Genomic DNA, 288358 nt, shown 5'->3' with positions numbered 1-288358 from the left:
ATGATAGGTATCTAGCCTAATAGCAAGTTCATACGAGCTTGAGATATATTTATTTAAAAAACTGTAAAGAAAACTTTTTTATAAAGTTCATTTGATGTAGCTTTCATTAACTGGTAAAAACTGTTAAGATGGACATGGATAACAACTGGTATAGTCCATTGATACCTGTAAAACACATCCAAGGCTAATTGAATTGTTGTCTTGTTTGAAATGGATGTAGGTAATGACTCTATCCTATCTTGGAAAAGTTATTTTTGGCTTTAGCAAGTTGTCACAGATTACACAATACACTTGCTGCAAGGGAAGTTCTTCTTTTATTTATGTACTGGAATGAGGCTTCATTCTTACAAACATTGTACAAAGATAATTCTAAGGCTGAGAACTTATCAATTCCTCTTTTCTAAAGCCATCTATCTTTTGAATGTAAAAAGTTATGATAGAACAACTACACACACATCCTAAACATAAGTTTTTTTCACTGTATGAAGAAACCGGGATGCTGGCTTTGGAAACTAATTCTAAAACAATGTCTATCTTACACATGTTGTCATTTAATGATTGGGTCAAAGTTTTGGCTACCTTAGACAAAGACTCCAAGAAAGGGGTAAATTTGATTTCTCAGTACATAGCCCAACTTCCCATACTCTCTATACAATACCAACAGGAGCTTGCTCTATTCTCTTCTTATGGGGCAGATCTATCTAATTTTTTGAAGAAATTATGTGGCCTCAATCCTTCTTTTATTAGTACCCCAGCCACCCCTGTTATCCCACAAACTGGTGGTATCTTTTGTAGGGATAGTGGTACGCTTGAAGCCGTCAAAGAATTTCAGAGTATTCTTTGTTCCCTCAATGACTCCAACCTTTTGAAAATGGTGCCAAAATTCTCTAAAGTTTTTCCTTTCTTACCAGTTAGACAGATTGAAATTGAGTCTTTTGGGGTGGACCATCAGCTTTGGGTCCTACCCAACAAAGCTTTCTTAGCACCTATTTTAACTGAAACCTAGGTTTACTTTGCCAACCTCCCAGACTCCACTGTCGAGGATTGCAGACTGAAAATCTTAAAAGGTGGACAATTCCTTGACAAAGGAGAATGCATCAAAGCCCCCTTTAACCTCAATCTCATTGACCATTCTAAATGCCCTTCCAATACTGGCCTCTACATTCGTACAAAAGGGAACATGGATTTTTCTAAAAGCAACCCAGACTTCTACACTAAATCCATTTGGAATGTTTTTTGACCTTATATTAAATGTGCCTGTAGATTTCTTGACCCTAAACCTTCTTGTGAATCCAGCAACATGTGGTTCCATCATGCCATTTGGTTTATTCTCAACCATCTTGACTTAATCTTCCTTGAAAAGCCCGCGGATTTCCACCTCTCTCTTATTTGCTCCTGGTTGGGCGGCCAGGCTAAACAAATTGTAATTGCTCAGATTGCCTTTAACATCTTTCGTGGGCTAATGTTGGATATTTTAAAGGAAATGATATCTGATGAACCTGGAATCTACCTAACTACTTATGCCAACTACAAAGGTGTAAAGATCATCACTAGCTTACTCAAGCCTTGTATTGATAAAGACGATTCCACTGCTCTTAAGAGACCCAATTTTCTTACTACTCCCAACTCTTTCACTTCTTTCTTAAATCCTAACTCGTCCTCTAACCAGGGTAAATCTCGTAGCTACACTATGGGAAGAGGCAAAAACTCCCCTATCATGAATTTTCTTGAAATGTAATCCTTGGTTAAATTTGCAGGTTGTTGCAAGCCCCTGCGGGCGAAGGGTCCTCCACAAAGTAGCTCCAAACCAAGGCTTTAATTACGTACACTGTCTTTTCCACAATGAACTTCTCGATTGGATACAACCTAAAGCTCTTTTTTGTGAGTGCTTTGACCTACTTTTTGGCAATCACAAGTTGCTCTATAATGTACTCATTGGTTGGGTATACCAACAACCCATAAAAAACCTGGTCTACATTAATGATTTTCTTCGGCAGGAGTCGGTTCCCAAATGTACATGTAGGCAGTTTTCTATATTTTGCAAAAACTTTGATACATATGGTATGCATGTTTGTACATGTGATCTTAGCGTCACTGGTAATGTTACAATACGAAGAATCTTGGCCAAAGGGCTCAATCACATACCTAACTTTCCCAAAAACCCTTATCTTGCTCTATCAGCTTTACTTAGCTGTTTAACTGACCTTGTCAGTTCTCTCCGACTGGAGAAGACAATCCTACTGGACTTAACAAAATTTGTGAAGGAATGTTTTTTTCAAAAAATCCTACAAATTCCTAGAAAGTGGTTATCCTCACTGAAAACTCCTGGTTAACACCACCAGTTGCTCTTGAGTTTCATAAAATAGCTAGTAATTGGTTCATCGTTGGGTTGGATAAAAGCTCTAATTTTCCCACTATCATATGCAAAAACCTAGCTTGGAGAACTGCTCAATTTCGAGTTTTTGGTAAGGAATTCGGACAAATCAACACCTCCTTACAAACAGTCACCAATAATATCTCAAGACATTTAGAAAATTTAGGCTATACTCTTCAAGACACTAAACTACCAGTACTTTTTCCCACCTATAAGATACATAAACACAAATTCAGATGGATATCTGATGCTTCGAATGGCATCTTTACTAATATCACCAAAGATATCACTCTATGCCTTAACCTAATATATTAGCTGAGTTTGAGCTAATTTGTGCCTCTAAGTAAAAAGTATGCCACAACGTTTTACAAATACAATACCACCCCTTCTAGATAGCAAAAAACTCTACGGAGGTCTCTCTTAATCTCCCTAAACTAATCTTCCATATGTTTTCAACATATATCACTCAGTGTTATGAAAACATTCCTCTTGAAGGTGATCTTGGCCTTAAGAATGTTCTAACAAGGGTTATTAAAATGGCTTTTTCTAATGCAAGAAAAAAGAGTCTTTTCTACATATCGCTTTCCAATAAACCTAGATGGATTAAAAAACCCCACTCCGTACATCTTTTACACTTTAACGAAGAGAATCTTGGTCTCTACATTTCATGGGTACTTGATATTTGCACTATCCCCTCTGGAGGACATTGTTTTAAACAATGCCTAGGCATCCCTATGGGTTTCTCCTGCTCTCCACTAATGTGTAATATTTACTTATCTTTGAGTAAAAATGGTTTCTCAATACCATGAAAAGTGGGGGTATAAATCTTTCACTATTTGGACACACTTACAGATATATGGATGACGTGCCGGAGCATCAATAATAGGGCCTTCCATGAGGAAATCCGCCACATATATCCTGATTGCCTAAAAATTGAACCAACTTCTCTACACGAGTTCCCAACACCATATTGGGCTTTCTGTACTTCGGTACAATTCCTTAACTTTTCTATCTCCCTTCATTATCCCTCTCTAGGAGGATATGACAAGAAATTTGTTTGGAAAAGAGATCTTTTAAAATGACCACCTTTGGAGTTCATTTAGAGGAATAACAATAGACCTCACAAAGTTGCATTGAACACCTGTATCAGCCTGATTCATTTAATCATCTACTCTTCTCTAGCTTCTTCCTTGCCTGGGAAGAGATAAACATACTCATAAAAAAGTACTGCCTTAATGGATTTTGGAATTGGAGCTGATCTCTTGAGATAGCTAATTCCAGTGTATTAGTTCAGACAGTAGACTGAACAAAGGAACAGAAATTGAACTAGAATACACCTACTAGAATAAGAACCAGACTATGTACTGAGAATGATATTCAGAATCAGATTCAGATTCAGATTACTGAGTCCAGAGTAAGTATAACTGGAATATACTGATGTAATTGGAATTACAGATGAAGGATTACAATGAGTATGGTGTGGTTTATGAACAAAAAGATAGACAATGTACAACCGACAATAACTGTCAATGATTGACAACTCGAGTACAATTGCCAACAAATGCCACCAAAACGCTAACCCGAATATGCTAACCCGATTACAATGTAATGGGCCCTATTTATATGCCTTGGGTTTACCATGGTAATTACAGTAGTAATTACTGACTGGTTCACTGCCCGTCTCACAAGAGAGCATTCCCACCTAGTGAAACTATCTCAGCTGTCTACAGCTTTAGTCGAAAAGAAATAGTTTATCAAATTCTACAATCTTTTACCCAACACGATTGGCCTGGGTACACTTTGACCATAAAAAACTCATTTCTCTTCTAAGGTAGTAGGCTCATTCACAATGGGCCTACTATCGACCCATTGTGTTTGGTGCCTGGGACAGGGCGGGTACACACACACACACACACACACACACTATTACTTAAAGAGCCCCTACTTATTATGACATTTAAAAAGCTTCACTTTATTAAGGTCCACACCATGGGACTCGGCCCATCTGTAACACTGGAAATACGTGTTTGTCTTTTGAGTGGTTTACTACCCTATGGAAAAATTGGTCGTGAAGGCGCTAGGGTTACCTCCCCTACAACATAGGCGGCCTCACTGTCTTCGAAGAAGAGTCGCTCCACTCATGCCAATTCTGCTCATTACAAAGGATTGGCGGCCCACCTCCCTCAGGTTGGCTACTCTGCCCATACATATTTCATTGCAGGTTTTTTTAAAAGAGAACAGGGGGCATTTTTTTAATGATGCTAGTTTTTGGTATTGTGGGTCTGCATATAGTTTTTGCTCTGAACGTGGTTATGGTCCCTGTTGGACTGTGAGTATATATGGTATTGCAGCACGACTTTTTCCCTTTCACTGGGTTTTTGGGTTACTGTTAAAATAAGGGGGTATGTAATACCGAAAGTTTCCATTCATAATCTCTGATTTTTTGATAGCTACTCTACGTTTACATTGGCTTTTGAAAACGATTCTACTGCCGCTATACTGAACCTGGCATTACTCAGTTGGCTGTATGCTGAACCTACCTTGGTGGCTTAGAAAGCATCATAATGCTACTCGATTTACTTGTTACTGTCACTTTTTTTTAGAAGCTTGACTATTGGATAGCTATGGATACTTACATGTTTTGGAGGTGTTTACTGCGCATTGATTGAGATTGGGTGGATGATGATGTTTTTTGTGTCCTACTGCACTTTGATTTTTTCTTTAAAAAAACACACACATCATTACGGTATGGTACCCAGGTGCACACTATGGGAATTCTTGGCCTGTACTTTGGTATGGTTAGGATGAACAATATTGTTTTTTCATTCACTCGGCCAGATGTTGCTCTAGTTATAGCTTTGGTTATTTGTTATGATGCTAGTACTTTAAACATATTGTGTCCTTTTCTCGTAGAAAACTTCATGGATTCAGAAGAAGGCCTGGTTTTAAGCAACGCCCCTTGATACTTGGATGGCTTAAGTGAAGTATATGGTAAATGATGTACAAATTGAGGGATGATTTGGGGACCATTCACTATGATAGGTATCTAGCGTAATAGCAAGTTCAAACGAGCTTGAGATATTGTAAAAAGAAAATTGTAAATAAATTTTTTTTATAAACTTCATTTGATGTAGCTTTCATAAACTGGTAAAAACTGTTGAAAAGAAAAAAAGGGGGGATTCTGACACTTAGATGAGAAGGAGTGATGACCTTCTAATCAAAATGATACTCTTTTACTAAGAAACTTTGGGATTCTTTTAAGTAATTGAGAGAAAATATTTGTTAAAAAATAATACTTTGGACTAAAGCTTGTAAAGTTTTTTTAAAAAGTTTGTAAGATGGACATGGATAACAACTGGTATAGTCCATTGATACCTGTAAAACACATCCAAGGCTAGCTAAATTGTTGTCTTGTTTGGATGGATGCAAGTAAGGACTCTATCCTATCTTGGAAAAGGTTTTTTTTCGCTTTAGCAAGTTGTCTGTCTCACAGATTACACATACACTTACTGCAAGGGAAGTTCTTCTGCTATTTATGTACTGAAATGAGGCTTCATTCTTACAAACATCGTACAAAGATAATTCTAAGGCTGAGTTGTTTTTGTACTTATTAGTTCCTCTTTTCTAAAGTCAGCTGTTTTTTGAATGTAAAAAGTTCAATTAGGTCTTATTACTTATGATAGAATAGCTACACACACATATCACTATGAGTGGATTATTTCAAGCATAAACATCATAATCACACCCTTGCTCTCACCTTATACATTATCTTTGGATAGTTATGGGACTTTGGAACCCTCTACCTAATCTGAGCCATGCCTACTGATAGCCCAATAATGAAGAGTGCCTCTCAACACAACTGATTATTTTTCTCTCCCAGATATTGGAGAGAATTTCTCTTACTAAGTTGGGGAGCTACCTGGTTGGTATTTAGTTGGAACACCACACTCTCCACCCTTTCTTGCTCTTAAAACCTCGTGGGAACTTAGCCCATATAGCTCTCTCTAGATATGATAGGTCTTGAAATAATGGATTACACCACACTTATTACAAACGGGTTGGGTAATTTTACCTTCTACTGGGAGAGAGAGAGAGAGAGAGAGAGAGAGAGAGAGAGAGAGAGAGAGAGAATGAGGTTAATATTCTGGCTAAAAGAGGTAATGTTTATGCGTTATCTCTCTCTCCATATTTAGCTTGGTGCTAGCGCCCACTTTGTGAGAGAGAGTTAATAAAAGAGATGATATTCACCTCTTTCTTGCAACTCTTGGCGTTTTGCGACAACTTTTTTTGCATCATCTCTCTCCCCGCCATCCTGTTCCCAGGCTGAACCATGTGCATTGTGCTCCTTGATCACAAAAATGATGTGCGTTACTGCTTTTCTACAAGTTCATAACCAAAACCACGGGGAGAGATAGGTGCCATTGACCTGCCCACATGGTGCAAAAAGATGATTGTCTCATTTCCTGCTGATCATATCTGATGTAAAGCGAGACTCTTGGCAAGCCAAAAATCTCAATCCTCAAGGATTAGTCTTGGTCACCTACCTAAGGTTTTCATCTTCGGAAGCGGTGCCAATGTTGGACGGATACGCTGCGACGGACGTCAGCACAGCGAGAACTCACCTTACATGTAATGTCAGCTAAGGATGAGGCTCGGCCCGCAGGCGCGTGGAAGCAAGTATAAGGTGTCAACCTACACTCGACCGACTCCTAACTAATTCCTACAGAGGTCTCTACCAATTTTCTAAGTCACAGCCCTAAAGAGTGCATACGAGGAAACTTCCTACAACGCTTTCTAGAGCCGAACACCCATCAAACAATCTCGAAACACCATAGAACTTGAAGGAGACCCTCCTAATACCAATAGGTCGCTCTCCCTACGGTCTATGAACCAAAATCCAGACCCAAAACACCCGGTGCAAAAACACGTAGGATGTCTAGCCGAAATCTGCAGGACTTCGTTTCCAAAATATAAAGTGCCTAATGTGTAGTTCTACTCAATGTGAATGCGTGGATATGCTGCAATGCAAAATCGGACAACGTATACTCACCCAAACACCCGATGAAGCTCGTAGAAGGAGCTCGCAAGACCGGACCGTACGCGCGCAATGTAGGTATCGGCGCGTAGCTCTCGTCGGGGGCAACACGCTACACATCTTCGCACTCAATTCCGACCACCGGAGCACACGTAGCGTCAAGATGAAGCTCACACTCTCTCTCTCGTACACAGTACGCTCACTCACAGACTTCAAACTTGTTTTTAAAATGACAAAAGGTTTTTCCATTCCGTTGTTTCCCATTCTTCAAGTTCTACCTGAGGCTACTTAGAAGTTCCAGCAGATTTGGCTTACGGCTCTTTCGACGGTGCAGTGGATTCTGCACATGGCCTTGTAGTTGGTTCAATTGATTCTTCTTGAGGCTTTTAACTGGTTCAGCTGATTCTACTTGTGTTTTAGAAGGTCCAACTTTATCTTTTTCTGTTTCCTTAGGCTGTTCAAAAATGGCCTCCTCCTGTTGTTTCTCTTTTCCCTTTGCTTCCTCGCCTTCATTGGATTTGGTAGTTTGTGAAGGGATTCGACTTGGCATGGCATAGTCTTATTGTTCTGCACTGGGTGAAGTGGGTCTTGGAGACATCTCTCCTTCTTCATGATGTGGCTCAGTTTGTTGTTCAACTTCTGCTTGCCTTTGTTGCACAACAGACTCTTCTCTTGCTTTTCTTTGCGCTTCTAGAGATTCTTGTATCTTCAAGGCTTCGGCTTCTGCATACATTCACTCAAGCAGATCCTTTGGATCTTCTTGAATCTTCTTCGTGGGGTTCTTCGTCCTAGGACCCTCGATTTCCCTGGGGCTCCATGACTCTAGGTTTTCTCGTGCAGCTTGGTGACTTCTTTCAAATGTTTCTTTCTTTCTTTCAAACCTTGCTTTTTTTTGCTCCGGTTCTTCTTTATGTGTTGCCATTGTCTTCTTCTTCATTTCTTCTCTCCTTGCCCTCATTTCTTCATTGTTAGAGATTTTACTGATGTGGACTTCATGCGAGCTTTCTGTTGATTCTTGATCTGATTTATATACCCTTTTCTTCTTTGATCTAGTGCTTCGTGGAGAAGGTTGAGCTGATACTATCCATGTTTTTTGATATGAGGCTGGCTGCAAGTTGTTAGCCATTGCAATAGCATGGTATGCAATTCATGTTAGAAATTTTGGAGCGCCCAGATATGTTATCTTTCCTTCCTTCTTTTTGCTCTTGAGTGTTGTAAGTACGTACTGCATGTGATCTATTGTTTGCCTTGTTGTTGACTTCAACACTTGCATGACAGTAGTTGCAACCACATGATTCGGAGTTGTGTATCCCCGGGGGATTCACTCTATATACAAAATGGTACAACTTTGATAAAACCCCTATATACGACTCTTATTAGGGAATATGACCCCCTTTTCTACGCTTATACGATAATCAATGCAAAAAACTATCATACACCTATCTTACATAATAAATTTAGGTCTGACATGATCTAACCAAGTAAAAGTAGTCAAAGAGTGTGTAGCATAGAGATTGGCAATGTTCAAAGGAACCACTTCTCGTGATAACTAGATGTACCATCAATGTGTCTTAGTTTGACTTTCAAACTATGTGCCCATTCAGCCTGCACTCTAGCTACTCATCCAATTTGGACCCATCGAAATTACTCAAAGAACATGGTTATAAAGTTGTGTTAGGTTCTCCGTGTAAATTTCCATCTATACATACTCTTTATAGCTTTCATCCCTCAACAAATAAACTATAATCACAAAACAAGAAATTGATACGAAGCAGTGTTAGTTCTTGCATGTATCTTTGTATCTATTGACTCACAAGTTTGAGGGAAGACTCTTTTGGGAAGCCATGATTTGGAAACACAAAAACTTCCTTTCATCCCCTCCCCCCCCAAAATAAAAATAAAAATGATACCCCCTTCCTTATTTTTAAGCTTGATAGATAAATTATTGGGGGCCTACCCCTAACTTATACGCTTATATAACTTGTATAAAAAACCCCCTCCCCTGCACTTACGTGGTGCGATAAATTTTCCATGGTGAATCCTCGAGTGTGTATCTTGGCGGTCTTGTTGAGAGGAAATGGAAGTGTTGGTGATAAAGATGGGCCTGGATCCTCCACTTGCTTTAGAATTAGGTCAGAAAAGGTGGTAGCAGTTTGTATCCTTGGTGAATGTACCAGCTATTTTCCTATCTTTGGCCCTCATTGTCATTCCTTCAGTTGACAGCTTTAATTCCTCGGCCACTATGTCCTTGTTAATGACCACTTCCACTTTTTGCCCTTGCTGATCCATGATCCATCCTCTTTGATTGTGGACAACAGTTCATAAGCTTGCTGGAAATCTACTCCAATGGCTCTTAATCATAGAATTCTTATAAAATCCCTAACCTTCTATTTGCTTCTTTAGTGTCTGGCTTTGCGGCTACATCATAAACTTCCTTAGGTAGCATTTGTAACTCTACCTGGTTTCCATCTTCACTCTTGAACCTACCGGTGAAGACTGTAGTGTTGTTTTCTTCAAGCTGTTCTTCAAAAAGCTTGGCTCCAACTAGTATGGTGGCAGTTCTTGTAGCTTCTCTTTTTGAGTCATCCTATTCTTTGCTTTTCCAGTCGCTTGCATTACACCTAATCAGAGAATACATTATCAAAGTTAGAAAATTCCATGGATTCTGCTCTAAAATGCCCTGAGTCTGAATTGCTGGAAAATGATGTCCATTTTGCTTCAAATCAATTTTGGAGCATGCATAGATGCATAAAAACCTGTAAGGATCAAAACCAGTAGTCCAGGAAAAATTTACAACCAAAGTAAATAATCCTGATTATTTACAACTGGGAATTTTTTTGGACTTTTTGCATTTTTGACATCACAGGCTTGAAATATATCCGAGTGAAGTGTGGGCTCATTTGAGCGCATTGGATGAAAATGGTGCCATAGATTTAGGCTTCAGACTCTAAAATAGTAGATATGAAGGGGTTTTGGGTTTCTGTGATCCAAATGTGATCAAATTTGATTGGTGGGCTTGTCACAACATGTACTTTGGTCCCATAAGATCAAAGTTAAAATTTGAGCTTATTCTGGTGAAAACGTAAATAATCACGATTATTAACTTTTTCAACAAATTAGACATTTTTTGCTGCAAGTTGGTTCTAGACATGATATAGAGCCTTTGTGTGAGATATGGGATTATTTGGATCAAAAAATGTGACAATTAACTCAATATTTGGACAGAAGAGGCTTTAGTGCGTTTTTTGACAAAATTTGAGATTTTCTTGATCTTTTGGGCTCAAAGTTGACATGTGGCATGAGATAGATGTATAAAAGTGATAGATGAAGATTTTCAAACCAAAAGTGCACAAAAGTAAATGATCACGATTATTAATTACAGCTGTATGTTTTGCTTGAAAAGATAATTTTATGACCTACACATCTTCAATACATCTAAAACAAGTCCTAAAATGAATTTGGTAAGATTTGGTCGTGTTGGCTGATATCACTTTGTGCTCTTGTCGACTCTGAAATCACCGGTTTTTGTTACTACTTGGTGTGTAGAGTTTTTTGGCCACTTTTGAAGCCATGGACTTGTCCGCTACATAGTCTTGATGTTGCTCATCCAGTTTGGGCTTTCGGAGTTAGTTTGATTTCATATGTCAAATTTGACACTTTGTAGTCTTCGATCTATTTCCTGCTGTTTGAGAGCTTGCCTTGAGTGTTTTCTTGAAACCATCTAGGTACATTGTGTATAGACCTTGTCTATAAGCTGCCCGTGGAGTCAGAATCCAATTTTGGCATGTTGCCAAAACCTAGATTGTTTACTTGGGACTCCCTCAACGCTGCCAAATGGTCATCTAATGATATGGAAGTGTTCTACTATCTAGGGGCATGCTACAGTTCAAGTCTCATCCAATTCGGTTGAGTTGACAGGCCGCTATGGTCATTTTTGTGTCGTAGGCATTCGTACACAACTAAGATTCTAGGGTTTTTTCACAGGCCCTAGACTTGCTACTGACTATATAGAAACATTCTTTGATGAGTTTAGAACTTACCCCTCATGTCTCGTGTGAGAATGTATTGAAAATGTATGACTGTGGACTCCGAAAATCGCACGTGAGGAAGGTAGAGAACTCTCTTCTCCAATAGTGACTAGTGGAAATGAAGTGATTTTGGGCTACCTTGGATATCCATACTCCAACTTCCGAAACTTTTTTTCTCGCGATTCCCATGTTAGTCCTATTAGGCCATGAAATCTACGTTAGACTCAAAAATTTCCTCAATTGGACTTCTTTAGCTCATTCTGCAAGAATTTGCAAAAGCAAGCCTTGGCGGCTTAATTTAGGCTTCCCGCTTCCATTTGTCATTTTGATTGAAAATTTTTGTGCATGTGCGTCTTGTTTTTTTGATCATCACCGTATCTTCAGTTTCTCTATCTGAGCTCATTTGCTATTTATTATTAATTTTTGACATGTTTATTAAAAAATAAAAGAAAATAATAAAATGCACTAAAAAAGCAAATCAACAATTAAGAAAATCCATTGAGGAACACTATTTTATTGCTTTTTGGTGGATTTATCTATTTTTAAGCTCCAATGAAGAAAGTTTCACATCTAGCAACTCAGAGAAAAACATATTTCAGAAGAGACACTAGCACTTTATAGGTTTGGAAACAAAAGGAACATTTATCTTCTCCACCAACTGTAAAGCCAATGAATCAGTGGAAGGTTAAATCTCAAAAAACTCAACCGCAACAGTTCACCAACAATTTTAGGCACCTCAATTTGAGACGGATTGTCCTTGATTTGTGCTTTTGGTACCCAAATATGCCTAACTCCTTCCATGATATTTGAAGGATTTGCTTGTCTAGAGGAGGAAGTAGATTGATTACGCCATGGTTTCTTTTGTGGGCGACCTATTTTCCATTCCTCTTTGCTCAATGCAATTGGAACTAAGAGTTGTCCTCCTTTAAGTGATATCTTGAGTTGATTGGTGTCCCAATCTGGTACTGCCTTGTATGTCCGCATACATGAAATTCCAAGAATCATTGTTTCATTCATATGTTCATCTGGTATGCATAAAATATAATGAGGGCATGAACATCCATGTACTATCACATTCAAGTTGACTACTCCAATGCCGGTGTTGGGTTTTTGTTGCATCCTTTGATAGCAGATATTCTCGATGCTAATTATTGATTCGTAGCTTACTTGTAAGTGGAATAACCGACCGCATTCATTCGAGCTTCGGTATCTACCAGTGCATTTGTGCTATGATTTTTTAGTTGTACTTTGATGCGAAGGTCCATTCCATCCAACCATTCATCATCTGTTGTATCATTCTATGTTTCCCATAGTCTTTCATCTAGTTCCAAAGTGTTGATGGGAATAGGTGTTTTTTGATTTTTGAAAGCAGCTTTCCTCTTGAGTACTCAAAGTTGAGCTTCCTCTTGGGATTCATGAATAACCTGCTATCGTTTAATCTTTCTCTACTTTGTTGCATCCATCTTCTCTAACAAATCATTGGTTAGTGGCAAATGGTACTTCTTTAATCGGTATCCACTAATCCAGTTAGCCATTGGTTCACCATCTAGAGTGGACAACTTAACTGCTCCACTTGGAGATATATCTTCAATGATAAACGGTCTATTTTCAATTTTTTTAAAACTTGGGAATGTGTTGCTTAAGGGAATAGACTAAAACTAGGTCCCCTTTTTTGAAGATTTTTGTGACTAGATCTAAATCAAAAAATTGTTTTTGTTTCTGGTTTTGTGCATAGATGTGAGCTACAGCTGTTAGCCTTTGCTCATCAAGATTTTCTAAATCTTCAAGACTCTCTAACAATTCATGTCCGATCCACTCAAGATCTTTAGCTACCCTTAGTGTTGGCAATAGAAATTCTATCGGTAGTATGGTATCAAGACCGTAAACAAGATTAAAGGGTGTAGCATTCAAAGTTGTCTTGAATGAGACTCTATAAACCCATAGAGCGACATGTAGATTCATTTCCCAATCAGTTCGTCTTAAACTAACCACTCTAGTCAATACCGAGCTAAGAATTTTATTCATGTTCTCAGCTTGTCCATTTGCTTGTGGATGATATGGAGCAGATTTGTTATGGATGACCATAAATTCATTCAGTAGATACTCAATTACCTCACTGAGGAAATGAGTTCCCCTATCAATGACAATTTCTATTGGAATTCCATATCTTGTGAATATATCCTCATACAAGAATGTGGCTGTGATTCTAGCATCATTCTTCATGATTGCATTAGTCTCTGTCCACTTGGTCAAATAGTTCATAGCTACAATGATATATTGAGCTTGAGTTCTATAAGCAAGTGGTTGTATTGGTCCAAGAAATCCTATATCCCATTTTGCAAAATCTCTAGCCCCCATCATTGGTTTTAAAGGCATACTATATACCTTGGTTGGCATTTTTTCTCGTTGATATACATCACACCTTCGAACATATTCTTTGGCATCTGCAAAAAGTGTTGGCCACCATATGTCTGCCATTAAAATTGCTCTAGCGGTGGTTTCACTAGAAAAGTGTCCTCCAACTAATCCAACATGTGCTTGTTCTAGAGTGGGGATATATTCTTCTTCATTTGCACAGAGATGCAAATGTTGATCCTTTTCTCTATGATACAATTGGTTTCCAATAAGAGCATAGTCTCTTGCTTCAATTTCAATAGCTCTTTGGTGGCATTTACTCATATCCTTCAGAAATGTTCTACTTATAAGTAAATAACTAGATAGTTATTCCACTTAGGAACAAGTGAAATCTGAAATAATGTCACATGAGGTATGAGTGCTTGTTTCTAACATTGAAGATAGTTTTTCACAAATGAGTGAACATCGCTTCTCATGGTTGGCCAAAATACTCCAAGTCTCAAGATCCATTGTATATTTTGGTCTTTTGCAAAGTGAAGTCTTACTATGGTAATGTGTGCTTGACTTAGGTATTGGGTTTTCTCCTCAAGATTAATACACAAAGGCAATATTCCATCTTGATTTCTTTTGTATAGCCTTCCAGCTAGTGACTAATACATAGCCGTTTGTCCAATTAATCATGGTATAATAGGAAGTGGTACTTAAGAATCCACTTGAGCTATGGTCATCAATGAAACCATATCTTCTAACCACAGGGGTATCAGTTCTATGGAGAATAGATGTGCATCTGGTAGATCATTGTCTATCCCTTTTGGTGGTTCTCCTGCAATAATCCTTAACAAATGATCTGCTCTTCGGTGTGTGGTGCCGTTTCTGACAACAACAATGGAATCAAATTCCAAAAGAATGATGAACCATCTCACTATTCTTCCTGTGTTGCATGGCTTGTTGACCAAGTACAATAAAGCTTGGTGGGCCACAAAGAACACAAATTTGTTGGCTAATAGGTAATGTCTATACTTTTTTACGGCATAGATTATCCCTAACCCTTCTCTTTCGGTGGTTGTATAGTTTTTCTCTGCCACATTCAATTGTCTACTAGAGAAATAAGAAAATCAATTTTTTTGTCTCCTAGTTGAGCTAGTATACATCCAAATTGAATGGTAAAATTGGAAGCATCAACATGTATATGGAATATCTTGTTCCAATCTAATGCTTTCAAAATTGGGGCTTAAGTGAGAGTTTGTTTAAGCTTCATGAAGGATTCTTCACACTCATCAGTCCATACAAAGAGTGTAATCAGGCCATACATGGGTTTTGCGATTATTGCATACATGTGATGAATCATCCGTAATACCCACAATATTCCATGAAAGCTTGAACCCGTTTGATTGTTGTCGGTCTAGGCAATTGAGCAATAATATGAATTTTATCCATATTGATCGCTATGCCATTTTTAGGCAGTATATATCCAAGAATTTTTCCTTGTCTGCCCATAAATGTGCACTTTTCAGGATAGATCATCAATACTTCCAAGAAACTCCTAAGATATTCTTTGAAAGCATGGCTCATCATGGCAGGAGCATTAGTTAACCCAAAAGGCATAACCCTATAGGCAAAAATACCCCATTCAGTTGCAAAGGCAATTTTATGCTGATCTTTGGGATCAACCAAAAGTGCACCTTTTTTTAAGACATTAAAAAAAAAGGCACTTTCACCAAAAAATGATTTCTCATCCCAATGCAAAAAATTATATTCAAAGGCATGATTTGCCGAAGCAAATCATGTTGATTACAGCGGGGATCAGTTTGAAAATTGCAAGAGTTACAAAGTTATAAGATCGATAGCATAGTTCCATCCATCCCCCAGTCCTCCTCGACCTTTAGTTTGTCTTCCATTCTCTTCCCAATCTGCGGACATTCATTACAATAAGCATCCAATGATCGACAAACCATGATGTATTGAAAATGTGGTGGAAGGATTCTCACCTTGTGACCTTGTAAAAGAAATTGTGCTTGTTGAAGGGCCTCAAAACCCATAATAACCAAATGTTCTCGAACATTAATGAGAGTCAAATGCTTGTTCACTTGGACTGCCTCCAAAGCATCGTTGGGCATCTTCATTGCAATGTCAAAGCTTGCAATAGCGCCGTCTACACTCTATAAGGGAGTCCACACTCCAAGCTTGCACATCCAACAATCATAGTGAAATCGTATGTACAAGATGGTGCGGGATTTCAAATAGCGCATTCCAATACGTGAAGCTCCAACCTTACAATGGTACAGGTCCCCGTTGTGCATGCCCTCCACAAAACCCCAGTCCTCTTCTAAAAGCCTTCCTAATTCCTCGTAATGCGCATCTTTACATACAAGCATTGTGGTAGTCTCCACAAATCCATACTCTTTAAAAATGTGCACAAAACAATGAATAGGCAAACACCAACTGAAGCCCACAGACCTAGAAGCTTTAGAGTATGTCAAAGAGTTTTGGACATCCATTATGATCTTTTGCTTGAAAGATGCTACCCACCACAAATCTGGCACCGGCCACTCCATACTTAATAAGGAAATTACTTTGATGGGTTCAAGCGTTCCAAACGCTTGTGTAGAAGTAGGGACAATATAGGAGTGAGAATAGAAGAAAATCCTTCTTTGAACCAGTTTGGTTGGGCAAAGATGTGGGAACATTATTGCTCCAATATCCGCATGTATAGCATTGAATGTGCCGGAGAGACTATGTAGTGGCTGCTCCTCCACCAACGTGGATGGAAATATGACTATAAATGCATGACAAATCTTAAGTATGAATCCATAATAACATTACAGTGTGATTTCACACCTAGATTTGTATTCTCAAAACATGTACTTACAATGTGTTGGAAATCGAGGTGGTTGTTGCAAATGCATGGTTGACATTGAGAAAACATGTTGCACAAAGTCTTTGCGGTTCTTGAAGCCAAGGAGAGTTCCTTTCCAATGAAGATCCAAGTTTGCACGATTCCGCACACGATGAGGGCCAATAGCAGATGGTTGCATATATACCCAAGCACCTTTGGTGAACTCTTGTGGCACCCACTCATCATCTACACCTCTAGTGTTGTGGCATGTAAGTGTTGTGACCTCATCCTTTGGCCGCCTTTGCGAAGTAGAGTTGGCCATGGTTGAGCAAAGAAAACTAGGAGGAGGAGAAGGACCTTGCTTGTTGCTACAATGTACAAAGGAATGAGCAGGTGGATAACCCTTGTGGCAATGGGAGGAGAAGGTGGATAACCCTTGCTTGGTGTGGCAATGGGAGGAGAAGGTGGATAACCTTTGCTTGGTGTGGCAATGGAAGGTGGTAGGGGAGGAGGGAGGAGCTTCCTTGCTGCAGTAATGGAGATGGTGTAGAGAGAGAGAGTGTTGGAGTAGAGGATGAGTGTGATGGTTGCAACCAAGGAGGGGTTGGAAAAGGGGGATTCTAGAGAGAGAAAATCACTTTTTGCCTAAGAACTACCTTTGGGAGAGCTCTGGATAGCAAAAAAAAAAAATCAAAAGTTTTTTTAAAAAATTGAATTTTAGGGTTTTTGGGTGCACATTTTGACTTTTTGAGGTCAAAAAATTCTTTTTTGACCATAAAATAGTTTTAGGGGGGTTTTAAGAAGATGAAATTTGAATTTTGAAAAATTTCAAATTTTTGAGATTTTTACAAAATCGGATAAAAAAGGAGGGAAGTTGGAGGTTCCATATGGCCCACCCACCCCCCCTCCCAACCCCACCTTCTCACTAGGTAAGAGCCCATTTAAGAAGTGTAAGACTACTTTGTCCCCCTACATTTTTGAGGGCATAGAGTGTGTCCACCACTCTCTCCTCATTGGCTGGCCTCTAATTAACCTTAATCCCAAAAGGCCCCTAGAGGGTTCATATTTTTCCTAATGTTTCGTTGCAGGTTTTTTAAAAAGAGGAAAGGCGGCATTTTTTTAATGATGCTAGTTTTTGGTATTGTGGGTCTGCATATAGTTTTCGCTCTGAACCTGGTTATGGTTCCTATTGGACTGTGAGTATATATGGTATTGCAGCACGACTTTTTTCCCTTCCACTGGGTTTTTGGGTTACTGTTTTACTTTGTGGTTACTGTTAAAATAAGGAGGTATGTAATACCGAAAGTTGCCATTTATAATCTCTGATTTTTTGATAGCTACTCTACGTTTACATTGGCTTTTGAAAATGATTCTACTGCCGTTGTACTGAACCTGGCATTACTCTATTGGATGTATGCTGAACCTACCTTGGTGGCTTAGAAAGCATAAGAATGCTGCTCGATTTACTTGTTACTGTCGCTTTTTTTGAGAAGCTTGACTATTGGATACCTATGGAGACTTACATGGTTTGGAGGTGTTTATTGCACACTAATTGAGATTGGGCAGATGATGATGTTTTTTGTGTCCTACTGCACTCTGATTTTTTCTTTAAAAAACACACACATCATTAGGGTATGGTACCCGAGTGCACACTATGGCAATTTTTGGCCTGTACTTTGGTATGGTTAGGATGAATAGTATTGTTTTTTCATTCACTCGGCTAGATGTTGCTCCAATTATAGCTTTGGTTATTGTTATGATGCTAGTACTTTAAACATAATATGTCCTTTTTCCATAGAAAACTTCATGGGCTCGGAATAAGACCTGGTTTTTAGCAGCGCCCCTTGATACTTGGATGGCTTAAGTAAAGTATATGGTAAATGATGTACAAATTGAGGGATGATTTGAGGACCATTCACTATGATAGGTATCTAGCCTAATAGCAAGTTCATACGAGCTTGAGATATATTTATTTAAAAAACTGTAAAGAAAACTTTTTTATAAAGTTCATTTGATGTAGCTTTCATTAACTGGTAAAAACTGTTAAGATGGACATGGATAACAACTGGTATAGTCCATTGATACCTGTAAAACACATCCAAGGCTAATTGAATTGTTGTCTTGTTTGAAATGGATGTAGGTAATGACTCTATCCTATCTTGGAAAAGTTATTTTTGGCTTTAGCAAGTTGTCACAGATTACACAATACACTTGCTGCAAGGGAAGTTCTTCTTTTATTTATGTACTGGAATGAGGCTTCATTCTTACAAACATTGTACAAAGATAATTCTAAGGCTGAGAACTTATCAATTCCTCTTTTCTAAAGCCATCTATCTTTTGAATGTAAAAAGTTCAATTATGTCTTATTACTTATGATAGAACAACTACACACACATCCTAAACATAAGTTTTTTTCACTGTATGAAGAAACCGGGATGCTGGCTTTGGAAACTAATTCTAAAACAATGTCTATCTTACACATGTTGTCATTTAATGATTGGGTCAAAGTTTTGGCTACCTTAGACAAAGACTCCAAGGAAGGGGTAAATTTGATTTCTCAGTACATAGCCCAACTTCCCATACTCTCTATACAATACCAACAGGAGCTTGCTCTATTCTCTTCTTATGGGGCAGATCTATCTAATTTTTTGAAGAAATTATGTGGCCTCAATCCTTCTTTTATTAGTACCCCAGCCACCCCTGTTATCCCACAAACTGGTGGTATCTTTTGTAGGGATAGTGGTACGCTTGAAGCCGTCAAAGAATTTCAGAGTATTCTTTGTTCCCTCAATGACTCCAACCTTTTGAAAATGGTGCCAAAATTCTCTAAAGTTTTTCCTTTCTTACCAGTTAGACAGATTGAAATTGAGTCTTTTGGGGTGGACCATCAGCTTTGGGTCCTACCCAACAAAGCTTTCTTAGCACCTATTTTAACTGAAACCTAGGTTTACTTTGCCAACCTCCCAGACTCCACTGTCGAGGATTGCAGACTGAAAATCTTAAAAGGTGGACAATTCCTTGACAAAGGAGAATGCATCAAAGCCCCCTTTAACCTCAATCTCATTGACCATTCTAAATGCCCTTCCAATACTGGCCTCTACATTCGTACAAAAGGGAACATGGATTTTTCTAAAAGCAACCCAGACTTCTACACTAAATCCATTTGGAATGTTTTTTGACCTTATATTAAATGTGCCTGTAGATTTCTTGACCCTAAAGCTTCTTGTGAATCCAGCAACATGTGGTTCCATCATGCCATTTGGTTTATTCTCAACCATCTTGACTTAATCTTCCCTGAAAAGCCCGCGGATTTCCACCTCTCTCTTATTTGCTCCTGGTTGGGCGGCCAGGCTAAACAAATTGTAATTGCTCAGATTGCCTTTAACATCTTTCGTGGGCTAATGTTGGATATTTTAAAGGAAATGATATCTGATGAACCTGGAATCTACCTAACTACTTATGCCAACTACAAAGGTGTAAAGATCATCACTAGCTTACTCAAGCCTTGTATTGATAAAGACGATTCCACTGCTCTTAAGAGACCCAATTTTCTTACTACTCCCAACTCTTTCACTTCTTTCTTAAATCCTAACTCGTCCTCTAACCAGGGTAAATCTCGTAGCTACACTATGGGAAGAGGCAAAAACTCCCCTATCATGAATTTTCTTGAAATGTAATCCTTGGTTAAATTTGCAGGTTGTTGCAAGCCCCTACGGGCGAAGGGTCCTCCACAAAGTAGCTCCAAACCAAGGCTTTAATTACGTACACTGTCTTTTCCACAATGAACTTCTCGATTGGATACAACCTAAAGCTCTTTTTTGTGAGTGCTTTGACCTACTTTTTGGCAATCACAAGTTGCTCTATAATGTACTCATTGGTTGGGTATACCAACAACCCATTAAAAACCTGGTCTACATTAATGATTTTCTTCAGCAGGAGTCGGTTCCCAAATGTACATGTAGGCAGTTTTCTATATTTTGCAAAAACTTTGATACATATGGTATGCATGTTTGTACATGTGATCTTAGCGTCACTGGTAATGTTACAATACGAAGAATCTTGGCCAAAGGGCTCAATCACATACCTAACTTTCCCAAAAACCCTTATCTTGCTCTATCAGCTTTACTTAGCTGTTTAACTGACCTTGTCAGTTCTCTCCGACTGGAGAAGACAATCCTACCGGACTTAACAAAATTTGTAAAGGAATGTTTTTTTCAAAAAATCCTACAAATTCCTAGAAAGTGGTTATCCTCACTAAAAGCTCCTGGTTAATACCACCAATTGCTCTTGAGTTTCATAAAATAGCTAGTAATTGGTTCATCGTTGGGTTGGATAAAAGCTCTAATTGTCCCACTATCATATGCAAAAACCTAGCTTGGAGAGCTGCTCAATTTCGAGTTTTTGGTAAGGAATTTGGACAAATCAACACCTCCTTACAAACAGTCACCAATAATATCTCAAGACATTTAGAAAATTTAGGCTATACTCTTCAAGACACTAAACTACCAGTACTTTTTCCCACCTATAAGATACATAAACACAAATTCATATGGATATTTGATGCTTCGAATGGCATCTTTACTAATATCACCAAAGATATCACTCTATACCTTAACCTAATATATTAGCTGAGTTTGAGCTAATTTGTGCCTCTAAGCAAAAAGTATGCCACAACTTTTTACAAATACAATACCACCCCTTCTAGATAGAAAAAAACGGTATGGTACCCAGGTGCACACTATGGGAATTCTTGGCCTAAAATTTGGTATGGTTAGGATGAACAATATTGTTTTTTCATTCACTCGGCCAGATGTTGCTCTAGTTATAGCTTTGGTTATTTGTTATGATGCTAGTACTTTAAACATATTGTGTCCTTTTCTCGTAGAAAACTTCATGGATTCGGAAGAAGGCCTGGTTTTAAGCAGCGCCCCTTGATACTTGGATAGCTTAAGTGAAGTATATGGTAAATGATGTACAAATTGAGGGATGATTTGGGGACCATTCACTATGATAGGTATCTAGCGTAATAGCAAGTTCAAACGAGCTTGAGATATTTTAAAAAGAAAATTGTAAATAAAACTTTTTTATAAACTTCATTTGATGTAGCTTTCATAAACTGGTAAAAACTGTTGAAAAGAAAAAAAGGGGGGATTCTGACACTTAGATGAGAAGGAGTGATGACCTTCTAATCAAAATGATACTCTTTTACTAAGAAACTTTGGGATTCTTTTAAGTAATTGAGAGAAAATATTTGTTAAAAAATAATACTTTGGACTAAAGCTTGTAAAGTTTTTTTAAAAAGTTTGTAAGATGGACATGGATAACAACTGGTATAGTCCATTGATACCTGTAAAACACATCCAAGGATAGCTAAATTGTTGTCTTGTTTGGATGGATGCAGGTAAGGACTCTATCCTATCTTGGAAAAGGTTTTTTTTCGCTTTAGCAAGTTGTCTGTCTCACAAATTACACATACACTTACTGCAAGGGAAGTTCTTCTGCTATTTATGTACTGAAATGAGGCTTCATTCTTACAAACATCGTACAAAGATAATTCTAAGGCTGAGTTGTTTTTGTACTTATCAGTTCCTCTTTTCTAAAGTCAGCTGTTTTTTGAATGTAAAAAGTTCAATTAGGTCTTATTACTTATGATAGAATAGCTACACACACATATCACTATGAGTGGATTATTTCAAGCATAAACATCATAATCACACCCTTGCTCTCACCTTATACATTATCTTTGGATAGTTATGGGACTTTGGAACCCTCTACCTAATCTGAGCCATGCCTACTGATAGCCCAATAATGAAGACTGCCTCTCAACACAACTGATTATTTTTCTCTCCCAGATAATGGAGAGAATTTCTCTTACTAAGTTGGGGAGCTACCTGGTTGGTATTTAGTTGGAACATCACACTCTCCACCCTTTCTTGCTCTTAAAACCTCGTGGGAACTTAGCCCATATAGCTCTCTCTAGATATGATAGGTCTTGAAAGAATGGATTACACCACACTTATTACAAACGGGTTGGGTAATTTTACCTTCTACTGGGTTTGTTTTCCTAATTTTTCTCTCTTCCCCTTGCATCTCATACCCTCTACATATTGGGTAGGAGACGCTTAAACTCTGAGATGCTACCAATGATGGGTCTCCCTATCCACACCTCTCTCGGCCTCTACCTGCTAATCCTTACATCTAATCTAGGTAAACCAACTGCCTCTTGCCATGGGGCTTTACCTTATGGTCCAACTTTAACACATGGCTACTGCGGGTTAGCTTTCTTGCTTACATATTATTAGGGATTAGGTCTAATACTCATATATAGTCTCAAGGATTCTCTAGCTAAAGCAGTGTTGATTTTTTGGTTGGACTCCTCCTTAGCACTCCTATTTTGTAAACCCATTGGGTATTTCCCTTTTTCTTCTGGCAGTGATCGTGGCCATTGAGTGCACAATAAATTAAACCTCTTCTCCCGAGGCATCTACATTAAAGCTACACGCCTACTGCTTCATACACTCTTGATCCCCTTTATCTCTCTTCATTTCTCTCTTTCCCTCATCCCCCTTTGTCTTCTTGTCACTACACTGTGAAAGCAAATCCATAGGTGATGCCGCGCACTAGCTCTCACAAAAACTGAGATTCCGAGGGGATTCTGTAGACTTAAATGGGGATTGCATCTCGACATATACTGATGCTAGGTGAATCTAGCTCCACTCAACAAGCTTACCTACTTAAACAAGGTGAGGCTTTGTTTTACTCCCTCACTTAGCCTTGTGTATGTTATTGTTACAGAGAGAGTGAGTGCTCATGTGGGTGGCTCTGGTTTTACTCCGTGCGCCATGTAGAGTATTGTTCAACCAGGTGTTACACAGGGAAAAAACTCACATTTTTTTCACCATAGTATACTGCATAAAGTTGAAAAGGATTGGTTTTTAAGGAAATCTACCTCTACTACAATTGGTAGTTCTTGAGTAGGGGAATGGAGGGAGCTTTTTTTTATGGAAAATGTATCGGTCAGCAAATTCATTGAAAACGCTCTCTCTATTAACTTTGTGTTGGACTCCCTAATCTTATGCAAAAAGCTCCCTTTGCCAAATGTTGGTTAATGTCACAACCCATCACTCGAAATTGAGCCGTCACATCAACAGACACCGTTGTAGAGTGACGGATGGGTGGTTGGAGGTCTTAAGTGCACTTCTAACAATGTGCTTGCACACAAGCTATATGACATATGAAGACAAGTGTATAAGTTTCACACGCAAGAGCATTATATGGCTCCTGATTCCACAAAATAAGCAATAGATTCTCCACTTGGAATACAACAAAATTAAAATACAAGCATCAAAGTAAATGGTGCTAGATAGAACTTCTCTGGTACAACATTTGATCCATTCTAGAGGTTAGCCAAAGAAAACGCATGTGTGCATGTTTCAATTATTAAAGGATGCAATGCACGCAGGGTGGGGGGGAGATGTATTTAACAATTTAAGAGAGAAGAACACACCTCAATTGGCATGTTGCAGTAGGTGTGAGTGTCAGTAAGACCCTTCATGCTCCATGTGCAATTTTAGTAATTTCTCTAATATCAATTCTCCACAATGACTTAGGGCTAGGTCATGTAACCCTCCTTTACTGAGAGAGAGAGAGAGAGAGAGAGGGAGAGAGGGAGCGCCAGGTGTAGCATGTGCCAACGATTGTGAAAAAATCATGTTAAAGGAGAATCACAATTGATTCTTTCTTATGTTGAAGGGAAATCGATTTTAAAAGGTGACAATGATCATAGTTGCCAACGAAGGAGGGGACGATGTTGTCATGGAGCAAGAGAGCCTTCGAGTACTGGGCAAGATGAGGTGAAGAAGTATGGAGAGCATGGCGCTCCTCAGGGCTTAGGCAAGGGGATTATGAAGTATTTCTACACAATTTCTTGGTAGTGCAAAGAAGCTATTTAAAGAGGCAGCCCTATCAAAGATGCGACAATATTGTGTGTGTTTGCAACCCCTGTTTGCATGATTACATGAATGATTGTGAGCGCTAGCGCTCTCCTTTGGCTTGCAGGGGAGAGGGGGGTAGAGAGAGAGAGAGAGAGAGAGAGAGAGAGAGAGAGAGAATGAGGTTAATATTCTGGCCTAAAAGAGGTAATGTTTATGCGTTATCTCTCTCTCCATATTTAGCTTGGTGCTAGCGCCCACTTTGTGAGAGAGAGTTAATAAAAGAGATGATATTCACCTCTTTCTTGCAACTCTTGGCGTTTTGCGACAACTTTTTTTGCATCATCTCTCTCCCCGCCATCCTGTTCCCAGGCTGAACCACGTGCATTGTGCTCCTTGATCACAAAAATGATGTGCGTTACTGCTTTTCTACAAGTTCATAACCAAAACCACGGGGAGAGATAGGTGCCATTGACTTGCCCAGTACATGGTGCAAAAAGATGATTGTCTCGTTTCCTGCTGAGTATATCCATCCCATGCTCTGAATTGTTGCTTTCAGCTCCTTATCATCATGTTGTGCAATACATAGGCCATCACGCCATGCATATGCAACTCTTGCCTTCCTCAATATGTGGCACATCTGAAGGATGTCCTTTACCACTTTGTCACATTGGTCTTTGCATTTTCCAGCAACATTGTGTGGACAAGGCTGATGCCTACAATGAGGAGGCATGCTTGCATTACTGCTTGAGGAATCGCAAGTGCATTAGCAATCAAAAATGTTGTAGATGCTTGCCGAAAGTGTGGGAAATGGCACTATATCGATGAGGAGGGTCTTGCACAGTTTGATAATCCAGCAGCATCACATGCCCTCTATTGCAAGTAGACTCGATGTCAATGATGCGGAGGACTTGCGGGGGAATGCAAATGTGCAGTGGCTAAAAACTGGCTTATCCCCCTCCCTTCTGTGCTCTTCGATATTCTCTTTCATCCAAGCAATCCTGCTTGTTGTGTCAAGATCCTTGAGATCTTCCTCTTCCTCGGTGTCAGACTCTTCCTGTTCACCATCTGGGCATGCAGGAGCAGCTTCATCAATTCGTACTTGGCTCTTATTGACATGTAGGTTTGGTAACAGTAACTAGTTAAAGGAAAGGATCTTGCATCTAGCATGAGCTTGGCATAAGCTCAGAAAAAGATCATGTGAGCTTCTAGAAATTGGTGAAATGTATTGTTGGCGTGACACACTTTGAACTTAATGGCCCAACTCTTTGTGCGCTCCCATATCCCATTGTTGTCAGGATCTCTTATCGACCTCCACAAGAGGGGCACCGTCCTAAGCATGTCATCTGCTGCTTTTGGACAGCCAACATTTATAGAGAACAGAGCCCATGCGAGGCCTCCCTGTTTGATAATCCAGCCGCATCACATGCTCTCTGCTGCAAACAAGCACTCCGCTTTCCCTCTCTCCCTCTCTCTCAAGCGCAAGCCAAAGGCGAGCGCTAGCGCTCACAACGACGCTAAGAGAGAGAGAGAGTATAGACACTAGGACGGGCGCCCATGGGAATTTTGCAGGGATGGACAGCTTGTTTATGTCACATTGGCCTAAGAGCAAATGTTGGCCTTACTATGCAACAAACAGGAGCAGGCCAAGTGGTGGTGCCTGCTCACTTCATCCTGACGGACAATGCTCAATACCATTAGTGCGCACATCCGCCTTCACTTTTTCAGTTGGCCATCGTTTTGAGAAGATAGCCGGGCAAGTGAGGCCGCCTCTCTGACTCTTCCTTGCGGCCAACTTTTCTTTTTCCCCCCAACGAATAGCGGCATGCCATCTCAGCTTGGACTGCTTTTGCTTGTCCCACTGTGACAGGGGCCTCACCATTAGCGAGAGAGAAGGAGATAGACTCCTAGAGAGAATTACCAAAATACCCCTTTAATTTGTGGAAATTTCCAAAATACTCCTCAATTTTCACAAATTCTCAAATTATCCTCAATATTTAGCCATAAATTCCCAAAATGCCCTCCAAATTTTATAAAATTCCCAAAATACCCCTCAAATTTCAAAAATTCTCAAATTACCCCCAATATTTTGCCATAAATTCCCAAAATGCCCTTCAAATTTTCCAAAATTCCCAAAATACCCCTGTTTGTCAGAGTACATTTTTCCAAAACTAATTTCTTTTGTAGCTTTTCATAAGAAGACTGATTGTCTATCATACAAGATGCTAAAACTAGAATTTGAGTTGGTTAAGTAGGCTTTGGAGATGAATCGCTTCATTATTTCTACACATAATTGCCTTTTTTGTGAGGTAATTTGTGACAAATTACATGCTAAGCACTCAAAAAATGGATCTTAATTGTCAAAAAAGAATGAAGATTAGAAAATCTTAAACAATCCAATCAAAATAGATACAAGGGTATCTTGGGAATTTCACAACTTAGAGGGGTATTTTGGTAATTTTCCCTAACTCCTATATATAGACTCTAAACTCGTAACCCAATTCGTGGAGTTGGTTTTGTGTAGAATCTAAAGTAATGCTTAGTCAGAAGTGCCCTTTCAATTTGCAAAATTGAAACAAGAAACACTTTCTGTTTTGAACAAAATAGAAAGGCAAATTTTTTACCGCCCCGCAAAAGAAAATCCTCTCTCTCTCTCTCTCTCTCTTTCTCTCTCTCTCATGGCGGCTAACGCAATGAGGGCTGCGACATAACAACACCCTGGAGGAGGTCTCTCTAGAATTGGAGGTAGAGAAGAGGGGAAAAGAATCTCTCATACGCAAGCCAAAGGCGAGCGCTAGCGAAATAGAATTGGAGGTAGAGAAGAAGGGAAAAGAGGGGTAGAGAAGAGGGGAAAAGAGGGAGAGAGAGAGAGAGAGAGAGAGAGAGAGAGAGAGAGAGAGAGATGGAGGGAGAGGGAGAGATTAGGTAAAAAGAGAGAGATAGAAAACAAAGATAAATAGAGAGATAGATAGAGGGTGTGGAGAGAGAGGTAGAGAGAAAGAGAAGAAAACAGGGAGAGAGAGAGAGAGAGAGAGAGAGAGAGAGAGAGAGATGTTGAGTGATATAGAGAGGGGAGAGAGACAGTTCGACAAATAGAGATTGTCTATAATTATACGCGTGGGTGTTAATTGAAATATATCTAGATAGCCTATAAGCTCTAAAAGATTCTCCCAGCGATAGCCTCAGTCTCGTCATGCAAGGTGATTTTGTTCTTGAATACTACTAATAGTGAACCTTTGTTACTTAATTGGCATGTAAGATTTTCCATGGTCAATCCTAAAGATTATGGGGGTGGTAGTAACAATGAGATGTTTGCCATCATTTCTGCTCCGGATGATGACATTGAGACTCAGATGATAGATGGTGTGACCTTAGGTGATCAATTTCAATCTTTATTAGATTCAACTTTGTCCACAAAGTTTATGTTGGTCACAAAAATGGGTGTGAGTATGCCCTCAAGATCAAATGTGTCAATAGTGGAGTTATTTGACAGCTCCTTTGATGAAAAAGAACGTTTTTTGGTTGGAAACTCACCCAAGAAACATTTTTTGTTTGCCAGGAATCAACTCAAGATGTTTGTCTAGAATTTTGTGGGTGGCGTGTATCTTCTTGTCCTACCCCTATGTTCAAAGCATTTTTTTTTAATGTACATGTTAGAATGAAAGTTCTATTGGATTGGGAAATAGCAAAGAAAGCTCCCTCCAAAAAGCTTTCTCCAACAAGGGGGTGGAAAGCTTTTTCCTTGCAAACACTACTCCAATGAAAAGATTAGAAAAGCTCTGTAATGGAAATGGCCTATGAACTTTGAGAGTAGCGGAATTCGGAAATTAGGTGAAGCACTTTTGAGAGATTACTTTGTGAGCATAGCGGGTGAACTTAATCGATGGTAGCAACATAAACATGGTACTTAGTTAACTTGGCATGAACAATACTTTTGCAACGGAGAGAGAGAGAGAGTCTAGAGAACAGGACAATAGTTGAGGACCGGATTCATATGGAGCCGGTCCCCCCTCCAATAGGCATTTGTATTATAGTTTCTCCCATAAAGAGAGACTTGGTACAATACAATCTTTGTGTTCCTTGTAACCTAAGTGATGCAATGAAGATGGAAAGCTTCACGCATCACAATCATAACATAAACTTGAAGAAATCATTAACTATCCCAAGCCTCAGTCCCAAGGCCTCAAACACCTTCAAAGGTGGAGAGAGCTAGCGAGGAATGAGGAGGAAGAAGAAACATTCAATAGGAGAAAGAAATAGTTCCTCACTTATCATTATTCTTCTTGCTAGCATACATAATAACATAGTAATGAAGATGGAGAAGATGGCAAGCTTAAGCATTGAAGCATGACTCTTGGTTGGATTTGCATTCCATAGCCAAGAGTATTGGTGTAAGCTTTCACTCTCACAAGCTTGGAGAAGGAGGTGGTGTTCCTCCACTTTCACCAAGTGAGAATGGCCTTGCAAATAAGTGTGTGTGTGTGGAATATATCCCCCTAGATGAAGGCCAATACTTTGTCGGTAGCACCACAGGTGCCATCATAGGTGAGAAAAGAGATACTCTTTCCTCCCTTTTTGAACTTCTTTAGCTTTTGTGACCTTCGCCATGCAGGGTAAGATTTGCGATGTCCTCCCCTCTTGTATTCTCTAGGAGAATAGCCATAGCTTTCAGCGGTAGAGGAGGAAGGTGAAGAAGAAGGAGAAGAGGGTGAACTCTTTCTTGCCCTTTTCTTCCTTTGTTTCCTCTCTTCCCTTTTGGAGTGACGAGGAGAAGGACTATGAGTTAACCGTTTCCTCTTGGGAGGAGTTGACGATTGTCTAGACCACCATCTTCATGGAGCCACATCTTTTGAGGAACTTAGGGAGTCATTACTTTCTCATTCTTTGGATTCCTCCTCTCGTATGGGAGAAAGTATTCTTTTGGGGGTCTCACCAAGAGGCCTCCTAAGCTCTCTCTCCTCTTTGAGAGGAAAGGAAATCCCATAAGCACGAAATTGTTGAGTAACTTCGGCTTGCAAAGAGGGGTTGCCCATAGCTTGTTGCAACCTAGTAACAAGATAACTAACAAACATGGGGGCATCATCATTAACACCTTCATGTACAAAATCAAAGTTATCAATGTTCATTCTACTCTCTTGGTTATTGTCAGCCATGTTAATTAAACTTAGGTGTTTACTTAGTGTATGCTTTGGCAATTCAAAACCTTAGTTGTTACTCCTCTTAGCCTTTGAAAATAGGCACTTAACCCACGGCTCGAATTGGTTAATTATAAAGAGTAGTGGAGTGAGTCTAACATAGCGAAGTTGTCGAGGGATAGCTCCTTTCGGACTTCTTATGGCTTAATAATGGTAAAGCCGTAGGCAAGTCTAAAAAAACTCCATTATTAAGACCAAAGCTCTCGAGGTGTGCACCATATCCCACATAGTGGGCTCAACAAAACCGATAAAAGATCTCAGTACCACTTACCCTAATATAATTAACAAAATCAACCATTAATAGGCTACTTAAGGACCTCTCTTCTTAAGCAAGAAAAGAGAAACCAAATTCTCTGATACCAATGTAATGGAAATGGCCTATGAACTTTGAGAGTAGCGGAATTAGGAAATTAAGTGAAGCACTTTTGAGAGATTACTTTGTGAGCATAGTGGGTAAACTTAATCGATGGTAGCAACATAAACATGGTACTTAGTTAACTTGGCATGAACAATACTTTGCAACAGAGAGAGAGAGAGAGTCTAGAGAACAGGACAATAGTTGAGGACCGGATTCATATGGAGCCGGTCCCCCCTCCAATAGGCATTTGTATTATAGTTTCTCCCATCAAGAGAGACTTGGTACAATACAATCTTTGTGTTCCTTGTAACCTAGGTGATGCAATAAAGATGGAAAGCTTCATGCATCACAAGCATAACATAAACTTGAAGAAAGCATTAAATATCCCAAGCCTCAGTCCCAAGGCCTCAAACACCTTCGAAGGTGGAGAGAGCTAGCGGGGAATGAGGAGGAAGAAGAAACATTCAATAGGAGAAAGAAATATTTCCTCACTTATCATTACTCTTCTTGCTAGCATACATAATAGCATAGTAATGAAGATGGAGAAGATGGCAAGCTTAAGCATTGAAGAATGAATCTTGGTTGGATTTGCATTCCATAGCCAAGAGTATTGGTGTAGGCTTTCACTCTCACAAGCTTGGAGAAGGAGGTGGTGTTCCTCCACTTTCACCATGTGAGAATGGCCTTGCAAATGAGTGTGTGTGTGGAGTATATCCCCCTAGCACCCCCCTTCCTTGCTTTGGACAAAATTTATACATGCTACAAGCTCATTGGACCCCTCTCCCCCTAGCCAATCACATGCAGCTTGCAGTCAAGCACATGGGTAGTCTTTTGACAAGTGTCCTCCTTACCCCTTAGAGAGAGAGAGCTTGAAAATATCTATATATTTGTTAGATGGAAGTAGAATCTTATTGGACCCCTATTTAGCCCAACCAATAGCATTCAAGCACACCATGTGGTTAAGCTTAGTGAGAGTCTGACATGTGTTCCATGTGTTCTTTTAAAATTTCCCTAACTTTGAGACTTTTATGCATAGGAAGTTTCTCAAGCAACTTCCTCACTAAGTGTGTAGGTTCTCTTTTTAAATCAAGCATCTTACCCTCCATGCATAGGAAGCTTCTCAAGCAACTTCCTCATTAAATGTGACAAGTACCTCAGGGACCTTAGTCATCAAGCATGACAAGCACCTTAGGTGGAGTTCCCACCTCAAGCATAGTCCTAGCTTGCTTAAGTTTAGGTTGGGTTCCCACCTCAAGCACAACCCTAGCTTGCTTGAGGTTCCCACCTCAAGCACAACCCTATCTTGCTTAAGTTCAGGTCGGGTTCCCACCTCAAGCTCAACCCTAGCTTGCTTAAGGTTCCCACCTCAAGCACAACCCTAGCTTGCTTAAGTTTAGGTCGGGTTCCCACCTCAAGCTCAACCCTAGCTTGCTTAAGGTCAAAGGACTTTTAGCACTAACCATTGGAGGTCTTTAATGAAGCTATCCCTAAGGTCTTTTAAGCTTCATTCGTTAACCTTGCTCTTTGACAGACCATCTCTCATTTTGGCCCCTTTACCATTGGCCCCGTGTTGATATAGATCCGTAAGCACATGTCTATATTATAACCCTTGTTCCCGTTTATTATCCCATATTAAATGATCAGTTTAATATTAGAAAATCATTTGGGTTGGTTAGATATTATATATTTAATGACAAGCTCCCTCCAAAATCTCTCTCCATTCCCATCCCCGTAGTTCTTGACCTTGTCTTTGACTTAGTTTCGTCTCACTTAAACCTTCAATATAATGTATTATTGGTTCTTCTGATACAGTGTCCCTTTCTGGCTAAGGCCGAAAAGATTAAATCCACATTAAATCCTTTTTGCATATGAAATATGGTGGCCTCTCTATATGTTTACACTTTTGCTATATAAGTGGTTGATGATGGTGAACTCTCATTTTGTTTAAAAATGCTGCAACTTGAGGGATTTAGGAACTATTGAATGAGGATGGTCTCTACTGCTCGATTGGTCGAGGCCGGATTCTATTAATGATTGATCATCGTGTAACTCTGGTTGCAATGGTTTGATTGTTTACATTAAGATATGTTTAAAATCACCCCCAATAGTCTAGCATTTGATATTAGTCCAGGTGCACTTCTGGATGAAGCCAATAGGCTGTAGCCAACAAACTGTTAGGTCTTCTGGTCTTAAAAATAAAAAATCCTGCCTAGTTTTGCATATGGGAATTAACCTCTAGTGTGGTGCATATCAAGACTCTGAAAATTTTCCCCAATAGTGATTGAAAAGTTGGGAATGGGAATCTCTGCTACCTGGACTAGTTTATGCAAAATTCCTTTGATAATGTACATGCTGGTTATTGATGAGTTAAAAGAATTTAGTCTAATCGTGTTTTGCCTTGACTGGTTATTGGTAGCCTAATGCTAAATCTACTTTTCTCTTTTTGGATGTTGAAAGATAATTCCTTTCCATAAGAAATCTCTGCTAAAGGAATTTTTTGAGCTAGATGTTTGTTCCTACCTCCTCCATGGGATTGATTGAGCATTATGTTAGCTCCTTCTCATTGATTCTAGGTTGTGGTTGTTATATTGATTGATTGGCTTGATTTTTATGCTCTATCTGATCAAATACGTGCATCATCTGGCTTACCGATTGATTGGTTGTACTCCGGTGTAGATCTACTGGCTAGATGTATTTTCCCCCACTTTGTCATGAATCAAGATATTACTTTTTATGGGATAGGGTCACTGGTTTTTCTTGCTGACCTTCAATAGGATCTGGGTGAGAATCTGATGGTTTCACATCATTTGAAAATATTAATGCTGATGTAGTATTCACTATGGTCGACTGCATAAAGTTGAAAATACTGTATTGTTGGGTAGCATTTATTAAATAGATTGGCAAGTTCACCTGCTAGTCCACACTATGTTGTTGGTCAATATGTTGCAGGTCAATGATGTAACACTACTACGGGTTTTTTTAACATATAGATGACTAAATCTGCATATTGGTGGGGATATTTTTCATTTTGGAGTTGGATGAGATAGACGGAGGCTTTGCAAGGATCAGCCGGATGGTGTTAAAACTTGCTCTAAAGTACATAATGACTGTTAAAAAATATATATTGCTTCTTGGTATGGTATACTATATGGCCTCAATACATCATATAGATTTTTTTGGATTAGGTTTAACTACAGTTCATAATTTTATGGGGAAGCTTTCTCTACTACCTCCCTATACCTCTGGATGTAGTCTACCATGAACAAGATTTTATTAGTACTCTCTACTTGTCTGTTAGCTTGAGGATGATTGTTGGGGGCCAATTTACGATGAACCACCATGAATTCATCTAGCAAAATTTTGATGACAATGTTCACAAAGTGGGTTCCTCGATCACTCACAATCTCAATTGGTAGGCCATATCTACTAAAAATGTTCTCAAATAAGAACTGTGCTATCGTCGGTGCATCATTTTTCCGTGTTGCTTTGGATTCTACCCATTTGGTCAAGTAATGTGTTACTACTATAATGTATTGAGCATGTGTACGGTATGCAAGAGGTGTTATGGGGCCTACAAAATCTATGGCCCACTTGGCAAAAGCTCTAGCTCCCATTATCGATTGCAGTGGCATCTCATCCCTTCACATAGGTGCCTTATTACATCTCCGCATTTGTGAACAAGGTTGGCCACCATATTCTTGCAAGAAGTATCAACTTTTTTATCTTGTTAGCCAAAAAATCTCCACCTGGCTGGCCTGCGTGTGGTTGTTCTAGGATGGAGAAATATTTTTCCTCAGTAGCACACAATCTCAATTGGTCGTATTTTCCCCTCCGGTACAGTTGATCCAAGATTAGCACATAGTGTGTCACTTCTGCCTCGATGGTTCTCATCCGTGCCTTACTCAATCCCTTTGGAAAGGTCTTGGTTTTTAAGTACTTGATAATGTAAGTACTCCATTTGGGTGCTCCAATGACTCAAAAGAGTGTGGCGTGTTCTACTGGGGTTCGTCTCAAACATTCATCACATGATTTTATGTAATCATGGACACTTTCTCCCATATTTAGCTAGTAGACACCAAGTCTCATTAGTCTTTGGAATGTTTGCACTTTCTTGTATGAACCCCCGTGTTTTGTGCAAGGGCTTGTCTCAGGTATTGCTCGTGCTCAATCGGCTCTACACATAATCTCAAGATATCGTCATTACCCTTCTTGTATAGCCGCCCAACTAAACGCTAGAGAGTTCTGGTCTGATTAATGATTGATGATTGTCTTTATACTTGTAATGATCTATAGTGATTAGAGGAATAACTTCTTCACTCCACCTTGGAACCATTTCAATGTTGAGCATATAAGAATCTGGGAGGTCATCATCACCTATGGGTGATTTTCCATGGAGCAATCTCGATAGATGATCCGCTCTTTAGTGCGTTGTACCTTTCTTGACCACCACAGTGAAATCAAACTCAAGTAATATGATAAACCATCAAACAATCCTTCTCGCATTGCAAGGTTTGTTTACCAGGTACAACAGTGCTTTGTGATCAACGAAGAAAACAAACTTGTTTGAGAGAAGGTAATATCTAGACTTATTGAGGGAATAGATCATTTCCACGCCTTCTCTTTCTGCAATGGTATAGTTTTTCTCTGCAGCACTGTTTAGTTGCCTATTGGAGTAGCAAATGGGAAATTCCATATTTTTCTCTCCAAGTTGAGCTAATATGCATCCTATGGCCTAGGCTGAGGCATCCACATGGACATGGAAGATCTTATTCCAATCAGGGGCTTGCAAAATTGGAGCAGAGATTAATCCTTCCTTAAATTTTTGAAAAGCCTTCTTGCATTCTTACGTCCACTCAAACTTAGTGATAAGTGCATAAAGAGGCTTAGCTATAACAACATACATGTATATGAAACGCCTATAATATCCACAATGACCCATAAAGGCTTGTACCTCCTTTACTTTGGTCGGTCTTGGGAGTGAAAAAATCACTTGTATTTTATCTAGATCAATGGAAATCCCATTTTTGGACACAATGTGTCCCAAGATTTTACCTTGCCTTACCATGGAGACACATTTCTCAGGATTTAAGCAAACGCGGTAAGATCTACACTTCTCAAAGATTTTTGTCAAAGTGTTTTATGTGCTCTATTCTCAATTGAATATGCACGCACAGATTATCCATGTATATTCCCAAAAACTGTCTGAGATACTCTTTGAATGCATGACTCATTAGTCTCTGAAAGGTGGTAGGTGCATTGGTCAAAAAAAAGGGCATCACCCTATATGCAAATATGCCTCGTTCCATTGCAAAGTCCACCATCTGATACTGATCTTCTAATTTCATGGTTAGCTGGTTGTATCCTGAGAATCCATCCAAAAAACTATAAGATTCTTTCCCTGCAACTCTCTCAATCACATGATCTGTTATTGATAGGGGATAGTTGTCTATGATGGTAGCAACATTTACCTCTTTGAGATTCACACACACCCGTAATTTTCCATTTTTCTTGGGCACTGCCACAATTGGAGACACCTAATTGGTGTCTTCAATATCATAGATAAACTCCACAACCTTGAGTTTTTCTATCTCTTTTTTAATCTTTTTGGCAAATGTCTCATTGTATGTATAGGGATGTTATCTACAAGGTTTGACATCACTCTTAAAGAGTATCATGTGTTGATAAATTTCTAGATCTATTCCCTTAAGATCCATGTACAACCATGCAAAGAAATATCTATATTGTCGGAGTGTTGCTATCAATAGTTGCTCTTCTTCTTCTGAAAGGTCAGTGGCAATGTATGCCCCGGCTTGAGTTCCTCTCCTGGTTTCTCTAGTCTATATACTCTGATTTTATCGGCCCATCGTATGAGGTTTCAAGTTTTTTGAGGTCTCGTATTGGCTTTTGAACTACAAATTTTTTGTCTTGGATAGTGGATCTTTTGTAGTGGGAAGGTGCATCAAACCTGCCATTGCCGTATTCTTCCTTACTCTCCAACTTTGTTGTCCAAACTTCTTTTAAGGTTCGTTTCAATTCTTTGTATCTTTGTTTATGCTCAGTTTTTGACAATTTTGTTGATTTTTTCGGGTTTTGAATTTGGGTTGCTCCTTTTCTTTGGATTCCTCTTTCTATTGAGACAAGTTTTATGAACCTTCTCAATATGTAAGTTGCCCCTACAAACATTAATTATTGCGTTTTGTTTTTTAAGAGAGGTATGGGCTTTTCTCTTCTTCGATTTTGTTTGTTTGCGTATTTTTCTTGATATCTCCGTTGTTCATGGTTTTTGACAAGAAAATTGTAAAAGACAGCTTATTGATCTTTGAGTTCAATGTCCTTATTTGAGATGCTAGAGTTCTTGTCCTCCGCGTCATTCTCTAAAGGTCTATCATGGGAGTCTTGGAATGCTTCCTCATCATTCCTGCTAAGGTCTCTTATGGAGATCTCGTCCACTATGCATCTGCAATTTGTAACTCCCTCCATGTTGGGTTCTTCTGACCTTGATTCCAAATTCAAGATACCGTTCACCATATGGAAGGAAATTATATCAAAATCTTCCTCATCACAGAATTTGGTTGGTGTCACCTCATTCACACACACATCAAGGGTGGCCAGTATTTGCTGCCATCCAAATGGTTTGAACATCTCTTTCAAGAAAGGCTCTAGTACATACTCCTTATTCCTTATTGGTTGATCAAGAATGCAATCATTTTTTCTCAGACTTCTACACTCCGAAGCTCCGCACACCCAAATATGCATTCCTCTTTTCTCAGACTTCCACCTGCGAAGCTCCGCACATCCAAATATGCACTTTGCTTTGCAACCAAGCAAGTTCCTCCTTTTCCTGTTCAATTGTGGAGTTTAATTCTTCCCTAGGGGTTTGCTCTACATCTCTATAACTATGATCTTTGACACTGATTTTTGTAGTGACCTCTTCCTTTCTCAAGTAGATATAGTAATAGCCCCAATCTTGTACCATTTTGAGCTGACGCATGAATGATCTACCCCATATGATATCAAAGTTGCTGCTCTTGTCAAAATTAATTATGGCAAAGGTGTGCTCATACACAATGCCACACGAGGATACAATGATTTTTTCTAACATTCCTATTGGTCTCTCCATCTATCCATCCCCGGTAATTGCGGTTTCATTCAAGTTTTTCCTAAGAGCAGGCTTTCCCCATTTTTCCCACATCCCCTTGGTTGCAAAGCAATTCCTGCCCCACTATCTAATATTGCAACCGTCTTTACTCCTTTTTACTCCACAAGTAAGGTCATGTTTCCTTCTTCTCCCTCGCAGTAGTCTCCCACCTTATTTACTAGTACATGTTCTACTGAGATTGTTTTGGCATTTGGTTGTCTGATATATATTTTTGAAGAAATGATTTGTTGAAGAATCATCGGCCCTATTTTCTCCAATTTTTAATCACCTCTTCCCAAAGATGAGGTCTTATTTGTAGTAACTTGGATAGAGTTAGCATGCAATGTATAGGAGACAATATCAACTCATGAAGAGTCTTAGTGTCCATCATCTTGGGATTAGATTCCCATTGAGATGTTACTCTCCTAATTTTTGATCTTGTTTCATTGTTGCCAATGAACGAAGGTAAAGTTTTTAAAGTCTAAGGTTTGCCGTCTTCCGATATCTCCATCCCTGCATCATCGTATAGTGATTGGATATCATCGTGGTGATCTATATTGATTTCAGTGATAGGGGACGACTAAAGGTTGCACTTTCGTCTTTTTTGTTCTTGATATCCTGCACAAACTTTGTGGCCATGATTCTTCTACTTTTGGAATAGGCATCACTGCTTGTGAGCCCACCCTATCCGTGGTTTTGACTAGTTTTCTTGTATCTAAAGGTGCCTCAACTTCCCGGTCTTTCTGGTCTCTGTTTACAACACCTTGGTTCTCCATTTTCTGGATTCTTTTGCGGATTAGCACCTCCTTTTTTGGAGCATTTGTAACATGTGGTTCCATAAGAGTTTGGGCCGCTTGGATGAGCTCCTTGCACATTTGAAACCTATCTTTTTTATACCCTAGATGAGGATATGTAAGCCATCTATGCTGTTGGGTTGGATTGGGTTTTAGCCTAGCTTCATAGTACTCTAAAATTGTATCTAAAGGTTCAAAGATTTTGTCTACCAAGAATGAACCTCCCGATGGTAATTCTGATGGTTGTATTATAACAATTTTTTCCTTATGGTTTTGTTCCAATCTCAATTGCTCTTTGGTTTGTTGTAATTTGGTTTCTAAGATAGAATTTTATTTTATCCTCTTGGCTTTCATCTTGTCCCTTTTTGCTCTTCAAGATTTTTGAGGGGTCCTAACCGATAAACTCTCTAATTGAGTTTGAATGGGTGGGGTGTTTTTGTCTCTCATCGGTATGTTTTGTGCAGCTTCCTGTGTTTGTGCTCTTGTTACATCATTTATTGGAATAGTTGGTTCCATTTATGATCCACTTGAGCTTGGTACAACCCCGATTTTGTTTATGGTGGATTTTCCATTGTTATCAAGATTTTTAGGACAGTGTGGAACTAGATGGTTAACTACACATCCCTCACAGTACCCAAAGATATTGCTGCACTCCCCTTTGTGTGGGAAACTTCTTGCCCAATGATCACTTCTACATTCATAGCATGGTCCTAGTGGTCGTGGGGAAGCTTGTGGAGCTCCCATAAGTTGTCCTGTTCTAGGAGGGTATCCCCTAGGTTTTTAGTTTTGGTTTGCCATGAACATGAGCGTATTTTCATCAATCAGGTAATGGTTTTTTGTGGGTTGTGTTATGAATGATGGTTTTGCCATCCCCTCAGAAACCATCCATGGGATTTTTCCTTTAGGACCATAAGCATTACTCTCTAACTCTCTCTCATAAGTGTTGTCTGAATCTTCAAAGTATGAAGCTACCGACATCATTCTTTGATCCACAGGTGCCTCCACGGGTTGTGAAATTCTCAACATGGCTCTTTTTTTTCCTGGGGTAAGGGAGGTTGTTGTGCCAACACAGGCTGAGGTCCCCCCCCCTGGATTGTGTTGTTTTGTCCTATCTGGTATCTTGGAGGTGGTGGAAAATATTTCACTATGGGAGGCCCATATGGCCTTTCCCTTACATAGTTTTTGTTGTAGAAACATTCGTGGGTCTCATTGTTTGTCCATTTTTTCTCAATAGCACACCACTTCAATACACATTGTACGTTTGCTAATGGCCTTGGCTGCATGTTGCACCACTGAGTCGGATGGTCTCCTCCACAAGTGTCACACTTCTGAGTGGGATGTTGTCGTGTGTTTGGGTTTGGCCTATTACCTTGGTTCATCCTTTTGATCACTTTATTGATCATTTGATCAATGTTCAACACAATTCGTTTGCCTCCCAATTTCAATGTGGATTCAGTAGTGGGCGAAGAGGTGCTACTTGTCCCTTGGTCAGTATCCTCAGTTACCTTCTCATACAGTTTGCAATTGTCTACTAGATACAATGCCTCTCTTGTGACTTGCTCAAAGCTAACACACACCTTCGAGTGTAGACCTTCTTGAGAGTCTCATTCCACAACCTTCTAACTGATAGTCTCTCATCCTGAGGTATCTCTTTGGCGGGACATCTTTCAATGTGTTGCTTTAATTGAAGCAAGGCTTCCTTCACATTTTCTTTCTCCTTTTGTGTAAATGCATAGATTTGGGGGACCGTATTATGCTTGATCCCTCTCTTTGAGAATTCCTCCACAAATTCTAGTAGAATTTTCTCTATGTTGGGGAAACCTCTGCTATTTAATGGTTGGAACCAGGTCAAGGCCGTTCCTTCTAGGGTCAATCCAAATCTTTTGAATTGAGTATGAAAATGCGTTACATGCTCTATCCCTAACACTTGTTTGAAGATTGAAACATGTGCATACAGATCCCCGAGCCCACTATACTTTTTGGATACACACTTGGCTACTTGAGATGGTCGCATGCGTTTAGTTTTGGCAACCATTCTAACCATTCTTGGTCCTCCTGATACGATATCTATAGCTTCGTATTCTCCCCTTGGCACTACAATCAATGTCCTCTCCACTACTCTTTCATGTGGTTGATTTGTTTGATCTCATGTAAAATTCGGAGAGGTCCTTGTTGTGTAAGTCAAATTAGGTGCTTCACTACCCCTGTATGTGGTCAAAGAAACTATAGACCCCAAAGATCCCATGGGTCCTACATTCAAGAATGATTGGTGACCAATTTGATCTTCCACTCTTATTCTTACTGGACTTACATATCTAGTTTCTGGTCTCATTTGGGTTGTTGTGGGTCTAACTTGCTCGGGGTTACAAAATATTGATGGAGTGATCCACCAAAATGTGTATACCATTGTAACTCCTTACGATCAAAAGGAGAGTATTTTATGGCCATGTTTATCCATCATGACCACATGGATATTTCTCCCCTTTGTGTATGTGAAAACATACAGTTTCTTGTGGTCGGTCGGCTGCTCAACGCAAGGTTCATCACATTTCACTACAAGAGGTTGTGTGGTCTTGTGACGCTGTTAGCGACGGAAATACACTGGGTTTTTATAACCCCCGGCGTCGCTAAAACTATCGCTACGAGAGCGTCGCTATATGCGTCGCTATATAGCGACCCCATAGCGACGCTCATAGCGATGGTTATAGCGACGTTTACACAGAAGACTATAGCGACACTCATAGCGACGCTACAGAGCCATAAATAGCGACGGTTATAGCGACGCCCGAGAGAAATTTTTTTCGGTGACAGGGCATTGAATGCCCTACCACCCATCAACCATATTGTACTTGATTCACTTTTTTAAAAAAGTGCAAGGGTAGATAATAGACCCAAAATAGTCACCCACAAGACGCATTGTTTGCAAAATTGACAAGCGTAAAATTGACAATTGTACACATCATAGGCAAAATGAATTGATTGGCAAATGTAATAATGACAATTGTACAACATCATAGGCATAAAGAATTGATTGGCAAAAGGAACTGCGGTGACAAATGTAATAATATACATGGTTCAAAAAGACGTATAAAATCCGTCTCATGATACATAAGCTATGAGAAACCCTAAACTAATGCTATCTAGCTACGGCTAAACTGACGTCGTCTAGTCAGACGTCTCATCGCGTCCAAGCGGCATATCTGTCGGATTCTGCAAAAAAAGACAATAAGACAGCTTTCAGTAAGTATAAACATATAACGACATTTATAAAACAATACAAAAAATAGAAAAGAGTAAACCCTAATACTAACCATGCCGCCGCGAGAACTGAGAATGTCCATCAGGGCGTTTAAGCCCTTCCTGCCTGCGTACTTGCGCTCGTACGGTGTGGGATCACGTCCTGTCATCGACCACTGTCAAAACATACAAAGATTTCATTATGTTAGAATTAAAAAACTCATAAACCCTAAACTATCGAACATAAAGAGCAATGCGAAAACACTTACAAAATCGGCCTCAAATGATGCCCATCCACCGCTCCCCAAGTGATGCGAGCTCCCTGCCTCTACTCGCGCTCTGGCTGCATCCTTTTGTTGCTTCCACTTGTCGAGATTCTCGCGCGCTGCTTTCTTCGCATTCTTCCAATCTTCTTTGGCCAGCCAATCTGGCCTGTTCCACCCATTCTTGATTGCTTTTTGCACTTCGGAACGCTTGTGTTTGCAGTCGCATCTTCATCAGGTCTTCATTGAAGCGCTGATCCCGTGTTGGAACGGGAAACTCATCATGAAGTATGCTGATGACTCTGTTTTTTAAATCACTTGGTACTTCACTCCATTTGTTTAGTATGTAGTGTCTAAACAGCTGAGAGCAAAGACCACGCATGCGCGAGATCACTTTCTTGCCGTCATCATCCATGATGATGCCGCCGCTGAAGTCGACGGAGTAAGGCAAGCCCTCTGGCCGGTGACGCGTGAACCTGGGTGTCCCGGCAGGGGTCTCTAGCGGCGTGTCGATGGGGGTACGGACGTCAGGTGTCTCCACCGACGTCTGGGCCCCGAAGCGAGGAGTGTCGAGTGGGGTGGCTTCTGGCGGAGTAGGTAGAGGTGTGTAGCTGCTAGGAACAGTCAGCCGCGCAAAACCTGGCGTAGATGGCGATGCTGTGGTTGGTGTGGGGGCGGGCAAAGAAGGGGAGGGTAAAGAGCCTCGTCGAACACGAGGCGGTGTGGAGGCATCGGCGGCGAAATCCCCACAACAACCGCCAACGCCACCACTAGAGCGCCGGTGTCTAGACGAGTGTGAAGATCGTCTCGTCGACGCCGAAGCTTCGGAGCGCGCCGAATGCTCCGAAAGAGAGGGAGATGCGGATGGAGTAGGAACGCGCGATGATGCGCCAGAGCGATGACGCTCACGTACCACTGTCTCTGCTGCGGTGACAAAGAAGAAAGAAACTCCTCATCATCTATACCTGCATTAAACACACGAATATTTAAACTTAATATTGAATGAATAGAGTAGACAATGACGCAAAGACCATTAAATACAATGACGTAATGACGCATATAAATACAATGACACAATGAATTGAGTGATAGAAGAGGCAAGTCGAAAACTTAGAATTTTCAATCAAAAGATGTGAGCGCGAGTAGAAAAGAGCGTTATACACCATGGAAGGTACTTAGAGATCCAGAGCTTTTACAACACGGAGCAAAATTGTTCAAATACAATATTTGTGGCTTTAAGAGATCTCTCTCTCATCCTCGCATAACTCAGCATAACTTCCTATATCTATATAGAGCTCTCTGTTTAAGCACATATCCTCTGTTTCATTTTGTAGCTCCTCTGCATGCACCCCATATAGAGTAGTAGCATCTTGATGCTCGTCTGGCACCACCGCAGCGGATTCTAATTGAGCATCTTCTCTGATCTCCTCCATTGATGCCGTTGTGATTGGCACATGGTAGCCTTCATACATCCTTGCACTACGAGGGGCTACCTCTATGACGTACCACCAGCTTGATGTAGACTTTGTAGGATGAAATATTACCTGCCAGAGCCACATAACTTACATGAGAGCTTTCAAGCACATAACTTGTAAAAGGGGATGTTAACTATTTACATACTTACTTGTTCACAATGCTCTGGTAGTACGAAAGTGTCTCTTAGGTCAGTCCATTTCTTAGTAGAATCCACCTCAAGAAAACCAGACTCTCCTCTACGCACAGTAGCGTTGTGACCCTCCATGATTATCTTGAACCATTGCACGTCGAACAAGTCGACAAAAAATCCTCTGTAATCGATCCTCAAAATCTCTTGTAGCGTGCCGAAGTAAGTGAGTTCCGCCACCACAAGATCTGCATCAGAGGAACGTCGTCGACTGGACTGTTCAAATTTTGCCATGATTCCACAATCTTGAGTAAAACGCTTTTTGTCGATCCGTTCCACCCTAAAATGTCGACCTTTACACCATGCTGCTGTGTATGACTTATACTACAACGAACAAAGATTATGAGTGGCCGTTCAAACGTTTAGAAATAAAGTCACTAGCATGTCGTACATTGCAAACTTACCTTGGTCGCCCAACCCCGAGAGTACTCCCACTCTTCCTCAGTCACTTCGTCACCGCATTGTTGTGCGCTTTTCAATTGGTTGTGCAACCATCTTAAGCTCATGAAGGTTGGTAGGCTCTCCAGACCCGTCGGATAGTGCATCGGTGGTTGTCTTCCCCGTCTCCACTCGATTCGTGCCCTTTGTCGCTCTTGCTTTGCATCCTCATATTGTGAAATCCACTTTTGCATCACTGGATTGTGAAGCATGCAAAATCGGTTGATTTTAGCCTCTAGATCTTCCGTCATCTTCTTCTCAACACCGAGATTGCACATGACAATCCCAGATATGCGCTCATCATCTATGGTTCGCCATAGTGTGTCCCGGGCTTTATCAAATCCGTCTAGCCACTCTCCAATGTACACTAGGGACTCTGATAACAACCAACCTTCTGCCATGCTACCCTCCGGACGTGCCTTTTGACGCACATATTCCTTAAGCGTTTTCATGAAACGTTCTAAGAAGAACATCCATCTGGAATGAACTGTGCCAGCTATTTCCACCTCATCAACTATGTGAACAAGAAGATGCACCTGAATGGTTAGCATGGTAGTAGGAAAATGTTTCTCAAACATGCACACAAGCTCCGCAGCATTTAGTTTGGCGAATGGTATGGAGTCTACGTTGATCTCCTTGTGTGAGATCCATTGCACCAGCTTTGCAAGTTTGTAGATTGTGTTACGGATGTCGAGAGACAAACATCCCTCAATGGCAACCGATAAAATAAACTGTAAAGTATGTGCAGCAATGATATTAAAGTCCACATTTTATGCAATGATATTAAAGTCCACTATGAACGTACCTGACACATTTTATGCCAATCGTGTGACTTCAAACCGGTAAGCTTTCCGTCTTTAGTAAAACACGTTCGGAGCGAGTGCATTACGCCAGTGGGGGTCCACAAGGATCGAATGGTCTCTTTTACTTTGTGTTCTTGGGCTCCTGTGAAAATCCATGGTGCTTTAGGGAGTTTTATCGATCCATCAGACGCTGTTTGCGGCCAATATTGCTCCATACGATCCACATTTCTAAGGTCAACTCTGGCTCCCAAAGTATCTTTCTTGCCGGTCAGATGGTCCCATAGTAGATTACCCACATTCTTGAATATGTGCATTGGATCGAGCAAGTGATTGATCATGAGTCGGGGCCAGTATGGTAACTCGTACCATAGAGATAGTCTCTTCATCCTTGGAGGCAATCCGTCATCGCACATCTCCTTCTGCTCTAACCATGCTTGTGCAGACATCCTTGGTGGCTCTCTTCCCAAAAATCCATCGCGTAACACATGATTCTTTGGAAGATACGCTTGATGACCTTCGTAGATTTTCTTCTTCAGTGAGGGCGCCCTACGTGCATTCAGTCTAGGTCCACATGTGACACATGCTCTGTATCCGCTTGTTTGAAGCCTTGCATGTATACACATGATAATAGATCAACTATGGGAAAAAACAAGATTTACAGTGTCTGAGTGAGGAGTGTCAATAGATCACCTGAGCATTCTGTTAGCCCGGGATAGTCATGCATGGTCCACATTAGAATGCCTCTGATCAAAACATTCCGTCGTCCTGTGTGTCGGCTCATATCCACCACCTCTATGCCAATCCACAATTTTTGTAGCTCTTCCAATAGTGGACGAAGATACACATCCATATTCTCCACTTTATATCGCCCTGGCACAATCAAGCTTAGCCATAGGTGCCCCTTCTTCGTAGTCAACCACGGGGGAATGTTGTAGTTGACGATGACAACGGGCCATACACTGTAAGATGTTGATCTTTGACCAAATGGATTTACGCCATCCATAGCCAGGCCTAAGCGCAAATTTCGAGCTTCCCTGGCAAAATCCGACCATGTTCCATCTATATGTTTCCAGGCTGCGCAATCTGCAGGAATTCGTAGCACACCATCCGAAGATTTATTCTCCTCATGCCATGATGCTAGGGCGGCCATGGACTTACATTCGAAGAAATGCTTGATGCGAGGAAGCAGAGGAAAATGTCGCAAAACCTTTTGTGGAATTTTTGTCCCGTGGAGATCTACTCGATATCTTTCGGCGCTAATATGAATAGCCTCTTGTAGTGTTTATAATAGAGTGCTTGTTCTCCATTATTGTATTTAGACAACCCCACATATGTGTTGTCCGTATTGATCCGCTCCGTCCCGTTAACGCGCCTGAGCATAGCGTTTTTCTTGTCCAGCTCGGGTGGTTCATCTACTAATTCCTCATCTACTTTGTCATTGGTGCTAGTCAATCCCCATTTGTTCACAATGAAGGAATTGTGCATGACTAGATACATCATTCCTTCTTGGTCAAAGTATCTATTTTCGTTATGTCCACATCTACAAGATCCTTGAACTCGCTTGGTTTGCTCTCAAATAACACAAAAGCGGTCCATACCATTCTTATAGATTTTAGCTTTTAGCTCATTCTCGAATTGAAATTTTAGATACAATAGCTTGACATCCGATGCTAGCCGAGAAGGACCTACGATCCTTAAAGCTCACCTTGTTGAATCCCTCGACCATTATGGTGTATGATCTTTCTGATGATGTATCAGGCAGACCTTCCTCTATAATGGTCTCTAGCAGATGCAATGGTCTTTATTTCACACTTTCTTCAATTGAAATGTTTCTTACTTGGTCTTTTAGGATTGAGTTTCTATTTTGGTACAATCTTCCTGATCGCAAATACATGAAGAAATGACTTTGCAAAACCCCAACCTTGTTACCTTGTTGTTTGCTTCCTGTTTCCTCCAATTTGACTTACTTGTTGAGCCACACTCTCTAGCTCCTGCACCCTGTACAAAATGCTTGATGGCTATGAGTTTGCAGCCACTCTATTAGTCAAGGCTTACAATCGACAAAATTTTATCGCTCACTTCCACCAAAATCACAATTTTACTTGTAACACCCACAAATTAAGTCTAATTTTTATTTTGAAAAGACCACCAGGGCCCTGGAGACTATCTCTGCTTGTGGTGAATTTCTGGTTTCAATATGTCTTAGAGGAACATGGATCTCAATCCATGTACCTCAGTGAAAAAATTGCATGATTTTGTCCGCGCACCTAGCCCTTGGTCTAACAATCTCAAGATTGTGCTTTTTGTAAGATTTGGGTCTATTTAGGATGGACAAAAGTCAAACCCTAGTTCTATTTTTGCACCTTTTGATCTAAACTGGTTTTGCCTCTTTTGACCCCTTTCTGAATTTCTTTTCACTTTCTTGCTCTAGGAGCTTTTGTTCAAATGGTTTAGGCTCCTCATTGGTCTAGTTCTTGTGTGAAGAATTTCAAAAAAGGTACATGGATCGCGATCCATGTTTGGAAGCCAAATATACTTTTTTGATACCATTAGGATTAACATGTTTACTGGATGCTATGGTATCAAAAGTTTTGGATTTGGGCTAGTTTTTGTCAACCAAAAGTGAATTCTCAAGTCAGTTCTGGTGGTTTCTGACTATTTGTTGTTTTTGGCCTTTTTCACCTCTTTTGTAAGCTTTTCTGCCAATGGTTCTTTTGGGAAATGTGTTTCAATTTGTATCAATTACCCACTTGTCAATTTGCAGCCAAAGATCATGATGAGGTACATGGATCACGATCCATGTTTGACCTCATTTTGACATGAAACTTGGTCAGCTTATAGTCCATGTTATGGTGACACTCTTCCCCAAAACCTTTTGAATTTCAATCACGTTTGCCCAACCAAAAGCAAAAGTTTGTGTTTGCTTCGCGGTTTTTGGTGGTATTTTGATCAACTTTTTGCAATTTTTTGCTATGGTCCCTTTTGGAAAAGTTGTTTCACCAGTTATCAGGAATATATTGGTCAAATATCAGTCCCAAATGTCCACATAGGTACATGGATCACGATCCATGTTTGGAAGCATTTTGTCATGAATTCTGTTTTGCTGGTCCTCTATTCCCTATAGAAGCCAAATCTCATACCTTTTTGAATTTGGAACGTCAAAAGTTTAATTCCCCCAACTTCTACTAAAATTCAAGGTTTTGTGCAGATTTGTCCAATTTCTTGATTTTGGATGTACTTTAGCAGTCTATTATGGTCACACTCAAGATTCTGGTGTCTGAGAGCAAGCTTTAGCAGTGGGTGACAACTTCCAATTAGTTGGTCACAGACGTACATGGATCGCGGTCCATGTTCCTTAGCAAAAATGGAAGGAAGTTGTTCAAGTTGTTTCCTGTGAGCTTGTTTATTCCTTTTTGCAAGCTATTTATGATTTTGATTAAGCTTTGATGATCTGACCATTATATTTTTAATTTTTTGGACTTATGGTCTTTTGTGTTAAAATACAATTTCAGACAGTTTTACTCTTATTCTTTTAGCCCCATTTGATGGTTGAAGTTGTTAATTAATCTACTCCTATGAAATGAGATGAATCTATGAACGTAAATGAATAAAAGAGTGAAAAAATAACAATGAAATGGATGGTGAAAGAGTCCTTTCCGATCATAGAGAAAATCAAATAATCAAATGAGTTTTGTATCTCACTCACAACTCTCTTTGCTCATAAAGAGTAGAACTAGCCAGTCCTCAACTCTAGTCTCTACCAAGCACTAAACCCTCGTCTAGCTGCTTTATTGCCTAAGTGTAAATGGAATGGTTATCAAAATCTTTGGAATGGAGGATTTTTCATACGACTAGGTCACTCAACACCTAAGGGTCAGATCCCCGACAACGACGCCAATGTTAGCGGGTCATGGCGACGAACATTTATGGCATAGATATTTGAGAAATGTCAATGCTCAGGGAAGCAACTCGGGATGGGGCATGGAGACTCTTTGAGGTTGTCAATCTCAAGAAGCAAACCTACAGAACTACTCAATCGACTACTATAGAAAATGTATCACTCTCTAGTCTGAAAATCACTCTCTAGTCTGAAAATCTACCTATATTAATCTTTGGAAAGGAGTCTTTTTCATACGACTAGGTCACTCAACACCTAAAGGTCAAATCCTCGACAACGACGCCAATGTTAGCGGGTCACGGCGACGGACATCTATAGCATAGCTATTTGACAAATGTCAATACTCAGGGAAGCGACTCGGGATGGGGCATGGAGACTCTTTGAGGTTGTCAATCTCAAGAAGCAAACCTACGGAACTACTCAATCGACTACTATAGAAAATGTATCACTCTCTAGTCTGAAAATCTACCTATATTATGCAAAAACGGCACTAACAAAAATTCTATACAAATTGACAAAATTGCACGCACAATATTACCTGTAGTGGAAACGGAGGCCGAATGGATAATTTGAGCAGACCAAGCTCTACGAGATTATTGGAAGTATTTGTCAACCTGTTGACGCTCACCAAATCTCATAAAAATTTGGAGAAAGTGAGCCGGCGTGTGTTGGCAATGTTGGAGGCTGTGCCCAAGAAGGCACAATCTGCTCTGATACCAATTGTTGAAAATAGGTTTGCAAGGAAACACACACAGCTTGGAAAAGATAAAGGAAGCTCAAGGCACACAAAAAAGAGTAGTATTGCTTAGTGCACAATGAAAGATAAGTTAGTCTTAGAATGATGGGCGTATATACAATGTAGGGGGGAAAAAACATCCTAGTGAGGGAAAAAATGTCCCGCCGGTCCTAAGTGTGTTCACACACATCACTACCACATATGTACAGTAACAAATTCAAGTTTTCAAATGATACCAAATTTGAATTAGGATCTTATTATACTATGTTCTAACTTGTGGTAATGTCAAAGGGTCAAATTTTTACAATTTCAAGTATAAAGATAATAAGTGTGCTTATTATCTAGGTGCCTTTGCATCCCACCTTTTCACTTCCCACAATTGTGAAAAGGTATTTTAAGACTTGTCAAGAAGTCTTAACAATTTTTATTCAGTTCCAAGTGGTCTTAGACCCAATTGTATGTCTGTTCAAAGTGAAAGCTATTTGGCTCAATTTTTGCACCTTCATGGACTTACAATCTTTTGAGCCTTCACAAAAGTGTCAACATATCACCTACAAGATGTTTGTGCGAAAAAATTCTAAATTTTAGGCCTTTTAAAAAAAAGCTTATTATCTACAAGCCAGAATCTACATTTTTTTGAAATTCTGGTGGCATTCAGGTTTTATGCAGGCTATTGCAATTACTGGGCAAAATTTGCACTTTTCTGGAATTTTGATGGCATTTAGATTTTATGTAGGCTGTCGCAAGTAGTTTTGGCCAGAAAAACTCACATTTGCATGCATCTATGTGTGTGTATGAGATGCTTACTATACGTAGATTTCAACCAATTACCATAGGAGGGACAAACTTTATTACCTTTGATTAAGCACTTGTATTCATAGTAAAGTACTTAGGATGATGAAAAATAAGAATAAAACAAAAAAACATTCATATTTATTACTTAAACACAAATTTCTACCAACACAAAACTTATAGCCAGGAAAGTCATGTATAATCTATGATAAAATTCCACAATTCTAAATCTTCTTTCATTTTTTGGTTTTGAAATATCAAGCATGTCTATACTTAGCCACAACTCTTGGAGGTTGTCAATTAGAGGTACCAAATATATGTTAATGTTTTTAACTTGATGTTTTCTTGGAATTATGAGAGACAATCAAATACTCTTTTTAAAAGAAAATAAAAAGTGACAGACTGTAGTTAACTAGAACTACTAGCCAAGTAGACCATTTACTTGAGCGCATGAAAAATGGATTCATGCCATCGAAGCCAACACCCATCTTAATGTGTCAAAGTTCTTCTTCAAACTCTTGCCATTTTGTATTAAAATGTTTGAAACAAAAGCAATCCAAGGAAATTTTATAATCCCATATGTACTTGCATTCTTTGCTTCCCATTCCATAAGTCTTGCTAAATCTGGGGTTTGAAATATATGTTCTACAATCCCATATGTACTTGCATAATTTGCTCCCCATTCCATAAGTCTTTGCTAAATTTGGGGTTTGAAATATATGGTGTATATAGGGTGCCAATGAAACAGCTTACGAGGAATCTATTTGCGTGTATCTTTATAAAAAATGTTTTACATATTGGGTTTTTCTCTTGATTTTCATATTTGCGTCTATACAAAATACAATCGTTGGAACATGTGTGTATGGTGTTGTAATCAATTCCAAGCTCACTCAACATATTTTTCACCTCATTTCTTGACGTAGAAAGGACGTTGTTTGAGGGTAAAAACTTTTGAAACAATAGCTTGTAACATTTTGAGCAAACACCACATACAAAAACCAAACTTAATATTTTGCAACAAATTCTTATTAATTAAGAAGAAAACAAAGTGTTTAAGAAAAAAAGTAAATAGTATCAAATATAGACATGTAAATTTCAAAATTTGATACGTAATCCACAAGTGCATGTTCCATGTTTACACACTTACATATTCAATTTAGAGATGCAGCTGTTCTTTTTGGCCTAAAAATCCATAGTTCATTAATAGTTCATCATCGACACATAATGATCTAATGACATTTACAAGAATATACCTTCGAACATCTCTACTTATGTATTCTGGTTCATGCCCATTTTTACATTCCACAAATCTTAAGCCACAAATGTGAAATTGGTTCTTGAATTTCTTCCCCGACTACTATTAGTTATGCAAGCTATGTTTCCATGTGTATATGGTTTCTATCTACATAAAGTCTTTGGCTTTTTGCATGGCTAATGTATCTATCTAAAAGAGAGCTTGCATTGAGACATAAGTTTTCATGTTGTGGATGTAGCACGCTAACTGATGCCAAGGACCCCATCCATATATTGGTCCACAAAAGCACATACAAAACACCTCTGAATGTGGTGGTACTTGTAGATTATATGCAATGAGTAAACCATGTTCTCCATGCGGAAGGCTAGAAGGAGCTATTATGTAACAAGTACCACAAAAGCTAAAAAAAATATCCATTCAAAAGGTTAGAAGGAGCTATCATATAATGAGTGCCCCAACAGCTAAAACCCACTCCATCTTTAGGAGGAGATTTTCCATGCCATTCCCCATAATGTTTGTGATTATACATGTCTACTAAAGATAATAGATGATTGGAAAATGCATAAATGCCAAGATTCTTGCTCTCAAGGATGGGAGACAAAGGTTGTTGCAAGATGTCCATTTATAGTTCTTGTAGTGCATGACCATGCTAAGTGTGAGAATAAAAACCAGCTTGATTATAGATGGCATCCTCATCATCAATTAAAGATGCATATCTCTACATGTGAGGTATTATTTATATTATTGAGACACCCAACTATAAGATTTTAAATAAATAAATATTGGAATAAAGAACACTAACTATAGGTTGATTTCAATATGCAGGCATTGGTGCATGAGCATAAAGACCCCAATACGACTCATGTGAACTATGCTGGTATCATGGCCTTTGATGTAAGCCTCGACATCTATCGCATCGACATGGAATCCATTTCTCTTTATAATAAAACAAAGGCTCACTTTCTGAAGGTAAAAATGGCTCTTCTCCATGTTCCATTGTATGAATGTGAACTACATGGCTATAATATGGAGGCGATTGTGTAGTGCGAGGGAAATATGAATATGTACAACAAAAACAGAGGTTAAACTTCATTTGACTAAAGTACTAGTGTAAAGTGTTAGTTAATATAAAACTAACATATTATTTTTTTGTTCTTTCTAATATAAAAGAAATAATAATTAATATAAAACTAACACATTACATTGTTTTCTCTTGTTGTGAACACAAACAACAACAAATATGTGAGGTCCCCGCCCCGTCACCATAAATATTTGGCAATTGGAGGGTACTTGACAGGTCATTAGGCCCTATTTATTTGAAGCAAGCATAGTCAAGACAAAATTTGGATCCAATGGACAAGGTCTAGTCACAAAGTAACTTGAGATTGATCCATGAGAGAGGGGTCCTAGCCTTGTCTTGCAGGGGAAAGTATGAAACTAATGCAAGTTTTATGCATTCCTAATTCTCATTTTCCAAAAGAGAGATTCTTAGATGCCTTTGTTCCCCATAGCTTTCAAAGGCACGAACATATGAGAGTTTCTTGACACTTGGCACAATGATATCCTGAGTTCGATTTTCCTAAAACAAAAGGGAACATAGAGTTTTTTGACCAATCAAGACTACCCATCCATAGACATGGCAACCTGAGCCAGTCCCCACTTTCCACCCCCGCACTCACACTTTTTACTTGCTTCCTTATTACTAGCACTTAGCTGTTCATAACATGAAGTTCCTTTATTATGATTCCTATCACAAGTTCATATAGACATCCCTTTAAACAATAAAAATCGGCACCAAGACAATCTTTCTTAGGAAAAACTCAACATATAATACTACTTTATAATTATTCTAGATATTTTTGAAATCGTAGAAACTTCTTCCGTTGGATGTTCACTTACCCGTTTTCATTAGCTGGCCATTCAATAATAAGTGCTACACCTCCTAGAGTAACCCTCCAAATGAGTCACATTATATGTTCATAGAAATAAATAAGCTACTCATAGAAATGGGTGAGCATTGTATATAGAAATGCACGGCTCTTGTGTAGAAACATGAACTACCTCCCTGTCATCAAAGAGGAGTTTAGACCAAATCAATATTGGAATAAAATGAAGGAAGGTTGAGAGATTCCTTCCTAAGCATTCCTTCCTATGTAAACATTCTTTCCTAGTTCAGACAGTGTGTCATCAAACAATTCCTTCCTAATTATTCAAACTGAAGAAATAAAAAATTTCAAATGACGTAGTTTCCAATTGGGAGTGACCCAATATTTTTAGGGTAATTTTTCCTTCCTAATTACTTGTGATGCAATAAACATTACATAACTCATTTTTTTCCTACCTTCTCATGATTGACAACATTGTTTTGTGAGATAATTGACACTTCTTCATTCATAGAGGCCTTTCGTTTGCCTTTCTCATCACTGGTTCTAGTCTCATGATCATGCGAACCATTGAAGCGAGTTCTCTTGGGTGCCATTGTCACTACTAAGTAGTTAACTACCTTGAGAAGTTGTAAGCTAATGTGTAAAGAAACCAATGGAAATAAGGCAAACGATTACAAATGTTTTAATACCAATAATATATGGCTATGTCACACATTGCTCAAAAACACATGCTCTACTTATTCCTACCATAGACTTAGGTTAAATATACACTATTACTCATACACTAATCTCATCCCCATGCATTCATGAGCGATCATGACGTATCTTCACCAAGTTTGATGCATATGCAAAGTTTAGGTTATAAGTTACACTATCATCTTATATAAGTAGTTGATGATTTGGTTTTAAATTCCTTTTCTCAAATTTCAAAAGAAAACTGAAAGAGGCGTGTGTATACCAACATATTAAAGAAAGAATTTTAAATTCCTTTTCTCAAATTTTAATGGAAAAATGAATAAGAAGCGTGTGTATACCAACATAAAGGAGTGCGTAATGAGCAACACGACCTTGTTTGCACAGGTAAAACACTTCCTTTGGGGTGTATGCATGATAAGGTATACCCACTTTCAGCAGTTGACCCCACAAAGATAGCAAAAAAACAGTCTCTTTTTTGCCATTGCTACGTACATTTGACTTGCTTGCACTTACTTTGAAGAGGCAAGATTTGGTAGCCACACAAAGCACATAGTTAATGCAAACACAATCGAAAGCTTCGATCTTCATTTTTTCACATCTAAATGAAAATTTCATTGTGCAAGGACTAATTTGGTTCAGCATATCACACCTTGTCACAACATTGTGACCTTGATGAAAAAATACTTATAACTTTTAATGGGCTTTTCTTTTTTACTTACCCTTTTGCACATCAAATGTTAACTTGGCAAGAAGTTTAATTTGATTTATTGATAATTTTTTGGATCTTTACATAATTAATATTTAATTTTCTTTGTTAGAATTTTTATTTACAAAAACATACTTTTTTAACACTATGTAGAACTCATTTTGCAAGATCCAACGGTCATTTGTTGAACGATTATGACCCAAGGAATGTGATGATGCAAAAAATTTAAACTTCAATGGAAATTTCCTAAAGATCTACCTCAGAAAATACCAAAAATTGCTTAGAGGACTTTGATATAGTTTTTGATTTTTTTTTTTGTAATAAACAATGTACATTACCACTCATTTTTATTTCATATATGTCATATGTCTTAGTGTAAAGTCCTCATAACTTTTTTTTTGAGTCAATTTGAGTAAGGGAAAGATACTTTTTCATTGTTTTTGCTTGCACCATTCACTTGAGGTGTGCCTCCTTAGATCTGGTAAAATACCAAACCTAGAAATTTTAACACTTGTCAGTCAACTCCTTCTTAATCACATGTATGTGATATGTGAAGCCTAAGTTCCATGCAATAGACTGAGGCATGGAGTCCCTACAAATATACAAAATAACATAGCATACGAGTAACATAATCGATGATCATGCATGCCTAGCAAAATTGTGCATACACAAAAATTGGACATGATACACTAGAGAGAGAGAGAGAGAGAGAGAGAGAGAGAGAGAGAAAGAGGGCGAGAGAGATTGACAGAGCAAGAGCGTGCATGCATGTGCACCTTTAGAGCCGAGTGTTGTGCATACTATGAGAGAAAAGAGGAGGGAGGAAAAGATCAACATTAAATGGGAGCCAAGGTTACTCCCCCACATGGGTCCTCTCAATGAACCAATGTGAGCTTATTCTCATAAATATAAAAAATGCTACAAAAGTAGAGAGAGTGTTTATAGAGAGAGAGTTTGCCAGTGAGCATATGATATCCACCATTAGATAATCCAATAGTCTAAGCTACTTCCACTTGTCAACCATATAGCAATTATCTAAAAATGGACCATATATAAATACCATTACATAAGGAAAAAATTGTTCTTAGTTTCTATGTTCTGATCCTCAAAGTCATAGCTTGTAAAAAGCAATGGTTAAATTTATATATAAAGAACATAACGTATCAAAACAAGATGTTACTAACTTAAAAAATCTAATTTGTTGTGAGGGCCATGTTGACACAACTACACGACGAGTACTAAGACCGACACCAAGAGGCGTGCGAGGAACTCATCGCCTTAGCTCACTTGTCTTTCGCTCTGCGGTTTGCCTCGTTCCCATCTCAATCGAGCACCACTACCCTTAAAGTTGTACACAATCCGGTGCGGGCCGAAAAACCCCCCAAGAACAATGGAAACCCCATGGTCCAAGGCGCCTGAACCCCACGGTCAGGCATGAACCCCGCGGTCCCAAAAAACCTCACGGCTAACCATGGATTCCCCAGACCCGGGAAACCCCACGGTGCGTTTGAACCCCACGGGCTGGCAAACAGAGGAAACCCCCTTGTTGGGGCAAGGCCAAGAGAAGGTTTTCCATGAGATAATACGATGGATGGTGGTGGGAACGACGTGTCCATTGTCAACACTTGTTGCAACGACGGGTTGACTCGTGGTGCGACGAGGAGCCGAGTGCACGGACGAGGGTCGACGGGTTCTTGATGGAGCTACTGTAAACTCCACCATGATGTGGTTGACTACATTGATGGAGGATAACCAAGGGCATGGATGCGTTGACAGGACGACACAAGGCGACTATTGGACTGATGCATCGAGTATGTCAACAAGGGCCAACACGTATGTGGAGCATGAAGCGAATGACGTCACTTTCGATGACAACGTCTGGAATTTGACAAAATCTATCTATGTACTATGTAACGGTTTCCCATGGCTTAGATTGAAGTGTCCCATGCATTTCTAGCTTTCTCTTTATATTGAGAAGGAAGAAAGTACTTCATTACCATTCTTTGAAATTGCTTCCAAGTTCATGGTTATTTGTGTCGTTTGCGCGTCACATTCCACAAAAAAGAAGCATGTTTTGTCAAAGTTTGGTTTGTTGCACACTTGATTTTGTTTGGTTTACTCATTGAAATTTTGTCCTTGAAAGTAGTCATCAAACGATGATAACCAAGAGAGGAGCACACGAGCATCCTTTCTTTCATCATTTTTCACAAAAGTAATGGCCTTTTAGATATCTTGTTTTGTTTTTTTTTGGCGTGAGTATCTATAGTATGCTTAATCACGATGATAAGCCACTTATCTTTGTTGTCATCTTCATGATGGCACTTGTGGAAACTCCAATTTTGTAACTTCTAAAGGTTTGGTTGAAGGAGAGTACGTGCTAAAAAAGAATATCAATCTTTTGATCCATAACAAGAGAACCTTAGGTGGTCATAGTTGGTTATCTCAAGCAAAAGAATCGTTAAAATATAGATGTAAATCCAAAATATATGCGAGAGTTAAATTGCAAACAAAAAAACAAGTATAAGAAAACGGATAAGATGAGATGTGTGTATGTTGAATGAAAAAGAAAAATTCCAAGAAGACCTAAGTGAATATACAAAGCCTTTGAACAATCCAAAATGGTGATGGAAGCAGTTGAGAGAGCATTTTCTTATTTTGTTGATGATTGTAGGCACTTTGATTGACTTTGAGGTTGATTCTTAACACTTTGTGATTGTTCCTTGAGAATGTAAGAGATGCATGAATTGTCTTTGTTTCTTTTCTTCAATTGCTTGCATTCTTTTCTTTGAAGTAGATGCTCGTAGTTGTGATTGAAACTATTGAGATGAGGAAGCTTGTTGTTCTTGCATCTTTAGCAAAGAAAGAGCCTTCCAAAAGCAATTTTCTTGAGAGTCTTCATGCCAAAATTTGTTTGGTTTTCCACAAGAATGACTCTTCTGTGCTTCTACACACTGTTCGGAGCCTTTTCAAAGCTTTGATACCACTTTTGGCTTCCTCAAATCTTCCCAACTCTTTCAACACAAGTTTGATTCATTAAATTATAATAAATTCAGCAAAACAACTTATTGAAAACAAAGACAACAACATAAAAAAGAATAAAAAATCAAGACACCATATTGGGTACCAACCAATCCCCTCAATCAATATGGTTGAGTATTTGTCTTCCACCTCTTTTTTCATCTCTGGAGCATGAATTAAATAAGATAAATATGTATGAAAGATAAGAGAGCAAGAGCTATGCAATTAAGAGAGTGTATGCAATTATTAAGAGAGAAAATTATCATAAAAGAGAGCAAATGTGTATCTTCTATAGCTTTGCTCTGGTAGATATTTTGATGGCTCCGTTGGCTAAGAAAGGGGCATAAAACACCACACACCTGGCTTCATGAAATCTTCCCAACACTTTCAACACAACTTTGATTCATCAAATCAAAACAAATTTACCAAAATAATTAATTGTATGGTCACCAAACACAAAGAAAACAACATAAACAAGAATCTAAACACAAGACACCATACTAAGTACCCACCATTTTTCTCAATCAATATGATGGAGTATTTTCCTTCCGCCTCTTTATGCATCTCATGGAGCATGAATTACAATAAAATAAATATGTATGAAAGATAAGAGGGAAAGATAAACACAATTAAGAGAGTGAATTCCATGATAAAGAGAGAAAATTAGCATAACAGAGGGCAAAAGTGAATCTTCTATAGTTTTTGCTCTGATGGAGATTTGGATGGCTCCATTGGCTTTAAAAGGGGATTAAACAGTAGGTCACTTGATCAGAATTCTCTCGGAGCGCTCATCCTCCTTGTGAAGAGCCAAGAAGCTAATTCCTGTTTAAAAAGTACGGTGTATGCGAAGACATGATTTTGGGATTCTCTTTCTCTCTTCATGCATGCACCCAAAAATTAGAAGTGGTTGCTTTTCTCTTAAATTTTAACGGTAGTAGGTAAAGGAGAGTTCTGTTGACATAGCTTCTTTTGAATGGTTTTTGGAGAATAAAACATAAGCAAAATTAATAAAATTTCCAAAAGTAGTAGTAGTGATAAGAGTCCTGCCCTCAGTTGCGAAAAATATAAAAAACAAGGAATCTTCAAAATTTGTGTGGAGACAAGGTAAATCTCCACACGGTATATGTCGGATCAAGTAAAGTACTCCACATTGCTCATTAAAATATCCCAAAAAAATAAACCAAAAAGGTTAGTGAACTTCACATATCCAAATATCTACAAAATTGAAAGAGATCTTTGTTAGTGGGTCCTCTAACAAAGACAAGAACAGCATGATAACATCAAAAAGCAATTACCTTCTCCATTGTTCAAAGGGTGAAACCTCAGACAAATATTTTTTAAAATGATGCACTGAATAGCTATCAAAGGAAAAACCTTAGAAATCAAACACCACAGACTAACAATCAAAGGGAAAACCTCAACATCCATTTACCACCACTAAATGAACTGTCACAAAGGGCAAACCTCAAGTATAAAATACCATAGTCATCAGCCAAATGATGAACCTTATGTAAAGAAGAAAAAAATTTAACTTCTAGAAGTTTGATATGTTTCTAGGATACTAGGATGAGAGCAAAAAAACCTCTCTAGCATCCACTTCGTGCTTTCAAGGACATGGTTCTTATGCTTAAGCAAATACTTATTGTAATGCAATATACCACTGTATGTCAAATTTTTGTGATGATCTATAATGGTCTCAGGTACAAGGATTCCAGAATCATCTTCTAGAAAATGTGGAGCATCAATATATGAAGTGACAATAGAGAACCTTTGAAATGACTAAAACGGCTTGTGTGAAATGTGTTGTGAATTTTCCAAGAGTGAGGTAGAGCCAATAAAAAAGAATTATGATTAATACCATTAGTGATTGTAAATGCACCATAATACCGTGGTGCTAGCTTAACAACAAGATTGGTCTCTACACTCTTAAGACGTCTCTTTTCTGCAAAGCATCACAAAATCTCCCTCTTTGAATTCCATGGATTGTCTCTTCATTAGGAAGAGAATGGGGTCTAGGAGGGCCTCTTTATTTGTTTGTAACATTTAAGGAAGTCAAACCTTTATTATTAGAAAATTAATCAAGGGATAGCTTTTGAATTCAAACTGGCAAAATGGCTAGTTTATTTGAATACAAAATTTTCTCCCAAAATGGGATTTAAAATCTATCAGGTAAAACCATATCATGTAGCATATCTATTGAAAGAGCTCGATGTGTAGATTGAAAATCTATAATCTTCACTCAAAGTGGGAGTTATGAATGGCCAAAATAGTAAAAGTGTCAACCTCCTTTTGTGGGGAAAAAGTGCATCTTTGACCCCTCTTACATACCTATCATTCTTGCACACATGGCATACACCTATTCATCAAAATGTTAATCACTTCCATAAGCTCATGGAAAATAAAGAGGCCCTCCTAGACCCCATCCTCTTCCTAATGTTTATTTGCTTGTTTCATGTATGCATGTTGTTATTTGTGAATTTATTGTTTTGCTTGCTCTGAGCTCTTGGTGTGTTGTGAAATTTCCTCAGCATGTGGTGATACTTTATTAGAAGATCAAGACAAGGGAGTAGGCAATGAGTATCCATATACTATTTGAAATGGCGATTGTTTAGTGGATGAATGAGGAGTGTGGTTGTATGACAATATAAGCAAGTGAATGTATGTATCCCAAGTTCCTGGTGTCAAGATCATGAGTATATGTTTTTCTTGACACCAGGAACTTGTGATACATACATTCACTTGAATATGTCTGATCATGAGTATATGTTTGTAAAAGATCTAAAATGGTGCCATTGGTCACTTTGGTTTGTCCATTAGATTCCAGATAAAATGCAAACGTGAAGTCTACTTGAGTGTCTAAATTTGTGAAAAGAGTCACCCAAAACATCATGCAAAAATGTCTATCTTGATGAGTTATGATAGATTTATGCATTCCATGCAAAACAAAAATATGCTTAAGAAACAGTAGAGCCACTTTCTTAGAGGGTCTTTTTACAAGGAAGAAAGTAAACGTGCTTGCTAAATCTATCTACAATGGTCTAAATCATATTTTTTTGTGCACGAAGTGAGTGGCAATCTAGTAATAAAATCCATATAGATATGTTGCCAAAAGAAGATTCAAGAATAGGTAAAGGCATCAACAAACCATATTGGTTACCATGATGATGCTTGGTTTGTTGAAAAACAAAACATTGTGCAACATATGTAACAACATCTTTTTGAAGGAAAGGCCAATAAAATTGAGATTCTACTATGTGAATAGTTGTGGCAACAACCAGTGGTCTATATAAGGTGGTTCATGGCACTCTTTAAGGACAAGATAATAAAATGCAAGGGTTACACACAATCACTTTTCAAAGATCAAATGCTCATCATGAAAAGAGCATTGTGAATGAACAAAAGATGTATGGTTACAAAAGTAAGCATAAATGTCAACAAAGTTAGAGTCACGAGGATAAGTATCAACCATGCTTGAAGAAGTTTCAACATACACCAAAAAAGTGTTAGTGAATTATGGCATGCAACTCATTGCATCTGCAACCTCATTTTCATGTCGTGGTTGATATTGAATGAGTGGATGAAAACTTTGAATGAATGTTGGTCACTTAATGTGACGATTATAGATAGTTGGTTGTGAAATAAAATGACGAATGCTTTATTGATCATTTTTAATCAAGATCTCAAATCCCATCAAGGAATGTTTCCACATTCTCAATTTATGCATCACATCTATAAATTCTTTGTCATAAGTGTTATAATTGAGCTCATTGGGTTTCAACTTTCTACTTTTATATGCAATGGGATGATTATCTTGCATTAATACAACACCAATACCACATCCACTAGCATCGGTTGTAACAAAAAAGAAGAGTCTTTTGAAATTAGTAATTTGTAAGATAGGGGCATGTGTGAGTGCATATTTGAGTGTCTCAAAGATTTTTGATGTTGGTCATTTCAAGTGAAAGATGTGCTATCTTTCAAAGATTTGTGAGTGGTAAAGCCAAGTATGAAAATTTGGAATGAATTTTCTATAATAACTACACAAACCAAGAGAAGAACAAATCTCATGAATAGATTGAGATCTAAGCCATTTTTTATAATTCATTAAGTCTTCTTAGGATCCACAAGGATTCCCTTACCAAAGACAATGTGACCTAAATATTCAATCTTAGTTTTGAAAAATAAGCTTTTCTCAAGAATCAACAATTAGAGTTGGTTTTTATGCAATAATTTAAAACCCAAATCTAAATGTGTATAATGGTCTTTTTCATTGTCATTGAAAACCAAAATGTCATCAAAGAAAACCACAACACAATCTTGATGCTTCAAGAAGATGTGATCCATCATGCATGAAAATGTAACATGTACATTTGTCAAATCAAAAGTCATTCAAGATGTAGTTTTATTCAAATCACTTTCTTCGTATGCACTTGATGATATCTAGATTTAAGATCTATCTTACTAAAAATGGATGCCCACTGAATTTATCAAGTAATTCATCAACACTAGGAATAGAAAAACAATTCATTATCATGATTTTATTAAGTGGTCTATAGTCAATGCACTAACGATAAGTGCCATTTTTTCTTTGGACTAAGAGAATTGGTGTACCAAAAGGTGAACTACTTGGCTTAATTAAACCATAATTTAATAATTTCTCAATTTGATGTTGAATTTCTCTTTGTTCAATTTGATTTTGATGATATGGTGCTTGACAAGGTGGTGCACTCCTTGGCATTCACTATATTGTAGTGGTCTTCCAATCAAGAAAGAGGTAATATTGAAGATAGATCTTCATAATTTTTTATTTTTTTTATCAAACATTTTTTTGATAAGGAGACTATTAGTCTTCGTGTGTTTTAATTTCATCGATTAGAATAAAAATTGTTTCTTATCTTTTTGAGTTAACCTTTTAGCCTGAGTGTGTGACTAAGAAGGGATTCTAGTTCCATCATTTGGTTAGCTTGTAATGTGAAATATTTTTCATTATGTGTGATAGTGTGTGTATGCTTATCATAGTCAATCTTTGGATTGAGATGATGTCTCCAATGCATACCCAAAATTATGTCTGTGTTTTGAAATAGTACTACTAAGAAATTTTGTGATTCAATGAAGTCCCCTAATTGTTATTTCAAAAGTTTTACCATATACACACAATTTATTTTGGTTCGTTGGAATGCTGGTTTTACTTTAAAATACGTAGGAGTTTTATGCAGTTCTAATTTTTTTGGAACAAGTCTACAAATAAAATCATGTGTGATCCCATCATCATGTAATAACTTAAAAGTATCATCACCACTCTTAACTTGAATACATAAAAGACTATGTAGCTGAGAAGTAGGAGTACATGTGTGATCTTGGCCGTCTGAGTTATCTTGAGGTTTTTGATTGCTATCTTCAAAAGTGTTGGCAATGTTGACATCCATCTCCACGTTTTGCACTTGATGGTCACTATCTTCTTCAATCCCCTCAATAAAGTGTGAGGAATGTGCTGACTTGCTTTCGGGACCCTTATTAGTTTTATGTCCCATCTTGTGACAAGTGTAGCAAACAACAATGTTCACATCGGCTTTTCTATTATTTTTGTTGTCATTATCATTGTTGTTTTGACTATGTGGAGCCTTGTTATTTGACTTCAAGAAAGGAAAAGATGATGGTTTAAAAACATTACTTGAACCATTGTTATTTACCTTCGTTGGTCCAAAACCATTTTGATTGAAATTGTTTGATTGTGGTCGATGTTGATTGTAATGTTGCATCCATCGTTGTCCATTAGTGCCATTGGCTTTGATTGAGGTATAGTAGGATTTGTATGTTGTGATGATGGAAGAGAAGAATAACTCCTTTTTTATTGGTTTCCTTTTGGAATTGTATCTTTACCTTTCGTAGGTTTAGTGTCATGAGCTAAAGAAATAGCTCTTTCCAATGTAGGAGGAAAAAAATTATAAACCCTTGTAGGTAAAGTATACTCCAGTCCAAGAATATATTTGCGTTTGAAATTACAACGAGAAACATGTTTTACATTTTGAAGAGCAAGTAGAATTTGTCAAAATTTGTCTCTGTATTGTGTAACAATTTCCCATGGCCTAGATTGAAGAGCTTCCCATGCATGTCTAGCTGTCTCTTTGTATTGAGAAGGAAGAAAGTACTTCACTATCATTCCCTAAAATTTCTTCCAAGTTTGTGGTCATTTGTGTCATTTGCGAGTCGTATTCCACCAAAAAGAAGCATGTTCTGTGATTTGATTTATTACACACTTGATTTTGTCTCGTTCGGTTGAACTTTTCTCCTTGAAAGTAGTCATTCAAGGATGATAACCAAGAGACCAACACATGAGCATCCTTTCTTCCATCATATTTTACAAAATATGATTGTCTTGGGTAGAGTATCCAAAGTATGCTTAATCACTTTGGTAAGCCACTAATTTTCGTTGTCATCTTCATGATTGCACTTGTGGGAACTTCACTTTTATAACTTCTAGAGCTTTTCTTAAAGGAGAGTTTATGGAATGGGTTCCTTTTCAAGCTCTTCAAAAAGAACATCAATATTTTGATCCAAAAATGGGAATCTTAGGTGGTCATTATTTGTCATCTCAAGCAAAAGAAAGGTAAAATATAGATGTAAATCAAAATATACGTGAGAGTTAAACTGAAAAAAGAAAAATGAGTATAAGTAAATGGATAAGATAAGATATTTGTATGTTGAACGAACCACAAAAATCCCAAGAGGACCTCTAGTGAACATGCAAAGACTTCAAACAATTCAAAATGGTGCATAAAAGCAGTCCAAAGAGCATCTTCTTGTTTTTTGAATAATTGGAGGCACTTGATTGACTTTGAGGCTGATTTTCAACACTTTGTGATTGTTATTTGAGAGTGTAAGAGATGCATTCTTTGTTTCTTTTCTTCAATTTCTTTCATCATTTTCTCCAAAGTAGGTTGCTCATAGTTGTCATTGAAACTATTGAGATGAGGAATCCTGTCGTTCTTGCATCTTTAGAAAAGAAAGAGCGTTCCAAAAGCAATCTTCTTGAGAGTCTTCATGCCAAAATTTGTTTAGTTTTCCCACAGGAACTACACTTCTTTGCTTCTACACACTGTTTGAAGTGTTTTCAAAACTCTGGTACCACTAATTGAATCATCATAGAACACAAAGACAACAACATAAACAATAATCAAAACACAAGACACCAGCCATACTGGGTACCAACCATCCCCCTCAATCAATATGATTGAGTATTTGAATTTTGCCTCTTTATTCATCTCATGGAGCATGAGTTATAATTATATTAGAATACATATGTATGAAAGATAAGAGGGAAAGAGCTATGCAATTAAGAGAGTGTGTGCCATGATCAAGCGAAAAAATTATCATAAAAGAGAGCAAAAGTGTATCTTCTATAGCTTTGCTCTTATGGAAATTTTGATGGCTCCGTTGGCTTTGAAAGGGGGGTAAAACAACAGTTACATGCTAAGGATATTCTCAGAGCACTCCTCCTCCTTGTGAAGAGCCAAGAAGTTGATTCCTGTTGAAAAGGTGTTGTGCATGCAAAGACCTGATTTTGGATTCTCTTTCTCTCTTCATGCCTGCAACCAAAAATAAAAGTGGTTGATTTTCACTTAAACTCTAAGAATAATAAGTAAAGGAGAGTTCTATTTACATTTCTTCTTTTTAATAATTTTTTGAGCATAAAGCATAGCAAAAGTGATAAAATGTCCAAAAGTAGTAATAGTGATATAATATGCCAAAATGGAATGAGCTAGACACTTTGAGTCAGCTATTCTAGGTAGTTAGAGTTACCTTAAACCAAACAGTAGACTTTGATCAAACCAAAGAGTGATCAGAAACAAAAATGAACACTAAAACTGACAACTAGAAATGAATTTTGAAAGTACAGACTAGAAATGAGCACTAGAATTGGAATTGTGCATTCTGATAAAGACAATTACAAGGTTGAGACAAGCTCGGTATGTGTTGGAATTACAATAACATATAGCTCAAGAATACAAGGGGTTTGGGATGGCTCAAGTCAGGATAAGATCATTTAGGATTGGGTAAGCTTAGCCCTAAGAATGAAGCAATCGACTCTATTTATAGGCCTTCGATTGGGCTCTGACTATCTATACAATGTACCAATTACCTCAGTAACTAATTTTGGTAATTACCAACCAAGTGGCCATAGTCTGGTAGTTGTTCCTACCTTCTATAGATTCCTTGTGTAAGAGTCTAGGGTCAACAACCATTCCGTGGATTAAGACACCACATTTTGTACCTCGGAGGCTTGGAGAAACATACCCCCAGAGAAAAGCAATGCCAAACTATTATAAGACACAAATGCTCGATGGGAATTCTTGAAGCTTGAAAAAATGTCAGACTTTATTGCTTGATCCCATCCTTGAACTCTTTGGTATTATTTTCTTGTTCTCACTATCTAAACTCTCAAAAGAGGACTATGTCTCGTCCTTTAAACTGTTGGTTTTCTTTCTATATTTTTTCTTGGATCTACTTTTCTTTCTTTTCTTGGTCTTTCTCAGCCTCTTCCACTTTCTCTTATCCTCACTGAAACTAGAGGAAGAGGGACTATTGAAACACTCTCAAGACAAAGAAACCGTAGCTGTGAAGTCTGCCCTGTACTCAGCCTCACAACAAGAAGTGGCCACAGTAGGTTGCTTTTTGCTCAACCATGATATACATGAACTGCCAAGCATGAAACAAAAACCACTTGTGGACACTCACGTGTCAAAACAACCAGCCCAATCTGAGTCCCAAAAAGCATGTAAGTCTAGCGGCAATGATCCCCCCTTGGGATAAAACAAGCCAAGATGTAAAGTGCCACTAAGGTAGTGGAAAATCCTCTTGACAACTTGCCAATGCTTAGACCCTGGGCTATGCATAAATCTGTTGACCTGTGAGACTGCAAATTGAATATCTGGCCTCCTGTTGCATACATAAATGAGGCAGCCAATAACAGTTTGGTAAAGAGTGACATCAGCAGGATCGCCAGCATCATGTAGACTCAACTTCAAACCTGTTTCCATGGGAGTGGCAATAGGTTTGCAATCCTCAACTCCAAACTTACATAGCAATGTCTCTATGTAACTTTTCTGACACAAGGCAATACCACCATCACACTGCTTAAACTCTATACCCAAGTAATGATGCAACAGCCTATACTCAACTTCAAACCTGTTTCCATGGGAGTGGCAATAGGTTTGCAATCCTCAAGTCCAAACTTACATAGCAATGTCTCTATGTAACTTTTCTGACACAAGGCAATACCACCATCACACTGCTTAAACTCTATACCCAAGTAATGATGCAACAGCCCCAAATCTTTCATCTTGAAGTAGCATTCAAATCAGCCTTAAATTCAGTAATATGTCTCTCATTTGGTCTAGTGATCAGCAAATCATCAACATAAAGAACCACAATGAGAAGTACATCACCCTCACGCTTTATATACAATGTGCTTTCTGTTGGACTGTTACGAAAGCCTCGTTTAACCAAATGAGTATCATCTTTCTCATACCAAGCACAAGGAGATTGCTTCAACCCATACAAAGCCTTCTTACATTTGCACACTTTGTCCTCTTGTCCTTTTATGACAAAACCGCGAGGCTGCGTTACATAAACTTCCTCAAATATGTCACCATTCAAGAAAGCAGTAACAATGTCTGATTGATGTACATCCCAACCAAAATGAGATGCCAATGCACATAGAAAACGCACAGTAGTCATACGACAAGTGGGAGCAAAAGTCTCTTCATAATCTATGCCTTTTTGCTGTGCATAACCCTTTGCAACAGGTCGAGCCTTATGGCGATCGATCGCACCATCCGGTTTGCGTTTCAAATTGTAAACCCACTTCGTACCAATGGCCTTTTTTCCAGGAGGCAAATCACTTAAAGTCCATGTGTCATTTTCTATAAGTGCATCATATTCTGATTGCATGGCAGCCATCCAATTTTCTGAATTCTTTGCTTCATCAAAAGATAGAGGCTCCTCAACATCATGTAAACTAGACATAGCCAAAGCATAACAATCTGATGCGTAAGATGCATGGCGAGAGCCTGAACGAGTACGACTAGACAAAGGTGCATCCAATTTACTGTCACGCAAAGTGTGCACCAGCCATTTTGGCATACCTCTAGCCTGCTCATTTTCAGCCCTTTCCTCTTCAAGTACACCATGTCCATCTGCATCAATAATAGGCTGATCTATAACATTTTCAGAAACCCCCATAGGCTATACATTTGCCTCATTGGAACTTACATTCATATTTCCACCACTGAAAAGAGACAACAAAGTGTCATAAATGTCCTATGAGCTTACATTACTGTCTCTAGTACATGACAGCAAGGGCTGAACAGAATCTTCCACAAATACTACATCCCATGAAACCAGAATATGTTTTTTTTGCGGGATGATACAACCTGTAACCTTTGCTTTCAGCACTATAACCAACAAAAATATATTTGACAACCTTATCATCCAATTTTTTGCGTTGTGTTTGTGGCACCAAAGCATATGCCAAATAGCCAAAAACATGCATGTGCTCAATAGAAGGCTTTCTATCATGCCATGCTTCATATGGAGTAATAGACTGCAAATCTTTCATAGGACACCTGTTAAGTACATAAGTGGCACACATGATGGTCTCAAGCCAAAAAGAATGCGGCAAAGCTTGACTTTTGACCATACATCATGCCATTTCCATCAGTGACCTGTTTTCCCTCTCAGCAACACCATTTTGTTGAGGTGTATAAGCCACTGTACATTGGTGTTTTATCCCACGACTAGCCAGAAATGCATTAAATTCATGAGACATATACTCCCCTCCTCGATCGGAATGGAGGGTACCCATAGTACATTTCGAGACATTTTCAGCCATAGCCAGAAATTGTTTGAAGCACATAAAAACTTACGACTTTGCTTTAAGCATAAATACCCATGCATGCATGGAGTAATCATCAATGAAAGTCACGAAGTAAAGGTAATTTCCCAAGGACGGAGTTTGCATGGGCCCACAAACATCACTATGTACAAGTTGCAACGTGCATGTGGCCCAAATTGAACCATCCTTTGGAAACTTAGAACAATGCATCTTACCCAAAATACAGCCTTCACAAACATGTTTGACAGGTGCTTCAAGAGGCGGCAAAGAAGCAACCATATCAGATTTCTGCAAACGCAGCAAACTGGCAAAATTCAGATGACCAAAACGTGCATGCCAAAGTTTTGCATCTAAAATAGCCCTTGAATCTGCAACAGCATTTGCAAAATTTTGTCCACACTTGTCATACAAAGTGAGCTTATACAGCCCACAGCACAAAAGCCCAGATGCAACGATTTCATCACCAAAACTGAGATCATGAATTGTACATTTGTCATCCACAAATTTGACTACAAGTCCAAGTCTAGCAAGTGCAGATATAGACAAAGGATTCTTTTTTATCCCAGGTACATAGAGTTCATCAACAAGTGTGAAAGAACTGCCATTTGTAGCAGTAAGCACAATCTTTCCAGCTCCCTAAACTGGATAAGAGGCATTGTTGGCACAAGTGACTGAATTCCCATGAGGGTTAGACTTGAGAGAGGTAAACAATTCACGATGTGAGGTAATGTACTTTGTAGCACCACTATCGAAATACCACACATGTGAATCTGCAGCAACTGACAAGCATGCATCATGGACAACAGGATTGTAAGTGCACTCTGCGCTAAAAGCCCATTCTGCATCAACATCAGCATCACAGTCTCCTTTCACAGAAGACTCAACAATGGCTGCATTTGTAGTAAAACCGGCATTTGCAGTGGAACCACCCTCTGTCTTCTTAGCCTCTTTGCCCTTCAACTTAGGACACAACTTGATCAAGTGATCATTAGCTTTACAATAATGGCGTGCTGCCAGCAGAAGCATTGGGAACATAATTTTTGCCACTCGCACCAGAACCATATGAAGTGGCTACATTATTGTTACCACCCTTTCTTTGAGAAGCAATAAAAGCCTGTTCAACTGCACGCTGCCTAGTCCTGTTTCTTCTAGAAAGTGACTCTTGCAACAGCAATGTGCATAATGCATCAAACTTGACAACTTCAGAATTTCCTTGGGTCATCAGTCTCCAAGTACTAGCAAAAGTCTAGTAGGAATATCTGGTAAGGCATTAAGAACAGTCTGCACAAGGGAACTGTCTGAAATGACTTCACCTGCAGAAATAAGTTGCTCATTGATATCCTTGACACTAGCAAGAAAAGTGTCCATATCATCTTCCTCATGCATAATTTTTGACTCCAGCTCTTTACGCAGCAAAGCAATTTTAGCCTCATTGCGGCTTGCATAAAGACCTGCTAGAATATCCCAAGCCTCTTTTGCAGATTTTGCTACACGGATGTGAGGAACAATGGTGTGCTTCACAGACAACGCAATCAATGCATGAGCCTGCACATCATTTACATCCCAACGAGCTTGTTCTGCCGTAGGCAAAACAACTATAACAACAGCAATCCTTCCAGCAAGACCTGCAACATCCTCAACATCGCCTACATCCTCAACATCGCCTACATCCTCAAAACCAGGACGTACATCAATGCCCTGCACAATGTTCTAGACGCCCTTTGACACAAGAACATGTTGCATCATATAAGCCCACATAAGGTGGTTGTCCCCATCCAACCTGTCCTCAGCAACAACAAACATCTTGAACACATCTGTGTTGTTGTTGTCAGCCATAGTAAATGTTGCACCTGATGTGAAAACTGCCCGAAAATAGGAGAAACAGAGTGGGAACAACACGTGCTATATAGCACAAACCGTAGAAGACTATAAGGCACTTGTTATGCAAAAAATGCACTGAGAAAAATTCTACACAAAATGACGAAATAGCTTGTGCAGTACTGCCTATAGTGGAAACGGAGGCCGAAATGAGCCCAAATCAAAAATCTGAGCAGACCAAGCTCTACGAGTTGCCCCGAAATATTTTTCAACCTGCGAACACTCGCCAAAGCTCACTGAAATCAGAGAAAGTGAGCAAGCGTGTACTGGAGCAGCTGGCGACTAAGCTCGGGAGGATGCAACTTGCTCTGATACCAATTGTTGGAATAAGTGTTGCAAAGAAACACACACACCTTGGAGAAGACAAAGGAAGCTCAAGGCACACAATAGAGAGTGTGTTACTTAGTATGCAATGGAAAGATAGATAGCCCTAGAGTGATGGGCATATATACAATGCTCGGGGGAAAAAACCTCCTAAAGAGGGAAAAAATGCCCGGGCGGTCCTAGTGTGTTCACACACATCACTACCACATGTATATGGTAACAAAGGGAAGGCATTTCTCCAAAGACAATCACCTATGCTTGCACCCTAAAGGCATGTGATCTTATGCAAGTGATGAGAGCTTGACAATGCTTTGGTCGATATGTATATGTCAATTGTGGTGCCCTTAAGAAAGCACATAAAGTTCTTGACAAGCTTTAAGTTCAAAGCATCACCTCTTGGAAGGTTTTGATTTTAGAATATGCCTAGCATGGTTGTGGAAAGGAAGCATTAGGCTGCCTTAACCAAATGCAAAGGAAATATCTTTTGCCGAATGCAATTACAACATGTATATGCTTGCACCTTTCAGGCATGTGGCCTTATGCAAAACCCTCACATGGGTGGAAAAATTCACAATGAGATCAAGGGATGCTGGAGAAGCATGCTATGTTTGGAAATTCTTATGAGGGCCATGCCAAGGACCATCCACTGCACCATGTCCAAATGAATACACCACAATTCTTGACATTTCTCCCACTTGAGACCGACACCAAGATAGGATTCCTCCTGCTCTTTGATGCCAACTCAAGGGTTGATAACAGTCACTTTTCTCATACAGAACCTTTAGCACCAAAATATATTTCCTTATCGATTTAAAACTTTCCAATCAAAGCCATCATACTAATTTTGAACTCTACCTTCCAAGGTAAACTAGTGAGAGTTCTCTAATTCACCCTTGGTTCAAGGTCACTAATGTTGTTTCCTAGTTATGATCGAGCACAACTGTTAGTGCATTTCCCTGAGTGTATTTTCTAACTACAATAAGCCCTTATTCCTAAGTTTAATCCCCACTTCGTAAATGAAAATGCCTTTCCTCGTTCTTAACTCAATGGATTGTATAAAATCGGTTCAAATTTTCAGCCAACGAATTAACCGCCACAATCCACCCTCCCACCAAACTATTTGGTAAATGCACCTTTCCAAGGTAGTATTACCATACCAGAAAAAACACTATTCCAAACATGTCAACCAAAGAATACATTTCAAGCATTGAAAAAATCATGCAAAATGTTCAAGTGTATGCACACTTGAAAGTGTGCATTTATCCGGCCGTTTTCACTTTTTTCTATTTTAGAATGTTTTACTTTTTTTTATTATTATCATTGAAGCTATCTAGTTATCTTTCAAGCAATCACATATACTTCTCTAGGTATATCCATATCCTCGTTCTTGGACTCGGGTATCATGTCTCCTCCACCACGTGTGGAGGCGGTGCCTTTACACAATTTTCTATTCATATTTTTTAAATTCTTATTTGGGAAAGGCTTGAAAATTAATCTACCTTAAGTTCCTTTTAGATAATTATTTTGAGAAGCAAAGCAAAGGTCCAACTGAGAAGGACAATCGCAGAATAGGTCATTTACGTTCCTAGATTTTCCAAGGTTTCTCTTTATTAAACAATTGGAAGAGTTCTTTAATTAAATCACATTCTCTCCCTTATTCAATCCCTTCTTGGATCCATTTTTCTTCCTCATTTTCCCATCCACATTAGGCCTATCCGGACTAGGCCGATTTCCAGACGCATCCGTAGGTCTCACCACTCGGTCGTGACTCACTCCCATTCAATCCCAGTTCTATGGCCTTGAATGAACCCTAGCTCAATATATAGACCAATGGTTATTAGTCCTAGCCAGAAAGGACCATCCTCCATTCCATCCCATAGGTAAACACCTACGCCAACGTTTCTCCAAACATGTAAGACAAGTTTTACACTTAATCTTCTATGTTATGATAGGGCTATCCACATCAAATCTTCTACCTGAATTCACCCTAAAAAAAATAAAAAATTCAAGAGTCAATGATTTAGATCTTCAATCAAGAGTAAGGGCTAGGAGGAGGCCCTTACAAACTCACCAATTAAAAGAAAGAGATTTCCTTAGCTTGAAACAATAAGAAAGGTGGTAAATCTAAAATTGCAAGTTACATCTTTGACTTCTAGGTAACACTAATTCATTCTAAGTTACATCTTTGACTTCTAGGTAAATCTAAAATTTCAAGTTACATCTTTGACTTCTAGGTAACACTAATTCATTCTTTGCTAGCTAGCTCATCTACATACGGTGCAGTCTCTCCTCCTTTCTTACAATATTCTTACCTCCATCTTTCTCTTTTCTTTCCATCTTTCTTGACAAGAGCTTCTTAGGATTATCTCTTTCAATCCTTTAGGGTGTCTCTTTGCTCATTACCTTACTTTACAGACTGGTGGCAGGAGATGGCTTATCTATGGCCATTTCTCATCTTCAACAAGAAAAATAATCTATAAGGAGAGATTTTGTGGAGTAATATGAGCGCGTGCTCTTCCCTTACATGGGAGCTTCAATAGCACAAATCAAATGGTGGACATTTTGAGGTATAACAAGGGTGACACTTTGGGATCAGGATCACTTTTGCAACAATGTTCGCTTGGCTATGGTAAATGAAGCTGTGGATTTGGGTCTTTGATATTACTGTGTGATGAGATCAATGTATCGGGGGTTTTTTGAACGAGTCATTTTGCTTGCATAGTTCCTTTCTCATCAAAATATATATCTTTACCCTCACTTTGGTTTAGCTCTTAAAGGAACCTTTAACTTCTCACCTCATACTAAAGAGATTAGCGCAACAATTTGACAGCGAATTCTTCCTATGGATGAAAGGCCTAATATGTGTCTTTCTTGTGATAGTTGCTTTTGTGATCATGTGATGGATGGGCTTATTGAATTGTAAAAAATATATATCTTTATTGTATATTTTAACAAGTTCATTGTGTATTAAGATCTTGTTTCTTGTCTTAAGTCCTTCTTTCTTTGATTTCTCTTTACAAAATAGTTAAATTTGTTTTTAGCTATGTTTGCTATTTTGAAAATATATCTTGATATCTTTTAGATTCTAAGCCTGGTGATTCCTTCTTGGGATTATTGAAGTTGATAACACACTTGAATAGACCTTTCTTAAGTCTCTTGACCGATTTATTAACCTTAACTACTCTAAGAGGAGATTTGTCCATCTTGCCTTGTACTTGTATCTTGTTCCCTTTGATTGTATGCAAATGTTACATTCCCTTGATTGCAATAACTTGCTTGTATGCAAATGTTACATTCCCTTGATTGCAATAACTTGATTTTTGGGCTCAACCACTCCATCCTTAGAATTTCTTAATATATATATATATAATGTTTCCATATTGCATACACAAAATTGAATGAGGATTAGAATGACCTTTAAGTTGAAAGGAAGGTCTATGCCCTCCTTGTCTATGAAAATAGTGGACTTACTAGCCCAATGATGCTCTCAAATCCTTACCCATGGGCCGAGCCTCAAGTTGTAGCCTCTTAAGATTTGAACTTAAGAGAAGTCTTCTTTTTTTGTGTGTTTCTTGTTCCTTATAAATCTTGATTTCCAAAATGGTATTATTAACTCTAATTATTGTTACAAAAATTTGTTACCAAAGCTCATTGGTCTGAGTACGTTTAAGTGAGATTCTCTTGCTCTACCTTGCACTAAAACTTGTTCATCATTTGCATTTTGAAAAAAAACAGTCCCTTTTGCAAGAAAGATGAGGTGGACAAAATGTTCTAGCATGGTTTTAGTTTCTTTTTGAGAGAAGTTACTTCCATTTCCTCTTTGTACAATTTTGAGAACCTCTGTTTATGAACTATTCCATATCATTCTCTATTTTTCATTTTTCCTTGCACAATTCTAAGAACTTATTCTTCTCAAGACTTCCATGCCATTTTTTAATTAGTCCCTCACTCTCTTCCTACAGAAGCTCTACTAAAATCTTTATGTGGCCAAGGATAGAAACTATGCTCTAGTACCACTTGTGAGGGTCATGCCAAGGACATGCAATTGCACCATCTCCAAAATGGATAACCATCAATTCTTGACATCCCTCCCTCTTGAGACCAACACCCCAAAATATCTTTCCTTATCAATTCAAAACTTTCCAATCGAAGCTATCATACATATTAACTCTACTTTCTAGGGTCAACTGGTGAGAGTTCTTTAATTCACCCTTATTGGTTCAAGGTCATTGACATTTTTTTTATCGGTTATCATCGAGCACAATAGTGAGTGCATTCTTCTGAGTGTATTTGCTAACTACATGAAGCCCTTGCTCCCAAGTTTAGTCCCTATGTAAATCAAAATCCCTTTCCCCATTCTTAACTCAATGAACAACATAAAATTGGATTCAGCTTTCTAGCCAACAAATTAACCCTTCGGAATCTACCCTCCCCGCGAACCATTTGGTAAATACACCTTTTCAAGGTAGTACTATGATACCATGTCAGTCCAAGAATACATTTTAAGCATTTGAAAGCATCATGCAAACTATTGCATACACTTACAAGTGTACATTTATCATGTCGTTTTCACCTTTTTCCACTTTAGAATGTTTTACTTTCTTTTTCTTTTAATATTATTAAAGTATCTAGTTATCTTTCAAGAAATCATATATACTTCTCCAGGTATCCATATCCTCATTCTTGGATTCGGGTATCATGTCTCCTCCACCACATGTGGAGGTGGTACCTTTACACAATTTTCAATTCATATTTTTCTTTATTCTTATTTGAAAAAAGCTTGTAAATTAATCTACCTTAAGTTCCTTTTAGATCATTATTTTGAGAAGCAAAGTAAAGGTCTGACTGATGAGGAAAATTGCAAAATAGTTCATTTAGGTTCCTAGACTTTCCAAGGTTCCTTTTTACCAAACAATTGAAGGAGTTTCTTTATTAAGTCACATTCTCCTCCCTTATACAATCCCTTATTGAATCCATTTTCCTTTCTCCTTTTCTTATTTGTATCAGGCCTAACTAGACTAGACCGATTTCCATACGCATCCGGGGTCTCACCACTCGGTTGGGACTCACTCCCATTCAATCCCAGTTCCAGGGTCTTGAATGAACCCAAGCTCAAAATATAGACCAAACGTTATCAGTCCTAACTAGAGAGAACCATCCCCCATTGCATCTCAGGTCTTAAATGAACCCAAGCTCAAAATATAGATCAAGCGTTATCAGTCCTAACCAAAAATAACCATCCCCCATTGCATCCCACAGGTAAACACCTACGTCAACCTTTTTCCAAACATGTAAGACAAGTTTTACACTTAATCTTCTATGTTATGCTATGGCTATCCACATCAAATCTTCTCGGTAAAGTTTTTAATCCTACTTGAAATTTAAATTAGTTTTATTGAGTTATAATCCCTTAGTTCATAAATCCTTTTAATTTGTACTCAAACAAGAGCTTAAGAAATACAACGAGTCTCTTGGGAGTTGAGGTTTTGTCTCGATGTAAGTTTCAAGCTAACACCATTTTGGATTATTCCCATTTGTTTCCTTTGCATCACTTTCCATCCATGGGGCATCTCCATGGAAGCGATGGGGGTTTTATGTTCAAGCAACACGGTCCTCACTTCTGTGAAGCTATCCCCTTACTTGCAATTGCAAAACAAATTTGAAAGAATACAAACTCGAAAAGAGAAATGCATATGCTCTTTATGATGATCTTTGCTTTAATGTGGGCCATGCATTTCAAACACAAAACTTTAGAATGCACCAACTTGTAATGTTAAGGTAGATATCCTCAAAACTTCCTCTTCTTTAATTTATTATGCAAGAGCTGAATGATTGATTATGCAAGAATAAAACCCTTCAATGAATGGTAGTGCAAGAGTAAAAATGTGACATTCCTAAGAGTGAACATGTTACTATAGTGAAAAATGCGCATGCAATGAAGTATGAATGATTAAAATACTCTTTCTTGAGATGGGATTCAGGTGTACCTCACTACTGTGAAGAGGATTATTTTTGTAGCTAGGAGTGGTTTAATGATTTGAGATTTTCCAATTGACAAGAGGGGAGGGAGGATAACCCGACTTGTAAGGGAAATCCTCTTTCAAGGAGAACTCCTTTGGTTATGATAAAATTACCCTTCAAAACTCAAATCCTTCTTGAGAGAATTAAATATTAACTTAAGTAGGTCACTAAAACTTTCATACACATAAATCATGGAAAATTAAGAAAAAATTGTGGGCCTTTCATAAGAGCATTATAATTCCTCTTTTGAAAAATAAGATGAGTTCCAAAACAATTTCATTACTTAGTTGCCTTTGATTTATGGAATTTACCTTTATATGAGTAATTTAGGTAAGAGAATAAAAGTAATTTAAAAGTCAATAATTTAAGTGGGAGACTAAGGGATAATTAAAGATATTAGTCACCATTCATCATGCATACTATCTAGGTAAATATGATCTCCAAACACCTATTGTTAAAGAGAGTGATTTATACTCTCTCTATGCCATATTAGTATGGTAATCTAAGAAACTTGAAATAATGGAACTTGAAATAACATCATGGTTAGTTGTTAGCAACGTGGTTAGTTATGATTATTAATGAACCATAATTAGAACATGATAACAAAATTAAGAAGGTGATTCTCTTCCTAAGCAAACAAAGCCTGAAAGGCTTGCTTGTAATAGCTCAAGCATCAATTTAACTAAGAATGGAAATCATTTTCAAGCAAGTGTATTAGCATAAAAAGAACAAGAAAAAGTTACCTCAGTGTGTGTATGGTATAGTCTTCTCCTTGATTTGGACGTAGTCGGCTCTCTCCCCCTCTTCACCTTCACTTGAAGACCACCAATTCTGCTACTTGGATCAAGAGAAAGGAATGAGATAAACAAGATTCAAGCTATGGAAAGCTTGAGGATTAGGAAAATGGATAGGGAGAGTCTAATGTGAAGAAAATTATCAACTTTTGACAAACTTGATTAGGGTTTTGGCCATCGATTCTCTTGGAGAGGGGAGTGTGTTGTGCAGGTGTGTGTGTGAAAGTGGCTTATCTATGGCTTTCTCAAGATAAGTCTCAAGTTTGCACCTTGAAAAATAAGGGAGAGAAGTATAAAATGAAAAGAGAAGCCCTCTTGTTACGGCATTAGCCGCACATGCGGTCCTACGGAGGTCTGGGCACTGCGGATCAGGGGTATGCGGTATGCGGCGGCCGTAGCGGCAGTTCTTCACAGGATATCATGGGACAGGAGTGTGTGCACCGTTCTCGATCTGCGCTGGAGCAGCGGTTGTATATGGACGGGCATACATGTCTTTTGATGTAACTTAACCAATCTCTATGATATTCATGGCAACTACTGTTGTAACTCTGTGTCTGGAATACAAATGAATGAAGCAAGAGGTGTTCTAGGCCTGTGTACTGTGTACTTCCTTCTCTTGTCATTTTAATATGTTGATGTTCATATAATGTAGTTGCGGGTAATCATTCTCGTAATGCCTATTGCTCCTGTGCGGGCAATAGCCATTACATCTGGCGACCACGATGCGTGATGGACGGCCTGCGATGAATATGCATGCGCACTAGGTCGCAGGGTCCGCCTGACCCTATGGTTCCAATTGTAGGAAAACGACGGAGGAGAGGCGGTTCAGATGAATTTTTTTTTTCTTCACCGCAGATTGAGAAATCTGTTTCTCCATCACCAAGCCCGGTGCGTGGTAGGCGGTTGCGGCGAGCGAGACGTACTCCGTGCAGTCAGTCATGTCCTCCTGTCGTACGTTCACCCTCACGCACACAGGTTGCTCCACCACCGTCTCCAGTAAGCAGTCCGGGGGTATCTCCGCCACTGTCTCCACCTCCTAGCGCTCGTCGTCAGCTTTTTCCGGGAGGAGGAGGAACAATTGGGCAAGGGGTGATGGCTCATTCTCAGATTAAGTATAGTCGGTTTCGAGGTCTTTCGAGTGAAGACCCTGATGCACATTTGCGCCAATTCAATAAAGCTTATGGATTCAATCATCCTGGGGTGGTGATTCCTCTCCATCAACAATCAGTGTTTGAATCTACACTCTCAGGGAAAGCTGCGAAATGGTTGTCTGAATACCCTGATGATCATTTCCAGACGTATGCTAACAGATCCATAGTGTTTCTACGAAGGTTTCGAATGGAAAAGACAGTCCCTCAACATTTGGAGAAGCTTCGCACGCTCCGGCAGAAGTCATTGCCAGTGCAGGATTACGCTACAAAATTTCGGATGCTTTTGTAGAGGGTACCTCAGGCACAAAGGCCGGCAGCCGAAGTGCTGAATGATTATTTTTTGCGGGGGCTCAACAAGGATCTCAGAACGGCTATGGCAACAGTGGATAATGTAACTACTCCACTGGATAATGTAATTGCTAGGGCTGTAGTAGCAGGAGAGGCCTTAGAGGATATGGAATCTCCAAAGAAGTCAAAGAAAAAAGACAGGAAGAAATCTCATCGCAAGTCGCAAGACAGTGGTAGTGATAGTTCGGAGTCGGAATCCGTAGTATCAGATTCCTCAGGCTCAGGCAACAACGATTCGGGGAAAGAATCAGAAGAGACACCGCAAAAAAAAATCCCAGCGTCACGGGAAAGGTGTTTCATCCGGATTGTCAGAATCGGCTGCGGTGGCTAAAAGTCTGAAGGAACTATGGTGTTCCCAATTTCGGAATCTGGGCCATGTAGCTCAGGAGTGCGAAATGAATTAGAAGTGGTGTGCGATTTGCACGACCAATACTCATAATATAGTGGATTGTTATTTTAATGGCCGGGGTCGTCGGAGTCGAGGGGAGTCTTCTACCTGGCAATAACCACAGATAGGGTAGGGATAAGAGCCTGCTGTGGCGATGGATCATGCTCATACATCAGAGACGCCTGTGCAAGGTCAAGCAGGAGGACGGGGTCAAGGGGGAGGACGAGGTCGCGGAAGAGGTGGCCGAGATCCTAATCGCCCCAAGACATGTCTTTTCTGTTTGGGGGATGGACACTGGCGATCTGAGTGTATTGAAGATATGGAATACGATCGAAAAAAGTAGGAACGCGCTGTAGGGAAATAGCCTAGTGTGGCTATGGTTCAGATTAAAGGACTGGAAGAATCTGATCCAGTGGTTTCATTAATCACACGATCGAGTAAAAATGTGATTCCAACTCCCGATGTGAAGATTCCGGATTGGACGGCTCAGGAAGAGGTGCGGAAAAAGACTGTGTCCTGGTTGCCACAATCTGCCCCACCAGTGAAGACAGCATGACCAGCGACTATGCCATCGACTGTGGGCCTGGAAATAAAGGAAGGAAAAGATGGAAATAGGAATGATATTCAAGAACAGGAGGATTGGAATTCAGTTTGGAAAGAGGTCCTCACGTCACCAATTCAAGTACCTCTGGGTTCATTGTTGAAATTGGTCCCGAATTTCCATAATGCATTGCTGCGACAAACGACCACTGAGTTGAGGGGAGTCGCCATTGGGAAAGTTGAAAGAGAGGAGGATGATTCAGCCCCGTTGCCAGCGAATAGGATCACGGATACCCGCATTCCGGAGCTTTCGGTTCGATACCATGGAACATACATTGACAAGGTACTATTGGATGGTGGAGTGGGAGTAAACATTATCACCCAAGTAGCTTGTGAGTGTTTTGGTCTTAGTGATTGGGAGCATGCACCCTTTGTAGTCCGCATGGAAGATCAAAGAAGAGTGCAACCAGTGGGTTTACTTTGGGGCATTGTTTTGGATGTGGCGGGCTTATCAGAACGAGCGTTTGAGGCGCAAATGGGAAAAATTACAAGGATTAAAGAAGATGAATTAGAGAAGGTTTTTCTTGGGGAGCAAGCGGAGTCGCAGCCTATATACATTAATAAGCAGTTGGAGGCCAGTTTTAGAGATGATTTGATCAAGATACTTACAGAGTTTAAGGATGTTTTCGCATGGGAATATGCAGATATGCAGGGATTGGATCCTAAGTTTTATCAGCATATGATCAATCTGAAATCGGATGCGATGCCAGTGAAGCAGCACTCATACAGGATGAATCCGAATGTGGCAAAGCAAGTTAAGATGGAAATTGATCGCCTGTTGGAAGTGGGTTTTATTACCCCTATTGATAATCCGGAGTGGATTTCTCCAATTGTGGTAGTACCAAAGAAAAATAAGCAAATCCGAATTTGTGTGGATTACCAGAAATTGAATGCAGCTACTGTTCCAGATCCTTTTCCTCTTCCATTTTTGGATTCCATTTTGGATGATGTAGCAGGACATGAGATGTATACTTTTTTAGATGGATTTAGTGGATATAATCAAATCCGAATGGCATTGCGGGATCAGCCAAAAACAGCTTTTATTACCGCATGGAGTGTGTTTGCCTGCACAGTGATGTAGTTTGGATTGCGGAATGCACCTTCCACTTGTCAAAGGGATATGTTTCAAATTTTTGGTCCTTATTTGACAAATTTTATGAGAATTTTTCTGGATGATCTTAGTGTTTTTGGAGCGCAGTTGGAGCATTTGAAGCAATTACGATTATGCTTTATGAAATGCAGAGGGGTGAAGTTCACTCTGAATCCTTTAAAGTGTGCATTTGTTGTTCGCAGTGGCAGGCTATTGGGGCATATAATTTCTGAAGATGGTATTTCCATGGATCCGGATAAAATTGCCACAATTATGGAAGCGCCTCCATCGCGGAACCAGAAATAGTGCCAGATTTTCCTGGGACAAGCTCGTTAGCATGGGAGGCATTTACGGTTTGTCGCGCATTTAGCAATCCCGATTACTCAGGCAGCTCATGCTATAGATTTTGAATGGACACAGGAATGTGACTTGGCTTTTCGAAGATTAAAACTTCAGCTATCCAAAGCTCGGATTATGCTTGCACCGAATTGGAGTCAGGATTTTCATGTGTTTGTGGATGCTTAGGATCGAGCTATTGACAGTGTGCTGATGCAGGAACAAATTCAAGGATGGTTCCGACCTGTCTATTATGCCAGTAGGACGATTATCATATGCAGAAAGAAATTATTCCGTAACCGAAAGGGAATGTTTAGGGATGATTTATTCAGTGAAGAAATTTCGGCATTATCTGTTGGGCCGACATTTTTTCTTCCATGTGGACCATTCGACTCTTTTATACTTGGTAAGGCAACAGAATTTGACGGGAAGATTGGCCAGATGGGTGCTTTTGCTACAGGAATTTGACTTTGAGGTCATACATCGACCAGGGGCTCAGCATGCGGTGGCTGACTACCTATCCAGGTTAGATTCCGGAGAGCCGCCGATGGGTGTAGCTGATGAATTTTCGGATGCGTCTCTGTTTCTAACAGGAGTAACTGTAGAGGATATCACAGTTCCGCAACAGGCAAGGTTCATTCCTAGCATCCCATGGACATGGTATGAGGAGATGTTTCATTTTATCGACAGCGGCGAAATGCCTTCTTTCTTGTCCAGCCATCAGAGGAAACGTATGGCTATTAGAAGAAGGAATTTTGAGATTATTATGGGAAAGCTCTATTATTGTACGGTGGCAGAGGTATTACTCAGATGTGTGCTACCACAGGAGCAAGAAGCAGTATTAGAGGAAGTCCATACTGGTATTGCGGGAGGTCACTTGGCTGCATTAATCACAACTCAAAAGGTTCTCTAATCTGAATTATGGTGGCCCACATTGTTTCAGGATGCGAGAAATTATGTGCAACAGTGTGATGTGTGTCAGCGGCGGTTGGGGCAACCTACCAAACGGTCCAGAATGCCTTTTCAGCCAGTTCTGCCTTTGGAGCCTTTTCAAAAGTGGGGTTTGGATTTTGTTGGTCCTTTTAAACCAGTGGCAGCTCACACAGGAAATAAGTATATCTTGACAGCCACGGACTTACCAAATGGGTGGAGGCATGGCCTTTGACAAAGTCCTTTGAGGCATTCCCCTCTAACACCTCTTTTTATGTACATTTTAAATAAGTGTCTTCATTTTATCTCGATAGATTATGTTCTTTATCAATACGTTCTTTCTACTTATCTTGATAGCTTATCTTGCTTTTCAAAACTTCTTTAACAGGTTACTTTACTCACCTTATCCTTATCTTCTCTTTTATCCTTATTGTTTTCCTTTTCTTTTTTCTTATCTTATCTTTTCTCTTTTCCTTTATGCTAATTTCTCAAAATTAGAAGCTAATTTCTCATGCATTGGTCATGCCCATGTTCCCATGGTGTAAATCTTAAGTGTTTAGTGAGTAAAATTTGGAGCTTGGATTTAGCCCAAATTCATCCCGAACATGTTTTTTTTTGTTTTCTAAAAGTTGATGGTTTAGATGCGTTGATCAAGATTAAGGGCTAGGAGCTCGGGGGGTTCACCATTCCATACCCCCTATATAACGTGTGTTCGTGGGGTATTAAAAAACCCCTCTTTTAACATATCTGAATAAATAAAATGATCCCTTATTTTAAGATTTTTTTCAAAATTGAATATAAAAACCCATTATTTTAGTGTATCTCTGTTCAATTACCTAAAATTTTTGAACATTTAAAACCCCTCCTTTTGAACTCATGTTATACATTAACATGATTACATAGTGCACCCCCCGAGGCTAGGAGGAGGCCCTTAGAATGCTTTGGCCATTATGTATGTCAAATGTGGTGCCCTTACAAAAGTACACATAGTCTTCATGAGCTTTTTGTTAGAAATGTCATCTCGTTTGGAACATGTTGATTGCAAGATATGCACAACATGGATGTTGGAAGGAAGCTTTAAGTTGTTTAAATTGAATCCAAAGTGAAGGCCTTTTGCCTAATGTTGCTTGCGCTTTGAAGGCATGTGGGCTTATGTAAGACCCTTCCATGAGAGACAATCAAAGCTTTAAAAAAAAATGTCCTTCCATGGGATTTTTGTCCCTGATGAGGAGAAAGAGAGAATCAAAGATTTTCAAATGGAGCTTGAGCGTGAAGCTAATCTTAAAAAAGAGGGTACATTTTCAACTACAATCACTTGCCCTTACAAAAATGTAAAAAGTTCATAATGAGATTTGTATCAATAATGTTGTCTCGTAAAATGAGTGGATTGTTGTTTTCTTGTTGGTGCTTTGGTCCATATGTATGACAAATGGGGTTCCATCCCAAAAGCCCAAAAATTGTTGTCTCCAAAATATTCTTTGTTGGATCATGTTAATTGCAAGATTCAGATTGAAGGCCTTTCTCCAATGCAACCATTGGTGGTCTTACAAAGATCCTTCACATGGGGGAGAGAATTCAAGATGAGATTTCATGTTAGGGAAACATGTTGTAATTTGCAATGCTTTTGTACCAAACATGGTTCCATTAATACAAAAGCACAAAATTCTCTTGATGATATTTTTGACCAAAATGTCCTCTCTTGGAGTGTGTCAATTGCAGGATATGCCCAATGTGGCTGTGGCAAGCAAGCACTTGGTTGTCTTGACAAGATTCAAAGTGAGGGTTTTTTGCCACACAAATTTCTTGGAGTGCTTTGGTATGAGTATATGCCCATGATCATGAAATCTTTGAACTGTTTCTTAGTATAATTATATACATATGGTCAAAAAATCTTTGAACTGTTTCTCAATAGGAGGGCACGTCCTCAACTACAATCACTTGGAATAATCACAATTACAAAAAGTTCTTGATGACCCGAGCTTACTGTCCAAATTGTGGTCTTTTAGAACATGCTAATAGTCCTAACATGGATGTGGCAAAGAATTTGTTTTTGCTAGATGCAAAGAGAAGGTCTCTCTATAGATGCAATCACCTATGCTTGCATCTTGAAGCATGTGACACAAGATGTTGATATGGGTGAGAGAATTGGTAGACAAGGCCAACCAAGCAAGACTAGTTTTCAACAAAGAGCACTTTGACACACGTGAAATAGAGCCAGCATCAGAGTAGAGAGCATCAATCTATGCCACATGTCATAGTAAAATAGTGTTTATTGGCCAAAAAAGGAGGTTGTAGCAAGGATAAATTTTCAACATTCATGCTAGTAAAGGTGGTGGCCAACCTGCATAAGGGCTTGCATGCTCGCATGTTATCACCCCTTGACCTATCCTTCTACTATATGTTGAGACCACTGATTGGAATGCATCTCTTTTGTCACCCCTATGCTAAGAAGAAGGATTTGTACAATGGTAGTAGGATACATACATTTAAAATATTGAGTTACTTGCAATTTTGCAAAAAACAAATACTTTGGGACATGTTGGTAAAGATGTATGCCAAGTGTGGCGGATCAGTGCTAGAGCATAGAGAGTTCTTGTTCATCTTCTTGTCCTCTTATTTGTCTCTTAGATAATAGTTTTAGGGATAGCCACCACGCATAGCAAAAAATATCTAGGATTTTATCAAGTACAAAACAAGGGTCTTTCTCACATTTTGATCACCTATGTTTTTATCTTGATGAATTGTGGCCTCTCGCAAGAACTTGGTGAAATAATGGCATTAGATCATATAAACAATAGTCCCGCCCATAGTCAATAATCTCTAAAGTATTGTTTGATCCCCTTTGAGTATAGAGAACTCTTTTTCTCACAACTTGACAAGCCCACGCTTGTCTCACAGAAAGTCTTTTCAGTAGATTTAGATTTAAGAGGTCTCCATCCATCAAAGTATTTTGACAGTCTAGGAAGATAGTCAAACAGATCTACTAGGACCTCTTCCCCACCTGTCCTTAACTTTTTGTACTCTCTCTTCTAGAGTGACACAAACCTTTGTTGATCTTTTTCTCTCAAAGAAGCTTCTTGGAGTGCATCCATGAAAGGTTGTGTATAACAAGGACACCACCTGTAATATTTTGGATATGATTCAAACTAAGGGGACTTCTCAAGGACAAATTACAAACGGTATGCCCAAAAAAAGAAAAATGAGGCATCTATTTGTGATGATGCATCTTGGAGTGCATTGATTGAGGATATGTGCAATAGAGATAAGCCTGCATTATTTTACAAAAGGAACTCATTAGAGATAGATACAATGGATAAATTGGTAGTGACAATGATGAAGGAAGCTCTGGGTGGTTTTAAGAAAATGCAAAGGGAAGGCCTTTCTCCAAAGGCAATTGCCTATGCTTTCACCTTGAAGGCATGTGACCTTATGCAAGACCCTCTGTTAACCCTCGCGGCTCACGGACACCCTATCACCTACGAGATGGACGTTGTAACCTACGATGGACATTGTATTATTTATTTGGTAGAGTCAGGTACCGGGCTTGTCGGTCCAATAGGAAAAGGGTAAGAGTGATCGCCGATGAGAGGCGTACTCTAACTGGGACATTCAAGGGATTAGTTGGCTAAGCATGGGCGCCCAAGTGTGAATGGGGTGAGCTCATATAAAAGCCAACTAAACCTAAAATTCACTCATTCTCTCATTTGTGCAATAGAAGAGTGCTCTTGCTCCATCTCCATCTCCATCTTCTTCTTCTTCACCTCCTTGTGTGTGTGTGTATGTGTGTGTGAGAGAGAGAGAGTGCGATCGAGCATTGCGGCGGCACGACGGCGGTGAAGCGGTTGAGCGCGACGTAGCGGCATCTCCTTCTTCTTCGCGGCGAGGAATCCTCCACGGCAGGAGCATAGAGCGGTGAGTGACACACCATTGCCCTCCTTTGAGCTTACTAGTTAAGCTAGTTGTGTGCTTGGAGCCGTCTGTGGCTCACACACAGTGTAAGGCAAGGCCCTTGCTTCGACAGTGCGGCAAGGAGCGCACATTTTTGGCGCCGCTGTCGGGGAATCGCCCTGCACTAAGCCCAAGAGGCACCTTGTGCTTCTCCTATGAGTTGTTTATAGTAGGAAAGAAGAGGAAGAGGAAGAGGAATGAGTTATTTCTGCAAGTTGTTAATTTCTGTATTGTCTGCAAGATCTGTGATTTCTGCATAATGTTGTGTTTTCTGTTTGCACACAGTCTTTGCACAAATAGTAGTCGTTAGCTTGTTCGTAGTGAATGAATAAGTAGGTAGACAGTTAGCAATTTCAGTTTGCACACAGTCTGTACACAGTTTTCTGTCAAGGTTTGCCTGCACACAGTCTTTGCACAGTAAGGTAGTGAGATGTTGACAGAGAGGTTAGGTAGGTGTTGACAGTGTGTGTGGCCAAGAAAGGGTCACCTAAACCACGCGCAGTCGTCGCCTTAAAAATAAAAGAAAAAACAAAGAAAGTTAAAAAAAAAACTTTAAAGAAAAAAAAACCGAAAATATTTAAGCGTGAGTGACTGGGGGGCTACACTAAAATTTTGATTGGGAGCCCAAGCCCAAGCCCACCAAGCCCAAGCCCAAGCCCAAGCCCAGGCCCAGGCCTCAGTCCTCAGTCTTATGATATATACTAGACTCACTCTTATATATATACCCTACCCCCTCAAGAGGGAATGAGAGCATGTGGGGCAAGTCCTCCACTCTCCTCCCTTCTCTTCCCACTTGCACCCTTAGACTTTCTAATTTGGGCCTAGTTCCCTACTAGAAATTGACGGTTTTAGGGATTCCGAGGGCATTAAGTGACCAAACGGAGGGCTGTAAATCACGGCACGTCCCTCTGACCGAGACGCTCGTTTTGAGCTATCATACGTTCTATTCTATAGCTGGGTCAGAAAAAAAGGACCAGAAAATTCAAAAAAAAAAGACTTGGGTTGCAAAACACCCAAAAATACTAGGTGGACAGCCTTCACGGGCACTCACTGACACTTCTAGGGGATCCAAGTCATATCAACCTACGCTCTGGACGAGTTTTAGAGCACGAGCATATTGGTAGTGCCTCCATTTACGCGGGCACCCATTATTCCTCCACCCTAGGTTCTGGACCTTCGGTCGGGACTCAAGGTAGCGCGACCCAAGATCCTCATATCGCGTCTAGTGATTCTTCCTCTGACAACGAAGTCATGGAGGGGTATCCTACACCAAAGCCTGATAGTTCAAGTCAAGACGTACATGCCATGGGCCCACGGCCCGGGTCCAGCGTGTTTAGCCGCTTAAAAGAGACCCTTAGTAGAGCTACTCGCTCCGAACATGCGGTTAATGAAATAAATGAAGGGAGTGGGGAAGTAAATTCGTCATTCATGCCTAAAATAGACCCTATGCTTCTTGAGAGTGTGCATGTGAATGTTCCATCCACTGCACCTCCTGATCCTTTAGGACTATCTCCGTCTGAGGTTTTACTACCCGATGGTAGGAGTCTTGCCGAAGTACAAGAGATCGAACGCTATGTGCAAGCAACAAGGGAGAGGGAAATTGAGAACCTACGAAGGCTAGAACAAAGTCGAGCCCTGAAAGAAAACGCTCCTATGACAACAATCATGCCAACCGAGCAACCGAGTGCTCCCAAGGTAGCAGTCACGGAGGGACAAGCAATGGGGAGCAATAATGCTTCCACTTTGAGGGAAACCTCCAGCACGCCAGGCCTAGATGGGATATTCCTAAATGAAAATTGGGAGTATGACCTACAAGCAGAAACTTTAACTGATCGGTACACAGAACACACCTATCATGTGGGTTGGTTAGATGTTCTACAATCCACATCGGGTGCTACTAGCATAGATGAGCAACAACAGAAAGTCTGTGATGTCCTCCATAGGATTGTCGATTTAGAAAGACAGAACACAGGGATCAACATGCCTTCAACAGGCGGCCAACCAACCAACCCTATCACAAATGGAGACTCCCTCAGTGAGCCCCATTGATCCTCCATATGTTGTTTCGCCAGGAGCCTCAGTACAATCTGAGGCGACAAGTGGAAGCTTTACCTTCCCAGATCTAGCTCATCTTTCTCTTAATGACACTACGGCTACCATGCATATCCCAGTGGTGAGCATGACAAGAAGTACACCATGGAGTTCATTTGTTAACACTGCGCCGATGCCTAGTAGCACAGTGCCCCCAACTATACCTACATGTATGTATCAATCATGTGCACCTGTCGTACCTCAGCCTCATGTATCTCCTACACCTCCGACTATTCCAAGAGCTTACAATCCACAATGGCATTATCCAAGCTCTTATACAAGTGGAGCCATGCCATTTAATAATAACATGCCATATCAGGCACCCCCTATGCCTAGGGCCACGCCTGTAAACTTTGGACCACCGTCTGGTACACCACCATACGAAATATGGGACCCAAGAGCTGCGCGTATGCCAAGGCCAAGGCCAACTCCCATCTCACATGTGGTTCCACCCATTATACCTGCTCAAATAGGAGATTTGGCAGCATTTTCTCAAACTATTGGTCGCTCTATTGCGGAAAACATGCGTAGTGCACCTGATAGAGAGCCTAGGAGCAAGGCAGTTCAAGTAGCTAAGCTCACACAGAAATTCAGTGGAGACGGAGATGCTAGAAAGCATATGGAAGTCTTTGAACATGTGTGCGATTCCTTGGAAGAGCACAATGAGCTACATAAGTGTAAGGCTTTGAGTTTGACCCTAAGCGGAAAGGCTGGAGATTGGTATAGAACCTTAAGAGTAGAAGAGAAAATGATCTACTCTACTCTTAGGAGACTATTCTTAAAAGAATACATAAGAGAGGGAGTACTTTGGGGTGTAGCCTCTCAGCTCCAGAAAGCCCAACGAGAAGAAGGTGAATCCGTGAGAGACTTCATTAGTCGCCTAAAGAATTTGAATTCTCGATGCAATCCAAACGAGCGATTCAACAACAACCAATTTCTCGATAGATTCATTAGGGGACTACGACATGAAAGTATTTATAATGGCCTAGTCATTAGAGGTATCACTACTTGGGAAGCAGTCACCATGAATGCAATCCAATTGGAGGATAATTTAATGATTGCAGGAGAAAGAGTGTCCGTCGAGCCGAAGTCTAGTAGCTCGCAAGCGTCAGGGCATGAGCCAATGAAGATAAAGCCAATCGTGAAAGAGCAAACGATATCTGAGATGACCTTGGCAGATCTCACCAAGGCCATCCAAGAAAGCCTTAGGGTAATCGTGCTCCACAAAACACTCATATGTATCCAAGAAGGGAGCAACAATGGTGCTCAATTTGCTTGGGCCCACATACTACGAGTGAATGCCCTACATTCAGAGTAAAGTTTAACGGGACTTGTAACGCGTGTGGTAGGTATGGCCATCAAGCGAAGGATTTCCTAATGCTTAAACGCATCATGGAAAATAGACCGCCTATAGCTTGGGCAGACTCACCTCGATTTCTTGCATTGATGCCTACCCCACCCATGGAGCAACAGTTGCCATTATAGCACATGGTCCCTAGAACCCAAAATGTGGTGCAAACCACACCGTTGCCACCTCCAGTGCTAGGACCGCAACCCCCTCATCCAAGAGTTACACCTATGAACCAAATAGGTTGCGAGTCATCTAGTACTTATGTAGATTGCGAAGAGGACATAGACTCTAGTATCACCTATGGAGTCGACATGCTTGAGGAGTGTCCCATGTACTATATGGAAGACCATTGGGGACAAATCAAACCGGTATATCAAGCTACTGCGCTAGCAGTAAGAGGCCAAAACATTAATAGTTTTTCCAGGAGACCACCTCTTTAGTGCTACGAATGTGGTGGACCACATGGAGTAGCTGAGTGCCCCATTAGAATGCAAAAGAATGTTGCACTAATGCAAACAAGTCAAGGGAGTGCATTGGCAATGCCAATACTCACTTGTAATCGTTGTGGCATAGATCATTTGATCGCACAGTGTCCTAACAATCCAAACGCACCGAAAATCACACCATTGAACTTAATAGAGATTGTTGATGGGACACCACCAACTATAAACATAGCACCAGTGAATGCACTCACACGTTCGATGCTCCAAAAGCAAAATTACATCCTCGAAGAGAGAGATGCTGCATCCATTGGCCGAGCGAGAAAGAAGAAAACACGAAGAAAGAAATCTCTTAATGCTTCTAGCTCAAAACCTAGTTCAAAGACTAACATAGGGACAGGAGAGGATCCCGTGTATATGAATGACCCTAAGGATGACTCAGATTCGATAGAGACCACGGAGACCAAAACTATTACTACAAAGGAAAAAGCCAGTGAGGAGGATCACGAGAGGGAATTACGACGAACACCAAAAGAGTATTCAAAGTTAAACCACCCAGTTGCAAACCCCCAAGATAAGCCACGAGAGACAAAAAATGAGGATTGCAAGAGAAACATTGGAACCTATCCAAACCCAACAGTGGAAATTGAACGAGTCCAACAACTGAGGGGTTTGGTGGAAGAAACTCGACGAACATTAGAACCTGAACCCAAACATATCCAGATGTCGGACACAGTGTTTCCCACACAAGTTCAACCTCACAAGAACTACAGGCCGTTAGCTATACCCAGTATCATTCGGGAAGAGAGTGAGGGTAGGACATCTGAAAGTGGACACACACCTTTCCTACTAGAGAGAATGTTTGGTGAGGGAATGCCCGACCCCCTTGAGGAAGTGGAGATTCCATCTTCACCATTCTCTTGTCAGGGTCCTACGTCCCACAAGATGCCATTAAATGTTGCCAAATTGATGGATTTAATGTCTTCAAAAGTTAGAACCACCATCATGTCCAAACTATATAAAGACCCCGAGCTGGTCTCAGCTCTTCGAGCCTTCCTCAATGGAGAATTACAGGCCGGATTACCACAGTTTGCACACATGAACAAACCTGACTCGTTAATGAATGATGAGGAACATTTAGCACCACCATCTGACGTAGCGGGAGATGAATCTGTAATTGAAGTACCCGTTAACAAGTTGGGGCAATACTTTGAAGGTGATGAATCTAATGCTACTCTACCAATCACTACTAAAGGATTAACTGTAAAGCGGGTCCTTGACGGTGGTGCGGGAGTCAGCATGGTGACAAAGAGTTGTTGGGAGTCTATGGGGCGACCTCACCTTGAAGCCACAAGCGTAGTGGTAAAAATGGCTAATGGATCTATTGTTACGCCTATTGGAATGCTAAAGGATCTCAGAATCAAGGTCTTGGGACACAAGGTAAGGCAAACTTTCATTGTTATGGATTTTTCCAAGTATCATATGTCATTTGAGATGATCTTAGGGTGTCCATTCATGAGGGAAGCAAAAATGGTGCATGACTGGTCCAAAAACCACGTCTACTTACAGTTCCAAGACTCTGTCATTCGAGTTGATCTTTTAAGTGGTCGAACGCATCCTCTAGGAAATAAATTCATCATTGATAATCGATCAGACACAACAATTCACTCAGCTCCATTACAGTATTGTTACACGTGTAACGAAGACAAGGATATTGGGGAGAACTCTCCTTATATGGATATCCTACCCGGAATGGCTGAGTCAGACAATGTCGATTGAGTGCACCTAGCGGAAACTATAGATACATGGGGAGCTAGAGGAACAATCTGGGTAACACCAGATGGGGAAGAGATACCACACATTGCACCAGTAAACATGTTAGGTGTAGCGCATGTAACATCCGATGATAAGAAAGAGGCACACCTACCTGAGAGTGAAACCGATGATTCCTCAAAGGCTTCAGGCCAATACACATCATAAACAGAATCTCAGGGAGAAATGGATTCAGAACCTGAAGAAACATCGAGTGAACCAAGTATAGAAACTGAACACTCAAGGCCTAGTACGACCATCTATGGTAATTTATATAAGAGTGAAGAAGATACAAGCGAAGACCTATCAGGCGAGTCGAGTTCAAACATTTACCAAAATCAAAACCTTAACAAGAAACAAAGGTCATATAAGAGACGACGATATCGAGCAAATGTGAGAGCTAGGATAAACAAGGAAAGATCTACTGCAGAATCGCTTAGCTATCTAGGGGCATGTGATGCTCATCAAAAGCTAGTAGACGATTGGGGTGAACATCTCCAGAGTGTCATGTGTGCAGCCCGCGACCCATTGACCTCGCTCAATTGGAGGTTACAGAGCCGAAATTGAGTCGAACTATAAGAAGACGTCAAAACCGAGAGTTAGCACAACAACAAAAGGAGGCAGAACTAAAAGAAAGGTCTTCGTCAGGACAAGAGCCTGCTGAATTACATACGGCTCCTAAACATTTTAAATCTTATCCCACGGGGGAGCGAAAGGTTGTGTATGCCAAAGCCCAACGAATACCTACCAATGGAAGCAGTGGAGTCTTTGATGGTCTAGCGGTAGTTAAAGAGATAGAATTAGCAGTACCAGGTAAGGAGTCTAAACCAGTCTTTATTGCTCAAGACCTTACCAAAACTGAAGAGGCTGTACTTAAGGAGCTCCTCAAGGAATACAAGGATATCTTTGCTTGGACATATCATGACATGAAGGGCGTTCCACCTTCTGTGGTGCAACATACCATTCCCATGATCAACATCGCTAAACCCGTCCAGCAACGACCCTATCCAATGAATCCTAAGTACGCCAAAATTGTACAAGAGGAGATTGAAAAACTTATCCAATGTGGATTCATATACCCTATTGAGCACTCAGAATGGGTTTCTCCAATAGTCATTGTGCCAAAAAAGAATGGGAAACTAAGAGTGTGCGTGGACCTCAAGAAAGTTAATGAAGCTACTAGGAGAGATCATTATCCCTTGCCATATTCAGAACATGTGCTTGAGAGAGTTGCGGGCAAGGAAGCTTATAGCTTTTTAGATGGGTACTCTGGTTACAATCAAATCACAATTGCATTAGAGGACCAAGCTAAAACTGCTTTTATCACAGAGTTTGGAGTGTTTGCATTTTGTGTTATGGCTTTTGGCTTAACAAATGCCCCTGCTACATTCCAACTATTAATAAACACTGCGTTTAAAGAATTTCTAAGGGAGTTTTGTGAAGCTTTCCTAAACGACCTTTGTGTTTATTCTTCTTGGGAGAAGCATTTGTTATATCTACGAAAAATATTTGAAAGGTGCAGATTTTATCGCATCTCATTGAACCCTTTCAAATGCAAATTTTGGGTTAAGCATGGAGTCATTCTAGGGCATATAGTGTCCAAGAACGGGATATCCACAGATGAGAGTAAGATTAAAGCCATTGCCGATTTGCCACCACCTACTAACTATAAAGGGGTTCAAAGATTTATGGGCCATGTTGGTTATTATCGAAGGTTTATTTTAAACTTTGCCGAGATAGCGCGTCCATTGTACAAGCTTCTTATCGAGTTTCACTGGACGGAAGAATGTCATCAATCTTATGAGTTATTAAAGAAGGCCCTAACAAGTGCTCCAATCCTGTGAACACCTGATTGGAATGTACCTTTTCATGTGCATATGGATGCATCAAATTTTGCTATTGGGTGTGTTCTAACTCAACCAGGAGAACATAAATTGGACTACCCTATTAGCTTTGCAAGTCGCCAATTAAATGATGCCGAGATGAACTACACTACTACAGAGCGCGAAGGTCTAGCTATGATTTACGTAGTAAAGAAATTTCGCTATTACCTTCTTGCTACCAAGTTTGTGTTTTATGTGGATCATCAAGCATTGCTATATTTGGTAAACAAGCCGTGTTCCACAGGTCGAATTACACGATGGTTGTTAATTCTTCTTGAGTTTGACTTCACCGTTGTTGTGAGGCCTGGGAGGAAACATGTCATGGCGGATCATTTATCTCGTATCCCTGATGGCGAAGCTCCTACGGGGGTTGATGATGAATTGCCTGATACTCCTTTGTTCATTGTTGAGACAATGCCTGAATGGAGTGAAAAGATTGTTAACTTCTTAGTTAATGGTTTTCCACCCAAAGAGCTGCGAAAAGATATAGCTCGAACATTAATCAAGGAATGCGAACCATATTGCTTACTGGCGGGAACTCTCTATAAGAGAGGAAAAGATGATGTTCTTAGACGCTGTGCCCGCGAGGATGAGTATTTATATATTCTACAAGAGGCACACATGGGCGTAGCTGGTGGTCACTTTTCAGGAAAGTTGACTGTCCGAAATATCTTACAGTCAGGCTATTGGTGGCCCACTCTGTTTAAGGATGCATCACTTTTTGCAAAGGGATGTGATGAATGCCAACGCTTCAAGAAGCCACAAAGAAGTGATAGGATGCCTCTACATCCCATCAAGGTAACCCAACCATTTGAAAAGTGGGGCTTAGACTTTGTAGGACCGATTAGTCCGGCTGCACGTAACACGCAATCACGATATATCATTGTGGCTACCGACTATGTAACCAAATGGGCTGAAGCAAAAGCAACACGAAAGGCTGCAAAAACAACAGCTAAGTTCCTCTTTGAGAACATTATCACACGTTTTGGATGCCCCTTTGAGCTTGTGAGTGACAATGGAACTCATTTTATAAATGAAGTAATAAAAGAACTCACATCAAACTTCATGATATCTCACCCTATTATCCCCAAGCAAATGGCCAAGCTGAGAGTACCAACAAAACTCTCATCTCCATTTTGACAAAGACAGTTGAGGCTCATCGCACTGATTGGGACCTAAAGCTTACATCAGCTTTATGGGCTTATCGTAGTGCGTATAAAGTTGCTATTAATTGCACACCATTTAAGATGGTGTATGGCCAAGAAGCAGTTATGCCATGGGAGTTTGTCATTCCTAGTCTTCGAGTAGCTTCTCAAGAAGGTTGGGATGGTAACCCCTTAGTGGAGCGATTATATATCCTGGAAAGGCTAGATGAAGAAAGGCAATTAGCTGTGCGAAATGCTCTAGTGGAGAAGGATAGGAGAAAGAAGTGGTTTGATAGCCATTTAAAGGATAAAGACATCAAGGTTGGTGATAAAGTTCTTATGTACGGGGTACGTAATGAAAAGAAGAAATTGAAATACGCTGGTAAGGGACCATATCGAGTGTGTGAAATTACCCCTCAAGGTACCATTCGTGTGGAGACTCTAGATGGAGTTGAAACCATTGGATTCCTTAATGGGAGTAAATTCAAAAGATATTATGATCCTCTAAGCTAGGAAGAGTTGCAAGCCATCCATCAAAAGAAGGCTGCCAAGGAACAAGCAGAGCTTAAAAAAATCCAAGCAAGAGTTGAGGCTCGAGAATGACAACAACGTCTTAGACGCCAACGAGAGGCTAATCTGGGAATCACGCAAGCATTTTTCGAGGACACAGATGACGACTCATTAGAATCTGAGCCACCCCTACGATACCCAATTGAGCTAAATAGCCCCTATGGGAAAGTACTATACAATGCTTTATTAGATAAGGGAGCTAAACACAATTTTTTGTCCTATGGAGTTTGGTGTCAATTAGGGAAACCGACCCTATCCCCGAGTACGATGCAAGTCAAGGGCATTAATAAAAAGAAAACTGCTATTCTTGGAGTCCTTCAGACCCATGTTGTCTATGACAATGGAAGCATAGTGCAGAGGTTTCTAGTCATGCCCGTGGGAGCTATGGAAGGCAACGTAAACCTGGGATGCACGTGGATGTTGGCAACCAAATGCACTATTGATTGGGATACTGGTAGTGTCACGACGCGACCACCGGCTCTTACCCCTATCATTCAAGCAAAGTCACCTACGTTGCAAAATCTAGCAAAGTTGAAGGATAGCCAACATTCACAAGCCAAGGTGGTTAACTCGTCTTTGCCGGCTACCCATGAACCTAGCACTTCAACACTTGTAGTTGCAGTAAGCAGTAATATTGCAAGTACTCAACCTGCACGACCTAAGAGTACATATCAATGGGTCCCCAAGGCCTTACTTCCAACTACCTCAACCCTCCCATCCATTCCAAGAAAAAATTCCCATGGAAAACCAAGAGCGCGCTCTAGGAGAGTCAAGACCAAATCACGATGGATTCCAAAACGACTATTAGAAGCCCAAGGCTACTATGATGGAAATGAGAAAATCTGGGTACCTAAACGCAAAATGTGTCCTTCCCTATCGACAACAAACCCATATGAGTCAAACAGTGTAACGCTAAATCCAATGGCAGACCATGGGAACATGTAATACATCCATAGAGGTAAAAGCTTCTACACAGTCTCCACCTACAATAGTGGACCTCCATGAAGCTACAAAGGAATCCACACCTTCCAGTGTTCAAGAATCACCTGATGAACCACTTCAAGTTCGATCCTGGGAGAGTACCTTACCACCCTTGCAACTCGACAAGGCACCTAAGGTAATAGAAAACTACTGGCAAAAATATTCACCTATAACAACTTGGAACAACTGGTTTCAAAGGGCGACGACATCATTTCAAACGGTATGATCTACCCAAGGAAGGGGGGAGTGTTTGTGGACATCCATTATTCACTTGCTTCCCTCTCAACCTTTCTCCCTGACCTCTTAATCTCCAATCTTAGGGAATGTATATATAAAGCCTTATACTCACAAAAACAAGATAAAAAAGTAAAAGAGAAAGAGCCATAACACAAATCATAAAAACAAATTATGCACAAGAACACGACCCTTGTAATATTTGCACTCTAACCATCATCTATTTGCGTGTACAGATATGGCTAGTACGCTAGAGTCATCCACTCCTGCCTTGGGTGAGAGGTACCCTCGTTACTTTTCACAAATATTTCACATGGTCTTTCCAGTGCTTGCATGTGAATGGTATTTGATAGGTACGCTAGCATGTGAGAGGAATTTTGAGGAGTTAGAATGGCTAATACGTCTCTTGACCACGTCTGATCCATAATTAGTAGAGAGCGTTTCTCCCATTGCACAAGCCTACCCTTTTGACCAAGATGACTATAGGCGTCTAGTGACCTTCTTAGTAAACATGGGCACCTATGATGAAGAAGAAAATTTACAGGACTACACGGATGGAACATATGGTCTCATGGATGATGACTTTGTTTATCTCGATGATGAGGATAGGGGTTTAGCCTTAGGGTTTCCCCCCAACCTCTACATTATCCTATTCCCTTGACTCTCTAGGGGAGTGCAAATAATTAGGTTAGGTTTCCTTATATTTTTTGTTGTGTTCAATAAGTGTTGGTACCTTTTCCCACTAATGTGCCTCCTGGAGGTATTCCTTTTGTTTCCTAGTGTGTACAAGAGGGTGTTGCTATTGATAGGATTTGGACCTTCATGAAATCTTTATCTTGACTCACTCTTCAAATCAAGCGCGACCGTCGACACAAACAGGTGTTTCTTGTCCATTAGCATTGCCCCTTATCTTTTTTGCATCTATGATTGTCTGCTTTGATTGTGATTGGTAGGATAATATCCAACACATTTGCTTAGTAACAAACATTTAATTCAATGTAATTTTTTGTCATAATCACTTGTCTAGGTTTAAAAATCAACCAGTCCGACTAAGCCAGTTTGAACAAGTTAGGTGTTAGAGATCTTCTCTTAATACCATGGGGAATGCCTTCCTAATAATCAATGGTTACTTAGGTTCTTAATCCGATTTACGCAGCATTGTGTGAAATGTACTAGGGATTTCTAGTGGGCTTGACCCTATTGACCTTTCGCTTAAGTATTATAAAGGGAGTTTACTAGTGTGGTGAGCCTGGGGAGGTGTATCAGTGTTATATGACCCTCCAAAGTTACAAAATTAAAATGCTGAAAATGAACAAACAAAAAATCAAAGTGCCACAATGTAAAATCTTAAGCTGGAAGAGAAATCTCAGCTTGATTTGGTACTTCACTCACATGTATTGCCTATGGTACTAGAGCCCTAGAGGTTCCCAGTGTGGGAGCTTTTCCTTGAAAAGCAAAAAACCCAAGGCATACAAAATAAGCACACACATCAAATTGAGTCACTGTGAAAACACTTTGGGGGGTCAAACAAAAGGTAATCAGTCAGGCGATGATTTCATGAGAAATTCCTTTTATCGTAGCTTAACTACAAGGTCCTCTAGGTATAGCCTCTAGTCAGCCCTCGAACATGAAATACTTGGCTCTCGCGATTAAACAACTTAATTAACCAAAGAAAATTAAGAAGCTTACCCATGGTATTAATAGTCGATCTCTAGTAGCGACCCCAGACTTGTTTAATTTTTTACCTTTACATTTGTTTATGCATTTGATTACATTGCAATTTAATGCTTATTGCTGACAAATTTTTTAAAATTCTGTTACCAATCAATTGTCTGCTTAAAATTGCATATGCTTTTTAATCGCTTATGAAAATGCAATTACTGTGCAATGTTGTTTGATTTTGCAGTGACTAATGAAGGCTAAGGAAATTCATCTCAAATGCTCTTCCACCTCGACCAACGAGCTTCAACTCAATAGCTTCCGAGGATGGAATCTACATCAGGAAGGGGGGCATGTTAACCCTCACGGCTCACGGACACCCTATCACCTACGAGACGGACGTTGTAATCTACGGTGGACATTGTATTATTTATTTGGTAGAGTCAGGTACCGGGCTTGTCGGTCCAATAGGAAAAGGGTAAGAGTGATCGCCGATGAGAGGCGCACTCTAACTGAGACATTCAAGGGATTAGTTGGCTAAGCATGGGTGCCCAAGTGTGAATGGGGTGAGCTCATATAAAAGCCAACTAAACCTAAAATTCACTCATTCTCTCATTTGTGCAATAGAAGAGTGCTCTTGCTCCATCTCCATCTCCATCTTCTTCTTCTTCACCTCCTTTTGTGTGTGTGTATGTGTGTGTGTGTGTGTGTGTGTGTGTGAGAGAGAGAGAGAGAGAGAGAGAGAGAGAGTGCGATCGAGCATTGCAGCGGCACGACGGCAGTGAAGCGGTTGAGCGCGACGTAGCGGCGTCTCCTTCTTCTTCGTGGCGAGGAATCCTCCACGGCAGGAGCATAGAGCGGTGAGTGACACACCATTGCCCTCTTTTGAGCTTACTAGTTAAGCTAGTTGTGTGCTTGGAGCCGTCTGTGGCTCGCACACAGTGTTAGGCAAGGCCCTTGCTTCGACAGTGCGGCAAGGAGCGCACACCCTCACACGGGTGACTGAATTCATGATGAGAGCTTAGCAATGCTTTGGTCGATATTTATATGTCAGCAATGGTGCCCCTAATGAGCTTTAATTTCAAAACATCATCTCTTGGAAACATGTTGATTGTAGAATATGCCCAACATGGTTGTGAGAAGGAAGCAATAGGTTGCTTTAATCAAATGCAAAGGAAATGTCTTTTGCTGATGCAATTATGACATGCATATGTTTGCACCTTTAAGGAACGTGGCCTTATGCAAAACCTCACATGGGTGACAAAAATCACGATGAGATTAAGGGATGTTGGAGAAACGTGCTATTTTTGGCAATTCTTTTGTTGTTTTGTATATCAAATTTGGCGGCCTTACAAAAGCATACATAGTTCTTCATGAGCTTTTTGTTAAAAATTTTTCTCTTGGAACACGTCAATTGCAAGATATGCCCAACCTGGATGTGGGAAGGAAGCATTGGGTTGTTTAAACTGAATGCAAAGTGAAGGCCTTTTTCCTAATGTTGCTTGCACTTTGAAGGCATGTTGGCTTATGTAAGACCCTTCCACGGGAGACAATCAAAGCCTCTGGACAAAACGGCCTTCTGTGGGTTTTTTGTCCCTTATGACAAAAAATGTGTTGCTTCATAATGATAAATGGGTTCCATCGCAAAAGTTCAAAATTTTTATCCCCAAAATGTTCTCTCTTGGAGCATGTTAATTGCAAGATGCAAATGGAAGGCCTTTCTCCAAATGCAACCATCAATGGCCTTACAAAGGTTCACGATGAGATTGATACTCAGGGAAGCATGTTGTGATTTGCAATGATTTGGTACCAAACATAGTACCATTAATACAAAAGCAAAAAATCTCTTAATGAATGTTTTGATCAAAATGTCATCTCTTGGAGCATGTCAATTGTAGGATATGCTCAATGTGTATGTGGCAATGAAAGCTATTGTGACAAGTAGTGCAAAGTGAGGGTTGATATGGGCAGGAGAATCGATAGACATGGCCAACCAAGCAAGACTAAATTTCAACAAAGAGCACTGACACATGCGGGATAGAGCCAAAACCATAGCAGAGAGCATCAAGCTATGCCACATGTCACGGCAAAATAGTGTTTCTTGGACAAAAAAGGAGGTCGCAATAAAGATAAATTGTCAATGTTCATGCTGGTAAAGGTTGTGGCCGAGCTACATAAGGGCCTACATGCTCGCATGTTATCGCCCCTTGATCTATCCTTCTACTATATGTTGAGACCACTGATTGGAATACATCTCTAAGATGAAGGATGTTTACAATGGCAATAGGATACATACTGAGATTTTAGATAGTGCGTTACTTGCAAAAAACACATATTTCGGGAACATGTTGGTAAATGTGTATGCCAGGTGTGGTGCATCAATGCCAGAATATAATAAGTTCTTGGTGATCTTCTTGCACTCTATTTTTTTTTTTTAGATAGTAGTTGTAGGGACATACACCATGCATAGAAAAAAATCTATAAGATTTTATCGAGTACAAAACAAGGTTCTTTCTCACATTTTGATCACCTATCGGGGATATGTGCTTTAGATATGTTAACTATGATGTATATGTTAATTGTGGTGCCCTTAAGAAAGCACATAGAGTTCTTGACGAGATTTATGTTTAAATTGTCTCTTGGATCATCCTTCCATGGGCTTTTTGTGTTTGATGAGATTTTCAATTGTCTCTTGGATCATCCTTCCATGGGCTTTTTGTGTTTGATGATATTTTCAAATGGATTTTGGGCATGAGGATAAGTTGAAAGAAGAGGGTATTTTCTTGACTACAATCACTTTCCTTATAGAAATACAAAAATTCCTTAATGAGCTTTGTATCAAAAATGATGTCTCTTGAAATACATTTGTCAGTATTGGTTCTTTGCTCCATATATATGAAAAATGGGAAAGCACAAAGATTTTTATCTTTAAAATATTCTTTATTGGAGAATATTAATTGCAAGATGAAAATCAAAGGCCTTTCTCAAAATGTAGCCATCAATTGCCTTACAAAGGTCATTCAAATGGGGGAGAGAAATCATGATGAGATTGCTACTCGTATATGCCCATGGTCAAGGAGTCTTTGAACTATTTCTCAACAAGAGGGCACCTCCTCAATTACAATCACTTGGCCTTACCACATTATAAAAAGTTCTTGATGACCCAAGCTTATTGTCCAAATTGTTTTCTCTTGGAACACGCTTACAATAGGATATGCCTAACATGAATTTGGCAAGGAATCTCTAAGCTATTTTCACTAGCTGAAAAGAGAAGGTCTCTCTATAGATGCAATCACCTATGCTTGCATCTTGAAGGCATGTTGTCTTATGCAAGATGTTGATATGTGTTAGACGATTGGTAGACAAGGCTAACCAAGCGAGACTAGTTTTCAACAAAGAGCACTCTGGCACACACAAGATAGAGCCAACATCACAATAGAGATCATCAAGCTATGTCACATCTCATAGCAAAATATCATGTCTCTTCCAAAAAAGGAGGTCGCATAGCAAAAACAAAGTTTCATCATTCATGCTGGTAAAGGTCATGGGAAAGTTGCATAGGGGCTTGATGCTTGCATGCTATCACCCCCCCTTGACCTATCCTTCTACTATATGTTGAGACCACTAATTGGAATACATCTCTTATGTGACCCCTATGCTAAGAAGAACAATGGTAGTAGGATAAGTATTGAGATTTGAGATGGCGAATTACTTGCAAAGAACACATACTTTGGGAACATGTTGGTAAATATGTATGCCGTGGTGCACTTGTCAAATCATAACGAGTTCTTAGTGATCTTCTTGTCCTCTAATTTTTCTCTTAGATAATGGTTGTAGGGACATCCACAGGCATGGCAAAAAATCTATACGATAATATCAAGTACAAAACAAGGGTCTTTCCCACATTTTGATCACCTATTTTTTTTTAATCTTGAGGACTTATGACTTTGCACAAGAAGCCGATGAAATAATGGCACTAGATCCTATAAACAATACAACACTTGCATGGTCCATCTTTGGACATAGCTTTTAAACAAAGCTATGAAAGCAAACTTTTGTCACTTTGGTTTACACGTCTAGGTGCATGCCCATAAGAAATTTTCAACCCCGAAAGGATTTCCTTTGAGACGAGAGTTCATCTAGATAGATTTAAGGATATATTTGTCCAAATAATGATTACATTTATACAGATATTGGCATTTAGGAGGAGGCTTAAAGCCTTGAACAGTGCATGAGAATGATATTCATTGTTGAGAGGCATCTAGGAAGTAGATGGTAAGTTTATGTGCTTGGAAAGACTTTATAGCGGTTTTAGGGATATCAAGCATCTGCAAAGTAGTTAAATCTAGGCACAACTACAAGATCCTAAATTTTAAATGTCTAGAAAAGGGTATTTCCCAAGCTTTTGTTGGGTCTCACAAAACCTTTCCTCTCATTTCAACATGGTCTTGCTTTTGAGACATCTCTTCAAATGCAATTCGCTTTAATTGCATCTTTAGTGCTAGTGGCATTATGCAAGACATTGATATGGATAGACAAGTTTGTGATGAGATTATTAGTTAGATGTAATATCGGTAGTGCTCAATGTAACCTGCATGCTTGAGTTTTTAAAATTTTCAAAGCTTTTTGACCTCCAAGAGATAATGAAGATCACGCCATTGTTTGATTATATGTCATGTTAGTTACCTTTACTAGGTGCCTATCAAAATTGGGGAATGTAAAGCTTGCAAAATTCACCTTTAAGCATGCATACATGATGGATATAAGGTTGCTTTATGTGTCTTGATTATATTACCTTTATGCAATTGTTGGCATGCAAGAGGAAGCACAAAACACTGAGCTTGGAATCTACCATGACAAAGATGTTGGATCAATGCCAGTGGAAATATTTATAACTTTTCTTCAGGGCATATCAATCATCCACATAACAATCAAATTAATCCCTAGTTATAGGATCTTCAACTTAAATTCTCCAAACAAGGATATTCTCAAATTTGCATTGGGTCTAACAAAACTTTGCACTGATTGCAAAAAGTCCTACTTTCTTAGCAGAAAGAGAAGTTGGCCACTATTTTTGCAACCATCAAAATGATTATGTGAGGATCTCCATGCTATTACCTCACATACTTGCATATAAAGAATCATAAAATATGGTAAAATAATGTTTACATCTTGAATGGGGATGACATCAGACAAGAACCAGACTTTGGTGAACAAATTCATGGTGAGATTATTAATTGGGCCATAAGTTTGGCATTAAATCCAAATTATTGGTAGTTCATAGAAAGCAGAAAAGGTGCTTCACAAGCTGCCTCTTTGGAAGACATCCTTCGTAGTGTATTTTTTGTAGGACATGAGAAAGGCCAAGAAGCTGTAGAATGTTTTCAAAGGTATGAGAGTAATTAGGATGATGCTATTGTCTAATTATTTGTCTGTTTGATCCGCAATGCTAGGTGCTTGTTGAAATAGGGGAATGTGAAGCTTCAAGAAACCAAACCCAATAATGCATCAACTAGATGGATGGAAATTTTGCAGTATATTTTGTATCGATTAACATTCATACAGCTACTAGCATGTAGGAGGAAGCACAAAACATTGAATGCATGAGAACAAAGAATGCCACTTGGAAGCATCTAGGACAAACCACACTTGGTATACTTGGCCAAAAGAGAGTCTCCCAACACTATATCATAAGCCAGTAGTCCTTACCTTGAAATCTCATCACTTCCTTTTTCCCCCTTGTCAATGACTCCAATCACAATATGTGTTTTGAGGACGCATGCAACAAATACTTCATTTGAGAAGATGCATTTGTGTTGCATTTGATCAAAAAATCCCAAAGCCTATTGGAATAATTTTTTTTTAGCAGACTCAACCACTAAAGCATTCCAAGACAAAACATACCTACAAGGGAGCTTATCTACTACAACTCGTACCTAGGAAAGAGCATGGCACTTGTCATACATGCATTAGGAAGAGGATGGGGTCTAGGAGGGCCCCTTTATTTGCCATGAGCTTATGGAGGTGATTAACGTTTTGACAAATAGGTGTATGCCATGTCAAGAATGGTGGGTGTGTAAGAGATGCGTAAGAGTGGTCAAAGAATGCACTTCTCCTCCCAAAAAGGAGGTTGAAAATTTTATGATTTTTGCCTTCCATAACTCCCATGTATGATATCGGATTTGAGCGGAGATCATAGATCTGCAATCTACACGTCAATCTCTTTTCATAGATATGTTATATGATACGGTTTTACCTGCTAGATCTTAAGTTCCATTCTGGGAAGAATTTTGAATTCAAATAAACTAGTCCTTTTGCCTGTTTGAAAAAGTTTTCCTTTGATTACTTTCTTAATAATAAAGGTTTGACTTCCTTAACTTGCCAAATAAAGAGGCCCTCCAGACCCATTGTCTTTCTCATGGGTCACAAGGGCACTACCCAACACAATATGGATGCTCCAAGAAGGATTCCCTCAAAATCTAGAAGTCCGCCTTTTCAATAGCTTGATTCGCATTGGGTGGTAGATGACCTGAAATCTCTAAAATTTCCAAAGATAAATCATTGATGACACCTCAAGTGGTGAGATAGGTCAGAAACTCACCTTGATATCTACTTATCCTACCCCTAGTCAAATTAGAAAGGTTAGTGGAAAGCGTCCACAAACACTAGTATTTTCTTGTTTTCATAATGAAATGAGAGTCAACCTTCAGACTTTGACATAGTCTAATGCATCAACCACTCACTGCCAAGGGGGCTTCCACTTCATTCATGCATAATGTGGATGAGACCTTTGACCTAGATGCTATAATGAGGAAATACAAAAAACTTTAGGGTTGTAGTTTGTCTATGGATGTTGAGAAAAGTGAGGAGCTTGGAGATGTAGAAATTTTGAAGGAGGCACCTGGTTCTAATAGCACACAAGATAATATTGGTCACTAATTACATGTTGTCCTTAGACATATGATTATCCATGGTCAGTGTGATCACCCACCAAATACCTCATGTTGCCAACATAGATATTGATGTCAGTAAGCCATTGAGACATGTTACTGCTCCAATTATAGAGCAAAGCCATGCTGATACGAGTGTGCAGTTTGAAGAGGAGAAGCTGAACCCAGACATGGAAGTGTAACATTTAATGCCCTAAAAACTTGTGTGTAGCGTAAATTAGCATGAACATACTGGGCATTTCATTAGAATAGATTCCTAATGAGAATTACAAGAGTGCTTGGGTGGAGAGAGCAACAAAAAGCATAACACCTAGTTAGATAGAATGAACAATACTTTCAAAAGAGAGATAAATTAAAATATTCACAACAGCTGAGGGCTGGATTTACATGGAGCCGGTCCCCCCTCCAAAAGGCTTTGTATTATGGGGTTTTTCCCATCAAGAGAGACATTGTACAATACAATTCTTTGTGTTCCTTCAAGACTAGCTAGTGCAATGAAGATGAAAGCTTCATGCACTAAGAAAAACACTTATCAAAACACAACATCAATTATCTCCGGTCTCAGACCCAAGACCTCACACACCTTCGAAGATGGTGAGAGCTAGCGGGGTATGAGAGTAGATTGAGAGGAAGGAGGTAGTATTCTTACGAGAAAGATGTACATCTCCTCACATAATCACTAATATTAGCATAGCTTAGCTTAGTAATTAGCATGGTAGAGGAGATGAGCATGCATTGAAGCTTGGCTCTTGGTTGGATTTGCATCACAAAGCCAAGAGTTGTTGGTGTAGGCCTTCCTTCTCACAAGCTTGGAGTAGGTGGTAAGCTTTCCATTAAAGCTTGAGAAGGAGAGAGAGTCTTCTTTACTACACACATGAGATTGTGTGAGTGTGTGTGTGTGATAATGCCTTGCAAAAATCAGCCCCCTCTCTCCCTTGGTCGACCCCTCTGGCTATTTGCTCATGATCCACTCTCATTGGACCTCCCTAGGGCTAGCCAATGATAATTAAGAAGTATAAGTGATAGCCTTGTGACATGTGTCCCCCTTTCCCCTTTTGTGAGAGATTTATGTAATTAATAAATGCAACTAAACTCTCATTGGACCCCTTTGCCTCCTGGCCAATTGGAATCAGGCAAGCCATTGGGCTGCTGAATGCTCATTGGACCCCTTGGGAGACTGTCCAATAGTCTTCTAGAGAGCTTAATTCTCATTGGTTATTTTATTAAGTGTTGTAAAATTAATTGAACTAGATTTACTCTAGCCTAATTCTCATTGGTCCACCTCCAAGGCCATCCAATAGAAATTGGGTACACCTTGTGGGCATCTGGGCTAGGGAGCTGACATGTGTCCCTCATTCCCTTTCTGTAAAGGGAGCTTGTGTGTGTGTGTGTGTGTGTGTGTGAGTTTCATTCTCATCCCCTACTCCCAAGCTCGCCCCCTCCTATGTAGGGATTGATGAAGACTTTTGGGACACACACAAGGCATCCAATTCCCCCCATGCTTGACCTTTGGACACAAACTTTGAATTTTGGAACCTTAGCATTTTGGAAGTCTTAATGGGCTGAACCTTAGGGTCTTTTAAGCCCATTGTTGCACATGGCTCTTTTTCAGATGGCCCCCCTTTGGATCCCTATTTTCCCTCCTTTGGATCCCTACTGTGGCCGGTCTGCTAGCTTAACCAATATTCTAGCTTTTTCTCCCCTGGCACTTCCCCATATTAAATGATCAGTTTAACATGAGAAAATCATTTAGGAGAATTAGATATTGATTATTATGACATTACCTCTCTCTTGAAATCATAGTCGTCCTCGAATATGGGGTAGAGAAGATAAAGCATATTCATTAGTGCTTTTCTTAGCGGGTAGAGGATCCCTATGTTACCCTACGACACCATTCCACAATGGATGACTAGTCCATTTGGCGCTTGAGAGCCTAAGGCTTCCGGAAGCATGTTTGCACATTAGTCCTATCAATCTTCCATAGTAGAGTGACAAGCTCTACTTGGTGTTTGGGAGACGTCGTCTCCGCAAACTTGATCTAAGCATGCATACTACTTCGTTTTTGTGCACAATAAAGAAAAAGAGAGTCTTATAAGACAAAAACATTGTTCATTTTTAACATTTTGTACATTTGCTTACTCTTGAGAAGCATTGTAAAAGCAATGACAAGGTTTAGGTTATCCTTTAATTGTATGCCTTGCATCCATCTAGCATCTTCAAAATGATATTTCTTAAACTTAATAAGATATCTTCCGATAGTCTTACAGCCTCTTAGTACCTTGTCTTCATGTCGGAGAATGGACTCGGGCTGCAGCACCTCTTCTTGGTCCTCGATCTCCGGTGGGTCTTCAATAGTTGGTTCTTGAGGTGGCTCTCCTTTGTAAGGCTTTAATAGGCTCACATGGAAAGCATTGTGTATGAGCCAATGATTGGGCAACTTGAGTTGATAGGCTATCTCATTGATTTGCCTAAGAATCTAGAAGGGACCATAGTACCTTTTTGCTAGTTTAGCATAGTACTTTTGGTGTCCCGTAGGATTCTTGCCCGTCGTGTGTCTTAATCGAGCCTTGGGGAAATTTTAATAAGACCCAATCATTTTCTTTAAAGGCTTGGGCTCTTCTCTGCTTGTCAGCAGAAGCAGCCTTTTGCCTTTGTTGTGAGATAGAGATAGCATCCTTAATCTTTTGAAAAGATTCTTGTAGGTCTTGGCTATACTCATCTGCAACGAAGATCTTCCCATGTGCCTTAAGTAGCAAGGTACTTTTTTATCTTCCCTCAATTACCTCGAAAGGTGCTTTTCCTGTGGAAGTATGTACAGTATTATTGTAAGCATACTCCACTAAGGGTAAGTACTTCTCCCATTGGGATCTTTGATCTACTTCTGTTACATAGGCTTTTAGTAGATCGAGAATTGTTAGGTTAGCTATTTCACTTTGGCCATCCGTTTGTGGATGATAGGCCGAAGAGAAGTTTAGCCTTGTCCCTAAATTCTCAAAGAGACCCTTCCAGAAATTACCGGTCATTCTAGGATCTCTATCCGACACTATGGACATTGGGAAGCCATGGTACTTGAAAATTTGTGAAATGAAGAGGGTTGCCATTTGATGGGCTTTGATAGTCTTTTTGACAGGTATAAAATGAGCTTGTTTACTAAACCTGTCTACTATCGTCCATATTCCCATGGATAGACTTAGGCAATCCAAAGATAAAATCCATGTATATGCTCTCCCATAGTGAATTAGAGATTGGCAAGGGTTGAAGCAATCCAGGTTGCTTCCCTCTATCAAATTTTGTCTTTTGGCATACCAGAGATTTAGAAACATACTCTTGTATGTTCGCTTTCATGGTAGGCCAATACAAATATGTTTCAATTCCCTTTAGGGTAGACTGAATTCCTCTATGCCCCGCATAAGGAGGAGCATGAGATTCATACATTACTTCTCACGTAGTGAGTTAGTAACGCATAGTCTATTGCCATAGAGAAGATAACCATCTTGTAAAGTAAATGGTTCTTCTTTATTCCCTAATGCAAGGGCTGAAATCACATCTCTAAAATCGGGATCAATAGCATACTCAGCTATCATTGAAGATAGATCATTGTGAGTTGCTATGGAAACCGCATTCACTCTCGGACGTCTTGAGAGTGCATCTGCTACTCGATTATGCTTGCCAGCAATGTGAGCAATATGAAAATGAAATTTCGAAAGGAAATTTTTCCACTTCATTTGTTTGTCGGAGAGCTTGGTCTGCGTCATGAAGTACTTCAGACTTTGGTGATCCATTCGCAGAATGAAAGGAGTCCGCAATAAATAGTGCTTCCATGAGTCTAAGGCATGTAGAACTGCAAGGAGTTCCTTTTCATACATGCCTAGAGCTTGCTCAATTGGGTCGAGCCTTCGACTTTCATAGCCTATGGCATGCCCTTCTTGAAGCAAAACAGCTCCAAGGAAATCACCACAAGCATCAAATTGGACCTCAAATGGTTTTGAGAGATCCGGTAGTGTAAGCACAGGTTAATCTTTTTCTTTAGGTCATGTAATGGTCCCGCAATTTGTGAGAACTTTTCTATGAAGCGTCTATAGTATGCATACATACCTATAAAGTTGCTTAGTTTCTGAAGATTCTTTGGTTTAGGCCATCCTTTTATTACCTCTAACTTTGATGGATCCATTTGGATGCCATCTTGAGAGATAATGTGACCTAAATACTGAATCTCTTGCAAGAAAAATTCACTTTTCTTTCGGTTAACATAAAGTTTATTCTCTCTTAAAACTTGAAATATTACCTGGAGGTGTTGCTTGTGTTCATCTAATGAATTAGAGTAGATGATAATATCATCAAAGAACACTTCGATGAAGGTTCGATGAGGCCTGAACAGCTTCTCCATCAAGCGGTTGAATGCGGCAAGTGCATTGGTGAAGCCAAAAGTCATGACAATGTATTCGTAAAGACCAAATGTGGTGCGAAATGTGGTCTTTACAATGTCTTGATCAACTATCCTCATTTGATGATAGCCACTTTTTAGGTCAATCCTACTGAAGTAGGTCGATCCTTGTAGCTTATCAAATAGGTCTTCTACTGGTGGAATGGGAAACCTATTCTTGATAGTGATGCTATATAGTGCTCTATAGTCGACATACATACGATATGTGCCGTCTTTCTTTTGCACTAATAGCACAGGTGAGCAAAATGGAGATGAGCTAGGCCTAACCATGCCCTTCTCAACTAACTCATGCACTTGCCGCATAATCTCCTCTTGTTGAGCTTGAGAAACTCTATAAGGAGGTTTGTTAGGCGGTGAACTTCCTGGAAGAAGTTCAATTGCATTGTCATCATTACCTCGTTTAGGAGGTAGCTCACAAGGGATGTCGTCAACAAAGACATCTTGAAACCCCTTGAGAAAATTGGATAACTCTAATTCCTTTTGGTTGCTTTTATTTTATTTTGCTAAAGCATTAGGTTCATTTTGAGAATCTTTAACGAAAATCATGTACACGGAAATAGAGCTCTTTATTGACTTGTTGAAAGTTGGTGTATGTACAATGGGGATAGTGTTACCCATTTCCTTAGCATCTATATACATATCTTTTTCCCTGAACTTAAAGGAGTTTCTCCTTTCTAGGAATTTAACATTGGCAGCCAGGCGATCAAACCATGGTGCCCCTAGGATTACATCCTCATGCTTGAGAGGAGAGATAAAGAAGTCCTCTTTGTCCACATAGCTTTGGACATGAAACCTCAATTTCACGATTAAGGGAGTGAGTGAAGCTTCTTGCCCCTTGAAAGCATTGTCTGTGGGTAGGACATCTCCCATCTCGTAGGCTTGTATGCCTAGCTTGGTGGCCAACTCTATAGATATAAAATTGTTAGTAGAACCAAGGTCAAAGAGAATAAAATCATCACGTTCTCTTACCTTTCCCCAAGCATGGCATAGAGGAGATCCTTTGTGGTGAGTTTGGTGAGTCTCCTCCTCTTGGATTTCAACCAAGGTAGCTCTAGGAGGATCTTGACGGTTGTTCTTTTGGGGACAAGCGCGGTACGCATTCCCTTGTTTGCGGCACTTGAAACACCGGTTATCTTTGCGATAACGCTCAAGCTCTTCAGGAGAGAGTTTGTTTTTACCTTTGTAAACTCCCTTCTCTTTAGCTTTGTTGGAGTTTCCCTTAGGAGACTTTTGGACATTGTCCTTCCCCTTAGGCTCGTTGGAACCCTTGTTTTCCGTGGGCTTATTATTTCTTTTGGTCCCCATTTGGAAATTGATTCGAGAGGCTACCATATTATGGTGTATTACTGCCGATATGGTACGGCCTTTGGGAGTTAACATACTCCGCCATTTCTTCGGTTAAGCCCACACAAAATTGTTGCTTTTGCTCTCCAAAATCCAACTTTTTGAAGACAATGGCTTTGAGTTGTAGGTCCCAAAACATGTCTACATATTTGTGGATGGATTCATAGGGAGAGAGTTTTAAGCTTCGCCATTCGGTGAGTACTTTGTCTTTGGCATCGTTGGCCAAAAACTACTTCATAATGGAAACTCTTAAAGCTTTCCATGTTCGTGGAGCTTCACCGTTGGCTCGTAGGCTAGACCACCATTTCCTGGCGGACTTTTGAAAGTGCATAGCTACATGGTGTAGCTTAGAGGACTTCGTGAAGCCCTCATCTCCAAACGCCGCATCAAATTGTTGGATAAAGGCGAAGACTTTGTCCATAGCACCAAAGGTGACATCATAGGTAAGGAAAGAGATGCTCTTCCCTCCCTCTTTGAACTTCTTCAGCTTGGACGACCTCTTCCATGCGGCATAGGATTTCCTATGGCCTCTTCTTTTTGATGGTTCAAAGGTTGCACCATCACTTTCTTCAGAAGGTGAGGAATTGAGGAAGATGGAGAAGAGGGTGACCTCTTTCTCGCCTTTTTCTTGTCTTGATCTTCATCGTCTTCACCATCATTTTCATAAGAGAAAGAGGATAAAGAAGATGGTGTCCTCTTTCTCGCCTTTTTCTTCTCTTGCTTTCTGTCATCCCTCTTTGAATTATGGTGTGGAGAAGGGTGCGACGGTCTTCTCTATTTTGGAGGTGATGGAGAGCGTTTAGCCCGCCATCTTCGTGGAGCCATCTCCATCGAGGTGGCGGGAGACTCACTTCTTTCTCGTTCCTTCGGTGGAGGCTCTTGAGTTCTCCTTTGGGAAGGAGATGCATCATCAAGAAGTAAATTCTTGAGCCCTTCGTATGGATTCTCTTCTTCTTCCCGAATCGGAGAGAGACCTCTTTTGGAAGTCTCACAAGGAGGCTTCCTAGGTGTTCTCTTGTCATGGTGGGGAGCTTGGAGAATCCCATGAGCACAGAGCTGTCGTTGCACTTCATTTTGGAGAGATGGATTGCCCATGGCTTGTTGAAGCCTAGAAACAAGATAGTTAACAAGCATCGGGACATCATTAGTAACTTACTCATTAGCAAATGCATGCACACTAGGTGTTATGGGTCCTAGTGTTTAGCAAAGGCTGATTTGGAACGGCATGCATATTCCTCAAGTTGTTGCTTATGAAGCATTTTGCACTTTATGTGCACTATCTCTATGAGATTACCTTTGAGTCTATAAATCACCAATAGAGGTCATGGCTCGGTTTGGGTGTTTGTGGATTTTTTCAAGTTAACCACAATGGTTATTTCGGCAGTACTATCAGTTATCCAAGGGGATAGGCAGATTACAAAGATTACAAAGAGTAATCTTGTGCTAAAGGATCTGGTAAGAGCATACGTTAACACAACGCATTTCTAAATAGATGAGTTTCTCCCTATTCTAGAATTTCCTTAAGTGTAATTTTTGACTTTGAACACCTCTTGTGGTGGGGTTGGAGATTGTGTCAATACTTTCATATGTCAAGGACTTACCAGGTGTGCTGACAGAGCATGTTGGCAAGTAACCTTCATTAGGGATGAACATGTCACAGACTATTCAAGATACTTAGGCGCATAGGAAATCTGGCTCACAACTGCATGGAACGTTACGCCAAGGTTTCCTTGAATTATTCTAGTACCTTCAGAAGATCTGAAAACTGGTTATGCCTTTGGACAACTCTTAGTTGTGGTTACTCCTTTATAGTACTCAAGTGAGTTATAAATGGAGTTACCATTTAAACCCAAGTGACGCTTAGTTGTTGTTACTCCTTTACAGCACTCAAGTGAGTTATAAATGGAGTTACCATTTAGACCCAAGTGGTTGCAAACGGACAACAATGTTGAAAATCAAGATATTCATCTTGGTTTCATTGAACCTCCTCACTGCACCAATTTTTGGTCATACAGACAACTAGCTCACTTATGGGACGTCAATAAAAGAGAACACGAGTATTCTTAAGAAGATGTTACTACTTGTGTTTTCGAGAACGAAAACTCTTCCTTAAGGGGGAAGTAATGTCAGGACACGGGTCTTGTACCCAAAGAACTAGGCTAGGCACAAGGACTACGGCCACGGGCCGGGCTAGGCAGTGTGGACAGGGGATCCGTCTAGGGCAAGGGGCTAGGAGCCCACCCTATAAAGGGAGGTTGGGAGGAGGATCTATCAAAGCCTAGTTGCCTAGTATCTTACATAAGAAATATGTTGTGGATCCTCTACATGTTTTGAATCATGATGACACCATTCTCGTCAATCAGGAAGAATTTCAAATGGAACCAAAACAAGTTCTGGCAACTAAAGAGAAGCAACTGCGGCACAAGACAATTCGAGAAGTACTAATCAAGTGGTGGAAGGGCTATCCGGTTTTCTGGGAAAATTGGGACCAGATAATTATCCAATTTCCAAGTTTTGGAGGATGAGCCCATGTAATTCATCTTTTGGAATCAAATCAACATCTCCCTTTTTTCCAAATCCTTGATCATATTTTTGGTTGGTTCTTCAGAACAACTTATAATTATTCTTCAAGATATCAATGGCACTTTTGATGTAATTTTTATGTCAATGTAATCAATCATCATATTTATGGAATTCAAGCATCTCTAGTCAGTCAATTCTTTTGAGATTCAAATCGTCTATGGTGTTTTACAAGTCTAGTTGTTATGATACATGAAATATCTGATTACCAAGTGAAAGATGAGACAGTAACCTATAGACAAAAGAGAAATAAGGATGGAGAAAATAATTTGGGTACACAAGGGAGGAGATATTGTAAGATTAATTGAAAGATCAGTATGAAATCCTTTAACTGTCAAGAACATGGTATCAGCTAAATGATATTAATAGTGAAATGAGTCAACGCTCAAAATGAAAAAAGTTAAAGTCTATAAGAATGGTAAGATTTTTACAAAGCGTATTGAGGCTAGATAGAGAGCGAAGTGAAGAAATGATCTTCAGACGTAACAAGAGAAACACAATCTGGTCACACCAAAGGAAAAATACCTAGTTGAGTAAGATCACACTCAGTAATTAAAGTAACCCCGAGTCATTAAGACTTCTTTATGATTAAGAATTTTGAGTCGGTGCTAAAAAAAATGGAAGAGAAGTGTATTATTCAAGGTCCATACCAGCTTCACTGTCCTTTAATCTAAATACCCTAAAGTTACTGACCATCTTCAATCATAAGTTGACCAAAGATTGAGTCTGTCTACTCTCTAAAGCATGTCCCGAGCTGAGGACAGCTCTTTCTTTTTGTTGGGAGTTTGTAAGGTCCCACCCTAAACCCTAGAGCCATTCAAAACTTTTTTAACCTAGAAAATAATTTAGAAAAAGCAAGAGCGACAAAGAAGTCATGCAGACAACGAGACTTTTACTCCACAATGAAAAGACAAGGATATTTTGATAAGGAATTACGTCATCCCTATATTTTTCCAAAAAGATTAAGATTATTTTTACACTTCTTTGTCAAAACCAGCGTGGGAACTGATCTAGATCGGGAACTGGGAGAAAAAGGGACTAACTTGATTGAAAGATAAAGTTAAGAGATAAGAACTAAGAAGAAAATTGAGGTTCAATAGGAATTCAGAAGAGAATTGGGGTCCAATAGCATTTGAGAAGAGAATTGGGGTCCAATAGGAATTAAGAAGAGAATTGGGGTCCAATAGCAATTGAGAAGAGAAATGGGGTCCAATCGCAATTGAGAGGAGAATTGGGGTCCAATAGGAACTGAGAAAAGAATACCCACCATTTCATATATAAGCACCCCCTCTCCTTTGTAATTTTACACACATATTGCTAATCTACTTGCATACTTGCCATGCTCAAGATTATGCTTAAGTAAATCAAAGTTTCCATTAAACCTTGCTCTTGCTCTCTCCCTCTCGTGAAGGCCAAACCCTTGAGGGTTTTATGAAGAAGCTCCTCTCTCCTTCCTCTTCATCCTAAATCCCTTTCCTTCCTCCTTGAGCCTCACATCTCTTCAAGAAGGACTTCAACCCCATTTCCCTCTTGTTTAGAGGAGGTAATCTTCATCTCTACTAGGATTAATTAATCCATGTGTTTTAATACTAGGAAGGTTTATGTACATCATTTTAGGTTTAAGCTTTAATGGAAATCTCGCAATTAGAATTAAGTGATAAAAGTATCTATGCATCATTAAGTTAAGCTTAAAAGGTAGATTTGCACTCATAAGCTAAGCTTTAATGGTAACTTTGCACTTAGATGTAAGCTTTAGTGACTACCTTGCATTTTAGGTTTAAGATTTAATGGAAACCTCGCAATTAAGATCAAGTGATAAGAGTATCTACACATCATAAAGGTAAGCTTCAAAGGTGTATTTGTTCTCGTAAGCTAAGCTTTAATGGTAACTTTGCACTTAGATGTAAGCTTTAGTGACTACCTTGCATTTTTAGGTTTAAGCTTTAATGGAAACCTCGCAATTAGGGTCAAGTGATAAGAGTATCTATGCATCATAAATTTAAGCTTCAAAGGTAGATTTTCTCTCGTAAGCTAAGCTTTAATGGTAACTTTGCACTTAGATGTAAGCTTTAGTGACTACCTTGTATTTTAGGTTTAAGCTTTAATAGAAATCTCATAATTCGGGTTAAGTGCTAATATTATCTATGCATCATTAAGCTAAGCTTCCAAGGTAGATTTGCACTCTTAAGCTAAGCTTTAAAGGTAACTTTTCACTTAGGTGTAAGCTTTAGTGACTACCTTGTATTTTAGGTTTAAGCTTTAATGGAAACCTCGCAATTAGAATTAAGTGCTAAGAGTATCTATGAATCATTAAGTTAAGTTTCAAAGGTATATTTGCACTCTTAAGCTAAGCATTAATGGTAACTTTGCACTTAGATGTAAGCTTTAGTGACTACCTTGTATTTTAGGTTTAAGCTTTAATGGAAACCTCACAATTAGGGTTAAGTGCTAAGAGTATCTATGCATCATTAAGCTAAGCTTCCAGGTAGATTTGCACTCTTAAGCTAAGCTTTAATGGTAACTTTGCACTTAGGTGTAAGCTTTAGTGACTACCTTGTATTTTAGGTTTAATCTTTAATGGAAACGTCGCAATTAGGGTTAAGTGCTAAGAGTATCTATGCATCATTAAGTTAAGTTTCAAAGGTAGATTTGCACTCTTAAGCTAAAAATTAATGGTAACTTTGCACTTAGGTGTAAGCTTTAGTGACTACCTTGTATTTTAAGTTTAAGCTTTAATGGAAGGCTCGAAGACTCATAAATTATAGGACGACCTTCTAGCTTCCTATAATGGAAAGCTAGGCACCATAAGAAAAGAGTACTTGTCTAAACTCGATAGAAGTAGTTCAATTTTTGGTATTGAAGAGTATTTCTAAAGTTGTCAATTTCAAGTTTGTTTGCAAATACGGTATAACTTCGCGGAATTGACCTCCGTGTTGTTTTGAACCGAAAACTCTATAAGCTTCCATGGAGATGTCCCATGGATGGTAAAGGATTGCAAAAACCTGGGAATCAAAAAAATGGGGATTGAACTTAAAAAAGTTTGCATTTTTGAAGAGACATTAGCCATCAAATGCCTATGGCAAAAACTCGCTTATATTTTCTAAATAAACTTGGCTGGTAGATAATTAATGAAAGTAGGAATTAAGATTGATAAATGAATGAACCTGGAAATTACCAACTAGGAGTTAAAAGGAATCTCAAGAGGTGATAGGGATAGCCATTGCAAAACATAGATTTAACTAGGAGTTTTGAAGATTGTCTGGAAATGACCAGAAACCAAGATGGATCTTCTTGGGGTCAATTTGATTAAAAGGCTGGCCCATTGAGAGGATTCTCTTGGGGAACTTGACGGAGATTGGCCCTTTTTGGCTAGGACAGCGTAACCGACAAGTTGTTATACCTAGGTCATTCATGCCCGAGGGATAAGGGATGAATGGGTTTGTTTTATTTTTTCCCGGCCGGGTGAAGTACCCGCGGTATCTTATTGGAAATCGGCCATAATCCGGGTATGGCCTGATGCCAATAGTTGAATGAGAAGGTCATACTCAAGGAGGATGATGTGAATTTAATTAGGGAAATTTGTTCGATATGATTTCTTAAAAAGGAACTGGAAAGGCTAGGAATATAGGGGCTATCCTGTGCATCTATCACCAAATGGTGCTATACCTCTTGAAATAAAATGCTTAGGAAGGAATGATTAAATTACTTGATGAGCCTTTACCAAACACTTAATTCTGGGAAATATTGTGAAGGTGCTTCCATTTTGATGGCTTGTAACCGATTATCTTGGCCTGAATGGGGAGGCAAGATGAATTGGTTGAAACTAAATGTGTTGCATGATTAGTTAGGAAACTAGTTACAAGCTAATTATAGCAGATAAAGGAAAGGAAATGAATTAAAAGTTTCTAAATAAAGATCTGGTGGGAACAACCAGATGAATTTCCCTGAACGAGGGTATGCAACAGATTGCATATTGCTTGTTGTTTGATGATGTCTGATAGAATGCTGTCTTCCTGATTTTGTAGTGGTTAAGTACTACCTCGGGAAGGGATTTTCATGAAATGGTTCAGTGGGTGGGCGGATCCGGAGGGTCAGATGGTCGGATTTTAATTTAAAATTTTTATTTAAACGCTAGGACTACGTGGGATAAAAATGGGTAATCGGGGACGAGCGAGACCAGGTAGGATTGCAAGATCCCTCTTCTTAGGAGAAAGTGATAACTGTTGTGCCTGCTTGTCAGGAAAAAGGGGTTATCGCCATGAACCAAGGGAGAACAAGAAAGCAAGAGAAGATCCTCAAGTTAAAGATCAAGAGAATCAAGACTAAGGACCACGATTTTGGGTGCGAAAAGCTGTCAAAGATAGATTGATTATGAGAAGCGGATAGAATCATTGAATGAAGGGATGTACCCCCTTGGGTTGGCATTCGAGATAGGTTGGAGTCCTGTATGAGTGTCGATCCCAAGTGGGAGGGATACCTGCAGATAGATCTACGTCATTCCCTAGAACGGTCTGGAGGACTGAGGGAGGTGAGTAGGGTCAAGTCTGGGTATGGCCCTCACAATCCACCAAAGGAAGCGAACGCAATTCCTTTCACACTATCCCTGAATAAGTCCAAGACACTTTTTCAGATTCAACATGTGAAATGTCTTCCTATTCGACTCACTCCAAAATCGGAACAACAATGCGCTATAAGGATATACTCTCTTTTTAGAAGACTAATCGCCATGGAGCTCAGGTTTACCTGGATCCTAACGAAGAGTATGCTATTTGCATTGATGACCATGGTATTGAGTTCGAAGAGGAGATCAGGGCAAACAAACAAGGTAAAATTTACATGGATCGAGACGGAACTCAGTATTTACAAGACAAAGACCCTGACATGATAGACAAATGGGGATTAGAATTAAACACCATAATTCCAGATATGGCCGCAAAAGAAGGACCACAAACTTTAGAATTCGAGGGATACAATCAAGTTGATTTGAAGCCTTTGAAACGGCTCAGTATTGATAATCCAAGGATTGGAGTCTATTGTTGGGAGGATAGAAATGTAAAAGATCTTCTATGGACTTCGCATGCCGAATCAGGATAACTAACAGCCATGAAGATCATCTATATCTTCAAGATCAAGGGTAAGGGATCAACAAACCTACCAACCTACCTATTTAGACATTGTTATAACAACAACTTTATTATGATGACTCCTGAGGAGGTAGAACAAACCAAATACCAAGGGCATTCCATAAGGGATTGGATATTGGGACAAGGACCAGAAACAATTCAAAAAGATGAACACCATGAGAGATCATTTGAGAGTAATGTTAAGAAACCAGAAACCACCTCATCACATAGAAAACCGGGTGACACTAAGGCTAGTCCAGGGCTACATGAGTCACTATTTCCAACAGACTAGTTTGAAGGACTTGGAACGGGACCAACTGCCTGGAGATCGGGAGTTGAACCAAATAGACGTGTCAGACCAGCTGATTTTCAAATATGGGTCAAAACATACATTGGATCTGGGGATCCATACGACCACTTAGCAAGCTTTAAGCAAGTGCTAAGAGCAGAACACATATTCGATTTCCATACTCAATTCGAGGGCTTTGTAATGACATTAGAAGGAAAAGCATTGAGATGGTTCCAAAACATTCCACCAAGGTCAATCATGGACTTAAACACATTAGCTCAAGGATTTTTAGCTGCTTGCTCCAAAATGGGGATCAAACACAATACGGTAGCTCAAATCTACAGCTTTAAACAGAAACATGGTGATTTTGTTAAGGAGAGGAATCTCAAAACTCGAGCTAGATTTTTCGAGCAATCCCTAAAGCGAGCAAGACTGGCCAAAGCACACTATACAAAACAAAAACCAAACAGGACTTTTTAAGTGACTTCAAGCACAACAAAAAAAAACTAAAACAAGATTACACCTAATTTTAATGGTAAAATGTTGACCGCCGGGTTAACAACACAACATATCTCAAGTTTCATACCAAAGTCTTATCTTTTGCGAGTTATGAAATGATGCGGATTATGGCTATAAACGTCATTTGTAATGAGTAGTTATTCTAGTTTCAGAATCCGAGGTGCAATGGCACTTCCAGATTGTAAATACAAATTCATTTGACCCTTTCAACCCCATTTTTGGTTAAACCTAAGGTAGCCTTAGTATATAAGGTACCTAGGTCATTTTGTCAGGGAAAATTTTAATCGTAATCCAAACTTTAGCGCTGTCGTCTACTGTGTGTGAGAGAGAAAGAGAGTGAGCGTGAGATTTATCCTCTTGCTACGCCCGGCTCTCTCAACACATTGGAGATCCGACTGCACCATTGTTGTAGGCTCGAGGAGAGCTACGCGACAATGCCAAGCATTCCACACGAGATGAAGCGCACACGCCGATGCATCTACGAGCTATTTGTGGCCGTACGTGTATCAAACGATGTCTGTTTTCTGCGTGCTAGTAGTCTATAGAATCGTGGCGACATAAGCTACGCATAGGTACTCATAAATTTCAGTTTTGGGTACTTTCAAAATTTTGCTCTGTCATCCTACGCGTTTTCCGCAGATGGGTTTAGAGTGAGGGTTTTGAGTGTAGAAGCTTAGGGACAGGTGTATCCTAGTGAGGGAATGGTGTTCCTTAAGTTTCGTACGAATCTGGCATGATTAGGTGATTTATCTTCCATATGTGTGTATGTGGCTAGGTGGTGTAGTTGAGAGCAGTGAGGTTCTTGATTGTGGTTTAGTTGGCCTTCCAGAGTGTTGTATGTTTAGGATGGTCTCAGCCTGACAAGCTAAAGATATTTCCTCCGTGTGCCTATCGTGTCATATGTGTCCTCGATTGACATTATGCTGATCTAGGTAGTGTTTGCATGCACTTCATGGGTGTGTGAGTCGCTCCGTCCAACATTGGCGCCGCTGCCGGGGACACAAGGACCTAAGTAGGTTTCCTACTAACACTCGTTTGATGGTTGCTTAATTTAGTTTCGGCTAAAGAAAGCGTTTTTCTTAAGTGGATCCGGAAGAGAATATTCCGCGATCAAGTGGATAGCCAGGAAGCGTGTGTCTTGCCGAGGGTCTGCGACTAGATAGGTTTAGTTAGGATCTGTGGATTAGAGTAGTTGTTGGTGGTCGAGTGATTTGTGAGGTGATAAAAGCAATTACTAGTCCATGTGTGGTAGTGAAGCGTTTTTCTACTCATAGATGCAAAACCCCGTATGATTTGTAGGAGTAGCTTTAGGTAAGTGATCCGATTCTGATCTAGAGCTATTCAACACTGAATTATTTGCTAAAGTGCTTGATTGCATTTGAAATCACAGAAAAGTGTGCTTTTGAGGGTAAAAATGCATTAAACAAGCTTTTGTAGATATTTTTGTATGACTGACTGATGTTGTGCATATAAAAGAGCATTTGCAAGGGTTCTGTGAAGAAAACCTGCAATTCTGTAAACATAGACATCCTACGCGTAGGATGTCTCAAGGGGGTTCTAGAGACCAAATTTGAAAATTTTGACTGCACCAGTGTGTTTAGAGGGTAGGTTTTACCCTAGTAACATATTGACTTGGGTGTTTTTCCCTATTTTTGTTGACCAAAAGCCAAAAGGCGGAGTCAGAAAACGTAAAATTTCAGAAAAGGCTTAAATTGAGTGATTTTTGCTATTTTTGCAATTGTGAAGCATACTTGCACTTGCTGAGAGCATAAGGAAACATCAGGGACACTTCAGTCTGAAAAATAAGCCGTAGATATCCTACGCGTAGGATGTTTACAGGGTGATCTGGGCATTTTTTTTGAAAATCTGAGGTTACGAGTGTGTTTAGGAGGTAGGTTTTACCCTATTTTCACTTGGAAAGTGGAAATTTGACCAAATTTTGACAGATCAAAGCCAAAAGACGGGAATTGCCAGACATCCTACCCAAATTGTTCCCAAGGCATAATTTTTGAGACCAAACCATAGGGTGACTTCATGTGCATGTTATACATGATGTTTTGAGTGCATGTGATAAATTTCATCTCATTTGGGTCAGTGAAAGTGAAGATTGAACATACTTTAGCATTTTTGGACAGACAAAAGGCAAGAATAGCTAGTTTTGGGGTCTTTTGAGATCCAAACTCAAATCTAAGCATACCAGTGGGTTGATGAGGACAAGAGGAAGCTGTGGCTCAAGTTTGGGGCAATTCTACGCGTAGGATGTCTTCACCATGATTTAGCACTCCAAATCAACCTCTGAGCATACCACAATGATCAGCACCTTAAGGAGAGTCTATGGTTCAAATTTGGGGCAATTCTGAGCAGTTAGACATCATACGCGTAGGATGTCTAAGGCATGATTTAGAGGCCAAATTCAAACTGTGGACATAGCAGGGTGTTGTATAGCCTTAGGCAAGCCTCCTAGTCAATTTTGGTCCAATTTGGAGTTGATTTGACTGGTGAATTCATCAGAACGGACATCAGGCTTTTGGAACAGATTCTTGATCATTTGACCAACCTATAGGTGTCAGAATCAAAAAGTAAAAATAGCTATGAGTTTAGCACATCAAGGGGAAGCTACAGTGCAAGTTTGAGTTGAAATAGAGCAAAAAGACATCCTACGTGTAGGATGTCTCCAGGGTCATAAAGTGGTCAAAATTCTACTTTGGCCATATAGGCAGGTTCTAAGTGTCTCAAGGATTCCAGAACTTTTTTCAAAAGTGAATTTGGACCTTGTTTGGCCTATTTACCAAGCAAAGACAAGAATTGTCAGACATCCTATTCTTGGAGTGCACTAGAAGCTTATGCAGTCCAAATCTTGACCTATTGGCATCCAAATTCAAATCTAAGCATACCATTGGGTTGCCGAGCACTAGGAGAATCTTGGGATCAAGTTTGGACAAAATCTGAGCAGTTAGACATCCTACGCATAGGATGTCTCCAGCTTGATTTAGGACTCCAAACCAACTTATGAGCACACCACTGTGATCAGCACATCAAGGAGAAGCTAGGGTGAAAATTTCAAGTCATTATGAGCAAAAAGACATCTTACGCGTACCATTGTGTTGCTGGACTCAAGGGAGTCTCTGGACCAAATTTTGTTAAATTCTCAGCATATAGACATCCTACGCGTAGGATGTCTCTAGGCCAGTTTTAGGGTCCAACTGTACTTTTGACCATACAGGAATGTTCACAACACAGAGATTCCATATCTTTTTTCAAAATTGAATTTGGACTCATTTTGACTAGTCTAAACTGCATTTCACTGTTTTGGCCATAACTTTCACAAACGGTATCGGATCGGAAAAGTTTTTATATCAAAACGTAGCCTGAGAGTGGCTCTACAGATCTTGGAGCAAAACTTGAACTAAATGCATTCCCGCGGAAACCATTTGGTTCAACTTTGAAAAAAACGTCGTTTGAGGCCTCAAAATACATCTGCAAGTTAGGGGTGTCTAAAAGCGACAATTTGAGAGAATTGTGACGAAACGGTTGCGGTTTTGGACATAGTTTTGACGTTTCCCTAACCAAAGAACTTGAACACAGTGGACTAAGTCTACTTGAACCAAGCAAAAGCTCTTAAGCCCAGAAATCATGTCTATCCTAGATTCAAACGCAGCTTACACAAGCTTGGAGATCCCGACGATAGAGGAATATTCTCCCACAATGGATCTTCCAAACTTGCAATTGATAAAGATCCATCTTGTTGAGAGAGTTTGGATGATTGGTCATGAGAGTGAAGGACTATATAGATACATTGACGACAATGAGGTCAATCTTTATAGGTGCTCAGATCCATACCTAGAAGTGATAACGGATTACAAGCTCTTATATGTCTACACATACGGAGTCGGCTGTCAATGGAGATCTATAGTTGTCGACAAGTATGGACGAGAATACAGAGTTGTAGAAAGCACAAATCCACAGACTGTACTAAAAAGAGGTGGATATTTGGTCAATGAAGGACCACAAATGCCTCCACCAAACACGAGAATTCCTATAGGAATTCCAAGAAGAGAGCCACCACGATTCCCTTCAAGAGCGATAACGAGAGAAGGATTGGGAGAGTCTCTTGTTAGACTTGTAGACAATCGACGAGTTAGACCATCCCAAGTCCAGAAATGGGTAAACAGAAAATACTCCGGAGATAAAGATCAGAGAGATCACGTTGTCAGGAGTTTTTTGGAGCAAGGAATTGCGCATATGTACATATCCATGCATGGTGCATCAAATAAAGAATTGCCCATTCTCCAGAGCCAGGTGGTTATGTGGGGCCCACATGTGTACAGGTAGGACAGCATGTACATAGTGCATCGACTTTCACTATTACCAGTACCAGTGTGTTTTTTCTACAATAAGGAGGATTTGGTAGCGCGTAAAAATTCTCGAGAAAGCTATCCGCGGGCCGATGACATGAGGTAAGCGAGGGCGTCAGATGGCATCTAGTGGCGTCAAGAGGGCGAATGGGGTCAATATTTGCACGTGGATGAGTACAGACACAACGTGGGTGTTTGCTTGTGAGAATTATGCAGAAAGGTCATCATGAGGACCTTTTTTTGGGGCCACTTCACGTGGTGGCGAGATGCATTATTGGAAAAAGCTGAGTGCCAAGTGTGCGAATGATGCAAAAAGGTGACAACTATGCACTGCGAGGTCAGCTTTTGGCCTGTTCGGGGTCCGTTTGAAGTCATCTAAAAGGCCAAGGGTGTCCAACTAATAAAGCTAAGTGTGGGAACTGAAAAAACAGAGAGAAGACCAGAAAAAACATGGAGAAGAGAGGAGGAACAGCCGCAGGTGTGTTTTTGGGGTTTTTGGAGCCTATTTTGGCCGTAAACTGCTCATCCGAGGTCGGATTTAAGCACTTTGACATTGTAGACTGGGGTTTTGGGCCGTTCCGGACGCGATGGCGATGTCCATTTTGCCAAATTCCTCACTATTTTTCTGCTGTTTTGGCTGTGTAAGTTTCTCCTATGAGCGAAGCTTCTGCTCGAATTTGTGATTGTATCTGGTATATTTTACCCATTTTGTGTGAGCTATTTGCCCCATTGGTGTTGGCCTAAGCTCAATTGTATCTAAACATCAGAAATTATCCTCTTTTGAGCTGATTTTTTTGGGTGTGTGTGTGTGTGTGTGTGGAGTGGGCAAGTGGATAGTCTCTCTCCTCTCACTCCAGAGGTGTGTTCCCTATCTCGGCCAGGTGTGTTGTGTAAGCCGAGTGGTGCCCCATAGTGGATGTGTGTGCATGTGTGTGTGTGTGTATCATTCCAAGAGTGTGTGTCGGGTCATTAGAGGTGTTCTGTGTGTTTCCATCCCGCTCACATTCTTTTGGCGCCCCCACGGAAGATCTTCTTCGAGTACCTTCTGCTTCGAGCTTCGAGATTCGGGATTATAAGTTGCAGATTACAGGTTACAGGTTACAGGTTACAGGGACAGGTACAGGTGATTCACACAGGTTCAGGTAGCTGGAGTACAGTGATATACTAGCATTGGTGTCACTTGCAGTTGTTGTGGGTATGCATCACTTGGCGCCTGTTTGAGCGCATTTTCTGTTGGATTGTACGTTACTTGTGGAAACTGCCATGGTACGCCTTTGTGGAGCCATATATGGTTTTATTTGGCAGTCCCAGCCATTTCTGAGACTTGGTCTGGAAGATAGTCATTTCTGAGACTTGACTATACGTGATTTGCATTAGCCTTCGTGTGAGGGTCGATAGCGTGAGGTTTTATTGAGCTGGGGGATTCTCAAATGTGGAGATCCTTTCGGTGATATAGGTAGCTGGAGCACCCTTTTCGTGACCTCGCCATAGGCTATGTACTAGTGAGTCCTATTTGATGCTCGGGTTCTATGGTTGATAGTTTATGCATACATATACAGCCTATATTTTGGATTCCTACTGCTCTACTTCTGGGGAAACTCTATCAAAATTTTTCCAAGTTATGATGGCTGGTTTTTTGGTCTTTTGAGTCATTTATGCTACTATGCTGCTGAAATTTTGGCAAAATCAGAGGATAAGTCAGGTGTGCTTTCTTGGGAGCTGCATGGTTGACTTTAATGGATGATCAAAATGGACCTCAATTCACTACTTTTCATTTAACTCAAAGAATCCACATTAATGTTCATGTGTCCAGGAAGATCTTTTTCCAGCAGCGCATAGTCTTTATGTTCGGGCCAAGAAGATTACGAGAGATACTGGAATGTCCTTTCCCTGTTGTAATTCCAATGATCAATTATGAAAACTCATTTGATGTGTATGTGTTTGTCCTTATCTAAAGTTGAGCTCCATTGAAGTTTCTGGGAAGTGAGTCAGTCAAAAGTTTTGGGTTCTGGCACGTGTGTTCGAAGAGGTTCTCAGAGCATAGTAACTTGGGTAGCCATGGCTTTCTCTTATCCGGAATTTCATGGAAGAAGTGGTGAAGATGTGGAAGACTTTCTGGAGCAAGTCGAGGTGGCATGCATAAGCAACAATATATGTGATGAAGACAAGATTTTGAGGCTATTTGGATTGCTTTTGAAAGATGAGGCCCGTGTTTGGTTCATGGATTTGGAAGCTAAAGAAGCAGTGGCTTCTTCTTATGGTTTGAATCTTTCAAATCCGACCTCGGATAAGCAGTTTACGGCCAAAACAGGCTCCAAAAACCCCAAAAACACACATGCGGCTGTTCCTCCTCTCTTCTCCATGTTTTTTCTGGCCTTCTCTCTGTTTTTTCAGTTTCCACACTTAGCTTTATTAGTTGGGCACCCTTGGCCTTTTAGATGACCTCAAACGGACCCCGAACAGGCCAAAAACTAACCTCGCAGTGCATAGGTGTCACCTTTTTGCATCATTCGCACACCTGGCACTCAGCTTTTTCCAATAATGCATCTTGCCACCACGTGAAGTGGCCCCAAAAAAAGGTCCTCATGATGACCTTTCTGCATAATTCTCACAAGCAAACACCCACGTTGTGTCTGTACTCATCCACGTGAAAATATTGACCCCATTCGGCCTCCAAACGCCACTAGATGCCATCTGACGCACTCGCTTACCTCATGTCGTCGGCCCGCGGATAGATTCCTCGAGAATTTTTATGCGCTACCAACTCCTCCTTATTGTATAAAAAACACACTAGTACTGGTAATAGTGAAAATCGATGCACTATGTACATGCTGTCCTACCTGTACACATGTGGGCCCCACATAACCACCTGGCTCTGGAGAATGGGCAATTCTTTATTTGATGCACCATGCATGGATATGTACATATACGCAATTCCAGCTCCAAAAAACTCCTGACATAATTTTCCCACCCCCTAGCCTGCTAGAGCATTCATTCTCAGCAGCAACACTAGTAGATGCTCATTCCACCTGGATCAAAAGGCCAAAGGCATATTGCCTGATTCACAAGAAGAATAATAACACCACACCTACATTTGTCAAAAATCAACCAAAATGCACCATAGGCATATCCAACTAACACATCCGCCCTGTCTGGAGTTCCAAAAGTATAAATATTGCATGCCACATTCAACCCAACCGATGGAGACGACTCAAGTGACTCATCACTTGGCATCTCGGCTTCACCAGCCATAGCAACAACCTGCAAATCATGCACCCAAGTAGCTAAAAGCATTTTGTGAAGGTAGAGTTGTTGATATCCAAAGCACAAAAGTATCCCTACAGCACAAATATCCCTAGAATAGGCATCCACATAGCTGAGATCGGACTCATATATGCCAAACCCCTTCTCATCATCATAAGCATACTCATCATCACACATAACTTTATCCACATCATAATCATGGCTAGCACCACTATCCATAGCTTCTAGCATGGGTTCATCAGTCTCCAAGAATACAGATCCCTGCTCTAAACCACAATCATGCTCACAAATCGGTTCAATCACTTCACATACATCAAAATATGGCTTCAAAACAATATCCACATCCAACAAATCCACAAAATGGCTCTCAACCTTGCCCTCTTCCCTAAGTTCCAAGGAACTAGTATCCAAAGATATGTGCTCATCATCAATAACCTCAAACTCACACTCACACACAGAATCACAAGGTACACAAGTAGCCAATGCATCCTCTTCAAGACTTTTCAATCCTTTATCCAAAGCATTACTCACCTCTATAGGCTCTTCCATAAACCTGTCAACCTGCAAGACCTCTTTACGCTTCACAATAGACCTTGGGAAGAAACGAGAAACATCATAGGATAGGCTACTTTTCACCTGCTTAGGCTTAACTTCATCTTCCATGTCAAATCCATTTTGCACATGCATACCTGTACTGATACCATGTTCCTCAAGACGCTTAAACTTCCATTCCTTGTGCTTTGCAATGCATACCGCATCTTCAAAAGACTCGGGCCTCTTCAACTCAACCTTGAACCGCAACCAAGGTGACGAACCATCAACAAAAAAACTTTTCTTCAATGAACAAGGGGGGGTCTCATCCTTAAGAGCAACACACCAACGAGTCCATAAATCTGTAAAACCGTGTACATAGGCATCAACACCTTGACAAGAACCTTGCTTAAGAGCATTGAGCTCATTCCATACTTCATTTGCATCTTCAAAAACTTGGGAACGCTCTAAAAAAGCTTCTATAAAATCAAAAGTGGATTCCAAAGTCCTCGGTGAAAACACAACCACCACAAGCATCCTCATACATGGCTCCTAATAAGGATGCAAAGACTCAGCTAGGAGGAATACGACCAGAGCAATGAGGTAACAATGCTCTAATCAATGGGCTAGAAAAGTCCTCCAAGAAACTACCACCAACGAGCAAACAGACAGTAACTTTCCACTACCAGCCAAAAAATCAAGGGAAAGTACAATAAGTCAACCTTGTTGAGGATAGTAGCGATAGTGATGAATCTTACGACATCCCCTATCATCAACTCAAGCCATCACTATCACCAACCCCTTCAGCAACAACCATGACAGGTCAAAAGAATAGGACAACAAGTCAAAGCCAAAAATCTCGACAAATCTGGATACCAAAAAGCCAGATCGGCCAAAAACAGATACGGATCAAGAAGACAAAGATCTCTAATGACAAATCACAAGATCCAACATCAAAACAAAAACAAGGAAAGCGTGCACGAACGGGTAAAAATATCACAAAGTCGCAAGCTTTCACAACTCAGGTTTGGGTTCCAACGAAGTTGATTCAAGCACGAAAAAGTCAGGAATTCATTTGGATTCCAAAACAACCACAATATCAACTTTCAAAGCCTAAATCCCGTCACCAACCAAGCGTACAAGGGCTGAAGCAAAGACCACTGTTGACTCACACAACAAAAAGGTGGATCCCAAAGAAGTCTCTTCAAACACAAACGAAGCACGGGCAAGTATGGGTTCCCAAACGAGTGTCAGTAACAAAACAACCAATAATCTCAAGGAAATGGCCCCAAAGAAGAACAACAAAACTGTTGTCTGTGCATCGCCGCTTGCATTCTTCCTACGATTACAGTACAGTTAGAAGAGAGCAAGTCGCTTCAATCAAGCAACGATACAGGAGCTTCAAAGACCATTACATTGCTTAGAATAGGAAGCCTCGCCAACAAATTCCAATAAGCAAATTTCTTATACCCACATCTTGCACAACATAAATATTTTCCATACATTGACTGTGTATGCATAATAGGGCTACATTACAAGGCCTGCATAGGCACAACTTTTAATTGCCCAAGCACAACACATACCCTTTGCGATACCCTGTCGTAAAGGATGACTCCAAATAGGAAGGGGGGAGGCATTCTGAATGCGTACCTAACATTATGACTATTGGAGGGCAATGTTTTGTGAGATGCATTGAATTTTTGCGTTTTATTGTGATAATTTTTTGACGAAATTTAGAGTATATGCCCTCATAGTAGTGTTACAGAGGAGTATGGGGACAAAATCCATATATGAGGCCCTAGGGACATGTGTATAGTGTACATAGAATTTAGATTTCTATTTGAATGATTTTTCTTTTGTTAAGTTTTTTTTAAAGATTTTCTTTGTTATTATTAAGAAACAATAAAAAAATCCATAATCCACATGAAGAAAAGACTGACGAGAGGCCTGAGCACTGCAAAGAGAAGAAGGTATAGGGAAACGATGAAACTTCACGAATTATGTCTCAGCAGCCACTACAACAGCCGAAGAACTTGTCACAAAGGAGTGTCAATAGGCAACCGACAAGTCATAAAAGTCAGAGTCGAGTAGCTAAGCCACAAAACCAGTGAGGTGTTAGTCCCAAAGCTTCAAGTAATATTCTCTGTGGTATAAGCGTCTTAGCTATTCTAGGTACTGCTCAAGCTGGAAGAGTTGAGCATATTTACGTTGCGTCGCTCATGCTGGTATAGGTGAGCAAAAGAGTCGAAGTCTAAGTACTTAAGTCTGGTGAAGTGAAGGAGAAGGTCCAAAAGACACTCACATACTGAGCACAGTGAGATACGAGTGGAGAAACTTCTACATCGAAAACCCTTCTTGGAAAGGTGGAAGCTATTGAGACATCTTTTGATGTCACATGTGCTACATTTATTCCTCGAAACACCCATCATCTCCTTCTTTCACATTGCATGCTTTTGGTTACAAATTTCTCATATGCATATAGAGTGTCCCATAATTGGCACTTGCATTAGGCGCTCTTTCCGTGTTTCACCCAAGCACTCACCTTTCATGAACATTTACTTCATGTTCAACTGCTCAACTCCAATAAGAGCGTATACCAAAGGCATTTTTTTCCCACCGGGTTTTTTCCCTTTGGTCAACCAGGTTTTAGACCCTAATCTAAAGACACCTATCACCATCCTCTTGTACATATTCCTTCTACATCAACAATAAGGAAATGCTACTCAAATCAATTGACAAATGAATTGGAGCACCAATTTCAGATCATAGCATACTTCTCCTCAATGGCGAGTCGAAGAATGGCCTACAATGACAAAGCTGCAGACAACACTAACAACATGATTGCACAGGAACAAAGAAGTCCCCAATGAAGAAGAGCAGACATAAAAGTAATCAGAGGATCTCAAAAGATGAATGGTTATGATGATAGATGTCTGCTCTAATGGATCATAGTTCTTGTTATGGTTCGACAAAGTTAAAAGTAGTGCAACAGATGAAGCCAAAACGACAGCAAAGACCACATCACCATCGACAATCAGGTCATGTCGGGGACGACATGAACGCGGAAGGGGGGTGTGTTGACCGCCGGGTCATCAACACAACATAACTCAAGTTTCGTACCAAAGTCTTATCTTTTGCGAGTTATGAAATGCTGCGGATTATGGCTATAAACGTCATTTGTAATGAGTAGTTATTCTAGTTTCAGAAGCCAGGGTGCAATGGCACTTCCAGATTGTAAATAAAAAGCCATTTGACCCTTTCAATCCCATTTTTGGTTAAACCTAAGGTAGCCTTAGTATATAAGGTACCTAGGTCATTTTGTAAGGGAGACTTTTAATCATAATCCAAACTTTAACGCTGCCGTCTACTGTGTGTGAGAGAGAAAGAGAGTGAGCGTGAGATTTATCCTCTTGCTACGCCCGGCTTGCTCAACACATTGGAGATCCGACTGCACCATTTTTGTAGGCTTGAGGAGAGCTACGCGACAACGCCAAGCATTCCACGCGAGACGAAGTGCACATGTCGACGCATCTATGAGCTATTTGTGGCCGTAAGTGTATCAAACGATGTCTGTCTTCTGCGTGCTAGTAGTCTATAGAATCGTGGTGACATAAGCTACACATAGGTACTCATAAATTTCAGTTTCGGGTACTTTCAAAATTCTGCTCTGTCATCCTACGTGTTTTCCGCAGATGGGTTTAGAGTGAGGGTTTTGAGTGTAGAAGCTTAGGGACAGGTGTATCCTAGTGAGGGGATGGTGTTCCTTAAGTTTCGTACGAATCTGGCATGATTAGGTGATTTATCTTCCATATGTGTGTATGTGGCTAGGTGGTGTAGTTGAGAGCAGTGAGGTTCTTGATTGTGGTTTAGTTGGCCTTCCAGAGTGTTGTATGTGTAGGATGGTCTCAGCCTGACAAGCTAAAGAGATTTCCTCCGTGTGCCTATCGTGTCATCTGTGTCCTCGATTGACATTATGTTGATCTAGGTAGTGTTTGCATGCACTTCATGGGTGTGTGAGTCGCTCCGTCCAACATAAAACGATCACAAATTTTTGACAAGGAAACCCCTTAACAAGGGTTTGGTAGAATGTTTCCATTGATGGGCTATAACAAGTGGAACCCATACAATGGCATGTTGATATTCCTCTTCTTAGAACTAGTTGCCCTCGATATGAAAAGATCATTCTACCACCATTGATACTTGTTAGGAATAGTGGCACCATGATTCCAACGGATATAAATCTCCTATTCCTACCTCCCTACATGTAGGACCACTAGACTTGCACTAAAAGAGAAAGGTTGTTGCCACTCGAACAAATTGCATGAATAAGGAGAGTCTGGGAGCTTGAGCTTCTCTTCACTTCTTCTTCTTCTTCTTCTTCTTCTCCTTTCTCTTGCTCTACCTCTGGTTATTGTCGGTTGATGTATGTAATGGCTATTTCCCACACAGGAGCAATAGGCATTACGGGAATGATTACCCGCAACTACATTATATGAACATCAACACACAGAATGACAAGAGAGGGAAGTACAAAGTACACAGACACAGAACAACCCTTGCTTCATTCATCTATAATCCAGACACATAGTACAATAGATGATGCCATGAATATCATAGAGATTGGTTAAGTTACATCAAAAGACAGGTATGCCCCTCCATATACAACCGCTGCTCCAGCGCAGATCAGGAACGGTGCACACACTCCTGTCCTATGATATCCTATGAAGAACTGCCGCTCCGGCCTCCGCATATTGCATGACTCCTGACTCTTGATCCGCAGTGTCCAGACCTCCGCAGGACTGCAGGACCGCATGTGCGGCTAATGCCGTAACACCTGGCACACACGGTGGATTGCGCGAACCCACAATCAGTCCCTCCGGTTGGAAGGTTCCGGTGGTTGCTCTATACCCTGCTCTGGTGAAGAGGAAACATCAATATAGCCAAATCCCCGAAAATCTGCAGTATGGGCTCGATAGACCTCATCCAAAAGACGTGGATCTATCTCAATTTGTTCCGGCCAGGCAGCCCGAGGAATAAACTGCGTTGGCAAGGAGATAGATTGAGGCGGCTGTGGCAGAGGAGCAAGAGGTGTATGCAAGGTATAATAACGAGTAAGGTAGCGATTAAGAGCAGCCCAAAATGGAGGGCAAGGTGGGAGACTGAGAGAAAAGGAATGAGCTAAGGTCTCCACCCGAAAACAGACCCTGCGCCTCTCCTTACGAAATCGACGAATCATTTTCTGCAAACAAGAGACATGAGCCTGGGCTTCAGCACAATCCTCTGTAGCTTGTGACCAATCAGCAACATCAAAACCCTCTGGAACAACACTCTTACCTCTGTCAGTGTTGGATGACTCGGGTTGGTGCACCACAACCTGCTGAGCGGGTGGCTGTGCTCCCATCTCAGCAGCCAAGCGTGTGCTCCAGCTTTGTCATTGATTATCTAAAAAAGTTCGGAGATCCTCTTGCATCTCCACTGCCAATGCATCCAAATTAGTCATGTTGATCATTACATCGCCAGGGTGCGAGGTTAAGTAAGAAGCTAGGCTATGCTGTGTTCTCAACTGAAGAAGTTCTTGTTGAATAGACCTTACAAACTTAGCATTATCCCCTCTTAATCTTTGTATTTTTGCCCCTTGCTGGCGAGTAGTGGCAGTCAGCTATTCATTCTGAGTGTTTAACTCGTCAATCCGAGTCTGCGAAGTCGTTACTTGCGCTTCCAGCTCATTGACTCGTCCCTCTGTGGCTGGGGCTGGCCAGGCCGCACAAATAGACTCTGCAAGTCTGCTAAAAAATGTGCCGCATGCCTGTAATTGGTCAGCAGGGGTCACTACTGGCGTAGCCTCCCAGGGTAGCGCTGCGGGGAGAATACCTCCCGTCGAGGCAGCCGCATTCGTAATACCCGACGTTTCCGGTTGAGCGGGGACGTCCGCAACCGCAGAGCTCATCCTCAAGGGAGTCGTACTTCTAACTCTTTCCTGCATTTGGCGGCGCCAGCGAGCCACCGCAGAATCTTCCGCAACAGGAGATGCAGTTGCTGGAGGTGGTGTTGAAAATTGCTGCTCCTCACGGCCGCGCTTGCGGCTTGCTAATCCTGCACCTGCAGTGGCCATCTCCTGGGCTCCAGAGGATACCACCGCCGTCGATGAACCAGGCAATTCCACAGTACCCACCTATTGCTGCTGTGTTTCCCTCTCCGCCGGCACTGCCAAGATTTGTGTTTGCGATAGAGGAGGATTAGTGCCTTGGACCACCAAGCGATCATCTTCAAAGTGGAAAAGAGGACGCAGGGTGAGAGGAAACACTTCTCTCAAAGGAAAGATCAATATGAGCAGTTGGCCCACCTTTGTATTGGTTGGGGTACCCCTCCCCAACTGTGCCATCACTCGTTGGCACTCCGCCAGCAGTCGCTCTCTGACCACTGCTGCCCAAGCTACTGGCCCAAAGTTGGCCGAATGCAACACATTTCTAGCTCGGGTCGAAATAGTATACGTTTTGGCCTGTAGCCAAATCGCCTCAAGGAACCACCGATATGCATCCCTGGTTGCCACATCTGACAACCCTGACAGTTTATACTCCCCTTTGACCTTCAAGCCAAATTCCTACTCGATATCTACAGCAGGGATCACATGGGAGGCTCGCACCACGCCATCGTTGGGTAAACAAAAACATCTTGAGATTCTTTCTGCTATCAACTGTATCTGTTGATTGTTGAGGACCACCATATCACGAGCCGCGAGTTGCTCGATCAAACGTGCTGCCTGCGGGTGAACTGGGATTCCTTGCCAGTCCAGGTTGGCGAACACACGCAGCCGCAAGTCTTGCAGCCATGCGTCCACTCGTCGAAGCGCGAGCTGCTGCACGGGAGTGAAAGGGACACATTGCAGAAGAGAAGCTGTCATGGTGGCGATGAGATGCAGGAGCAGAGAGTAAAACACTAAGAGCGCGCGACACACGAAACTAGAGAACCACAATAAAAAATGTATGCATGCAATAGTAACCCTTCCACAATGAGTTCCCAAAATAGGGCGATCCATGGTGTCGCAACCATCATAGATCTTTTCCAGCTTCCCAAGATTGCATGCAAAAGAATCCCCAATCATGATTAAGGTGGCTTCCGGCTCTTGTACCGCAGCAAAGGAGCACTGAATCGTGGTAGGTGAAACATAATGGCGTAGTCTGAAACCATTGACCAGCACAGAAATAACCTCCCCCTGCAAATCCGCCAAATAAAAAGAAATAGGTCCGCATGCTTGAAAAATCCAAAATGGTCCTGACCACCTTAATTTAAGCTTCCCCGGCATCTTCCCGAGACGGAAATTGAAGACAAGGACCAGCTTTTCTCGAACAAATTGCCGTGCTTTTGGGCGATCCAGCCATTTTTTTCGCCTAGACTGCAGATCCTGCAGCACCGCAAAGCTCTGCAGCCGCTCTTCGTCCAGTTCCTGCAAAACATCCAATCGATAAATTATGGAATCCTCCAGAAGAAGCCGATCCGCAATCAACATCCGCAAACTCGGAATCACATGCTCCACCGGAGTGATTGCCTCCATGCCAAATGCTAACTTAAAAGGAGTCAATCCTGTTGCCACTTTGTAAGCTGTCCGATAGGCCCATAAGGAAAAAGGAAGTTTCACATCCCAATCCGTTCTATTCATATTCACTAACTTTGTCAAAATTCGAATCAATTGTTTATTGGTTGATTCTGCTTGCCCATTCGCCTGAGGATAATATGGAGAAGATTTTCTATGCAATACAAAGTAAAACCGCAGCATTCTATCCATCACCTTATTCAAAAAATGACTTCCCCGGTCACTAACCAGCTCAATAGGGCAGCCATATCTAGAAAAGATATCCTTATATAAGCATCCCGCCACAGAAATTACAGTGTTATCCCTCAAAGGCCATGCCTCCATCCATTTGGTAGAGTAATCCGTGGTTGTCAGGATATACTTATTCCCTGTGTGAGCTGCCACTGGTTTAAAAGGACCAACAAAATCCAAACCCCACTTTTAAAAAGGCTCCAACGGCAAGACTGGTTGAAAAGGCATTCTCGACTGTTTGGTAGGTTGCAACAAACGCTGACACACATCACACTGTTGCACATAGTTTCTCGCATCTTGAAACAATGTGGGCCACCATAATCTTGATTGGAGAACCTTTCTAGCTGTAATTAGTGCTGCAAAGTGACCTCCGGCAATACTCGTATGTACTTCCTCTAGGACTGCTTCTTGCTCCTGTGGTATAACACATCGGAGTAACACCTCTGCCACTGTGCGGTAATAGAGCTTCCCCATAATGATATCGAAATTCCTGCTTCTAATAGCCATACGTTTCCTCTGATGGCTAGTCAAGAAGGAAGGTATGTTGCTGCTGTCGAGAAAATGAAACATCTCCTCATACCATGTCCATGGAATGCTCGGAATGACCCTTACCAGACTCGGGACGGTAATATCTTATGCAGCGACTCCTGTTAGAAACAGAGATGCATCCGGAAATTCATCAGCGACCCCCGTCGGCGGCTCTCCAGAGTCTAGCCGGGATAGGTAGTAAGCCACCACATGTTGAGCCCCTGGCCTGTGTATGACCTCAAAGTCAAATTCTTGCAACAGAAGCACCCATTCCCGGTTGCCTTACCCCGAATGGTCCACATGGAAGAAAAACCGTCGGCCCAACAGATAGTGCCGGAATTTTTTCACTGAATAAATTATCCCTAAACATTCCCTTTCCCTTACTAAATAATTTCTTTCTGCAGATGATAATCGTCTACTGGCATAATAGACCGATCGGAACCATCCTTAACTTTGTTCCTGCATCAACACACTGCCAATAGCGCGATCGAAAGCATCCACTAACACATGAAAATCCTGTCCCCAATTCGGTGCTAGCATAATCGGAGCTTTGGAGAGCTGCAGTTTTAATCTTCGAAAAGCCAAATCACATTCCTGTGTCCATTTGAAATCTATAGCATGAGCTGCCTGAGTAATCGGGATTGCCAAATGCGCGACAAACCGCAAATGCCTCTCATGTCATCGGGCTTGACCCAGGAAAATCTGGCACTATTTCTGATTCCGCGATGCAGGCGCTTCCATAATTGCGGCAATTTTATCCGGATCCACAGAAATGCCGTCTTCAGAGATGATATGCCCCAGGAGCCTGCCACTGCAAACAGCAAATGCACACTTTAAAGGATTCAAACTGAATTTTACCTCTGTGCATTTCGTAAAGCATAACCGTAATTGTTGCAAATGCTCCAATTGTGTTCCAAAAACACTGAGATCATCCATAAAAATCCGCATAAAATCCGTCAAGTAAGGCCCAAAGATTTGAAACATATCCCGTTGAAAAGTGGAAGGTGCATTCCGCAATCCAAACCACATTACTGTGCAGGCAAATACTCCCCATGTGGTAATAAAAGTTGTTTTTGGTTGATCCCGCAATGCCATTCTGATTTGATTATATCCACTAAAGCCATCCAGAAAAGTATACATCTCATGTCCTGCTACATCATCCAAAATGGAATCCAAAAACGGGAGAGGAAAAGGATCTGGAACAGTAGCGGCATTCAATTTCCGGTAATCCACACAAATTCGGATTTGTTATTTTTCTTTGGTACTACCACAATTGGAGAAATCCATTCCGGATTATCAATGGGGGTAATAAAACCCACTTCCAACAGGCGATCAATTTCCAATTTAACTTGCTTTGCCACATTCGGATTCATACTGTACGAATGCTGCTTCACGGGCACCGCATCCGGTTTCAGATTGATCGTATGCTGATAAACCTTAGGATCCAATCCCTGCATGTCCGCATATTCCCATGCGAAAACATCCTTAAACTCTGTCAGTAATTTGATTAAATCATCTCTAAAACTTGCTTCCAACATATTATTAATGTGTATGGGCTGCGACTCCGCTTGCTCCCCAAGAAAAAACTTCTCTAATTCATCTTCCTTAACCCTTGTAATTTTTTCCATTTGCACCTCAAACGCTCGTTCTTGTTCAATCACGTCCTCCAGTGACTCAGGACTTGGAAGCACCTGTTGTTGGGGCTCCCCTATTCCTCCTGGAGTTCCTGAAACCCCCACCGAATGCCCTTTCGGAATCAGAGAAATATCCGCAAGGTATAGAGAAACCAAATCCGAATTCTCTTTGAGAAATCGTTCCTCTTCATCCTCTTCTAAGCCTTCCACCATATTAATTGTTTCTGCTATCACCGGCCATGCTGCCTGAGCTGGTTGTCGGTATGTTCCCAACATCACACGCACTTTTCTTTTACCCTTCTTTACTGTAAGCATATTTGCTTCCCAATTATGTTTTACCCTCGCTTTTCGTAACCAGGGTCTCCCCAAGATAATGTGATAATCCTGATTATGATCTTCAATATTCAAAACTACTAAGGAAACAGCAAAGGACAAGCCCGCTACATCCAAAACAATACCCCGAAGTAAACCCACTGGTTGCACTCTTCGTTGATCTGCCATGCGGACTACAAAGGGTGCAGGCTCCCAATCACTGAGCCAAAACGCTCACACGCTGCTTGGGTGATAATGTTTACCCCCGCTCCTCCATCCAAGAGTACCTTGTCAATGTATGTGCCATGGTATCGAACTGAAAGTTCCGGAATACGGGTATCCGTGATCCTATTCACCGGCAATGGAGCTAAATCATCATCCTCGCTTTCAACCTTCCCAATGGCGACTTCCCTCAGCTCAGTGGCCATTTGTCGCAGCAATGCATTATGGAAATTCGGGACCAATTTCAGCAATGAACCCAGAGGTACTTGAATTGGTGACGTGAGAACCTCTTTCCAAACTGAATTCCACTCCTCCTGTTCTTTAATATCACCCTTAATTCCAGCTTTCCGTTCCCTTATTTCCAGGCCTACAGTGGTTGGCATAGTCGATGGTCCTGCTGTCTTTGTTGGTGGTGCGGATTGTGGCAACCAGAACACAGTCTTTTTCCGCACCTCTTCCTGAGCCGTCCAATCCGGAATTTTCACATCGGGAGTTGGAACCACATTTTTACCCGATCGCGTGACTAATGAAACCGTTGGGTCAGACTCCTCCAATCCTTCAATCTGAACCATAGCCACACTAGGTTGTTTCCCTGCAGCGCATTCCTGCTTTTTCCGATCGTATTCCACAGCTTCAGTACACTCAGATCGCCAATGACCATCCCGCAAATAGAAAAGGCATGTCTTGGGGCGATAAGGATCTTGGCCACCTCTTCCGTGGCCTCGTCCTCCCCCTTGACCCCGTCCTCGTGCTTGACCTTGCAGAGGCGGCTCTGGTGTATGACCATGAGCCATCGCCACAGCAGGCTCTTGTCCCTGCGCTATCTGTGGTTGTTGCCAGGTAGAAGAGTCCCCTCGTCTTCGACGACCCCGGCCATTGAAATAACATTCCACTGTATTATGAGTATTGGTCGTGCAAATCGCACACCACTTCTGATTCATTGCCCATTCCTGAGTAGCATGGCCCGGATTTGGACATTGGGTACACCAGATTTCCTTCAGACTTTTAGTCACTGCAGCCGATTCCATCGATCCGGAGGATACACCTTTCCCATGACGCTGGGATTTTTTCTGTGGTGTCTCTTCCGATTCTTTTTCCGAATCGTTGTTGCCTGAGTCTGAGGAATCAAATCTTGTGGATTTGGACTCCGAACTATCACTGCCACTGTCCTGTGACTTCCGATGAGATTTCTTTCTATCTTTCTTCTTTGACTTCTTTGGATGTTCCGTATCCTCTAAAGCCTCTCCTGCTACTACAGCCCTAGCAATTATAGTATCCAGTGGAGTAGTTACCTTATCCACTGTCGCCATAGCCGTTCTGAGATCCTTGTTGAGCCCCCGCAAAAAATAGTCATTCAGTACTTTCGCTGCCGGTCTTTGTGCCTGAGGTACCCTCTGCAAAAGCATCCGAAATTTTGCAGCATAATCCTCCACTGGCAATGACTTCTGCCGGAGTGTTCGAAGCTTCTCCAAATATTGAGGGACTGTCTTTTCCGTTCGAAACCTTCGTAGAAACGCTATGGATCCGTCAGCATACATCTGGAAATGATCATCAAGATATTCGGACAACCATTTCGTAGCTTTCCCTAAGAGTGTAGATTCAAATACTGACTGTTGATGGAGAGAAATCACCACCCCAGGATGATTCAATCCATAAGATTTATTGAATTGGCGTAAATGTGCATCCGGGTCTTCACTCAAAAGACCTCGAAACGGACTATACTTAATCTGAGGATGAGCCATCACTCCTTGCCCAACTGTTCCTCCTCCCCCCGAAAAAAGCTGACGAGCACTAGGAGGTGGGGACAGTGGCGGAGATACTCTCGGACTGCTTACCGGAGATGGTGGTGGAGAAACCTGTGTGGGTGAGGGTGAATATACGACAGGAGGACATGACTGACTACACGGAGTACGTCTCGCTCGCCACAACCTCCTACCACGCATCGGGCTTGGTGATGGAGATACAGATTCCTCAATCTGCGGTGAAGAAAAAACAAATTCATCTGAACCGCCTCTCCTTCGACGTCTTCCTACAATTGGAACCACGGGGTCAGGCGGACCCTACAACCTAGTGCGCATGCATATTCATCGCATTCCATTCAGCACGCATCGTGGTCGCCAGATGTAATGGCTATTGCCCACACAGGAGCAATAGGCATTACGGGAATGATTACCCGTAACTACATTATTTGAACATCAACGCACAGAATGACAAGAGAAGGAAGTACAAAGTACACAGACACAGAACAACCCTTGCTTCATTCATCTGTAAGCCAGACCCAGAGTACAATAGTGATGCCATGAATATCATAGAGATTGGTTAAGTTACATCAAAAGACAGGTATGCCCCTCCATATACAACCGTTGCTCTAGCACAGATCGGGAACGGTGCACACACTCCTGTCCCATGATATCCTATGAAGAACTGCCGCTCCAGCCGCCGCATACCGCATGACTCCTGACTCCTGATCCGCAGTGTCCAGACCTCCGCAGGACCGCATGTGCGGCTAATGCCGTAACAATGTACGATAACATACTATGCATTTTAAGTTACTTTAGAGAAAACGGTGGAAACTTGAGAATAATTCTATTAATGAGGCTATTCTTTTGAGAAAATCCACATCATGGTACATATTAAAGTCTAGATCACACCATCATAGGTAGCCTTCTATCGGGGGCGGGGGCGGGGGGGAGTGGGAGTTAGTGGTGTTGCCAAAAGTGGTGGTGACAAACGTGTCAAGGGAGGTGGTAATGGTGGGGGATTATAAAGAGTGCTTTTATAGAAGAGTACACAAGGTTGATAAAGCTATGAACAATTTTCTTATGACAACTTTGTCCACATGCTAGTTCTCTTTTACCTACCCATATCGATAGAAACCTAGGTTTAGTGTAATTCCACCTACAAATTTTGAGATTTATCTTCAAATTCAAAGTAGAAGGTAAATAAGCCTACAAACTTTAGAGAGATTTAGTGTAAAAACCTTCTCTTAAATTTTCCATGTTAATATGAGCACAACTCAGAGCTCCTAAACTGCTCGGGGTTCCTAGTTTGCTGAGTTGTCCGTCATGCCTCAACCCAGATTACTCACCCAACGTGTGATGCCCCTATGCTGAATACACTTCTTAGAGCCATGGCATGTGATTGTCATTGTAGTCCTTTGAAATTATTTTCCTAATGTGGCTTAGCCCTCCATTTTTGTTTGTACTCTATTTACTGTTTGGGAGCTGTACATCCATCAATGCCTCATAGCAATTCAAATGGATGGTAGACTAGCATTGCATCTGTCATCTTGCAGAATGATGTGGACCAGGCCTCGGTCCTTAGCACCCCATAAGGTAACCCCCTTAAAGGGGTAACTGGGAGGTTGGTTGTGCTACAAAAAACAACATTGTGCCACGTTGAGAAAACTGTGTTGGCTAGAAAAGGTAAATCTCAGGGTCCCTAATCATTGATAAATTTGGTTTTTGAAGGAGTTGGGCAAGGAAACTCACAATAGACGAGGCAAGAAGGTCCTTAGGTTCAACTGTCGTCATTTTCAACAACTAGATAGTATAAACAAAACCCTTCAAAAAATCTATTTGAAAGAGACGCGGACTCTCACGTACGGGCAGGGACCAGTGCTTGAAAAAATCTTTGTTCTGAAAACTTGGCAAACCTCCGATGAGAATTTTAGTGGTAAATTGACTAAATTTGAAGGTTTTTACACCAAATGACGCTAAATTTCTCTAGATTTTGTAGGTTTATTCACTTTATAATTTAAGATTTAGAGGTAAATCTCAAAATTTGTAGGTGGGATTACATTAAACCTAGGTTTTTTTTCAACCCCTCCCCCTCTCTTTCTCTCTCCTCACTCTCTGTCAATCTCTTTAAAAAAACTTCTTTGAAAGAGCCCGCACCAGCGTGGACTTTTTGTTAAGAGAGATTGAGAGAGATGGAGCAGAGAGAGAGAGAGAGAGAGAGAGAGAGAGAGAGAGAGAGAGAGAGAGAGAGAGAGAGAGAGAGAGAGAGAGAGAGAGAGAGAGAGAGAGGAGGAGGAGGAGGAGGGGAGGATCGTATATGCACGAGGGAAGTTTGGAAGAGAAGAGGTTGAGGAGGCGGAGATCGTGCATGCTGTAGGATCCACATATCTGTGCTGATGTGCGTCACGGGACCTTGTACTCTAGGGAGAGCTTCTGCGTGTTGACGCAACCCAACCTTATTTTTTGTTGCACCATTGTTTTTGGTGTTGCGGCTTGAGTAGGTTTTTCCCAACCCAATTAAGCATCAAGTGTGAAGAATCGTAGTGGTTGTTGGACTAAGCGAGGTAGGGGAGGGAGAGCACGTGCTCCTGCATTGCGAGGCAAGAGTTCATAACTTCTATTGGGGACGCGTAGAGACAACGAAAGGAGACCTTTGGACTCTAGAGAGGCGCAGCTACTAAATAGCACTTCTCTCTCTCTCTCTCTCTCTCTCTCTCTCTCTCTCTCTCTCTCTCTCTCTCTCTCTCTCTCCCCCCCCCCCCTCTCCCTCTCTCTCTCAAATTCTCTTAAATAACAGGTCTTGAGTTCAACTCTCCTCATCGACTAGATCTTTAAGGTCTCTTGGGATAGTTTCCTACGATGTTAAAACTCTCTTCTTCTCGGGTGTTTGTGTGAGCCCATGCTTCAAAAAGCATTAGTGCATGAGGTCGAGGGTTGCAATCCAAGCTCCTCAACGACGCCCCCATTTTTGGGTAGCCATGCCTACCTCGAGATACCCGCCAGCCTCCTTCACCGTCGATCCGCTTACCCACCAGCCCCTTTGTCACTTAGTGTCATGGGTCTCACTGTCTCTCTCTCTCTCTCTCTCTCTCTCTCTCTCTCTCTCTCTCTCTCTCTCTCTCTCTCTCTCTCTCTCTCTCTCTCTCACACACACACACACACACACACACACACACACACACAACAGCTTCTGCCACCCTACCCTCTCTCTCCTTTTCAAAACGTGCAGTCGCTCCCCTGGACTTGCATATATATCACTGAGTCACGACTTCTGCCACCCACCCTTCTTGTACTTCTTCAATGTCAGCGCCTTCTCTTCGTTAACCATGCACGAAAGCATGGTTTCTCATGCGCAACCTGACGAGCCCTGCACTACTTTATTTCGGAATCAAAACTCTTCTTTTCTTGTGCATTTTTCTCTGTTGGTTGCTCTGCTTGTTCTGCAGACGGGTCCTTGTATTGTGCCCACGGCTCCTCTTTTCCTACTTCTTGCACAAATGGGTCTGCATTTTTAACATACTATGGGTTGCCATTAAAAAAAGTTAAAGAACCTCATCTGTCTTCAGCGCAAGTAGCTACAGTTTTGTAGCATCGCAGGGATTTCTCAACAAGCTCTTGTGCCCTCTTAGCAAAAAAATTGTGCCTATGTGCTTTTCCCATTGTTGGGTCTGCCTTGCTTGCTACCGTTTCCGATGTTCAGGCAAATGGCCGCCTTGATTTTCCTATTGTGAATGCAAATAAGACGAGCCTGCAGTTTTTTTTCGTTAAACAACTCACCTGGCTCTCCTGGGTCCTCTGCGTTCTCGTTTAGAAGACTTGTGAGGTAAATGGGAACATAGAGGAGGTGCAGATATGGAACTCTACGGTGCAGCTTGTGCGTAAGAGAGAAGCGCTGACTTATATGATTAGCGACGCATTCATTGCTGCAGCTTTCGAGAATCTCTCTCTCTCTCTCTCTCTCTCTCTCTCTCTCTCTCTCTCTCTCTCTCTCTCTCTCTCTCTCTCTCTCTCTCTCTCTCTCTCTCTCTCTCTCTCTCTCTCTCTCTCTCTCTCTCTCTCTCTCTCTCTCTCTCTCTCTCTCTCTCTCTCTCTCTCTCTCTCTCTCATAGTAAAAAACACTCTCTGAAAGACCGCGCGCCGGCACGCGGTCTTTCAGAGAGTTTTTTTAAAACTATGAGAGAGAGATAGGCTGCGCATATGCGTGCCACCAGTCGGTAGCTACGTCCTGCCTTCACCGAACGATCGTATGGCACACTTTGCAAACATGCATCGGCGGTGGCAGCCTAACCGGCCCAGAACCTTGCGCACATGCATCAGGACCGGCCCATGACCGGCCGAGTGTTCGTCAACCCAGAACGCCAACGCTGTTACTTCACACCCTGGTTGCTAAACGCCGAGGCTGCTGCTGCACACCCTGGTTGCTGAATGTCGAACGTTGTTGCTGCTTACTGGCGACCCTAGTTGCTACCGCATGCTTGCGGGGAAGGTAGCTGCACGAACATCTGCATGGAGTTAAGTGGATTAAGCATGGCTTTTACTGGATGAAGTAACTGACGCAAGGGAGTATAGAGGGTGTAGCTACCTTACGAGTTGCACAGTGCCGAGCAAGGGAGAGGAGAGACACAGAATGCATGCGCAGCAGGCCTAGTGGAGCCTGACCATAGCAAATATGCTAATAATGGAATGGCATAGCTTCAAATAGGTTATTAACAGAGCTGAACAAAGAGGTTATCAACAGAGCTCATCACACCATGACTTGCACTAGTGGAAAATTGCAATCTTCCCCAAATATGCCTTTCCCTCGACATTGAGCTGTTTGCCACTAATCCCCTCACACACTATTCTTAGCTACTTGAGGATTATAACCATCATAAGCTATTTTGCCTTGATGTCCACTCTGACATTTACTCGTTTCATTTCTTTGCCCTCTGATGTCTGCATCGCCAACAACCTGATAACATCAACAGAAAAATGTGCTGACAAGTGGGGACTCAAGTCCTTGAGCACTAACATTGTCTCGTCCAAATGACTTCTTAAGGGGAGGATCACATAAGATCTGTGATTTCTCAGTACTATTGTGGAGGTTGTGATCCTTGATGTAGTCCCATACTCTCTTGCGAGCATCAGGCCTTGTGGTCTCCGAGGTTTGCAAGATGGGAGCCAAGCTGGAGGAGACCCTATAGAGGATCTGAGCGCCACTTCTGGGCCCGGGCTTGGGGTCAATCTCGAGAGTGGTTTTGAGTTCGGCCTTTGACACTTTCTTGATCATCTATTCATCAACTCATGCAGAACGCAAAGCAGTCACACACTAGACCAGGGGCAAGATCTTGATTGATGGCAAGACAAAGGATCGTGATGGATAGCAAGAAGACGGCTTGGGATTTTTGGCTGGGGTTGAGCGATCGAATCTGGCACTTGCACAAACAATACCCCATACTGTAGCAAGAAGGCTGCATGATACAACCGAGCATTGGACTACGAAAGTCAAGTAGTGCTCATGCAGGTGCAATTAGGAAGCAAGAGCTAATTCGCCATCCGATATTGGGAAGAAGCAGGAGGCATGAACAACATCTTTCACTACTATGATATGATTCCTGCAGCCGCCAATATTCCAGTTGACTACAAGTAGTAGTACTAGCACCAGCATACAACATTTAAAGAGCAAAATAACTCATTGCTTATTAGATATGATGCCGATCACTGCACTACAAAATTACAAAAAACTCTCTTCTAACTTAAGAGTCTTCTCACATACAATCGACCACAGAGCGTATGATAAGGCATATGATAGAATTGAATAGGAGTTCATACTTCAAAGTCTATATGATATGGGTTTGGACAGATCCTTTTTCAGTTTCTTTTTGGGAATGCGTCAGCTAGAATTCAGTTAATGGTACTCTTACAGATGTTATTCCATTGCATAAATCCATAAGACAAGGGTGCCCCCTTCCTCATTTGCTCTATGCTAGCTCATCTGATGCCTTGGATTGGCTTGTTAAAGATGTTATGCAGTAGGACAAACTCATTGCCATAGACGTACCTGGCTCTATGAAGCAAATGTGTCTCCAAAAGTGTGTTGATCATACCAAGGCAATTATGAGACATGATGTACATGCAAAGGAGAATTTTAGGGCTTGTCTCATTGTCTTGCAACTGGATCGATTATAAACCATGCTAAAGGTTTGGTTTGATGGGGTTGTCTGCTTTGTTCAAGCCAATTTTTACCAGGAAGACTTAAACTGCTGCGTTGGGGGAAAAACATGCCTATGCTTCCTGCTGACTGGTGTTTTAGGTCGAGCCATTATCTGATAGTTTATAGTTTAGCTTCTTTTTTATGTGCCATATCCGTACGACAGGCTAGTCATCACCATTGATGGAGTCATGCTATAAATATCCACTTTCTACCAAGACAATTTGAATGATTGGAAGATCTAGACCAATTAAAATTGTAAGTGGAGGTCTAATTAATACTAGAATAGTTAATAGGATTTTCTATTATGACTTGAAAAGTAATAGTGTTCCAAGGATCCTCTATCCTCTTGACTAAAAGAGAGAGAGAGAGAAAGAGAGAGAGAGAGAGAGAGAGAGAGAGAGAGAGAGAGAGAGAGAGAGAGAGAGAGAGAGAGAGAGAGGATCCTGCAAGGAAGTATTCACCAAAACCTTTTGTAGGAACCAATGGAAAAAATAAAATTGAATATCTTAACAAAAAAAAATTTGGATTTTTACCAAGTTTTACACTAAAATCCTCCAAATTCAGCCAGTTTCTTTCAATGCCACCCTCAAAACTAGCCTGTAATTTTTTATTTTGGCCCTTAAAAGTACACTTAAAGCAAAGTTTTTAATGAAGAGAGAGAGAGAGAGAGAGAGAGAGAGAGAGAGAGAGAGTGAGAGAGATCTAAGCATCTTCTCTCACTTACCATTGTTCTTTCTGATGGATACCACCTTATCTCGAGCAAATACAAGCTTAAAACAGATTGAATTTGTTGCAAACAAATAAGTATGCAAAGTCACTGCAGCAACCTTCCCTCTTGTTGAAATTATCATTCCAGATTTAAAGAAGGCTCTAGTACCACCTTTTAGGGTATGGGATGGCTTTGATCTTCATAGATTGGAGTTGAATTCGGCTCTTATAATTGGTGGCCGCATGAATATGACCAAAGATGTAAAGCAGACTCCGACGATGATGTGCCCATTGTGTGGTGGATGCTATGGCCTTCCTGACATCTACCATATTTTTTCAAACAATGATTCAAAATGGAAAGGAGCAGCATCTTCAATCTTTGTGAAAGAAGTTGTTCAATTGAAGCTTTGAAGTTGTCACATTGTATGGTAAAAAGATCCTCAATATTTTATTTGTTTCCAACTAGCTTAGTTCAATTATGATTATGTCTTTCTAGAAAATTTTAGGCATAGAACTCTATCTATTTTGATTGTTGTTTTTGTAAATTGATTAAAAAAGGCATATATTGTTCAATTAAAGAAAAATATGATTTTATTGTAACAGAGATAATTTCATATACAATGGTGTTTGTCGGACATGTGTCATGTAAAAAGGGTGCCCTTGTATGAAGATCACAACGTTGTAGTATGGGCAAGGCAAGACGACATGGAACGGATGATTGGTGTATAAATGAACTAATGAGGTGCAATATATTGTCAATTAAAGAAAATATGATTTATTGAACAAGATAATTTCATATACAATGGTGTTTGTCGGACATGTGTCATGTAAAAAGGGTGCCCTTGTATGAAGATCACAACGTGTAGTATGGGCAAGGCAAGACGACATGGAACGATGATTGGTGTATAAATGAACTAATGAGGTGCAATAAATTGCTATCAAATTGATGTGGCTAAGAGGAGGAAGGATGCACATGCTCTCAAGTATAAATGGCAATCAAGAACCAAAGTACTAGACAAGGGAGCACTTACCTTACAAAAAGAAACATAGGATGACTTGAGCATTAAATAAAGGTCTAAAGCTCTTAATAGTCTATCAATATTACTTCACGCTCAAACATGTGAAGAGCAAGTGAGAAAAATCCAAGCCAAAGAAGAGTAGAAACAGAGGAATGACAATTAGATAAATAGAGATTGAGCCAGAAGATAATATTTTCAAATATTTTCCTACTTTTTTTAAAAGTAAACTTTGATCTTTTGGAATTTAGGAGGTAGTCTATCCATTGAAAACTCTTTTTTTGTAGTGGATCAATATATAACAAACAATAAATATTTTGTTGATGAATAAAATTTACTATATTGCATACAAACACTTGCTCAGGTTTATCTTTGCTTGGAAAAACTCGCTCGGAGCATGGTAAGACTCTGTTAGGGATTGTGCACCTTGAATGAAACAATACATTGCCAGATGCCCAAGGCTAGAGATACGTGCAGAAGAACGATTAGTATCATTGTTTCTAGAGAGACTGCTAAACAAAAAACTTCATGCTATACTTTGTAGCAAGAAGCATACAACCCTAGAAGAGTGTGTGTCAGATGTTATTGACTTTGGAGACAATTGTGATATTTTCAATGAAGAAGATGTCCCTAAGGATAACCAAAGTGAGAAAACAACATCCAATAAACCAGCTCAAGTGGAGACAACTGTTGCAGCACCACTTTCAACCATAGAAGACATGCTCAAAAGGATGAATGACATGATGAATAACATGCAAAAAGCACCTATGAGGGGACCAGGATGATAACTCAATAGGGACAACCAATTAGACCACAGAAATGGTGTGGAATTGAGGTTAAATGGACCAGCCATGAGATAAATGAGTGCTACTACCGACCAAAGTATGATGGGAATGTTCAGTACGTGCCCGTGAGGCCACAAGGACAACCCATGTACAGATACCAGCTTAACATGGCATCAACTCAAAGACCACCTATGGGTATGGAAAGACCTCAACCTGTGTTGGGTCAACAACCTCTATATCCAGGACATAATGTAGTGCCTGTAAAGTACATGCATTGAGAGCGAGTCATAGATGAACAAGCACTAGTGCATGTTACACCCTATGCTGAGCCTAGTCCATCTACAGTAATGGTAGAAGGAGATTGGTATAATTCACGTCCACCACCAATGGAAGAACCTGTGAATTATGCTCCACCAGAGCTCGCACCAATGTATTATGTAGCTAATCAAGGTATAAGACCTCCTATGGTAAGACCCATGGTTAAGCCAAGAACGAGAAACTGTCATAACTGTGGCGCAAATGATCATTGAAAAAATGAATGCCCAGAGCCTAACAAGAACCTCAAGCCAGTTGAAGCTTATTGCATACAATGTTGCAAAAAGGGAGGAAATTTCCCAAAAGATTTTCCTAAAAATCCTTTAAACACGAGTGAAATAGTAGTAAACGTAGTCCGAGTGATACCTAGTAGCTCATCTGAGAGTGAACCGATTGTTCCAATCAAGGTAATCACTAGAGCTCAAGCTAAGAAAAAGAAATATAACTCCTTTGATGATTCGGAGAATACAAAAATTGCCTCTCAAAAGACCAAAAGAAGCAGAAGCAAAAGATATGTTATGAGAAGGCAGAAACAAAAGGTTGAAATCGAGGAGAAAGCAAAGAAGCTATTCCAAGAAAAGGTGAAAGAAACTGGAAGCGAAATCAAAGAAACAACTGTAAAATTTGGAGGATCAATTTTGGTTGATAAATTTTTTGAGCCTATTAATGTAGCCTTGGAAGCCTACCAAGTGGGACTTAAAGCAGGTCAAAACATGAAAAACAAATGGAAAAATTATCCTTCTCTAGACATGGAAGCAGCTAAGCTTGAAGCTTATCAAAATTTGGTAAGAATCACGCAAGAAATGCTGAAAAAACAACAACCCAAGCTCAAAAGTATGGCAAAACCTGAGGATCTTATGGTAATAGACACTAAAGAAAGAACCCCACCTTGAAACAAAACAGCCAGAACTTATAGTGCCAGACAGCGAAGATGCCTTAGACGAAACTCCATTTGTAGAAGAAGACTGGCCAGGACACAGCCTAACTTTAAATTCAACTCCTATAGAGGAAGTTTGGTTACACAACCTACCTCCTGATATGGACATGGATGTACAATCCTTGTATGGGGATTACGGATCTGAAGCTTCAGGAATGTCTAAACCATTGACCTTGAAAACATTACCCTCTTACTTGGGAGATAACAAATATGAATTCATAGTGTGCAAGACCACTCAATTAAAAGGAGTGGAACAAACCCTAGAAGTAGAAAACATTCATTCAATCATGCTAATCCATGAAAAAGAAAAAGGACAACAAAGAGATTTGATATGTTCCCATGAACAAAGTTGGAGAATATTATGAAGGGGAAGAAGGAAACACGACCCTTCCAATGAAATATAATGTCATTGAAACCATGGCAATCATCTGGATAGTGGGGCAGGCATAGCCATAGCCACAAAAGTAGTATGGGAATCCTGGGTAAAGCCAGCCATTAGAAAAACTCAAATGAAATTGCAATTGACTAACAAACACATTGAAAGACCATTAGGGCTGCTTGAAAAAGTGATAGTCAATTCCTGTGGGATTGAATATCAACACACTTTTGCCATAGTAGACTTTGGGAAAAAACTCAATTATGAAATCATATTGGGAAGACCTTTCATGCAATAGGTACAGCTTATCCAAGATTGGAGAAACAATTATCTGTACTTGAAGCAAGTGGGATCTATAACAAGGGTTAATCTAAAAGATCGCACTTATAGAGATGTAATGAAAACGTCCATACAAGAGTTTGATTCAGTCTCCTCGGCTGAAACTAAGCTTCCATCATGGTTGAACAAAGACACTCCTATTTGGAAGTGCGGAGCTTCAAAAAATGGGATCTTAAAAAGAGAAGAATGTATCCTAGAAAGGGATTGCACAAACGAAGCCTATGTACCTGAACCCTTTCCAAAGCATTTGTTTGAACCATTTGAGTGGACTCAAATTTTAGCGACAATAGATGTATGTGTGAATACGTCTATGCCTACTCAATTTTGCAATGAGGACGGCTACAACATAATTCCCATCCAAATGATTTAACCCTCCACATTGAAAATGAAATTGAAGAACCCAAGGACTTGAGGAAATCTCAACAAATTTTTTCAGACCTCTACTACGATGCAATAGATGCGTTAGACGAACACTCAACTACCTCAGAAGATTCGGGGTCAGAAAAAGAACATGTGACAGCTCAGCTACTCATGAAAGGAGGGTAGGAAAAGTTTTTTGACTTTCCTAACCAGAAACCAAGAAGACAAAAATGGTATAGACGAAAAAGAGACACCAAAAACGTGAAAGCTAAAACTATTCCATCAATCTCCAGTAGCAGACAATTCCTGATGCAGATAGATGCCCATGATTGTGTCAAGGAAAAAATCACTGGCAGATATCCTTCAAACAAAAACCCAAAAATGTCAAAAACATTGAGAAAAACAAGGAAGGATACTCAAGCAAGGCCAAAGAAACAGGACAAGGAGCCAACCATGACACGAGTTGAGCGGAAGAAGAATGATCAAGAGTTGGAAAAAGCTCTAAAGGAGATATATACAACCAAAATGGAAACCACATAAGAGGATGGTAAAGATGTAATGAGTGTTCCATCCCATTACAAAAAGTATACTCTCTATGATTGGAAAATCATAGTCGAACAACCTGTTAGAGAACTACGAAAACAGGGCGAGTCCTACGAAGGGCCTGAAAACGCGAAAAAAATAGATTTGGTTGAACCAAGAGAAGAGCCTAGGCCTGCCTACATTGCAAATGACGTAACAGAATAAGAAGAAGAGCTTTTGTTAAGCTTGCTAAAAGAATACCGAGATATCTTCGCGTGGTCTTACAAGGATCTCAAGGGTGTTGATCCAGAAATCTGTCAATATACCATACCCATGAGAGATGTTGCAAAATCAAGCAGACAAAGGCCATACACATACAATGAAATAGTTGCCAGAAAGATCAAAGAAGAGATTGAAAAACTAAAGGAAGCTGAACTCATTTATGAAATTGAACATACAGATTGGGTGTCTCCAATTATGGTAGTACCCAAGAAGAATAAAAAATTATGAGTGTGTGTCAATCTCAAAAAAGTGAATGCATCTACCACTAGAGACAAATTTCCTCTTCCAATCACTGAGCATGTGTTAGAACGAGTTGTGAGAAAAGAAGCTTACAGCTTCTTAGATGTCTTTTCGGGATACAATCAACTTTTGGTTGACCCAAAAGATCAGCATAACACTGCTTTTGCAACAGAATGGGGTATTTTTGCCTACCAAGTTATGCCTTTTGGATTAACTAATGCTCTTGCCACTGTTGAGAGGCACATGTTAGAAACTGACTATGAATAGCTAAGTCGGATTTTGAATTATCGGATATTTACTGAGCTGTATTTTGCCAAGTCGGATGTAACTGTCTTTCAGTTGCAGTCTGCTGAATGTCTTGTGACTGGGTAGTTAAGTCGGATTTATCTATATAAGTGGGGAATGTTCTGCGCACGATGTATTTGTTCTCTGATATGAATGTGATGATGATGGTGCAGTGCAGCAATTATTCAGTGTATTGTCTCTGCTTACTCTGATATTCTTTGAGTAGTTATGTTTACTGTGTCTGAATTGTTGTTGATGAAGTATGGTGGAGTAGATGGTTATTCTTGTTGTGTATGATGTTCATGTGTTGACCTAACCCACAACACATTTGGCGATCCCACTGGGTTAACGTTTATTTTCAAGTAATGATGCATGTCAGAGGGAGACAGGAGAGTAGGAAGAGTGTACTACACAAGGGCTCAAGCACAGGCTGGAAACATTGATCCATTTAACTATGATCATGACCAAGGAGGGGTAGGATCAGGAGCAGCAGGAGAAGGGAGAGTGAGGAAATTTATTGGAGCTTTATTCCTGGCAGGAAGAACCACCAGGAGAAGGATCCAGTTTGACCCACTTCAGGGGGCTACCAGGCAAAGACCTAGGAGACCACCACAACCCATTCCAATGGCTCAACCACCACCCAACCCAAAGGTCAAGGCAGCCAAGTTTAGAGCAGGGAGTAAGGAAGATGCTGACTGTCATGTGGCACAGTTTGAAACTAAGTGGCAGGCAAGTGGCTATCAGGTGATGTATGCTGATGGAGTTAAGATGGAACAGTTTGCTGCCACATTGGAAGGAAAGGCCATGAGTTGGTTTAGCCAATATGGTATTGCACATTTTGCTACTTATAATGCTTTGAAGCAGGCATTTCTGCAGAGATTTAGAAAGGAGAAGACTCTGACTGATGTCCTGAGAAAACTTAGAGACATTAAGCAAAATAAGATGCTGGTTGAAGACTATGCACAGAAGTTCAGAATTTTAGTAGAAAGATTGCAGGGGAATGAAAGACCCACTAATGAAATGTTAGCAGGTTATTTTTTGAAAGGATTGAGAAGCAACTTAAAGGGAGCAGTAGCTAGCATTGATATTGCTGGAGGTCTGGATGACCTTGTTACTGCTGCTGCAAGGGTGGAGAAGAGACTTGGCATGACCAAGGCAAAAGGAAAAGAAGACAGTGACTCAGATTCAGAAGAAGCATCTGAAGACACAGATTCCAGTGGGAACTCAGATTCAGACTCACCATCAAACAGTGATGAGGAAACAGAAAAAAGAAAGAAGAAACAAAGCAGTAAGAAGAAGAAAGTCAAGCAAAAGCAGAGCATTGAGCAAGATTTGGTAGGCAAACTTAAAAAGTTTGGTTATTCTGTTGTAGCACCTAAAGAAAAAGTGTATTGTCACATTTGTGAAAGGGATGGACATAGCACTGCTAGCTGTTGGTACAATCCAAAGAATAGAGGGCAGACAGCACCTAACATAGGAAGAGGAAGACCAGAAGTTGGAGCCAATCAAGCAGTACCATTTAGGGGAAGACCACCATTTCAGAGGGCAAGACCTCCTAGACCTCCTTGGAGAGAGCAGGAGAACAATAATAATAGGAGACCCTGTGTGTACTGTGGTGCACCAGATCACTGGGTAGGTCCCAATTGTGCTTTATGGGTGAAGCATAGGGAAGAAAGGGGAATGCCCATTGTGAGATATAATCAGCCCAATCAACCTGGAAATCAGCAACAGCAGCAACAGCAACAGCAGCAGCAGCAAAATCAGCCAGCAGCTCAGGCAAATGTAATCTTGTTTGATGTGTTTTCTCAGGATGAGCAGCTTCAAGATACTGACCAAGAACAGGAGCAGCAAGGGAATGAAGAGGAACATCAATGGGCTTGTGACTGTAACCAATGTGTGCAGGACGATCATGTTGAAGTTCTGGCAGTTACTAGGTCTAAGGATAAAGCACCTTTGGATTGGAAGGAGCAAAAAGGGGTAAGAGATCAGGTTACAAAAAGGATTGCTAAACACCAGGCAAAGCAGGTGGATGTTGAGGATGATCCAAATGAGAAGCAAGAGCAGAATAATGGGAGTAAGGAGGTGGAGAATAAACAGGATAAGGACTGGTTTGAAATACTTATGAGCTCACCTCTTCAATTATCTTTGGATCAGTTGTTGCAATTGGTTCCAGCTTTCAAAGACAGATTGTTCAGAAAGCTGCAGAACCTGAATGGACTTGGCACAATGGACAGGCAGTTGTCTCCAGCAGTAGCAAATAGAATTGATCCAGCAGATGTGGACTTTGTGGTACCAGTTATTAAGGTACATTTTCTTGGAGAAAATTTTGATGATGTGTTATTGGATGGAGGCTCTGGGGTGAATATTTTACCAGAGGCAGTGTACAAAACAATGGAGTTGGGAGCTCTGGCTCCAGCACCTTTTCAGGTGAAAATGGCAGACCAATCTAGGGTACAACCTTTGGGAATTCTCAAAGCACAGGAAATTCAGGTGTCAGGATTATCCTTTTTTGTTAATTTTGTTGTACTCAGAATGTCAGACTCAACAGCTGCATATGAAATGCTGTTAGGAAGACCTTGGTTCAGATTGGCTAAAGTAAGACAGGACTGGGGAGAAAATGTTGTCATATTGAAGAAAGGGAAGAAGAAAGTAACCATACCTATGAGGGGAAGGAAGATGGTTCCATTAAGTGAGAAACCACTGTTTGCTCAGACTATTAATTTTGTTGATGAGGTCACAGATGACCAAGAGGAAGAGTTCTTGAAGCCAATCCAACTGTTGTACCTGTGTTTGAAGTAGATGTGGAAAGCATGTTACAGCAAGGTAAGGAACAGGATGAGCCAGATACAGGTTTAGCACCAGGACAGACAGTGCAGGGTAAGGAACTGTTACAGTTGGTGGACCAGAAATATGCTATGTCTGATAAGGAATAGATTCAGCAGGAAGAAAAGGAGGCCAGGGATATGGCTGAGAAAATTTATGAAAAGAAGTTTGGGGCATCAAGCAGGGTAGAAAAGGATGAGCTTCAGGAGCTGAATTTAGGAACAGAGGCAGAACCAAGAATGGTCAAAGTGAGTGCACACATTCAAGGGGAATTTTTGGCACAGCTGTTGCAATTATTGGTTGATTATAAGGATGTGTTTGCTTGGGATTATTCTCAGGTGAGAGGCATTGACCCAGCACTACATCAGCATAGGATTAATTTGAAAGAGGGTGCAAAACCAATTGTGCAGCAAAGATATAGAATGAATCCTAACTTTGCCAAACAGGTGAAGGAGGAGCTTGATAAGCTCCTGGCAGTAGGGTTCATTAAACCTGTACATGAAGGATCATGGTTGTCTCCTATACTGGTTGTGCCAAAGAAAAATGGAGCTTTAAGAGTATGTGTGGATTATAGAAAATTGAATGCAGCAACCGTTACTGATCCCTTTCCTATGCCATTTTGTGATGCTGTGTTGGATGCAGTAGCTGGCCATGAAATGTACAGCTTTCTGGATGGTTTTTCTGGTTATAATCATATTAGTGTTGCTGAGTCGGATCAGCATAAAACAGCTTTTATAATTGAATGGGGAGCCTTTGCCTACACAGTGATGAGTTTTGGGTTAACCAATGGACCACCTTCATTTAATTTTGTTGCTCATAAGGTGTTTGAACCTTACTTACAGGACTTTATGAGAGTCTTTGTGGATGATTTCTCAGTGTTTGGAAAGAAGGATAAACATCTGCTACATCTGAAGCTCTGTTTTGAAAGATGCAGACAATTCAGGATGGCTCTGAATCCTTATAAAAGTGTAATTGCTGTGAGGAGTGGAATACTTTTAGGACATGTGGTGTGAGAAGCAGGAATGGCTATAGATGTCAAGAAAATAGAAGCCATTCAAGCAGCACCAATTCCTACCAATGTTAAAGAGTTAATGAGGTTTGTTGGGCAGACAAAGTGGCACTCCAGATATTTGAGGTATTTGTCTAATGTATGCTTGCCATTAACTCAATTAACAAAGAAGGATGTGGCATTTGTATGGGATGAACCTCAGCAGAAATCATTTCAGATGTTGAAGAAAATGATATCAGTAGCACCAATTTTGCAGCCACCTGATTGGTCATTGCCTTTTCATGTGTTTGTTGATGCCTCGGATATAGCAATAGGAGCTGTACTGATGCAGGAGAAGGAGAAGGGATGGTTCAGACCTGTGTATTATGCAAGCAGGGTTCTCACAGGTGCAGAAAGAAACTATCATGTGACAGAAAGAGAAGCTTTAGGGATGGTATATGCATTGAATAAGTTCAGGCATTACTTGTTGGGGAACAAGATAGTTTTTCATGTTGATCATCAGGCCTTGTTGTATTTGATCAAGAAGCCACTTCTTACTGGAAGGCTTGCAAGATGGATGTTATTGTTGCAGGAGTTTGACTTTCAGATTGAGCATACTCCTGGGAAGGAGCATGTAATTGCAGATTATCTAAGCAGGATTGAAACAGGTGAAGCACCTACTGGGGTAGATGATGCACTTCCTGATGCTCAGCTGTTTGATGTGCAGACTGCTGTGACTGATTCTTGGTATGATCAGTTGCTGATGTTTTTGACTGATGGAACTATACCAAGGGAGTTCAATGCTAATCAGAGAAGAAAATTTTCACTGAAAACCAGACCCTATTTAGTTATTGCAGGGGCACTATATAAGAAAGGAATTGATCAAGTGATAAGAAGATGTGTGCCAGAATTTGAGCAAAGTGCAGTCCTGCAGGAAGCACATTTCAGGCACAGCAGGAGGGCATTTCTCTGGAGATATTACAGGGAAGAAGATTTTGCAGGCTGGATTATGGTGGCCCACAGTTTTAAAGGATGCACATGATCATGCAAAAAGATGTGTAATTTGTCAGAAAACGGGTCAACCTAATTCAAATAGGGATAGGATGGGGGATCATCCTATTTTGCCTTTGGAACCTTTTCAAAAGTGGGGTTTGGACTTTGTAGGACCTGTCAAACCAACTTCCAAGAGGGGATGCAGATACATTTTAGTGGCTACAGATTATTGCACTAAGTGGGTAGAAGCAGTAGCATTGAAGGATAATAAAGCTTCAAGTGTGGCCAGATTCCTTTATCATAACATTATGACCAGGTTTGGGTGTCCAGTGGAGCTGGTAAGTGACAGAGGAACTCATTTTCTGAATGAAGTAATTTCAGAGCTAACAAGGACACATATGATTATGCACAAGGAGTCTACAACATATCATCCACAGGCTAATGGTCAGGCTGAGAGCTCCAACAAAACACTGATAAGGATTTTGAAAAAGATTGTGACAGAGAATCAAAAGGATTGGGATGATAAGTTGGATTCTGCCTTATGGTTCTTCAGAACAGCTTTCAAAGTCACTACTGGTATGACACCATTCAAGCTGGTGTATGGGCTGGAAGCTGTGGTGCCTATGGAGTTTGTGGTACCAAGTTTAAGAGTCTCAGCAGAGAAGCAGTCTCCAAAGTTGTCAGTACTACACAGGAACAAATATCTGATGCAGCTGGAGGAGGATAGGTAGGTAAGCTCTTACATTACTGAAGTCATACAAAGAAGAAGACAAGCATGGGTGACCAAGAATGTGAAGTTCAAGATCTTTCAGGTTGGAGATTGGGTAATGTTGTACAACTCTAAGCTGGGACCACATCCTGGTAAATTGTCATTGAGATATCAGGGATCATATCAGATTGTGCAGGATAAAGGACAAGGGACATTCATCATAGCTGATGTGTTTGGTACAAGAGTGGAAAAGGCACTTAATGGTTTCAGGCTGAAGAAATTTCAGGGAAAGCCACCTCATTTGGACTGGCCAAGTGTAGCCTGTATGACTGTAATACCCCTACAGCCAGGAGATTCAGAATCAGCAAAAGGAAAAGGAAAAATGCTGGCTTGCATGGATTTTAGGAGGTCTTTTCATAGTATCCCATATAATTCACAGGTTGGAGGAAGTAGGCAGTTCCAAAGTGCATATCCGATTCAACATTGCAGATGTTGGAAGAGTACCTGTGTCGGAACTGACCAAGTCGGAATTTTTAATAAGAAATTATTAGGCCCGATTAATAGCCTTGAGGAGCGTGCTGAAAAGAAGTTTCGTAGCACTTCAAGGATACCGGGTGGAGATATGTGTGCATGGTGCAGCGAGTATAATCATACATGCAACAAAAGTTCAGTACGTCCAGTTCACATGCAGCAGCACAGAGGATTCGGGTTTTCGCTTGAAGAAGCCTTATTCAGTCCTGCCATGCCGAAAGCAAAGCAGTTGGTGGCCATGCACCCACAGCCTGATGAGGAGCAGCCCGAAGGTTCGGGGCGACGTTTGAGAAGCAAAGCTTTGCCTATGCGGCTTGACGTTAGCAGTGCAGACGAAAACAGTGACTCTGCAGAAGAGGAAACGCCAACGCCGACTCCTGTGTCAGAAGGTAAGGTGATGCAAGCATTAATGGACCCTTTTATGGACTTCAAAGTTGACATAGATTGTCAGGCAGAGCGCAACGCCATATGGTTGCAGCAGGTAGGATTGTATGAGTTTGCGATTCTGCCTTGGGAAGAATGTAGAAACAATGTGTATGCAAAGTCTCAGTTGGAAATACTTAGGAAGACTAAGGGGAGAGTGTCACCGCATGTGATACTCAGTGTGGAGTTGGTGTCTGAGGTGTTCAAGCTGCCTTTGCATCCTAATACACCTATTCCAAAGTGTTCAGAGGAAGCACTGAAAAAGGAATTTGGTCCAAGAGAAGGAGGCAGGCAGTATTACATGTTAAAGAATGTGGCATATGCTAGGAGAGAGCAGCTGAAGTGGTACTTGGAGAGGCTATGCTTTATTGTGAAGTTTGACTATATGTCAAAAGAAAACTTTGCTCCATTGAGCTATGCAGAGCAGGGAGGAGAAGTGAGCTGGGCTCACTGGGTGTATGAAAAGTTGGCAGCAGAGATTCATTCTTCAGACAAGAGGAAGACACAGGCAAATAGTAGGTTATGTGGCTACTTGTCAGCATTGTTCTTTTTTGCACAGAGAGTACAGAGTGGTGAAGCAAGGTGGCCTGTGAAAGCAGAAAAACTGGTGTAGGAGAAGCAGCAGCCAGTTCAGATTGAGCAGCCCATCATGGTGCATTCTGAAAAGATAGGATTTGTGAAGTTTAATGCTAATCATATGGAGGCGTATGAGGATTTGGTGAAAGCCAAATATACTCCAGGAGAGGCCTTTTGAAGAAATCACAGCAAAAATGCAGTTTGCAGATTTTGGCACAATGGATGTTGATTCACCAATGCAGGTAAAAGCAGAGGAAACACCAATAAAGCTTGGTAAGGCTTTCACATTATCCAACAAGAGGAAGAAGTCTGAACCAGTCAGCAGAGTGTTTTCCAGATTAGACTTTAGTGCTGAGGAAGTATCTGGAGTATCAGTAGATACTGGGAAATTGGACAGTGATAAAGTAGTTCAGATGCTGCAGCAGGTGCAGGAATTTGTGAGGCAGCAGAATAATATGCTGAAGGTTCAGAGTATGCAAGCTGAAAGGAATGCAGAAAAGTTGATGGAGTTTAAAGGACAGGTGTCACAGGTGAAAGAGTTTGAAGAGCAGATAGCTATGATGAAAGTAAAGTATGAGCAGGATATGGAGGAAACAGTGGGGAAACAGAAGATGGAGTTAGCAAAAGTTAAGAGATCATTGGGGGAGTTTAAGCAATGGACTGAGAAAGTGGAGGCAGCGGTTGCTTTGGAGTTGGAAGACATGGCAAAGAGGAATGCAGAGTTACAGGTCACTGTGGAGATGCAGAGGTTGAGATTGGAACCTTTGCAGGTACTAGAGCAACAGATGTTGGCACAGGAGGAAATTAGCTTGAGTGCAGTATTAATGAAAGAAGGAGAAGTGTCTATCCTCAAGCAGCAGTTAGCTTTGGTTGCACAGGAGATGTGGCAAAAGACCAAGGAAAGAATGCGCTTTGTCATTAAGTATCCATATGAGGTGATAAAGGCAGGGTTAGTGCATGAGATAGAAGCACAATTGTTGAAGGAAGTGGAGGAATTGCAAAAGGAGAGAGACTGTTTGAAGCAGCAGGTTCAGCAGATGGAAGAGAATCAGAGACAGCAGCTTGCAGAGGCAGAAAAGAAAGAGGAGAATTTTACTAATAGTTTTTTGATGCAGGATGTAGCTGAGGAGAAAGTTGCAGAAGAGCAGATTGATATTGTGATTGCAGATATAGCACAAGAGGTGGAAATGGGAAAAGCTGATGCAGCAGAGTCAGATGCAGTAAAGGAAGTAGAGCTAGTGGATCATAAAGTGAATGCTGAGGATCAGAGCAAGGAAGAAGCTGTGTAGCAGAGGGTGGATTCCTGATCAAGGGATCTGTGGATCCGCGTCAGATTTCTGCGAAATCTACCACCGGGACGTGCCATGTGTTGAGAGGCACATGTTAGAAACTGACTCTGAATAGCTAAGTCGGATTTTGAATTATCGGATATTTACTGAGCTGTATTTTGCCAAGTCGGATGTAACTGTCTTTCAGTTGCAGTCTGCTGAATGTCTTGTGACTGGGTAGTTAAGTCGGATTTATCTATATAAGTGGGGAATGTTCTGCGCACGATGTATCTGTTCTCTGATATGAATGTGATGATGATGGTGCAGTGCAGCAATTATTCAGTGTATTGTCTCTGCTTACTCTGATATTCTTTGAGTAGTTATGTTTACTGTGTCTGATCGAATTGTTGTTGATGAAGTATGGTGGAGTAGATGGTTATTCTTGTTGTGTATGATGTTCATGTGTTGACCTAACCCACAACAGCCACCTTTCAAAGATTGATGAGCCATGCTTTTAAATAATATCTTAGGAAATTCTTGTAAGTATATATGGATGATCTCTGCATACATTCATCAATCCAGGCTGATCATTTTGAACACCTAAAAAAGGTATTCGAAAAATGTAGACTTTATAGGATTTGCTTAAATCCTGAAAAGTGCACATTCATGGGTAGACAAGGAAAAATTCTTGGACATATAGTGTCTAAAAATGGCATAGCTACTGATATGGATAAAATTCATGTTATTGCTAATTTGCCTAGACCAACAACATTCAAGGGGGTTCAAGCCTTCATGGGACATTGTGGATATTACTGACGGTTCATTTACATGTATGCTATAATTGCAAAACCCATGTATAGCTTGATTACACACTTTGAGTGGACTGAAGCATGTGAAGAATCCTTCTTGAAACTTAAGCAAGCTCTCACCTCAACTCCAATATTGAAAGAACCAGATTGGAATAAGATATTCCATATACATGTAGATGCTTCCAATTTTTCCATTGGGTGTATACTAGCTCAACCAGGAGACTAAAAAATTGATTTTCCTATTTCTTATGCTAGCCGACAGTTGAACATGGCAGAAAATAATTATACCACCACTGAAAGAGAAGGATTAGGGATACTCTATGCCGTATAAAAGTATAGACATTAACTATTAGCAAACAAATTTGTGTTCTTTGTGGACCACCAAGCTTTACTGTACTTGGTCAACAAGCCATGCAGCACAGGAAGAATAGTGAGATGGTTCATCATTCTTCTGGAATTTGATTTCACTGTGGTTATGAAAAAGGGCACTACTCATCAAAGAGAAGATCATTTGTCAAGGATTGTTTCAGGGGAATCACCCAAAGGGGTAGATGATAATCTACCAGATGCATATTTGTTCTCTGTAGAAATGATACCTCGATGGTCAGAAAATATGGTATCATTGATGTCCTTAGCTCAAGTGGATTCGCAAATACCACTTTCTATTACAGTCGGATTAATCGAGCAATCGGCTATGTATCAACTACTAGCTGGTAGGCTATGTATCATTGATGACCATAGCTCAAGTGGATTCGCAAATACCACTTCCTATTACAGTCGGATTAATCGAGCAATCGGCTATGTATCAACTACTAGCTGGTAGGCTATACAAAAGAAACCGAGATGAAATATTGCTCTTATGCATTAATCTTGAAGAGAAAAACCAATACCTAAGTCAAGCACATATTACCATAGTGGGACTTCACTTTCCGGAAGACCAAACTATGCAAAGGATCTTGAGACTTGGAGTATTTTGGCCAACTATGAGGAGTGACGTTCGCTCTTTTGTAAGGGAATGCCCTCAATGTCAAAAACATAAACCCATGCCTCATGTAACATTGTTTCAAATGTCACATGTTCCTAAGTGGAGTAACTATTTAGTCACTTACTTATAGAGCCGAACATTTTCTGAAGATATGAGTAAATGCCGTCAAAGAGAAATTGAAACTGAAGTGAGAGACTATGCTCTCATTGGAAACCAATTTTATCGGAGAGGTAAGGATCAACATTTGCGTCTTTGTGAAAATGAAGACGAATATATTCCAATTATAGAACAAGCACATGCTGGATTAGTTGGAGATCACATTTCTAGTGAGACCACCGAAAGAGAAATCTTAATCGTAGGCATATGGTGGCCAACACTTTTTGCATATGCCAAAGAATATGTTCGAAGATGTGATGCTTGTCAACCAATGATGGGAGCTAGAGCTTTTGCAAAGTGGGGTATAGATTTTGTTGGGCCAATACAGCCACCTGCTTATAGAACCCAAGCCCAATATATTATTGTAGCTACGGAATATTTGACTAAGTGGGCCGAGGCTAATGCAACTCAAAACAATGATGCCAAAACCACTGCCGCATTCTTATATGAGTATGTGTTCACAAGATATGGATTGCGAATAGAAATTGTCAGTGATAGGGGAACTCATTTTCTCAATGAGGTAATCGAGTATTTGCTTAATGAATTTATGGTCATCCATAACAAATCAGCTCCCTATCACCCACAAGCAAACGGACAAGATGAGCATACGAATAAGATTCTTAGCTCGGTATTGACTAAAGTGGTTAGTTCAGGAAGGACAGACTGGGAAATGAATCTCCATGCAGCTCCATGGGCTTATCGAGTTTCATTCAAAAAAACTTTAAATGCTACACCCTTTAACCTTGTTTATGGTCTTGATGCCATACTGCCAATAGAATTTCTATTACCGACATTAAGGGTAGCAAAGGATCTTGAGTGGACTTGACATGAATTGTCAAAAAGACTTGAAGATTTTGAGGAGCTAGATGAGCAAAGGCTAACTGCTATAGCTCACATCTATGCACAAAAGCGGAAACAAAAACAGTTTTTTGATTCGCATCTAATTACCAAAATCTTCAAAAAAGAGGACTTAGTTTTAATCTATCCCCTTAAGCAACACATTCCCAAGTTTAAGAAAAAGGGAAACGGACTGTTTAACTTTGAAGATATATCTCCAAGTGGAGTAGTTAAGCTATCCACCCTAGATGGCGAACCAATGGCTAATTGGATTAGTGGATGTTTAAATAAGTACAATTTTCCGCTAACCAATGAATTGCTAGAAAGAATGCATGCAACCAAGAAAAGGAAGATAAAACGATAGTGTGCGCGTATGTCGCGCGTGTCAATGCAAGGAACTTGCCGATACACCGTGTGCGAGCCACAAATGGCTCCAAGCACACAACAAGCCTAAACTAGTAAGCTCAAAGATGGCGTTGGTGTGTCACTCACCACTCTACGCCTCCTATCGTGGAGGATTCCTCGCCGTGAAGAAGAGGGAGATGCCGCTACGCCGCGCTCAATCGCCTCGCCGCCGTCGTGCCGCCGCAATGCTCGATGACACACACTCTCACACACTCTCTCTCTCTCTCACACACACACACACACACACACACAAGGAGATGAAGAAGAAGAAGATGGAGATGGAGAAAGAGCACTCTTCAATTGCACAAATGAGAGAATAAGGTTTTTTAGGTTTAGATTGACTTTTATATGGGTTCGCCCGTTCACATTTGGGTGCCCACACTTAGCCAATCTTACCCAAACGTTATACGTTCCAGTTTTAGAGTGTGCCTCTCATCGGCGATCACTCTTAACCATTCCTATTGGACCAACAAGCCCGGTACCTGACTCTACCAAGTAAATAGTACAAGGTTTGTCCCGTAGGTGATAGGGTGTCCGTGAGCCGTGAGGGTTAACATGCCCCCCTTCCTGATGTAGATTCCGTCCTCAGAAGCTATTGAGTTTGAAGCTCGTTCATCAAGGTGGAAGAGCATTTGAGATGAATGCCCTTAGCCTTCTTCAGTCCTGCAAAATCAAACAACATTGGCACAGTAATTGCATCCTCATATAGAATTAAAAAGCATATGCAGTTGTAGGCAGACAATGTGATTGGCAGCATAATTCTAAACCATTTGTCAGCAATAACATTAAATTGAAATATAATCAAACACATAAACAGTTGTAAAGGTAAAAATTAAACAAGTCTGGGGTCGCTAATTTAACGGTCAAAAGGCACTAGAGATTGACTATTAATACCATGGGTAAGCTTCTAAATTTCGTCTGATCAATATAGTTGTTTAATTGCGAGAGCCAAGTATTTCATGTTCAAGGGCTGACTAGAGACTATACCCAGAAAACCTTGTAGTTAAGCTACGATAAAAGGAATTTCTCATGAAATCATCGCCTGACTGATTACCTTTTCTTTGACCCGCCAAAAGTCTTTTCACATTGTTTCAATTTTGATGTGTGTGCTTATTTTGTATGCCTTGGGTTTTTTGCTTTTCAAGGAAAAGCGCCCACACTGGGAACCTCTACGGCTCTAGTACCAGAGGCGACACATGTGAGTGAAGTACCAAATCAAGCTGAAATTTCTCTTCCAGCTTAAGATTTTACATTGTGGCACTTTAATTTTTTTGTTTGTTCGTTTTTCAGCATTTTAATATTTGTAACTTTGGGGGGTCATATAACATTGTTACCCTCCCGAGTCTCATCACATTAGTAAACTCCCTCATAATACTTAAGGTAAAGGTCAATAGGGACTAAGCCCACTAGAAAGCCCTAGTACATGTTACACAATGCTGCCTAAATCGGATTAAGAACCTAAGTAACCATTGATTATTAGGAAGGCATTCCCCATCGTATTAAGAGAAGATCTCGAAATGCCTAACTTGGTCAAACTAGCTTAGTCGGACTGTTTGATTTTTAAAGCTAGACAAGTAATCATGACAAACAATTACAATGAATTTAACATTTGATACTAAGCAAATGCGTTGAATATTATGCTACCAATCACAATTAAAGCAAACAAACATGGATGCAAAAAGATAAGGGGCAATGCTAATGGACAAGAAACACCTGTTTGTGTTGATGGTCGCGCTTGATTTGAAGTGTGAACGAGAGAACGATTTCATGAAGGTCCAAATCCTAACAACAGCAACACGTTCCTGTACACACTAGAAAACACAAAGAATACCTCTAGGAGGCACATCAGTGGAAAAAAAGAACTTTGCTAATCACTCAATTGTAAAACAGAAACACTTCTATTGTACTAATCTTACCTACCCTCCATCACTCGAGTGATGAGGATCAAAGGTGTTTTATGACATAGGTTTCGGTTTCAGTGTACTGGATGTGAATGTGTAGGCCTGGGTCAATGTTTTGAATTTTATTGTGCATACTCGTTTGCTAATTGCTCTTGCTATTTATTTTTTTGTTTTTTGTGAGTATAAGGCTTTATATATACATTCCCTAAGATTGGGAGATTGAGAGGTCAAGGAGGAAGGTTGAGAGGGAAGCAAGTGAATGATGACTGTCAGCAAACACTCCCCCCTTCCTTGGGTAGATCATACCTTTTGGAATGATGTCGTCACCTTTTGAAACCAATTGTGCCATTTGGTAATAGGTGAGGATTTTTTCCAGTAGTTTTCTATTACCTTAGGTGCCTCGTCGAGTTGCAAGGGTGGTAAGGTACTCTCCCATGATTTTATTTGCAACATTGTTGTAGGTGGTGAACTTACAACGGGAGGTGCAAACTCTTTCTTGCTTGTATGGATAAATGGTAGGTGGAGGTTGTGTTGAAGCTGCTATTTTTGTATAGGAACTACACAAAGAGCAAGAAGCTTCATTTGATTTCGATGTCCCTGAGCTAGGTAGAACAAATCGTTCTTTCTTGGTACCCAAACTAGCTCTGGAGCAAGTGTGTAGAATTTCGTGAATTTTTCCTTTCCGCGATCTTCAATTTGTTTTGGAGCCACAGGATTGAGCGCACATGGGTCAGGTGACAAGTAAGAACACAATCTACGTTTTGGCACCACGTTTTGGCACCCAGATTTGATCATTTCCTTGATAGTAACCTTGGGATTCCAATAGTCATTTAGGAATCCAACGCCACATTTTCTTACTTTTCTTGGAGCGAGTGGGACGTTTCTTACAAGGCTTCTGTTTTTTAGCAGCAACCATGGTTGCCAAAGAAGATATAGGGACCCACTTGTATGTTTTCTTTGTTATATTAGGATGAGTCTTGTCAGAAGCTATATGCATTGCTTGTAGCATATTTAAGGGTACGGGCATTTCATCCCGCTCAGGTGTTACCCAGGTCGTCCCCTTGTTTCCCCAAGTGTCTATGGTTGCTACTAGGTGGACCCAATCCACATCGTCCGACTCAGTCATCCCAAGTAGTACGTCCATATAAGGAGAATCTTCCCCAACATCAGTGTCCGCTTTACATGTGTAACAATATTGCAATGGGGCCGAGTGAACTATGGTGTCAGATCTATGATCAATTATAAACCTGTTTCCTAGAGGATGTGCTCGACCAGTTACAAGATCCACTCAAATGACAGAATCTTGGAACTGCAAGTAGACATGGTTTTTAGACCAGTCATGCACCATTTTTGCTTCCCTCATGAAAGGACGTCCTAAGATCATCTCCAATGCCATAGTGTGCTTGGAGAAATCCATAACAATGAAGGTAATTCTTATTTTATGTCCAAAGACCTTGATCTTGAGATCTTCTAGCATCCCAATAGGTTTAACAATAGACCCATTCGCCATCTTCACTACTATGATTGTGGTCGCAAGGTGAGGTCTTCCCATAGTTTCCCAACAATTTTTAGTCACAATGCTAACCCTAGCGCCACCATCAAGGATTCCCTTCACAATTAATCCCTTAGTAGTGATTGGTACGGTCGCATTGGATTCATCACCCTCAAAGTATTGTCCCAACTTGTTAACAGGTATTTCTATAACAAAGTTCTCATCTAGGTTGGGTTGTGGATCTAAGTGTTCCTCCTCTATTGGGATCTCCCCAGCTCCAGCCATCTGTGAAAATTGTGGTAGCCCAAACTTCAGTTCTCCATTGAGGAACGCTCGAAGAGCTGAGACTAGCACAGGATCTTTATATAGCTTGGACATGATGGTGGTTCTAACTTCTGAAGACATGAAATCCATCAATTTGGCATTGTTTAACGGCACCTTTTGTCCTTGAGTCCCTTGACGGTGGGGAAGATGGGATCTCCATTTCTTTGATAGGATCAAGTAGTCCCTCTGTAAACATTCTTTCCATCAAGAAGTGAGTACGCCCACTTTCCTATGACTTTAAGTCACTTTCTTCTTGGATGACACTAGGTATGGCTAAGGGTCTATGGTCTTGGTGAGGTTGTTGTTGCGTAGGGAACATGGTGTCTATAATCTGGATCTTCCTAGGTGCTGATTCTAGATCCCTTTGGGTATCTTCTACCAAACTCCTTAATTGCTTGACTCGCTCAATCTCCTCTGTAGGGTTTGGATAAGTTCCTATCTTCTTCTTGGATTTCTGCCATTGTGGCTCATGAAGATCTTCCTTGTTGGTTTCTATCTTAGTGGTCGTTTTGGTCTCCATGGTGTCACCTGAATCAGAATCTTCTTCAACGTTGTTCATATATACGGGGTCGTCACCAGTCCCTATGTTGGTCTTTGAACTGGGGTCTGACTTCGCTGCTTTTTGCGATCTCTTCCTTCGTGTTTTCTTCTTTTTCTGAGATTGGGCAATTGATGCCGTGTCTCTTTCCTCAAGAATATAGTTTTGTTTTTGGAGATCGATTGTGTGAGTACGTTTACTGGTACCACAGGTGTACTTTGTGATGGCTCCTCGGTAACTTCAATCAAGTTTAATGGCGTGATCTTTGATGCATTTGGATTATTTGGACATTGGGCAATCAAATGATCTATGCCACATCGATTACACATGAGTATCGGCATTGTAGACGTTCTTGCTTGATTGGTTTGCATTAGTGTGGAGTTCTTTTGTAGCCTAATAGGACACTCGGCTACACGATGTGGACCTCCACACTCATAGCATTGAAGAGGTGGTCTCTTAGCGGTGTAATTGATATTTTGGCCTCTTGCCGCAAGAGCAGCTACTTGATATATAGGTTTGACTTGTCTCCAATAGTCCTCCATGTAGTATCGTGTACTTTCTTCAAGCACATCCAGCCCATAGGCAATATTAGGATCTATATCTTCCTCACAGCCTTCCAAACAAGCAATAGATGACTCACAACCCACTTGATTCACAGAAGTGATTCTCGGATGTGGTGGTTGCGGTCCTAGCACTGGAGGTGGTAAGGGTGTTGTTTGAACAACATTTTGGGCCCTAGGGACCATGTGTTGTGCTGTTTGTTCAAGAGGTGGGGCGGGCATCAATGCAGGCACTCGAGGTGTTTCTGTCCATGCTAAGGTTGGTCTATAGGCCATCGCACGCTTAAATACTATGAAATCCTTAGCGTGATGACCATACCTCCCACATGCATTGCAGTTCCCATTGAATTTTACTCTAAAAGTAGGGCATTCACTGGTACTATGCGGTCCATAGCATATTGAGCACCATTGTTACTCCCTTCTTGGAGACATATGATTGTTTTGCGGAGCATGATTGTCTCTAAGACTCTCTTGAATAGCCTTGGTGAGATATGCTAAAGTCATCTTAGATATATTTGGCTCCTTAGCAATAGTTTTTAGGGTCATTGGCTGATGCCCCGATGCTTGCGAGCTAATAGATTTAGACTCAACAGGCACTCTTTCTCCTTGAATCATTAAATTATCTTCCAATTGGATTGCATTGGTGGTGACTGCTTCCCAAGTGGTGATACCTCTAATGACTAGGCATTGTAGATATCCTCATGTCGTAATCCTCGAATGAATCTATCAAGCAATTGATTATTATTGAAGCGCTCATTTGGATTACATCGAGAATTCAAATGCTTCAAGCGACTAATAAAGTCTCTCACCGACTCTTCTTCCTCTTGTTGGGCTTTCTGGAGCTGAGAGGCTACACCCCAAAGTACTCCCTCTCGTATGTATTCTTTTAAGAACAGTCTCCTACGAGTAGGGTAAATTGTTTTTTCTTCCACCCTTATGGTTCTATACCAATCCCCTGCCTTCCCACTTAAGGTTAAGCTTAAAGCATTACTCTTATGCAGGTCATTGTGTTCTCCTAGAGAATCGCATATTTGTTCAAACACTTCGATATGCTTTCTCACATCCCCGTCTCCACTAAATTTTTGTGTGAGCTTGGCTATTTGTACTGCCTTGCTTCTAGGATCTCTATCAGGCGTGTTACGCATATTCTCAGCAATAGATCGACCAATACCTTGAGCAAATGTTGCCAAGTCACCTAAGTGAGCAGGCACCGTGGGTGAAGGTGCTCCATAGACTACATGTGGATTAGGTATTGGCATTGGTCTTAGTGCATAGGAAGCCCTTGGGTTCCACGTTTGGTATGATGGTGTGCCATGTGGTGGCCCAAAGTTCATATGTGTGGCCCTAGGCATAGCAAACGTCGGATGTGACATGCTAATGCTAGCCAGTATAGTCCCATGGAAATAAGAGCTTGGGTGTTGTGGTTGTGGAGTATAGGTAGTTGAGATAATGGGAAAGGCAGGGACTACATGAGTGCGATGACCCATAGGTGCATACGATTGGTACACACTTGTAGGTACTGTTGCAGGCATTGAGCTACCATGTAGTGGTGCTTTACTAACAAATGAGGTCCATGGCGTGTTTCTCGGCATGCCCATCATTGGGGTAGACATGGTAGACGTGGTGTCATCAAGGGAAAGATGAGATAGACTTGGAAAGGTGAAGCTATTACTTGTGGGCTCAGATTGCACTGAGACCCCTGTGGAGGATCCATCAGACCTACCAAGGGAGTCTCCATTTGTGATAAGGTCGGTTGTTTAGCCTTTCCTGTATCTAAGAATCTCATGAGACCTATTGAAGGCATGTTGATCCCCTTGTTCTGTCTCTCTAACTCAATGACCCTATGGATGACCTCACAAACTCTTTGTTGTTGATCCTCCACACTAGTAGCACCCATTGTGGATTGTAGGACATCTAACCAACCCGCGTGATAGGTGTGACCTGTGTATAGATCGGTTAGAGTTTTGTTTGTAGTTCGTACTCCCAGTTCTCATTTAAGAACACTCCATCTAGGATTGAGGTGCTAGGGGTGTCCTTTGAGCTAGATGCAATGTTGCTTTCTAGGGGTTGGCCCTTAGCAGTTGCTAAGTCAAGAGCACTCGATTTCTCTCCTAGCAAAGATATTGACATAGGCCCTTTCGATTTTAACTCTCTTCGTTGCTCTGCCTTGCGTAAGCTCTCAATTTCCTTTTCCCTTGCTGCAAGGATATATCGCTCAACCTCTTGCACTTCAGCAAGGCTTCTACCATCGGGTAATATGAAGTCGGAGGGAAATAACTCTGAAGATTCAGGAGGTGCAGTGAATGAAGTATTCACATGCACATTCTCTAAGGGTATAGGGTCTACGTTGGTCACGAATGGACAATTTACTTCCCCACCCCCCTCATTTACATGTTCGAAGCGAGTGTCTCTACTAAAGGTTTCCTTCAGGCGGCTAAGAACGCTCGGCCCGGACCATGGGCCCATGGCATGCATTTCTTGGCTTGAGCTATCGGGATTAGGCATTGGGAAATGTTCCATGACGTCGTAGTCAGAGGAAGAGTCACTAGTTGCTATGTTCGGGTCTTGGTTTGTACTACCTTGGGTCCCTGCCGAGGGCTAGGAACCTAAAGTAGGTGGATATTGAGAACTCGTGTAAGTCGAAATTCTCTCTAGTTGATCCTCTCTAGCACACGACCAGAGCGCAGATGCATGTGCCTTTGACACCCTACAAGCGTCAGCGAATAACCTCGAAGGTTAACCGTTTACTTTTTTAAGCGTCCGTTTTCACTCGTGTTTTTTACGTTTTTAATGTTTTTTTAATGTTTTAGAATGTTTGAGGTTTTTTTATTAAAGTGTGTGATAGCTTAAAACAAGTGTATCACTCAGAGGATCACGGTGTGCTTTACAGCACAACGTTCGGTCACCTGAAGCTCCGTTGGTCCTCAAAAAAGTCGATTTTTACATACGTGTGAAGCTAAAATACGTAATTTTAAAGGGCGATAGATGTCTAAGCTTGAGCGTGAGCTTGGGCTTGGGTCTGGGAGATATTCCCGATCCCAGTCCTACCTTTAAAATTTTTATTTTTATTTTTATTTAATTTAATTTTTTTATTTTTTAATAAAGGATAAGGTCGTCGCAGCCTGCGCGAGAGCACACACACACTCTACCTACCTACTTCTAACTAATACACCTACTATTACACACTAACACACTCCATTAGCTCTCACAGATCTACTTCCTACTTAATGTACATTACATTAACAGAACTAACACACACTCTACCTACCTACTTCTAACTAATACACCTACTATTACACACTAACACACTCCATTAGCTCTCACAGATCTACTTCCTACTTAATGTACATTACATTAACAGAACTAACAACCTTAATACTAACACCTTACACAGAGAAAAAACACAGTACATTTGAAAATTCCATTAACAAAAAAAATACACAGTAGTAACACAAAATCCTTCTTCTCAGCACACACACCCTCGTTCCTTAACTTTCCTACCATTGAAATTGCACCACAAAAGAAGCACAGAGTGTCATTCAAGCTTAGTGTATGGCATTCCCCGGCAGTGGCGCCAAAAATGTGCGCGTATGTCGCACGTGTCAATGCAAGGAACTTGCCGATACACCGTGTGCGAGCCACAAATGTCTCCAAGCACACAACAAGCCTAAACCAGTAAGCTCAAAGATGGCGTTGGTGTGTCACTCACCGCTCTACGCTTCCTGTCGTGGAGGATTCCTCGCCGCGAAGAAGAGGGAGACGCCACTACGCCGCGCTCAACCGCCTCGCCACCATCGTGACGCCGTGTTAAGGCGGTTACGCCGCTAGCGGAAGCTAAATAGCGAGAACTCAACCAACAACAGAATTTGTCAGACGAGGACGGAGCTTGACCCGCAGGCGCATGGAAACAACTAGGTGGGTGTCAAATCACCTACTCGACCTTCTAATGACAATCACTACTAAGGAAATCAAATCTAAGTTCTAAAATACGCAAGTGACTGAAATCCGTACTACGAACGAATGCTACACGAAACAGGATCTAGAATCATCGAATCGATCTCAAACTCAAGGGGAAGTCTATACACTAGGTAAGAACAACACCCTAAAGACTTGAACTGCTAAATCAACCTATAACCACTCCGTGCGGTAAACGCGTATGAAGACAAGCCGAAAAATACAGGTGACCGAAACTTGACCCCGATGGTACTAATGTGTAGCTCTACTCCTTGTGGTTCTATAGATATGCTGTACGCTCTATTCCGACACACGAGTTGGAAGAAAACTCACACCGAAGCTCGTAGGAACTTACCACACGTAGAAGCCGATAGCGCGCACTCTTGGTATCTGTGCGTAGCTCTCACCGTTGCTAACACAATGGCAGTGTCGCTTCTCCAATGGCGGCCCCGTAGCTCGCGTAGCAAGGAGATAAGACTCTCTCTCTCTCTCTCTCTCTCTCTCTCTCTCTCTCTCTCTCTCTCTCTCTCTCTCTCTCTCTCTCTCTCTCTCTCTCTCTCTCTCTCTCTCTCAGACACAGTCACGGCGCTCAAAAACTCACTTTGATTAATAATTGAATCTCCCTTAGGTTACAAAACTTTGGCTTATATACCTCAGCCTTGGAGGTGAGAACATCTCTAATTATTTACATCAACAGGTGAAATTACTTCGGGATTACAAGCTGGAAACTCAATTGAGTCTCGTTACTTAATGAATGGCTCAAATCAAAATTAATGTCGAAAAGACATTTATTACAATCAATGGTTACAAAATGATGGGTGTGAGCAAAAATGCGGGTGTGATCCTCTGCTGGCTCAACACTCCCCCCCTCCGCGTTCATGTCGTCCCTGACATGACTTTTAGGCTTATCAATAGAGTCCTGTCGTCTTGAGCATCTGCAAATGTGATTCGTAGCGTAGGTTGCCGATGGTCAAGGTTGGGCCGAATATTTTGCTTTCGTGAGTGAAAAAGCCGGTGTAGAAAGCTTCTTCGAATGTTTGCATGTGGAAGCTAGGCAAAAACATAATTCTTTGGTACAAGAGATGTAACACCTTTGGTGATGGCTGCAATGAAAGATCATACATCATATCCGTCACTGTGTCGGCCGTCGATAGTAGACTCGAGGTCGTGGCTTTATCTGGCGCAAACACTTCAATGCATGCTAAGAGAGTCCTGCCGATTTTCTTTAGCATCTGACACGAAAGGTCAGGAGAGCCAGTAAAGAGTTTGATGGTGCCCGTTAGGGTTTTCACCATGTAGGCTTTACCTATTCTCTCTCCTTCCTTTGGTCCTGGCATCCTGGGATAATTAAGCCAATTTGGCTTCTTTTCTGCAATCCTGCCATGCTCTTTCCAGTTTCTGACTCTTGGCACCGGGCAGAAGGTTGCATCCTCCCGAATCTCCTTTGGAGCCTCTACCAAGTAGATGAGGTAGGCTGGGTATTTGTTCAACCAACCTTTCCTCCATCTAGGTTGAGAATCTACAATCTTCTTTGATTGTTCATCCTTTGTGATGTCGCCTTCGTAAAGAGCGACATACTGCTCCTCCTCTATTCTCTTTTTCGTCTTTATCGCTTCAAATTTCATCAGAGGGAAAGGCAGGCTGGGTTGCATCCACTCTTCATGGAGCACTTTTGTGTCTAAACCTTGAAGTCTAATGGAGATGAGGAGTCTCCTTTCCCATTCCATTTCCACCTTGGCACTTTCCTCTGTTGACTTTTCTATTTGGTCCTGGAGCCTTTGTTCTTCTTCTTCAGAGATTCCTGAAGTCGAGGCCACTTCTTGAACTGGGGCTGGATCTTCAATTGTGGTTGCCTCTCCAGTTTCTGGTAGCTCTATAGCTGCTCCTCCTGCTTCTTCTTGTGGTGGCTCTATTTCTCTTCTTTGTTGCTCTTGGAGGTCTTGGAGCTGTTTGCGGAGGGCCTCATTTTCTGTCCTTAGTGTTTGGTTTTCTGATGTGAGCCTCTCCTCTGCAGCCAATGATCCCTCCGCCATGTGTAACCTTTGCACTTGCTCTAATCTTAGCTCTCTTTGTAAGCTTCGGACCTGGTCTTCCAGAGCTGGTATAAGAGCTCCCTCTTGTTCGGTTCCTGCTCTGCTAGCTCTAGGGGTAGTCCTGAGTCTAGTGATTGTTCTTTCTTGAAGTTCGACTCTTTCCCTTAGCTCAATGAGCTCATCCTTGGCTGCCTCCAGCTCATCTTCTATTCGCTCCTTTGCTTCCTGTGAACTTGTTACCTCTCTTGAGGCTTCGGCTAGTTGGAGTATCAAGCTGTCTCTCTCGTTTTTTGCGTCGTAGAGTGATGCTTTATGACTTTCAGATTCAGTCATAGCATCCTCTAATTTCCTCTGCAACTCGGCTTCCTTTTGTTTTGCTGTCTCAAGTGCTACTTCCTTTGCTCTGGATCTTTCTTTAATCTTGTTGAGCAGTTCATGCACCATGTGCATGTCTTTTTCATCTTCATCTGTCAGCTTGACAGCTCTTTCTGCCACCTCCTCCAATGGCTTCGGCTCTTCTAGTATGTTCTGTTCGTCCATTTTTTCTTCACTCTCCATTGTACCCTTTGTCTTTTCCTTCGTCCCTTTCCGATCATCTTGTTTCCGTAGGGATATCCCATAAACTGCCTCCAGGGCCTCTTCTTCACTGTATCCGATCGCTACCAGATCCTCATAATCATCTTTCTTTTGCTGAACTGGATCTATCTCCTTTTCCTTGGTCCCGGCCTCCGGCTTTTCCATAACTTCTGTTTCTATTTCTATTGGGGTTTCCTCCACAATAATTTCCATCTTCTTCGGGCTTGGTACAACAGTAAAAGAGGGCTGATTGTCCTCAGTCATCTTGGCTTTCCCTTTGTTTGCTTGCCCATCTTTCTCTTGAGGTTCAGTAGACTCATCTACTTTCTTCTTCCCCTTGTCGTCCTTTTGCAGCTCAGCTTTTAAAAGCTGTACTTCCTCTTCAGTATAAGGCTCGACAGGTTGCTGCTCCAGTATGGCCTCCAACTCCTCATAAGCTCTAATATATTGATCATATTGATCAACATGTGGCCTGGCTGAGCTGGTTCCGACTTTACTGGGGTCCGGCACCCACATTTCTTCGAAGTCCCCCTTTAGAGCTCTTTCTGCTCTAAACTGCTCTACCAGCCTTTCCATTCTTGCGGATTTTTGACTTTTGGTTTGCTTGGGATCGGCCTTCTTCTTCACTTTCTTCTTGAGCGGCTCGTCCACGGCCTCTTCAGGTTCTGAAACTATTTCTAGTTTTCGGCGTGCTCTTGTGGACGCCCTCTTGGATAATTCTTGCTGTTCTTCCTCCTCATCGGCTTCTCTAAGCCACTCATTCTGGGAGGGAACCCGTGGCCCTTGATCCCTAGCTCCAATAGCTTCATAAGCTATTCTTGTTAGGATTTCTCCTCCTCCTATGTACTTTGGCTTCTGGTTGTGCATGGAGATTACTTGCTCGTGGATGTATTGAGCGTAATTCACCTCTTTTGGCACGTTGCTCTTCAGTGCCCATGTGATGGTTGTCGCAATGGCATGGGGTGGTGTAGTATACTTCTACGGTCTTTTACTGCACACATGGAAAAACTGGTTGTATAATCGGCAAAGGGTTGCCGCTCGTTGATCTACCATATCTCCGTAGGTTGTATTTTGTTTCTTTGATCCATAGACCTCTATGGCCTCCTTTCTTTCTCTGACAGAACTCCCTTTGTTGTGCAGCTTCAATGCATCTGCAATGAGCTGTGGAGTGATCTATACTTCAACTGTTTCTCCATCCATGGCTGTCAACGTGGCTTTCCCATCCTTCTGAATGGATGTTGCCAACTCGTACACTCTTCTTGTGTCTACACCTGATGGTCTCGAGGTGAAGAACCTGTGTAAGTCAGCCTTTTCCAGGTATCTGCTTATGTTCTCTGATCTGCTATAATCCACTTATTCTCGTGGGATCATAGGTACATCGACCGATTGCCCTTGAGGATCTCTGAAAGTCCCCTGGTAGATCTTTATTCCCTCTTTTTCTAGTACTGCTTCCTCCACCCAAGTCTTGGTTGGCTTTAGGGTTTCTGTTGGAATATCAAAAGGTTCTGCTTCTGCAAGAGCGTCCTTGATGGTTGGTCTTTTTCTCTTAGTTGCCGATGACTTAGCGGAATCCATGGATCCTGTAACTCCAATTTCAGAAGTTAGCGTCTTTTTAGTACTGAAAGCCGAAATGAAGCTTTTAACTATTCAAATGACTTGAAAATTGAAACATGAGCTATTCAGGGCCAAAGGATGCAATGTAGGTGAAAAAATATGCAAACTGGGCTCAAAATCATGCTGGAGACATCATACGCGTATGATGTCTTTTGTGTCAAAATGACTTCATATTGGTTGTGCTTGTAGCTGATAGTGTATACATGAGTATCATATGCTTGGATTTGAGTTTGGATACCATTTGGTCAAGTTTTGGCCAGTTCAGTCCGGTTCAGGCTCTTGGCAAAATTTTGAAAGGGAAATGGATTTTATGATCCAAATTGGGTAAAAATTGGTGGATTACTTTCAAATGGCATGTAGAACACTTCTGTTTGGTGGTTGAAGCCCTAAGGTGCCAAAATCACATAGTGAGACATCATACGCGTATGATGTCTTTTAGTGCATTTTTGGACCAATTTTCTCTATAAGCTTGGTTTTGGCTTTAGATAGGCTTATTCAGTGGATTTATCAAGTTTGGATAGAATTTGGACTAAAAATGGCTCTGGAGACATCATACGCGTATGATGTCTTTTTCATCAATTTTTTATGGGATTGGTTCTGTGGACTCTCCATGTGCTAGTGAAGGACTGTTTATACTCAAATCTTGGTTTGGACTTGAATATGTTGGTTTTGGGACAAAAATAGGCTTTGTATGAAGGATTTTCTCTTAATTGGGCTAATGGGGTGATCCACCTGACCAAATGGTTCCAAACTTCATATGTAGCATGTATTAGATATATATAATGGATGTATGATGACAAATGAGCATTTTTGGCTCTGTAAATGCAAATAGACATTATACGCGTATGATGTCTTTTGTGTCAAAATGGTGCTTTTTGGTTCCAGATAGCTTGTAGATGTGTTAATCAACAATCCTACAAAGTTTCAATGAGTTTGGAGTTATTTTGACAAAATTAGGACCAAAAATCAATTTTATGGCCTACTTTGCGTCTTTTTGGTTTTCCTTGGGTTTTCTAACTCCAATTCTCATGATACTTGGTTCATAGGATGTGATTAACATGTGGAATGAGGCTATGCACTCAAATGTTGAAATGGATGTGAAAATCATGCTGTGAGACATCATACGCGTATGATGTCTTTTCTTGAAATGTTGGTCTTTATGTGCAAAGAATGCTTTGTGCTAGTGCCCTAAGCCCTGCTAACTAGTTTTCAACTTAAAAAGTCATCAGTTTAGCTAAAACGCCCCCTTATAGGCATTTCAGTCTCCGAAGTCGTCTTTTTGCCTTGGAGTTGAATTTCTTCAACTTTTCTTTTCGAGAGTTGCATTTCCAGCTCATTGGATATGTTGTGAAGCCACCTATTTGGTTGAACTTGACTTTGGCTCCCCGTTCTCCATCTTTTCCATTTGGTTGCCCGAAAGCGTCTTTTTCACCATCGGTAAGTGAATCAGCTTTCTTTTGGGTTTTGCTTGCAAACATAAGTCATCCATGTATAGTTGAAGCTGCTTGTGAAGTTTCATGTCATTTGGTCGTCAATTTTAGCCGTTATGCCAAAATGACGCTTTGTGTGTCCGCCGCCGAATCGGTTGTTCCGACCTACTTTTGGTGATTCAAACCCGGAGATACTCCATGGTTGCATTGCCCTCGATGTTGTTAAGCTTCCTGAGAAGTTTTGTGTCGTTCCGACAACTTTTTTCTGTTTGCCTCTTGCAGGCTCTGTTGACCTAGGGTTTTTCCAGTCGTTCTTTCTCGAGCTTTGAGTGCTAGAAACTCATCTCCTATACTAGGGTAACCCACCTCTAAGTTCTTGCAATGTTTGGTTAGGCGGTTGTGCCCCTACCTAGCGTTCCTCCCCATTCCCCGTCTGCTCTTGTTTCTTGGTTTTGGTGAGTTTTCGCGACAAAAGTTAACGATAAGCATCAAAAGCTTATGGCAACGAGTCTACCTCTCATGTCTGGTGTCCTCTGAGCTCTCGTAGCAGTCGTAGAAGGTGGTAGAAGGTCGGATGCTCCTGTGTGCTCTTTGCTCTCTCCAAGAAGGTAATAGTGGAAATGAACTTGATAGTGAAGTGAAAAATACTTAACTTCGGGCTTCCCAGATCACTTGTTACCAAATTTGACATGTGCTCCTATCTCGTCGTGAAATGCACTTTAGGATTTGAAATTTCTCAATTTGGACTCCGTTTGACCTGTTTCTGAGAAATCTGTCCACTTTGCCAAAATTCTGTCATTTCGGGCTTTCCGCAACTTTTTCAGAATTGTACCCCATTTTTACCATGGGTTGCCCTTGTCATTAGGATCATCACCGTCTATTCTTTTCATTTTTTCGATCTCATTTCACCTGCCTTTTTATTTTTCTTTTATTTTTATTAAGAAAATCATAAAAAATAAAGGAAAATAGCAAATTGAAGCCAAAAAATTCCAAACATACACGATAAATAGCTGGTAACCCTGTGTATATGAATATACACTTCTTTGTGATTTTTGGACTTGGATTACCACTTTTTAGCTCCAAAAACACTCTTATTTAGTGATATTTACACATCTAGAGACCCAAATTCATCATTTGATCTCTTCTTGTTGCAAAACAAGGTATATAAGGGCATAAATATTATCAATATCCGCAATCAAACATAAAAAATTGCAAAATCATGTAAGACACTGCCCTTGTAATATAATTTTTGTTTTTCTTTGTTTTTTCCGCTTGTAGCTGCTTTGTAGCTTCTGTATACCTCCCCCCCTCCTAGTCTGAGTCCTCCCGGACGACTATGAAGTGTCTGTGGGTGAAGCATTGTAGTTGTTTTGGTCATAAGTTCCCAATGCAATTGTAGAGCGACGATACAACATTCTTTCCAATAAAGCTGCTCTTTGTTTGATTGAAGGATTGGTGGTCGGGTTTTGGGTTGGTTTTGGCACTTCGGTAGTAGAATCAGTAGATGGGTTCTTCATTACCTTGTTGTCTTTTTTCACAATCCAAATCTGCTTCCGCTTTGCTTGTGCTTGCCACAAACTCTTTGCGACCCAAACCTGCTTTGTTCTGTGTGTTGATTTCCTCGCCTTGAAATACCTAGGAGTTTCTGTTGATTGTATTGAAGGGAGTTCCTGTTTACAAATCTTTGGGATCCAAATTTGCTTGCTGTAGCTTTGTGCCGTCATGAACTTCTTTGGAATCCAGATCTGTTTCATTGTCCTTGATTGTCGGGGATCACTCTGTTGTCTGGTATTGAAGACTCTGTTTGTGTTTTCTGGCACCACCTTTTTTGGTCTCCATACCAACTTTGACTCCGTTTTTTTCCAAGGTTGAGCTGTTATATTATTGCTTGTCTTCCTTATCCACTGTTGAGAATTCCTCGTCGAAGAGTAATCCGGTTGTATAGAAACTTTTGGTTGCCATTGCTTCTTCTTTTTCTCTGGTTGTTGTTTATCTTTGTCTTTGGATTCGTCCTTTGGAGTTGGCTCTTCTCCTTTGGTGAACTTAACTGATTGACTTTCACCTTCGTATTTGATAAGCACTGAATTAGAACTCCAGTCAATCATTGCATTATATTGCTTCTGCCATGGTTGTCCTAGCAATAATGGATGTTGTGTAGCTTGGTCTTCAACCACGTAAAACATATGAGGATACACATATTGGTTAATCTGTATATGTAAAACTGTGCATCCAACAGTTTTGATTGAATTCTCAGAGTAACTCTTTAACTCTTGCTTGGCAGTTTGTAGTTTAGTGTCATTTGTCAATTGTCTATACAAACTGAGTGAAAGTAGGTTAGCTTGAGCTCCTGAATCCAATAGTGCTCTGGCTTTGATTTGGTTGGTTCCTACTTTGCATTCAATGATGGGTTCTTCTTTGTCATTATCCATTTCTGTTATACTGACTGCGTTTATTCGTATTGCTCCTTCATTGCACTGTTTCTGACGCAGTAGTCTTCTTTTCTCCATTCTTTCCTTCGCCTCGGCTTGCGCTTCCTCCTCAATCTTTTTCTTTTTCTGGACACACAGCTTTTCTTGATGTATTTTGAGAAGCATGTCTTGGGTTAGCAGCAAATGATACTTTTTCACTCTGCATCCACTAATCCAATTGGGCATTTCTTCTCCGTCTAATGTAGCAAGCTTGACGTCTCCACTTGGTGATAGATCTTTAATCACCAGAGGTCCCATCCCTCGCTTTTTAAGCTTCTTAGCATGCTGTTTCAGAGTGTAAACTAGGACATAGTCCCCAACTTTAAACTCTTTAGTCCGCACATGCTTATCAAAAAATTCCTTTTGTCGTCTTTTTTGAGCGTAGATAGAAGCTACTGCTTTTAGGCGAAGCTCGTCTAGCTTTTCCAGGTCATCTATTCTATCAGTTTCTTTTTCGAGTACAGTTCTTAACATGAAATACGGAACCACGTCGTACCCGTCCTTGTCGCAAAATTTCGTTGTGGGACCATCCGGAATTGCACAAACATCTACGGTTGCTAGAATGTGTGTCCATTCTAATGGTTCAAACGTGTCCTCTGGAAAGGGTTCCCTTACATAAGTTTCGTCTTCGATAGCCCTTTCTAAAACACATTCTTCTCGTTTCAGACTTCCACATTTCGAAGCTCCACACATCCATAACTCCTTGGGTTTACCTAACCAAGCTGGAAATTCGGATCCCGCCAAAGTAGCTGAATCAAACTCCTCTACCGGTGTTCGGTTCACATATTTGTAGCTATGGTCTTTCAGGTTCACACGTGTAGTGGTTTCCATATTTCTCAAGTATATGTGATCGTAGCCCCAATCTTGGACCATTTTCAACTGTCTCATGAATGGTCTTCCCAATATGATATCATAGTTATTCTCCTTGGCAAAATCGACAATAGCAAAAGTATGTTCATATTCAATGCCGCAAGAAGTCACTACGACTTTCTCTAATAACCCCATAGGTTTCTCCATGTGTCCATCTGCTAATTGGAGTTTCAACCTAGTCTTCCTTATTGCTGGTTTCCCCCATTTTTTCCAGATTTCTTTTGTAGCAATGGCTACCCCAGCTCCGCTCTCTAGTATTGCCATTGTGTTCACTCCTTGGAATTCAACTGGTAAGGTTGTATTCCCCTCTTCACCTTCGCAATACTCTCCGACCTTGTTTAAGGGTACAGGCTTAGCGTTCTTTTGTGGCTTGCTCAGCTCCTCTATGCTCTCTTGCAATCTCGATGTTGGATCTTTTATCCCGAATTTCTCCAAGCATTTTCCTACAGTGGTCCACATATGTGGTCTTAGCCTCAAAAGCTCAGCTAGAGTGATAGTGCATGTCACTGGTGTTGACAAAATCTCCATCAATCCTTGCGAGTCCATGACTTTTTCTGATGAGATTTTTCGTGAGGGAAGTGCTCTAATCTCGGATTTTGCTTCATACTCTCCTAAGTATGAAGGTAAGGTTTTCAGTGAATTAGGTTTGCTCTCCATTGTTCTAACAGAGCCCCCATCTCCCCAATAAGATTGCAGATCAAAGTCCACTTGAGATCCTGCCTCAAATTCCACTATGGGAGGATTCCTGGTGTCCTTTTCCCAATTTGTCTGATTAGCTTGGCAACTTAGCTCGTTTGCAAAGTTTGCCTCTCTCACTTGTTTCCAAAATTCATTGTAATCCTCATCTTTTCCGTAAATCCTCTGTATGACTGGATGAAAACTCTCTATCTCCTGATCGGTTGTGTTCAATACTATGCGGTCATCCTTTTGTGTATTTTCAGGCTTTTGTGCACTGGGAGTCTTTTCAGCTACCCGTGAAACGATAGTCTCTTGCTGAATTGGGTTTTCCTTTCCATAATTCATTGTTTCTTTTGGTGGTTCTAATAAGGCTTGTGCAGTCTCAATCATTCTCTGGCACATTTCAAGTCTCTGCTTTTCCAATTCCGCGTTTGGGTATGTCATCCACCTCTGTTCTTGTGTTTGGTTGTTCTTTAACCTAGCTTCGTAATCTCTCATCAGTGCGTCCAATGGTTCGTGTACTTTGTCGACTAGCACTGATCCCCCTGAGCTTAAGCTCGTTGTTTCTTTGATACTCTTTTGTTTCGTTCTTTCCGGGCTCATCTCTCGTTTCCCGTTTTGACTCTCATGTTTTTCTAATCTAGCTTTAGTTTGCTTTAGTTCCTCAGCTAGAATAGCGTCTTCACGTTCTTTTCTCAACCTCATGCGTGCTTTTCTAGCTTTCCATGTGTTTTTCTGACTCCGCGGTCCTTGACTAACCACTTCAGTCGCTAACTTTCCATTCTCAGGTTCTCTAGTGGTTTTCTTAGCTTGAGCTCTAGTAACAACTTGCGTTGGTATCAGAGTTTCATTTTCAAACCCACTGCTGGTAGGAATAGTTTCTAACATATTCAATGTCTTCTTTTGCACTTTGTTTGGATTCTTTGAACAATCCTCAATGAAGTGAGTAACCCCACACTCAGTGCAATAAGCGTTAATTCTAATGATTTCCGTATGTGGGCAAACATTCATCAGATGGTCACCTCCACACTTGTAACAGGGTCCTAGTGCTGGTCTTGGTCCCATTTGATTCGTCCTTTGTGGATAGGATGGTCTTTGTCCTGTTAACCCTCCATGAGCTATGAACATCAAGGTTCTTGCATCCAAATTGTATCTCTCTTCATCAGAAGCACTTGTAATTGTTGGTATTCCAACATTCCCCATCATGCCCCATGGTTCTGGTTGTTTTGGTTCTTCTGGTGGGTAATACACTGTCGGAGACATGTGTGCACCCGATTCTTCATAATAGGCTTGAACAGGCACTAAGGCTTGTTCTTCCTGATTCTCTAAGGTTGGTGCATATCTAACGCCCACTGGTCTTGCTCCTGGTAAAGGTGGTTGTTGTCCCAATACCGGTTGAGGTCTTTCTATCCCCATAGGTCCAGGTACATTTCCCGTTGGGTATCGAGGTACTCGATGTATCTGAGGTGGTGCTAATTGAGCAGGAGGTGCATACTGGCGCTCCCTTACATACCCTTTGTTGTAATAGCACTCCTCTGTTGGATGATTTGTCCATTTTTGTTCAATAGCACACCATTTCAGTGTTTTTGGCAATGGTTTTTGGTATGGTGCCATCCTTTTTAGAGCATCTTCTATCATTTGCTCTACATTTGGCATGGTTGTTGTTTGAACATTCTTTTTAGTGGTAGTCTCGCTCGCTACGGAGGAGGAGCTACTGGATGCAAAATCTGTATCCGCTGACACCTCTCCATAAACCGTACAGTTATCCACTAAGTACAATGCCTCTCTCATTACTTGCTCGAAACTTGTACAAGCTTTCAAGTGCAAGTCCTTCTTGAGAGTGTCGTTCCTCAGTCCCTCAATAAAGAGAACAGATAGTCTGTCATCTTGTGGTCGTTCACGTACTGGACATCTCTCAATGTATTGTTTGAAGCGAAGTGAAGCTTCCTTCACCTTTTCGTGTTCTCTCTGTTTAAAAGCATATATTTGTGAGACCGTATTGTGCTTAATCCCTCGTTTTGAGAATTCCTCAGCAAACTCTCTTAGCAAATGGTCAATGTCATGGAATCCCCCTATGTTCATTGGTTGAAACCATGTCAATGCAGTGTCAATCCCTCGTATTGTGTATGGAAATCTGTTATCTGCTCAGCTCTTAAGACTTGCTTAAAGAGTGACACATGTGCATACGGATCTCCTGAACCACCATACTTCTTTGGCATACACTTGGCTACTTGAGATGGTCTCATACGTCTATGATCTGCTACCAATCTCATTGCTCCTGTGTCTCGGCTAAAGCTTTCTCTAGCATCATGGACTTCATGGGTTACCCTTGTCGGTTCCTCTGCCCTGAATCTACTACTGGGAGGTAAATGTGATGGTTCTGCTTCAAACCTTGGACCTGGAGTGGTATAGGTGGGGATTGGAACTACACTACCTCGATTCGTCTCCATTGACTCTCTGGAATGTAATGATCCCATTGGTCCGGGCTTCGAGTACTGAGGTTGACTGAAAGAGTCAGCAACCTGCGTTCTTTGTCCTCCTGTTGTCATTGAGTTTTGCACTCCAGTTGTTGGTGCTGGTCTATGTGAGCTAGAAGTAACATAATACTGATGTATTGGTCCCCCAAAGTATGTATATCCTTCTAATTCTTTCTGCCCATTGTTGAGTATTGCCTGCCATACTTATCGTAAGCAGAAATTTTCACTTCCGATCCCTCTGTGTAGGTAAAGACATAGAGTCTTTTTTTGTCTGTCAACTCTCCGGTGTAGGGTTCTTCACATCTATAATAGAGATCTTGCTCCCCATTATTATATTTGTATAGCCCCACATAGATGTTATCAGTGTTGATCCTTGTAGTTTCATTCTCTCTTCTTAACCTCGCATTAGGGAAGTTCATTATTGGTGCTTTCTCCTCGAGTTCTTCATCTATTTTGGCTTTGATGCCCATCAATCCCCACTTGTCCACAATGTTAGGGTTTAGAACTACCAAGTACATGGTACCCTCGTCATCTAGATATCTATCTCCGCTATAGCTCACAGGCACTAAGTCCTTGAACTCACTAGGTCTCTCTTCTATCTTTACACTTACACAATAGCGGTCCATTCCATCTTTGTAGATCTTTGCACCTTGCTCATTGTCGTACTGGTATTTTATGAACAATAGCTTCATGGTGGCGGAAGGGTTTGATGATCCTGCTGCCATATCTTCTCTGTTGTTCAGGTTCAAGTGTTCCAAGTTTTCGGTGAAAATCTCGTAAGATCTCTCCGAAGAAGTATCAGAGACACTTCCTTCAAAGATCGGCTCTAATGGTTGCACCCAACTTCGGTTTACACTTCCCTCGGTTGATATGACACTTGCTGGTTCCCCTTGTTTTGGTTGATTATTCCGGAGATTTCTGCCCAATCTCAAATTCATCAATTCCCCTAAAGGACTGTAACTTTTCCGTCTCGGCAATTTGTTTTCCCCAAGTTTTTGTGGTCAGAATTGATCCAAACTGACTGATACTTGGTCAATTGTTTAATCTTGTCAGTTGGACAACTTCTGTTTCATCAAGTGAGAATTTTGTCGCAGTTATGCTGAAAAAGACATTATACGCGTATGATGTCTTTTTTCACAGATTTGGACTATTTTGGTTATGCTCACTCTCAGTGGCACCTTTATGCTCTGTTCACTCACAAAATTCACTTTGAACTCTGTTTGAGCAAGTTATGGCTAGTTCAGGCTTTTCTTGGCAATTTTCCGCTTTTGACTTGTTTTTTTGGGTCAATTGTTATCCAAATGGGATGAAACTTGAAATATAACCTCTAGACAGCTATTACAATGGATCTGTGTTAGCAAAGTATCAAAATATGTCCAAAATTAGGTCAAAAACATCATATGCGTATGATGTCTTTTTCATCAATTTGGGTCCAAACTTGATATTTATGCTTCCTACAGTGTTTGTAACAATCTTGTCAGGTCAGATTTCAAAAATAAGCAGTGGAAGTGCCAAAAGACATTATACGCGTATGATGTCTTTTGTCCCAGATTTTGACTATTTTTGGTTTTAAGCCTTCTCCAATGTTTATAATTGAGTTTCAAGTGTCTTTGTCAGGTTTGAATGTAAAAACAAGATTTGAATCCAAAATTTCCTATTCTTTGCGTTTCTTGGACTCCGACTTGTCTTTTTTTGGGTTTCTTTGAGTGTTAATGCTCTCGTTTTAAGTTGATCTTAGGGTAAAACCCCCCTTCTAAACACTCTGGCAATGTCAAATTTTCAATTTTAGTCTCTGTTTAGGTCCTAAGACATCATACGCGTATGATGTCTAAAGTTGTAGATTTCCAGTTTTTCAGCACAGAACTCTTCCAATAGCTCTTTTAAGTGCTCAGCAACAATCAGTTACACAGAAAATTTTTCTGAACTTTGTTTATTGCATATTTCACTACCAAAGCGACTTTTTCAGTGATCTAACATGCAATCAAACATATCAAGCAAATATAACACCAATTGATAGCTCTAGATCAGGATCAAATCAGGCCCTACCTAAGCTACTTCTAATCATAAAATTGATTTTTTGTAATTGAAAATATAAAGAGATTTACTACCACACAAGGAGTAGCAAATGCTTTTTATGTCAACAACCACTTAAACACCATCAAAAACAATCTAATCTAAGCTAAACTAAAAATACTGTCAACACGGAAGACCCAGGAATACCCCACTTCCTAGTATCTCTCGAGACCTTCGGAGTCCACCACTCCTAGATCTTTTCTAACTAAAGTATACAAAGTAGTTTATACGACTCACCTCGTAGGATTAGTCTAAGGTCACCTACTTAGGGCTCTCGTCCCTGGCAACGGCGCCAAATGTTAAGGCGGTTACGCCGCTAGCGGAAGCTAAATAGCGAGAACTCAACCAACAACAGAATTTGCCAGACGAGGACGGAGCTTGACCCGCAGGCGCATGAAAACAACTAGGTGGGTGTCAAATCACCTACTCGACCTTCTAATGACAATCACTACTAAGGAAATCAAATCTAAGTTCTAAAATACGCAAGTGACTGAAATCCGTACTACGAACGAATGCTACACGAAACAGGATCTAGAATCATCGAATCGATCTCAAACTCAAGGGGAAGTCTATACACTAGGTAAGAACAACACCCTAAAGACTTGAACTGCTAAATCAACCTATAACCACTCCGTGCGGTAAACGCGTATGAAGACAGGCCGAAAAATACAGGTGACTGAAACTTGACCCCGATGGTACTAATGTGTAGCTCTACTCGTTGTGGTTCTATAGATATGCTGCACGCTCTATTCCGACACACGAGTTGGAAGAAAACTCACACCGAAGCTCGTAGGAACTTACCACACGTAGAAGCCGATAGCGCGCACTCTTGGTATCTGTGCGTAGCTCTCACCGTTGCTAACACAATGGCGGTGTCGCTTCTCCAATGGCGGCCCCGTAGCTCGCGTAGCAAGGAGATAAGACTCTCTCTCTCTCTCTCTCTCAGACACAGTCACGACGCTCAAAAACTCACTTTGATTAATAATTGAATCTCCCTTAGGTTACAAAACTTTGGCTTATATACCTCAGCCTTGGAGGTGAGAACATCTCTAATTATTTACATTAACAGGTGAAATTACTTCGGGATTACAAGCTGAAAACTCAATTGAGTCCCGTTACTTAATGAATGGCTCAAATCAAAATTAATGTCGGAAAGACATTTATTACAATCAATGGTTACAAAATGATGGGTGTGAGCAAAAATGCGGGTGTGATCCTCTGCTGGCTCAACACGCCGCAATGCTCGATCACACACACTCTCACTCTCTCTCTCTCTCACGCATACACACACACACAAGGAGATGAAGAAGAAGAAGATGGAGATGGAGCAAGAGCACTCTTCAATTGCACAAATGAGAGAATAAGATTTTTTAGGTTTAGATTGACTTTTATATGGGTTCGCCCGTTCCCAATGTATATAAGTGTTTGTAGATAATTGAGAGCTAGAGCTCTCGACCAGATAGGTAAATGAAAGAATCATAAATGTTTGCACCTTCTAGGGATGACCATCATACATGATGGCACCTCCTAGGCCACACTTTCATGAATTCTACATGGAGCAAGCAACCATAACCTTCTATATAGACAAACATGACCTCAATAGACAAAGTTGAGCTCAATATCATAACGGAATTGTTATATATGGATTTTACTAGACCTAGAAGGTAGAGAGGCCTTAACCCATGAGCACAAAACATAGAGATGGGCAATAAAAAATGAAAATATTAGGATATGATAATTATGGAAGCATTTTGGCTTAGATAAGTACTAAATTTTGGTACCATGGGGACTAGACTTCAAGGGTGATGATGAGTTATTGAAGACAACACACCTAACATATCCTGCCAACCCCCTTGTTTGCTTGATCATTCATTGCAAGCAATAGTTTCTAGGGCAAATAGCTGGTGCATATCCTCCTCAAGAACCTCATCTTCACTCCCATTGGCATTCACATTTTTGTATTACAATAGAGATAAAACATGGCATATATCTTTTTAATGTTTAACCATTTACACAATACTTGGTTTAGTGGCATGAGTTATCAAGTTGGTAAGTGACATTGTTAAACTTGTTTGTAACAAAACAAGGACCTTCCCATTGATTTGGATTTTCTTTGAAAGGTATCGTCTAGTGCACTTGCCTCACCAAATTTTTGAGTTTCATATGTTTTCAATGTTGTGAGGCGCTCGTGGGCATCTCAAGGCAGAGTGTCACCGACGAGCAGACCTAGTGGAAAAAAGGTATGGGGGTGGCTTCTGTAGAGAGGCAATGTGGCGAGCAGAGGACTTTCAGGTGCAGAAGAGGTGGAGTTGACAAGCTGGAGTAGCTTGAGGAAGTGGTGAATAAAAGGAGGAGCAGTAAAACCTTTGAGGAGCAGATTTGAGAGGGGATGATATCATGTGCAGGGAGAAAAAAATAATCAACTAATATGCATTTCACCTTTGGGGCCAATGAGATAGATATCAATGATCTTGACATTAAAGACCTCCTAATATACAAACATAGCTCCTATAGGCTTGTGGCATTATGCAAGATGTCGATTTGAAAAAAATGGGGGGGGGGGTTGGAACCCGCTTTCTTTTAGACTGGCACGAACGAAGCTAAGAGCATTGGGTTGTTTCTAGGCGATGATGGCTCTCCAAATGCAATCACCTACAGTTGCATCTAGCAGACATTTCACCTTTGGGTCCAATGAGATAGATAGAAATGCTCTAAACGTTAAGGACCTCCCTAATATGCGGACCCATATCCTATAGGCTTGCGGCATTATGCAGCAATACGCCGATTTGAACAAAAAAGGGGGGGTTGCAACCCCCCTTGTTTTTGAATTGGCACGAAAGAACTAAGAGCTTTGAGCTATTTCATGGTGATGAGAGATATCTAAATGCAATCACCTACATAATTTTTATAGTCATGTTGCAATGCTGATGCTAAAGGTGTTGTACTGCTTGGGTAGACATGTATGCCAAATGTGGTATTCCTCTCAAATATTGCCTCCCTTGAAATGCAATGATTTCAAGGTATTCCCTAAAGGCCTAAGAAGCATTGGGCTATTTTTAGTGGACGACAAGGGAGGGTGTCTCTCCAAATGCAATCACCTATTCTTGTATCTTGATGACATGTGGCATTAGGGAAGATACTGATTTGGGCATAAGAATTCAAAATGATATGGTTAGTTAGGGGATGTTGAAAAGAAACCACGTGTTGTGCAATGCCTTGGATGGGTTGTATAAAAATTTAATGTACATCAAAAAGCACACAAAGTGGTTGATGATGTTTGTCTTTGGGATGCCTTCTCCTTACACACATACATCATTGATCTATTTCATGTCTTTAATATTCTCACTTAGAGCACTGGCTGAATGCAGAATATGCCCAACATTGTTGTGGAAGCTTCAGGCTATGCTCAGTTCATTCTTTGTTTATTTTGGAACAGAAGTTATGTTGTGCTTTGGTCAATATATACGCCACCAAATATAGCATCCTCCCAAAATGACAAATGTTTTGCAAAGCTTCTTGTTTGAAATGTTGTCTCTTGGAACAAGGTGATCACGGGATAAAAAGAAACTTCGGTCTAGATTCCTCAAATAGAGAATGAAGACATTTTCCAAGTGCTTTTACCTCTCGGGGGCTGACTTTATAATTATGTGACTATCACATGAGTGCAGTAAAAGGGGTTATTAAATTTCTTTTTTTTTCACATTTTCACATATAGAAGGGTACCCTAAAATGAAATTAGGAAATCAAAATTACAAATTGAATTGAAAAAGGGTTTTTTTTTCTAAAAATAATAAATATAAGGAGTTTTAGATTTATTTCTTAAACACACACAATATACATAATATATACAAAGTGACCCCCCCCCCCCCCCCCAAGTTTTACCTATGCTTAAACCCTAAAGACCTACTGTATTGCATAAGATATTGGCATGGTTCTCTTTGAGAAAGATGTCATGCTTGGTGATGCCCTGACATAAGCACAAGAAGTTCTGGAGTCACATCCACTCTGGGATGTTATCTTCTCCTGGAGCATGTTTAATAAAACTCTATGGGCTGATACAAAGAGAGCATTTCTCCAAATGAAACTACTCATGCTTGCACCATGAAAGGAACACGTTGATTGCAAGATATGTAAAACATGGATGGGGTGTGTTCTTGTTCACTAGTGTGAAGAGAAGGCTTCTCGCTAGAGAAAATCACTTATTCTCCAACCATAAAGTGATGTGGCCTTACACAAGACGTTGAATTGGATGACACATTTATGATATTGTTGGGAGATATCGTAGAAATATGTCATTCTTAGCAATATTTTTTGTCTTTTATGTATGCCAAATGTGGTGTCCTTATAAGGCCAAGAAAGTCCTCGATCGGTGTTGTCCTTTGCAACCATTGCATTGTTTGCAAGAGATGATATATTGAAGAGGATACAAGTGTTGGGTTGTAGGATATGATAAGCATGGCCATATCAAGAAATATTTATGATATATTAACCAAGTGTCAATAGAAGGACTTTGTCCAAATACAAGCACATATGCTTGCACCTTGAATCTTGTGACTATATGTAAGATCTTCACATGGGTGAAGAATTCACGATGATATTTCTAGTCAAAGGCTATTTATGAAATGTGTTGTGATTTGGTTGATATGTATGCCAATGGTGGTGCCCCTATGAAAGCACAAAAAAAGTCCTTGATAAGCTTTGCATGCAAAATGTCACCTCTTTGAACACGTTGAGTGCAGGCTATGCCCAACATGGATGTGGCAAGGAAGCTCTAGGCTAGATCCAAAGTGAGGGTGTATCATTGGAAAAAGTCTCTTGGAGCTCTCTTATAAGAGGATATGACCAATAAATGATTGTTGAGGAATCCTTGCATTGTTTTTATTGGATGCAATAGTTAGGCACTCCACAAACTAGGATCATTTTACTTAGAGTGTTTAAAGCATTGTACATTCTAAGGTCCACTGGATGAGAGAAAAATTATTTTTGATAGCATGAGGATAAAATTTGGCATTATTTCATACAAAGAGTGCTACGCTTGCATGGTTAACCTTTGCAAGTGGGCAAGGCATTTTGAGAAAGCTATGATAGTAATCAAGAGGATGACATCATTTGAATATCCTTTAGTCTTGTGTAAAGTTGGAGTTTGTTTTTTACCCCTATTTTTAAGGAAGGTAAATTGGTAGAGTAAAAAAGTTACAAAAAATTATTTGCAAAGTTGGTATATTGGATTGGTTCTTCATGTGTTTGGTTGGAAGATTCTACAAGGACAAGATATTTGCACATTGGTTCTGGCTCTACAATCATGTTGTTGCATACATAGAGCCGATATAAAGCAAACATCCCTACCACCTAATCATTGGCCCATAGAAAAATGGATAAATGTCACACAAGCGGATTTTACTACTCTTTTTCAAGTTGGCTTCTAGTGTAGCTATGATACTAAACTAGAAGTCACAACCAAGAATTATGACTATGGTTTGGATGTGTTTGTGGGGTGTGGTTGTCTTTGTTGAGATCATGCAGAGTATATGAGGCATTGCATGTGTCTAAATCTAGACAAAATTCTCTAGGAGATTTGTCTATCCACCATCACGTGGGGACCAATGACATGTTGATGCAGGGGGAGCTTGTTCGTTTTAGGAGACTCTCACTAAACATTTCATTTTGATGCTTTGATTTGGGTGTTTTATGTACATTATGGCCAAATGACTTGGACATGGCATCATGGTGGTATGTGATTGGAGGCTTGGTAGGTGGTATGGTATGCATATCATATTGCTACTTGAAATCTAGTTTTCTTTTGAGGCTTCTTGAGTTAATTTTCTATGTTACTTTGAGGAGTATGGTAGGTGTGTTGTTTGGTATTATTTAGAATATGATGTTAAATCAAATTTTTTTTAAAAAAATCCTTTTTTAAAGCTACATTTTAGGCTAATAATATATGTGCATGAGCATACATTTCCACAAGCAAAGACATGCATGCATGTTATATTTGATTGTTTGGTGATTGAAGAAATGAACAGTCACTACAAGAGGTTGTGTGCTCTTGTGACGCTGTTAGCGACGGAAATACACTGGGTTTTTATAACCCCCGGCGCCGCTAAAACCGTCGCTACGAGCGTCGCTACGAGAGCGTCGCTATATGCGTCGCTATATACGTCGCTATATAGCGACGCATATAGCGACGTTTACACAGAAGACTATAGCGATGCTCATAGCGACGCTACAGAGCCATAAATAGCGACGCTTATAGCGACGTCCGAGAGAAAGTTTTTTTGGTGGCAGGGCATTCACCCATCAACCATATTGTACTTGATTCACTTTTTAAAAAAAGTGCAAGGGTAGATAATAGAACAAAAATAGTCACCCACAAGACGCATTGTTTGCAAAATTGACAATTGTACACATCATAGGCAAAATGAATTGATTGGCAAATGTAATAATGACAATTGTACAACATCATAGGCATGAAGAATTGATTGGCAAAAGGAACTGCGGTGACAAATGTAATAATATACATGGTTCAAAAAGACGCATAAAATCCGTCTCATGATACATAAGCTATGAGAAACCCTAAACTAATGCTATCTAGCTACGGCTAAACTGACGTCGTCTAGTCAGACATCTCATCGCGTCCAAGCGGCGTATCTGTCGGATTCTGCAAAAAAAGACAATAAGACAGCTTTCAGTAAGTATAAACATATAACGACATTTATAAAACAATACAAAAAATAAAAAAGAGTAAACCCTAATACTAACCATGCTGCCGCGAGAACTGAGAATGTCCATCAGGGCGTTTAAGCCCTTCCTGCCTGCGTACTCGCGCTCGTACGGTGTGGGATCACGTCCTGTCATCGACCACCGTCAAAACATACGAAGATTTCATTATGTTAGAACTAAAAAACTCATAAACCCTAAACTATCGAACATGCATAAAGAGCAATGTGAAAACACTTACAAAATCGGCCTCAAATGATGCCCATCCACCGCTCCCCAAGTGGTGTGAGCTCCCTGCCTCTACTCGCGCTCTGGCTGCATCCTTTTGTTGCTTCCACTTGTCGGGATTCTCGCGCGCTGCTTTCTTCGCATTCTTCCAATCTTCTTTGGCCAGCCAATCTGGTCTGTTCCACCCATTCTTGATTGCTTTTTGCACTTCGGAACGCTTGTGTTTGCAGTATTCGCGCATTCGAATCTTCATCAGGTCTTCATTGAAGCGCTGATCCCGTGTTGGAACGGGAAACTCATCATGAAGTATGCTGATGACTCTGTTTTTTAAATCACTTGGTACTTCACTCCATTTGTTTAGTATGTAGTGTCTAAATAGCTGAGAGCAAAGACCACGCATGCGCGAGATCACCTTCTTGCTGTCATCATCCATGATGATGCCGCCGCTGATGTTGACGGAGTAAGGCAAGCCCTCTGGCCGGTGACGCGTGAACCTGGGTGTCTCGGCAGGGGTCTCTAGCGGCGTGTCGATGGGGGTACGGACGTCAGGTGTCTCCACCGGCATCTGGGCCCCGAAGCGAGGAGTGTCGAGTGGGGTGGCTCCTAGCGGAGTAGGTAGAGGTGTGTAGCTTCTAGGAACAATCAGCCGTGCAAAACCTGGCGTAGATGGCGATGCTGTGGCTGGTGTGGGGGCGGGCAAAGAAGGGGAGGGTAAAGAGCCTCGTCGAACACGAGGCGGTGTGGAGGCATCAGTGGCGGAATCCCCACAACAACCGCCACCGCCACCACTAGAGCGCCGGTGTCTAGACGAGTGTGAAGCTCGTCTCGTCGATGCCGAAGCTTCGGAGCGCGCCGAATGCTCCGAAAGAGAGGGAGATGCGGATGGAGTAGGAACGCGCGATGATGCGCCAGAGCGATGACGCTCCACGTACCACTATCTCTGCTGCGGTGACAAAGAAGAAAGAAACTCCTCATCATCCATACCTGCATTAAACACACGAATATTTAAACTTAATATTGAATGAATAGAGTAGACAATGACGCAAAGACCATTAAATACAATGACGTAATGACGCATATAAATACAATGACGCAATGAATTGAGTGATAGAAGAGGCAAGTCGAAAACTCAGAATTTTCAATCAAAAGATGTGAGCGCGTGTAGAAAAGAGCGTTATACACCATGGAAGGTACTTAGAGAGCCAGAGCTTTTACAACACGGAGCAAAATTGTTCAAATACAATATTTGTGGCTTTAAGAGATCTCTCTCTCATCCTCGCATAACTCAGCATAACTTCCTATATCTATATAGAGCTCTCCGTTTAAACACATATCCTCTGTTTCATTTTGTAGCTCCTCTGCATGCACCCCATATAGAGTAGTAGCATCTTGATGCTCGTCTGGCACCACCGCAGCGGCTTCTGATTGAGCATCTTCTCTGATCTCCTCCATTGATGTCGTTGTGATTGGCACATGGTAGCCTTCATACGTCCTTGCACTACGAGGGGCTACCTCTATGACGTACCACCAGTTTGATGTAGACTTTGTAGGATGAAATATTACCTGCCAGAGCCACATAACTTACATGAGAGCTTTCAAGCACATAACTTGTAAAAGGGGGATGTTAACTATTTACATACTTACTTGTTCACAATGCTCGGGTAGTACGAAAGTGTCTCTTAGGTCAGTCCATTTCTTAGTAGAATCCACCTCAAGAAAACCAGACTCTCCTGTACGCACAGTAGCGTTGCGACCCTCCATGATTATCTTGAACCATTGCACGTCGAACAAGTCGACAAAAAATCCTCTGTAATCGATCCTCAAAATCTCTTGCAGCGTGCCGAAGTAAGTGAGTTCCGCCACCACAGGATCTGCATCAGAGGAACGTCGTCGACTAGACTGTTCAAATTTTGCCATGATTCCACAATCTTGAGTAAAACGCTTTTTGTCGATTCGTTCCACCCTAAAATGTCGACCTTTACACCATGCTGCTGTGTATGACTTATACTACAACGAACAAAGATTATAAGTGGCCGTTCAAACGTTTATAAATAAAGTCACTTGCTAGTCGTACATTGCAAACTTACCTTGGTCGCGCAACCCCGAGAGTACTCCCACTCTTCTTCAGTCACTTCGTCACCGCATTGTTGTGCGCTTTTCAATTGGTTGTGCAACCATCTTAAGCTCATGAAGGTTGGTAGGCTCTCCAGAACCGCTGGATAGTGCACCGGTGGTCTTGATGGAATCTTACTATCAAATGGACTTGATGGAATCACTCCCACAATTTTTATTTTAGGTTCTCCCTTTTGTTTTTGATACTTAGAACACTCATCTTAGAAATGTACTCCCTTTATGCTTGGGTGGTGGTGCATGTTACAAAATCCTTTATACCACATGCAATCAGAGCCTAATCTTGCAATGTCAAATGTTGAACCATTGGCCAAGTGCACACAACCAAACCTCCACATAGAGGTCAGATACCATGTCATATGAGATGCATTGGCTGGCAAGCACATCGAGTTTGTCAAGGTTCACACTGACAACAACCCCACAGATGCTCTCATGAAGAAGCCTAGCCTCGGAGCGATTTACACATTGCATAGCACTTATGGGTGTAGGATGAAGCTTAGGTGATGCTTCATCAACTTTTTCTAGACTAACTATATTGATGCCACTATTGGGCACCTGACCTTCAAGTGGGAGGTTGTTGGGATGTAAGCCAAGTGTGGCCGTGGAAAACCACCCTTACACTTTTTTCTCCCTAATCAATATAGGGAGAGAAAGTGAGAGAGTTGACCACTCTCTCACTTTCCACTCCACTAACCCATTGTCATGTGCAGCTTCTCCTAGTTCCTCAATTCACCCTTCTCTTGCATGCTTCCCTCTCTTGCACACTCCACCTTAGCACCCATCAGGGACCTCCTGCGGGATTTGAACCAATTAATTGAATGAGGCAAGGAGGGATATGAGATTTGAGAAGTGCATGGGTGCATTTTGATCACACTCACTCGATTGAAGGATGGGCAATATCTATGTCATGTGTGGTTTACAATCCCGGGTAAGTGATCTCATGAATAGATTTTAACTAGATATTTTGATATGAGTTGCTTTTATTGTCCTTACCTGCACTATGTATACAACATGAGGACATTGTAGGTGATTGCAATATGTGAAAGTAAGAGGAAGATAAAGAGAGACAAATTTTGTTTTGGAGAAATTTAGATTTAGTGATGGAGAGATGTGTATGCATCCATGAAGCACTTAGACTTTGTCAAATTCATGTCTACTAACAAAGGTGAGTTAATTGGTTAGCAATATGGGTTCTTTATATCTTACAGTTCATATCTTGATAGATGTTCAAGCTCAAAATTAGACTTTTGAAAACTTATACCACTACAAGAGGTTGTGTGCTCTTGTGACGCTGTTAGCGACGGAAATACACTGGGTTTTTATAACCCCCGGCATCGCTAAAACCGTCGCTACGAGAGCGTCGCTATAGGCGTCGCTATAAGCGTCGCTATATAGCGACGCTCATAGCGACGCTTATAGCGACGTTTACACAGAATACTATAGCGACGCTCATAGCGACGCTACAGAGCCATAAATAGCGATGCTTATAGCGACACCCGAGAGATTTTTTTTTTGGTGGCAGGGCATTCAATGCCCTGCCACCCATCAACCATATTGTACTTGATTCACTTTTTAAAAAAAGTGCAAGGGTAGATAATAGATCCAAAATAGTCACCCACAAGACGCATTGTTTGCAAAATTGACAATTGTACACATCATAGGCAAAATGAATTGATTGGCAAATGTAATAATGACAATTGTACAACATCATAGGCATAAAGAATTGATTGGCAAAAGGAACTGCGGTGACAAATGTAATAATATACATGGTTCAAAAAGACGTATAAAATCCGTCTCATGATACATAAGCTATGAGAAACCCTAAACTAATGCTATCTAGCTACGGCTAAACTGACGTCGTCTAGTCAGACGTCTCATCGCGTCCAAGCGGCGTATCTGTCGGATTCTGCAAAAAAAGACAATAAGACAGCTTTCAGTAAGTATAAACATATAACGACATTTATAAAACAATACAAAAAATAAAAAAGAGTAAACCCTAATACTAACCATGCCGCCGCGAGAACTGAGAATGTCCATCAGGGCGTTTAAGCCCTTCCTGCCTGCGTACTCGCGCTCGTACGGTGTGGGATCACGTCCTGTCATCGACCACTGTCAAAACATACAAAGATTTCATTATGTTAGAATTAAAAAACTCCTAAACCCTAAACTATCGAACATAAAGAGCAATGTGAAAACACTTACAAAATCGGCCTCAAATCATGCCCATCCACCGCTCCCCAAGTGGTGCGAGCTCCCTGCCTCTACTCGCGCTCTGGCTGCATCCTTTTGTTGCTTCCAGTTGTCGGGATTCTCGCGCGCTGCTTTCTTCGCATTCTTCCAATCTTCTTTGGCCAGCCAATCTGGCTTGTTCCACCCATTCTTGATTGCTTTTTGCACTTCGGAACGCTTGTGTTTGCAGTATTCGCGCATTCGAATCTTCATCAGGTCTTCATTGAAGCGCTGATCCCGTGTTGGAACGGGAAACTCATCATGAAGTATGCTGATGACTCTGTTTTTTAAATCACTTGGTACTTCACTCCATTTGTTTAGTATGTAGTGTCTAAACAGCTGAGAGCAAAGACCACGCATGCGCGAGATCACCTTCTTGCTGTCATCATCCATGATGATGCCGCCGCTGATGTCGACGGAGTAAGGCAAGCCCTCTGGCCGGTGACGCATGAACCTAGGTGTCCCGACAGGGGTCTCTAGCGGCATGTCGATGGGGGTACAGACGTCAGGTGTCTCCACCGGCGTCTGGGCCCCGAAGCGAGGACTGTCGAGTGGGGTGGCTCCTGGCGGAGTAGGTAGAGGTGTGTAGCTTCTAGGAACAGTCAGCAGTGCAAAACCTGGCGTAGATGGCGATGCTGTGGCTGGTGTGGGGGCGGGCAAAGAAGGGGAGGGTAAAGAGCCTCGTCGAACACGAGGCGGTGTGGAGGCATCGGTGGCGGAATCCCCACAACAACCGCCACCGCCACCACTAGAGCGCCGGTGTCTAGACGAGTGTGAAGCTCGTCTCGTCGACGCCGAAGCTTCGGAGCGCGCCGAATGCTCCGAAAGAGAGGGAGATGCGGATGGAGTAGGAACGCGCGATGATGCGCCAGAGCGATGACGCTCCACGTACCACTATCTCTGCTGCGGTGACAAAGAAGAAAGAAACTCCTCATCATCCATACCTGCATTAAACACACGAATATTTAAACTTAATATTGAATGAATAGAGTAGACAATGACGCAAAGACCATTAAATACAATGACGTAATGACGCATATAAATACAATGACGCAATGAATTGAGTGATAGAAGAGGCAAGTCGAAAACTCAGAATTTTCAATCAAAAGATGTGAGCGCGAGTAGAAAAGAGCGTTATACACCATGGAAGGTACTTAAAGAGCCAGAGCTTTTACAACACGGAGCAAAATTGTTCAAATACAATATTTGTGGCTTTAAGAGATCTCTCTCTCATCCTCGCATAACTCAGCATAACTTCCTATATCTATATAGAGCTCTCCGTTTAAACACATATCCTCTGTTTCATTTTGTAGCTCCTCTGCATGCACCCCATATAGAGTAGTAGCATCTTGATGCTCGTCTGGCACCACCGCAGCGGCTTCTGATTGAGCATCTTCTCTGATCTCCTCCATTGATGTCGTTGTGATTGGCACATGGTAGCCTTCATACGTCCTTGCACTACGAGGGGCTACCTCTATGACGTACCACCAGTTTGATGTAGACTTTGTAGGATGAAATATTACCTGCCAGAGCCACATAACTTACATGAGAGCTTTCAAGCACATAACTTGTAAAAGGGGGATGTTAACTATTTACATACTTACTTGTTCACAATGCTCGGGTAGTACGAAAGTGTCTCTTAGGTCAGTCCATTTCTTAGTAGAATCCACCTCAAGAAAACCAGACTCTCCTGTACGCACAGTAGCGTTGCGACCCTCCATGATTATCTTGAACCATTGCACGTCGAACAAGTCGACAAAAAATCCTCTGTAATCGATCCTCAAAATCTCTTGCAGCGTGCCGAAGTAAGTGAGTTCCGCCACCACAGGATCTGCATCAGAGGAACGTCGTCGACTAGACTGTTCAAATTTTGCCATGATTCCACAATCTTGAGTAAAACGCTTTTTGTCGATTCGTTCCACCCTAAAATGTCGACCTTTACACCATGCTGCTGTGTATGACTTATACTACAACGAACAAAGATTATAAGTGGCCGTTCAAACGTTTATAAATAAAGTCACTTGCTAGTCGTACATTGCAAACTTACCTTGGTCGCGCAACCCCGAGAGTACTCCCACTCTTCTTCAGTCACTTCGTCACCGCATTGTTGTGCGCTTTTCAATTGGTTGTGCAACCATCTTAAGCTCATGAAGGTTGGTAGGCTCTCCAGAACCGCTGGATAGTGCACCGGTGGTCGTCTTCCCCGTCTCCACTCGATTCGTGCCCTTTGTCGCTCTTGCTTTGCATCCTCATATTGTGAAATCCACTTTTGCATCACTGGATTGTGAAGCATGCAAAATCGGTTGATTTTAGCCTCTAGATCTTCCATCATCTTCTTCTCAACACCGAGATTGCACATGACAATCCCAGATATGCGCTCATCATCTATGGTTCGCCATAGCGTGTCCCGGGATTTATCAAATCCGTCTAGCCACTCTCCAATGTACACTAGGGACTCTGATACCAACCAACCTTCTGCCATGCTACCCTCCGGACGTGCCTTTTGACGCACATATCCCTTAAGCGTTTTCATGAAACGCTCTAAGAAGAACATCCATCTGGAATGAACTGTGCCAGCTATTTCCACCTCATCAACTATGTGAACAAGAAGATGCACCTGAATGGTTAGCATTGTAGTAGGAAAATGTTTCTCAAACATGCACACAAGCTCCGCAGCATTTAGTTTGGCGAATGGTATGGAGTCTACGTTGATCTCCTTTTGTGAGATCCATTGCACCAGCTTTGCAAGTTTGTAGATTGTGTTACGGATGTCGAGAGACAAACATCCCTCAATGGCAACCGGTAAAATAAACTGTAAAGTATGTGCAGCAATGATATTAAAGTCCACATTTTATGCAATGATATTAAAGTCCACTATGAACGTACCTGACACGTTTTATGCCAATCGTGTGACTTCAAACCGGTAAGCTTTCCTTCTTTAGTAAAACACGTTCGGAGCGAGTGCATTACGCCAGTGGGGGTCCGCAAAGATCGAATGGTCTCTTTTACTTTGCGTTCTTGGGCTCCTGTGAAAATCCATGGTGCTTTAGGGAGTTTTATCGATCCATCAGACGCTATTTGCGGCCAATATTTCTCCATACGATCCACATTTCTAAGGTCAACTCTGGCTCCCAAAGTATCTTTCTTGCCGGTCAAATGGTCCCATAGTAGATTACCCACATTCTTGAATATGTGCATTGGATCGAGCAAGTGATTGATCATGAGTCGAGGCCAGTATGGTAACTCGTACCATAGAGATAGTCTCTTCATCCCTGGAGGCAATCCGTCATCGCACATCTCCTTCTGCTATAACCATGTTTGTGCAGACATCCTTGGTGGCTCTCTTCCCAAAAAGCCGTTGCGTAACACATGATTCTCTGGAAGATACGCTTGATGACCTTCGTAGATTTGCTTCTTCAGTGAGGGTGCCCTACGTGCATTCAGCCTAGGTCCACATGTGACACATGCTCTGTATCCGCTTGTTTGAAGCCCTGCATGTATACACATGATAATAGATCAACTATGGGAAAAAACAAGATTTACAGTGTCTGAGTGAGGAGTGTCAATAGATCACCTGAGCATTCTGTTAGCCCGGGATAGTCATGCATGGTCCACATTAGAATGCCTCTGATCAAAGCATTCCGTCGTCCTGTGTGTCGGCTCATATCCACCACCTCTATGCCAATCCACAATTGTTGTAGCTCTTCCAATAGTGGACGAAGATACACATCCATATTCCCCACTTTATATCGCCCTGGCACAATCAAGCTTAGCCATAGGTGCCCCTTCTTCGTAGTCAACCACGGGGGAATGTTGTAGTTGACGATGACAACGGGCCATACACTGTAAGATGTTGATCTTTGACCAAATGGATTTACGCCATCCATAGCCAGGCCTAAGCGCAAATTTCGAGCTTCCCTGGCAAAATCCGACCATGTTCCATCTATATGTTTCCACGCTACGCAATCTGCAGGAATTCGTAGCACACCATCCGAAGATTTATTCTCCTCATGCCATGATGCTAAGGCGGCCATGGACTTACATTCGAAGAAATGCTTGATGCGAGGAAGCAGAGGGAAATGTCGCAAAACCTTTTGTGGAATTTTTGTCCCGTGGAGATCTACTCGATATCTTTCAGAATCACATTTCGGACACTTCTCCATGTCTATGTATTCCCCTCTGAAAAGAATGCAGTCATTAGGACAAGCGTGGATAGAATTGTAATCCATCCCCAAGTTTCGCAAAATCTTTCTTGCTTCATCTCGGGAATCTGGCATCACATTGTCAGCTGGTAGTATGTGCTCTTTCAGCAATCTACACAAGATAAAAATATGATACAGTCGTGTAAAAATCTATCAGATCATTATACATTTAGAGTTCTATTAAAGTAAACTAATTGTAATAGATCACCTGAAAAGCGCTGTGACGCTAGTGTCACTCCATCCAAACTTTGCCTGCATGTTGAGAAGAACCAGGAGTGCTTTCAATCTAGACATACGTGCTCCATTATACAATGGCGTATCGGCTTCACTTTTCATATCATCATAGATAAGCCTTTCTGAATCCATGATCGTCTCGATCATTTCATCAATCTCGGGCTCAAACATTGCCTCGTTGGGAATGTGCTCTGCATGATCATCCCCGAGCTGTCAGAGGCTACATCTTGTCGCCTCACATATGCTGCTTGACCAAAGCGCCTGCGAACACGTCTATTGGGTTGCAAGATTGCTGCTTGTTGGCCAGCGTCAGAGTCCGACGAGTTATAATTGGCAACAACTCGATCTATAATAGATGGATCGAACTCGCCAAATTCGCGAACGTGCTGCAAAGAAACACGTCTTGTCCGTCGCACAGCATGCTTGCATTGATTACAAGGACATAAGACCCTCGTTGAGAGATAGGTGTTTCGGTTGGACGGTCCCACATCCTCGTCGCTACTCATAATGAGGATAAAAAACTTATAACCTGGACAACAAATTTAATATTCTATTGGCATTCTTCGTCTTATCTCTCTCTCTACCTCACATTCTCTAGTCATGTCCAATCCCCGCACACCTCGGTCTAGAGGTGCACGGAGATCAGAACCACCGGGTTATAATCTCGTCTTTATTGGTCAATACCTATATTTGTGGGTACAAGAAATCTACACACCCACGTCTACATGATACTGCATGTAGTGGACAAAACCCCTTTGCCTCTTCTCTAGCTGTAGCACTTCACTTCATCTTAACATCTTTTCACAGTAGATCTTTTCACTGTTCGTCTAACTGTAAACCCTAAACCGTAAGTAATTCTTGTGTGGACTCGATCTAACGTAAATAAGCGTAAATCTAATTTAACGTAAGTCTAATGACTAGAGGTTGTCTAGATGGTCATTGTGTCGGGGATGTAGTGACTCTTGCCGCCCTGAAGATCCACCTTCTTCCCTATCTTCTGAAGACATTTCACCAGTACTTTTGGATCGACGGAGCCCACCATGAGTGAAGGCAGCAATACCCTATATTCCATTGAGGGCTTTCTTCACCCGCTTCATGCAGGCATCGCAGTCTATGGAGACCTAAATCTAATCTAATATAACGTAAATCTAAATCTAGCTTAAATAAACGTAAATCTAGTTAAAAATAAACCTAAATCTAATTTAATGTAAGTCTACATATAACCTAATCTTTAACATCTTTTAAGGTAGTTTCCTACGACGTTATAACTCTCTTCTTCTTGTGTGTGTGCGCGTGTGTGGATGTGTGTGCCAATAAAAAGAGATAAATGGTATAACCTTTCTATCACCCATGCCAAGTATGATAGATTGATTATGCCATTTCCCTCTTGAATAATAGGTCTTGAGTTCAACTCCTCGTCGGCTAGATCTTTAGGTCTTTTAATTTTAATTAGTTTCCTACGACGTTAAATTAGTTTCTCTCTCTTTCTCTCTCAATGTGTGTGCGTTTTTTTGGATCGTATGCATGTTTTCTCTCTCTTTTCCTCTCTCAATGTGTGAGTTTTTTGTTTATACATGTTCTCTCTCTCTTTTTCTCTCTCAATGCGTGCGTTTTTTGTTTATGCATGCTCTCTCTCTCTTTTTCTCTCTCAATGTGTGTGTGCATTCTTTGTTTATGTATATGTGTGTGCGTTTTTGTTTTTGTTTGTACTCTCTCTCTCTCTCTCTCTCTCTCTCTCTCTCAAAAACACTATGTGTGTGTCTGTATGTGTGTGTGTGAGAGAGAGAGAGAGGGAGAGAGAAAGAGGGGAAGGGAACATGAGAATGAGGAGAGGGAAGGAGCATACCTGGCTCTCCTTCCTCTCCTCGTGTGTGTGTGTGTGTGTGTGTGTGTGTGTGGAGAAGAAAAAGAGAGAGAGAGAGAGAGAGAGTGAGGGAGAGCGTTACCTGCTCCTTGCTTGAGGGTGCCGAAAAACTCAGATCTGAGATCTGAGTTTTTGGGCGTGCTCGGTTATTTTTTTACCCCAGCCGGCGTCGCTATGAGCGTCGCTATAAGCGTCGCAAATTTCTTTGTAAATTTGCGACGCTCATAGCGACGCTTATAGCGACGCTCATAGCGACGCCGGGGAAATTTTTTTTTGAGCGTCGCTGTGTGAGCGTCGGTAATATGAAGAACCTCTTGTAGTGATTTTAATGTATATTTTCTCATGTCACACTAATGTTTGAATATATCTCTACTATAATACAAAATTGAAAAGCTCAAAAATAATGTTTCAATTGCAAAAGCTCAAAAACGGAAGCTCGTAAAAACAAAATGACATTCAATGTTTGATTGGATCTATGTTGCATAATTTCTCTTTGTCTCTATCCTTCTTTCTTTATTCTATCTCACAACAAAAAGCCCGATGATTTCTTGCTCAAACCCAAAGAACCACATACTCTAAAAGAATTTGGTTCACTTGATGTGTGTGAGGTTCCCAACCTGGAAGATTTGCACGACTTGATAGATGGCCTTCCTTTATTCTCAAGTTTCTTTGAACACACACTCTATCCATCATTATCATGGTTGTAAGGTTCATACGCCATAGGCCAGGTTGATAATCAAGGGATTTCAATTAGAGATAGTTTCTATATCACAAAGATAAAATCTCAGTGAAATATTTAGAATCCATAAATAGTTCCTATTTTGCCACATTTAGGAGACACGGCCGCCATTCATAAACCTTAAATATGATCTGAGACTTAGTCTTAATTAACTAGAAATCTTATGAAAAGTACCAGACTAATCAGGTCCACCCGTTCGTAGACATAGATCCATCTAGATACTAGTCTCCCACTTTCCACACCACACTCATCCGTTCCTCTTTCTTTTTAATTACTACCACACATTTTTACATATATAAACAGGATTCCTTTATTAGTTTGAGACACAAGTTTGTTCATATAGCCCTTCAAACATCACCAAAACAATTCAAGCAAGGCCTAATAAAGACAATCCTATATTTCAACAAAAAGAACTTTTCCAATTTCTTATGAGTTTGTCGCTACCCGCGAACATTCTCAGTTTGATAGTTGCTCTTGACCACCCTAGGGGATTCTCTAAGTGGGTAACCCCACAGGAAGAGTCTGAGCAATATGCCACCAAGTTCTTGACGGAGTTCTTTCCGAATTTGCCGGGGGAAATCAAAATTTCCGTGGTTGACAAGGTCGTTTCTTCATTTCTACCTTTTGGGGCATGCAACTTACCTCCTTGTTATAGTGTGTGTGAAAGGAAAGTGTTGGTACAATATTTACGATAGAAAAGAAGAAATCATGTATGAGTGGGTCAGGACAAGGGTCCAATTTACTGCAACACTCATATGGCACACGATTTTGGCTTAGGAGAGAATTTGCTGCAAGGGGAAGGCAAGATGAAGAGTCGGGTAGTGATGACCAAGAAGAACCAGTGAGGGGACTTGTTGTAGGGGCAGAGACTGTTGGGGCGGGGACTAAACTGCAACAACCTAAACACATGTTGCAGCAGACCCCACCTGCAAACCAAGAAGGCCAACAAACTACTCCTCCCATAGTAGACCCACTTTTGGGGCAATTGGTCAATGTACTACTAACTCATACAGTCTTAAGGGAAACAAGACAATTGCAGTTTGTACCTGCAAGGACGGGTAATTTACCTTTCAATCCACTCCTGGTAAGAGTACTCATGACACTTTCGGTACCTCCAATGGCTACACCAAATCCCAAAGTGGGTGCAGCAAAGTTCAGCGGGAAAAAATCCCAAGATGCTAATAGCCATGTTGGTCAGTTTCAAACAAGGTGGTCTGCAAGTGGATATGAGCCATTACATCCGGATGCATTGAAAAAAGAGCACTTTGCAGCAACACTGCAAGGCAAGGCCATGGATTGGTTCATCCAATATGGCATGGGAGCTTTTGTGATTATAATGATCTCAAAGCAAATATTTTTATTGAGGTTCAGGGAGGATAAAACACCTGAAGACATCTTGAAGAAATTGAGAAAATTGAAGTAGGAAGATTTGATGGTTGAAGACTATGCACAGAAATTTAGGAATCTGAATAATGGACTAGAAGCAGTCCAACAACCTTCTATGGAGCAGTTGGGAGATTACTTTTGTAAGGGACTGAAAAAGCAGTTCAGAAGTGCGGTAGCAGGGAGACCCCCATTAGCAAATGCACAGGATTTTACTGATTTGGTGGAAGCAGCCGCAAGAGCTGAAAGAAGATATGGAGGCAAAGTAGAAATGAAAGATAAGAAGAAGAAGAAGATTGAAGATTCAGACTCAGAGTAAGAAGAGTCAGGGTCACATACTGAAGACTGAGGTCAGGATACTGAAGAAGAAACTGATATTGAAGATGAAGATTGGTCAAAAAAGAAGAAGGAAAAGAAAAAGCAGAAGAAGGATAAAAGTAAGAAAAAGACTGAAAGCAGGGAGAGGATGTGGTAACTGCAGATTCAATCAAACAAATTATTTAGGAAAAATTGCAGACAATTGAAATGAACCAATTTGCAATATCAGGAAAACCTTACTGTCAGGTTTGTCAAAGATTTGGTCATGAATATGAAAAGTGTTATTATAATCCAGATTTGAGGGGAAGAATATCTGAGCATATTGCTCAAAAAATGAGGGAGGAAACTCCAAATGTGGTAGCTCCTCAGGGTGCTAACAGGAGATATCAGGGACCTGCACCTCAAAGAAGATTTCAGAACCAAAACAATTGGGGATTCCAGAACAGGGGTCAAAACAACATGCAGCAGTTACAATGTAATTATTGTGGAGCAATAGGACATAAACAAGGTCCTAATTGTGAACTATGGTGTAGACACAAAAATGATAGAGGTATTCCTATCATCAGATACAATAATAACAATAACAATAATAACAGGCCTCAAGAGAAGAATCAACAACCTCCACCCAACAACATCAGAGACCTCCAGGTGAGACTAATTTAGTGGTGTTGGAAGAATGGATTGATGAAGAATGGATTCAGGATAGGGCACCATAGTGTCAGGATGAGCAAAAACTGTTAAAAAGGTACAGGAATGTCAGTATACTCAGGGAATGAGTAAGCATTACAACTGTGACTGTGCAACTTGTATCCAAATTGAGAATATCCCTGAAAGCCGTGGGTGCATTGATGTCATGGTAGTAACAAGATCAAAAGCAAAGCCAGTAAAGGAAGTTGTTCAGGATAAAGCAGACAAGGGTACTGTAAACTAGAAGGAGCAAAAAGAAGTCAGAACTGAAGCACTCAAGGGAGTACAAGAATCCCAAGGTGGGAGTACATTATCTGAAGAATGGGATTTTCCTGTAATCCTTGGTGGATAAGGGGAAAAGTACATTAGGAAAAGGAAGAACTGAACTGAAAGAGCAGGACAGTGGTGATGAATTTTATGAGGCCTTGTTGTCAGCTCCAATAACATTCACTGTAAAGCAAATGTTGAGGTTGGTACCTGCATTCTCTCAACATTTGTTGAAAAGATTAATTAATGAAGTAAATGGTAATCAGGCAAGAAGCAGGGACAATGAAGAAACTTTTTTTGGAGAAGTATGTGAAGTCCTGCCAATGGATGTGGATTACAAGGTACTAGATGTAGGGGGGGGATTTAACATTTGCGAGTTTTTCATTTCAAGTTTTTTTGACAATTTTAGCAATCTTTAGAGTTTTTTTAACCAAATATGTGTCAAAGCATAAAGTATCTATTTAATGTAATTTTCAATCGTCATAAGACTCCATATATGTGTGGTTGACGGAGAGAGAAAGTATAAATTCTAGAGAGATAGTATTTATGCGAGTTACCATTGGAAGAAGAGATCATAAATCCTTGAGAGAGAGAGAGAGAGTGACTTCTCTTCTAGAGAGAGAAAGTAAAATCATAGAGTTGTATATCACTAAGCAGAGAAAGAGAGAGAGAGACAGAGACCGAGAGGGCATAACGACGGAAAAAATGTAAACAAATAAAATCACCATTTCACAACTCATGCCATTAGAGTCAAATATGCTCGCAACGCATGTGATTAGAGTCAAATAATCCACAGCATATAAACATGCGATAAAGTAAAAAATCATGCAGAATAGAGACAACACTAATTTCAGAGTTAAATATAATCCACAGCATATATAAATGTGATGAAGTCAAAAATAATGCCAGATAGAGACAATACTAATTTTCCCAAGCAATTGCTTTTTGAAACAACATAAGTTTGAGGATGTAAGTACATTCGCAAAACTACCACAGGATAAGATCAAAATTAGAGTACAAAAAAGGATAGTTGCCATAAATGTAATGGTCACTCTAAAAGGCAAGTAATTTGCTCCCAAATAGCTTGCAAGATGCTTCATATCTTTTGCTTGAAATTTGAAATCCTTTGCTGCATAAACAATGTTTTTTCAAGATAAATAATCACAAGTATAATACACCAAAATAAATACAGAAAAACACTTTCATATCATAGATCAATATTCTAGTTGAGTGAAAGAAGCATACCAAACCAGTTGTAATTAAATGGAGGGAGAAATCATCCTTGGTTGTCCAAGAATAAAAGCGATGTCCATTGGTGAGAGGGTTGGCTGATGAATAATCATGTGCTCTTTAGGTTCAAGTCCGAGCACTTTTGTGTATACATAGTACATATGTTTGCATGCCAAAAAGGATTTGTTGGTATTCTCTCGCTTCTGAAAATCCGTACATGTGCATGCTGGACTCTGTTTTATATGAATCTCATAACTATTTTCAGTGAGAACTCGGAAAATTACATGCTCTTGAGACCTTTTCACTTCATCCAAAAATATAATTGTCATACTATTACATGCTTCCAATTTCTTCATGGCCTCTTTAGAGATTCCATGCCTCCACTTTTTCTTCCTCGAGCTGCCACCACCTTCTTTGCAGTCGCCAACAAGAGGTTGTGGATTTACCATTGAATTCTCTGTCCAAAATCCACTCTGATGCAGCGCGGCAAGTTCCTGTGTGGAGATATCTGTCCCTCTTGCTACTGGCCGAACATTTGGAGCAGGAGGTAAATATTTGACTTGTCTTTTGATTGATTGGGTATGCAAAATATCATGATTACAAAACCATAACCATTGCTCGATTGTTTTCCCCTTGAACATTATTTCGAACCATATACATGGAGCAACAAGACCAATTGAGCGACTATGCAAGATATTGTCACAATTTTTTCTCCCTACTGTTCCAAAACATTTTCTTTGACTTTGAATGGGCATTCTCCTGAGGGCCCACTGAGTGCGTGGCACATCACTCTCAAACACATTATTTGTTTTAGATGACAAAGGTGTGGTTGTTTCTTTTTGAGATCCAATATCATCATCACTGTCACTAATTTGCAGCGGAATGTTAGAAATACCTGGTCCTTGGGTATCAAACTTGATTTTTTTTGGTCGACCGCGATGGTTTTGTTGCTTAGATTCCATGACATATTCCAGCCGATGGGAGCTACTTGTTCCTGTTCTGCCCCTCTTTTTGCGTTGTACTGTTTCTTTGTCTCCATGCAAAATTGGCTGCGCATACATGGGAGTCCCTGCAACAGCCTCGTGTAATAGATGGGCCACGTTGGTTGGAGTTGGAGTTTGCTGAGATTCAACTCGAGAAAGCAAGGTCTCCATTGTAGGACCCGTTCCTATATAACGCCCAGTAGTATATCCCAAACGCTTTGCACATTGAATATATGAGTTTATAACATCTGTTACACATGCATCATACAAGGATATTTTTCCCTTTCCACCTTCACCTGCTAACCAACTGGCATGTACACTTTCTGATAAATTAACATTGGGAATTTGTGCCCGCTCCCACGGACTTAGACCACCCTATGAAATGCAAAAAAACATGAATTAAAATTTATAAATTTCATGTATGAAAAGAATTTTTTTAAAAAATATAGATTGTCATAAAGGTACTTACATCTGTTCCAATTCCTCCCTAGTGTGAAATTCGTTGCTCCCACCATTTAAACCATCTGCTCACTCTTGTGATGCTCTCTGTAGATAGATGTTGTCTCCACCACTTTTGAATTGAAAGTGCCTTTTGAGATGCAAGCACAATGGTCTTTCAAGCTCTCCAGTCCTCACACATATCAATGTGTTGATTTGTTAGATGTTGAGGTATCCACTTTTTAGCATATTTGTGGAGACTCTGCTCCCAATGAAATAGGCATGATCGTTCACGTCCCTCCATGATATTATCTGGCCCGCCATTGAAGACTGTTCGAATACCATTCCAATTTGCACCAGCTTCATCAGACATAAAACCTGCAAAGTCAGCTGCACCATGTCCGTACTTTTCCATTGTTGAATTAAGGCTCTCCCAAAAAATAACTTGAGTCTTTGCATCCTCCTCTTTAGTTTCACATATAGCAATTATTTGTAGTGATCGTATGCTGCAAGATATTCAACATAAACATTTTCACACATCTTCTTTTATTTAATGATAAAAAAATACGAGATATTTAAATACTTAAAGATTACCTTGGATCATAAACTAAGCATGACATTGTTGCCCATCCATCTATTCTATGGGTAAAATCAAAATGTACCCACGCATTTCTCAAGTCACCAGTTTCAGTTCTTTTCATCCGATTTACTAGATCAATCCCAGAACCTGGTCCTTTAGTGGACATTTTAAATAGGAAGCACTTGTCATCCTCTTCACCCTGTCCAGGAAATCTACTCCCATGAAAAAAAGGAAACATGCACTTTTTTTGAAGCAATAAAATATTATCATATCCATCCCCAATAACAGCACCTTGACTCTTTCTCTCCTTTGAAACAATTGAAGAAAACCTACACGATGCATCACAAGAAGGCTAATTTTATAATAGTTAAAAAATTAACAAATTCAAGGAACCAAATTGAGTTTTCTTACCCTTTGGTTTGAACCAGTGGCATCATTTCTTCCAAAAAATCTTTGAATTGTACATCGGATGTAGCTTCAGCTTCCTCACCAATCAAGGAGTGAAGAACAAGTTGTTGAGCCACCAACATTTGAATTTTTCTTGGGCCACCCTTTTCTATTTTTAGTACTGCACCTACCAGTTTCCACACTCTTGAAATAGCAGCCCTAGAGGTTCCTGCCTTAACATTATGACAATGTTTACCAACATGTATTGCCAGTCGCGACATTGTACCATCTCTAGGCAAAACATAATAGATTTTGCAGGGACAAGCAGCAACACAAGTAACAACCTTCTGACAATAATGACAAGTTATTGTTGTATTCTCTTCCATTGCAAGGTAGTCCTTTTTCACCTGTCTGTCCAAATATCCATGAAAATCTCTGCTATTGAATTCTTGTTCCTTAATATAATGAGGACACGTTGAATACTTACACTGCATGAATCCCAAACAGTGGGTTAGACGAATTGTGCATGCTATTGCCATGGTTGTCACAGATGGGCGAGTCCACAAGTGACCATCAATGCATTGTTCCATCCCTGTCATTCGTTTTGTTTTATCCTGAGTCGCAGGTAACTCAAAACACAAATTTCCATCATAATGTTGTGGAAGTTCAACAACTTGCAAAGGAGCTTCACATAATGTTAACAGATCATTTAACTTTTTTGCCCCTGGATTTTGCTGAATCCAAATGACGATTGACTGAGTTTTGAGCTGTCCTATATCGTCACCACTACTTTCAAGATGCACAATGCTTAAAAAATTTTCAGATGTCTCTTTGTCATTTCCTTTCTCATTGTCAGATACCTGTATAAATGTGTCTGAATGAAGCATCTCAAACAAGCTCGAAAAAGAACCATCTATTAAGAAATGCTGATGACCTTCTATATCCCACTGTGGTTGCAGCAAGACTTTTGTTAGGCCACAATCACTTTCAATAAGAGCAGATAGTGACTGAAAATGGCAAGATGGAGGCAGCAAACTCTGCAAATAGTAAGCACTAAGCAACAGTGAGTTTCCCTTCAACTGAATGTCGCGGTTGACTATCTGACCACCAACCTTCCAAGTTATTGTTACTTTCATGTTGGAAATATTCTCTCAAGCAACAGATTACAGGGTGGAGATGCGAGAAAACTGTGGTGGATTAAGTGAAGGTGGTGAAGGTTAATGAAAGTTAAAGATAAAGTGAAGGTTAATGAAACTGGTGAAAGTTAATGAAAGATGTGAAGGTTAATGAAAGTGAAAGATTGGTAGGTAGATGAAAAGACAGTTGCATAAGATCTTGTGACGGCTCAAAGAATAATGAAAATCATAATTGAAGAAGTGCATTTAATATATGACGGTTCTGAATGTATGTGCAGTGGAATATGTCATCAAATTTGAGGGGCCATTTAATTTCTAAATGGTGGTTCAAGGACTACATTTAATGCAGTCTAATAGTGTCTTCATCTTTTGTGTATGTGTGTGTGTGTGTGTGTGTGTATATATATATATATATATATATATATATATATATATATATGATTGTGTGAGTGTGTGTATAAAAAACGTAGCAATTTTTTTAGTTAAGTTATATATATGATTCCATCTTGCCATTTTATACATATGTGTGTGTGTTTTTGGTAGTGTGTATATATAATTATTTTAGTTAAGTTATATACATTACTGTGCGTGTGTATAAATGATTTTGTGGGTGTGTGTAAACAACGTAGCATTTTATTAAGTTAAGATATTTAAGTTAAGTGTATGTGCATACAGTTTAAGTTAAGATATTTTTAAGTTGAGTGTATGTGCATTTTTTTAAGTTAAGATATTTAAGTTGAGTGTATGTGCACATAAGATATTTAACTGTGCGCATGGTTTTTACATTTTGTGTGTGTGTGTGTGTGTGTGTGTGTGCATGACTTAACTTTAAGAATGCTACGTTTTTTATACACACAAACACATACAATCATTTTTTTAAATATATGGTTGTGTGTGTGTGTGTAAAAAACATAGTATTTTTTTAGTAAAACTATATATATGAATCCATTTTGTGTATATCTTTGTGTGTGTATATACATATATATATATATATATATATATATATATATATATATATATATATATAAATGAATGTGTGTGTGTGAGTGTTTATACCACAATATCATTTTTGTAATATATGGTGTGTGTGAAAAAAGTAGTAGTTGAGATGAAAGTGGAGTGAAGTGAAAGTGAAGTTTTTTTGTGAAGAAGGAGATGAAAGTGGAGTGAAGAGAAAGTGGAGTTTTGTTGTGAAGAAGAAGGAGTAAGAGAAGACAAGGTACTGTGTGTGTGTGTGTGTGTAGATTTTCTACTCACGTGTGTGTGTGTGTGTGTGTGTGTGTGTGCGCGCGCTTACCTGCGCACGCTCGCCCGATCCACCGGAGGAGGTCCAATGGAGCTCCTATTGGAGCTCCCCCATGCCTTGAAAGGCATGGTGAGAAGGCAGCGCGCACGCTGCCCTCTCACCATGCCTTTCAAGGCATGGAGGAGCTCCAATGGACCTCCTATTGGAGCTCCCCCATGCCTTGAAAGGCATGGTGAGAAGGCAGCGCGCGCGCTTCCCTCTCACCATGCCTTTCAAGGCATGGAGGAGCTCCATTGGACCTCCTCCATGCCTTGAAAGGCATGGATGAGCTCCAATGGAGATTCCATTGGACCTCCTCCGGTGGATCGGGCGAGCGTGTCCAGGTAAGCACACACACACACACACACACACACACACACACACACACACACTCACACACACACACACAGTGATACACACACATCAAAACACTTGCACACATAGCACAAACACACACACAGTCATGTATACGCACACACATTACAGTTGCATACACACACATACATACATACATACACCCACATATATAAACACTTGCATTCACAACATCAACACACTTGCATACATACACACATACACATATAAACACTTGCATTCACAACATCAACACACTTGCATACATAGCACAAACACACACACAATCATGCATACAGACACACACATATTACACTTACATTCACACACACACACAATCATGCATACATCCCCACACACACACACACACACACATATAAACACTTGCATTCACACACATCAACATACTTGCATACACACATATTAAACACACTTAGAGTAACAATTACAATGATGTAAGAACAGGTCGTTGTAGAGAAGAGGTATACAAATGTCAAAGTAGATTTGTATTTTTCCTTGCCATGAGCAAGTTGAGAATGGTTTTTTTTGTAATTTTCATTTTACGCCGTTATGCTGCCAAAATTTAGAATTTTATATTTGTATTGTCAAGCATATACACACATACACATATATAAACACTTTTATTCACAACATCAACACACTTGCATACACACACATATTACACTTACATTCACACACACATAATCATGCACACATCCACTTGCATACACACACATACATACATACATACACCCACATATATAAACACTTGCATTCACAACATCAACACACTTGCATACATAGCACAAACACATACACAATCATGCATAAAGACACACACATATTACACTTACATTCACACACACAATCATGCATACATCCACACACACACACACATATAAACACTTGCATTCACACACTTTAACACACTTGCATACACACTTACAGTAACAATTACAATGATGTAAGAACAGGTTGTTGTAGAGAAGAGGCATACAAATGTCAAAGTGGATTTGTATTTTTCCTTGCCATGAGCAAGTTGAGAATGGTTTTTTTTTATAGTTTGCATTTTACGCCGTTATGCTGCCGAAATTTAGAATTTTATATTTGTATTGTCATTGCTAAGAAGATTTTTGTTGTTTGTGGTTAATAGATTATGGCTCATACACCATCTAAACGTGGCAGGACAGGTATCTCTCAAAGTAAGTTCAAATACATTAAGCTATTTGTTTTCTTTTCTTTTGTCTCATCATACTCACTAAACTATTTGTGTTCTTATTGTTTTTTGCTTGTAGGAGTAGGATACACATTAAGGTCTGGCACTACAGGGTATAGGGCCAATGCACGATCTTCCATTGCTTCTTCCAATGTCCATCGAAAGGAGGATATTTTGGGTGATGTGCATGAAGAAGAGGATATATTGAGTGATGTGCATGAAGAAGAGGTGTTCATAGATATGCATGCTACACAAGGTGAATTGGTGGCTCACAGCGTGTCTGAAGCAACAACAATTGTTGCTAAACCTCCCGATCATCCAAGAGTATTTGGAAAGGATGTTCATGGTCGAATATTAGAGGAGATTGTAGAGGGTTTTATTGTAAAGAGAGGTGGGGAACCTCCTCGAATTCCTCTTTGTAGATTGATGGAAAATGAAGCCATTAGAGCGGTGGGTCCAGGCACTGAGGGCTTGGTGAAAAGGTTTGAGATGTCTGGATATAGTGTGCTTGGAGCTCCATTTCTTGTGTCATTTAAGAAGCCAGGCCATGATCAACATTATGTTTCCGACTTAGACAAAGATGAATGGGGGCCTATTTGGCGAGAAATAAGCGATGATTTTGATAATTCCCTTCCCCTTGAGTGGGAATACTTAAGGGGAAAAAAATTTATCGTTTGGGATGGTAACCACCGTTTGAAAACTTGGATGCGCTTAATAAAAACACGTAAGTGATTTCTTTTTTGTTTAATGTAAAGTTGACTTGTATTACTCTATGCTTTCTAATTTTCTTTTTTGTTGTTGTAGAGTTTTCAATGATAAAGTGGAGACATTGTTCTGTGAAATGTCAATTTGTCTTTGTTGATAGAAGTGCAGAGGGGGAGCTTATGCTAGCTTTGTGCTCTCAAAATGAGTAAGCACATTTGTTGTTTTGAACGTTATTGCTATTACTTTATCGATGTCATTCTACTGCCATTTAATTTAAGATATTGTGGTTTAGGATTGGTAGAACCACTGTGAGCACAAATTTTGGACAGGAGATCTTCTTGTTCCAAAAACTGGCTGTGGCAAGCAAAGATTCTTTAATGAAAGACTTTCCCCAAGATTGGATTCGATGAATAGAGGTAGAGCTTGCTTGTGAGAAGAAGGCATCTAAAGGGAGTTGGTACAACGCTCCTGCTCTTTTATTAGCAATGCTCATATGGAAGGTATATTTTTTTGCCTTAAAGTACACTTTTTATATAATTTCTAAAGCTTGACATTATTTTATAAAATCTTACTTTTTTTTTCATTTACTCTACAAAAGGAAGACTTTGACTTGTCTCTTATCAAAGAGATGCAAGAGATCAATGATCCCTCAATTTCACTGCCAGAAAAGGAAATGGTTGCTCGAGGAAGAGTAGAAAAAATATTCAAAGAAAGAGCTTATAAGGTAAACACTTTCTCTTCTCCCCGTTTATGTTTGAATTTCTACAAAATTATAAGTTGACATGTCATTTGAATTTGATATATTTGATTGAAAAATTGATTTGATTTGATCTTGTGCTAATGTAACATAGGATGTTGGCCATCGCCAACCCCGCCAATGGCCAAGGGTTCTTCTCTTTATTATTTAACTTCAATTGGATAAGAGAAAAGGATCAAGTGGGCCTTACAAGAGACAAAGTCCACTCTTTGGCAACTTCTAAAATATCACCAGAGAGGTAATAATTTTTGGATAAAAAATACACATGAAATCATCAAATGAATCAATGCATTTATGGTTTGTTTATTGTTTGCTCTATAGGAAAAAGGAAATATTGCACTCTTTGATGCATTGCTGTGTAGATGATGTTACTTCTGAGCATTATATTAGTGCAATGAAATTTAGAATGTACTTGCGTAAAGAGTGGTATTGGGGAAGTATCTTGAAGCAATGCTTGAGGATCAAAGGGAAAATGATTGAAGAAATGCCGGAGGGCTTTGAAGCATGGTTTCATCACCAATTGAGGGACCACATTGATAAAGCTTTTGTGGAGCTTTGGAGTAAGCTCAACACAAAAGAGTCGGATGAAAAAATTCCAGAGCTTATGGAATCTTCAAGGAGAGTATTATTCAGGTAATACAATTGATATCTTTATGGTTGTTATTCTATTTTTTACTTAGAGTTTGTATAATAAATAAGTCACTTAGGAAAGGAGCTCAAATAAAGTTAACTGCATTTTATGTAGATGGCTAATTCAGCTTTACGATCAAACTTTGTTGGAGAAGTTGCCAATTGCTGTTGAAAGTTGGAGGGACCTCTCTTGTGAGGAGTGTATGTATCCACTATGGATGAGAGATTATGGTTTGATTGCTTGGGAAATTGAGTATTGCCCTTGGTGGCTAGATTACACTCGAGGCACCTACCCACGTGATGAAGGGAACTTATATAAAGGTTATTTTTGGCATTTATAAAAACTACAAAATTGTTAAAGTGCTCATACTATTTAGATTATGTTTGTGAGAAATATATTTTTGTTTGCTTTAGAGCACATTCTTGAAAGAAATGAAAATGGTATTGAGGAGATTGGCTCAGCTTCCAAGAAAGCCACCTCTTCGAAAAGAGTAAACAATAGTACAATCTCCTCTATAAAGAAACGATTGGATTTTGTTAGATCCAAGAAGCCCAAGAAGTCTCCCAAAAAGAACCAAAAAGGTGCTCAAGGCTCCACAGGTAAACTTGCTTGTATAGATATCTAGCTGTCACTTTCTTTCTACTCAACAATTCTTGATGAAATATTTTATTTTCTGATTATGCAGTACCTTCCATAGATTGTGATGTGAACGTTATTGGGAACATGCTAGATGTTTACAAAATTTCTCTCGATGATGAGAAATGGTAAACACATGTGAAAAGAAAGACTAACTATGTGTGGTGTGTGTTGTGAATGTTTGAAATACATTTATTTGATCGTATGCAGGATCTTTGATTTTCTTCATTGAGCCCATGTTGATGGGGAAAAGAGCAATGAAGTGGCCTCTCTTTTGTTTGCGGATTTTCCAACAAACTTTAAAGTTGAAAATTTTTCAGAGAACGAGGTATGCATCCTTCAAAACCACAATGGACAGTCTCTGATAGTTTTGGAACTTTAATTAAATTAACAATGCGTATTATGCAGGTCCCTCCATGGAATCAATTCTCTCAAAAATTAAGTAAGAAAGTGGCCGTAATAGCTTCAAAGTATGTGGCAGACAATGGGTGGTACATCACCCTAAGCTCCACTGATCACTTTGGCATTGTGTCTAGCCATGCCATTGAGATGGGATTCAAAATGATGCACACCATCCTTATTTTGAACCCCGATGGTTATGTGCGAAAGACCATTGAGATTGAGAGAGTAAGTAAATTTATTTGTTGATTGAAAAGCATGCTTGTAGTTTTCTTCAATTAGATCACATTCTAGTTGTAATTTGTAGGTGGAAACACTATTGCTAGGATTGTTTTATCGTAAGGGTCAACGTCCTATCTACGATCGACGAGATTGACAGAGCGTGGACAACAACTCTTTCGATGCCAAGTTCGGAATACTGGTGGAGCGCGTCGACGGAGAGTACATTGGAGGACACGCTCTTAGAGGTACCGCCGAGCATAGCCTTGACTTCTTTCGATAAGAATATATGCTTCCTACTATGCGTTATTGGACTATGTTACATAAAGTAAAAATACGCATATTTTTTGCTTTTTTTAGCTGGCTTGTGCGGACATTTATTGCGGAGCACACCTACATTGTTGATATGTTTTCTGGATGTGGTGGCTTGGGCAATGTTTGCGTTGAGTTGTCTAGACACTGTCTCTACATAGATAGTGATCCAGAGGTCTTCCATCAACATCTTTCACGCTTCAAGGCTCCATGTGTACGCGCTATTTCAGCAGTTGATGCAGATAGCGATGAGGAGACTGATTATATGAGCCCGGATCACATTGCCCTTGATTGACATCAACATTGGTATTATCTATCATTTTTTCTAGTTTGTGATTTTTATGGAACGACGTGTGACCATGGTGTTTGGGTGCCACTTTTTTGGTATTATTGAAGACATGTTGTTGGTGTTGATCGTCCTTATCAATTCAGCCATGATTTCATATTTATTATACTAGATAGAAGTTTGTTGAGAGCTTTGGATTTACCAAAGTAATATACCAACATATGCTTTTTTGCTTATGTAATTTCTTCTTCCCGTGAGCATTCGCTGCTGCACGGAAGCAAGTATGGAATGGGAATTTTTTTAGTTTGAATTTTCATACCGTTATGCTACCGAAATTTTGATTGCTTATCAATATCATCATGCTTTTTGTTCATGTTTGAAAACATAATCATGATTTCACGTATATAGAAAAGTTAGTCAAGCTTCACGGAAGCAAGTATGGAATGGAAAAAATTTTGTTTGTATTTTCGCGCCGTTATGTTGTCGAAATTTTGATTGCTTGTGAATATAATCATGTTTTTGTTCATGTTTAGAAACATAATCATGGTTTCATGTATACACAAAAGTTAGGCAAGCTTCACGGAAGCAAGTATAGAATAGGAAAGCTTAACAAAAGTTAGGCAAGCTTTCACAGAAGCAAGTATGGAATGGTTTTATTTTTTTTTTCCACGTTGTTATGCTGTCAAAATTTCATTTGCTTGTCAGTATTTCTTTACACTGTCGGTCTAAGAATATATATAGTTTTATATATAATATCTTTTTATTTATTTATTTATATGTGTGTGTTTATGTACGTAAGGAGATCTTCAACTCGGTAAAGTGTTTTTAAGTACTTGTTTATACAATATATATAGTTATTTATACATGTGTGTTTATGTACGTATGCAGTTCTTCAACTCAGTAAAGTGTTCTTAATTACTATTTTATATGCAAGAGTCTATGCGTGTTTCATTACTTTGAGGTCTTCGCCCAAACAAGTACAACCATCAATATTTTTTAGATTCCTAGTTTCAAATTGGCTTATTAGGCATTCATCCTTGTTTGCAACAACACCTACATGGACAGGAAAGTATATTCTACTAAAAGTAGGGTAAATACTAAAGACATGCTCATCTTTTTCTTGCATTATATAAAAAACTCACATAGATTTTCTTTACATTTTTGGCTTTCAAACAGCTTGTAGTTACATTTGACGGTTCAGTTTAGCTACAAGATATCAACAATACCCTAAATTATGAAAGATCTTGAAGATGTGTTAGTAGACCAGGCCGATTAAAAGTATCACAGCTACTTCAATAATAATAACTCAGACAGAGACATATGAATTATTCTCGCCAAGGCACGGAAGAGTGGAACACCATCATATAGTTAAAATAAGCATCATATAATTAAAATAAGTTGTTTACATGATTACGTAGGGAATCAAACCTGCACACACACACACACACACAGTACAACTTGCATCACACTAGTACAATTTATCATGTGCTAGTGCATATTTATTTAGCTATATTATTTAGTGCATAATTATTTAAATCTTGCCTCAATCTTCTACCACATTAGAGCCAGAGATGTCGACCAGGTTGATTGTGCAATTGCAGACAAGCAAATGGTCAATCTCCGCCTGTAAAGCGGCCCTTCGAGAGCTATCTATGTACCCCCATGTCTCCCACTTGCCCAGAGCTTCTCGCATTGTCTCAAAGCCATCATTGAGTTCCTGGTCTCCGGTGTTGCGAGCGCGATTAAGGTGGTTGAACATCCGGATCGCCTTGTTTGTGTCACACTCTCTCTGTGTAAACGTCTTCTTTTCTTCAAGGGGTGCGTTGGGGGGGAGTTTGTGAATCTCTTCATGGATTTTTGCAACTACCTCATTACCAGTACTAGCATATCCTATAGGCATTGTATAAGTACAGGGAAAATGAAAAAATCTCTCTTGATTAGCACCTCCGATTCACTTGTGCAGCATATGGTGCTTGCCTTGTAACATTTATATAGGCTAAAGCACCATGCTCTCAAAAAGCATTGATAGTGATGGAAGAGTGGCATGTGTTAGTGACATGAGGGGTCCCACGCAGCATATGCTAACTACTAAATTGGAACGTGCAATAATATATGCATGATTTGTCAATATGAATATTATAATCGTCTACTACTCCACCACTAACTTTTAAAGTGGGGTGTGCAATAAAATATGCATGATTTGTCACTACGATTATTATTCCCCTATAAGATTTATAAGCATCTAAAAGTGCAATGAGTAGACAACACTAACTGCCTCTCTAAGGGCTCGGGAAACACTATGATTACTATTCTTCTATGAATACTATAGTCATATAATAGTGCAATGAGTAACCACCACAAACTGCCTCTCTAAGGGCTCGGAAAACATTATTTGTAGACCCGGCTTTGGAACCTTTTCACACGCATATGAACAGGAAAACTCTCTCTCTCTCTCTCTCTCTCTCTCTCTCTCTCTCTCTCTCTCTCTCTCTCTCTCTCTCACACACACACACACACACACACACACACACACACACACGTGAGTAGAAAACGTGCACACAACCTCCTTCTTCACAACAAAACTCCACTTTCATCTCAATTAAAATGTGGGATATTTATAAAATATATAAATTAAACCAACACATAAACAATTCTATACCAAGATACTAAATGAAACAATTTGAACCGGCTTGAGAACCTTCTTGCCCAAACTTGAGCCGGACTTTTTTCATTTTGAACCTATCTTTCCTCTCTCCCCCTCATCTCCCACTCTCTCTCTCTCTCTCTCTCTCTCACACACACACACACACACACACACATGTGAGTAGAAAACGTGCACACAACCTCCTTCTTCACAACAAAACTCCACTTTTACTTAACTCCACTTTCATCTCAATTAAAATGTAGGATATTTATAAAATATATACATTAAACCAGCACATAAACAATTCTATACCAAGTTACTAAATGAAATAATTTGAACCGGCTTGAGAACCTTCTTGCCCAAACTTTAGCCGGACTTTTTTCATTTTGAACCTATCTTTCCTCTCTCCCCCTCATCTCCCACTCTCAGACTCTCTCTCTCTCTCTCTCTCTCTCTCTCTCTCTCTCTCTCTCTCTCTCTCTCTCTCTCTCTCTCTCTCTCTCTCTCTCTCTTTCTCGTTGTCGGTACTCTCACACCCCGATCCTATCTCTATTTCACAAGTATGTTTTTCTCTCTCCGTCTAATCCTTCTTCTCTCTCCTTCCCTCGGTACTTATTTAACATACCACAACGCCACCTTAGAGAGCATACATATGAGTGGAATCCATGCTTCTATAAACTCGAAAAAGCATCACCTGTAGCAAAAAAACACGAATTGATTAACTCGCAAATAAAATTAACCCATGTAGGGGTATCTATTGGAAAAGTGTTTGTTCCAGGATTTTTCTTTTATGGTGAATCAGGAGTCAATATTCTCCTAGAGTCCAAATGAAAACATTTGAGTCTCTTGGAGTGGGATCCAGCACCTTTTCAGGTGAAAATAGCAGACCAAAGAAGGGTTCAGCCTTTGGGGATTCTCAGAAATTTGTTAATGTCAGTTGGAGGACTGCAGTTTGTGGCTAACTTTGTGGTTCTCAGATTGGAAGAATCTACTTGTTCATATCCAATGATGTTAGGAAGGCCTTGGTTAAGAGCAACAAGGGTAAAGTAGCTATGGGGAGTAGACTCTATAGTGATCAAAAGAGGAAAGAAGAAAGTGAGAATGCAAATGGATGTAGAAAAGGTGATACCACCTGGTTTCAGGGAACTGCGTGCAGAAGGAGTGAATATGGTAGAAGAAATTGGAGAAGATACAGAAGAATAATTTCTTAGAACTAATTCATCAGTAGTACCTATATTTGAGGTGGATGTCCAGAAGATAGTAAATAGGTATGTAATACAATAAAAAAATGATGGAATACAGTGAGTATATCAGGAATCAGTGATACTTAGGGGAGTAAACAATCAAACAACAAGATGGGGAGTGACCTACTAAAAAACCTGAAGATTGAAAATAGAGAAGAGGAGGAAGCTATTAAAGAAGTGAAGCAAGCAGAGAGGGCTTTTGAAAATCAAATGGCAGTAACTACTAGAGTTACTCAGGATGAACTGCAGGAACTGAACTTGAACACTCAAGAGGAACCACAAACAGTGAAAGTATCAACAAATTTGTATGGAATTTAAACTAAAATTGAAGGAACTGTTGATAGAATTCAAAGATATTTTTGCATGGACATACATAGATATGAAGGGAGTAGATGCTAGTTTTTGCCAACACAAAATTAACCTGAAGACAGATGCAGCTCTAGTTGTATAGCAAAGATATAGGATGAATCCTCATTATGCTAGACAGGTGAAAGAAGAGATTGATAAGCTTTTGGCTATTGGTTTTATTTATCCTGTGAAGGAAGTTACTTCGTTGTCACCAATTGTTGTAGTTCCAAAGAAGAACGGAAAGTTCAGGGTGTGTGTAGACTACAGGAAACTAAATGTAGCTACATTAATAACTGATCCATTTCCTTTACCTTTTTGTGATACACTACTAGATGTAGTAGCTGGACATGAGATCTATAGTTTTTTGGATGGTTTCAGTGGTTACAACCAAATTGCAATGGCATTTGAAGACAGGGAAAAAACAGCTTTTGTGACTGAATGGGGGGTGTATGCTAGCAATGTGATGACATTTGGCCTGAAAAATGCTCCCCCAACATTTCAAAAAGCAGTACAACATGTGTTTTCTGAATTCCTTACAACATTTATGAGAGTTTTCTTGGATGATTTTAGTTTTTTTGGAAAGAAGCAGGGGCATCTTGTACACTTGAGACTGTGGTTTTAGAAATGCAAGGAATTCAGGTTGTCATTAAATCCAGCAAAATGTGCTTTTGCAGTGATGAGAGGAGTTCTTTTAGGGCATGTGATTTTTTAAGGAGTTTCTATTGATCGTAGAAAGGTGGAAGCTATCAGAAAGGCACCAGCACCTAAAACAATTAAGCAATTAAGCATATTTTTGGGGCAAGTCAAGTGGCATAACAGATTCTTGAGATATTTGGCTCATGTTTGTACACCATTGACAAAGCTTACAAACAAGGATAGTGTATTTCAATGGAAAGAAGAGCAGAGCAAGGCATTTAGGATTTTGAAGACTATGTTGATTGTAGCACCAGTGTTGATTGTTCCTGATTGGAAGTTACCATTTCACATCTTTGTAGATGCATCCCATGTAGCAGTTGGTGCAGCTTTAATGCAGGAATCCAGTAGAGGTTGGTTCAGACCTATTTATTATGAAAGCAAGGTGTTAACACCTGTAGAGAAGAATTACGCAATTACAGAGAGGGAGTGCTTGGGAATGGTGTATGCATTGCAAAAGTTTAGACATTGTTTGTTGGCAAACAGAGTAATATTTTTTGTACATCATCAAGCATTGATCTACCTATTAAATAAACCAGACCTTTCAGGGAGGTTGGCAAGGTGGATATTGCTATTACAAGAATTTAATTATGTAGTAATACAAAATCCTGGTAGACTTCATGTATTGGTTGATTATTTGAGCAGATTGGAGACAGGAGAGGAAGATCCTGGAGGAGTACCTGATCAATTGCCTAATGCAGAACTATTTCTCATTCAGGCGACTGATCAATTAGGGGACTGGTATGAAGATATGCTTCAGTTTTTGACTGAGGAGTGCTACCTGAAGCAATGAATAAGGATTAGAGAAAGAGATTGGCATTAAGAAGTAAACCATTTACAGTTATTGCAGGGGTGTTGTACAAAAGAGGAATTGGCCAAGTGATCAGGAGATGTGTTCCTGAGTTTGAACAGAGATCAGTATTGGCAGAGGCTCATGCAGGTAATTCAGAAGGTCATTTTTCAGGTGATGTTACTTCAAGGAAAATATTTCAAGCAGGACTTTGGTGGCCAATTGTAATAAAAGATGCTCAAGAATTCAGTAAAAATTGTTTGTTATGTCAAAGAGAGGGTAGACCATTGAATGTAGATAGGATACCTTTGCAACCTGTACTTCCTTTGGAACCATTTCAAAAGTGGGGATTAAATTTTATTGGTCCCATTAAGCCAACTGCAAGGTATCCACAGAACAGGTATATCTTAGTTGCAACAGATTACTGCACAAAGTGGGTTGAGGTAGTGGCTTTGAGAGACAATGCAGCCAGGAGTGTGGCAAAAATTTTGTATAAAAATATTATGACCAGGTTTGGATGCCCAATTGAGTTATTTTTTTATCACGGAGGACATTTTATTAACAAAGTGATCAATAAACTGACTGAACCACATATGATATTACATAAGAAATCAATTGTGTACTATCCTCGGGCAAATGGACAAGCGGAAAGTACCAATAAAATTTTGGTCAGGATAATCAGGAAGCTGGTAAATCAGAATAGGACAGATTGGGATGAAAAATTAGATTCTGCACTTTGGGCTTTTAGGATAGCATTTAAAGTAACAACATGAATGACACCCTTTAAGCTAGTATATGGATTGGAAGCAGTAGTGCCTATGGAATTTTTGGTACCAACTCTCAGGGTAGCAGTTCAGCAGAAGTTATCTCCTGAAGAGTCATTCAACTGCAAAAAGGAGGCATTGTTGAAACTTGAAGAGGAAAGGATTCAAAGCATGTATACTGCATAGGTTATTCAACAGAGAAGACATGCATGGATTAACAGGAACATTAAATTTAAAAAAATTTCTGCAGGAGATTGGGTGATGGTCTACAACAGTAAGTTGGGACACATGCCTGGCAAGTTGAAGCTTAGATATGTAGGACCATTTCAAATAATCAAAGCAGTGGGGCCTAATACTTTCATTTTGGTTGATGAGTCAGGAAAATTGATAGTCAAGCCAATAAATGGTTTTAGACTTAAACCATTTTTTGGTCAAAATTTGGAGACCCAAATGGACAATAAACTCATGATGTGAATTTGATTTGTATATTTCACGCATGCGAGCCAGGGAATAAGGCCATCACTTTAAGGAGGGCCCATTACGTGAGTGCGCAACATTTTTGTTCTATGTTGTACGCTTTTGCATGCAACAGAATGGCGACTCCACGCAATACACCTCTGGCTACTAAATTCGACTCACGGGGGGATGATGAGGAGTCCTTTGTGACCTTAAGACCTGTGCACAAAAGTCATTCACAAAAAATGGTTGTTGACAAGTCTAGTGATGACGATGACCTTGAGATTTATACACCTGTCAAGGCATCGCCAGCTTCAAAGGAGGAGGGGAATTCAGAGTATACATTCCTTGATTTCATATATGAGTTGTTGCCTAATGAACAAAATATTCCATGGTTGAAGAGTGTCGGGTTGTTGAACTTTGCAAGACTGCCATGGATGAGCTGGAGATAGAGTCAGATGACAGGGGTGTATCTAAACCATGTGCAAGCTAATGATGGGCACATTTTTTATGAAAATTACCTCACTGAGGAAAATAGAGATAGATCCTCCTCTTGCAGAGTGATCAGGGTGAGGTGGAAATCTACATGCGGGGAAGTCAGAGTCTCTGATACTAAAGCCTTTGGTCAATCTCAGGGAGTCAGACACTATTATCAATTATCTGGAATGAAGAATCAGTTCAGGCTACAACAGATCAAATGGTGTCTAGAGAGAGTATTTCTCCTTGTGAAGTCAAAATATGTAAGCAGAGAGAATTATGGAATACTGATGGAAGCTGAAAGTGGGAGACAAGTTGGCTGGGCCAATATTCTCTTTGACAAAATTAATTTTGAGGTGTATACCAAACAGAAAAGGAAGAACAAGTCTACCAAGGTGGAGCCCTATTTAGCTGCAGTTTTTCAATATGTGACAAACAAAAGTATACTGCAGGGAAGAGAAAAGTATACTGCAGGGAAGAGATTTTCCAGGGGATGGACAGCTGCCTGAAGATTCAGGGTCTGCACTTAGGAGGGATAAGAGGAAGAAATTGTGTGGAGAACCAAAGACTTTGCAAATGACAGGGGATGTACAAAGTTTACTTGCTGCTGCAGGATATTCTACAAAAGAATCTTTGGGGAAAGTCGAGGTAAATATGGATAAGGAGTTTGGTACTTGTTTACTAAAGGTGCTTTGCAAATCAATGTGACAGAGCAGCAATAGCCATGTGAGTAAAAGGTCTTAAATTGAAAAGGCTAAAGGGGAAAACTGCAACGGAAACACCTATTACAAATGTGGGAGACTCGGTACCTGAACTGCCAAAGGTAAATAAACCAAGTTTTGCAAATGTCTCTTTTAGTGAAGTCCAAAATGCTATTGGAATGGTTAAGGAGTATGTAGAGCAGCAAGTTATGGATTCCACTTTGGTTAAAAGGGAAAACACCTGGTTACATAATGAAATAGAGCAGTTAAAAGAGGAGGCAGAGATAAAGAAGAGAGGTTAGACTGAGGAAGCAGTACTGAAAGATAAGGTTCAGGAACTGACTGAGAGTCAGGAATTGTTGAAGTAGGAATTAGCTTCCTATAAGAAATTTTTGGAAACACAGAAAAGAGTTCAATTAGATTGGTTGAGTCAGAGATGAGTGGTTCAATGTTTTGCAAGATCAGATGACAGAGATGAGTACTTTGAATGCTACTTTGGAGAGTAGTAGCAGATTTCTTTTGAATAGGGTTACTGATTGCAAAAGAGTGGAAGAGAGGATCAGGGAAATTTCAGAAGAGGAGTTAGATGTTGATGGTTGGTATTTGGTTTCAATTGATGTGGAACAAATGCAGGTTGAGATAAGAGAGTATATGAAAGGAGTGTGGAAACACATTAAAGTCAGGATGTATGATGTGGTTAGCAAACCATATCAGATCTTTGCAGAGGAATAAATGAAGGAGGAAAATTTTTTTGTGCAGAAAAAAAATACTGAACTGAAGCAGCAATATAATGATCTAAAGGAGAATTATGAGGAACCAAAGAGGCATCTGCAACAAAGCAAAGATCATCAACCTGAACAGATGTCAACTCTAAGAGATACTGTGATGCTGGAAGAAAATGAAGCTGTAATCCAATTACAGTTTATTGAAGATGCAATAACATGTACAGTTTTGCAGGTGAAGATTCAAATGTTGCAGGTGGAAAACACAAGTGTACAGATCCAGTGCAGATGATTGTTGAAGAAATATTGAGTCAGGAAACTGAAATTCCCAAGGAAACAGGAGAAGTTGCAGTGCATGCTGAATTTGAAGATAGTGAAAGAGCTACTGCAACTGCAGGGAAAGTTCACAGCCAATTGAACTTGAAGATCATTTTGATGTTGATGTTCTTGATCAAGGGATGGGTTCTCACAATGTTTGAGAAACATTGCCCACCAGGTGTGCCAGGTTTCAAAGCCTGATCTTTCAGGACATTCAGGGGATTACCTTTTTGAATTGCAATTAATTAAGATCTGACTTTCAAACCTTAGGGACATCTTTACACAAGTACTTATATTTTAGGTAGTTATATGAATACGGGGAATGTCTCATGGTGAGAGTTAGTTTTTGGGGATGTACCTGTCGATGTAGTTTTCTCTTCTAACTCTGTATTGCCGTTTTGTTTGGATGTTTGATGATGATTATGAATACACAGTGATGGCAGTACCCTTTCCTCTCTATTATGGTGTTTCCTGTTAATTTACTTTGCAGTTATGTGTGTCAATGATCAATTTATTGTACTTGCTTCCTTGTAAACTGCATGTTTCTCCATTGAATACCTGTTGGGTTGTATGCCCCTAACATTTGGCGATCCTGCATTTGGTTCGAATTCAGCTTGAACCGTAGGGCAGTCAGGAATATAGTGCGGAACTGATATGCAAGTTGACCTTCACCACCTGAGGGAATTCTCTAAGTGGGTAACCCCGTAGGAAGAGTCTGAGGAATATGCCACCAAGTTCTTGATGGATTTCTTTCTGAATTTGCTGGGGGAAATCAAAATTTCCATGGCTGACAAGGTAGTTTCTTCATTTCTACCTTTTGGGGCATGCAAATTACCTCCTTGTTATAGTCTGTATGAAAGGAAAGTGTTGGTACAATATTTACGATAGAAAAGAAGAAATCATGTATGAGTGGTTCAGGACAAGGGTCCAATTTACCGCAACACTCATATGGCACACGATTTTGTCTTAGGAGAGAATTTGTTGCAAGGGGAAGGCAAGATGAAGAGACGGGTAGTGATGACCAAGAAGAACCAGTAAGGGGACTTGTTGCAGGGGCAGAGACTGTTGGGGCGGGGACTGAATTGCAACAACCTAAACACAGGCTGCAGCAGCAGACCCCACCTGCAAACCAAGAAGTCCAACAAACTACTCCTCCCACAACAGACCCACTTTTGGGGAAATTGGTCAATGTACTACTAACGCATACAGTCTTAAGGGAAACAAGACAATTGCAGTTTGTACCTGCAAGGACAGGTACTTTACCTTTCAATCCACTCCCGATAAGAGTACTTAGGACACTTCCAATACCTCCAATGGCTACACCAAATCCCAAAGTGGGCGCGGCAAAGTTCAGCGGGAAAAACCCAAGATGCTAACAGCCACGTTGGTCAATTTCAAACAAGGTGGTCTGCAAGTGGATATGAGGCATTACATCGGGATGTAGTACAAAAAGAGCACTTTGCAGCAACATTGCAAGGCAAGGCCATGGATTGGTTCATCCAGTATGGCATGGGAGCTTTTTTTTATTATAATGATCTGAAGCAAAGATTTTTATTGAGGTTCAGGGAGGCTAAAACACCTCAAGACATTTTGAAGAAATTGAGAAAATTGAAGCAGGAAGATTTGATGGTTGAAGATTATGCACAAAAATTTAGGAATTTGAATAATAGACTGGAAGCAGCCCAACAACCTTCTATGGAGCAGTTGGGAGATTACTTTTGTAAGGGACTAAAAAAGCAATTCAGAAGTACAGTAGTAGGGAGACCCTCATTAGCAAATGCACAGGATTTTATTGATTTGGTAGAAGCAGTTGCAAGAGCTAAAAGAAGATATGGAGGCAAAGCAGAAATAAAAGATAAGAAGAAGAAGAAGATTGAAGATTCAGACTCAGAGTAAGAAGAGTGAGGGTCAGATACTGAAGACTCGGGTCAGGATACTGAAGAAGAAACTGATATTGAAGATGAAGATTGGTCAAAAAAGAAGAATAAAAAGAAGAAGAAGGAAAAGAAAAAGCAGAAGAAGGATAAAAGTAAGCAAAAGATTGAAAAGAAGCAGGAAAAGGATGTGGTAACTGCAGATTTAGTCAACAAGATTTTTCGTGTGCACCTTTCTTGGAGGTAAAGCAGCATGAGATTCCTTGGAGCTTCGAGTCACGCACTTTAGAGTCATTGTATTGTGATAAAGAAGAGGGAGAGAGAAAAAGAGAGCTCAAAAATCCAAGGGACAGCACGACAATGGTAGATAAGGAGTTGGAGATGGAGATGGAGATGGGTTGAGGGTCGGAGGTTGAGGGAGAGAAGGTAACTATGGCATCAAGGCAAGAGAGCTTCTGCTTTTGAGAGCTTGTGTGTGTGTGTGTGTTTCCAAAAATGAGGGAAGAGGAACCTTTATATAGGCTCTCAAAAGCCAAAAGCAAGAGCTAAGAATAGCAAAAAGAAGAGATAAGTTCACGTGAGTTCACAGCCTTTTTTCTTTAAAAAATTATTTTTTGTTTTTTTTGCAAGTGCACATCTTGATGCGCGAGAAGCTTGGTTTTCAAGGAAAGAAGCTCTAAATTTGACTTTCTTCTCTAAATGTACTCTTTCTTTTCTAAACTTGCTCTCTCTTTCCTAAAATTACTCCTCCTTTCTTAAGAGTCAACTCTTTTCTTTAGATATAATCTTGAGGCTTAAGTTTCCCATATCAACCTATTGTTTCCAAGTGAATAAGGACCATAATTAATAGTTCCAGAGTCTGATTTTCAATTTGATTGTTCTCGTAAAACTCTCTACGACTTAACAAATTGTAATCTTAAACACTTTCGCAAAGTAAATGAAATAGATTTTATTGAAAAATATTGATTACATTACAATCTCCCCAACTTAGGGATTTGAGATGTCCTCATCTCAAGAAAAAGTGAGGGTAGTCCTACTCTCATTACTAGATTGTCCACCATTATATCCAAAAGGGTAGTTTCCTCAATCTGCTTCAATTTCTACTGCTGCTCAATTAGTTAGAAGTGGGCAACTATTTCAAGAATGTCCCAAATGTCCACATTCAAAGCATCGAACATCCGATCATGGAGGATGTTGCACATTAGTGGCATAAGCTCCTAGTGGTGTCTATCATTGAAGCTCTGATTCACTTCAACCATTCTTCTAATCTCTTGCTCCTTCATTAAAGTTTTAGCTTGTAGTAAAGCATCTTATACAGTGGTAGGTTTTAGGGATTCTAATCGCGAGCTAAATGGTTCTCTTAAACCTTGACAAAAATGGGATACCTACCGCTCTATAGTCATTAGCAATGTGTAATGTCTAATCCTTATAAACTTTGAGTCGTATTCTTCCAAGGATAAGCTGTATTATTTCAAGCTAAAGAACTCATTCATCTTTAATGCTTCATGGGTAGGAGACAAGTATCTTTTTTTCACTACTTGTTTGATTCCCTTCCAACTCTAGGAGTTCTCCAATACTCCCATGTCACGACAATGTTGCTTCCACCATAATTTTTCTTCTCCTAAGAGGTGAAACATCCCTAGCATCACTTGATTTGTAGATGTGGTCCTTGTAGCAAAGAAATAATCGTCCATAGCTTCAATCCATACTTCTACATCTTTCTCAATATCAGCACCCTCTCCTTTAAAAGAAGGTGGTTGCATTTGTTTGATCAAAAATGTCTTCTCTTGAAATTCTGTGTAAATACCATCGTTCTGAGGGTTCTCTAATATAGGAGTGTTCTGAGGGTTCCCTTGAGTGTACGCATATATTAACATCAAGGTTTATAATAACCCAAAACACTAAGACTTATCTAATCCATTAAAACTCAATCTGTGACTTAACCAATCCATCAAACCTCAGTCACATGACTTAACCAGTCATGACTTATCCAGTCCATTCAAACTTAACCAATCATATACGCATATATTAACATCAAGGTTTATAATAACCCAAAACAGTAAGACTTATCTAATCCATTAAAACTCAATCACATGACTTAACCAATCCATCAAAACTCAGTCACATGACTTAACCAATCGTGACGTATCCAGTCCATTGAAACTTAACCATCCATTACTAAATCACATTACTTAACCAGTCGTGGCATATCCAATCCACCAAAAACTCACTTACATGATTTAACCAGTCAAATAATTTTTTTGAAGAGAAACAACTCAATCTCTTATTCATAAAGACATCAAAATGTCATATAGGGATTTACAAAAATCCCTCAAGAGAAAATATAATAGAAGTTTTAATCATAAATGTGGTGCACATCAATCGGCATCTGTATTATCTTTGTGAGTCAGATAATGGGTATAGAAAATGGTACACATGATGAATCTCGAGATAACCAATAAAACATTTTAACCTAAAGCTCTGATACCCAACCCAAAATATTGGGGCGACTTAATAGATGGCCTTCCTTTATTCTCAAGTTTTGTTGAAGATCTCAATTTTCATTGAAGACACCCTACTCCGTTTCCACAAAGCAAAGATACAAGCAACAGAAGAGAGGAAGTCATCTATCCACCATCATGATCATGGCTGTAAGGGTTACCACAGGCCAGGTTGATAATCAAGGGATTTTAATCGAAGCTAATACCTATATCACAAAGGTAAAATCCCATTGACATATTTAGAATCCATAAACAATGCCTTTTTTCCACGTTTAGAGGTACGTCTACCATTCATAAACCTTAAATATGATATGAGACTTGGTCTAAACTAACTAGTAATCTTGTGAAAAGTATCCGATTAATTGGGTCCACTCACTCATAGACATATTAGATCCATCTGAATACTAGTCTCCCACTTTCCACACCACCCTCACACATTCCTCTTGTTTTTTAACTACTACCACACTACTTTACATATACAAATAGGGTTCCTTTATTAGTTTCGGACACACGTTTGTTCATATAGCCTTTAAATATCAGCTACAAAATTCAAACAAGGCTTAATAAAGACAACCCTATATTTCAAAAAAAAGAATTTTTTCAATTTCTTATGAGTTTGCCACTATCCACGGACTTTCTCTATCTAATCAATAGAGACTTTGCAAAGGGTTTACTTATTTGCTAACCATGAATTGTAAAACTTTTCCAATTGCTAACCACAAGGTTATCTTGCTAGCCACGAGGCATCTCGCTAATTACAAGGGATAAAAAGAGAGCCTATAACCTCAGGTAAATTCCCCTAATCGCAAGGCATGCTACCTAAGGAACAAAAAATATTCTTTCAAAATTATTCTCTTTAAATGATTCTTCAAACATGATCAACCAGCTCTTAATATCAAACAGTAACAAGTTATCAAACAATAATAGTTTATCAAGCAATAACAATTTATCAAGCAGTGATAATTTAATTTAACCAAATCTTTCACTATTTTACCAAAATCATATGCGTGATACAATCATGTTTATTGGACGGTTTAAGGGAATTCCTATGTTTGGTTTCCAGGTCAACATGAATAACAATACATGTCATAAAATCTAATATCTAACCAACCCAAATGATTTTCTCATATTAAACTAATCACTTAATGTGGGATAATAAACAGGAACAAGGGTTAAGATATAGACATGTGCTTATAGATCTATCTCAACACGGGGCCAATGGTAAAGAGGCCCAAATGAGAGATGGTCTATCAAATGGCAGGGCTAACCAATGGAGCATAAGACCTTGGGGTTAGCTTCATTGAAGACCTCCAATAATGAGTGTAAAAGTCCTTTGACCTTAGGAGAAGCTAGGGTTGTGCTTGAGGTGTGGAAACCCGGCCCAAGCTTAAGGTTCTTGAGGTGCTTGTCATGCTTGATGACTAAGGTGCTTGAGGTGCTTGAGGAGGTGAGAACCCAGCTCAAGCTTGAGGGGTTTAAGGGCCAAGCTTGTGGTGGGAACCCAACCCAAGGTTGAGTGGCTTGAGGTGTGAAAAAGTCAAATCCAATCCCTACAAGGAGGGGGCGAGCCCTACATGAGGGGGGATGAGAGAGAACACATACACACTCACACAAGGCATGCCTAGTACAAAGAAAGCAAAGGGAACACTTGTCAAGTTCCTCCTCATGCTGCCCTCATGGTGTGCCTAAAGCCTATTGGTTGGCCACCCAAGGGATCCAATGATAATTTAGGAGATTTAATTAATTGTCTTTGCATTTATCAAGTCCTCTCTCTCAAAGGGGAAAGGGGGACACTTGTTTCAAGGCTACCCTTGTTGCTTGTAATGCCTCCTGCTTGTGATTGGCTAGGCCTGGAGGGGTCCAATGAGCTTCAAGCATGAGCTACAAGAAGGAGGGGGGGGGGGGGGGGGGGGGGGGGGGGGGGGGGGGGGGGGGGGTCAACCAAAGCAAGCTAGGGGGTTGCTTAGGGGATATACTCTACCACACATACTCCCACACACTCTCATTATGCATTATGCAAAGTGAAAGAGCTCCCTCTCCTTCTCCAAGCAAGTAGAGGTTGAGAGCCTACACCAACACTCTTGGCTATGGAGTGCAAATAGAACCAAGATCCATGCTTCAATGCTTAACCTTGCCATCTTCTCCATCTTCATTACTATGCTATTATGTATGCTAGCAAGAAGAGTTATGAAAAGTGAGGAACTAATTCTTTCTCCTATGAAATGTTTCTTCTTCCTCTTCCCTACCCTCATTCCCTGCTAGCTCTCTCCACCTTCGAAGGTGTTTAAGGTCTTGGTACTGAGGCTTGGAATAGTTAAAGCTTTCTTCAAATTTTATGTTATGCTTGTGATGCATGAAGCTTTCCATCTTCATTGCATCACCAAGGTCACAAGGAACACAAGATTGTATTGTAACAAGTCTAATCTCTTAATGGGAGAAATCATAATACAAATGCCTATTGGAGGGGGGACCGACTCCACATAAATCCGATCCTCAATTGTTGTCATGTTCTCTAAACTCTCTCTCTTGCAAAAGTATTGTTCATGCCAAGTTAACTAATTGCTATGCCTATGTTGTTATCTTCAATTATATTCACCCACTATGCTCACAAAGTAATTTCTCAAAAGTACTCTCATTAATTTCCGCTACTCTCAAGTTAATAGGCCAACTCCATTACATTGGTATCAGAGCATTTGGTTTCTATTTTCTTGCTTAAGAAGAGAGGTCCTTAAGTAGACTATAAATGGTTGATTTTGCTAATTATATTATGGTAAGGGGAATTGGGATCCATTATCTGTTTTGTTGAGCCCACTAAGTGGAATATAGTGCACACTTCGGGAGATTTGGACTTAATAATGGAGTCTTTTTAGACTTGCCTATGGCTTTACCATTATTGAGCCATAAGAAGTCTGAAAGGAGCTAGCCCTCGGCAACTCTGCTATGTTAGACCTACTCCACTACTCTCTATAATTAACCACTTTGAGCCGTGGGTGTAGATACTTAAGAGCCAATTTTCAAAGGCTAAGTGGAGTGGCAACTAAAATTTTGAATTTCCAAAGCATACATAAGTACATACATAAATTATGTTAGCATGGCTGACAATAATCAAGAGAGAATGAACATTGATAGCTTTGGTTTTTCACATGAAGGTGCTAATGATTATGCCCCCATGTTTGTGAATTATCTCGTCACTAGGTTGCAGCAAGCTATGGGCAACCTTGCTTTGCAAGCCGAAGTTACTCAACAACTTTTTGCTTATGGATTTCCCTTCCTCTCCAAGAGGAGAGAGAGCTTAAGAGGCCTCTTGAAGAGACCCCCAAAAGAAGACTCTCTCCCAGTTGAGAGAAGGAATCCAAAGAGCAAGAAAACAATGAAACATTAAGTTCCTCTGAAGATGTGGCTCCACAAAGACGATGGTCTAGACAATCGCCCACTCCTCCCAAAAGGAAAAGATCAACGCACAGTTCTTGTCCTCATCATTCTGAAAGGGAAGAGAGGAAACAAAGGAAGAAAAGGGCTAGAAAGAGGTCACTCTCTTCTCCTTCTTCTTCACCTTCCTCCTCTTTCAATGAAATCTATGGCTATTCTCCTAGAGAATACAAGAGGGGAGGACATCGTAAATCATTCCCTGCATGGTGAAGGTCACAAAATCTAAAGAAGTTCAAGGAGGGAGGAAAGAGTATCTCTTGTCTCAACTATGATGGCACCTTTGGTGCTACCAAAAAAGTGTTCGCCTTCATCCAGTAATTTGATGTGGCCTTTGGAGACAGGGGATTTACAGAGTCCTCCAAGCTACACCATGTAGCTATGCACATTCAAAAATCATCTCGTCAATGGTGAGCTGGCCTTCCTAGCAACGGCGAAGCCCCAAAGACATGGAAAAATCTACGAGTTTCCATCATGAAGCAATTCCTTGGAAGTGATGCTAAGGACAAAGTGCTTACCGAATGGCGCATCTTGAAGATTCTCTCTCATGAGTCTATCCAACACAAGTAGGTAGACAAGTTTTGGGATTTACATCTCAAGGCTACTGTCTTTCAAAAGATAGACTTTGCCGAGAAAAGGCAGCAACTTTGTGTGGAGGTACCTGAAGAGATGGCCGAATACATCAACTCTCAACGGCTTGGTGCTATTAGTGAAGTAATCCATCACACCATGGTTTCTTCAAGCATAAATTTCCATCAAGGGGCTAGACGAAATGTCAAGCCCATGGAAAACAAAGACAAAAATGATGCAAAGGGGAAAACCAATGTTCAAAATTCTTCCCAAGGCACTTCCAACAACAACAACAAAGGAGAAGGGAGTTTACAAAGGCAAAAACAAACTCTCTCCTGAAGAACTTGAAGCTTTTTGCAAGGACCATAAGTGTTTCAAGTGTGGGGAGCAAGGACATGGCTATCGTTCTTGCCCCAAGAAGAATGCTCACAATGAGAGTCCTAGGGTATCCACCATAGAAGCTCCAAAAGAGGATTCTCATTGCAAAGGATCATCACTTTCCTATGCTTGGGGAAAGGTAAGAGAGCATGATTCCTTCATCTTGTTTGACCCTGGCTCTACTCACAACTTCATATCAACGGAGTTGGCCACCAAGTTGGGCATTCAATCTTTTGAGATGGGAGATATGGTAACGGCTGACACAGCTTTTAAGGGACAACAAGCCACCATTACTCCCTTGATTGGGAAGTTGAGGCTTCATGTCCAAAGCTATGTCGACAAAGAAGACTTTTTCATCTCTCCTCTCCAACATGAGGATGCTATCCTAGGGGGGCCATGGTTTGATCACATGGTTGCCAATATGAAGTTCCCTAAAAGGATAATCTACTTCACCTATAGGGGAAATAACATGTATTAGATGCTAGTGAGCGTGGTTGCACTATTCCACTTGTAAATCATCTTGCTTTTGATAAGTCAATGAAGATCTCATTTTCTGCGTACATGATTTTTGTCAAAGAGTCTCTAAAAGATCCTAATGTTTCATCAAATGTAAATGGTAGGAATCAAGAAGAGTTAGACTTGTCTAATTTTCTAAAATATTCCAAGATGTGTTCATCAATAATATCCCTATGGACTTACCTCCAAAACGAGGGGATGATGACCATCGCATTGAGCTCCTTCCAGGAAGCTTACCTCCTAACAAGCCTCCTTATCGTGTCTCACAAGCTCAACAAGAGGAGATCATGAGGCCAATACAAGAATTGGTAGACAAAGGGATGGTGAGGCCTAGTTCCTCTCCCTTTTGTTCTCCAGTCCTTTTAGTGCAAAAGAAAGATGGTACATACCGTATGTCTATGGACTATCGAGCACTAAACCATATCACTATCAAAAACAGATCTCCCATGCCTCAGGTAGAAGGTTTTTTTGATAAGCTACAAGGCTCTACCTACTTCAGTAGGATTGACCTTAAAAGTTTCTATCATCAAATAAGGATAGTGGATGAAGATATCCTAAAGACCGCGTTTCGCACAACGTTTGGTCTTTATGAATATCTAGTCATGCCTTTTGACTTGACTAATGCACCAGCTACGTTCAATCGTCTGATGGAGAAAATTTTTAGGACTTATTGTAAATTCACTGGAGTGTTCTTTGATGATATCATCATCTACTCCAAGTCTTTTGGAGGAACATAAGCAACATCTCCAAGTGATTTTTCAAGCATTGAGGGAGAACAAGCTTTTTCTCGACCAAAAGAAAAGTGAATTCTTCTGATGGTATTCATATGTATCCATCAAAGTTAGAGGTAATACAAGAATGGCCTAATCCAAGGAATCTACATGAGCTAAGAAGCTTTATTGGTATGTGCGCATACTATAGACGCTTCATTGTGTAGTGGTTAGGTTAGCTCGATCGCTAAGATAGAGTTTTATGACAAGAGTGACATTCAAGATATAGGTTTAGGGTATCTACAAAAATTAGACCCGAAGGAACCTACATTTGAATCCTTGATGGAGATGAAATGAGACCCAAGATCCGATTAGGAGGTGGTTTTGATTAGGATGGAGGCACATTGCATATGGAAAAAATGGAAGGACATCTTGTCTAGAACTAGATTGTTCGGTTGCTTTGAGTTTCCTCTTGTGACACTATGCAAGCTCATTCCACATGCAAGAGCTCAAACCTTAAGGTCTAATGTGATAATCTTAGGCTCTAATATAATCTGATAATATTAAAATTCTCTTTGCTCAATAAGATAGCATCTTCTATTTGTTTTTTTTTTAGATTCATTATGGAGGAGTGGGATCTTATATGGAAACAAATCAACCAATAGTATGAAGTAGAGCTTACTACACATCCTCAATTTGAGCACCTTCCTTAGATAGTGTTGTCCATTCAAGTAGGGAACCATAGAACTATGGCTTGGTAGGCATATATCAAAGAGATGTACTTTAAAAATAAAGATATATATTCAAGAGTTTTGTGTATTATGTTTGATTCCACAAAGCTGTTAAAGATTTCTCTATTGTGACAAGTCTTAAAAAAATGGATCTATGAGTTCAAACTTATCAAAGTTAAGTTTCTTTATGTCACTGGATCTAAACTATGTTTATGAAATTTTTTAGGATGAATACACGTCCTTTGATTACCTCTCACTGTGAGTTGTACAAATATTTGTGTGTCCAATCATGAAGATCATATGTTTGCTTAACCAAAGGCAAATTAAAGACTCATTGACAAGCTTTGCAAAAGAGGCACACAATGAGGAGAGCCATGGCATCTTCTTACTAGGAGATATCTTGCTTGCCTGTTATAAAGACATCTTTTGGTGAAGAATTTTATGGTTGTTTTGGTTAGATGTATATTGATAAAAGTTCTATGATTTGTTCAATTGTTTATGCTAAGTAAGTTAGATAACAAGAAGAATGTTCTTTGTGCAAAGGATTTGAAATGAGAGGAAAAACACATTTATGATTGGTGAAATGTATTTGAAATACACAAATCATGTTGAAAAGGTTTTCTCCTTGCATTATGTTTTATTGCCTTTATGTGTTTCTAATTTCTAAATAATATTAAGTTCTACGTTTGTCAATTTTGAATAGAGAGATCCCCGCCTTGGAAAAGAGTGGTTTGATAAGATGATAATTTTAAAATGGAGTCAAGAAATCTAGGTAACTCTGGAAAAGATTAATACCATAGCTTTTCACGATTCAAATATTGAGAATAAGATTCTATGGTTGTCTTTATTGGAGGCTTTTTCTTTTTGTGTTATTGATCTCCTTATGGATTTCTATCAGCAAATGTTGGGTAAAGGAGGGATGGAAAATGTGTTTCATGGGCGGAAGATTGGTTTTCTTATATTTTCCTTTTGCAGGTGTCTTGCATTCTACTCTATCACAGCTAGTATGGAATGTATTCATTGATAAGCACTTGAGAGCCACTATCCATTTGACATAGTACATTGGCTCATTTTGATTGGCTCCTTTCTTTGAGTCTATTGTTTGTAAAAGATACATTACTTTAAGCATTAAAATGTTTTGTGTTTGATTTAGTTATTTGGATGTTTGTGGGGATTGTCTGCAGGTTGATGTTGTAGTTGATAATTTGTGACATGAATCAAGATTAAATAATGTTATTCATACTCTTTGTTACATTACTGAGGGCACACCTATGGGAGTTACTCTTACAAATACCATTGTCTACCCAATGTTGCAATACTTCCATTTTGAAGAAATGATTCTACTCATTGTTTACATGAAATTTCCTTTGGTATCCTCTTGTTTCTTTAGAAATCTGTGCTTTCCTAAACTACATTAAACTCTCTCTCTCTCTCTCTCTCTCTCTCTCTCTCTCTCTCTCTCTCTCTCTCTCTCTCTCTCTCTCTCTCTCTCTCTCTCTCTCTCTCTCTCTCCCTCCACGTGGGTCTCATTTCGTTTTACCATTCTCTCTGTAAAGTTTTCTTGGTGTATGTTTGGTGTATGCTAAGACTCAAATTTTGTCCAAACTATCTTTTGTATCTATATCTTTTATTGGTATTGGGTCTTTTTCATTTTGTTTGTTGTCCACTTTTTTACTAGTGTTTGGTTTTTTTTTTTCTCTCCATTTTTAGAAGTTCATGTGTGATCTTTGCTAATTTATGTAATGCTTGAAGCTTTGTGTTGGAAGATTCCAACAAAGATTCTAGTTTATTCTATCTCACATGTAATTGTAATTGTAATTGTAATCCCAAGTAATAGTGACACCTTTCCCACAACCTGTCTGTGTTACTCAAATAAGGTTTTTCTCTGTACATTGTGTGTCTTCTTTTGTACTATGTATTTCAATCACTCACCCTGCCCCGCACGGTTGTCGCATCAAAATTCTAAGGACATCATCGTGTTTCTCTTATCAAGCTCTATGTGTGGATATCTACATTGCAAGCATCATGCAAAAATCAAGCATCTACATCTACGACCTTCCAAGCTCTATGTGTGGATATCTACATTGCAAGCATCATGCAAAAATCAAGCATCTACATCTACAACCTTCCAAGTGATATTTCTCTCTATTCAAGTGTCGTTTTGAGATTCCATTAATTGCACGCAATTCCCAACGCTTAGAAGAACCTAGTAGGCACATCCAAATTCCCAAAAGCCAACCTGCATTAGGTTGCCAAAAAAAAAATGTTGTTTTCTTGGAGTGGTAATGCAAGTGAGATGACCTAGATATGTTCTATATAGTCTTGATATGTTGCCTATGAATTTTAGAGTCTGTTGGAGCTTATTTGCTCAAGGATTTTCATTTCATTAGGTGAGAGGCCTGCACAATAGAAGTTGAGATTTTGAGAGATAGAGTGCACATTGAGCGTCTTACTGGAGTGTGTTGTGCTCAGACAAGATCCTAACAACCTCTTGGCATGCTTACATGCCCTAGTCAAGTCACTTGCTTCCTAGGATTGACATTTCATCTTAGTTACGTTGTGAGCGGGATGAAAACACACACACCGCCTCTATAACGACCCGACACACACTCTTGGGAAGATACACACACACACAATAGGGGGCACCACTCGGCTTACACAACACACCTGGCCGAGACAGGGAACACACCTATGGAGTGAGAGGAGAGAGACTATCCACTTGCCCACTCCACACAGACACACACACACACACACACCCAAGAAACTCAGCTCAAAAGAGGAGAATTTCTGATGTTTAGATACAATTGAGCTTGGGCCAACACCAATGGGGCAAACAGCTCACACAATATGGGTAAAAGATACCAGATACAATCACAAACTAGAGCAGAAACTTCGCTCATAGGAGAAACTTACACAGAAAAACAGCAGGAAAAGAGTGAGGAATTTGGTAAAATAGACAGCGCCATCGCGTCCGGAAAGGCCCAAAACCCCAGTCTACAATGTCAAAGTGCTCAAATCCGACCTCGGATGAGCAGTTTACGGCCAAAACAGGCTCCAAAATGAGCAAAAACACACCTACGGCTGTTCCTCCTCTCTTCTCCACGTTTTTTCTGGTCTTCTCTCTTTTTTTTCAGTTCCCACACTTAGCTTTATTACTTGGGCACCCTTGGCCTTTTAGATGACCTCAAACGGACCCCGAACAAGCCAAAAACTGACCTCGTAGTGCATAGTTGTCACCTTTTTGCATCAGCCGCACACCTGGCACTCAGCTTTTTTCCAATAATGCATCTCGCCACCACGTGAAGTGGCCCCAAAAATTGGTCCTAATGATGACCTTTCTGCATAACTCTCACAAGAAAACACCCACGTTGTGTCCGTCCTCATCCGCGTGCAAATATTGACCCCGTTCGCCCTCCTGACACCACTAGATGCCATCTAACGCACCTGCTGACCTCACGTCGTCGGCCCATGGATAGCTTCCTCGAGAAGTTTTACGCGCTACCAACTCCTCCTTATTGTAGAAAAAACACACTAGTATTGATAATAGTGAAAATCGCTGCACTATGTACATGTTGTCCTACCTATACACATGTGGGCCCCACGTAACCACCTGGCTATGGAAATTGGGTAATTCTTTATTCGATGCACCATGCATGTGTATGTACATATGCGCAATCCCTTGCTCAAAAAAACTCCTGACATAATTTGCCCATCCCCTAGCCTGCTAGATCATTCATGATCAGCAGCAGCAAAGAGAGATATGAGACTCGCCGCATCACAGGTCTCCTCATCCCTCACCAACACTCCTTGATCCACAGACAGCTCATCTTACTCCACCATCATCAATCTAGCATGATACAATTTTCGCCGCAACCCATTTACCCTTGACTTATGTAGAACACCATCCAGGTTAGCCAGCTGATATGTGCCATTTGGAAAACACTCCACTACCTTGAAAGGGCCTTCCCACTTAATTTGAAACTTCTTTTGGAAGGTGTTGTCCAGCTTACTGTTGTAGCGCAAAACCAAGTCATGTTTCTTGATACCCTTACTTTTGACCTGTTCATTTATCTTTGCCAAAGCCTTATCCTGCATCTGCCCATAATGCTCCAATGCGCTCATCCTATCCAACTGGACCTCTTGTAACTGCAAGAGTCTCTCTTTGAATGCATCACTAGGCGGCCCAAGCAACTTCTCTAACATCTTGATCGCAGGCAACTCTACCTCCACAGGCAATAGTGCTTCCTTTCCATACACCAAATGAAATGGAGTAAACCCAGTACCTGTCTTCACCGAAGTACGGTAAGCCCATAATGCACTAGGCAATTCCAAATCCCAATTCTTTCCTTGGTGCTCTGTCACTTTAGAAAGAATTTGTACCAACTCACCATTGAATCTTTCATTTAAGCCATTACACTGCGGGTAATAAGGAGTGGTATGCTGGTGCCTAATCTTCATCTTTGTGCATAAGAAGTCTAGCAGTTTAGCTCTAAATCCTGGCCCCTTATCTGAAAGTAGCTCTAATGGCACCCCAAACTTGCAATATATTTCATCATACACAAATTTTGCCACATCCTTTGCAGTGATCTGTTTTACTGCTATAGCCTCTGCCCATCTAGAGAGATAGTCCACTGCCGTCAAGATATAGCTTTTTCCCCTGCTTGTGATAGGTAACGGGCCTATTGCATCAATCCCCCACTTTTCAAACACATCAAATGCCATAATGGTTTTTCGTAGCTCTGGCTTCAACACTCTCTTCCCAAATGCTTGACACCTATTGCAAGACCTACACCAATGGTGAACATCCTTGTGCAAACTAGGCCATACATACCCCTCTTGCAAAATCTTATGCAAGGTGATCTTTAGAGCAAAATGGCCACCACATGCGCCTTCATGATTCTCTTCCAACACTCTGTAAAGCTCCTCCCGCCAAGGTACACGTCTCAACACGAGATCAGCCCCTTTCATGTATAAGACATCACCAATCAATTTGTACCTATATGCTCTACGCACAAAGCTATACTTCTTAGACTTCTGAATCTCCTTTGGAATGATTCCTGTTAGCAAAAACTCCTCTTCTTGAGCCAAACTTTCCCGGCCATGATAAAGAGGTAAATTGGTCCTCAACACGAATAGCTCCCCAATCATGCCTTGAGATGCTTCATGTGCCTCTCCATTTAGATCACGTTCGATGTGTCTGATGCTCCATGCTTCAAACTTTTTTAACAGGCCTTTAATTCTAAAGCACATTTCCTTCAATGAGGTGTTCTTGCTCTTCCACACACCCAGCACTTGCTTCACCACTAACAAGGCATCACCTTTTCTGCTCAACCTTCGAACCCCATGCTTCAAACAAATGTGTAATCCGGCTTCCAATGTAGCATATTCAGCCTCATTGTTACTATGCGCATCCAATTTGAACCCTCTCTTGCATACTAGCTTCCCCTCTGGATCATAAAGTGCTATACCCCCTAAAGCTGCATCATGGCTCTTTCTGTATGAACCATCAAAGAACAACACATGTGCATTGCTGATCTGTGGCACTTCTTCAACTACCTTTCTCACCACCTCTTCCTTAACAATAAGGGGATTCTCCTTGTACGTCAACAAATCAGCTAGGGTAGCCCTTGTACTATCTTCCACTAGAAAAGAGAACTCAAACTCTTGTAGCTCAATTACCCATTTCTTCACCACATTTGACATGTTAATACCATTAATTAAATGTGGAAAAAAGGCATAACTCTTCAAGAAAACAAAAGGCCGTGGTAGCAAGTAATGACGAAATCGTCAACAAGCAAATATTACACTGGCCATCACTAGCTCTACTTCCGATAACTTTCTCTCCGCTACCAACTTCACTCGGCTTGCACAATACACTGGCCTCATATATTGGCTGCCCTTCCCCTTTTGCAATAGCATGGCTCCAATGGAATCATCCCCTACTGATGGATTTACATAAAAAACTTTCTCCCAATCAGGAGCCTGCATGGCTGACAACCCCCCTAACACCTCTTTCACCTCCTGAAACACTTCTTCACACTTGTCATCCCATTGCAATGGATCATGCTTTGCCACTTGTTGTAATGGATAAAGAATCTGAGAAGACAATGGAATAAACCTTTCCATGTACTTCACTTTGTGTATAAAGGTTGCCAATTGCTTCGTACTCGTAGGTGATGGAAGAAGAATAATAGACTTAACCTTGTCTGGATCATCCTCAATGCCATTTTCTGACACCATGTGGCCCAATAACTTCACCCTTGGCTGTGCTAGATGACATTTCTTTGGATTTAGTTGTCCTCCACATTCATCATATCGAGCGAATACCATCTGCAACTCCTCATGGTGATCAGCCCTACTGCTATAGACACAGAAGTCATCCATAAAAGCTTTAACACAACTACCAATGAATGGTTCCAACACCCAATTTGCTCTCTCTTGATAAAAGGAAGGTCCATTTGACAACCCAAATGGCAATACTGTGTAGCAATAGCAGCCCCATGGCGTAATAAAAGTTGTCTTTGTGCGGTCTTTAAGAGCAATCTTCAATTGAAAATAGCCTGAAAAACTATCACACACACTGTACCTCTCATAACCTGCCACTGAATCCAAGATCTGATCGATGAATGGAAGAGGATATGGGTTCTTCTTAGTGGCTGCGTTTAAGGGTTTAAAATCTACACAAATTCTCCACTTCCCATCCTTCTTTGGACTGACTACAACTGGACTCACCCATATTGTGGTCTCCACAGGGACTATGAACCCTGCCTTCAATAACTTGTCCACCTCTTCTCGCAAGGCTTCCATTTGCTCTTGACCCATCCTTCTTAGCCTTTGCCGCACTGGCTTAGCACCTTCTTTCAGCTCTATATGCATCTCTTCACCCTTGAACCCTCCGATCTCTTTATATGAAGTAATGAACAAATCAGGAAAAATAGCCAGCATGTGCAAATATATATCCTTCTCCATAGCTGAGAGGTCTCCACTAATCATTTGTGTCATTAATTCCTGCTTCTTTGACAACTCAACCTTGGTTTACATCAGCCCTTCAATCACTTCATAAGGCCCTTCACTTTCATCTTCAACTTCATTCACAAATGCGACTAAACCACACTCCTGGATTTCTTTATCCATCAAAAGAAATGCAACATCAACATCCTCATCACTGCTGGTAGTGCTATCACTGTCCTCATCTGTCACCGTGGAAGAGTCTTCATCACTAGACTCATCCTCATCTTCATAAAGCTCCTCTAATCGTTTCCTTGTGTCCATATTATAAAGCTTCTTGGTACTTGTCTTTCCATAGAGGCTAATCGTACCATGTCGCCAATCTTGAACAGCTCCCACTGCACGTAACCATGGTCTACCCAGTATAATAGGATATGCTCCCAACCCTGCTGGCATCACATGAAAATCAACCACTGCCTTTGCATCATATGCCTCCACTTCTAAGCTCTTTACAACAACCAAGCATTTTACTTTTTGATGGTTTGCCAATCTGATCCGAAAACCTGACACCCCAGCCACTGTGAGACCCATCTTCTCAACGCATGAGTGTGTTATGACGCATATTTGGGCTCCGCCATCCACATAACCTTGTCCCAAATTTTTCCTTTTATGCCACACATCTACTATTGGACAAATGTCTGGTAGCTCATTCATTGCCAACACCTTTACTAAACCTCTCTCTGGCTCTTTCTCCATTGGGTTAACCATCCTCTTCCACTGTTGCTTTAGCTTAGGCACCATCTCTATAAGCTGCCCAAAAGTAACATCTGCCTTCCTGCTCGTCAGATCCTCCTTCAAGTCATAGCTTAATTTCCCATCCCCTAGTGGAAAATCTGAAACATGAAACTTTCGACGAGCTCTCCTTTTCCTCTTGGCCTTGACATCCTCGCCTTCATGGCTCTTTCCTTTCTTCTTACTAGGACGTGGGGCACTTCTTCCTTCCTTATCCTCTGTGGTCCTCTTCCCAATAGGCATCACTAATGTATCCTCTAGCTTTGATGCCTTCTCCAAGGTGACTACACTTAGCACTTTTGTCTTTCCCTTTTCCTCCTGGGTCAGTCCACTGGTTCCTTCGTCTCCCTTAATTTCGATGCCATAATCATTTGACCTAGTTAGCATGGATACATGTCTCCCCCCATCCTTGGTGGCTTATCACATTGCGGGCTGATGTGACCCAACTCTCCACAATTATAACATGTGGGTGTCTGCCTCCAAAACCTACCATTGCTTTGTCCAACACCATTCCTAGGCTTTTCTTCACCTCTTGGCTGATTTGCAAACCTCCCTCGACCTCGATTATTTCCCACTTGACCTAGAATGTTTAGGCTGAGATTCTTCATCAAATCTACCATTTGCCTCATGTCTTGCCTTAGCCCATCATCTTGCACTGCTGTAGTGACCACTGCTGGCATAACCTGAGTAGTAACAGGAACTACTGGTTCATGATGAACCCCTGACATGCGCCCTTGTAAAGACTCTATAGGCTGAAATTCAGACCTCATTGGCAAAGACTCCACCCCTAACTGGCTCATTTTTCTCAGCTTCCACTCTTTGTTCCTTGCTACCTCTAGTGCATCCTCAAATGTCCTAGGCTTCTTTAGCTCCACTCTCCAACGTATATTCTCCCAAAGACCAGCCAAGAACCTGTCCTTCTTCATCATGTCAGGCGGGGGTACCTGTGGTGCTAAAGCCTTGCACATTCACTCCCATGCCAATGAAAACTTACGTATGTACGCATCTACTGGCTCACCTTCCTTTTGCACCAAAGCCTGTACTTCTTGCCACACCTTGTCAGGATCTTCTATCTTCACAAACTCCACTTCCAACCCATGTCGTAGATTGTCCCAACTCAACCTTACAGGTGGATCATCCACACACAACTCCTCTTCAAATGCTTTAGACCAAACTCGTGCATCACTCTTCAAACAAATTTGGAGAAGGCGTAACATTTGCGTAGGGTCATGAATCTGGTTGCTAATGCAGGCAACCTCCATCTTTTCCAAAAATTCTTCCACATCTTCATCACTTCTTCCATGAAACTCGGGATAAGAGAAAGCCATGGCTACCCAAATTATGATGCTTTGAGAACCCCTTCGAACACACGTGCAAGAACCCAAAACTTTTGACTGCCCAATCCCGAGAAACTTCAATGGAGCTCAACTTTAGATAAGGACAAACACATGCACATCAAATGAGTTTTCATAGTTGATCATCGGAATGACAACAGGCAAAGGACATTCCAGGATCTCTCTCAATCTTCTTGGCCCAAACATAAAGACTATGCGCTGCTGGAAAAAGATCTTCCTGGACACATGAACATTAATCTGAATTCTTTGAGTTAAATGAAAAGGAGTGAACTGAGGGCCATTTTGATCATCCATTAAAGCCAACCATGAAGCTTCCAAGAAGGCACACCTGACTCAACCTCTGATTTTGCCAAAATTTCAGCATCATAACAGCATAAATGGCTCAAAATACCAAAAAACTAGCCATCATAACTTGGGAAAATTTCGACAGAGTTTCCCCAGAAGTAGAGCAGTAGGAACCCAAAATATAGACTGTCTATGTATGCATAAACTGTCAACAATAGAACCCGAGCATCAAGCAGGACTCTCTAGTACATAGCCTATGGCGAGGTCACAAAAAGGGTGCTCCAGCTACCTGTATCACCGAAAGGATCTCCACATTTGAGAATCCCCCAGCTCAATAAAAACCTCACGCTATCGACCCTCACACGAAAGCTAATGCAAATCGCATATAGTCAAGTCTCAGAAATAACTATCTTCCAGACCAAGTCTCAGAAATGGCTGGGACTGCCAAATACAACCAAGTATGGCTCCACAAATGCGTACAATGGCAGTTTCCACAAGTAACATACAATCCAGCAGACAATGCGCTCAAATAGGCGCCAAGTGATGCATTCCCACAACAACTGCAAGTGATATCACTGCTAGTATATCACTGTACTCCAGCTACCTGTACCTGTGTGAATCACCTATACCTGTACGTGTAACCTGTAATCTGCAACCTACAACCTGTAATCCCGAAGCTCGAAGCTCGAAGCTCGAAGTAGAAGGTACTCGAAGAAGATCCTCCGTGGGGGCGCCAAAAGAATGTGAGCGGGATGAAAACACACACAGCGCCTCTATAACGACCCGACACACACTCTTGGGAAGATACACACACACAATAGGGTGCACCACTCGGCTTACACAACACACCAGGCCGAGACAGGGAACACACCTATGGAGTGAGAGGAGAGAGACTATCCACTTGCCCACTCCACACAGACACACACACACACACACCCAAAAAACTCAGCTCAAAAGAGGAGAATTTCTGATGTTTAGATACAATTGAGCTTGGGCCAACACCAATGGGGCAAACAGCTCACACAATATGGGTAAAAGATACCAGATACAATCACAAACTAGAGCAGAAACTTCGCTCATAGGAGAAACTTACATAGAAAAACAGCAGGAAAAGAGTGAGGAATTTGGTAAAATGGACAGTGCCATCGCGTCCGGAAAGGCCCAAAACCCCAGTCTACAATGTCAAAGTGCTCAAATCCGACCTCGGATGAGCAATTTACGGCCAAAATAGGCTCCAAAATGAGCAAAAACACACCTGCGGCTGTTCCTCCTCTCTTCTCCACGTTTTTTCTGGTCTTCTCTCCTTTTTTTCAGTTCCCACACTTAGCTTTATTACTTGGGCACCCTTGGCCTTTTAGATGACCTCAAACGGACCCCGAACAATCCAAAAACTGACCTCGCAGTGCATAGTTGTCACCTTTTTGCATCATCCGCACACCTGGCACTCAGCTTTTTTCCAATAATGCATCTCGCCATCACGTGAAGTGGCCCCAAAAAGTGGTCTTAATGATGACCTTTCTGCATAACTCTCACAAGAAAACACCCACGTTGTGTCCGTCCTCATCCGCGTGCAAATATTGACCCCGTTCGCCCTCCTGACACCACTAGATGCCATCTGACGCGCCTGCTGACCTCACATCGTCGGCCCGCGGATAGCTTCCTCGAGAAGTTTTACGCGCTACCAACTCCTCCTTATTGTAGAAAAAACACACTAGTATTGATAATAGTGAAATCGCTGCACTATGTACATGTTGTCCTACCTGTACACATGTGGGCCCCACGTAACCACCTGGCTATGGAAATTGGGTAATCCTTTATTTGATGCACCATGCATGTGTATGTACATATGCGCAATCCCTTGCTCAAAAAAACTCCTGACAACGTCTCTTTCAGAGATGTAACAGGTGTTGACCTATGTGAGCCACCAGACACTTTGCAATGTCTACCTTACAATCTTGGTAGTGTTTTCATTCGTTTTCCAAATTTTCCCTAGCTTTAAACTTTAATTGATACAAAAACTTATAGCTCTACTTGGTATGCCAGTAAGGCATAAGGCAGATAATTGGCTCAAAACTTTTTTCTACCAACATAGATCCTCAAATTTATCTTAATATAATGGATTTGGCTTTCTTTTGAAACAATTCTTTTTCTTTTTCTATGGTTTTTGCTTGTTATTTCTATTTCCTAGGGAGATTTTCATGCTTGGGGCTCTTCTTGTGGCTTATGAAGACTTTTACTTTCATTTGTGCCTTGAGGATCATTTAGTTTTTGGAGCTTAGCATGAGCTCTCATTACAACCTTCATTGTTACGATCAACATCTTACTATCAAATGGACTTGATGGAATCACTCCCACAATTTTTATTTTAGGTTCTCCCTTTTGTTTTTGATACTTAGAACACTCATCTTAGAAATGTACTCCCTTTATGCTTGGGTGGTGGTGCATGTTACAAAATCCTTTATACCACATGCAATCAGAGCCTAATCTTGCAATGTCAAATGTTGAACCATTGGCCAAGTGCACACAACCAAACCTCCACATAGAGGTCAGATACCATGTCATATGAGATGCATTGGCTGGCAAGCACATCGAGTTTGTCAAGGTTCACACTGACAACAACCCCACAGATGCTCTCATGAAGAAGCCTAGCCTCGGAGCGATTTACACATTGCATAGCACTTATGGGTGTAGGATGAAGCTTAGGTGATGCTTCATCAACTTTTTCTAGACTAACTATATTGATGCCACTATTGGGCACCTGACCTTCAAGTGGGAGGTTGTTGGGATGTAAGCCAAGTGTGGCCGTGGAAAACCACCCTTACACTTTTTTCTCCCTAATCAATATAGGGAGAGAAAGTGAGAGAGTTGACCACTCTCTCACTTTCCACTCCACTAACCCATTGTCATGTGCAGCTTCTCCTAGTTCCTCAATTCACCCTTCTCTTGCATGCTTCCCTCTCTTGCACACTCCACCTTAGCACCCATCAGGGACCTCCTGCGGGATTTGAACCAATTAATTGAATGAGGCAAGGAGGGATATGAGATTTGAGAAGTGCATGGGTGCATTTTGATCACACTCACTCGATTGAAGGATGGGCAATATCTATGTCATGTGTGGTTTACAATCCCGGGTAAGTGATCTCATGAATAGATTTTAACTAGATATTTTGATATGAGTTGCTTTTATTGTCCTTACCTGCACTATGTATACAACATGAGGACATTGTAGGTGATTGCAATATGTGAAAGTAAGAGGAAGATAAAGAGAGACAAATTTTGTTTTGGAGAAATTTAGATTTAGTGATGGAGAGATGTGTATGCATCCATGAAGCACTTAGACTTTGTCAAATTCATGTCTACTAACAAAGGTGAGTTAATTGGTTAGCAATATGGGTTCTTTATATCTTACAGTTCATATCTTGATAGATGTTCAAGCTCAAAATTAGACTTTTGAAAACTTATACCACTACAAGAGGTTGTGTGCTCTTGTGACGCTGTTAGCGACGGTAATACACTGGGTTTTTATAACCCCCGGCATCGCTAAAACCGTCGCTACGAGCGTCGCTACGAGAGCGTCGCTATAGGCGTCGCTATAAGCGTCGCTATATAGCGACGCTCATAGCGACGCTTATAGCGACGTTTACACAGAATACTATAGCGACGCTCATAGCGACGCTACAGAGCCATAAATAGCGATGCTTATAGCGACACCCGAGAGATTTTTTTTTTGGTGGCAGGGCATTGAATGCCCTGCCACCCATCAACCATATTGTACTTGATTCACTTTTTAAAAAAAGTGCAAGGGTAGATAATAGATCCAAAATAGTCACCCACAAGACGCATTGTTTGCAAAATTGACAATTGTACACATCATAGGCAAAATGAATTGATTGGCAAATGTAATAATGACAATTGTACAACATCATAGGCATAAAGAATTGATTGGCAAAAGGAACTGCGGTGACAAATGTAATAATATACATGGTTCAAAAAGACGTATAAAATCCGTCTCATGATACATAAGCTATGAGAAACCCTAAACTAATGCTATCTAGCTACGGCTAAACTGACGTCGTCTAGTCAGACGTCTCATCGCGTCCAAGCGGCGTATCTGTCGGATTCTGCAAAAAAAGACAATAAGACAGCTTTCAGTAAGTATAAACATATAACGACATTTATAAAACAATACAAAAAATAAAAAAGAGTAAACCCTAATACTAACCATGCCGCCGCGAGAACTGAGAATGTCCATCAGGGCGTTTAAGCCCTTCCTGCCTGCGTACTCGCGCTCGTACGGTGTGGGATCACGTCCTGTCATCGACCACTGTCAAAACATACAAAGATTTCATTATGTTAGAATTAAAAAACTCCTAAACCCTAAACTATCGAACATAAAGAGCAATGTGAAAACACTTACAAAATCGGCCTCAAATCATGCCCATCCACCGCTCCCCAAGTGGTGCGAGCTCCCTGCCTCTACTCGCGCTCTGGCTGCATCCTTTTGTTGCTTCCACTTGTCGGGATTCTCGCGCGCTGCTTTCTTCGCATTCTTCCAATCTTCTTTGGCCAGCCAATCTGGCTTGTTCCACCCATTCTTGATTGCTTTTTGCACTTCGGAACGCTTGTGTTTGCAGTATTCGCGCATTCGAATCTTCATCAGGTCTTCATTGAAGCGCTGATCCCGTGTTGGAACGGGAAACTCATCATGAAGTATGCTGATGACTCTGTTTTTTAAATCACTTGGTACTTCACTCCATTTGTTTAGTATGTAGTGTATAAACAGCTGAGAGCAAAGACCACGCATGCGCGAGATCACCTTCTTGCTGTCATCATCCATGATGATGCCGCCGCTGATGTCGACGGAGTAAGGCAAGCCCTCTGGCCGGTGACGCATGAACCTAGGTGTCCCGACAGGGGTCTCTAGCGGCATGTCGATGGGGGTACAGACGTCAGGTGTCTCCACCGGCGTCTGGGCCCCGAAGCGAGGACTGTCGAGTGGGGTGGCTCCTGGCGGAGTAGGTAGAGGTGTGTAGCTTCTAGGAACAGTCAGCAGTGCAAAACCTGGCGTAGATGGCGATGCTGTGGCTGGTGTGGGGGCGGGCAAAGAAGGGGAGGGTAAAGAGCCTCGTCGAACACGAGGCGGTGTGGAGGCATCGGTGGCGGAATCCCCACAACAACCGCCACCGCCACCACTAGAGCGCCGGTGTCTAGACGAGTGTGAAGCTCGTCTCGTCGACGCCGAAGCTTCGGAGCGCGCCGAATGCTCCGAAAGAGAGGGATATGCGGATGGAGTAGGAACGCGCGATGATGCGCCAAAGCGATGACGCTCCACGTACCACTGTCTCCGCTGCGGTGACAAAGAAGAAAGAAACTCCTCATCATCCATACTTGCATTAAACACACGAATATTTAAACTTAATATTGAATGAATAGAGTAGACAATGACGCAAAGACCATTAAATACAATGACGTAATGACGCATATAAATACAATGACGCAATGAATTGAGTGATAGAAGAGGCAAGTCGAAAACTCAGAATTTTCAATCAAAAGATGTGAGCGCGAGTAGAAAAGAGCGTTATACACCATGGAAGGTACTTAAAGAGCCAGAGCTTTTACAACACGGAGCAAAATTGTTCAAATACAATATTTGTGGCTTTAAGAGATCTCTCTCTCATCCTCGCATAACTCAGCATAACTTCCTATATCTATATAGAGCTCTCCGTTTAAACACATATCCTCTGTTTCATTTTGTAGCTCCTCTGCATGCACCCCATATAGAGTAGTAGCATCTTGATGCTCGTCTGGCACCACCGCAGCGGCTTCTGATTGAGCATCTTCTCTGATCTCCTCCATTGATGTCATTGTGATTGGCACATGGTAGCCTTCATACGTCCTTGCACTACGAGGGGCTACCTCTATGACGTACCACCAGTTTGATGTAGACTTTGTAGGATGAAATATTACCTCCCAGAGCCACATAACTTACATGAGAGCTTTCAAGCACATAACTTGTAAAAGGGGGATGTTAACTATTTACATACTTACTTGTTCACAATGCTCGGGTAGTACGAAAGTGTCTCTTAGGTCAGTCCATTTCTTAGTAGAATCCACCTCAAGAAAACCAGACTCTCCTCTACGCACAGTAGCGTTGCGACCCTCCATGATTATCTTGAACCATTGCACGTCGAACAAGTCGACAAAAAATCCTCTGTAATCGATCCTCAAAATCTCTTGCAGCGTGCCGAAGTAAGTGAGTTCCGCCACCACAGGATCTGCATCAGAGGAACGTCGTCGACTAGACTGTTCAAATTTTGCCATGATTCCACAATCTTGAATAAAATGCTTTTTGTCGATTCGTTCCACCCTAAAATGTCAACCTTTACACCATGCTGCTGTGTATGGTAACTCATACCATAGAGATAGTCTCTTCATCCCTGGAGGCAATCCGTCATCGCACATCTCCTTCTGCTCTAACCATGCTTGTGCAGACATCCTTGGTGGCTCTCTTCCCAAAAAGCCGTCGCGTAACACATGATTCTCTGGAATATACGCTTGATGACCTTCGTAGATTTGCATCTTCAGTGAGGGTGCCCTACGTGCATTCAGTCTAGGTCCACATGTGACACATGCTCTGTATCCGCTTGTTTGAAGCCCTGCATGTATACACATGATAATAGATCAACTATGGGAAAAAACAAGATTTACAGTGTCTGAGTGAGGAGTGTCAATAGATCACCTGAGCATTCTGTTAGCCCGGGATAGTCATGCATGGTCCACATTAGAATGCCTCTGATCAAAGCATTCCGTCGTCCTGTGTGTCGGCTCATATCCACCACCTCTATGCCAATCCACAATTGTTGTAGCTCTTCCAATAGTGGACGAAGATACACATCCATATTCCCCACTTTATATCGCCCTGGCCTGGCACAATCAAGCTTAGCCATAGGTGCCCCTTCTTCGTAGTCAACCACGGGGGAATGTTGTAGTTGACGATGACAACGGGCCATACACTGTAAGATGTTGATCTTTGACCAAATGGATTTACGCCATCCATAGCCAGGCCTAAGCGCAAATTTCGAGCTTCCCTGGCAAAATCCGACCATGTTCCATCTATATGTTTCCACGCTACGCAATCTGCAGGAATTCGTAGCACACCATCCGAAGATTTATTCTCCTCATGCCATGATGCTAAGGCGGCCATGGACTTACATTCGAAGAAATGCTTGATGCGAGGAAGCAGAGGGAAATGTCGCAAAACCTTTTGTGGAATTTTTGTCCCGTGGAGATCTACTCGATATCTTTCAGAATCACATTTCGGACACTTCTCCATGTCTATGTATTCCCCTCTGAAAAGAATGCAGTCATTAGGACAAGCGTGGATAGAATTGTAATCCATCCCCAAGTTTCGCAAAATCTTTCTTGCTTCATCTCGGGAATCTGGCATCACATTGTCAGCTGGTAGTATGTGCTCTTTCAGCAATCTACACAACATAAAAATATGATACAGTCGTGTAAAAATCTATCAGATCATTATACATTTAGAGTTCTATTAAAGTAAACTAATTGTAATAGATCACCTGAAAAGCGCTGTGACGCTAGTGTCACTCCATCCAAACTTTGCCTGCATGTTGAGAAGAACCAGGAGTGCTTTCAATCTAGACATACGTGCTCCATTATACAATGGCGTATCGGCTTCACTTTTCATATCATCATAGATAAGCCTTTCTGAATCCATGATCGTCTCGATCATTTCATCAATCTCGGGCTCAAACATTGCCTCGTTGGGAATGTGCTCTGCATGATCATCCCCCGAGCTGTCAGAGGCTACATCTTGTCGCCTCACATATGCTGCTTGACCAAAGCGCCTGCGAACACGTCTATTGGGTTGCAAGATTGCTGCTTGTTGGCCAGCATCAGAGTCCGACGAGTTATAATTGGCAACAACTCGATCTATAATAGATGGATCGAACTCGCCAAATTCGCGAACGTGCTGCAAAGAAACACGTCTTGTCCGTCGCACAGCATGCTTGCATTGATTACAAGGACATAAGACCCTCGTTGAGAGATAGGTGTTTCGGTTGGACGGTCCCACATCCTCGTCGCTACTCATAATGAGGATAAAAAACTTATAACCTGGACAACAAATTTAATATTCTATTGGCATTCTTCGTCTTATCTCTCTCTCTACCTCACATTCTCTAGTCATGTCCAATCCCCGCACACCTCGGTCTAGAGGTGCACGGAGATCAGAACCACCGGGTTATAATCTCGTCTTTATTGGTCAATACCTATATTTGTGGGTACAAGAAATCTACACACCCACGTCTACATGATACTGCATGTAGTGGACAAAACCCCTTTGCCTCTTCTCTAGCTGTAGCACTTCACTTCATCTTAACATCTTTTCACAGTAGATCTTTTCACTATTCGTCTAACTCTAAACCCTAAACCGTAAGTAATTCTTGTGTGGACTCGATCTAACGTAAATAAGCGTAAATCTAATTTAACGTAAGTCTAATGACTAGAGGTTGTCTAGATGGTCATTGTGTCGGGGATGTAGTGACTCTTGCCGCCCTGAAGATCCACCTTCTTCCCTATCTTCTGAAGACATTTCACCAGTACTTTTGGATCGACGGAGCCCACCATGAGTGAAGGCAGCAATACCCTATATTCCATTGAGGGCTTTCTTCACCCGCTTCATGCAGGCATCGCAGTCTATGGAGACCTAAATCTAATCTAATATAACGTAAATCTAAATCTAGCATAAATAAACGTAAATCTAGTTAAAAATAAACGTAAATCTAATTTAATGTAAGTCTACATATAACCTAATCTTTAACGTCTTTTAAGATAGTTTCCTACGACGTTATAACTCTCTTCTTCTTGTGTGTGTGCGCGTGTGTGGATGTGTGTGCCAATAAAAAGAGATAAATGGTATAACCTTTCTATCACCCATGCCAAGTATGATAGATTGATTATGCCATTTCCCTCTTGAATAATAGGTCTTGAGTTCAACTCCTCGTCGGCTAGATCTTTAGGTCTTTTAATTTTAATTAGTTTCCTACGACGTTAAATTAGTTTCTCTCTCTTTCTCTCTCAATGTGTGTGCGTTTTTTTGGATTGTATGCATGTTTTCTCTCTCTTTTCCTCTCTCAATGTGTGCGTTTTTTGTTTATGCATGTTCTCTCTCTCTTTTCCTCTCTCAATGCATGCGTTTTTTGTTTATGCATGCTCTCTCTCTCTTTTTCTCTCTCAATGTGTGTGTGCATTCTTTGTTTATGTATGTGTGTGTGCGTTTTTGTTTTTGTTTGTACTCTCTCTCTCTCTCTCTCTCTCTCTCTCTCTCTCTCTCTCTCTCTCTCAAAAACACTATGTGTGTGTGTATGTGTGTGTGTGAGAGAGAGAGAGAGGGAGAGAGAAAGAGGGGAAGGGAACATGAGAATGAGGAGAGGGAAGGAGCATACCTAGCTAGCTCTCCTTCCTCTCCTCGTGTGTGTGTGTGTGTGTGTGTGTGTGTGTGTGGAGAAGAAAAAGAGAGAGAGAGAGAGAGAGAGAGAGAGAGAGTGAGGGAGAGCGTTACCTGCTCCTTGCTTGAGGGCGCCGAAAAACTCAGATCTGAGATCTGAGTTTTTGGGCACGCTCGGTTATTTTTTTAGCCCAACCGGCGTCGCTATGAGCGTTGCAAATTTCTTTGTAAATTTGCGACGCTCATAGCGACGCCGGGAAATTTTTTTTGAGCGTCGCTGTGTGAGCGTCGCTAATATGAATAGCCTCTTGTAGTGTACATGTTTTTTGGTGTATATTGTATGAGTAATGGTTTTTTTTTTTGGTAAGCTTTTTTGCTCGTTAGAAAAGGCTCCAAATTTGAAATGGTTTTCATTGCAAAAAATTAAAATCAAAAACTCGCAAAAAAAAACACACACTCAGACTGAATCTATTGAATATCATAGAATTGTACAACATGTGATCAAACCCAAACCTAGAAAATCACCAAAAAAATCCATGAAATTCTTGACAAAGGTAGCATTGTAAGATTTGAAATTCTTGACAAAGGTAGCAGCAAAGAGGAAAAATTTGAAATACAATGAATAGGAATTACACATCTATCAAATGATTTTAAGTTGGATACATTCTTGCTGATGTATGCTCAAGCCGTCATTGGCAGAATGCACTTGAGCCCTTAGTGATAGAAAATTGGCCCTCTTCCAAGCATTGGTATCCACCTCCTTGTACTTGAGCTCATCTGCCATAGCTTCTATCCTTTTAACTAGTATCAGAGCTTTGGATCAAATATCCTCTTGAGCCTGCAAGATCTTACAAGAACTACCATGTTGCATAGGGTTTATTAGCTCCTCTGAGCATAGAGATGAGAGAGCACAAGCCAGGAACGTTGGATGACTTCTACCACAACACCACCATCTCTTATCTGTTGCATGCCTTCATTATCAGCTTCAGTATCAGACACAACCAGGGCATGTGATGGCATTGTTAAGGGGACATGTGCATCATATGGACATTTTCAGTGAGTTTTCTAAGAAATTGAAGGGTGAGTGGAGAAAAACCCCAAATTGCAAAAGTCAATCAAGGATCTGAAAGAAATGAGAAGCTCTCAAGGACATAACAAAGGGGATGATAGATAATCTTAACAAAATTGTTAGTGTGGTGCAAGTGAAAGCATGTATGGTGGTACCAAAAAGGAGTGTCAATGACACTCCTTTTGACACCCCTTTTTGACACCCCTTTAGGAGGAGAGAGAGGTGTCTTCCTTGCTTAAATTTTAAATATGAGAGCAAAAAGTAAAATCCTTCTTGGTAGAGGGGGAAGGGAAGTGGCTTGAAAATGCCAAAGAATAAATGAAAAAAAGACAAAATACCATTAAGGAAAAGGCATTCCCATTAAACACTGATAAATAATCTCTCTCTTTTGTATTTTGTCTTCATCCCTCTTATGCTCGTTCTCTCCCTCTCTAGCATGTTCCACCACGCAATCTATAGGCCTATTATGACTCTCTCTCTCTCTCTCTCTCTCTCTCTCTCTCTCTCTCTCTCTCTCTCTCTCTCTCTCTCTCTCTCTCTCTCTCTCTCTCTACAAGCTATATTAATGAGTACTATGAATGTGCATGATAATGGTCTTCTTTGCTATAACCTAAGCCTCATAGTTGCCTCCACATGGAATCTCATGGTGAGAAGAATGGAAATACAAGTTCCATATTTCTTTCTCCATTGTCTATCACAACACACATCCAAAGGTAAATTTTTCCCAATCTAGAAAACTAATGGGTTGCAAAGAAGATTTAACAATAGGATGGTGTGGAGGCATGAGGATGGTGACATTGATGAGAGATTGGCAAAGAAATCTTGCAGGGCTGCTGTTTCTCAATGTTGGTATGAATAAACAAACAAGATCTTTGAGGGACTTCAAATGAAGATTCTATTGCAACTCCTCCATCATCCAACATTGTCAATGTTGTAGCACACATTAGGGACAGTTGAGAGAGTCATTTTCTCTAATATTTTTCATACATATCTGAGTTGAAGACACCCCATTTAAATAATGATAAATTTTTAAGAGCACTATTGTCATGGTATGTCTCAATGGCACATGTGGTGGTGACAATGAAATGAGCGATAGAGATGTTTCCAAATATTTAGGCCTCCTATAGAGGAATGTAAATGCTACTAAGTTTGGCTGCATCATGAAGCAAAGGAAGGGTCACTTCCCTTGGATTCTTATCACCATTAAATGCACAAGGCAAGCAACATCACTAGCAGAATTAAGAAAATCGTCTTTGAGTTCTGCTTGGTAGAAATCCACATTTCCCCAAACAAGAAAGATGTTGTTCAAAAGAGGATAAGCAAGATTAAGCATGTGTTGCATGCAATTCATCTACTCAATTTACCTGAGGTATATGCCCTCGAACATGTGGAGAGTGTGTAATAGTGGTTTACTATGTGCTTCCAAATGTTTCCAAGTGCCTGACAGTTCATTACAGTGCTTTAGTGCTTTACATAGCTTTGTAAGTGATTACTTCTAACCCGGGGGATTCACTCTATATACAAAATGGGACACCACCTGCGAGCAGACAACTTTGATAAAACCCCTCTATACGACTCATATTAGGGAATTTGAACCCCCTTTCTACGCTTATACAACAGTCAATGAAGAAAACTATCTTACCCCTATCTTACATATAAAATTTAGGTCTCACGTGATCTAACTTAGTAAGAGTAGTCAAAGAGTGAGTAGCATAGTGACTGGCAATGTACTAAGGAACCACTTATGTTGATAACTAGATGTACCCTCAATGTGTCTTAGTTTGACTTTCAAACTATGTGCCTGATTGGCTTGCATTTTGGCTACTTGTCCAATTTTGACCATCTAAATTACTCAAAGAACATGGTTATAAAGTTGTGTTAGGTTCTCCGTGTAAATTTTATTTATACAAAATCTTTATAGCTTTCATCCCTCCAAAAATGAACTATAATCACAAAACAAGCAATTGATAAAAAGCAGTGTTAGTTCTTGCATGTATTCTTTGTATCTATTGACTCACAAGTTTAAGGGCAGACTCTTTTGGAAAGCCATGATTTTGAAACACAAAAACTTCCTCTCATTTTTCCCTTTTCTCACTCCCCCCACCCCCCACAAATATGATACTCCCTCCCTTACTTTTAAGCTTGGGAGATATACTATTGGGGGGCACCCACTAACTTATACGCTTATGTAACTTGTAAAAAAAACCCCTCCCTTGCATTTACATGGTGCGTTAAGTTTTCCATGTTGAATCCCCCTGGACTTCTAAGCACTTTTACTCCACTTAATCACGCTCTCCAGTGCTTGATATACTTTTACAAGTGTTTACAAGTACAAGTGCTTTTGAGTGGTTCATAGTGCTTCCAAGTAATTCCATGTCAATCCAAATGCATCTAAATTTTTTTGTGCGCCTATGAATTCTTCCAGGTGCTTTTGTGCTTCATAGTGATCTTAAGTGCTTCTAGTGATTCTAAGTGCTTCCACGTGTTTCAAAGTGCTTCTTAGTGTCTTTAAGTGCTTCCAAATGCTTCTGAGTGTATGATAGTTCCTTTAAGTGATTCATAGACCTTCTAAGTGCTTCCAAGTGTTTCATATTGGTTTTAAGTGCTTTTGAGTGCTTCATAGTGATTCTAAGTGCTTCATAGTGATTCTAAGTGCTTCCAGGTGCTTCTGAGTGTTTTATAGTGTCTCTAAGTGCTTCCAAGTTCTTAGTGATTCTAAGTGCTTCTTAGTGCTTCATAGAGATTCTAAGTGCCACCAAGTGCTTCATAGAGATTCTAAGTGCTACCAAGTGCATCATAGTGCTTTTGAGTGCTTCATAGTGATCCTGAGTGCTTCTAGGTAATTCTAAGTGCTTCTAGGTGCTTCTAAGTGCTTATGAGTTCTAAAGATGTGCTTAGTGATTCTAAGTGCTTCTAAGTGCTTTATAATGATTCTAAGTGCTTCATAGTGCTTCTAAGTGCCTCCAAGTGCTTCCTCTATGCTTCTAAGTGCTTAATGATTCTAAGTGTATCTTAGTTTTTTATAGTGCTTCTAAGTGTTTTTAAGAGCTTATGAGTTCTTTTAATTGCTTCTATAACTAATTCTAAGTGCTTCTAAGTGCCTCCAAGTGTGTCTAAGTGCTTGATGGTTCTAAGTTCTTTATAATGCTTATAAGTGATTCTAAGTATTTTTGAGTGCTTCTAAGTGCTTCTAAAAGCTTCCAGGTTCTTCTGGGAACTTCTGAGTGATTCTTAGTGCTTCCAAGTCATTCCATGTCTTTCCAAGTACATCTAAATTCTTCCTAGTTCTTTTAGGTGAATCTAAGTGTTTCCAGATGATGTTGAGTGCTCTAAAGTGCATCCAAGAGCTTAACAAGTAATTCTAAGTTTTCCAAATTGTGCTTGTCAATAGTGGGACCCAGTGCTACATAGTGCTTTATCTTGCATGACAGTGCCTCATAATGCTTAACAATGCTATAGATTGCTTGAAAGTGATACTTAATGCTTCATAGTGTTTCTAAGTGCATCTTTTGTTTCATAGAGAGACTTCTATATGAGGTTCTGGGAGGCTCATAATCATCTGCCTTAGATGTTTTGAGGGTCTAAAGCCATACTTCATACATAAGTTGAAGGATCACGACGACATCTCTACGATTACTGTCAAGATTTTTGACGATATTTGTATGTAGGAAGTGGATGAGAAAGGTCAAACAAAAACTCAAAAAGATCTTGTAATTTGCCAAGTCAACCCAAGGAGTTTCACTTCCTTCCTTGAAGGAAAATTGGCCGAAAAACTTTGTCCAGCACAATTACAAGTATAGATGGAAAGCTCAACAATTTAAAGCATGTTTGGGTAACTTTCTTGACAATGTATGGGTATGGGCGGCGGATTTTGTAGAGAATTACTCCTTCAATGTGCAGAATGAGATTCAATCAATGCATTGGTAATCAATGCAAGTGACAATCTTGGTTCAAATTTTGTAGTTACGCAATGTGCTTGATGCCATTCAGATCTTTGACGACAAAATCCATGACACTTTATTTGTGTAGCACTACTTTCTTTTACATAATGAGTTGCTTAAAGGTCAAGGATGCAATGTCAAACAACCATGAAGACATGAGTGGTGCCTTGATGGTTGGCCGAAACTTTGCAATGAATGTAGAAGAGTGAGGTGAAGACTTCTACCCCTTGAAGTACACAAACACGAGGATCCAGTTGAAGACTTCTACCTCTTCGAGTGCACTAAGGTCCAGGTAAATGGGTGTGATGATACCTACATCCTTTTGGATGACAAGACCCCTGCTTTTGTCTACTCCCACCTCGTGTGATGCATCATGTTTTTTATGTGCCTGGTGGAAGGTGAGACTAATGCATATGAATTGTCGAATTATGTATTTGAACAAATCTATAATAGCATGCCCCCAGAGGAGAGCTTATAATTTCTAACTTTGAAGCACTCCCCTAATATGTTCATCTCTTTGACAATAGTGTCTATCACCTTTGCACCACATATGAGCACTTTCAAGCCACTTGGAGAGCCGTGTGAATTGACAACCACTTAGTGATAACTGCCAGTTCACTTGACAAGCACTTTCAGGTCACTTGACAAGAACTTTCGGACCAGTTGACACAAACACTTTTTGACCACTTGACACACACTTTCCAACCACTTGTAAAGTACTCTAGGACCACTTGCAAAGCACTTTAAGATCACTTATCAGGCACTTTCAGTATTAAGACGAGCACTTTAAGACCACTTGACAAATACTCACATGCTACTTAATAGGCACTAGCAATCCCCAGGCAAGCACTTAGAGACCATTTGACAAGCACTTTTTAGTGCTTTGAGGGTAAATCTATCATCTGCATAGTAAGAAAAATGTTCGTACCCCCAGAGAGAACCACAACATAAACTAAAATATAAAAATGGTGCTAAGTTGATAGACAACCTTCCAAAACCTCATTCATTTTCTTTTGTATTTATTATGGGGGGAGTATTGGCAATTAGCTACATAGTGATTGGGAGCTTGGTGTCATGGAAATTAGCTACAAGGGTGTGTAGGGGCTACATGCAGTCCTCTGAAGTTATCTTTGGCAAGATGGGAGCTTTAATATTTCTCCTTTTTCCAACATTGTCTCATACAATAGTGAAGTTCCACCTTTGAAAAGACTCATCTCTGGCATCAAAAGGCACTCTTTGATAGTTTTTGCTTTATCAGCACTCTCTCCCCACAACATCACAAACTCGGCCACATCCTCTTTTATGAAATCTTACCATTGCCCCACATACTGACTTTCCAATATCAAAAGAATTACATAGCATGTAGTATCATTAAAGTAGATTTTATATGAGGAGTCATCTAGCACAAGTGTCTTTGACTTATTGGACTTTGGGAAGAGATGCCAGAAGGTATCTAGGTGAAAGCATCATGTTAATGTGTTGCGCTACTTAGCATTTTCAAGTTAGCACATCTTTAAAAATTTGGGCGTCCGATTAAATTCTTACAAATAATATCAAAATTTGTCGGATGTTGTACATCTGGATTCCTTGTTTCAAGAGATTTCTATCGATATATCATACGTCATAGATCTTGGAGATGTAGCTCATGTTATTGTACTAGTTAGCATATCTCAAAATTGTGTTAGTTAGCATTGTCTAGGACGTGAAAAAGTGTGACAAGTTAACATGCTTTCACACCATATAGATTTTTAAAGAACATTGGTCTCAAAGAACCAACTAGTAACATGGCAATCCTTTTGTGACAGCCATCCACTCAAGCATTTTTTGTCTTGAGGTAGGCACTTATCCATGGCATACTACAATTTTCATCCTACATGTGAGGTCTTCACAAACAACTCTGCAACTTGAATAAACGCTAGCAAGAAAAAATCTGCATCATGATGTAGGTAGTAGGTGATATTTGCATCCTCAGAGACTGCAAAAAAGTAAAACATTGAGACATGTGAAGGAAAAAATCTGCATCATTATGTAGGTAGTAGGTAATATTCGCATCCTTAGAGACTACGGAAAGTACAACATTTGTGTTTATCATGCATGCATGCAAGAACATTATTGAAGCCAAAAAGACTGCCAAGTCTCAAAATTCATTGAAGCCAAAAAGACTGCCAAGTCTCAAAATTCATTGAAGCATCAAAACTTATAGCATGGAGGGTAGCGCTCAATGTGATCTACCTCATCAGTGGATTGAAGGGTCTTCAAACCAACAACTGGAATTTTAAGTACACAATAGTTAATTCGTCAAAACAAATGAATTTAAGACACAAAATAGACACTAAGACAAAGGACTTATATATTACAGTGCCATGAAATAATAAGACAACATGAACAAAAAGCTTAAAAGCTACAAGAAGCTAAAGCTTCTTTCATGCTCAGGTTTTGGGGGGAAGTGGTTTAGTATTTTTCTTTCTTCCCAAGAAAGACAATCTTACATTTTTCTTTTCCTCTTCTTTTGCAGCTCTCCTGCAACAAACTAGAGAGTCTCTTCCATTTCATAATAATCAATATCTAATTCTCCTAAATGATTTTCTCATGTTAAACTGATCATTTAATATGGGGAAGTGCCAGGGGAGAAAAAGCTAGAATATTGGTTAAGCTAGCAGACCGGCCACAGTAGGGATCCAAAGGAGGGAAAATAGGGATCCAAAGGGGGGGCCATCTGCAAAAGAGCCATGTGCAACAATGGGCTTAAAAGACCCTAAGGTTCAGCCCATTAAGACCTTCAAAATGCTAAGGATCCAAAATTCAAAGGTTGTGTCCAAAGGTCAAGCATGGGGGGAATTGGATGCTTTGTGTGTGTCCCAAAAGTCTTCATCAATCCCTACATAGGAGGGGGCGAGCCTTGGGAGTAGGGGATGAGAGAGAAACTCACACACACACACACACACACACACAAGCTCCCTTTACACAAAGGGAATGAGGGACACATGTCATCTCCCTAGCCCAGATGCCCACAAGGTGTACCCAATTTCTATTGGATGGCCTTGGAGGTGGACCAATGAGAATTAGCTAGGCTAGAATAAATCTAGTTCAATTAATTTAAAAACACTTAATAAAATAACCAATGAGAATTAAGCTCTCTAGAAGACTATTGGACAGTCTCCCAAGGGGTCCAATGAGCATTCAGCAGCCCAATGGCTTGCCTGATTCCTATTGGCCAGGAGGAAAATGGGTCCAATGAGAGTTTAGTTGCATTTATTAATTACATAAAGCTCTCACAAAAGGGGAAAGGGGGACACAAGTCATAAGGCTATCACTTATACTGCTTAATTATCATTGGCTAGCCCTAGGGAGGTCCAACTTAGAGTGGAGCATGAGAAAATAGCAAGAGGGGTCGACCAAGAGAGAGAGGGAGCTGATTTTTGCAAGGCATTATCACACACACACTCACACAATCTCATGTGTGAAGTAAAGAAGACTCTCTCTCCTTCTCAAGCTTTAATGGAAAGCTTACCACCTACTCCAAGCTTGTGAGAAGGAAGGCCTACACCAACAACTCTTGGCTTTGTGATGCAAATCCAACCAAGAGCCAAGCTTCAATGCATGCTCATCTCCTCTACCATGCTAATTACTAAGCTAAGCTATGCTAATATGAGTGATTATGTGAGGAGATGTACATCTTTCTTGTAAGAATACTACCTCCTTCCTCTCAATCTACTCTCATACCCTGCTAGCTCTCACCATCTTCGAAGGTGTGTGAGGTCTTAGGTCTGAGACCGGAGATAATTGATGTTGTGTTTTGATAAGTGTTTTTCTTAGTGCATGAAGCTTTCATCTTCATTGCACTAGCTAGTCTTGAAGGAACACAAAGAATTGTATTGTAAAATGTCTCTCTTGATGGGAAAAACCATAATACAAAGCCTTTTGGAGGGGGGACCGGCTCCATGTAAATTAGGCCCTCAACTGTTGTCAATATCTTAATTTCTCTCTCTTTTGAAAGTATTGTTCATTCTATCTAACTAGGTGTTATGCTTTTTGTTGCTCTCTCCACCCAAGCACTCTTGTAATTCTCATTAGGAATCTATTCTAATGAAATGCCCACTATGTTCATGCTAATTTCCGCTACACACAAGTTTTTAGGCCATTAAATGTTACATTGGTATCAGAGCACAAGGTTTCTCTTTTCTTGCTCAAGAAGGGAGGTCCTCAAGCTAGCTATAAATGGTTGGTATTATTAATTGCATGTGAGTAAGTAGAACAGGGATTTTTCAGCCTTGAAGTGCGCCTGCCTTTGTGCAGCTAACGGGGCATCACCATCTAGATCTATGGTCTTAATAGTGGAGTCCTACGGGGCTTTTAACCACTATTGAGCTATTAGAAGCTTGACAGAAGCCAGTGTTGTTTTGGTGTTGAACAACCCTCTCTTCTATTCCTTGCAATTAATGGTATTCGAGCCGCGGGTACAGTAGCTTGAGTGCTTTTTCTAAAGGGGTAAAGAGGAGTAGAAACTAGGGCTTGAAGTGCCAAACTACACCTAAAAGTTGTTAGAATGGCTGACAATAGTAAAGAGAGTGAAATTAATGTTGATAACTTTGATTTTAGCAAAAAACAAATCCGAACCTGTATTTCCATGGTAATTCTTGCCAATACTTATGGCAAATGTGATGCGCCTAGTACACATTAACAGGAATGTAAATAGTTCTGAAAAGAAACTAAATACTTTCATTTGCAATCTTTTGCAAGCTTTGCTTAAACATAATAGAAGGTGAAACAGTGATCACTTCTAGATACAAACAATGAAACTTTTTCATTTGCGATATTTATAAACAACCATCTGTAATGTTGTTTAGCAATACTTGTATCTTAAGAAGTCATTCTAAGTATCCTACAATTTCTGGCCACGAAATTGCTCCTGATACGTCGTGCTAAAAATGGTCTAGAAAACAGATGTGACCAGCACGTAGGGACTTTGTCATGACACATAGTTGAAATAGGGGCGCCAGTGTCAGTCCCAGAGACTCATATTCGCCACATGTGGAATATGTCTCAACTAAGGATGTCTGAAAAAGAACATCCTACAAGTACAAGATGTACTTGTGTGTGGAGGTAGTTCTAAACACTTTACGACAGGAGTGAGAGGGACCCTCATTCATTGCTCCACTAAACCAAACTCCTTGAGTTCCTAGACCATGTTGTATCCCATGTGACAACATGTGCCAAATTGAACCCTACAAGTAGGTTCGTAACAGCATAAGGCATAAAGATAGATTGGCTACTTGGCCCAAAATACTTTGTGCCGACATGCCCTTGGCATGACTCTGTAACCTTCAAACGTACTTATACGTCTTGAAAAACCAATCAAAGCATACTAAAAATGGAATAACACCAAATCAATAGATGCATACCTGGAGATGCGAACGTAATGTTCACTTACCTGTATTCAAATGGAGAGGAGCACGTCTCCTACCTGAAAAAACAAACAGCATTGCACTGGGAACCATGGGTGTTGCCCTCGCAATCCAACCCCTTTGGTTAAAATCTACATAGTCAAACCCTTTGGTAAGACCCTTTGTAGAAACTGCTCAACTAGCAAATAACGGTAACCAACATAGTTAACCGTGTACAGATTGAGTGGAATCAACTTGAAAAGTATGTTCGTCTGCTACCCCGTGGTAGATTGCGGAATTATTTCCTTGAAAGTATAACTGGGAGAGGTCAACTGTGATCCTTAATGTAGATCAAACTGTGATCCTTAATGCATATGGGGAGATGTAGCAATCACCTGTCAGGTCTTACCCCAAAACAGTATGTCCATAGACACTCCGTAGTGCTATAGAGAGAGCAGGAGACCCACACAAGTGAGCTACCAATCTCTTATAGACAGCCATGTTGTCACAAATGATTTCTGCGTCTATACTCCGTGGTAGAGAGCAGCTGGTGTGAGTTTAAGATTATCAAAAACTCAACTTGAGTGTCGCACTGATAACATGTAGTGCAGAAATGACACCCTAAACATCCATAATGACAAGACTCTTGCTTGTCCATTAACGTCGATGTGTACTTCCGTGGGTATATCTTGAAAACAATCACCCAAAGAATGCCAATAGTTGGGTCTTACCCTTATCCTAACATCGGCTCTTAGCCCTTATGCAAAATAGTGTTCAATCAACGAACGGATGAAGACTAATTTGAGTAGCATCTTAGCCACATGTTAGCTGAGAGTTAGAGCACCCTGGCTCAGGCTGACTCACTAACAAAACATGTATCAAAAGCTTCTTAGAAGATTTTCATTTTTCCCTTAAAGAGAGAGAGAACGAGAGAAGAAGAGCATGATGGGCTGAGGAACGTTCCTTAAGTTTTTAGAGCGTGTGCCCAAGCTATGTGCTCTTATGCATCTTATGCCTGACTTGAGCTTATCGTATAAGCATTCCACAATTTTTCGATATGACTCGCGCATTGAGAGAGGTAACAAAAAATACAACCACATCTTGACCTACCTTCCTTGCAGGGTCGTGATTGGATGAAAATGACGTAGCATTGGCACTTTTCCTGTGAAATAAGTTCTAGATTTGGGGTTCCTTTTAGTGTTGTTGGGTGTTGATAGCAACCAACCATCAGCTTAAACAATCCATCACTTATTCTGTCCTTGATAGAGTTGCGAGTGTGGTAGCGGAAGCATACTCCATGAAGTGGTGGAATCCATGCCACCTGCTTAGCATGCCTTGCATGCAAAAGCGTAAGCCCTTGCGGAGAGTGATGACCTCAATCGTGAGAACCAAAACCATAAGTGCCTTGCACAGTTTAGACTGGGAGGGATTTTGTGAACTGATGTTCCCTATTTTGCCAATTCCCCTTGCCCTAAAGTATAAATAGGAAAAAACAAGAAAAAATTAAGCTTGGCTAACTTGGTCATTCGACTGCCACCAATTGTGTTGAACTTCCAAAGGAAAACTCGTTCGCATGTGGCTCATAGCCAATTATGCTACACGAGAGAGAGTTGTCGCGTATGCTCGTACGCCCTCTTGTATCATGTACACCATGAAAGATCCTTCAAGCATAGTGTCAAATCCCTCCCAAGTTTGTATACTCATAGCATATACCAAACGTGGGCAATTGAAGCCTTGCTGATAGCCAACTGAAGCGGTTGTTGACATACAGATATCAGGACAAAAAGAGTCGACCTTGTCGAGTGAGTTCAACTGAAATTAGCTAGTATTGTGTGGCAAACGTCCTCTGTCCGCTTCTAGACACAGTGACAAGGAGTCGGCCATGTCGAACAACATGGCCCCACAAATTGAAGCCTTGCTTCACAGACAAGCTGTTGTGCTCATAGCCAACGTATGCTCCTGCCATGATATAGCTATCATGGCAACAACTAATCGACCGTGTTGAAAATTACCTCGTATGGAGAATCATGAAAGTACCTGCAATAGATATGTAACTTGATTGGAGTTGCAAAGTGTACTTGGAATTGTGAATACCACGGCGTGGTAAGTATTCTTCGTCGTCTGCTAGAAGCGGTGACAAGGAGCCAGCCCTGCGGAGCACCTTGGCTCCCTTTATGTCAACGAGCAATAGGTTGTGCCAATCTCCTTGAGATTCTAGATCTTGGCGTTGCCATAGCAAGCAATCACATCTGAATTAAAAAATGTAAAATAACTGCATACCACATGAATTGCATGATGACTTGGAGTACCATGGTGTCGATCTCTGGCAGCATGCATGAACACGCATACCAAGATATGGCGTGCCTTGACGTCTTGCTTCCATGCCGTCATAACTTACCCGCACAACTGTTTCTGTCATCGGGCATGTTGTGGATTCCCCTTTCAAGCATGAGGAAAGGTATACTTAGATCCCCCTTGTTTAGTGCAGGTACGATCTTGTCGTATCCAACTTTGCATGCCAATGGCGAGTCCAAACATGTATGGTGTGCACATCGTAGTGCGGACTGATGCCGACCCGCCTTGCTCGTTCCTTTCACTTTGCATGATTAGATTACAATGCTCATGTATATGAGCGTCCATGATGTTCGACCTTGGTCAAGCAAAAAATCGGTAATGATGTCACAGACAAGCCATACCTGTGTTGTCAAATATCCATTGATGATGATCTTGGAGTCATGGTGAATTATGTGGAATTATGTAAATTGCGGTTGCCAATGACTTTGACCTCCGATAATTTGCCAAGCCGTGCCTGGTTGGTTGTCGTCGAGAAAATCCTACAACCAAGGCATGCACGATCTCTGGCTGCATCTTTACCTTGCGAATACCCTTGGCCATGCTGGTCATGTGACAGGCCGCTTGGGTTGTCCTTGGGTGGCCCATGGGCACACTAGGGCGCCCAATAGTGGGGAAAAAAAAAGACAAAAAAAAAATGACAAGCTATGCTCTGCAGACAGCGCGGCCGCCTGCGCAATCCTTGTGAGGGAGTTAGCTCGCGATGGCGAGCTCCTCTGAAGCCAGGAAAGAGACGGCAAATGATGTTCTTCCCCCTGCGCTCGAACTGAGCCTAACTTCAAAGGGTTTGGAGCACGTCAAAGACGCCCTCGTCCCCGACTAGGGGTTGCTGCACACGTGCAAGCTTTGTCTTCTTCTTCCCTCTCCCAATTTAGATTTCATGCCCATGCAAAGCCAAAAACGGCTGGCTCTCCACACCTGGTCCCTAAAAAAGGAGCGGCTTTGATACCAATGGAAGATACTAGGCAACTAGGCTCTCATAGATCCTCCTCCCAACCTCCCTTTATAGGGTGGGCTCCTAGCCCCTTGCCCTAGACGGATCCCCTGTCCACACTGCCTAGCCCGGCCCGTGGCCGTAGTCCTTGTGCCTAGCCTAGTTCTTAGGGTACAGGACCCGTGTCCTGACATCTTAAGGAGGCTAACATGAAAAACATTATGAATGCGCGTGTGAGGCGGTAAGGCTAACTCGTAGGGCTTGTTCTTCTATCTTTCTAAGGACTCCAAAAGGTCCACAATATCTGAATGCAAGCTTATACAATTTCCCTAGATTTAAGGAGCTGCCTTTGGTTTTGACTCTGAGGAAAACTTGTTCGCCTTCGCTAAAGCTTCTAGCGGAGCGGAGAAGATCAGCGTAGCTCTACTACCTATCACTATCTCTCTTCAGGTTGTCTCTAATGACTAGAAGTTGATGATCCATCTCTTCTAGGGTAGACTTAGCGGCAAGAACATGAAGAGCTGAGTCGGCTAATCGAAGAGAGACTAAACATTCCGGACCATACAAGGCTTTAAAGGGTGACATTTCGAGGCTGCGATGGTATAAAGAGTTATAAGAAAACTCAGCTAGGGGAAGAAACTTGATCCATTGTTGGTGCTGTTGGTTACATTATGCTCGAAGCATATCTTCAATGACTTGATTCACTCACTCAATTTGACCATCAATCTTCGAATGATATGCTGAGCTGAGATTCAGTTGGGTACCCAGAGATCGAAACATGGCTTGCCAAAACTTAGAAGTCAATTTAGCATCCCGATCACTGATGATTCTTGCAGGGATTCCATGTACTCGTACTACCTCTTTGATAAATACTTGGGCTATGTCGATGGTGGAGGTTGTCTGCTTGACTATAATTAGATGAGCCACCTTAATGAGCTTATCTATTATGACAAAAATAGAATCATAGTTTCTAGTTGTCTTTGCAGACCAGTGACAAAGTCCATACTCAGACGTTCCCACTTCATCTGAGGAATATCTCGGGGTTGAAGCTTTTCAGGTAGTAAAGAAGACCATCTGCTAAGGTATAGTCAGTTAAGTGTTCCCTCGGGTTCTGAGATCGAATCTCCTGCAGAAGAGGTCTAACATAGGGGTCTACCTGAATTTCTTGTTGAACTCCCTCGGGTAAAGAAGAGCTAAGGAGTGAAATTATTCAGGGTTGATGAGAACAAGACTACTGGTGAAGGGGTCTTTGAGTCTATTGAAGGCAGCATCTCTCTCCAACAAAAAAAGAAAGAGTTGTCCTCAACTTGAATAAAATACGTAATTGATGAAGCTTCTTGGATACGTCTTGCGACTTAACTTCTTGTTAATGCTTTCAACTTGACTTCTCTCTTACACTTCTTCATCCAAAAATCTGCTAATATAATATTGGAGTCATTGGAAATCTTTCTTAATAAGCTATCTTCTTGAATAAGTCATCGCGTTTGTGGCTTCTTCGATATGCTACTTCCTCTTTATAAGCTATTAGTAATCCCTTCTTTATCAGCACTTGTTATCCTCTTATTTTTGCGATCTTCACTCTCTTATAACTTAGTCATTTTCTTATCTGATGGCGTCTTGGCAAGAAGACTTGGTTCTTCCTGTATGCATCTCTCACTTGCAGAGTGCAGATGAGGCAGTTAAAAGACAGTTCTTAGAGCGAAACAAAGATCTCCTCTTTTCCCATCCAAATTCTTGTGTCGACCAGACGATATTGAAGAAATGGCAACATCTCACAAGAGTGACTCTCTGGGGTAGAGACCATTTTCGCAACAATGCCCTACTTGTTATGGTTACAGAGGCTCTTGGACTTGGCCCTCGATACTACTGCGTCAAAAGGACACGAGATCCTGGGTTCTCCGCAAGGTTGTTCTTGCTTGTGCAATTTATCCCCCATTCCAAGATTTCACCAAAATAGATTTGTGTGGTCTACTTGATATGCTTGACCTTGTGGTATGCTCAAGTATCCAAGATTGTCAATTTTTGAAGCAGATGTAAATAATCGCGATTATTTACTCTGGCTATTTTTTTGTAAGTTTTTGTCCCAACCTTGGCACAAATTTGTTAAGCACTTCAACTTAAGGTCTCTAGCCAAATTTCATCAAGTTTGGACTATTTTTGGTCAAATGGTCATCAGTTTTGTGTCCACACATTGACTTTGCAATTTTGGTCACAATTTTCAATCCAATGATCCAAATCTTAATTACCAAATTTGGTTTGTGTGCTTATTACAACATGGTAAAACTAGTGCTATGCTAACTTGGTCAAGAAAATTGAAAAATGTAGCATTAGTAAATAATCGCGATTATTTACTTCTGGCAAATTTTTGCATCTTTTTGGTCAATTGATCATGTACACATGTCTATCACATCAATATAAGCCTATCAATCAAATTTCATCAAGTTTGGACTATTTCTTCCCAATTTACAGTCAAGTTTTAGAAAGTCAGTACAATCTTTAGTTTTTACCCAGTTTTTTGCCAGTTTGGTGATCCAAATCTTTTGTGCCTTCACAAAAGTTGTTTATATGCATGCAATGAGTCACTGGTATCAACATTAGTCAAATTTGAGCTGAAAGTAAATAATCACGATTATTTACTTTATGCCCAAAATGAACAATTTTTTGCACTTTTTTCATGGACAGTCTTCTCATGAGTTGTTTTAAGCCTATGAATCGATTCAAAACTTAATTTGGCCTAAAATATCAAGAAAAAGTAAATAATATGAGTTTTTGCAAACTCTTAAAATTTTTACCTCAAAGTGTCCTTGAACTTACCCACTGGTGCATACAACTTTTAAGCATACTCTCCAATCGGATTGAGTGGTTTGGAGTCTTTTAGTGCTGTTTCTAGTCGTAGACCTGAAATTCTGCACTTTTAATAACAACTCACAATGATTCTTTCAGAGAGAGAAATGTACTGAAATCCACCTCGGATCCTGCTTACCCTACTCCTAGGTTCTCATGCAATGGGGTTGTGGAAAGTGTCCACAAACACTGATTTTCTTGTTTTTTATGGTTTCTTGAGCATTGATCTTAAGACTTGTCTTGTCTATCAACCATTCTCAAAATCCTAATCTAATCCTATAATCCTAAAGGTACTCGACAAGTACGATTACTTCCAAGCTACCTCTACACAGCAAAAGACGACAATCTTAAGCTATGCGGTTTCTATAAATAAAGGTTTTACTCTAGGATATCCTAAAGGAAGTTAAAGGATAACTTCACAAGACGCTCATTTTTTTCCCTATTTTAGGTCTCTTTGATCCTCGGCAGCGACACCGTCTAACCTCAATATCCTATCTTATTTTGCAGTTCTAGTGAGAACCACGATTAAATTGTCAATCCATGGGATGAAGCTGACTCGACTAGTGCATAGAGGCTACAAGAGGTTGTCAATCTCTCGGAAAACAGCTAACAACTCGCATCTAACTCAAGCTACACTCAAGTGACTGAAATCACCAAAAGCCAATCACTCATCGGCAAACAAATCACATCCGTTACAACATCAAATGACATCCAAATGTAATGAAACTTCTGGGACATGTTTGTAAGACCTAAGCACACATGCTTATGGTCTCAAATCCCACTTTAGGTCAAGTGTCAAAATCGTGATTATTAACAGCAGTGGATATTTGACCTAGTCGTTTTCGACCAGAATGCACCTAAATGCTTAGCAATGATGTCCCAATACCCCGCCTATGCGTAGTTTTTAATTTTGAAGTGTAAATTCCTATTTATGATGGAATTAGGCCACGGGTCAGCGACGCCAAAAGCTACGAAATACTGTGATGTGTTTAGGTCAATGCATAGAGCTCTTACCTGCGGTTGCAATGCAACAAGTGCGACTGCAATGTGACTCACCAGAGAGGGAGTAGGAAGCATGAAAAGAGATAAGTGAGCACCGTTAGCTCACGCTGTGTATTTCATTATTCAAAACTTACAAATAACTTACAAAAATTGGCTTTTATACCTTAGCCAAGGTTTTTGGTGGTCAAAACTAATAGTTTGGGAGCTCTTAACTAAAGATAGGTAATGACAGGTTGATACAATCTGGAAGCTTGCAGCCCTGGCTCATCAGTTACAAGGTTTATCCGAAAAATAGGAGTTACAATATTCCTGATTTATAAAAAATAATAAGTGTTTCTACATGGGAGATCCGAAAAATGGTATCTATATTAGCTTGTTGCTAACAGCACGGGCCTTGACCGCCCAAACTATATTGGATGGCTATGAGAGTTTACATGGATGGTGGTGAGCACCATTCCCGCACCCCTGGAAAAGTTGGACAACCATCCAAACTGGTAAAATGGGTTTATGGCCAACGGCCTATTTTCGTTCTAAGCATACACACACTATCACACATAATTAAAAATCTTCCACGTTACAAGCTAACCAAATGATGGAACTAGAATCTTTCTTAGTCACATTCAGACTAAAAGGTTAATTTGAAAAGATAACAAACAATTTTTGGTTCTAATCAATGAAATTGAAACACAAGAAGACTAATTGTCTCCTTATCAAAAGAAATATAAATAAATTTTTGAGGAAGATCTATCTTCAGGATTACCTTCTTCTAGATTGGAAGATCATACAATAGAGTAAGTTCCAAGGAGTGCACCACCTTGTCAAGCACCATATCGTAAAAATCAAATTGAACAAATATAAATTCAACATTAAAATGAGGAATTATTAAATCGTGTTTTAATTAAGCCAAGTAGTTCACCTTTTGGTGCACCAATTCTCTTAGTCAAAAAGAAAAATGGCACTTATCGTTAGTGCATTGACTATAGACCACTTAATAAAATCACGATAAAGAATCATTTTTCTATTCCTCGTATTGATGACTTACTTGATAAATTAAGTGGTGGATCCATTTTTAGCATGATAGATCTTAAATATAGATATCATCAAGTGCGTACGAAGGAAAGTGATTTTCATCATCTTGAACACAATTTGGTCATTATGAATTCCTTGTAATGCCTTTTAATTTAACAAACGTACCTGCTACATTTTCACGCATGATGGATCACATCTTCTTGAAGCATCAAGATTGTGTTGTGTTTTTATTTGCTGACATTTTGGTTTTCAGTGACAATGAAAAAGACCATTATACACATTTAGATTTGGTTTTTAAATTGTTGCATAAAAACCAACTTTACTTGTTGAACCTTGAGAAAATCTTATTTTTCAAAACTAAGATTGAATATTTAGGTCACATTGTCTCTGGCAAAGGAATCAATGTGGATCCTAAGAAAACTAAATGCATTATAAGAAATGGCTTAGATCTCAATATATTCATGAGATTTGTTCTTCTCTTGGTTTGTGTAGTTATTATAGAAAATTCATTCCAATATTTTTCATACTTGGCTTTACCACTCACAAACCTTTTGAAAAAAGAACACATGTTTCACTTGGAATGACCAACATCAAAAATATTTTGAGACACTCAAATATGCACTCACACGTGCCCCTATCTTACAAATTCCTGATCTCAAAAGACCCTTCTTTTTGGTGACAATTGATGCTAGTGGACGTGGTATTGTTGTTGTATTAATGCTAGATAATCATCCATTGCATATGAAAGTAGAAAGTTGTTCAAAACCCAATGAGCTTAATTATAGAACTTGTGACAAAAGGATTGCTAGTTGTTGTGCATGCTTTGAGATTGTGGAAACCTTATTTGATAGGATCTAAAATCATGATTAAAATTGATCAACAAAGTATTTTTGCATATAATACAACTACCTCTCCAACATGTGTCAAAGCCACATTTTCATCTCACATATATCTGCATTGTTGCTTCATGTGTCTAAAGCAATGACGTCTAATGTGCTCTGTGTGACAACAATGCCAGCATCTCAAGTGTCGACATGAATGAGACCGTTGTATCACATGATTCATCATGTGACTCATGCACTCAAAATTTTCACACATATGAATTGCCATAAGTGAATATCAAAGTGGGAGATCAATTAGACCACTATCACTAAAACAATGGCCATCAAAATGAGATACACAAGAGCTATAGATCTACAACTTGTACAGGGGCAATGCACATAAGCCAATGCCATAGAGAAGTCCCCGGGGATTCACTCTATATACAAAATGGCACGCCGCCAGCGAGTGGACACCTTTGATAAAACCCCTATATACGACTCATATTAGGAAATATGACCCCCCTTTTTACGTTTATACAACAATCAATGCAAAAAACTATCATACCCATATCTTACATATAAAATTTAGGTCTCACACGATCTAGTTGAGTAAAACTCGTCAAAGAGCGTGCAATATAGTGATTGGCAACGTACTAAGAAACCACTTCTGTTGATAACTAGATGTACCCTTAATGTGTCTTAGTTTGACTTTCAAACTATATGCCCGTTCAACCTGCACTCTAGCCACTCGTTCAATTTTGACCCATCTAAATTACTTAAAAAACATGGTTATAAAATTGTGCTAGGTTCTCCATGTAAATTTGAATCTATACAGACTCTTTATAGCTTTTATCCCTCAGCAAATGAATTATAATCACAAAACAAGAAATTGATACAAAGCAGTGTTAGTTCTTGCATGTATCTTTGTAGCTATTGACTCACAAGTTCAAGGAAAGACTCTTTTGGGAAGCCATGATTTTGAAACACGAAAAATTCCTCTCATTTTTCCCTTTTCTCACTTCTCTCCCCCCCCCCCCCCCCCCCCCCCCCCCCACAAAATAAAAAGAAAATATGATATCCCCTCCCTTATTTTTAAGCATGGGATATAAATTATTGAGGGCCTGTCCCTAACTTATACGCTTATGTAACTTGTAAGAAAACCCCTCTCCCTTGCACTTACGTGGTGCGGTAAGTTTTCCATGGTGAATCCCCCGAGAGAGAATAAGTGCACCAAACCTAGACCAAAAGGAGCTACCTATGAGTTCACAACACTCTTAAAAGAGCTCACCAGCACTCATAGCTCTCAAGTGCATCAATGCATAAAATTTCCCATAGTAGTATAAACACATTGTGCTCTTCAATTGTCACACTTTGAAAATCTCAACTGCCAAGAGTACATGAGCCTATGTTTGAAATCTGTAAAGTGAGTGGGAGAACAACTCAGCCACTATCAAAGCTCAAATCTGTCTACCTGTAACTTGTAGCCACATGAGCATACATCTCATACACACTCTTGTAATTGTGGACACATGAACACCTCTCTGTGTCCAAAATAAATGTATGCTCATCAATGCAAGTGTATCCAAGTGATCAACCAAATAGCTATTAGCTTCTTTTCCCTAGAGTTTATAGGTTGTTTTGAGTCTATTTGTTATTTCTCCATGGATTCTCGCACATATAAACTCTTGTTTTTTCCAATTATGCAACATATGTAGGACTCTCTCTCTCTCTCTCTCTCTCTCTCTCTCTCTCTCTCTCTCTCATAGCTATGCAAGAATCCTCATGAGAGATAGCTTGATGAGCTAGTCAATTGCATCTTGAAGGCTATAAATGCGGGTAATACTTCTTACATGTCAATATCTAGATTTCTAGCTATAAAATTTGCAACTTTTCTTTAAAAGGAGTCACTATAGATGGATTATCCTTGGTACTGAGCATACATTTAAGATGAAGAATTTCATGGAAATCACACCTTGAATCAGCTAGCAACCCTTCAAGTTCAAACTAGCTAATGATAACCATTTTGTTGGCTTCCCATTTTGGAACAAGAGGCTACCAAGCTTTATCCTACAAATAAAACCTATGCTCTTGGGTGGTTGGGCTACTTACAAAGCAAAAACATATTTATGCAAGACACTAGTTTCATAGATTCACCTTCTCTCCTTATTGTACATAGGAGTCTTGGAAATGCCAGTCATTCCCAAAAGACGGATACATTTCCAAAAAAAAATTCAAGTAGTTCTTATCTGATTTTCAAAATGACATAAAAAAAGCTGTACCATATGGGTTGAACTTTATGATGAAATTTTTCAGGAGCCTTGGAGGTAGTTACCAATTCCTAATGAATTTATCGTGGATCTGAGCCTCCCCTCATCATGCCTTCACAAGCCATCCTCTAGCTCCTCACCTTATTCTTCACTTCCGTACACACACTCAACCCTCACTCAAACCTGAAAATTCTTTCTTCCCTCTCACCTTCTTCACAATTATTCTCCCTTCTCACTTTCATAGCTTCAAAACCATGTATGTATACACATATACATGCCCATATCTCTCTACAATCACTTCCTCTTACTTTTCCCTCTTCACCCTTTCAAAAGTCATTTAATATCAACAAAAAATTATCAAGGTTAATCTCTACAAATGAAAAATCTTTAGCGTCAAGCACCCAATGTTTCTATTTCAATGTGACTTCTTCAAAACCATGTTTTGAAACACATATACAATCACTTCTATCTTACTAATCCCTCTTTACCCTTTAAAAACTCATTAAAAACCACCAAAAAAATTTCAAAGGTTAACCTCTACAAGTATAAAATGTTAATGTCAAGCACCTGATGTTTCTACTTCACTTAGAGCCTTAGCAAAAATGTTGTGGACAGGTTACAAACATGGTCGAAGAGGCGACTTAGGTAAATTCAATCGTAACAATGAGGGATATGGTCATGCAATAGTTTGTTGGAACAAGGGCATGGAGATACCAAGCATACAAGTTTATGACCTCATTCAAGCTATTAGTTGCAAATACAAAGAGAAATTTTATGTTGGGAATCCTCGAACATTGCACCTATTTTTTGTAGTATTTTTGAACTCAACTTGATATTATTTGACATAATGGACACAACCTTCATGTGCCCATAATAAATGTGTGAACATGTGAAAATGTGCTTTAGTAGTCTTTCAGAAACTCCCACAAGATGGAGAGATGCCACACATCATCATGTCATATCATCACTTACAAATTCTTTCTCTCTCTTCTATCTTGGGCCTGGATAGACCACCATGTCATCACTTTTGTGACATCACACTTTCCTAATTTAGGTATGGCAATGGCTTATCTAGTAATTACTATAGCTCCCCAAAAGATCATTTAACCCCAATCGAGTACATTGCCTAAAAAAACAATGACAATCATTAATAAAAAGATGATCACTTTGAGACATTTCATCTTGTTTTATATGAGTGCTAGAGACTAAAATATGAATGTTTTATTGAGCTTGTTTCTTTAAAATTTAAGTTTACTCATTGTCTACCACCCAGTCATTTTGAATAAGTCTAGCCCCTCCCATACTATCACAGAGGTTGGTGAGACAATGATTTGACTACCATAAGCTTTTACACTCTTGCAATAGAGCATCTTCCAAGGCCTTGATCTATGTATCTACTAAGTTACGAGTTCAATATCTCTTTATAGTGGTCCATAGGTCAAGTCTTTAGTGGTTGATAGACTTGTGGAAGTTATGTCTCTATCAATTGGGTGGTCTATCTTTGGTAAGGGCTTAAAAGAGAAGGGAGCTTTGTATTGTCAATTGAAAAAAATGCTCTCATATGTTTTGGAGCCAAGAATGTGGATATTTGTGTGATGGTTCTCTTTACCTAGCGGATCCTCAAAGCTGTAGTCACATTAGGGAAAATTTGGACTCTAAAAGGGGCCCTATAAGGAGGTTTGACTTTGCCTCTCTTGTCCAAAGTGGAAAACCCTGTGAAGTACATAAATGCTTTGTCAAAACCCTATCAACCAACATACCATTGAAAAGATCCTAGAAATTAGGTTCTAAATCTCCAAAATTTGACAAATTTGGAGTTGATTTGTAGAAGTTCTGGACTCCCCACTAAAGCTGAAATGTGGGGAGAGATTCCATTTATAAGACAGAGTTGTCACATCAAAAAATGGAATCTTTTAGAATTATAAGGAATCTGATGGCATGCTATATATCAATGGATAGATCTCAATGAGTACATTCAAAATCCAGAAGGTCCAACAAGTTCTGATTTCATTTCTAAAAATTTTACAGTGTGTCCATTTTGGACAAGAGGGAGAAAGTCAAAGTCTTTATAGGGCCCATTTGAGAGTTCAAAATTTCCTTGATGGCTGCCTTTGTCAAGACCCACCTTGCTTCTAGGGTTTGTAGTAGGAGATGACCACAACAATCTTTTGACCTACTACAAGTAATATCAGCAAACTATACAGCGGAGAAAGAAATCTTCGAGGTTAAGAATTGTTGAGATCAACCCAACTTGGGCGGCCAAGATGAGTGTGAACGTCATCCTATCATTGTAAAGTCTACTTAAAAGGCTTATGAATACCTAATATCACCTCTCCCTTCTATGTGTGCATTCTCTCTGTCTCTCTCTCTCTCTCTCTCTCTCTCTCTCTCTCTCTCTCTCTCTCTCTCTCTCTCTCTCTCTCTCTCTCTCTCTCTCTCTCTCTCTCTCTCTCTCTCTCTCTCTCATCCTCTATGGTGCCTCACCATTGTCAACCACCATAGCCCTATGAATCAATAACTAGTATCAAAGCCACGGTTACGGCATAAGCAAAGGAAATGTAGCTAAAGCTCTCATAAAGAATGAACTAAAGAGCTTGTCAATTCAACAACATGATTTTGCACTAAACGTTATCGTTATCATGTAGATTTGACCACTAGAAATGGTTGCCATGGCTGCTCATAGTGTCACTGTAGAAAGCATCCATATTGTTGAGGGATGATTGTCTCTCTTTACTGCCTCCAAGCAAAGGGATCTCTTAACCTTTCTTTTCCTAATTCCTTCTCCTCCCTCCTTATCATGTAGATTTGATCACTACTAGAGATGGTTGCCATGGCTGCTCATAGTGTCACTGTAGCAAGCATCCCTATTGTTGAGGGATGATTGTTTGTCTTTACTGCCTCCAAGAAAAGGTCTCTTAACCTTTCTTTTGCTACCTCCTTCTCCTCCCTCGTGCATGAGGTGATTGGGCTTCTAATGCATCCATTCTATGCAAACATGGGATATGGCCAAGGAGCTATATTTCAAAAGGGACGGCTTCAGTATGAGGAAATTGCACGATAGAGTAGACAAACTTGTAAATTTGGTGTGGGTGTTACCTTTGGCCCCAAGGGCAAAAATGTAGTGCTTGAAAGCAAATATGGACCTCAATAAATTGTGAATGATGAAGTAACAACAAGTGAAAATCCAATACAATTGCCATAAAATATTGAGAAGATGGCCAAAGCAGTGGTTTTGCAAAGCTCAAAACCATGTCCAAAGAGTTGGAGGCCAGTGAGATTTTGCTAATGTCACTATTGTGAATGCTTGCAATGATTTCTTGTAGGTGCTTTTGCAAGCAAAAATGACAACACACGTGCCTATAGATGCATGGTAATGATGGGACACACACACACACATCAAGGAAAAGTTTTTTTGCAAACGACAAATAATACATGTTTTTTTATTCTAATTCAAGGTATTTATAAAAGGTCTTTTAGCCCACTAAGAAGTTGTTTACACAATGAAGGATATGATCAAATTCTTGTTGGTAAAAGCCAACATTTTCATGTTTCTAAGGGACTAGACACCATTAACCTTGCTACCACTAATTAATGATATCAAAGGTAAGATCTTTCCTAAATACCTATGCTTGTGCGACGAAGATGTATCCGAGAGAACCTTGAGTGTTGAATCCACTAAGACTCACCATGATGTATCCGATGAGAACTATGATTTCTAAATTCATTGAGAGCCACCACGTTGTAACCAAGAGAATACACCACTAAGTACTTGTGGTTTTTTTCCTAGTTTGGCTAAAGGGGACAATTCTTGGGCCCAATCCAACTTGGGTGGCCAAGATGAGTGTGAAAATCATCTTATCATTTTAAAGCATATTTAAAAGACTTATGAAGACTTAATAGCACCTCTCTCTTTTTTGTTGCATTTTCTCTCTCTCTCTCTCTCTCTCTCTCTCTCTCTCTCTCTCTCTCTCTCTCTCTCTCTCATCCTCTGTGGTGCCTCACCGTCTTCACCCAACATAGCCCTATGAACCAACAAGATTATAAAACCTTTTAATTTGAGAGACCTTTCCAAAGTTCAAGAATCCAAGATTAACAAACAAGAAGAGGAGATCAACAAGCTACAAAAGCAAGTGGTGATGTATAGAAAGAAAGACACATGTCTTGGTCCTCTTCAAAGAAAACAAGAGCCAAGAAATGTAGAGCCTCAAGATGACTTAAGAAAAGGATTCAAGTAACTAATTAAGTACTTCACACCATATTAGAGAATTTGGGAGTTTTCCAATTCCCACTTTCAAAACAAGCTTAAGATTATCTTAGCCAAACTTTTGAGAGCATGGCTTGGAAGAGCTTTCCAAGTACTACCTTGTGGAAGGCTTTGGCCTTATATAAAAAAAAGTTTGAGATTTGTCCATATGGCCAAATCTTCAAGAAATTGTGATTCCCAAATTAGCTCTAAAGTCTCAAACTCTCTAATATGGTGTAATTGGCTCTTTTTTTATGTTCTAGTTATCCTATTTGCTTGAATATATCTTTGTTTCTTTGTTTTAACTTACCATTGAGGTTGTGCATATAGGGTTGTGTTGCACCCTGACAAGGAGAACATAAACCCGGATAGCAACCCAACAAGGAAAATGAAACCTCTGGTTTTCTTAAAGCTCTCCAAAGTACTTCGATGAGACTACTACAAGAGAATAAATTTAAACTTGCGTAGAGAGATGTGGTGGATTGTTTTATGAACAACATCATTTCCCTAGAGCATGTATAAAGTTCTATGGATGAGAGTGGTATAAGTTGTAAGGGATATGACTTCTTACACAAAAATGTGAAATCTACATTCAAAGCTAAAGGATTAAGGCCCAAACTGTTATGAATGGCTATCAAGTTTTGGAGGCTTTGAAATAGGCTTAAGAAGAAGTAGCCAAAATTCCAGTCTCAAATTTCTTTGACTTTCTAAACACTAAAAGTAGAGATTAGTGAGCATAAAAAAATATTTAGCTAAGAACCCTTGATGTTGCCTTGGAAATCTTATGATAATGAATCTGAAGTTGAAACTGAATTTGATGGAAATTTTTTATAAATTTCTTGTTCTATAGTCTCCTCAATTAGTGGTTCAAGTGAGGATGTAGATGAAGATAAATGTTGATATAGTTTTTTGAGCAACTTAATATAGGTGGGATAATGAATTTGAAGTTCAAACTGAAGTTAATGGCAATTTCTCAAAACATAATTGTGCTATAATTGCCTCAATCAGTGGCTCCAATGAGGTTGTAGATGAAGATAAAGGTTATGTTGAAGTTGATCTTCAATCTAGTGCCCTTGGCATGGATTATTCTCGGGTATCTTTTGATTCTATGCAGTCTATTGGATATGTGGCTTTTGATTCAAAGATCTTTGGTGAGCCGATGATTGATGTATCAATGTCTAAGGAAAATATGTCTACTCATGCGGATGCTTTTAATTATGGTTCCAATGATTGTGAATCCATTTGGAGGTTGAGCATGATTTTGGAAGTGCTTATTGCAACGAGGTGTAACAAGAACCTTTACAGGGCATCAATGGTATTTAGGCACCATGGAAGTACATGAATCCAAAAATAAAGATGGATTCACTGAAGAGAATTTTAACATCTTCTATATATGCACTAACTGATGACCTGTAGGTATCATGGAGATAACACATGATGTGCATGGGGAGATACATGATTCTATGTTTGTTTTTTATGACATGCTTGTAAGTTTTGATGTCACAAGGCAAGACAAAGATGCAATTATTGATGCTTCTTTATTGAGGCTGGAAGAAGAGGATGTCATTATAGATGTTTTATTAGTAGGTTGTGATGCGCATGAATAGAACAATATGTATGGATTCCTTAGGTACCATAGAAGCATGTGAAGCATCAACAAAAGATAAAGATACATATGAAGATTTCATGGGTGAAGTTTTTTATGTGCTCAACATCTTTGAAATGGCTAAAGTGCAATATATCCAAGGAATTTCTCCTTGTATGTTTTCTCATGAGTTACAAGAGTATAACTCTTCAAAAGAGGATGAGGGTTTTTTAGGCTCTACAAGTCCAAAGCATGAATTTCAATATTCAAGCCTTTATAAAGGTGTTGTGGATGAATACATGAAGCTTATGGCTCTTCTAGATGATGCTTTAGAGGGCTTTCAAACTTCAGGAGACAAGGGTAAAAAAATGTTGAAGCAATAGGGAGATGAGGATGATGAATAGTTTACACAGATGCTCGATGAGGTTTTAAAGGGTTTTGTGCCTATCAAAGATGAAAATCTTATATCAACTAGGTGTTGAACAACATTATGAATGAGATAGTACCATATGCTCTATTTACACATACTCAAACCTCCCAAACTAGAGGGGGTGATGTTGATTCATCGATATTTACGTCATTGTTGGAGATGTTTGACTCTTGGATGCAATCTTACAATTTTGAAGGATTTTTTGGACAAACTTTGTTCTAGTGCACCTATAGACTATTTATGCATTATGATCTAAGAGGATCTCATGAAGTTATAATTTATGGAAATTTATTTGTGTTCCATTTGATACCTATATGCCTTGGCATCCAAGAGGGGTCTATGATGAGCATGCTTTGTGGTTCTATATGCTTACATACATATTAATGCAATAGAGTCACTTATTTATAGGTGTTTATGCCTCACTTCCAACAAGTTCTTATGTTTTCCATATAATTTTGGAGGGGTTTATGCTTTTATGAAGCTCTAGATTGGGAGATTATTACTAGCATGCTTACATTGGATGGGCATTTACAGAAGGTGTATGTCAAGATGATTGGTTGGCACATGATGGAGGATGGGCACATTTAGAGGATGTGAATGTCATGTTGTCGCACGTATAGGGTGATAATGTTTTGAAAGGTTTTGTTTTATAGTTTGTTTGGTTTTGCTATAGCATTGGCATGGTTAGATAAATTGCAATATGATTTCTATATAGAGGTTATTGGAAAAGAATGTGCTAGACACCAATTTTGGGGATGTATGTGCCATGTAACATTTAATGGCCTAAACACTTGTGTGTAGCGGAAATTAACAGGAACATAGTGGGCATTTCATTAGAATAGATTCCTAATGAGAATTACAAGAGTGCTTGGGTGGAGAGAGCAAAAAAAAGCATAACACCTAGTTAGATAGCATCAACAATACTTTCAAAAGAGAGAGAAATTAAGCTATTGACAACAGTTGAGGACCGGATTTGCATGGAGCCGGTCCCCCCTCCAAAAGGCTTTGTATTATGGTTTCTCCCATCAAGAGAGACATTGTACAATACAATTCTTTGTGTTCCTTCAAGACTAGCTAGTGCAATGAAGATGAAAGCTTCATGCACTAATCAAAACACTTAGTAAACACAACTTTAATTATCCCCGTTCTCAGACCCAAGACCTCACACACCTTCGAAGATGGTGAGAGCTAGCAGGGTATGAGAGTAGATTGAGAGGAAGAAGAAGTATCTTACGAGAAAGATGTACATCTCCTCACATAATCACTCATATTAGCATAGCTTTAGCTTAGTAATTAGCTTGATAGAGGAGATGAGCATGCATTGAGCTTGGCTCTTGGTTGGATTTGCATCCACGAGCCAAGAGTGTGTCGATGTAGGCTTCTATCTCACAAGCTTGGAGTAGGTGATGAGCTCTCCATTAAAGCTTGGGAAGAGATAGTCTTTTCTTTCTTCACACATGAAATTGTGTGAGTGTGTGTGTGATAATGCCTTGCAAAAATCAGCCCCCTCTCTCTCTTGGGCGAGCCCTCTTGCTATTTGCTCTTGCAGGCTCCCCATTGGACCTCCCCAAGTCAAGCCAATGGCTATGAAGCAGCATAAGTGATAGCCTTCTGACATGTGTCCCCCTTTCCCCTTTTGTGAGAGCTTAATAAATTAAACTTAATTGATTTAAATGAATTAAATCCCCATTGGACCTTTCCCCATTCTGACCAATAGGAATTAAGTAGACCATTGGGCTGCTCAATTCCTATTGGACCCCTTCACGAGGTATCCAATAATCATCCAGGAGACTTAATTTTCATTGGTTATTTTTTATTAAGTGTTTTAAAATTAATTAGGCTAAATTTACTCTAGCCTAATTCTCATTGGTCCACTTCAAGGGTCATCCAATAGGAATTGGGTACTCCTTGTGGGCATCTGGCCTAGGGAGCTGACATGTGTCCCTCATTCCCTTTGTGTAAAGGGAGCGTGTGTGTGTGTGTGTGTGTATGTGTGTGTGTGTGTGTGTGTGTGTGTGTGTGTGTGTGTGTGTGTGTGTGTGTGTGTGTGTGTGTGTGTGTGTGTGTGTGTGTGTGTGTGTGTGTGTGTGTGTGTGTGTGTGTGGCCTTCTCTCTCATCCCCTACTTGCTAGGCTCGCCCCCTCCTATGAAGGGATATTCAAAGACTTTTTTGGTCACAGACAAAGCATCCAATTCCCTTAAGGTTGACCTTTGGACACAACCTTTGAATTTTGGAACCTTAGCATTTTGTAAGTCTTAATGGGCTGAACCTTAGGGTCTTCTTAGCCCATTGTTGCACATGGTTCTTCTGCAGATGCCCCCCCCCCCCCCCCCCCCCCCCTTTGGATCCCTATTTTCCCTCCTTTGGATCCCTACTGTGGCCGG

At 40.5% G+C, this 288358-nt stretch overlaps 1 protein-coding gene across 1 annotated transcript; it reads left to right on the top strand.

The window, feature by feature from the left end:
* Positions 1–159578: 159578 nt before the first annotated feature.
* On the top strand, positions 159579–160649 carry LOC147423660 (uncharacterized). Its single transcript, XM_086501506.1, has one exon. The coding sequence runs from the start codon at positions 159579–159581 to the stop codon at positions 160647–160649; it is 1071 nt and encodes a 356-aa protein (XP_086357632.1).
* The last annotated feature ends 127709 nt before the right edge of the window (positions 160650–288358 follow it).

Source organism: Adiantum capillus-veneris, chromosome 26 (genome assembly GCF_014529385.1).
Source record: "Adiantum capillus-veneris isolate H3 chromosome 26, ASM1452938v2, whole genome shotgun sequence".
Lineage (NCBI taxonomy): Eukaryota > Viridiplantae > Streptophyta > Polypodiopsida > Polypodiales > Pteridaceae > Adiantum > Adiantum capillus-veneris.
Note: the sequence above shows the minus strand (reverse complement) of the source record. Positions and strands in the feature narration are given on the sequence as shown.

Coding starts and splice junctions, on each gene's coding strand:
- LOC147423660 (XM_086501506.1), top strand. CDS start 159,579: ATGGATGTTGATTCACCAATGCAGGTAAAAGCAGAGGAAACACCAATA.